This window comes from Phyllostomus discolor, chromosome 2, assembly GCF_004126475.2.
Source record: "Phyllostomus discolor isolate MPI-MPIP mPhyDis1 chromosome 2, mPhyDis1.pri.v3, whole genome shotgun sequence".
Lineage (NCBI taxonomy): Eukaryota > Metazoa > Chordata > Mammalia > Chiroptera > Phyllostomidae > Phyllostomus > Phyllostomus discolor.
Window position 1 is genome coordinate 211,198,948 of NC_040904.2, and position 269,696 is coordinate 211,468,643.

At 44.6% G+C, this 269,696-nt stretch overlaps 2 protein-coding genes, 2 long non-coding RNA genes, 1 other non-coding gene and 1 pseudogene across 8 annotated transcripts; 4 read left to right on the forward strand and 2 right to left on the reverse strand.

Moving 5' to 3' along the window:
- Window positions 1–30,030: 30,030 nt before the first annotated feature.
- On the forward strand, window positions 30,031–90,444 carry GRAP2 (GRB2 related adaptor protein 2). Of its 4 annotated transcripts, none has more exons than XM_028533016.2 (8): window positions 30,031–30,277; window positions 72,203–72,294; window positions 79,085–79,176; window positions 82,901–83,020; window positions 85,977–86,145; window positions 87,901–88,089; window positions 89,254–89,376; window positions 89,999–90,444. In XM_028533016.2, the coding sequence occupies exons 2-8, from the start codon at window positions 72,217–72,219 to the stop codon at window positions 90,176–90,178; spliced, it is 951 nt and encodes a 316-aa protein (XP_028388817.1). In that variant the 5' UTR covers window positions 30,031–30,277; window positions 72,203–72,216; the 3' UTR covers window positions 90,179–90,444. The 4 variants fall into 4 exon arrangements, with proteins under 4 accessions (XP_028388817.1, XP_035875543.1, XP_035875544.1 ...); XM_036019650.1 differs by lacking the exon at window positions 30,031–30,277 and adding an exon at window positions 49,988–50,071; XM_036019651.1 differs by lacking the exon at window positions 30,031–30,277 and adding an exon at window positions 52,716–53,018.
- A 17,149-nt stretch (window positions 90,445–107,593) lies between these two features.
- FAM83F (family with sequence similarity 83 member F) lies at window positions 107,594–136,016 on the forward strand. Its single transcript, XM_028532781.2, has 5 exons — window positions 107,594–108,167; window positions 125,842–126,009; window positions 126,515–126,636; window positions 127,897–128,579; window positions 134,322–136,016. The coding sequence occupies exons 1-5, from the start codon at window positions 107,673–107,675 to the stop codon at window positions 134,369–134,371; spliced, it is 1,518 nt and encodes a 505-aa protein (XP_028388582.1). The 5' UTR covers window positions 107,594–107,672; the 3' UTR covers window positions 134,372–136,016.
- Window positions 136,017–147,098: 11,082 nt separating this feature from the next.
- Window positions 147,099–234,970, forward strand: LOC118499191. Its single transcript, XR_004901715.1, has 4 exons — window positions 147,099–147,614; window positions 204,369–204,442; window positions 211,485–211,575; window positions 232,765–234,970. It is a non-coding gene; the product is annotated as an uncharacterized LOC118499191 (long non-coding RNA).
- On the forward strand, window positions 152,619–154,995 carry LOC118499194. Its single transcript, XR_004901718.1, has 2 exons — window positions 152,619–152,949; window positions 153,012–154,995. It is a non-coding gene; the product is annotated as an uncharacterized LOC118499194 (long non-coding RNA).
- LOC118499189 lies at window positions 158,678–160,986 on the reverse strand (annotated as a pseudogene).
- LOC114514202 lies at window positions 178,380–178,482 on the reverse strand. Its single transcript, XR_003685939.1, has one exon. It is a non-coding gene; the product is annotated as a U6 spliceosomal RNA (small nuclear RNA).
- Window positions 234,971–269,696: the final 34,726 nt, after the last annotated feature.

The following is a 269,696-nucleotide window of genomic DNA, read 5'->3' on the forward strand; positions in this document are numbered from 1 at the left end:
CCATGAGAGCAGAAGTATCCCCAATTTGTTTACTAGGCCTAGAAGAGTATCTAGCATATAGTAAGTAGGCAGTCAATACATGTTTATGGTATGAAAAAAATAAATTGTAGAAAAACTTCATTTTAAGGTAGATTGATTTTTTTAAGAGTCAAAAGTCATTCAGAGCTCAGTTTAGTGAATAAGCTGTGTCACAAAGCTGGGAAGACTGTTTTGAGTTTTTTAAAAAAGCAGTGGCCCTGGCTGGTGTGGTTCAGTGGACTGAGCACCAGCCTGCAAACCGAAGAGTCACCTGTTGGATTCCCAGTAAGGGCACATACCTGGGTTGTGGGCCAGGTCTCCAGTAGGGGGCGTGCAAGAGGCAACCACACATTGATGTTTGTCTCCCTCTCTCCTTCCCTTTCCTTCTTTTAACAAATAAATAAAATCTTTAAAAAAGTAAAAATTTTAAACAGCAGTAACTACAAAACAATAAACTAGACTTCCTTGTATGAGTCATAAAAACAGCTCAGAGGTGAGCTAGCTCCACAGCAGTCCAGGGCCTCACTTCCTAAGCTTATAGTTAAGGATGCCAACCTTGCTCCCATTCCAGAGTGTTCGTACCTGCTGTTCCCTGGGCCTGGAATGCCCAGCTGTTATGTGAATTACACCCTCACTTCCTGCAGGTCCCTGTTTAAATATTCACCTCCTTCAAAAGGCCTTCCTTTATTACCTGACCTAAAATAAAGTCGTTACTGTCCCTCTCTGTCCCCGACACTGCTTTCCTTTGGGAAAAAAAATAGGAATTGTTGCTCTACTGTCTGACCTAGTTTTATATCTATTTGGCTTGTGTGTCTTTAGTATCTGTCTCACTCGCTGGAATATTTGCTCCATGATGAAAGGGGCTTCCTTCAGTGCTATAGCTCCAAATTTCTTCTAGAGATCCAAATTTCAGAAAGTAAACACAATGAATAGGTTTATAATAAAGGAGACAAGAAGAGCGAGAAGAAATGAAGAAAAGAAGAGCAAGAAAGGTAACAGAGAAGCAGCGAAAGGGATGAAGAAGTTCGGGAGGAGCCATAATGGGTTATTCTGCCGTTACTCCTTTTCAGTAGAGGTTTGACTCCAAGGCTTCCATGGGAAAATTTCAGAATTTGGATATTTATTCCAAAGGAACAAGTACCCTAGAGAAAGAGGTTCCATTACCTTTTAGAAGGATTTGGGTGATATTTACTATTATAATTACAGCGGCCACATCTTTATTTCCCTCTCCCCAGTTCACACAAGCACACATTGAGTGAACACTTGAGAACTCCTGACCAAGTCAGACAGACACTTTCATGATTTTTAGTAGAATTAATTTGTGTTGGTATAAACATTTTTAAATTTTCCTACTTAACTGACATTTGGATACTTGCGTTTCTTTCAGGATCTTGATGAATAGATTTACATAAAGCTAGAGGCAAGCCTCTGAAAATACTTGTAACAAACTATATGCTACTCTTACTATGCCCGTCACTTACAGCACAAAGTTCAGTTCCTTTCAAGGGACAGATATCTAAGTCACGTTTCATGAATGTTTCTGCACCCTCAAGCTGTCCATTCCTGATACATAGCTTATCAAGAAGGGATTTTTACTGGAGAAGTTAGGGCAAAATGATAGTTCTTTATGTTTTAATAAATTTTGTAGAAGAAATTCCACTTTCCTGCTAAATTCCTGCCAATTTCCTACTAATTTCCTGCTAATTTCTACAATTAACATTGTAAGTAAATCCCTGTTTAAAAAAAAATCAGTAGCCCAGCATTAACATTTTAGGCAAAGGAAAGGGTTAGGTAACGAGGCATTGCCCTAGAAGAGTTTTAGAGCAATTTCAGAATTTTGAGTTACATTTAAGAAAATGTCAGTTTCTTGATTTGTAGGATCAAATGGCACAAATGCACACATACCCTGATCCTCGTCTCAGAAAACAGTTCTCCTTCACATTCCAGTTATGATTGAAATCTTAAAAATCAATCAGAATGCAAAGTAGGGAGTTCACCTGTTTAATACCTTCTAAGCTCAAAGTCATCTTATTTGAATCCCAGATAATTGCATTCAGAAAATAGCCATAAAATTTTCCACTGAATTCTTCATCTTTGTTCTCAACGGTATGGTGCCTGATACAGTAGCACCAGGACTAGTAGAATATTAACATGTGAGGACTGAAAGTTATGTTTTACATTTGTTAGTCGTCATCAAATATGTACTGCATTTTAGGCCAGTGTTCATTATACGCACTTTTTTTACGTAGCCTGGACACCTTAAGAAGCTTACACTTCTTCTCCGAAGCAGGCACTTCTGGTGAGGGGTCGGAAGCCCAGGCTGTTGGCGAGTGACCTGCCCCAGGCAATCTTTCGGACAACGCCACAGGGTAGGAGCCGCGCCGCCTGGTGCGACAGGCCGCCTCCCTCTCTTTATGCAGCAGCTGCTCGTCCATCAGCAACGACACGACTTGCTTAGACTTCTCTCTGATGTAATAGCCTGAAAAATACATTGAGTTTCCTTAGGAAAAAAATCTAATTAGGGCTACAATTAATTTTTATTTAAAAGAAAATTTAGAAAAAAATGAGTATGTTAGCCAAGTGAAAAAAAACCTGTGGCAAATAGAGGGAAACCTAAGTTTCATTAGAATTATCAATAAATATATTCCTTTTCTTATACTTCAGGAAGTAAATGAGTATATGATTAAATTATATCATGCACTGGCATTACATTTTTCACTTTAAATACACTTTTAAAAGCATTACTTACTCTGCAATAAATCAAACAAAATAGGCAAAGACAAGGAATGAGATAAATCTAGATATGCTGACCTAGGTGTATGACCATGACATATGGCTAAAGATTTACAATAATATGCATAGCATGATTCAAATCTGTAAAGCAAAGGGGAATATAAACCTGTATTTGTACAGAAGAAGGAAGTAGAGGGATGGATGGATGAATGGATGGATGGATGGATGGATGGATGGATGGGCAGGCAGCCAACCAAGTGCATATCCACAACATTGTCAACATATGTGACCTTAGAGGGGTACAGCTGGGTAGGACATGTGAAGGGAGGGCCATTGGCTTTTCATTGGCATAAACCCTTATCAACCTGATGCCAAAAGCAGAGTGCCAGGGCACAGCCTGAGCCTGCACTCCAACCGTGCCGCTGTCCGTAATCATCTGTGTGACTCGGAGCCAGGCGGCCTCTCCGGGCCCCAGTTTCCTCCCTGAAAACCCCATAAACCTGCCCCAAGGATGGGTTAAGCAATAACAATAGTAAAAATAAGATGATATCCACTTGACTTCTAACCAATGTGTTTTTTAAAACAGGAAAGATGCACAGTACTAAAATAAATAGTACTAGATATAGAATAGATTGGGCAGCAACTGCTTTGTATCTGAAAGAGATAAAGGAAGGATGGGGGGAAGGGGGGGGAAAGGAGAGAAGGTGAGAGCGTGAGAGAGGTGTAGAGAGACAAAGAGAGGGAGAAAATACAGATTCTCTGAAATAAGGAATTAAATAAAACTATACAAGAGATCAATATCCAGAGATATTGTATAAAACACATCAAGATGAGCCCTGGCTGATGTGGCTCAGTAGATTGAGTGCTGGCCTGTGAACCAAAGGGTCACCAGTTCGATTCCCAGTCAGGGCCCGTGCCTGGGTTGTGGGCCAGGTCCCCAGTGGGGCCATGTGAGAGGCAACCACACATTGATGTTTCTCTCCCTCTCCCTTCCTTCCCCTTTCTCTAAAAATAAATACATAAAAATCCTTTAAAAAGCACATCAAGATGAAAAGCCTGTTAACTGAAGTGAAGGTTAAAATAAAAATAAAGCTATATACTGTTTTTAATTGGAATCTTTGCTTGTAAGTGACGAGAGTCAGTTTGAACTGGCTAAGGCAAAGGCCGGGGGAACGTCAGGGGCTGCCGCTGGGCCTCAGGGTCAGCTGAAGCAGAGACTGGGACCGCCAGGAAGGACCCTCTTCTCCTCTCCCGTGTCTACTCTTCTCTGCGTGGTGCCTTTGCTCCCGTTGCAGCCTGGCCTCTTCAGTCTGGACGTGGATGTGGCCCTAGGCAGCTCCAGGTTCACCCCTCAGAGTTTGCCGCCTGGGACATCTCCCTCTTCCCTCCTTCAAATTTGGAAAATCCAGGAGGACAGCTCGAATTGGCCCAGCCTGTGATTGGCCCACATGCCCATCACTATGGCCAGAGAGCGGGATGTTACTCTTGGCAACCCCTGTTAGCAGACACAGTTGAGTGAGGGGAAGATCAATACGATAGAAAAGTGAACAAGCCGAAGGCCAATGGAGGAGTCCCCCTAAACTCAAGGCAGTGGATGCAGAGGACACGGAAATCACAGACCAACCATGCAACAGACCAGTGTCCCAGATCACTCACATTTAATCATCCCTTGAACACTTAAGTTGCAGAAAATGTTCTGAACAGTGGGGGCACAGGTGAGAAAAAGAGAGACAAGGCCCCTCAACGCCACGATTCCAGATAAAAATAAATGCTCTAAAGGAAATAAAGAACAGTGATGTGCTAAACATGAATTTGGGGTGTGGTCAAAAATGTCTTGCCGAGGAAGTACCATTATCGGCTGAGTCTTGAGCAGCAAGAAACAGCCCACTATGCGGATAAGGCCAGAAGAAAGTGCCTGCCAGAGGGAAGACCTCAGGCTTGTTTACTCCAAAAAGCCTTCTACTGAGAGATGGCAGCCCCCTCCCACTCACCCAACACACACACCAGGGCGGCCGACCCGGTCAGGCCCCTCTTCCACACACTCTCAGAGCACCTACACTTACGTTTTTTTTTTTAAAAAAATCCTCACCCAAGGACACGCTTATTGATTTTAGAGAGCGGGGAGAGAGAGTGTGAGAAACGTCAGTGTAAGAGGGAAACAGATCGGTTTCCTCTCACACACCTGAACTGGGGGCCAAACCTGCAACCCAGGCATATGCTCTGACTGGGAATCGAACCCTCAGCCTTTTGGTTTATGGGATAACACTCCAACTGAATCACATTAGCCAGAGCTACACTTGTTTGTTATAGTACTTTCACATTTTGTAATTGCCTATTTATTTGGTAAGTATCTTTTTCCTCCACTAGTGTATGACATCCATAAATGCCAGAACTATACTTGTTCACTTAAGAGGGGTTTTTTTACCTTAAAAAAATGTTTTTTAAAGATTTTATTTATTTATTTTTTTAGAGAGGGGAAGGGAAGGAGAAAGAGAGGGAGAAAAACATCAATGTGTGGTTGCTTCTCATGTGCCCCCAACTGGGGACCTGGCTCACAATGCAGGCATGTGCCCTAGACTGGGAATTGAACCAGTGACCCTTTGATTCTCAGGCCAGCACTCAACCACTGAGCCACATCAGCCAAGGTTGCTTAAGAGATTCTTAATGTTTGTTAAATAAATGAATGAATACACTAAGGAAAAACTTCCCAAATACAGGGAGGGAGTCTATATAAATTCATATCTGAACACCAAGTAAAGAGACTTGGAAACATGACAAATTCAAAGATCTTGGACGCTGAGATGCACCAGCACGAGAGATATATACCAGACTTGTAGAACATGCATTAGGCTTCACACGGAAGTTATGAAACATCTCAAGAGTTCTGTTTCCATTCCCGACCCACTGACCTACCGAAATCTACTCTTCTGCCCATATTCCTTTCTCTGTGAATTTTACCTCCATTATAGGCCAGAATTATAAATATTCACCTCTTCAATTCAATAATCCATGTCTATTGATTATATATACAAAATATCTTCTAAATCCAGTCTCTCCTCTACATCTCCCTGGTCATTTGTTGCTGTGGAATTCCAGATTATTTACTTATTTTTAGCCTCCCTTCCAATCTACCCTCCACAATGTGTCAGGGGTGGGAGTGGAGGAAGGTGTGGGGAGGGAGAGAAGCATCTCAAACATATCTGATTAAGTTATTTTCCAGTTAAAAGAAAACCTCCAGTCAAGTTAGCACAGTGAGTCCATGCTTCAGAGTACCCCTCTGCTCTGCTCCGAATACACAGCAATATCAGACATCACCAGTCTCAGAGACAAGACAAAAATCTCCATGAGCCAGAAATATGGGAAATGCAAAGGCAGTGCACAGGGCTGAAGCCACAAGGCTGCTAGGCTCTTGATCTAACACCAGGAGCTCAGCTCCTCAGGGGTTAGGGAATCAGTTCTCACTCTTTGATGTTAGGGCTTGTTCGTGTTTGTCAGAGAAGTCTAGGGAGAAAATGAAAAAAAAAAAAAGCCACTATTGCATCTTGGGCTATGAATGATTTGTAGCTGGGGGTCTGGAAGCAAGAGGACACACACGCAGGCTTGGAAGTAAATAAAGTCACCTGCTGGTTCAGTGACTAGATCCATGGCACACGCCCTCGTATTACCACAGGCATGCGTCCTGAGCTACCTTCATAATGGATGTACTGAAGACTCTAAGGGAGGTGGGTGTCAGGAACTGAAAACCAACATAAAAGGAAAAGTGAACATGAGTGGTTGGGGAATAACATCTCACTCAAAACAGATTAAAAAAAATGCTAATAGCCAATAAAAGCAATCAAAACAAATGCACTCCAGATGAAATCAGTATGCTATAGGACTCTACAGGATCTTCTATAAATCCATAATCTATGTTGTTACAGGATTTTAACAAAGATTTTTAAATCAATATGATAAAGAGAGAGTGACACAGGCATCATATCCATAACAAAATCATGAGATTATAAAACCAAAGTAGACAGGCCCTGGCCAGATGGCTCAGTTTGTTGGAACTTCGTCCTGTACACCAAAAGACTGCGGGTTCGATCCCCAGTCAGGGCATATACCTTGCAGTTTCAGTCTCTGGTTGGGTGTGTACGGGAGGCAACCAACCTATGTGGGTTTTTTTTTAATCTTTATTATATTTTTTTCATTACCATTTAGTCCCTTAATACCCCTCTTCCACCAGCAATCACCACACCGTTGTCCAGGTCCATGAATCTTTTTTCCTTTTTGTTCATCCCTCCATCACCTCACCTCCTACCCCCACATGTCACTCTGCTCTCCGTCTATGAGTCTGTCCCCATTTTCCTTGTTAGTTCAGGTTTTGCATTAGGTTTCACACATGAGTGAAATCATATAGTTTTGTCTTTCTCTGCTGGTTGATTTCACTTAGCATAATGTTCTCCAGGTCTATCTATACTGTTGCAGAGGGTAAAATTTTCTTCTTTTTTATGGCCAAGTAGTACTCCGTTGTGTAAATGTCCCATAGTTGTTTTATCCACTCATCTTCTGATGGACACTCAGACTGTGATCTATGTTTCTCTCTTATATTGATATTTCTCTCTCTCTCGCTCTCTCTAATGAATGACTATATCCTTGGGTGAGGGTTAAAAAAGTAGGAAGAAATTAAATAAGAACAGATAGATATGAAAAGGGACCATTGAAAACCCTAGAAATGAAAACTATAGTCACTGGGATTAAAAAGAAATATCCAAGATAAACTTCAGAATCTAAATAGAGAGAATTGGTAATTGAAGAATAGTATTAGTAAATTCTTTCAAAATAGAGCACAGAGAGGCAACAAGATTAAGAAGATTAATTATAAGTAACAAAGGACAGATTGTAAGGCCCCAATAATCACTCAGAAGGAAGTTTCAAAGAAGAAAATTAAGGGAATTGCAAAAAAAGAAAAGCATTATCCAGAGGAATTTTACAGAAAAGACATGTATCTTCAAACAAAAAACGATCTCCAAAGACCAAGCAGGATAAGCAAATCTATACTTGGAAACATTACAGAGAAACAGAAGAACATTTAGGATAAATAGTAAGTAAGTAAGTAAGTTTGTAATGAGTAAGAAACTCCCAAAGTCATAAGGTTCATAAGTAGAAAGTAGAGGTTGTTTCTTTAAAAATAAAAAATATATATACTTTAATTACTTTGAGTTTAGTATTTTCCTTGATGAGAACCTTGAGGAGACAATGATTCTGTTGAGACAGCACTGGAGTGCTAAATGGGTTACTCTCCCTTTTTTGTTTACTGTGCTCTGTTGTCCCTGTGAGTACAATATATAAAGACCACTGGGACCTCCAACCAAGATGGAGGCATAGGTAGATATGCTTTGCTTCCTCACACAGCCAAAAGAAGGACAACAACAAATTTAAAAATGAAAAACAACCAGAACTGCCAGAAAATCGAACTGTATGGAAGTCCAACAACCAAGGAGTTAAAGAAGAAATATTCATCCAGATTGGTAGGAGAGGTAGAGACAGTCAGCCAGGGTGCAAAGGATGAGTGGCAAGGTGGTGGCTGGAGTACTAGGTGGATGAGGTGGTGGCTGGAAGACCAGGCAGTCCCAAATTTGCATGAAGACAAGCCAGGAGAAACAACTATTGAGTGAGACAGACCATGCAACCCAGGGTTCCAGCGTGGGAAACTAAAGCCTCAAAACCTCTGTCTATAAAAATCTTTGAGGGTTGTGGTGGTGGGAGAAACTCCCAGCCTCACAGAAGAGTTCATTGGAGAGACTCAGGGGGTCCTAGAATGTACACAAACCCACCCACCCAGCAATCAGCACCAGAAGGGCACAATTTGCCTGTGAGTAGTGGGGGAGGTGACTGAAAGTGGGGCAAGAGCTGAGCAAATGGCATTGTTCCCTCTCTGACCCCCCTCACATAAAGCACCACAATGCAGTGAAGTGGGTTTCTCTGCCCCTATGAATACCTAAGGCTCTGCCCCTTACTGTATAACAGGCATGCTGAGACAAAGAAATATGGCCCAAACGAAAAAACAGATCAAAACTCCAGAAAAAGAACTAACTGACAATGAGATAGCCAACCTATCAGATGCAGAGTTCAAAACACTAGTAATCAGGATGCTCACAGAAGTGATTGAGTACAGACACAAAATAGAGGAAGAAATGAAGGCTATGAAAAGTGAAATAAAGGAAAATTAAGAAGAAACCAACAATGAAGGGAAGGAAAATGGGACTCAAATCAATGATTTGGAGCAGAGGGAAGAAATAAACATTCAGTCAGAACAGAATGAAGAAACAAAAATTCAAAAAAAAAAAAAAATGAGAAGAGGCTTAGGAACCTCCAGGACAACTTTAAGTGTTCCAACATCCGAATCATAGGGGTGCCAGGAGAAGAGCAAGAAATTGAAAGCCTATTTAAAAAAATAATGAAGGAGAACTTCCCCAATCTGGCAAAGGAAATAGACATGCAAATCCAGGAAGCTCCGAGAGTCCCAAAGAAATTGGATCCTGGAGGGACACACCAAGACAAATCATAATTAAGTTACCTAAGATTAAGGATAAGGAGAGAATCTTAAAAGCAACAAGAGAAAAGAACAGTTACCTACAAAGGAGTTCCCATAAGGCTATGAGCTGATTTCTCAAAACAAACCTTATAGGCAAGAAGGGGCTGGAAAGTATTCCAAGTCATAAAAGGCAAGGACCCACATCCAACAGGACTCTATCCAGCAGAGCTATCATTTAGAATACAAGGGCAGATAAAGTACTTCCCAGACAAAGTCAAGTTAAAGGAGCTCATCATCATCAAGCCCTTATCACATGAAATGTTAAAGGGACCTACTAAGAAAAAGATGATCAAATATATAACAGTAAAATGACAACAACCTCAAAACTATCAACAACTGAACCTAGAAGACAAAAACAAAAGCAAACTAAGCAAACAACTAGAACAGGAACAAAATCACAGACATGGAGATCACCTGGAGGGTTCTCAGTGGAGAGGGGAAGGGGGGGGATGGGGGAAAAGGTACAGGGAATAAGAAGCATGATTGGTGGGTACAGAATGGACAGTGGGAGGTTGGGAGTGGTGTAGGAAGTAGAGAAGCCAGGGAACTTACGTGTACAACCCGTGGGCATGAACTAAGGAGGGGGAGAGAATGCAACAGCTGTAATAGCATAATCAATAAAGTATACGTAAAATAATAAAATAAAATAATAAAAATCAAAGAAATAAAGACCACTGTGGGAAGGCTGGCTGGACAGGCACATTTAAGTTTTAAAAAGTCATGGTTTGCTTCTCGCTATGAACATCGATGTGGCTGTTCATTGAAAAGGAGCAAAAGTCAATTCAAAATATTTAACTGTTTTAAGCATAAAGGTTTTGTTTAAACTCACAGTAATATAACTTTTAACAAAAACAGAACAGGCTTAGGACCCAAAGCCTATAATGAAAGTTTGTTAAGAGAAATTCGTTTGTTCACGAAGACTATGCAAATGTCTGACACAGGAGATCGCATTTGCTCACGCAAGCTGTGAAAGAATTTAGCAGCTTTGTGTTGCTAATTAAGCCACTTCTCTGTGAGCACACCTATATTGCTTAATTAATCCACCACCATCTATCAGATGGGCTCGATGGTTACAGAATTTTGGCGATTGCTCTGACAGCTCTGGAAAAAGTTGTCCGATGCACTTTGGAGCTAGATTTTATTTTCCCACAGCGCTGAGCCACTGCATCCTACAGACTAGGAACTATCTGCCTGACACCATGCCACATGCGGTCCCTTCTGGACAAGAAATCGTACCCCCAGATTTCAGTGTTTTGGCTTTTGGAGACTTAATATGGCTAACCAATATCTAAACTAATTTTTTTACATTTAAAATATTTCCCTTTTTTTGAACTTAACTCTTTTCAGATATCTTGGCTCTATTCAATTCATTACAGCCACCTTCAAAAGGAAAATCCCTCCTTCCTTTAAACCCTTTCAGGACTCAAGTACCTGGTGTTCTCTCCCCTTCTATGAGAACCTGACCTCAATAAATGACCTCTCCCTCAAAAAAAAAAGATTTTAATAATTTAGAAACTAGTGTAAGTAAAAATAAATGTCTTATGTCCTCCAGAATCTCTGCCTTTTACATTTCAATCCACACCTCTTAACTGTGACTTAAAAGGCTTTGTTCTTACTCCAAGACATTCAAGCTTTGGCAAACATGGGGGTGTATGTATTCTTTCGAATTAGTGTTTGGGGTTTCTTTCAACATATTCCCAGAAGTGGAATCACTGAGTCATAAGGCAGCTCCATTTTTAATTTGTTGAGGTAACTCCATACTCTTTCCACAGTGGCTGCACCAGTCTGCATTTCTACCAACAGTGCACGAGGGTTCCCTTTTCTCCACATCCTCGCCAACACTTGTTTGTTGATTTATCAATGCCAGCCATCCTGACAGGTGTGAGATGATATCTCATTGTAGTTTTAATTTGCTTTACTCTGATGATGAGTGATTTTTTCGTATGTCTATTGGCATCTGTATGTCCTCTTTGGAGAAGTGTCTATGCAGGTCCTTTGTTCATCTGAAACCTGTATGATTTTATTAACTAATATCACCCAATTTATTCAATTAAAAAAAACTTATTTGAAAAAATAATGATGGAAAACTTTCCTAAACTGGTGAAGGAAATAGACATACAAGTCCAGGAAGTGCAGAGTGTCTGCACTTCATAATCAAAATGCCAAAGATTAAAGTCAAAGAGAATCATAAAAGCAGTAAGAGAAAGGCAGTTAGTTATCTACAAGGGAGCTCCTATAAGACTGTTAGCTGATTTCTCAAAAGAAATTTTGCAGGCCAGGCAGATTGGCATGAAATATTCAAAGTAATGAAAAACAGGGGTCTATGACCAAGATTACCCAGCAAACATACCAGAAGACAAATAAAGAGCTTCCCAGACAAGAAAAAGCTAAAGGAGTTCATCATCACCAAACCAGTATTACAAGAAGTGTTTAAGGGTCTTCTTTAAGAAGAAAAAGAAAAAAAGATAAATAATATGATCAATAAAATGGCAACAAATACACATCTACCAACAATTACTTTAAATGCAAATGGGTTAAATGCTACAATCAAAAGACATATGGTAGATGGATGAATAAAAAAACAAGACCCTTGCATATGCTGTCTATAAGAGATTCACTTCAGATCAAAAGACACATACAGACTGAAAGTAAAGGGATGGGAAAAGATGTCTATGAAAATAGAAACGAAACATAAATCTGGGGTAGCAATATTTATTATACCAGACAAAACAGACTTTAAAACAAAGGCTATAATAAGAAACAAGGAAGGACCCAGCAATTCCACTTCTAGGTATTTATCTGAAGAAACCCAAACACTAAATTGAAAAGACATATGCATCCATATGTTCATTGCAGCATTATTTGTGACAGCCAAGATATGGACGCAGCCTGTGTCTGTCAACAAATGAATGGATAAAGAAGTGGTGCATATATATGTTGAAATATGACTCAGCCAAAAAAAAAAAAAAGAATAAATTTTGCCATCTGCAACAACGTAGATGGAGCTATGGGGTATTATGCTGAGTGAAATAAGTCAGAGAAAGACAAACGCCATATAATTTCACTTAAGTATGAAATCTGAAAACCAAAATAAATGAACAAGCAGACCAGAAACAGACTCACAGATACAGAGAAAATTTTGAGGGTCACCAAGTGGGTGGGGGGTTGAGGGGATGGGTGAAAAAAATGAAGGGATTAAGAAGTATAAATGGGTAGTTACAGAGTCGTGGTGAGGATGTAAAGCACAGCATAGAGAATATAGATAATAATAATATTGTAATAACTATATGTGGTGTCACATGGGTACTAGATTTATCGTAATTAATAATTACGATATTAATAATGAATTAATTATTAATAATTCATAAATTATATAACTGTCTAATCACTGGGTTGTACACCTGAAATATACTATTATATGTCAACTATAATTGAAAAATTAAAGATTATATATTTTTAAAAGAGTAGAAAGGTACATGGGAACATGCTAAGGGGCCTGACTCTATCCTGAGAACCAGTGGTTTCCAAACTATTTTGACTGTACACCCCCTCAGTAACAAATGTTTGTGCATGTGTCAACCCCCAATATATATACACTCATTTATGTATAAATTAAATAATGCCAAAATCTACTACTTTAACATGTTACACTCATAGGAAACAAACACAAAAAGAGAAATGTGTAAGAAATAAAGACAAAATAAGTAATATTTCCCCCAATGGAATCATTCTTCCTTAGTATTTATTAAATAAATGAATGTGCACCAAAGTTATCAATAACTAAGTTCTCTTCCATAATCAACAAATGAATATACTATGTTTCTGTTGAAAATTCAGTTCTAACTTGCATTTTTCTTGCTCTCTTGGTGCTAACAAATCACAAGGGTATTTACAAAGTCCAACATAATATACTCATGCTTACTTCTTTGATTCTAAGCTCAACAGTTAATAAATCTGAAAGGCATTTATGACAGTGGATTTAAATATATCCATATACTACATACCATACTTTGTACATATAAAAGGTATACATGCATAAATAGGTTTGTCTATATATTTACAACTACATGTTTATCTGTTTTATCTCTCAAATAGGTCATAAACTCTTTAGAACAGGGGCTGATCCTCTCTTTTCCACTAAAAAAAAATCATCATAGTGTTTAGTATGGTGATAAAATAGCTGTTCTGTAAAATACAAGGATGATTATCTTGCATTTGCTATTCAAAAATTATGCCTTTTAAAAACCTAACTCTTGGCAAAACAAAATTTAAATTAGTACTTTAATTTTTAAAAAATTTAATCCTCATGTAAGTTGATGCCTTTACAATTTCTGGATTAAGAAGCACAGCATGATCAAAACCCAAGAAGGTTTTCTCAATTTCATAATTAAGCCTCAAACCTGACCTAAAAAAAAATAGTAAAAAAATAGAGAGGCTATACACCATGACCAAATGGGATGTATGCTAAGAATGCAATTTTCACATATGGAAAGCAATGAATATAAAACATAATATTAATAGAATAAAGGGAGGGGGGACACATGCTCATCTGAATAGATACAGAAAAGCACTTGAAAAAAGTCAACACCTGTTCCTGATTAAAAAAAAAGATTCAACAAACTGGGAATAGCAGAAAACTTTTCAACCTAATGAAGAGCATCTATGAAAAACCCACATCTAACATGGTACTTAATGGCAAAAGACTGAAAGTTTTCCTTTTTTAAAGAATATATTTTATTGATTATGCTATTACAGTTGTCCCATTTCCCCCTCTTTATTCCCCTCAGCCCTGGACACCCCCTCCCACCCGCATTGCCCCACTTTCAGTTCATGTCCATCGGCCGTACATATAAGTTCTTTGGCTTCTACATTTCCCATACTATTCTCACCCTCCCCTGTCTATATTCTACCTACCATCTATGCTACTTATTCCCCATAACTTTTCCCCCTCTCTCCCCCTCCCACTCCCCTGTTGGTAACCCTCCATGTGATCTCCATTTCTGTGGTTCTGTTCCTGTTCTAGTTGTTTGCTTAGTTTTTGTTTTTGTTTTAGGTGTGGTTGTTCATAATTGTGAGTTTGTTGTCATTTTACTGTACATGATTTTTATCTTCTTTTTCTTAGATAAATCCCTTTAACATTGCATATAATAAGGACTTGGTGATGATGAACTCCTTTAACTTGACCTTATCTGAGAAGCACTTTATCTGTCCTTCCATTCTAAATGATAGCTTTGCTGGATAGAGTCCTGTTGGATGTAGGTCCTTGCCTTTCAAGACTTGGGATACTTCTTTCCAGCCCTTTCTTGCCTGTAAGGTCTCTTTTGAGAAATCAGCTGGCCGTCTGATGGGAACTCCTTTGTAGGTTATTGTCTTCTTTTCTCTTGCTGCTTCTAAGAGTCTCTCCTTCATTTTACTCTTGGGTGATGTAATTATGATGTGCCTTGGTGTGTTCCTCCTTGGGTCCAACTTCTTAGGGACTCTCTGAGCTTCCTGGACTTCCTGGGAGTCTATTTCCTTTGCCAGATTGGGGAGGTTCTCCTTCATTATTTGTTCAAATACATTTTCAATTTGATGCTCTTCCTCTTCTTCTTCTAGCACCCCTATAATTTGGATGTTGGAACACTTCAAGATGTTCTGGGGATTCCTAAGCCTCTCCTCATTTTTTTTTTAATTTTTGTTTCTTCACTCTTTTTTGGCTGAATGTTTCTTTCTACCTTCTGGTCCACACCATTGATTAGAGTCTCAGTTTCCTTCACGTCACTATTGGTTCCCTGTACATTTTTCTTTATTTCACTTGGCATTGCTTTCATTTTTTCATCTAATTTGCAACCAAATTCAACCAATCCTGTGAGCATCTTGATTACCAGTGTCTTGATTACCAGTGTATCTGATAGGTCAGCTATCTCTTCATTGCTTAGTTGTATTTTTTCTGGAGCTTTGTTCTGTACTTTCATTTGGGCCATTTTTTTTTTTTTTTTGTCTCAGTGCATCTGCTATGTATAAGGGGCAGAGCCTTAGGTGTTCACCAGGGTGGACCGACCCAGTGGCTGCGTTGTGATGTTGTATGTGGGGCAGAGGTCTGAGAGGGAACAATGCTGCTTGCTCAGCTCTGGCTGTCTTTCAGTCACTGTCTCTGCTACCCACAAGCAAGGTGGGCCCTTCTGGTGCTGATTCCCAGGTGGGTTGGCCTGTGTATGTTCTAGGACCCTGTGGGTCTCTCCAACGAACTCTCCTGTGAGGCTGGGAGTTTCTGCTGCTGCTGCTGCCTCAACCCCCACAGGTGTTTTCAATCAGTGTTTTGAGGCTTTATTTTCCTGCACTGGGAACCCAGGTTGCACGGCCTGTCTCACTCCTCAGGTGTTTCTCCAGGTTTACCCGCACGTGAATGTGGGACTGCCCACTCCACCAGCCTCTGCCTTGCGGGTCCGCCACCTGCAGCTTTGCCTGCCCCACTCCACAATCCACTGCTTCGCTGGGTCTACCAGCTGCCACCTTGCCTGCCCTGGTCCTCCACTGTCACTTTGCCACAAGTCCTCTCCCTCTGGCTGCCCGTCTCTGCCCCTCCTACTGGTCTGGATGAATGTTTCTTCTTTAACTCCTTGGTTGTTAGACTTCCATACAGTTTGGTTTTCTGTCAGTTCTGGTTGTTTTTTGTTTTTAAATTGTTGTTGTCCTTCTTTTGGTTATTTGAGGAGGCATAGTGTGTCTACCTATGCTTCCATCTTGGCCAGAAGTCTGAAAGTTTTCCTCTTAATACCAGGAACAATACAAGGATATCTGCTCTTACTGCTTCTGTTCAACACTGTACAGGAGATTTCAGCCAGGGTAAGTAAGGGAGAAAAAGAAATAAGAGGCATCCAGATTGGGAAGGAAGAAACAAAACCATTTTATTTGTAGATGATATGATTTGTATGTAGGAAATCCTAAGGAATCCATCAAAACAAACAATTATAGCTAATAAACAAGCTCGTCAAAACAGCAGGATACAAGAGGGGTATACAAAAATCAGTTGGTCAGTTGTGTTTCTACACATTAGCACTAAACAATCTGAAAGTGAAATTAGGAAAATGATTCCATCAAAGAGAATGAACTACATAGGAATAAATTTAACAAAAGAAGCATAAGACTTGTACACTTAAAACCACAAAACATTTATGAAAAAATGAAAGAAGACCTAAGTAAAAGGAAAGCCATCTTGTGGAGGAATTGATGTTGTGAAGATGGCAATATTCCCGAAATTGATCTATAGACTCAATGCAATCTCAATCAAAATTCTGGCTGTCTTTTTGTAGATGTTGACAAGCTGATTCTAAACTTGGTATGGAAATGCAAGGGACCCAGAATAGCCAAAATAATATTGAAAAAGGACAAAGCTGGAGGACCCACACCCCTTTATTTCAAAGCTTACTGCAAAACTGTAGTAATCAAAACAATGTGGCACTGGCATACTGATAGAAATATAGATGAATGGAACAGAATTGAGAGTACAGAAATAAACCAATACATCTGTGGTCAATTGATTTTTATAAAGGAGCCAATGTAATTCAATGGGGAAAAAATTGTCTTTCCAACAAATTGTAATGGGACAACAGGATATTCACATGCAAAAGAATAAGGTTGGACCTCCACCTCACACGATATAAAAAAAATGAACTCAAAATGAATCCAAGATCTAAATATAGAAATTTAAATTATAAAACTCTTAGAAGAAAACATAGGTATAAATCTTTGTGGCCTTAGATTAGGCAATGATTTCTTACATATGATATATAAAGCACAAGCAATCAAAGGGAAAGTGGATAAATTGGAATTCATCAAAATTTAATCAAGAAAATAAAAACCTAGAGAATAGGAGAAGATATTTGCAAATCACCTATCTGATAGGGTTCCTATGCCCAAAATATGTAAAGAACTATGAAAAGTCAACAATAAAAACAATAACCTAGTTAAAAATGGACACAGGGTTTAAACAGACATTTCTCCAAAGATATAATTGGCTAACAAGGACATGAAAAGATGCTCAACAATGAGATACTATTTCACATCCACTAAGCAGGATGACTATAATAAAACAAGATGGACAATAACAAGTGTTGGCAAGGATATGGAGAAATAGGAACTGTCTTACGTTGCTGGTGGGAATGGAAACTGGTGCAGCGGCTAAGGAAAACAGCTTAGCAGTTTCTCAAAAAGCTAAAACACTGAATTACCATATGATTCAGGAATTCCATTCCTAATTATGCACCCAAAAGAATTGCAAGCAAGGATTCAAACTGATACTTGTACACTAATGTTCATTGCAGTATTCATGACAACCAAAAGGTGGAAGCAACCTAAGAATCCCTCAGCAAAAGAATAAACAAAATGTGGTAGTACATACAATGGAATATTATCTTTAGCTATAAAAAAGGAATAAAATTCTGCTACATCTTACAATGTGAATGAACTTTGAGAATATTATATTATGTGAAATAAGTCAGACATTTAAGGGAAATTACTGTATGTTTACACTTATATTAGATATACCCAGAATAGGCAAATTTATATACACACACACTAGATTAGAGTTAGCAGGGGAGTTATGCTTAATAGTTACAGAGTTTCTTTTTGGGGGGATAAAAAAGGTTTTGAAAACAGTGGAGATGGTTATGCGGCATTGTGGATGTAATTAATGTTCCTGAATTGTACATTTAAAATGGTAAATTTTATGTTATATATATTTTTTGTTTTAAAATTAATAATATACCAAAGCCATATAATTGTACACTTTAAAGGGGTGAATTATATGGTGCTGTACATGACACAGTCTCAATAAAAACTGTTTTTTAAGAAGTGAAGGAAAAAAGAGAGATGAAGCCTCTCAAGCTATAAAAAGATATGGATAAATCTAAAATTCATATTGCTAAGTAGAAGAAACCAGTCTGAAAAAACTACATACCATATGATCCGACTATATGACATTCTGGAAAAGGCAAAAACTATGGAGACAGTAAAAAGACCAGTGGCTGTCAAGGGCTGCCGGGGGTGGGGGAGGAGAGGGACAGGTGGAGCTCAGGGCACTTTCCAGGCTGTGAGACTGTCCTGTGTGATCATGGAATGGTAAATGCATAACATTATACACTTTCGAACCCACAGAAATGTAGAGGAGAGTGAGTGAACCCTGATGTAAACTAAGGACTTTAGTTAATAATCGTATCAATATTGGTTCATCGATTCTAACAAATGTACCACACTGATGCAAGATGTTTAACGGGAGAAACCACGTGGGGGCAGGGAAGGGTGCATAAGAATGTACACTCTGCATAATTTTTCTGTAAATCTATAACTGCTCTTTAAAAAGTCTATTTTAAAAACGTATACTTAACACAGACATTGCACTGAATTTTATCCTTTTCTCATGATTCATGAGGCTCTTCACTTTAAACACAAATGATAATTTCACATTGGATGGGAAGTGCTGATCCTTTTACCGTTGTAGAAAATCAGGCACTGCCCAATCAGCTCAGCTCAGTATCCTAACCCCCTTCCCCTACTACTTCACCTCCCCCTCCAGCCCCAACAAAATTATTTTATGACCTAATTTTTTTGTATTCATAAAAACCACTTGAATCTAGCTAGTCTTTGAAGATTCCAGTCTTTGGAAACTTCCTTACATTTATGCCTACATTCCAATTGAATTATAATTATGAATTACAGTGACATTATTATACCAATTTGCCATGCTTCCTGTTTTATTCACTTTGCTTATTTCCTGTGAGGTATCGTTTTATCATGAACCTAAGTGCTGATTTCACATATCCTTTGGGAAAAACAGAAGATTGATCTCTAAGGCTCTCAAGAGTCAACACATAGGATTCAGCTGGAAACCACAGCTACCTCAGAGGAAATGTAGCTAATGCATTTAAGAACAACTTTTCCCTCCTCTTCTGGTTTTAAATGGTTCCCTCCCAAACTCCTAATCTTTACTGGCACACTGTAGAAACCTCTTGAACTGTTACCTTGGTCTTTTCCAGCTTCATCTATGTGTTGAAAATCTTTTAGCATTTTAAGGTTGTAGAACCCCTCTATGCAAAACTGAATAACTTCCTTTGATCCATTCTTGATGAGGTAATCCAGCAGCATAAGGGATTTGTACACGTGGCGCCAGTTCTTCCCGTGGTCACTAAGCCTCTGCCATAGCATATTCATAATCTCCGAGAGGGAAATTGTGTTGAAAGTCAGGTCACTGATAGCTAACATCAGAGAACTAGAAGGACCCCAAGGATCATTAGAAGTTGCTTCCCTGACTTTTATTTCAGCGTCTGAGTAGTTTTTCACGAAGTTTTTCACTTGCCTCTTGAATGCCATAGGTAAGACAAGTTTGAAGGTAGGATAGGGGATGTGAGCAATGGAATAGGAGTTTGTTCATAAAACCCATGGTAGGTAGTTGATCCTCATATCTGCTGCTCCCAAATACAAATGATTAATCATTATCTTGACAAGGCATTGGTTTCCTACAATGGAAAACACACAAAAAATGTAAGTTAATTTTTTAAATGTCTACAGAATACCAAGTCAGTCTGAAAAATCTAGCTTCGGCTTCTAAATCAGCCCCTCACGTACATCAAACAGAATTGAGGGAACCATAGAAAAGTTCCCAGGAGCATTAAGGGAAAATCTCTCATAAGGGATTGGCCTACTTCATTTAGAGAATTATAAGTGGTCTTTCCCATCTTAAAGGTTCCTGTAGAAAATATTACTCATCCTCTTTGGCCAGACATAAAATCATTATAAAGCATTTCATGGGCAGTGGACAACTTAGCATAAGAAAATGGAACTTGAGCTCAGAACATCTCATGCTTAGGATTTGTTGTCAGGTACAAAAATATTAAGTTCTAAAAATAATTAAGATGGTGAAAATTGAGTCTTAGAGTCACCAAGTAACCCTATGGTCACATTCTTTTTAGAACTGTAAGTCATTAGAATCAGATCTAAACATGGTCTGCTTCTTGTTCATCAAAAGGGGGAAGGGTCACCAACTATTAGGATGAGTCGTTGCCCCTCAGTTGGCTCCACATCGGACTCATGGCACCCTAGACCAATAATTTAGTCCTGGTAAGACTCGTAAGTTCAAGGAAGAGGTCAAATTACTTTCTTTACTCAAATTTAGAGAAGAAAGTCTGAGTTTAGAATTAAACAGTGTCAACAGTATGATTCAAACAGTGTCAGAATTTTCCTAAAATCTGGAGTGATCAGCAGTCTCTCTCAGATCTCAAACACGTACACAAAGGAAGGCCCAGGTAGGTTGATGTGAAAATACCCGAAAACTTAAAAGAGGTATGCAGCTCCAAAACTTTAAATGATGCTTGTGAATGATCAATTTACAAGTTTGTATGAAACTATTTATTCCCTTTCTTCTTTGCCATTATTTTGCATTAAGGTGAATCCATTAGTTTGCGATTTCCCTAGAGATTTGGCACTGATGACCATCAAAATAACGTACGACAAACTGATTTCAAGCCCTGTGAGCAGCATCTAGACCCAGTGAAGACGCCACAGTCTATAATCAGTTTTTGCCAGAGAAACTGTACACATACAAAACAAAATGGTTAAAATTCATAACAAATGAACTCATTTTTAGTTTTGTTTTGCTTCTCTTCTTTGCCCTTTTCAACTCCCAGCTCAGGCTTGATTAATTTTTCTGTGTGTATATAAAGGAAGACATAAATTTTCAAAAGCATCCTAAATGAACTATCATGTCTTTCTTAAAAAAATAAGAGAAGATAATTAACTTTTTGTTTTGTAAAAGTACAACGCATCCTCATATAAGCAGGACAGAAAATCTATCGGCTTAATTAAGATTTGTCAGAAAGAGACTGTCATCAACCCTGGGAAGGAAAAAAGAAGTTGCATGTTTTCGAATTTTTCTGATTTACTCTTGTTTGCACTGCAGGTACAGGCATTCTGATCTGACTCATGACTGCAGCAAAAACTCAATTTATAGTGTGTTTCAATACGCTACTACGATTTTCAGTCACGAGGGTTTTCCTTGTCTCTTGTCCTTCTTCTCTATCGAGCTCACTCAGTGCAGAGCACTGTGAACTGCACTGTTGCTCTAAGTCAGGACACTGGCTTAGAGCAACAAATATTGATCTGCTTTCTCATGAGTCTATTACAAAAACAGTCTATTAGAATCATAACTTGCTGCAATTGAACAAGTCATTAAAACCCATTTTTTTCTTTTTTGGATAGCTACCTCTCTACATTTTAGTGGGACAAAATCCTAATTTTTAGGTTTTTCTGTTTTCTCCAACCTGCATTTTTAAATTTATTTATTCTGCCCCAGAAAACTAAATAATAGCCTTCAGTCCAATAGAGTAGTCTCAGGTGGATGTTGTTGACAAAATACCGAAACAAATACATTTCCAACCATTAGAAAACCAGAAAGAAAAAATCTGGTTAAGTGAATTAGTATTATTTACTAATATATGGTGCTGTGTGACATGAATATAGAATATGTAAGACACAATTCTACTATTGTTATGTTTTTATACTAATGTGTTCAATTAACTGTAGTTGTAAATTACATGTTGGTTTACCATGTGTTTTACACACCTCACTACATGCAAACATTCAGTTTACTCATGCTATGAAAAACTTGAGGTTATTATCATGATGATGAGACAAAATTAGTGTCCAAAAGAGTAAATTTCCCCATATCTGGGTGGTCGCCCTACAATGTGTAGAAATGGAGGGGAGCAGGATATTCCGTGTCACAAATCTATGTCACCTCCTCTGAGAGGCGTTCACTGATCTTGCTAACTACTTATGTCTTCCCATCAAACTGGGAAGACACCTGCTGTACTTCCTTCATGGACTTATTGTGATCTGTACATACGCATTTGTTGTTTGCTCTTTGGCTTTCTCCACCACCAGACTAGTTCTTGACAACAGACACCGTGACCATCTTATTTACCAGTGTAATCCTATTGACTAACATGTACCTAACCCTCAGTAGGTACTCAAGAAACAGGTGTTAGGTGAAAGGCCAAATGGTTTAATGATTCTGCCTGGGGATAAACCTGCATGGATGCTACATCTTTAGAATAAACATGACACTTTAAAAATATAATCCATGCTTTGACTGGTGTGGCTCAGTGGGCTGGGTGTCATCCCACAAACTGAAGGGTCGCTGGTTCCTGGTCATGGCACATACCCCCATTGTAGACCAGGTCCCCCCGGGGTGGGAGCACACAAGAGGCAACTGATTGATGTTTCCCTGACATATCGATATTTTTCTCCCTCTCTTTCTCTCTCCTTTGCCCTCTCTTGAAAAATAAATAAAATCATGTATATATATATATATATATGTGTGTGTGTGTGTGTGTGTGTGTGTGTATTCCAGCTCTTGTAATTGTCAAGTAAAATTCTAGAGTATTGAGCAAATATTCGCAAATCAATCAATATTTCTTGCATATCTACCATTTATACAATTTTGTGGGAGATACAAGAAATATATAACAAAATCCCTATATTAAAAACACATCATTAAGGAGCTTTTCCCCTCAAATAATTCCAAAATAAACAAATGATGAGGTAGTAGAAGAGGCCTCTGTTTTCTTTTTAGGTTTATCCAGCTTCCACAATGCTTTGCCAAAGGCTGTTTGCTCCCACAGCTTTACCTGAATCATAACAGATCATTTAGGTTATCAACGGACATTAAACTGTTGGTGCACAATTCCTTATCCAAATCCTTTGAGGCCAATTGAGTTGTGGAATTCAAACTCATTTATTTTTTATTTTACTTTTTACCTTTGAAGGATAATGCCATGTCTGTAATATATATTACATGACACCCACAGTGAGTGGGGGGGCCACTCTGAACAATCAAACACATTGGTGTGACAGCAGCAAAAACCTGTAACTCTATGGAATACATGAAGACCAATGGCTTGTTTCAGTCCAGGTCTTTCCACAAGTTATGGGAGAAAACTGGTTTTCTAACACTTTTTATGTGTTAGAATTGAGAATAAGGGATTAAAGAAGCAGAAATGACTTTTACCAGAGACCTAAGACAATGACAACAACAGCATCTAAGAGGCTGAGTGCCAAGTAGCATCTCTAGAAAGAGAATTTAGGGCGCTGCAATAACAAGGAGAAAACAGCCCTTGAGTTTGGACACGTTCTGCCTGTGGACACGCGCTCAGCCCTGGAGGAAATGAGGTCTGGCCGGGATCATCATGGGAGGACAACCACAGAGAACGCCAGGACCTCGGGAGGTGCAACTGTTCCGATGGAGAGAGCACTGCAAGAGGCAGAGACGCCAGCTTGTCGGAGCCCCTCCTGGGTGTTCATTAACGGATTCAATCAGGAGTTTCCCAGAGTTTCCCACGGACAGGCCCCCTTCTAGGAAATGGAGAAACAGGTGCACAAGACACAGTCACCACTCTCGTTAGTAACTGGCTGCTCTTTACTGAATGCTCGCAGCGTGCCCACATGCACATACCTCATCTCATTACTTTAATGAGGACTCCAAAGGCGTGGATTTGAGGTCCTGTTCTCCCATTTCCTAATTAAGGGTTACAACTTCTCCGGGCCTGTGCCCCATCTGCAGGAAAAGGACTAATCACACAGGGAAGACGGTTGAGAGGAAGCAATGAGGTGCGCGGGAAAGAATTCTGAACATGAACGGTGGAGGCTGAGCGAGAATGGACTTCCAGCAACTGCCCTCTGATAGCTCACAATTTACTTGCAGGGGGAGGCTGGGCTCGGAGAAGGTTCTAGAAAGCAAGAGTGACATGTTGGTGTCACACAGCGGGGACTTCCCCTGACTTAGATAGTGCGGGACTCAACCCCCTGCTCCGGCACTCGGCACTTGGACAGCCAGCCGGCACGGGCGTGGGACCGGGGGCGGGGCAGCAGGCCCCTTCCGGGCCGACCTCCATGACCAGACCCTCCTGCTAAAGAGCGGCTACCTGCGGAGAAACGCCGGCTCCCGCGGCGGGGCCTTTCCCCACTCCAATTCAAGCCCCCTGCTCCCAGGGCCTAGGCAACTCCTCCAGGCCCCAGTGCCCGCGTGCCCCTCACTTCCGCTTCCTCACTTCCGGCCTGCCACTTCCGGCTTCTCCCCGGTCGGGTGCGTGCCTCTCACGGGGGGCCTCACACACCAGGGGTGGGAGGGGTGAAAAGACCCCTGCCTGGGGGTAGTGAGTGGAATGAAGGTAAATGTCCTCGTTTCACAATCTGTTCGTCTGTGGCGCTGCCTTAATTCCCCTTTCAAAGAGCAAGTTTTATAACCCGTGTCGGCGTCATTTTAACTGACTGGAAATGCCGTCCGCCCTGATTTCCACCTCGAAGGACCAAGAAGGGAGAAGCCGTCCCTAGAGGTGAAGAGAGCGGTGTGTGTGTGTCGGGGGCAGTGACGGCCTCGGGTGCTGCTGACCCGTAGTAGTCGGTGAAAGACTCAGCCGGTCCTCAGGGCACACCCACCACGTGCGGGGCGCCCCGCCGCGCGGCGAGGACCCAGGCGCACCGCGAGTCCCGCCCGCCCGGGCGCAGCGAGTTTCCAGGCCGGCGGCAGCGGAGGCGACAGGCGGCAGCACGGAAGACCGCGACAGGATAGGCCTGGCGCAGTAACTGAGGAGCAGGCATCTCCTCCGGCCCGGGAGGACTTAAGGGCAGGCTTCCCGGGAGAGTGTACATCTGATTCGAAGCTTAAAGAGCGCCAGGGCGTTGGTTGAATAAGCAGAGTGGAGGAGGCAGGCCATGAGAGGCAGAGGACTCCTCGTGGGTGAAATCGTGAAAGCCGAGAGGGCTCCTTATCTCGGGAAAGCTGCCAGCCCCGTCCTTCCAGGGCTGTGGCCGCGGCTCTCAGGGTCTCAGCAGAGCGGCGGGGGGAGAAGCGGCGGCCGAGGAACGTCAGGTCACACAGGGCCTGGAGCGCGCTGCCAGGTGATGTTACCCGCGGAACATGTCATCAAACCTGTTGGAAAGCATGCTGGTGCTTGCGTGGACGATGGCAGCATTCTGCTGGGAACAGAGGGCAGAGACTTGGGGAATGGGAACATGTTTCATAGAGGAAAGTAACGTTTGTTTTTAACGCTTACTGCTTCCAAGTATGATGATGATTGTAACGGCCCACATTATTGAGCCTGGCATAAAGAAAGGTAAGTGTAGTATAAAATGGTAGGAGGTATGAAAGAAGTCCGTCTGCTTGAAATACTGCTTAATGGGCCACGCGGAGTAGCAGCCAGAGGGAAGTGGAAAAACGGGCCTGGAAAGAGATTGTTTAGGGGCTTGAATAACGGTTAAGGTGTTATTCTGTAACGTGTGTTGGGGGGAGGGGGGCCAAACAACAAGTACTTTATCTATTGAATTATAGCTTGAGAAGACTTTTTTTCCCTAAGGATATCTTATGTAAATTTCCAAGGAACTCTGAAAAGTCGGCTTTAATGACCCTGTTTTACATACGAGGCAGCGAGTTTGGAGAATGTGCATTCACTCTACATCGCTGAGCAACCTGCTGTGTGCCCCGCATTATGCTGAGCTATTGGGACTACAAGGAAATTATAGTCTAACAGTTTTGGAGGAGACAGAAATAAATCAGCAATTATAATAAGTTGCCATGACAAAGGCAAATATAGAGTGATGTGGGAGTGGAAAGGGGATTTGTCTAAATCTACAAAGTTCGGGAAGTCTTCCTGGAGTAGGTGAGCTTGGCCTGAGTCTGCAGGAACAAATAAATGGGTTGCGTGAATTGCTTGGAATTATTCAACCATCAAGTTATTTACCTAGAACTTGAATAGAAACCTCCTGCATTCAATGCTGTGCCCTTTCCCCTACCCTAAGGATGGTCCTTGACATTGAAATCCATCGACATTCTCATGCGGAGGTCTACTTGTGTTTCGAGAAGGTCAGAAATCCTATCTTTTTCTTTTTAAACCCATTCATTTCCTCCTTTTAGACTGAATCTCTGGATGAGTTTAAAAGGGAGTCGGTTGTTAGGCTCTCCAAAGGTGTAATGCTACCTACTTAGAGGAATTAACTCTGTTAAAGTGACATTTTGTAAGAGGTCCTTTTTCTCTGCTTTCCTCCATTTGGGGGCACCATAATTTAGTTGCAATACTGTAGCCTTCACTAAACACAGACTTCACTTTACAATAACAACTAGGTGTATTCCTCCCCCATCTCCGGAATTCAGAGTTTTATAAAAGTAAACAGTTTCTTCTCTTGGTTTCTAGGGCCTCACACTCCTCATTGTCTGGTTTCTTCTCATTCCTCTGACCTCTCTCGACTTTGGAGGGGTCTGTTCTCTGCATTTCTTCTTCAGGTGGTTTTATCCAGTCTCATAGCTCTCAACACCCTGTTCTTTCTCAGCAGTTCTCAATGCTTTATTATCAGCCCTAATCTCTCCTGACTTCCGCACTGGCACTTCTCATAGACATCTCATATTTAATACATCCAGAACCAAACTCTTGATCTTCCAAACCTGCTCCGTCTCAGTAAGTGACACATCCTTGCTTCTAGTTTCGTAGGCCTTGACCTTGGAGTCATCAACTCCTCTCTTTGTCTCTCTCACCACACATCATTATCCATCAGCCTATTTCATGCAGCTGGCTGCCAAGTCTGGGGAATACGTGTCAGTAGGTAATAAATGGTTTATCAATGCCACCTTCTAATACACAATAAAATAATATCTATGTTTCCAGACTTTATGGTCACCCTGTACATTCAGACTTAACCACTGCCCACAACCTTCACTTCCCGTCTGCCCCAAGTTGCCATCATCTCTTACCAGGACCATCGCAGGAGCCTCTTATCTGGTCTCCCTGCTTCTGCTCTTGCTCCCTTTCCATCTGACCTCAACACAGCAACCGAAATGGTCCTTTGAGAACTTAAAATCCAAGTCAGATCATGTGATAACTAGCAAGGCCCTAAGTGTTCTGGACCCTGCTCTCTCTAACCTCCACACTGACTCCTCTCTACCTCATGCACCAGGCTTGCTCCCACCTTAAGGCTTTGCACCTGCTGGTCCCTATACCTGCAAAAGCTGTTGGCCCAGAGCGCCCTTAGCCTGGCTCCCTTGCTTTGTCCTGGACTTTGCTCAAACACCCTTTGATCTCCCAGTGAAATCACAACCTCCCACCTCAGTCACACTTTCTATGACTCTGGCCCCATTTTACGGTTCTCTGTTGTAGTGCAGCCGTCTGACACACATGTTGTTTTTCCCTGCGCCAGAAGGTAGGATCCAGGAGGGCAGGGGTTATGTTTTGTTCACTGATACATTTCCAGCATGTAGAAGAGCTGTTCACACATTGTTTACTGAAGGAATGAAAAGGGAGTCTGGATCCACACTGTCGAATGAGAAGTACAATCACCTTAAAACCAGTTTAAACACAATTATGCACAAGAAGTTCTGATATTAACGATGATCCCCTTAGAAGGAATTGCTGAAAAATTTTAACACGTACGCTTTTAAAAGAAAATTTCTCCATTGTAGATAAGTTGAGATTTCACATATTTCTAAATCCCCCCAGTTTTGCTGATATTTTTCCGAGTGTCCCTGGTGGTGCGGACTGAAATGCTGGTGTTCTCACATGACAGCCTTTGTTCTTAGGTTTTGCCTTTGCACTTGTTCAGTTAATGAAATAAACCACTGAGATGGCTTTGCTTCCCTCCCGATATGCTCTAGAAACACATCTGCTGATCATTACTTACTACCGCAATAACTGGTCTCGGAGATTTTTCTGTTCTGCACTCAGCCCCACACTTGTACGGGAAGGGGTTATGTTCTGCTCCCTGGGTGCAGCACCCTGTGGAAAAGTACCGCATTCTTCAGACTATAAGATGCTCACCACATTTTTTGCTTCAAAAATTCTTTTCCTACTTTCCTCCTCTAAAACTAGGTGTGTCTTATGGTGCAGACCCCAGACGCACCTACGTTTTAGAGGAGGAAAATAGGGGGAAAAATTCTGAAGCAAAAAATGTGGTTTAAAAAAGGGGGGGGTGCATCTTATAGTCCGATAAATGCAGTAGCTTCCTCATTAGGGCGCAGGCGGAAGATGCCATTATACTTCCTGGAGCACTATTCAACTTTTCCTCCCTCTTCCTGCTCCCCAGCCATGGAACTGGAGGGGGGTCAGTGTTTGACCACTTTAAAACTGCTGACTCTGCCAGAATAACGACTCCCCCGGAAGATGGTAGGGTTTGAAAACTGGCAGTGGAACCCTGGGGTGTAACGATGACCCAGGTCCTTGAACCCTGAAGACTAAAGAATGCTGAGGCCAACCTTGAGATGTCATTGTTTTAAAATTGGCAACATAGCCCCAAGCAATGTGTCATCCCTGTACACCAAAAGGTGGTGGGTTTGATCCCCAGATGGGGTGCGAATGAGAGGCAACCAAGGGATATTTCTCTCTCTTTCCCACCTCCCCTCTCGTTCTCCCCCCCCACCTTTTCTCTCTCTAAATTCAATAAACATTTAAAAAAATTTTTAAGTCAGCGACATGTTTTATCTTGAACTTTCCATCTTTATATTGTGGAAATAATGATGACCCTGTTCAGATACAACTCAAGTTGAAGAAAATTCAAGCTGACATTATTAAAAAGAAAGTCCTTCTTTAAAGAGTTAGGGGAAGCAAATTGCTTCTCTTAACTCATTTAACAAATATTTACTGAGCACTACCTGCTGTGACCAAGTGCTCTATTGATTCTATACCGGAGTCTTCTTTACTGTTTCAATTTAAAAAAGGAGCAATTATAACCAAAGAAAAGTTTTTTTTTATTAAAAAGGCAAATCTTGAGCAGGGTTTAGGTATAATGGGGCAAAGAGATAGAAAATGATACCATTTCACAACATAGAATAAGTTTAAGTTTTAGAGCTCCAAATAGAGTCTAACATGACGCACTCCTTCTTAGCCTTCAAGGGATTAATGCTAGGAACATCCTGTGAGCCAACATTTTCCTCTTTATCTTGGGTCTGGTCTCCAAACTCTGAATGGTGCCATTTAGTAAGCAGCAACATGTCTAATTTTATGTGAAAGATGCAACGTTGCAACCCATTTTTGGCAAGAGCAAAGAGAGAGGAAGAGGCCTTCACAAGTTGCACTTGTTATGGGAGGCAGGAACTTGGGAGGGTAAGTTATTAATCTGAAGGTAAGAACTAAGAGAGTTGAAGGTGATGGAAACTTAAAAATCCCAGAAATCCTGTAGTCCAACCAGCTCAAGAGAGAGTGAATCCCAGACCTAGTTCATATCTGACTGTGGCAAAACTGAGGCTGGAACACATCCTAGCTCAGAGCCTTTCCTTTTTTTTTTTTTTGGTTAGGGTAATATTATGGGCTAATTGCACTAAGAAAGCATTTTCCCTGGGATTTTAATATTGTGAGTGATCCAGAGTGGTATTAAATAAGTTCTCCTAAGAATTCTTAATGTTTCTCTGGTTGCATGGCTATACTAAGGGAAAATGAGAGTTTTCCTTAAGACCAGCAGCAGCCTGCCAATGCACTATCTCTAGGATTAGAAATTTTCTTATGTGAACATAATGGTTCAGGGGGGAAATTGTTAAAACTGAAACCAAGCATAAAGCAGCAAAAGTGTTTCAGTGAACTCCTCTTGCATTTTAGTTCAACTTTGGCAGCAAGAAAACAAAACCACATAATCTAAGGCTCACGCCCAACCCTCTGAAGCCCCATGTCTGCTAGTTCCTGTGTGGTTTGCCTACAGACTGCAGTTCTGACTGGGGGGCGGTTTGGAGGAGGGAGTAAGAAGTTAGGGAGGAGGAGGCACTACTAATGGATCTGTGATGTGAACCCTCTTTTCAGTGTGGTGGCTGGAAGGCAGCACAAGGTGGATCCGTACCCTGAAATGGCAGTAATTTGGATGTGAATTCATCTTTCTTCTTGCAAGAAAGGATTCTAATAACTCAGTGTCAAAGACAAGCCATAGACTCAATCTCTTCTCTTCTAAAAGGTATGTCATTATGCAACATCAGTCCGCATACTCTAGCGGTCTTGAATAGTTTTATAGTTTGCAGAATGCTCTCTGTGAGTCAAATCTTAATCCCATGGGCTTTCCAAATATTGCTTTTAAGATGTCCCATCTCTTAATCTTTTGCTGTAGCAATGTCTGTGGTGAGAAGATTTGACTTCTAACTAGCAAATGAACTAGGAAAGGACTTGTTTCTTACCCGACCCATTACACAAACAAAAAAACTCCACTGATGGCTTCTGAGGATTACAAAGGTGAAATTCCACTTCACCAAAGCATTTCATTCACACTGGGGGATTGGGTGAGGGGCTGAGCAACAATGAATGACACTAGTACTCTGAGGTCAGAATTTCTCTCGTTGCTCGCATTTCTACTTCTGTTAGCATTTATGTCACCTTTACAAGCAACTCCAATTTGGATCCCTTTACAGGAAGAAAGCTTTGCACTGAAATAGATTTTGAGAGGGTGTTGCCTATCTTTGTCTCTTTACTAACTGTTGATGCTATATCGCTAAGGCTGTATTTAGTTTAGGCGTCGTCTTAAGACAACTCCTCTATGCTCTTCGCCTCACCTGTTCCTGAAAACGAGAACTGAATACATCTACCCAGGGTTTTACTAACTTTAAAATATTGTATTTACATATCCAAAATTGGGCCTTGTTGATAAAGCATATACTACGTGATTTGCACAGTACTGAAAATATGCATCCTCAGATAAATTAAGACGGAAATGGTTAGGATCCAGAAATCCAAGGGCAAAGGTTGCATGTTGCTAGTGTCGTGTCATCTGAGAACGGGAAACCTCGGGCTGAAGACTCTTTTGTTCCATGCGACTGCATCTGCAATAGATCATTTAACTCTTTAGTGCCCTCCCCCACTTTCTTTCTTATTTTTGGTTTCGAAAGAACATTTAGTGTAAGTATATTCTGCTTTAACAACCCAGTATTGTTTATAAAACTTCATATTTATAAAATAATTTTAAAGTGATTCTCTTTACAAAAAGACCCATTACTAAACAAAGAACACTGCATAAATAATCATGTAAGTGCACTTAAATTTCAAGTTTAAAAAAATTCTGATTTGTACTCTTTTTGAGAACTTTGTTTTTGTAAAGAGAGACAGCTCTATATCATCGAATTAAAATACCTTTTCAGATTGAATTTGGAGTATCTCCCATGTAATAAACTGTAATATTATTCTCCCCAAATTGTAATAGATTTTTATCTTTTTAAAATGACTTTACTGAAGCAGAAGGGGAAGAGGTGATCCCTTTGTTCAATATGAAGAAATATCTTTATTGCTAGTATAATATCCTTTTTTGTTATCTTCCATATCTGAGGTCATGATGAAAATCCCTTTAATTTTTTTTAATTTCAATTGTTCTACGTCTGTGTTATAGGGATATTGTAAGAATAAATGAGTCAACCTAGATAAGAAGTGCCTTAGGAAAAAGGTGCTATGAAAATGCAAAGTGTTATCATTGTTAATTATTTCTTTGAATCTTCATCATTTTCTTCCCACCTCTTATACAAAAGATATCTGGCTCCCTTACTGCTTGAAGCCATCTCTTGTAGAACCACTGCCTCCTGGAAGAGCTGAAAATGACCCCAGCTCGTGCTTATTTACTGATTCTCAGAGAATAACAGCCATTGGTGTTGGTGACTTGTAGGGTTCGTGCCCGAACTTGAGCAGAACTTGCCTCTTTTCATGGATCTAGAAAAGTCTACAATTGTTCAAAAAATGTGTTATTAAGTGTGATTCCTTCCGGATGTCTTAAACAATAGTTGTTGCTTCTGGTTTAGTCCTAGGCACACAGTCTTCATTTTCATGCCCTTGTGAAACAAACTCAAAACTTGGTCAAGAATCTTTCTGACCTATTGAATCAAGGGCAGGGTCAGTTGGTCCCCACCTTGTCCATCTCAAGTATTTTGCCAGCATACCTTGATCTGTAAAGAAATAACCCAGCCTCATGCCTCCATCTATCTGCCTATCTATCTATCTATCTCTCTTTTTTTTTGCCACTTTACAATCCTCAGGAAAGTATAGTATATAAATAAATATTTACAAACATTTATTGGACATTCACTACATGTCAGGCCCTGTGTTAGGTGCTGAGTTCTCTTCAACAATGTTGATACCAGTTTAATAAGCTTGAGCCAGTAGGAATTTAGTAAAATTTTTTAGTTTTCTTTTTAAATATGAATTCAGAGGCAAACATTTTATAGAATTTTTAAAAAGCTATTACTAAGTACATGAAAATAAAAGTCTTATATTATCTCCAAAGATAAGGCATATATCTAATGAAGAAAGTGAAAACAATGTTCAAAAATAAAGTTGAAATATTAGTACAATGAATACCTCTATACTCCGTAGATTCAACAATTGTGAACTTTTTGCCATATTTGTTCCATCTGTATGTACTTCTTTCTGAACAACTTGTAAGTTACAGACAAAATGATGTTTCATCCTAAATAATTCAGTGCTCATCTAAAAATAAGGACATCATCTCCTACATAATCTCGATGCCATCATTATACCTAAGAAAATGAACAGCAATTCCTTAACATCATGTCATATAACTAGGCCATCTCTGACTTCTGCCATTTGCCCCTCAAATGTTGTCTATACCTTTAAAAAAAAAAACTTGATCTGATTTTTAAAAAGGAAAGCACATTTCTGCATTTGGGTTTTATGTCTTTTTATTTGACATTGAACCTTTTTTAAAGGTCAAGCCAGTTATTTTGTGGAAGGTTCCACATTCTGGATTTGTTGTTGCCTCATGGTATCATTTGTTTCTTCCCTGACCTCTTGTATTTCCTATAAACTTTAATTTAGAACTAAAGCATTGATTCGAGTTCGATTGAGTATGCGTTACAAGGTTCCATACTGCATCTCGGCAGGAGGCACATAATGCCGGATTCGCCCTCTATTTGTGACGCTCAGTCTGATCGTGGCTCCAGGCTGTGATCTCACTCCAGGGATCTCTCTTTTGTGGAGGTACTTTTTTCTCCTTTGCAATTAACAAGTAATCAGAGCAAGTGACACTTTGGGACAGTGGTAATATACTATTTCCCAGCAAACTATCACCAGTGACTTTAGGTGACAACCCTTGCCTAAATCAACTATTCCGTTAGGGGTCATACACATTTTAGTACACTTTGAAGGAGGATTAGACATGCAAATTCATCATTATCAGCAGCAACAGCAGATATTTATTGAGTGTGTAAGTACAGGTGATAACAACCATCATAATAATAACATTTAATGAATGTTTGTTGTGTAGCCAGACAGTCTAGGTTTGAAACCAGAGCTTCAGTTACTAACTGGGCCATCTGGGACAAGTTACTTACTCTTTCTGTGTGTTAGTTTCCTAAGCTATAAGATGAGAATAACAATGGCACCTATATCATCATATTGTTTTGAAGATTAAATAGTTGATACTTATAAACTTCCTATAACAGTGTCTGTTATTTTTCAAGCACTTTACAAGTATTAACTCATTTGCTGCTCATAATGGCACAATGAATTAAGTGCTAATACTCTCCTTCTTTCACAAGTGAGGAAACTGAGGTACAGAGAGATTAGGTAGCCTGCACAAGGTCACTTACCGAATTTTTCAGACTGTAAGACACACTGAACCATAAGACACACCTAGGTTTTAGAGGAGGAAAATAGGAAAAAAAATTTTGAAGAAAAAAATGTAAAATATTTAATAACATAAATAACATAGGCCACTGCCCCCCCAAAGCAAGCCAGGTAAGCTACATTCAGACTATAAGATGCACCCCCTTTTCCTCCCAAATTTGGTGGGGGGAAGTGCATCTTATAGTCAGAAAAAATATGGTAACTAGTTGGATTTAGCCCAGGCAGTCTGATTCCGGAGTATTCTCTCTGAAGACTGCCACACGTAATGAGAAGTGACACAAGTGAAACTGAATGGAAATCAGTAACAGAACCCTCTCCCACACCTCAATGACCACCACCACCCAAGTTTTAAGTTATTGAAAATCTGAGAATGTTGCTACCAAAATGTATTTGTTTTGTCTCTCTCAAGTACGGCACTCTATTAAGCACAGATGAGTTTACTTATTGTATTTATATAGCTTAAGAAACCTGAAACATGAAAGATAATACTAGGAACTGAAAAATGGAGAACAATGAAGAGGAAGGAAAAAAACTGAAAGGCATAATATGAGAGAGGACTTAGGAGACCTCAGAGCCTGAGGGCACAAGACGATACGTTGATGTAGTCAAGGGGGAAAAATCCCTCTCATTTTTCACCTGCCTGTGCTGTATGAGATTTTACCTCTTGTAAAACACAAGAGTATAGCCACTGTCCGATTTATGAAAGACCCCATGGGACAATGGGTGAGTCTCGCTGGAAGGTAAGGTTCCTAGTTGGTGATCTCACACATCAGAGATTCTGTACATCAGCCTCTGGCTTCCGAAATGTAACTGCAACACAGAAGAGGCCTCGCAGGCTGGGTACTGGTCGCCACCCCAGCAGGGGCCGGACAGAAGGGTCGAGGCACTGTCTCACTCGAGCCTTTATAAGATTTTATTTATTTATTTTTTAGAGAGAGAGGGGAGGGGGAAAGAGAGAGAGGGGTTGCTGGGGGCCATGGCCTGCAACCCAGGCATGTGCCCTGACTGGGAATCAAACGTGCAATGCTTTGGTTCGCAGCCCACGCTCAATCCACTGAGCTGTGCCAGCCGGGGCTCACTCAAGCCTTTGATGGCCACTACAGAAGACTCTCGAGTGTCATTTTCTAAAAAGAACTAAAAATGAATGAGAAAAAATCCAACGTTAATAATCTTTTCGTGCATTTCCAACACAGCCATTGCTAAATGGGTTCTGCCTTTTTGTGTTGTTTTTCTTTTAAGTGAAAAGCAGCCTAATTGGCCAATTGATCATAAATATAAAAGTTTGTTTTTCTTCACACCTCTCAGCCTTCTCAATCACAGGTTTAACCTGGCAGCCTACCAATGGTTTACGATTTGTGCCTTTTGTCTGGTGCTTTCTGAGGAAATACTGGAAACAATTGGCTGAGAACTTAGTAGGACTTCAGTAAATAATAAGTAAATACTTTTATGAAATATGATTTTAAAAATGTTTAAATAAGAAGTATTACTAGGGAAGTACACAAGTAGAAAAAATATGGTTGATTTGTAATTTGAAATCATATTCATCACTTTATAGGTCACAGGTTTTCAGCACTTGATGAAGCAAAATGTGAGGTTAGATTTGCTCCCCTCCTGTAAATAGAGTTATATTCTAAAAATATGGATTGTTGACTCAGGAAGGCTGTCAGGAAGATCTCAACCATATGCTAAATCTAGGAAAACTTTCATATTTTAATACATTATTTGAACTCTTTAAGTTGACCGTAAATACGCCGCTGTCCAGGACAGCACAGAGGTTCTTACTGGCGGTGGTGAGGTGCGGGGTGGAGGGGAGTGTCAGAGACACATTTACGGAGCGGAAGAAAGCTGTAGAAATCCTCCCCGGGGGAACCAGCGTGCCCAGCTCTCATCACACGCTCCTTTACACAGAACTTCCAGTGGGCCGGCGATCCCCGGAGTCCATCCCCATATCCTCGACAGGAAAAATTTCCTTTATTTGGAGTTTTGTCTTATTTTTACCTTATAAAGCCTTATAAAGCTTTAAAAAAAGAGTTTTTACATGTTATCTCATTTGATCTGGCTGTGATCTCTGAGGAAGACAGACCACATATTTTAACCTCTCGTGTTGCAAAGTAGGGAAAGCAAAGCTCATGCGGTTCAACGACTTGCTTGAGGTAATTTTGCTAATGTCGGCCAAGACAGGACCAGAGCTGGGGAGTTGGAGCCCAGGGCGCCTTCTGCTACAGCGGTCTGGGCACAGCACTCCGGGGATGCATTAAGGAACCCCTAATGCGGCTTCTGGAAATCTGCATCCTAGCTCTACTGGAAACTACCTGTGTGACTTTGAACAAGATGTTATAACCTCTCTGGGCCTCAGTTTCCTTCCTGGTCAAGCGAGAGTTAGGGCCACATGCTCTCTAAAGCCCTCTTGGTTCTGTTGCAGACTCCCTGGGGCTGACAACAGAAATGGCTTGTTCTGTGATAGATGGCAAGACCTTTCGGCCCTGCCCTGTAGGTCATAAGAGCCAGCGTCCAATTCATGATGGGTCCCCTCGCAATGTCCAAATCCTGTTAGAAACCGTAAACTTCAATAGTGCTTTGATGGGCTGTTTGTGTGTCGTTCTCCTCCCAGTCGCCTCATTTTTCTGCAGGGCTGTCTCACCGCGATTTGAGTCTCAGTCTGCTCTGAGCAGGCAGACATGACACAATCTATTATTTTCTCTCTTGGGTAGTTCAGAGTATAATATGGAAATAAATAATGCTGATGGACCTATTTTGGGCTTAGACCTTATCCTTCTAAAAACGTTATTCCTCTTAAAGCACCCAAACCTTCCACCTGATTTTTCATTATAAGAGTTATTTTTATATTTCTTTAATATCCCTGAAATTGCTTGGAAATGTGAGATTTTTGTGACGGCCTGCAGCACCGAACGCAGAAGCCTCGAGACAAGAAGGATGTGATAAGCTTTGGGAAGTATTTGGAGAATCTTTGAGTCAGAATAATTAGGACACATTTGTATGTTAGCATTTGTTTCAGATTTATAAAGTGTCCAGAGCATATGCTGCCAAGTACACAAATCCATGATACAGTCCCAGTTTAATTCTGAGTCTCTCCGGGAAGCTAAAACAAGCAGAAAATTCTCGTGCTCCATATGTCAGTAAACTAGGGTTTTATAACACCAATTATCAAACAGTGGAACTGCAAAAGCAAGGGTCTGCTACACGTTGGAGCAACCCCCCCGCCCCCCGCCCACCCATGCTCTAGGCCTTTGGACCAACCTGAGCCAAATACTGTTAGCGTGAGCAGGCTGGCTTCCTCAGTAACCGGGAAGGCAGCAATCTCTGTTTGTGATTATCGGCTGATGATAGGAAATTGGGCCCCTGTTTCTCAGTCATTTTGCTCTTTGAGTTTTCTAGAAGAATTCAGGCTGCCAAGTGGAGTTATATCAACTTCTCACAGAGAAGGACACAGTTTGCTCTGCACTTTGTCAGGTCATCGGACCGTGGGAGGCAACACTGTCCGGGGCTGACAGTGACGGAGCGTGAGCTCAGGTGGGCTTGTGGGTGACTCGGTGTGCCGCGCACACTCCTCTGTCCTCGAGTGAGATGATGCTGTTCTTTAACCTGCTGCTACCCAGGAGACTTAGGGAGAGGCAGGCGTTGTTACCCCGAGAGCATTTTTATATCTTTGATGTAATAGAAACACCTAATACTTCATTTATAAAATGCATAACATGGTGATTTCTTATTTAAACAAATCCATTTTGGGGAATTTCTGTCTTCTAGACCAATGGTGTTAAGAGACCACTAACTCGTATCATAAACCAGATACTGTGCAATGTTGCACCTTGACACTTAGTACCCAGTAAATATCCAGATAATGAAGGAGAAATCTCAAAGCTAAAGAATCCCCCAGCTGGAGAGCAATTCCCAAGACCTGGAACAAGCAAGATGGAGCTCCTAGAATGTAAACTCTGTTTTTCTGTAGCCTGGATACATACCTTTTATCTTAAAAATGCAAGCTGTAGGGAAAAGGAAGTTTTACTACACAGCCAACTCTGTCAGCTCACATTATTTTATAAAGTGAAGGTTCAATTAGGTGTTATTATCATCAAGAGAGCAAGCTGTAAGGCTTTGTCATGTAGACACTATAAAAAATTACCTGTTTGGTTACTTTAGTTCACCTTTTGGCTCCCGTCAACAGACAGCCCCTTAGTCCCCAGTTCACTGTACCCAGATGTACTGAGAACATTCAAGGTAATAAAAACGAAAACAAAATAGGGTCCTTTTCCCTAAGGAGCTAACAAGCTATTAGGGAAACTGGGACAAACAAAAGAAAATGCTACTTTTCACGATGAGGACACAGAGTAAGTGGCTCGAGGCGGTGCTTTGTGGAGAGGGCTCTCTGAAGGAGGCGCACCTGCAGGCAGAGGGAGGCGGCTCGTGGAAGAGGCATAGATGCATCCACAGATTTGCACATTTCGGGAAAATCATAGGAGGAACAGGGTCTTCTTCACCGAAGATCTTTGCAAATGACAGAGTGGAGAAGGCTCCCGTAGAAGGCTCCCATGATTTTTTTTCCTTGGGGATCTCAAAGTTAAATTTCTGCCACTGGAAACCGTACCTCAAGCTCTTTTCCCAGAAACACTGCTCTGCTCTCACTTCCAGCTATGCCCTCCTCTAAGTCTTCTTTTTCAAACACAAATATCCTTCATTCTTTTGACTACTCTCCTATGATGTGGCTTTACAGACTCTCATCATTTTAAGTGTCCACCTCTGCCAGACTTCGGTTTAAGGCCCCTCCTGAATCACGGTGCCCAGATGGGACAGAGCTCTCCAGGAGCAGTCTGATAGGTGCAGGACACCATGGAGTAACAGCCTCCCCTGATGTATACCTTATACTCCTATTAACATGGCCCAAGATTGCATAAGTCTTTTTGGCTTTGATGTCACACTGCTGACTCATAGTGAAATTGCGGTCAAATAAAACCTGTGAGTTCCCATGCACCACTGTGAAGCCAGATCTCCCTTACCTAGGCACAGAGGTTTAATTGTAGAGAAATTTATTCCTTTTACACGTAGTCATATTGGTTAGAACCTATCAAAATGTTTTAGAACTAGCGTATTAGTGCTCCCTCCCAGCAGATGAGCAGGTGTTTATTCACTGGGAGGATACAGCTAGTCTCCTGCCAGGTCCCCAGCAGAGGCCTCTGAAGGGTCAGGACTCAGTTATCTCCTTCTTGTCAATGAATTGTCTGCAGCCCTGGACAAGTCTATTGTATGTCTTTAGACTAACTAGTGAGCCTTACCCTTTGTAACTGTAAAATAGAAGCAAACAAATATGAATTTGCATATCCCAAGGACATGCAACAATGAGTCAGATGTCTACAAAACTCGAAGTAAAAGTTACTCAGAGGCAGTACATGTGAAAGAAAGAAATTTTTATTTTAGGCCCTTGGCAGCTTTCAGAAGAGTTGATTATCCTTATCACTCACTATATGATACAGTAAATAGCATTCATTTTTGCACCTGTTTTGAAGTTATAGTTGAGTTGTCCAATTTGGGGTTGTAGTAACATCATGTGATGTCAATATAATTTCAGCGTACAATTACTTGTAATTTGTGTAAACACCATAAGGTACAGTATATATGTTTTATTGCAAGGCCTGTTTAATGTGGGTCTCCTCTCTCCATCCCCTGCCCCAGCCCCACCTTCCACCCCAGCCTCTTTCGTTAGTAAAACGAAATAAAACAAGGACTACAAAGACCTTGAAGTTTAGGTTTCCGTCAGACCTTTGGAAACCTCTGAAAGTCTTGCCAAACTGCAGTAGCTCAGCAGTCCATAGGCTTTCGTTCCTGGCCAAAGTAGAGAACTGACAAGTAACTTGTATAATATTTATAATTTCAAGCTAATAGAAATGTCACATTTCAAAACACATTCTGTGAGCAGTCTCATTCATTATGGAAAGGTGCAGGCTATGTCTACAGCGCAAATTTTGATGTTGCTCTTGACCTTGAAATCATTAATAGTCAAACCCCGCCCCTCCCCCTCCCCAGTGATCTCGCCCAGGGCCTTGCTCTGCAACAGGAGGAGGTCCAGGGATGTGCAGTGCTGACACCGCCTGTGCGCCCGCCCGCTAGAGTTGAGGATGTCAGACCCTGCCTCTCACCTACTGAACCAGAACCTCAACTCTAACAGGACTCCCCTGGTAACTCCCGTGCACAGTCAAAGCTGAGAACTGACCTAGGGTGAAGGGATTTCACCCCACTTTACCCATTATCTACTTGTGTCATAATACAAAATTTACAAAATTCCATTTGGTGCTTATTAACAGTTTAGAGTTGTTAAAATTTTATCAGATTTAAATATTCTATATAATCCATCTATTTTTCAAAGTATGTATAACTGGCTTTAAAATACTTTTGCCTTTCTGGGTTCCTGCAGAGCCGGGGTTTTCAACAAGGGGTGATTTTGATACCCCCTCCCCACCAGGGACGTTAGCCAGTGCCTGGGGATATTTTCGGCTGCCCCAGTGTAAGACAGGGGAGAGAGTGCTACTGGTATCTGGCATGTAGCAGTGCCGCTAGTGATCCTACAATGCACTGGGCAGGCCTTCCGCACGGCAAAGACTTAACCAGCCCAAATGTCCGTAGTAACGAGGTTGAGAGGCCCTGTTATAGAGGTATATGGATTGCAGAAAGAGAGTCACATGTGCAGCCATGTACAACAGAATGTCATAGGAACATGGAGCCATGAACAAATAGACTGGCAGCTGCCTGAGGGGCGATGGTGGGGGCTTGGGAGGAAGGAGAGGCGTCTAGGACCGATAGTAACCAATGCTTTGTGCACAAAGACAGTCAACGTTAGGGACCAGGGTTGGGGCCAGAGACTGCTTGTGAGGGAGGTGTGGGCTAGAGAGACACGAGGCTCCGAGCGTAGGTACTAGGTGTGATCTCAAAATCATATGAGACCTGGAAGTCAAGGAAGGATTCCAGGTGTTAGCACAGGGGTACACGGTGGATTTCAGGTAAATCCAGGAAGAGGTGGCCTTAGGAGCAAAGCAGAATCCCACTTGCTGGAACTGGGACGCCTCAGAGCCAGGAAGCTGCAGGGGATGAGCATGCACAGAGTTAGCGAGCTTCCAGCTAGAGTGAACTTCCTAAGTCCCTCCCAGCTGAACAGTGCTTCGAGTTGAGTTTGTTTGCAGTACAGTTCACTGGCAGGAAGGGGTCAAGTGCTTCCAGCTATGGAGGCAGAAGGGAAAAAGGACCGGTTTTTTGCACCGGTTCCTGGCACTGGTTACTGAAAAATGAAAAATCATGGGATAACAACTGGAATAGCATTTTAGGGGCCTTCCAGGTCATTTCCCTACTGCAGGGCACCTAAATCATTTTAGAAGGAATATCTACTCTTCAAATGTAAAATTTCCTGAGAAAGATTGCTTAAGGACCTGTGTTGATGCCTAATCCAATCTAAACCAAAACTTCTTCCACATTCCTAACCCTAAATCCCCTGCTGAGAGGTAAGTCGACTTTCTTTAATCTTACCTTGCACACAGGGCTCGTGCTAACACTCCATAAAGGTAAATAGCCCAAACTACCTCCACACCTGCCAGGCCCAGCCTTCCCTTCTCCGGGCTTGAGAACCTCAGTTCCATCAGCACGTTGCCCTGAGTCTCTGCCCAACCTCGTGTCCCTTCGCTGTTCTCCACGCCCTCTCCCAGGTTTGTCTGCTGGTGATAGTCACGACCAAAATGTGTTTATTAAGTATATGTTGCGTGTAGACTGTCCTTTGACCACAGAGAGCAAAGGAGGGAAAATGTAAAAGGATATATGTGATCTGGTTGGTTTTTATTAGTCTCTTTTCTCTCTCCAAGTGGTCAGTCTTTGCCAAGTTCATAGTCCAACTGGAGCAATAGTCCTTAGGCTAAGTTCCACTGTAACATTTTGGTTGAAATGTTACAGTGAAAACATCCTGCAGATGCTTTCACTGTGGCCCTCAGCTAAGAACAATGGAGTACACTATCATATAAAAATAGCTCCAATTGAACGTAGCTGTAAATAAAACGGAAATAAATGCATTTGCTCAGTTCCAGAGAAGACATTACACTGTCATGTGGACTTTTTTTTTTTTTCAAATGAGCTTCAAAACCAAGTTCTTTTCCACAGACAGGGATTTGTTCAACAATTCACTCACTTTGCTGCAACTGGATTAATTCCATTTCACATCATGTCTCTAAGTGGAAAAGAACCGTAAACTGATCTGCAGCAGGCTAAGTGGATATGTTGATGTGCCCAACGTCAGTAAGATTTATGCTGACTAGATTATAGCCATCGCGGTGGGCTGGTTGTTTTAGCTTCTGTAAAGTAGTTGCAAAAGTGCGCCACTTCAGTATGTGCATTGAAAAGGGCTTAGCAAAGTCACAATAGATCGGAGATGTTGCAGAATGAGAGGGAGCGCAGATGGGCAGAATGAGATGAGTATCCCTCCCCTTCCTCGTGCTGGAACCACTCTTTCCGCTCCTCGGTGTTATTAAAATTTTATATATACATTTTCATTTTATCCCATACTCGTGTTCTAAAAGCCACCATTTTAGATTTTTGAATTGCTTTACACGGCTCTGCTAAAGATAGACACCCAACCCCACTTGCGGTTGAACGGGCTTGCTGTGTGCTCAGCACTGTGCTCAAAGTGCCGCCCGGTAGTGGACCACCACCCCCACCCCACTCACTCCACCCTCCGCCCTCTGCGGCACACCGTCTCCCCTGCATCACTCGCCATTTCCACAGACACCCTCATCAGCTTCCCAGGATTCTCAGTCTCTGCCCTGAGACCCTTCCTTTCATTTCCCTCGAATTGCTGCTTTGTCCTGGCTTGCACTTACACAAGAAGGCTGCTAGTAGCAATTTGTCTGATTTCTATAGCTGGTAGTTTCTATAACTAGTAGTTACTTTCCAAGGAAATAGCTTGTGGAGATGCGCCTGGGGTGTCACGGGGCTGGTAAATGAATCAAATGTGATCATGTGTATTAAAAAAGCCATTAGTGAAGTGTAACGTGCTCTCCAAATGTAAATTATCTCTACATTTTATGATTTTAGGATTGAAAAGCAGCTGGGTGACATAGTCATTAAAATTTAGTAAGACTCGATAGCACAGTTGAAAAAGAAAATCAGAAAATCTGGGGCGTTGACCCCTCCATCCACAAGCTGGAGGCCTCCGACATTTCTCACAGCCGAGTGCATGCACTGCCCTGAGCGCGTGCACTCTGGGCCACGGACCACGTCCACTCACCATCCTGGAACAAGGCCTTCATTCTGGCTTGAGCTCCCCCATGCCCCGCACAGCCACCTTCCAAAATCCCAGCCAACCTTCGAGGGCAAACCCCAAACCTACCCCTTCTCCCGAGCTCTTCCCCAGACAGAATTAATCTTTTTCTCCCCAGCACTCATGGCAGCCTCATGGCAGAATTATTTATGTGGGTATTGATCTCCCTGAATTGACCGTGACCTGCTGAAGGGCATCTTCCTGGCCCACCCACCCTCCGTGAATAACAACAGCTCAGAGTAGAGTGGCCAGAGGATACAGGAGAAAACTCCATGGGCCAAAAATGCCCACGGAAAGGTTTCCTCCCAGAGGCTGGTCTCAGATATGGAAATGTCTTTGGGTGAGCAACGTCTGGGAAGAAACACCCCACTGAAATGGAACAGGGTCAATTAAATAGACTCACAAAAACCCTATGGGTACATGGAAGCTGCTATTTCTTCTTCTCTGTGCTTTTCTGTACATTTAAATGCTTTCTATTTAAAAATGATCTTAAAAAGCCTGCATCCTATTTAAAAGTTAGTGAGTTGAGTAACTTTCTAATTTGATTTTCAAGCCTAAAAGTCCCTCTGTAGTTTAAATTACAGAAGTCATTCTTTGCGCCCCAGCTTACCTGTACTTACCTGTACTGAACACGGTCCTCTTGAAACTGGTAGTTCTTAGGCTGTGTTTCACACAGCGACAGGTTGCACTGCACCTTTACTGAAAGGAATTCTTTGTGCAGGGCCTGGGGCTTTTGGAGGATGAGAAGTGCCACTTTTTCTCATATTTTTAAAAATCCATGAGCTGATTTAGTATTTTAATACTTTAGCAGAGCAGAAAGTATTTTTTAGGAATCATGTCTGAACCAACCAACCATATAACTATTGCCAAGTACATAATAAATGCTCAGTAAATATTTTTAGAATAAATCAAAGTGCTCTGCACTTCTGAACAAAAGGCAGCTTCAGTCATTTAAAACAGAACCCATTGGGTATAGTTTCCCATGGCTGCTCTTTTATGTTCGTTAGAAATCATAGAAAAATGGGAATTTGGGGAAAAATTAGTCACTGTTATGGAAACTGTACTGATGCGAGCAGATTGTATCTTTGTTTACAGTGATTTGATACCCAATTATTTGAGGGTTTTGTTGTCATCTGTGTTGTCACTATAATGGAAGATTGGCCCACAGCCCTCATCCGACGCCAGACTCCCGAGCGTCGCCCAGTTCTCCCCGCAGCAGCCCAGGCCTTCCCCTCTCTCACTTGCCCGGAGCCCTGAGTCCTGGCACAGACCCCTACCCTCACACTTGGCCAGCTTCCCCGAGGCCGCCCTCCCTCCCTCCCTCCCCTCCCCCTGGCAGAGGCTTCTTGTCCTCAGACATTACACCCTGAAATTGGGAGCTTCCGGCGAGTTAAAAAGGGAAATATAGAATTACCTGGCTCTATCAGTGTTTTAAGTGTTCTTGCAGACTGAAATGAGAGCTCTTGTATAAAACCACTGAACTCTTTCTTAAGATATGCTAATTTTTCTCTCCCTCCGATTGAACTGTTGACCTTCTGGATATATGACTAGTTATTACCTCAAGTATGTTTGGAACTATTCTTGCTCTACCCATTCTAAAATGTAATTAGCGCGAAGACACTATTGTGGGAGCACATCACCTGGGGCTGGGATCTCATTAGACAGCACAGATCGAGCAGAATTGAGCATACTCCGCACTTTAACAAAGAACCTCCTAAAAAAAAATCCGTGGCGCTGGAGGAAAAGTTAACGCTTTCGTGAGCCCTCTCTTGCTCATGTATTGATTTGTGTAAGAATCCAGATCGAGAGAGGGTCGAGGCTCTTCTGTCTGAAAAATGAAAGCAACTCTGTTTTCTCAGCGGTCTGCCTTGACGGCGCGGCTGCTGTCACAGGGTCAACCAAAACCAAAATAATTCCTTTTAGAGCTCAAGCTTTTCCCCTCAAGACATGCAAAGGATTTTAAGACAAAATATTTATCCTTTCAACAGCAGATGTTACAGAGAATGAATATGCTCTAGGAGACAGTTAACAAACGTGGGAAAACTGGGGCCCCGGGGAGGTGCGCCCGCTCCCCAGTTGTTTGCGCTGCTCCTTGAACACTGCCCAGCTCTTCCACCGCGGAAGGAGCTCTTTCTTTTCTGGACCGAAGACCATTTCACGCTGCCTGCTCAGCTATTTCCGTGTGCGCGCCTAAGTCTGGGACCGATCCCAACGCTTAAGGTTATTAAGTCTTAAATGAATAATAATGAAGCTCCTCATCCTGCGATCCCAGAGCTTACCATTCTGGTTCGTTCCAGGATGCCCCGGCTGGACCCTAAGTGATGGAAACTTTTGGGAGAACACTTGCCTAATTCCGTCATTCCCCTCATTTATAAATCTAGAATGTGTTTCAGTGTTCAGAGATGCATCATATAAACAATAATTTCTCATTATTATAACATCGTTCTCTAATTGCACAAATATTTCTGACCTAAATTTATTCTTGTCATGGCCGTGTGCGCAAGCACAGTCTAGTTTGTCTCTACACTATATTAGTACTGTACTAATTAGCTTTCCAGTGCTGCCCAAGCAAGGGACCGAAAGGCTCTATCTAAATCATGAAACACGAAACAAAGCTAACACTTTGTTAATTATATTTTAAGGGCAGTCTCGGCACTAGGTAGTGCAGCAGAACGTAGGCCTTTTTTTAAGAGAAGATAACAGAAAACTCTACTCAGTTAATAAAACATTGGTTTATCACCTACCATGCACAAACTCGGAGAGGCAAAAGAGGCGAAGACAAATAAAATTGGCTAATTTTGCTCTATAGCCATAATTAAAGGCAATAAAAGGCAAGTTAATATGTGTTTTGATTTAGTATCAAAATAGCTTGACATATAGCAGACAGAACCATATGAAATTGACAGTGTCTGACAGTTTTTTACCAAAAGAAGTTGCAAGTCATGATTTGACCTAATGTGAAGATACTCTTGTCATGCTATCCCAGTTCCTAAAACATTATACTGTTCGTTTCCTGTCTGTTTTTTAAATTAAACAATTCATTTCAAGTTGAAGCTGTCATTTGACAATCTATAGAAGGTAAATACAGGTCAGATTTGACTCCTGTTTTTCATATTTATTTCTGTAGACTCAATAACATATATTTTGTAGTTTTAAAGTTTTTGATTACATGAGATGCTGTATTTGCTTTAGAGTCACAAACCTGCTGCCTGTTCTTCGTGTGATACTCCCCAACTTCGGGTGATACTCCCCAACTTCATGTGATACTCCCCAACTCATGCCATTTCCTTCACGATCTTCACACAAAGCTGGCTTCTCTCTTCCCCTCTTTTCTGCAGAGATGTCTGGTTGTAGAGCACTCCATTTATCTGCAAATACTTTTCTATAGGCGATACTTTTCTACATCCAGTCTTGCCAGTCTGGTTACTGAGAAATCAGAACAGGTTACTATATGTGTATTCCACTAAACACATTCTTCTAGTTCCATCAACAGTTAACAAATATTTACCAGGCACCTATTTTGTGCCAGCAGTGGAGTCGGTCCTCTGCCAGACATGAAGTTGTATCAACACAAATGTATGCATTAATATAAGTCCAAACTGAGTGCTAACTATATAGGCCAGGCACTGCTCCAAGCACCTGATGTGTATGAATCTATTTAACCCTACCCAAGGGGGTAGATTTCATTGTTTTACTTATCTTGAAGATGAGGAAACCTGAGGCCAGAGGGGTTAACTGAGCTTCTAGAGCCCAAATACTTAACCAAGACACCAAGAATTTGTCTGGTTATTGTGGGGGACCCAATGTTAGAAAACAAGTGCTTTTCCCAGACCATGAACCAATTAGTGTGACCAGTTAGCAGTGCCTCCTAAAGCCCTAAAATAGTACCAACCCAAGCCAACTTGTGTATAATGTCACAAGACACAGGAGCCTGTCACATTGGGTTTACTCCCAGCTCAGGACGCTAAGACGCTGAGACCCCCGTGAGGCCCCTGACGGACCCTGGGATGCAAACCAGCACACTGAGCAGCGCCTTCGTGGAGAGTCACATCTTACCCCAAATCTTATCACAACCCCGCAGAAGGCCGGCGCTATCAAGAAAATGTTCACTCATTTTCCCGTTATGCCCAATGTGTGAACACCGATAACACATCTAAATTCGAAGAAAATCAACAGAAGTCATCTCAGTCAACCTGAAAATCTAGTGACTCATTCACAGCCTTTTCACAGAGCTCCTGCTGGGCCGCCCTGGTTCTCCCGGACCAGCCTCCGGGCCTCCTGCAGCCGGAGTGCAGCTCAGCGCTGCTCATCTGCACTGCGGCGGATCGGGTGAGCGCTGACTTCCTTTTGCACGGGCCTTCGAGTTGCTCAGCAAGCTGTCCCTGTTTCTTGCTGACAGTGACCCCACTGCTTATGTCCCCAAGACAGGCCGAACAAGGTCGCCTTGGAAAAAACAACAGGGAAGAAGATGCTGGCTTTTTAGCCCCAAGAGTAGATTTCATCTCTCTGAAGGTAGTAAACACAACATCTAAATTTGACTCAATTTATGTCGTCTTATTAATATGTGAATATATGTAGATGCTTAAACCATGTATGCAGACGGCTTAAAACAAAACAAAACAAAACAACACATTGCCTCATTCATTAGAAAGATGAGAGCGGGCAGGCCAACTCACCAGAGCAAAGACAAGGGGGTGCTCCTCTACACACATGCGCACACGTGCTCTTTGGTGTGGTGAGGTCTACAAGACAGTTAGTTGCCCTGGCAATGAAGGGTAATAAATGTTTTCAAGGATTTTCGTGTTAAATTTAAACTAGTCACATGAACTTACTGAGCTCCTGTGAGCTTAGCCTCAGGCCTCCATCCTCCGATAGAGGTCTGGCCCCGATTTCCGCCACCCTGGCAAGGCAGTAAGTGGGTGCGGTAAGGGCAAAGGCTCAGGGGCCAGGCAGCTCAGGCTGGAATTTCAGTTCTGCTGTTTTCCAGCTGTGCCACTCAGCTAAGTTACTTAACCACTCTGTGCCTCCTTTTCCTCACTTGCAAAATGGAAGTAATCTAACTGAAATGAACCCACGTGGGTTTGTTATGGAGCTTCCATGAAATAAATGATAAAGCGTTTGGAACAATGCCTGGTTCGGAGTAAGCCCTCAACATATGTGAGTTACTTGTTGCAGTAACGAAATGGGCTCACAGGTTCCAGTTAGGACACCATCGAGCTCTTTTTTGTTTTTAACTTTAATCTTTTAGCACTTCAGTCTCATTTCTTCTCTTATGTGCATGCAGAAGGAAGATGGTTAGTCATCCTTGTAGTACAATCTTTTATTAAAAACCCTTATTAAGTCTCTTCAAGTTTCTTTTCTGCAGTAAAGGGTACAGATTACTTAATTATTCTGTTTTACATGCTTTAATCATTTATTTGACCTTCTCAACCATCTCCAGGTTTATAGTATGTGCAGAAATATTATCTAGGAAATTTGGTTCTGAAATTTCTTATCATCTGCATCCATTAGCTCAAATGTTTAAAATCCATTGTTCGTAAGAGCAAAGTTACATTCTTTACAGTATTGGTTAATTACAATATATTGCCACAGTCACCTAATTTTCAAATGCATATTCAGCACAAGCCAAACCAGAAGAGACCACGAGTCATTCATCCATTCGTCAAATATTTATTGAGGGTCTACTATGTGCTACATGTTAGATTACAAATAAGACACTCCCTACTTGGAGGAGCTTTCAGCTTAGGAGGGAAGACACTGACGTAAGCTCACCATTGCAAAATGCTGCCATTAGATGCTGTACTTGAAGCTAGAAGGTGTCAGGATAACCCTGGGGGAGAAGGGAGGGAGAGTTCAGCTCTGCTTGGTGGGAACAGGAACAGGAAGGCTACACGGAGAAGGTGACTTTGGGACCACATGAGAGAATGGCAAGAATTGAGAGGAAAGGAGAAAGAGAGTGTTCAGGGAGAAGAAGCAATTTGCTTGTTGTATGGCCAGGGGACCTTCCATGGTGAAGGTATGAGTGGGGCCCAGGGTCTAGGAAGGGTGCAGAGATGTAAATCTGCTCGGGTCACCTGGGGCCAGGCTGGTAGTGACCAGACCAAGAAGCCTGAGCTCCACCTACAGGCACAGGGAGCCAGGGGAGGGCATGTTTTACAGATCACTCTGGAAGCAGTGAAGAGGGGACACGGGAGTATTTGAGCCTAGAGTCGGGGAGAAGCGGGCTGCAGCGGTCATGGAGAGAAATTATAAAGCCTGCGCTGAGGGAAAGGTGATGGAAAGAAGGGAGCTGATTTAAAGTTTATTTAAAATATAGGGTTTAAAGGCCCAGGAGAAAGGGCTGCTAGACTTGGGTAAAGAGGAAGAAAGAGAGGGAGAGGTCCAGAAGGAATTCCAGGCTCCTGTGGAGACCACAGTGGGGACCATGGCTGTACAGGCACCATATAGGGCCACAGTGGAGCAGGCACAAGTCGGCACAAATCCTTCTCCTGAAATGTCCCTCAGGGACACATGTCCCATTGCAAGTTGGTAGGGAACATCAACATCACATGCAAGGAGCCGTATGTGGGTTATTCTTTCTAGAATACCCTTTAATATAGGGAACACATGAGCTAAGATAATGTTTATGTAGGGCTCTTAATTTTTAATTGTCTGGAAATTAATTTTCCAAATACAGCGTTCGCATTGTCTCAGTTACCTATGCATGCCATAGTATAGATCTACTTGTTTGCTTGTTATCTGAAAGCAAGCTCCGTGAGGTTGAAGACTGTGCTGCTTTTCTTCACCTCTTCATCCCCAGCACCTCAAAAGGTGTTTGACTCATAATAGGTATTCAGTACACATTTGTTGGTAAAAACGAATGAATTTCCACGTGGGTAAAAAGAAACAATTCTGTCCTTTACTAATGTGGAAAGAAAAGAAAAGAGGAAAAAACTTGGGCTTAAAACAGTTTTACATGAACAGATCTAATTTGCAAAAATGGAACTGGAGTTTAAAAGCTATCTTTCTTCCTGAAGCTCTACTTCTGGGAAAATCACAGCTGCCAGCTTACGTGGCGGTTTTAACTGCCCGGTAACAAATTCTGCGCAGTTGTACATGTTGGCAAAGCTCAGCTTCCTTCAATGCCGTTGGATCAGTGAGGAAGTGCTGATTTTCCTTATTGATTTAATGCCAGTTCCTCTTTTGTGCAAAATCCCATGTGCTGCTCAATGGAACACGGACAATAAAAACTGAACATCGGGACCAGAATTCAGTCACTCATGTTCCTCCCCAGTCAGGTGACGTTAAACCATTTCTAATTTCAGCCTGGAGTGTTCAGTCGTTTTCCCCTTTAAATTTAGCAGAGTGATTATTCCTCCTGATGGGTTGCACATATGCTCCTTTTGATTCGTGAAATAGCTCATTCCTGGATGAACTTGAAGCTCCAAAGTAACGCATATGAAATACTGTTTATGAATCATGAGAGAAATGTTTCACAATCTCATTACTCTAAAATGGTTGCACCAAACCACTCTCTCCAAGTTTTTTTTTTCAAGACAGAAAAAAAACCCTTCAGGCTACAGCACTATGATTATAATAATAATCATACTTCCCATGGATTTTACTCAATGGTCTCATAGAGGCTACAAGGTGGAAAACATATTGGCAGCAAATGTTTCCTGTGAGCAGGACACTGTGCTAGGTGCATAGACTACCAAGAGGGGTGAGGTGTGGTTCCTATCCTCCGGGGCGTCCACATTAGCTGGAGAGGTAAGACACAATCCACAAAGGACGATTAATAGTCACAAATGAATGACAGGGTCAGTAGGTATCACACAGGGTTCAAAGAAGAATGAGGTGACCAGAGAGCTGAGATGGACTTGAACTTGAGTTGGACCTTAGGTGGGGGTCTGGAGTAAGAAAAGGCACAGCGGTGGAAACATTCATGGATATCATTGCTAGGGGTCCCATGTGGCTGACGCAGAGGTTGTGGCAGGTAAGGAGGGAATAGCTTGGGTATGGCCTTGAATGCCACTCTAAGGACTTTGGACTTGATTCTGTAAGTCAACTGGAACCACTGAGAGTTTTTGAGCAGAAAGGATGTGAGTTGAGCAATGCTTTACAGAAACTAAATCAAGCAGAGATCTGTGCTATGAATTTAATTGGGGTTGGCGGTTTCAGAATTGAGATAATGAGACGCTGACCCAGGCTGGGGCCGTAGGATATCTCCGCCATACATTACATCTCTGGGAACCCTTCTTAGGGACTCCTATAAAACTGTGCTCGGTGTGCCTAGCTGTCTCCACACTCTAAGGCAGTGAAACCGTGATGTTATTGTGTGCTGCACAGAGCCCCGCGGTTTGTACATGGAACAGGCCCAGGTGTGGTCTACGTGCAGACCTCAGAATCTAGGCAACTGGCAGTACGAAAGCTGGGAGGGACCTCAGAGCCTGCAAAGTCTGGCTCCTCCGCTCGCTGGTTCAGAAGCCGGCTGTGCTCAATTCACACAGCTCACCAATGGCAGAGCCAGGTTGTGACCGCATCTCCTTACTGCACTCCAGCAGCGCGTCCAAAGCAGGTCCAAATTCTGCTTTGGTGTGTGTGTGTGTGTGTGTGTGTGTGTGCAAATTCTGGCAGAATCCAGAAGAGATTTTTGGCCCCCTAACTGAGGTAGTTGAAATTCTTTTCCTTAACTCTCCCCAGACCCCCCGCCCCTCCCTGAGCCTGCACTGCATTCCTGCCCACTCCCTGCCTCTGTGCTGTCCTGCAGTACCTTCTGGCTTCTCGCTCTCTGCTCACACCCTGTGATTTCTTGTGGCCTGCCACTGACGGTGCCGTCCTCTTTGTCTGGAACACTTTAAGGCCCCAGCTTAGGGCACACCACCTTCAGGAAATGCCCCCTGGCCTCAGCCCCTCCCCTAGGCAGGCAAAGGTCTCCCTCCATGGAGCTTCCACACTACACACACAGAGTTCCATCGCTGTGTCCCCATGATATCTTATAATTGTCTGTTGATGGGCCTGCTTCCCTCCTGCCCTTCAGCCATGAGCTCCTGGAGGGCAGGAACTGTGGGGCTGCATCAATGAACACCCCGTATCTAGCCCAGTGCGTGGCACATACTTGCATTTAAACGTCTGCTGAATGAATGAATGACATTTGCCTTCTTGTTGTATTCATTCATTTAATAAATATTTATTGAGCAATTACTTATAATCGGCACCTCAATAGTCACACTTAAATGTCAAAATATACCAGTGCACTCAAGCTCCAAATTATGCATGCATCAATTATGCATGTAGGGTGTTAACACGCACACGCAGCAGGAACTGCGTACATAACCACACATACCGGAGCTAGCAAATGCAGTAAACTGCGTGCCAGATGTCCCTGTAATTTACAAAGACCCAAGAACCAAAAATGACAGTTAGCTCCATAAGCCCTCTAAAAGAAAAAAGAAAAAATGCATAAGAACAAAAGAACCTCAAGCAGAAGGAAGTGGCTATGTTTTTTTTCTGTGCACTCGAGCCGGGGGTGGGGGAGATTTATCAAAGCTTTCTATGCTGGGCAGGTTCATGTAAGTCTGAGTTCCTCAAGGGCTGGCTTTAGGAGCTGTTAGGAAAATTCATTGCCATGCAGGAGTCAGGGGACTGGTTTTTATTCCACTGGAAATTGTTAATGGGGACGGCATTAGCGGCCCCTTATTGCTCTGCCTGATAGAGAGACAGCAGGTTTACCCAAGCAATTCTGGAGCCCTGATCACTGCCAATTAGGGGAGCATTGTCTGGCTGACATAATCAAGTGAGTATAAATATATTTATTGTGATTAGAATGGGGGAGGGAAACAGCAGGAAGACTGAGGCAGAGACCGCCCACCCCCCCACCCCCGCCCTCCGCCTGGCTTCAGCTGGTATCGGGCTCAGCGTGTCTGTCACTGGGGACTCAGTTAAAGCAGCCGAGGGCTTTCTGAGGTGGAAGGCACAGTGGAGAATTCAGGACTAGAACTGGTTTTTCCCAGAAGGGGCCCTGTCTGTCTTTATTTTTCCTCCTTGCTTCTTCCCTTCTTTTCATGTTCGTTTCTGCGAAAGCTGAATAGAGAAGAGAAACCAGATGCCACGTTGATCACATTCTAATTCTGCCCTGTCGTCCACGCCGCCCCCACTTAGCTTACCTGCAGCTCAGAGAGATGGCTGGGACAGCACTGTGACGGGACCTGCCGCCCCCTCTGCCTGCCTGGCTGTGCAAGGCTGCCTGGCACGGGGTTGCATCTCACTGTGGACGTGTGGGGCTTCCGTGGGAATATCTGCGATGTGTCTCGGAGCTGGGGTTGAAAGAGCCCAATAAAAAGAGTCCCCTGCAGTGGACTAGATGTGGAAGGAATGTCTCACATTTTAACAGCTAAAAAAGGAGGGCGGGCGTTTAAGTCCCATCTGGTGGCATTTTTGTCTGACTGGAGACTGGGGTCTGTTTGAGCATCTGCACACATTTCAAAATGCAGGCAGCACCTATTCATCCCCAAACAAATGGCCAAAGGCGTCATTACAGAGGGACCCGTGACTGAATTTCAGCTCGTGGCTGAATTTGAATTCTGGTCAGTGCAGGGCTGGTCCATCAGACACACGACTTTTCTCTTCTCACCCTTGACTGTGTGACAACAGCAGTTCCAGGGCTGAGCTGATTTCAGCCTCTTTCCCCAGCCCCTCTCGTGCATGCTGCTCTGTTCTGCCCCTGAGGGCCCAAGGTGCTTCCCAGCGGCTACCGCAGAGTGAGGAACCCCCAACCTTGGGTGCCTTGCTTCCCTAGGTCCGGTTCCCTTCGGTTCGTCTTCACAGCTGCCAATGGCTCTCAGCCTGTCTTCCTGAATATTTCAAAAACGGTTTTATTACTGGTAGCAGAGATATAATTTGTGACCATATAAGGGAAGGTGCAGATACACAAAATAATAAGGGGCCCGTGTAAGAGAGACGTCATTTGTACAGATCACTCAGCCTGAAGACATCTGACCACTCTTATTCAGCCTGATCCTGCTAAATATTTCCTTCATCGGCTGCTCCAAGGCTGTAAGGCCAAGCTCTCCACCCAGCTACCAGAAAGGAGCATTTCTTTTGCCTTTCAGATTATTGTGGACAAAACGCTTCTTTTTTCCTGTCTTCCACATCTTGCCAGATAATATTGTTTTTTGAGAACAAAGTCATATTTACCCATTAACAAATTACCACGTGCAGTGAAAATACTGAGCAACTCTCTCACGTTGTTAATAAATGGTTTATTCGCCTTGGCTGAACCTTGACCACTGTTCCCTTCAAGTTGGGTTAATTTTCTCTTGTTGGTTTTCGTTGACTTACAGCAAATAGAATTTGGTTTTCTGTTTGATTCTGCTTTTTGAGGAGTGGGCCTGCCTCCACTGGGTCTGTTTGTTTTGTGAGTAGGTCGAATTAAACCCCTAACATTTATCGAGTAGCCTATGGTGTTGGGTGTTCTGGGTTCCTGTGAAACACTCCCCACTTGGAGGTTGGATGAAGTCACTAATCTAAATGTTAACTCCCTCCGAATCCATTATTCCTTTTGCTGTGTAGATGGGGGCATGCAATAGCCATCGACCAAGAGACAGTGGGGTGTCACAAACCGAGCTTGAGTTCTGTCGTCTGCGAGACCTGCATTGTACAGCAGTACAACCTTGGGCGCCTTGCTTCTCTCTTTTGGTCTTGCACTCTTTGTTATGAATGCTGGTGGGAAGAATGGAACAGTCTGTTCCTCTCTGCTGTTCTCCTTAATGAGACCAAGCCGAGCAGACAATGAAGAGCCTGGTCTAACTACCCAACGATGGTACAAATTGCATATGGCTGTAAGAAGGTCTCTTTGGCCTGGGTGTTTCGGTGACATTCAGTGCTGTATTTGATGCATACCACTTAGCTAAGGGGATCAAACCTATCGAACACACACAAAGCTCTTGATCTGGTTGGACATTCTGTCTTAGATCATTTTGATTCTTTTTACTTAAAGAAGTACTGATGCTTTTTATTTAAGAAGTACTGATGGTACTTCTTACCAGGAAGCAGTAAAAGAACAGATAGCAGTCCAGTTAATGGTACTATATGCCAGCTTGCTGGTTTTGAAACTATACTGTGGTGATGTAAGATGTCACCATTAGGGACAGCAGGATAAAAGGGTGCAAGGGAACTCTCTGTACTGTTTTTGCAATTCCCTGTGCATTTATTATTATTTCAAAATAAGAAATTAATGAGAGAATAAATAGGAATGGGATTGCAATCGGAGAAATGAGTGCTCATCTTGGTTTTAGTCCCTCGCTGGACTGTTACTGACATTTTGTTCACCTCTTCCTTGCCTTTTCACATATCGAATTTGTGAGTAGTCGGATGAGAGCCAGGGCTCATTTTTCTGCAGAAGAGAAGAAAGAAGTAGGATGAGCCCAGAGAACCCCTGCCAGCATCTGATTAGAGGTCCTACTTCCTGCCTCTCCCCACCCCCTTTACCTCCACAAACTTACCTTCTGCATGCACACTCACCTGTCCTTCCTTCCATCCCACTCAAGGGGAAATGCCCCACCTGCTGCTACAAGTGAACTCCTTCACACGCACACAAGGCATCCACCCGTTCCCGCCGTCTCCAAAGCCTCAGTCCTTCTACCCAGTCTCCCCTTGTGAGTTCCTCCTTACCCGGGGTTTTAACAACCACCCGTATGAGACTAGCTCCCAAATGTATACGTCTACTCAGACTTTTTTGCTGAGATGCACACCTACATACTCAACCCCTGACTGGGAATCTCTACCTAGGTGTTTCACATTTCAAATTCCTTCTAGTTCATCTTTTCTTCCTGTATTCCCTCATCTCTGAAAATGTCATTGCCATCTACCGTATTGCTCGAGGCAGAAGTATAAGAGCCATTCCAAGGCTCACGCTGCCCTGTGTGCAGCCTCTGGCCACATGTGCAATTAAGTACTTCTGATACAGCTGGTCCCAGCTGAAACGTGCAGTAAATGTAAAATACACACCAGAATTAGTTCAGAAAAGAGAATACAAACTATTTCAATAATGTTTTACACCGATTTCATGTTGAAATAATATTTTGGATCTATTGGGTCAAGTAAAACAAATTATTAAAAATAATTTCCTTTTGCTTTTTAATGTACTAGAATGTTTAAAATTACATACGTGGCTTTCATGATACTTCTGTTGTATAGTGCTGCTCTAGACTCATCTGCCTTTCAGCCACACCCAGTTGGCCAGAAGAAGGTCACAGTGATTCTCTTGAGTCAAGCAAGACAAGGGACAACATTAGTTAGGTGCACAGGCTGAAACTGAATCCTGGCTCCACATTTTTTGATGCATGTGAACCTTGGCTTGTGTTTAACCTCTCTGAGCTTCAGTTTTCTCACCTACCAGGTACATATGAAAATAGTTCTTACTCCTTAGGTTCTCTTGTGAGCATAAAATGAGATGATACATGGAAAACACTTGCTATGGAGATAAAAGCACGTGCAAAGGCGCAATGTCAGGAGAAAGAGCGTGATCTCTCACTGTCAGGCCCCCATCAGTTCTAACCAAGGTTACTTACAGTAGTTTCTCAATCTCCAGTTCACCCTGCCCTCCAGTCCCTCACACTGCCACCAGATTAAACAGCTGCATTATCAAAATTTTTAGTTATTCCCTATCACCTTTGAGATAAAGTCCAAAGTCTTTGGCACACTACAAAGTCCCTCCATGGCCTGCCCTCACCCAAATCACCAGTCCCACCCCTGCCAATCTACGATGGCCGCAATGAACCTGACGGGCTCCCCTCCTACTCCTGGCACATGCCATCCTCCCTGTCTGTGATGTGCATGCCCTCTACTTGTCTGCAAGGCTGAGTTTGTCTCCTCATTTGGGAAACTCCCCTGGCCCCTCCTGCACCTGTGCCCATCCAGGCTAGAGAGGAGCCATTCCCTCAGACTCCTTGACCACTTGAGGTTTGGCTCCGTCGTCACACCGATCTCCCTGGTCTGGCCAACTGGTCTCTCCTTCCTGCAACACTGCGAGCCAGCTGAGGCCGAGGGCGGGCCTCGCGCTCCCTCTGCATCTCCCTGCTGAGCACAGTGCCTGGCACAAAGAAGGGCCTAGTAGATGTTTGTTGAGCAAATGCGTCAAGTGTACAGGAGATACTCCTGAGAGAGATAAGGAGCATGGGAGCCCAGTGGAATCACGCAGCAGAAAACCTGAAGACAACCTGCCCAGGGAGAAATCACTGCTTCTTGGCCATGCAGACGGAGTTGGGAGAGAAAAAATCTGGGCAAGGAGTCAGTCATGGGAGATTTGAAGTGAACAACTCTAAAAAAGAAAAAAAATCATGCAAAAAACGGAACTGCATTTCGTACTGCTGGTGGTTTAGTAACTTCCTCCACCGGGGTTCCAGGAAGAGACAGGCTCTAGGAAGGCACAGGCCATGTGCAGAGAGGACGAGGTATCAGCAACCGATTTGAGGATTATTTGTCATCAGGACAAATACATGGCAATACAAGTAAATGTCAACCTGTGTCCACGTGACGAGACTAATAATTTACTAGGGCTGCTGCCCAGGAATTTTTTACTGTGGTGCAAATGCCAAGCATGGAAAAATTTGACAAGTTATAGATATGAGAAAGCAGATAGTGAGTTTGAGAAAAACGACATGAAATGCCAGAGTAATCACAAGAGGAATATCTGAATATGTAAGAGGGCTTAGAGGGTTTCTGCTTCACCACAGTTTAGATTACAAGAAAATTCACTTATAAAAACAGAAATGTCAATATATAAAACCCACTATCAAAACACATAGTATTCCAGAGTACACGCTAGTAAGAAGACACCTTTTGACCCACACAATATTAAAAGTAACAAATAAAACAAGAAAGGTGGAGAAAGGAAGTAGGACGTTTTGAAGCTCACAGGGTACGTGAATGAGAAAATACATACTTCTGCGTGCAAACCACGACCTTCACCAGAACACCTGAAAACTCCGCCCCAAGACCTCAGGTCTCGTGGCACGGGCTAGCCCACTTCCCCGTCTCATGTGACAGAGCGTGTGGGGCAGGCGTCGTGTGGGGGAGGGGCAGCAGGCAAGGATCAGGATGGGGCGTTGGAAAGACAAAATGATTCCCTGCCATAATTCTTAACACTGAAATTTCCATCAAGAAGGTCAAAATTTGAGATCTACTAGAAAACTGTCTGTTGTGTATTTGAATTCTACTGATTTTTATCCAGCAGGCCTCCTTAGCGGGGTGGCACTTGGCCATGCACGCTTCCCGAGAGCCCCGGCACGTCTCAGTCGCTGGGTACCGGCGCACAGTGGAGGAGAAGTTAACCCCTACTGCATGCCCACTATGTGCCAGGTACCACGCTAAGACATTTAGATGGATATTCCACATATTGTTCACAAGAACACTAGGAGGCAGGCACTCTTGTTATTCCTGTGTTAAAGGTGAGGAAACGGGGGCTCAGGGGGATAGATAACTTGCTCAGGGTCACCCAGATAGTGGCAGTGGTAGAGCTGGGATTTGAACTCTGGCAGCCTGACTCCAAAAGCCCATGTGCTTACCTGCCTCATCTGATGTGGCCCCAGTACCGCCAGGGGCAGAAACATTGAGTCCCCCAGAAGAATAAAAGAGCAAGGGTGCAAGGTATGATGGGCAGGTCCTGAGTTAGGCCTTAAAGGAGCAGTTTTGAAATTAGACTAGGTGCCTTTGTTTCCGTTAGAAAAGCGTGCCCCTAACTTAGCCAGGTACAGCCCCACACCGGGACTCACAGCTGGAACAGGAGGCAGCAGGCGGACTTCAACCCGCCGCAGTCTCAGCCAGGGGCCCCTGCGCAGTGAACAACATGCACCACTGTGCATAGCAGCCTGCGTTCGACGGTGGAAGAGGAACCAGCGCAGAGGCAAAGATGCAGATGGGGCAGTTAGAGAATAATTAGGAAGCATTTACTAAAGCTCATTGCATGGAGTACGTGGTTTTTTGAAGTCAGTTTAGAGAGACACGGTGAGGGCAGATGGATGAAGGGGAGTCCATCGAAACGACAACAGGGGAGTCCGAGTGGATCTGGGAGGTGGTGGGTCGGCTGGGAAGATGGCCCCACGGATGTGTATGACGGAAAGCTTCAACACACAGGGGTCCTGGCTCCATCAAGTAGGGGGGACAGGGTGGGAATGCGGTGTGGTAGGTAAGGTGACAGTAGGCTTTTTAAGAGACATCGAGGCTATTGAGTTCAATAGCCTGGAAAAGGGGATGAGAAGTGGGGAACAGAAGGCACGAGAGGGGGAAAGTGAGTGAGAAGACAAATGCCTTCCACGTTGCATCTTCCCCAGGATGGCCCCGAAGGAAGAGCTGCCCCTGTTCTGGTGCGTTTCCTCCCCGAGAGGGTTATTGGCCCGGCAGATAAGGAAGGGGCCACAGGCACACACAGTGAGTGCAGCGAGGCATCTGGTTACGTTTGTCCTGATATCCCAGGGAACAGAGCGCAGGAAGGCAGGCTGAATGATAGCTGCTTAATCTGGTGTGTTTGGAGGCAGTACGCAAAGTAGGTTGATTCAGAGATTAACGACAACCTGGAGGGAGACTTTAAGTAAGAAACTGAGTTCCGAGATAACCAATTTGCTTATGATCACGCAGCAGGTGAAGGCAAGAGTCAGGACTCAAACCCAGCTCTGCCTGACTCCAAAGCCCATGTTCTACTTATTATGGAATAAACACCAAAAAAGGCAGTAAGTCTGCCTGTGAAAAAACAGAGTTGGAAGAGATGTCCGGAGGGGAGGAATGCAAATCCGTGCCAGAAAGAATTGTGGCTGACGGAAGAAACTGCCAGCGGGGAAGGACAAAAACAAGATGAATGTCAAAAAGATTAAATGTGAGCCTCTTGTTTAGGTTTTCAAACCCCCCTGCAGAAGCAGAGAGGCCTGGCCTGCTGCCTCTTCACAGTGGGGACACTTGGGGTTTTGTCAGAGCTGTTGAACTCCCTAACGGCCCAGAGTGTAACACATCATTAGAAATCTACTGTCCAGATAAGCGGTTAAATAGTCCAGCCATACTCGGTCCGGCTCAGACCCCTGGCTTCAATAGCAGGTGACACGTTCTGAGAAGAACATTGAGAAACCGCGATGTGACCTGAAGACAAGGCCCAGGAGAGCAAGGAGTCTGAACCTTGTCATATGGAAGGCTGTAGAGGACCCTGGGGACATTTAAGTCTGTAAATAAGAAATCGGGACTTGTGAGCATCTTCTTCATATATCCAACGCTTTCATTCCTCAGGGCAGAATTCAGACTGAAAATTAGAGCGAGCCATTCACCAAGTTACTCGTCCTCTCCCACTTCCACCCCTCCCTGTGCCCGTTCTCCGACATCTCAAGGAACTAGGGAAAGACCCGACCAACTTTCGGGGTCACTTCCAACTTTGGGAGCCTAAGATTTAGGGTCCTACTTGCTGTAGGGCCCCGAACTCAATAGCCTGGAAAAGAGGCTAAATCAAGCCTGGCAATTAAAAAGAAAGAGAACTACTTTAAACAAGGCGAATACAGGTGTTCCTCAGTTTAAACAAACTCAAATTAAGACCTAAATTTCCAGTTGATGGAAGTAATTTGCACTATCATTCTTCTAATTGGCAGCTTTTTAGTGCCTTTATGGGTGAGTTAATATTTTAAAATGTAATTATCACCAACTTTTCAGGACAGACATATCAGGGGAAGCAAGGGAAGCTGTTACATGGGTTAATGTCCACTTCCATGAATTCTACGCCCCGCAAACTGAACAATGACTGCATTCCAAATAATAAATGGGTGCTTGGGTATATAAATAAAAAGTGACAGGAAGATTAAAGTGGCTGTGGTCATTCAGTCATCTCCTGTACCCTTCTGAGCTCTGCCCAAATAAGAATTAAGGCAACGCAGATGGTGAAGAAAAGGGGAGAGGACGCCGAGTGTACGTGCAGCGTTTGCAGATGACCTTCCAGCCCCGGTGAGACAGAGCAAGACCACGAAGGCTTTCGGATTTATGATCAGTGAGCCATGCTTCCCGAAATCAATAGAAACAAACATGAAAATCAATGAAAACAAACACGGAATGAACAGCAGGAGAGAAAAGGGAAAGAGGACGTAAATGCACCATAAAATCCCGGTGACGCGTGTGAGGGGAAGTCACGATGTGAATAGAAACTAGGAAGTGAAAAAATAAATGAAGCCTGAGAATCTGCAAAATGTCTGTCTGTCTGTCTGTCTGTCTCTCTCCTTCTCGCCCTCCACTCGCATCCTCCACCACCCCTCCCTCCCATCTTACAGGGCTCATTGGGTAGTTTCTGATTCTGGCAGGTGTGACTAATGCCTCACTCACGTTGGGGTTTTGACAGCAGGATTCACGGTGTCTCCGTAAACAGTTGTCATTACTTTAGGAAACGGTGAGGGTAACACAAGGGAATGGCAAGTGTCCTATCAGCTCCTCAGCAGACTGGGGCTGGAGGGAGCAGCTCCAGCAGGGTTGGTGGGCTCTTTCCATTTCATGTTTGTTGTATTGGATCGATGTTGGCTTACGGTGTCACTTAAACAAGCAAAGTGGAGGAGATGTAAAAACAAAAGCATTTTAAATATACTTTTTTTTCCTAATTAGATACAGTGAGGAATGCTTTGAAGAGGAAGAAAAAGAACTTGAAAAAATATGGGGACAGTTGATGGGAAAAGCTAGGAGAGAGAGAGAGAGAGAGAGAGGACACTGAACAGAAAGGAAAGGAAAAGAAGAGAACAGTAGCTTGTTAGTGTATTCACTGAGACTGTTTCCAATCCTGCAGTTGCCTTAAAGCAGGTGATTGCCTGGCCCGAGGTCAGCCAAGTTTATTGCAGTCTTTGCCTCCTTGACTGAGGAGTAATGGGCTTGGATTTTGTGGGTATGTGAGAACTGTCGCCGTCCACTGCTTGGCTGGAGAACAGCGCTCAGGAAGGTTCGGGGGGCCTCCAGCTAGTTGGTGGTTACCCCGCGCCAGCGTGGGACTCGCGCCCCGGTGCTAGGACTGCCGGAGGCCCCGTGGGGAAGCAGAGCGAGCAGCCTTGGGAGCCAGCAGACAGGTCCGCTCCTCTCCCCCCTCCGTTTCTCGGCTATAGAATGCAACATTAATTTTAAGTGTGATAGTAATGATCGTAATAGTGGTAGACCCTATCGACACACGGAGCTCAGTCTTAGCGGGTTGTGCCTGGGTGTAGGTGAGGCTCCCTCCCGTGCTGTCCCAGCGTGGCCGCCCAGGGGCTTCCTGTGTGTAACACGGCTGCGCGGTGACCGAGCTCTGGGCCGGCAGCGAGGTTTAGAAGCCAGCCCAGTGTTCTGTTTCCCCGCCGTCCATTTCTGCACTTCCCTCTGGTCGGCCGCACCTTCTCTCTCTTCTCCCGGGACTGTCTCCATCCCAGGGGCGCTGCGCCTTCCCACGGCTTCACGGCCAGCGCACGGCGGTAAGCGGAGAGACGCCGGCACCAGCGCAGGGCGGATAAGGAAAAATGGGCTTGGAAAGCTGAAAGGAGTGTATGCTTGATAGATACACACTTTCTAGAAAGTTTTGACATTTTTTTCTCTACGAGAAAGGACGATAGATAGCAGAGATGCAAAAATGCTTTAGAGAAAGATGCTGAACTATTGAACACGGAAGAAGAACCGAGCATTCTCCGTCCTCTTCCTGACAGCGTTGTGGGGTGAGGGTTACAACTGGATTCCTGATGAGGGCCCTGAGGCACAGAGGAGTTCAGTTTTCCCAGGTACTGAGTCAGACTTGAGAGCTGAAACCGGTCCCTCGGACATCCTGGTCCCGTGAGCCTCCACGGCTGGCAGCCTCACCCGGCGCAGAGTGGCAAGTTAGGAAGAAAGGGGAAGAATTTGCTTGAGCTTGATAGGACATATACATTACATTTCAAGAAAAAAGATATTTTTCTTACAAAAACATTGAGGACAAGTAAGAGTTTCTGTGACATCCTTTGAACTTAGAAACAGGTTTTTTTTTTTAAAGATTTTATTTATTTATTTTTAGAGAGGAAAGGGAGGGAGATAGAGAGAGAGAGAAACACCAATGTGTGGTTGCTGGGGGTTATGGCCTGCAATCCAGGCATGTACCCTGGCTGGGAATCGAACCTGCGACACTTTGGTTCACAGCCCACGCTCAATCCACTGAGCTACTCCAGCCAGGGCTAAACAGTTGTTTTATAAGCCAGACTGGGGTTGATTGAAGAAGAGTGAGGTAATAAAAAATTAGAACAAGGAATAATACCATAGGTCAACTGTGCTTTAACAAGAAAAATAATTTTTAAAACCTAAACCAGAAAAAGGAACAGCAAATGACCCTGCATCTGGACATCACCCCGTTTACAAGGCTGGGGAGGGGCCTGCACAGGGACGAGCCCCTGATTTGTTTTCTTTGCTCTTCTGTTTTCTCCTCCCACTGCACTACTCCCCATTCCCCACCCCACCTCCGGAAAAACAGAAACAGAAACCTTAAGCAGGAAAAGAGGAGCTGATTTAAAAAGAGGGAAGCATCCTTGAGACCAGTGAAGTCTCCCTGATCCCCAGTGACAGACAGGGGCCTGCAGAACCGCACTTTGGTTAAACAAGGATGTGCAGGATTTAGAGGGACTCTCCAGTCGTAGCAGGTTTGCAAGTCTTTGAAATATATTTGTTTGGCTTCCAAACCTAGAAACCAAGTGTCTTCTAGCTGGAGGGATGATTCCCGTTGGGAAAATAGGAAGAAATCTCAAGGCGGGGCCGAAGGGCAGGACTGACACTTGAGGAGGTGACACTCGAGGAGACTGACAGAGAGGGTCTGGTGGAAGAGCTGGACTGGGGGGGTGAAGCCAGCCTCACCGAGGGGGGCTCTGGTCTCAGCCTGATGTCCAGGGAGAGGACAGCACACCGCTCCTGCCCAAGCTCCCTGTTTCACCTGCAAACCCACTGCCCGTTAGTGACCTGTCACCAGGGACAGCTCTGATGCTGCTTTCCCCAGAAGTGGAGCAGCCAGAGAGTGACTGCAGGTGGGGGGGGCCCACCTGCACAGAAAGATGGGGGACACCCTGAAGGCTTCTTTCATAAGCCCCCTCCTTGCAGTCCCCACAGCTAGCATCGGGTCAGCATGAGGAGTTGTTCTCAGACGAGCTTCGGAGCCCGTCTGGCTCCGTGTGTTCACCCCACCTGCCATGCTAGGGCATTTATGGTTTCCCGGGGCTTTGGAGGGGGAAATAATGAGTCCCCTGGGGACCAGAGGGAAATAGCAGTGCCCCTTGTGCATAAAGGCATACAAAATGGAGGCTCTTAGAGGGTACTAAAATCTCAGCCAGCCAACCAGGAATGGTTTGGTGGGGTACAGTTCACTTGTCTTGATTTACTCTGCTTGCAATAAAATCAGAAATGTTTGTACCCCGTGGAGAGAGCACCTGTGGAAACAGACCAGGTCCTCCTGAGAAGGCCATTTATTTATTCCCCTGGAATCCTGAGCCTAAAAGGAAATAGTCTTGCGTCCAACTTGGGAGGTCCGAGGTCCAGAGAAGCGTAGGAATTCTTGGTTGGAAATCTTTTAACGCGGTGACCCCTGAAGGCCGTGGCTACCTGTAAGTGGGGTTGTAGCTGCCATGATTCAATGCCCACCTCACCTCTGCACCTGGCCACAGAGCTCGGTTTCCAGAGAGCCCAGAAGAAGGATCTTATTAGAATAGCATTTGGGGGTCTCTGTTTCAGAGGATGAGTTAGAAGTAATTCAAGACCAAGCACAGTGTTTTGTTTTGTTTTTAAATGTGTAAGCCTTACCAGACAGCTCAGAGAGCAGGTTAACATTTCCAGTATGGCCAGCTGATTAAGAGGTCTGCTGCAGCAGGAGTTCTGCTGGTTTAGAGCAGAGCCACGATGTTGCATACGAGAACCCCAAATGATGAAAAGCCAGCCCTCAGTGTCTTGGCCATGCTCTGTCTTTTGCTTTCGCTCTTTTGCTTCCCTTTCCAGATTGGGTTGGTTTGCGTTTCCAGAAGACTGTTGAAGCAGCGGCAGACAGGTGAATTATAGGCAGTTGTTCATCCTGTGTTTACGAATCTATTAGATTAATGATTTGTGTTGAAGCCCCTACTGCATGTTTTTCTCTTATCTGAACCCTACAAGTGTAACGGGAGCCTTTCTGCCTCCGTTCGTCACCTTTCACGGGGCATTGGACAGGACAGGTCACTGAGATAAACTAAGGCAGAAAGGCTCCAGCCACAGCCATTAGCTTCAGACACACACACTCTCTCACTCTCTCTCTCTCTCTCTCTGTCTCTCACTCACTGTAGGGGTTTCAACACAAACCATGGACCTTAAATCAAAAGCATGCGTGAGGGGCCAATCACTGTGAGATTAACAGGGACCCCCTTTTCGGGAAACTCAGAGGGAATTTAAGCATCAGGAAATATGTAGGAGCAGATGGTTTTCAATCTTTTCCATCTAAGCAATTCTGTATTTTATGGGTTTTATACTCTTTGAAATGTCAAAGTTTATGTGCCTTCAAAGGCCCCAGAGACAACGAGGACAGTCGAGAAACCTGCCTAGATAAAGGTTGCGGGGCTTTGAGATACAAAGAAAAGCTGCAAGATGGAATCGACGGTTTGGGGGTGCACCATTGCCCTCTATTGGATTAAGTAAATCAGCCATTCAGCACCGGCGTGCACATCGTTATCTCCGGCTGAGTTTGCTGAGAAGTCAGCACACCTCTGAGTGGGAAATTAATCGATCCTTGTAAATGGGTCCTATCTGCTGCCCCTTCCCTGAGGAAATCAGTGACGGCTGTGACTCTAATGGCAGGTCATTTGTCACGTTCTTATTCACTCAGCAAACATGTCCCAAGTAACCACTAAACACTGGTTAGGTGTTGTAGGGAATCTAGGAAAAAACAACAGCAGCTACTATTAGCAGTTATTGCATACCTACTGTGTGCCACGTTCTTCATGCACACTAACACACTGCACACCCAAGTCAGTGAGGACACCCCTGTCTTATGGATGAAGAAACAGGGCACTTGGGAGGCAAATGGCACATCCAAGGTTCAAAGCCAGGTCCATCTCCTCCGAAGCCCACACTCTGTCCTTTGAGCGATAACCCTTCTCCTTAAGAGGCTGACAAACTACTAGGAGAGAGGGGACACAGACATAAATGTGTATGCCAGGGGGTGGCAAGCTACGGCCAGGAGGCCAAGTTCAAGCCATCACATAGTTTTGAGCATGAGCTAAGATGTTTTTTCCATTTGTAAGTGGTTGTGGAAAACCCAGAAAACCAATAATACTGTGTGGCATGTAAAAATTATGTTCAAATTTCAGCTTTCATAAATATAGTTTTACTGGACCCTAGCTCCTCCCATCCCTTTACTTTTCTCTGCGGCTGCCTTCCGGCTACGGCAGCACAGCGGGGTGTTTGTGGCAGAGACCATATGGCCACGCAGCCAAAAATAGTCACTCTCTGGCCCTTACAGAAAAGATTCAATGACTTCTAGTCTATCCTCCAAGTGAAACATTATATATCCATAGGAGAGGTCTTCCAAAGGATTTTGAGAGTTAAGAAGAGGGAAAACTAATATTTACTAAACCCAGGGCGTGAGGTGCTGTGAGGTTGTACAGGTGTGCTCTGTTTTAAGACTCAGTGCAGGAAAACCCAGGCTCTAAAAGAGATAAATTAAAAGGTAGGGATTTGCATAACAATTTTTCCTTTCATTTTGTAAAAGGATTCACCACAGGGTTCTTTTATGCAATGAGCTTCCATATGCATGCTAATATGATTCCATTTACAAATACTCTATTCATAATAACTTTTCAAGAACTTATCTATTGTATACAGTGAGGCTCAGCCATAGTCATTAATCATCTTCCTGCCAGGGTAAGGTTTCCTACCTCTGAACCGTCTCTGAGCTGACCCTGCAGCTGCAGAGGGCAGTGGATGCTCCGCCTCCTCATCGCCTCCAGGAGGGACTTCGCCTGACCGACAGAAAGCCTGTGGGTCCGAGTGTCTGTCCTAGGTGAAGTTCAGTGGTTGGCGTTCCTTCACATTTTTAGCCAGATTCCTCTTCATAGCTACAGCCAAAGTCCCAAAATGTTAACTCCTCGCTATTCTATCACTTTATTTCATGCACAAGATAAATTCATAAAAATTACTTTTGTTGCTAATGTCCTGTAAATAGGCTACCAGCAGCAATACAGCTGGTCCTGGAACAACACGGATTTGAACTATGCCAGCTTACTTATGCATGGGTCTGTTGTTTGTTTGTGTGTTTGTTTGTTTGTTTGTTCCAACAAATACCTGTGCTGTTTTCAGTCTGAGGCTGGGAGTGCCCAGAGGTGGAGGGCCTACTGTGTACATCACTTTCAGTTAGGAGACTTGAGCAACCTCAGATTGTCTTATCTGTGGGAGTTCTGGAACCAACCCCCCAGGATACCAAGGGACGGCCAAGCTTTCAGGGAGTCAAAAGTTATATGCGCGTTTTTGACTGAGTGTGGGGTCAGCACCCCTAACCCCCACATTGTTCCAGAGTCAACTGTACTTAGAAGGAGCAGTGCTTCTCTCTCTCTCTCCTTTTGCCCCGGAGGCACTGTCTTGGCTGCCTTACAACATGAACTGGGACAGTCACATCATCTTCAGATCAGAACTCTCCCCAGAAAAATAGGAAGCGGTGCCACTGATTCAGTCCAGGCTCCCCCTTCCGATGGGTCCCGAGCCTGAATCTCCAAACAGCTCTCTGATGTTATGCAATTGCTCTTTTTAAGAGACGCATAAAACAGAACCCTTGGCTATTCATAGCCCACTTGGGAGGAGCTGACATCTCTCAAGAAGTTTCTTGCCTGGCACCGTTCTGACGGTAACTATGTGTCTCTGAACACATTCACTTAATCTGGCTTTCCATGAAGCATGCTTTTTTTCCATGAACATGTAGTTGTATTTTAAATCAGTTTGGTACATGATACAGATTGGTTTTACAGTTTTTAATGAACTGAAATCGAAATTTCTAAATACAGAAGTGTCTGCCTCTGCAACAAACACCGTAAAGAAAGATGAGGTATTTTGATAGAACTACATCTGCATGAACGAGTCAGATGAAAAATCTGAAACGGTTTCTATATACCTTCTGGATTTAAAAAAAAAAATTAGCAATGGCTCCAGATACTAAGTTGCCGAGGGAAGGAGGGGAAAAGGCTGCGAGTTCTGGTGTCAGAGCTCTTCTTACACAATCTAACTAATGTCGTGTCATATGACTTTGTCATTAGAGCGGCGTTCGAAAATACAGGCGATGAGACACTTCATCAACTACATTTGCACAAAAATGTCTGCCTGTGTTGACATTATGTGTGACAGGTATTCAGATCTAGGTAAATGACACCAGTTAGTCTCGTGGCTTCTGTTTGCATCCTCTGTGGTGACTGTATTTTAGAAGTAGGTAAGTGTTCCTGGTATATAGTCTGAATATTTTTCAGGTCCTTCTACCGGTAAAGGAAGCTTAAATGGAAATGCAAGGGCAGAGAAAATCGTGCCTCGGGCAGTCCTGTGGGGGGTTGGCTGCCTTGTGGTGGAGCAGATCTGTGTCGCAGGGCTGCTGCTGCTGCTGGGTATTGCGTGCAGTTCATGAGGGGGAGTGAGAGCGTGGCAGAGGGCTGGTGAGAAGCAGGGGGAGCGGTAGGGGCAGGAGCCCTGCGCATGGTTCTGAGGTGCGATTTCTTGACAAATGGCTTTGTCACTGGGCCGGGGTAGGTGCCGGGAAGCTGCTGGGGGTGGTTTCGCTGTCCTTGGATCCGGTCACTTCTCACTCACATCCTGTGGCAGGTAGCATTTTAGCCATTTCTGAAGCTGATCACTGGCAGAAAAACCACATCTAATCCATCTGAGAGGTTCTCTGAATGGGAGGCCCTGTCTTCATCTACCCAAGAGGTCAGAAACACTGTTACTGCAAACAGCATTGAGAAGGTACCGCAGCATTCTCGAATTGTAGAGACGACTGTCTCTCTCTCTCTCTTTCTCTCTCTCTCTCTCCTCTTTTCTGTCTTGAAATTGTCTTGAAATTGATGAACAATTGTCTTGAATTGTTCATCTCCATGGTATATATTTTGTTCCCCAGATGCAGTATGCAGTGTTGGAAGGTATAGATGGCAAAACAATAGATAAATACTGAATAAATTATGTTAGTTCAGTTTTCTTTTTCCATGGTGGCAATTTTAAACTTTTCAAAGTTAAAACTAATGGCCCTGGCCAGGTGGCTCATTTGGTTAGAGTGTCATCCGGGACACCCAAAGGCTGCAGTTCCGATCCCCAGTCAGGGCACATACCTGGGTTGCAGGTTCGACCTGCATGTGGGATACGTGCGGGAGGCAACAGATAGATGTTTCTCTCTCTCACATTGACGTCTGTCTGTCTCTCCCCCCCACCCCGTCCTTGCTTCTCTCTCTAAATTCAATAAATATATCCTCAGGTGAAGATTAAAAAAAACTAATGGCTACAGAGGAATGGGATACAAATTTTTATGCAGTTCTGTGATCAAAGGGGAGACTGACCCCTAGGGGTGGCACGTTTACCTTCCTCTGCTGTTCGGGAAGCAGGGAACGGTGAATTCAAGGGGAGAATTTGCAGAGCCCTGTGATCTGACCAAAAACAGAGCGCACCCAGCTTCACCCTGAACATCTTCCTCCCACCAAACGGCCTCTGAACAGATTTCATTTCGCAAATGGAAATGGGATGCAAACAAATATTTTCAAAGTGATTTCATAAAGAGTAGGCCTGTTTAATTGGGTTTTTGGAGCCAGGATTAATATCGTACATAAGCTGGGGAGCTCTGTGATGTGCTTGTGTGTTTGGCTTCGCCGCGCCACCTGCCCCCCGGGGGGGAAGGCAGAGGAGAGAGTGCCAGCACTCAGACGCAACTCTGCTTCGGCCTCGGCCCTTTCGCCAAAGTGACTCACAGCCAGCCTGACCCAAGGCCTGATCCGAATTACATGGAATATAGGAAATAGTTTCCCAAGCTCAAGGTCATTATCTAGAGCATGCCTTTAATATTCTTTTCATCTCTAATTTATGTGACTTTCTAATATGTTTAGCATGGCCCTCCCCTTGTCTCCCTTCTGCTTATTAAGCTAAATTTGCATAGAAATGGGATGTTGGTTTTCAGGACCATTCACCTGACACTTGATCTCCTGAGGCGACCAGTGTCTACTGTTGACACCATGAGGATGACCCACAGATACCACATCTTAATGTGGTGCCAACTAGAGGCAAGGCCTTAATTAGGGGGCGCTTTGCATGTTAAAGTAATGGGGTGAGTCAAATCAGCCAAGACATTTAGCATTCACTAAGGAGGGCAGAGTCTGCCTTCCTGTTGAGTGGGTCATCCTGGGTCACAGAAATTTTCATTTGCCTTGGATGGACAGGTCTTGAAGAAAGTGTACAAAAAGTATACTTCTGGGGGGAGGGTAGTTTTGGCTGGTGAGTAAGCTCAGACAGTTAGTGATGACATTTTGCTTTGGCTGCTGAAATATTTTTTGCTTAATATCTTTGGGATGGGTAATATTCATCTCTACAAATTGCCTTTGGACGACCAAGCAAATGTGGAAAATCAAGGAAACGAGTCCGTTGCTATCGCTGCTGTTGCAGTCAGCTTTCATCCCCGGATTTCTGCCGCTGCACCCGGCCACCGGTGGCCACCGTCCTTACTTACCCAGATCCTGTCACTTGGGCAGAAATCTCCACTGAGGGGGGACAACTGTAGTTCCAGTTTACTGGTCACTGAAAGTCAGTTAGGTTTGGGGGTTACTAATCTAAAGGACTTGGGACTTAGGCAAATTTTGCAAAACAGGAACACCGAACAACAGCCTTCCGGGCTGCGTCCTGACGGTAAGCCGTCTTAGCGGAGGGCCGAGGGGTTGGGGGTCGTGGAGAACAGGCACCAAACGTCACTGAGAAAAGTTTCTAGGAGACGAGAGAAATTAGAAGGAAACTTGGGCTGCTGTTAGCCAGGCTGTACCTTTGCTGAGGGTAAATTAACCCCATCAAATTATTTTAAAACAAAAATGCTACTTAGCTTTATCCTGCATGACATTTTGCCTCTATTATTTCATTGAATTTCACTTCCTCGTTAGTCAACTATTACAACCTCCGTTTTACAGATGAGGAAACTTAGACTCCAAGAGGTCTAATTACTTGCACAAAATCATATAGCTCGCTATTCACCAACAAAATCAGGTCTCGGCTCTCTTACAGCCCCAGTATTTCCTAAAACCAAAACCTCTATCTCGTTTGTAGGCTGACCTGTTTATCTTACACAGGTCTCATCCAGTAATAGGAGGGGTCAGTATTGTAACTCACTTCGGAAGTAATAAAATGAAAAGTTTTCAACTGTACTCGGCTTGTACCACATTAATAAGATGAATACGGGAGCTGACCTGCTGAGCCTGCCAACCCTAAACCAGAGTGCTTTCTACTCCCAAACCACGCACAAGGCCCCGGAGTTCCCCACTGGCCAACGCTGTTCAATTCCCTGAAGTGATTCAGACGCAAAGGAGACAATAGCGTCTGTGTCACTAACACTGCGCGGTTAGACAGGGCTGCCGAGGGGCAGCCTTGGGACTGTGTGGGACAGAACAGCCTTTCCAGCCCCCCCCCCCGCCCCCAGGCCTCAAGGTAGAGATGAGAGCAAGTCTTCTCCCCGTGACCCAGACACGGAGATGCCCCAGCAATGGTGACAGGCAGAGGGAGACGAAAGGAGAGTCCGCCTGCCTTTCCTTGTCCGCTCCTGGCATCTGGGGATTCGGAGGAAGGTGCCAGAAGGCAGGTGCTCACGGCTCCAGCAGCCCTTCTCAGAAACAAAAGTTCTCGCTGTGCTCCTGGGCCTCTCCCTCCGGCCCGGAGACATCCGACCCCTCGCCTATCAACCGCTACGACTGCTGCGCAGTACCACCCGCCCTGCCACCCTTCTCCTGGCAGAAAGGCACAGTGACCACATTGTTTTTCTTCCAGCTTCGCGTTACAACATGGAAGCCATCGCCAAGTTTGATTTCACCGCCTCGGGCGAGGATGAACTGAGTTTTCACACCGGAGACATCCTGAAGGTAGGTGACCTGGGCCGCAGGGCCTCCACCAGGAGTTTAGGTTGCTCTGCTCGCCGAGTTAATCTAACAAGCCTTCCTTTGTTTCTTAAGAACCATACACAGTCCCTTTCAAAAAAGAAGTTTACCTCCATCAGAGGGGTTCCTTCCAGCACCTGTGTGCCAGCCGTCAGGCCGGGTGATGGAAGCCCAGCTGGCACGAGCCGCCGTCCTTGCCCTGAGATGCTCACGGTCTCTGGAGGCAAACAAATGCGCCCGAAGGGCTGTTACAGATGCTCTTGTCTGAGAGCTTGGGAAGCACAGGGGAGGAGACGAGCGATCCCACCTTGAAAGATGGGTCTGTAGGCACCTGTGGCAACATCAGTTGTTCGGGGTGTAATGAAGGTGAGCTGGGCTTTTAGCAAAAGCTTGGACATGAGCGAGCCCGTGCAGAATTTCGTGAGCCCTGTCAGATTCAGCATGGCTAGGCCTTACAAGAGGAGGGTGCGATGGAGACAGCTCAGGGAAGGCAGCTGGAGGAGACTCAACAAAGGCCACGCACACCCAGCCTGCACCTGAGTCGTGGTGGCCACTTGCTAAACTGACGAGGCCTTGGACCTCTCCCAGATTTCATGCCCCGCACTCACAGGCTCTGCATCTTAGCCCCTGCTTTGTGCAAAAGGGCACGAGCCCTTTAAGAGGGCAACGAGGAGTCTGTGATGCCAACACTCCCCACGCCGTCCTCAGAGCCCCCTCAGACCTCCTTATCCCTGGCCCTCAGCAGCCCACATGGCCAGCCCAGCAGCACCGAGGCTACCATCGTCTCACCACTAAAAATTACGCTTGTTGTAGGAAGAACCTTGTCAGTATGTGAGAGGGTGACTCAGAGAGAGTCTGTGGAGCGTAAACCGGGTGATGACTTGGTTTGGAGCTTGAACACCCCCAGTATTTATCCTCCTAACTGTTCTCGCCTTGCAAGATCTAATAATGTGGCTGCAAAAAGTGTGCCTTCAGTGTTGGAGCCTCTCAAAGTTGAAATGTCCTTGGGCTCCTGACCCAGGAAAAGACCCCAATTTCTTTGGAACCTTACCAAGATCACAGAGGGAGCTGCCATTTGGTGACCAGTCTTTCCCTAATTTATGGGGTATTGTGAGCATGTGACTCTATGGTGCAGGAGGAGCCAACTCCCACCCCTCACCTCCCACTGCAAACAGAATCTATCATCTTACTTAAGTTTTCCCTGTTCCCTAGAAAAGTTTTAAACAACAACAACAACTTTTCTCAACTCTGCTTCTCGGTCCAGCTTCCAATTCCTTTCCTCTCTCTGCTGCCAGTACTGGGTCAGATCCTCTCTGCTGGGCACCTCCACTGCCCCCCTTCCGGTTCATCCCACAGGAACGCTCTGGGATCCGACTTTTACCCCCAGTTGTCCCTTCAAATCCACTGATGATGTCCTTAGTGTGGAACGTAAGGACCATACCAAAACACCTGTAGAATGTGACACTGCCCACCTGGATCTGAGTGGCGCTCTGTCTGACACGCAGACACTGTCCTTTGCTCTGAAGATGTGTTTTCTCTGACCTCTCTCTAGCAACCCCCTCTTTGCTGGAGAGAGGCCTGATGCAGTAAAAAGAAGCAAGGAACTTTGGAGCCAGGTAAATTTGAGTTTGAACCCCAGCTTACTAGCTGTGTGGCCTGAGGCCAGTCACTTGCCCCCTCTGAGCTTCAGCACCTTCTTCTGTAAGTGGAGGATCTACCATTCTTGCAGGGTCGTAGAACGGATTAGAAGTAATGTCCCCATCCCAAAGCCAATGCTCAGTAAGTGGCTACCACATGTTATCAGTATTACTCACTCCTGCTCTCTGACTGTTCAGACCATTGCCACAGCCCCTTGACCGACCTCCTCGTCCCCTGTGTCTTCCTCCTCCAGCCGTGCTAAGTGCTACTCCCAGAGGGAGCTTTCTAGACGACAAATCAGGTCACGCCACTTCCTTCTTCAGAAGCCTTCAGTGGTTCCCCATAACCAGTTGGTTAAAATCTAAGCCATCTGACCCCAGCCTCATCATGCCCATGTGCATGAATGCACACACACACGCACACACACACAATTTTGTGTACTAATGCCCCCGGGTCACGCTGCACTGAGTCTACCATCCTTTCTCAAGCTCCCCCCTCCTCCATGTGCCCTTCTCCCACACACACATATTTGACCACCTCTGCCTCAGAACCCTCACCAAGCCCGCCTCCCTACTGCCCTGGGGAAATTAATCCTTCCATCTTCAGCACTTCCACAGTGTTTCACACACACCTCATTCAACACACTCGCGAGCCCGCCCCACGTGACAAGTTATTTATGGGCAGGCCGAGCCTCCATGCTCTCGAGCACCCTGTACGGGACCCACCTCACATCGCTGCCTCTGCCCCATGGGATCCTGATTGTCATTTACACGTTGGCCACTGGACAGAGCTCTGTGAGGGCAGGGACCAGGCCTGCCTCGGTGGCTACAGCAGCAGAAAGGTGACCCTTGCTAATATGTAGTGAATGGATGAATGGTTGACTCCTCCACTGGTCTGTGAGCTCCCTGAGAGCAAAGCCGTGCCAGGGTCGACCTTACATCTTCCCAGCATTGAACACAAAGCACGGCCCCCAAACAAGTGCCCTGGACACATTTCTGGAATTGTTAAATTGCATCTCTGCATGCTCATTTGGAATTCCATCAGAAGGCAAAACTCCTTCTTTTCAAAGAAGTCTGTGCATCGCGATTGTTGCAATAAAGGGAAAGCAGAGAGGGGCCTCTGGCCGGGCCTCACAGAATGTCTGTCTTGTGGTTGTTAGCGGCCCTGCCCGTGGGCCTCTCTACATAGGGTGCAGCGTCAGTCCCTCCCCCGCACCCCAGAATGGGGTAACGTGCCCCAAGAGCCTCACAAATGTTTTCAAAGCCATCTCTTGACTGACCCAGCAACTCCCTCCCGGGATGCTCTTTTGTGTTTAGCCCCCAGCACTGGAAGACTAAGCCGGCTTTTTCATTGGAGGGTACAGAAATGGCTCCCAGCTCACTACCCACCCACCCCCTCCAGACCGGAGTTCCCCAGGGCAGGGCCCCAGCTTATTCACCTTTGCACTCCCTGCCCCCGAGTACAAACAGCAGGTGCTCACTAGGTGCCGAGCACAGAATGGTGAGCGAGGCAGTGGACAGGGAACCCCTGCCCAGTGACTCAATCCTGCTGCTTCTGAGGGAGAAACACTTGCCAGGTCAGAAGTGTGGTGTCTTGTGTCCGTGTCACACAGCTGTGGGCCTACAGCTACACGCAGCGTCAGCTGGGTACGTCAGTCATCTCAAAACACGTCTCTTGACCCAGTTGATTTCTGTCTGCTTCTGTAATGCGTCTCACTCAACCCCATTTCTTCCTACTAAAACAGGGGCCTAAAAGCACTAAGAGTGAATCCTACATCATTAACTTCTGTCCTTCACTTTTCTGCTGTGCCTCTAAGAGCCGTAATTCCATCCAATTTTAAAATTCTCTCAACCGCACATTTTGCCTTCTTCCCACACCTTACTCGGTCTCAGGCCACGGGGCCCGAGAATGTGTTCTGGAAGGCAGCACTGTGAGAATTAAGATACATACGGTAAAGTGTCAAACCTCATGTGTTCAGGCTGAACTCCTTGCTCAGGTTTACGTGATGAGGACGAGAGATAGGGGAGCCGAATAGATGGAGAGATGAGAACAGGAAGTCAGGGGCCCTGTGCCAACAACGGCAGGAGGAAACCGCCTCCCCCCAAATACTCTTCTTTGCCGAAAATGGATTTTTTAAAACCGTGCCTTCTAGACATCCAAAATAGCCTGTAAATTCACCTCCCTGGGAACACAGTCTCGGGCAGACCGAGTGCCAGGTGGCGGGGAGAAATGGCCAGCATCGTGCGATAGATAATCTTTCCGTTGCTGGAAGAGGTAGCTGGGTGTGAGCCACGATTACTAAAATTACAGCTGGTTTCAGGTCAGAGAACTGAGCACAAAGTGCAGTTCTCACTGTGAAGAGCCAGTTTCCAAGTGGCCTCTTTCACCCCATCCCCGTTCGCTCTCCCACTTGACACCTGCCACCCAGGCCAGACTCCGAATTCCCGTGTGGTGGCAGGAAGGAGCGCCGCAGCCATAAACCCGGGAGACGGCACGGCCTGAAACGCCCTCGGGCGCTGTATGTGCGTACCAGGTGCGGGCGCCAGGTTTCCTAGTCCCTCTGACCTAGATTCTCTGCTCCCCTCCCACCCCCAGCACACACAGACCCACAGGGCCGCAGCGCCAGCGACAGCCACACGTGTTGGAAACTACAAAGTTCTCTTTTCTCAGCAAGTCTAGAACCCAAACGTGGGATGCATTTTTATTGCTTCAGAACATGCACATTGAACACGTTAAAGAATGTGTAAACCCTTCTGCGTCCTTCAGGGCTGGAGTCCTCCCTTGTGAGAAGGCCACATTGCACAGAATTACATTTTTGAAAAACGGCGCACACTTTCTAAAGGAATCCCGGGCACAGGGCTCATGTGATCCTCACATCAGCTCTGGGAGGTGTTAGCCCATCTTTTTGTCCCCATTTTCCAGATGGTCAATTGACTTGCCAAAGGTCACACGGCTAGTGACAGGGCCAAACTAGAAACCAGGTCTTCTCATTCCAAACTCACGGTGATGTCCCCGTCCTTTCCCCTCAGGAGGGATATTGGAAATAGGCCGTCACTGCTTCTCAGTTACCTAGCTCTCTTTAATTCTCCTTTTGTGTCTGGGCGGGAGAACCCCAGGGGCCCATGGCTTCAACTTCACCCACTTTCCAATGATTCTAAAATCCCATCCTCACTTCCAAGTCCAGACACACATCTCCCGCTGCCCACTGAGCTTCCCTCCTCAGATGGCCCCAGGGGCAACGTGGACTCACCCACGCACGATCTGAGGGCCGCGAGTTTTTCCCGAGACCCGCTCCTCCTCCTCTGTTTTCTATTTTAGTAAAGGCTTTACCTCCCACTCAGTCTCCCAAGCCAAAACTCCAGAGCCATCCCAGAATCCCCATCCTCCCTCAGTTCCACGAATAGTCATGAAACCCTGCCCATTTTGCTTCCTGATTCGTCTAAAATATGTCCGCACCTCCTCTGAGCCCAGATCCCCTTCGTCTCTCGCCTGGATGCCTACGGTCGTCTTCCAGCAGTTTCTCCTCCTGCGGCGCCCCCCCCCACCCCGCCACTGACTTGACCCTTCCTTTCCATTTCCACTCTGATGCAACACTCTTTCTCAACTCTGATTCCTACTGTCTCATTTCTCTGCTTGAATGGCTCATCCTTTAATGGCTCCCCGTCAGTTTCAAGATAAAAATCCAAACCTTCAACGTGGCCCCCAAGGCCGGCATTCCCAATTCCCCCTCTTCTGACCTCTGAACCATGATCCAAACTCCCCCCGGACCAAGGCTTTTCACACCCAGAAGGCAGTGCACTCCCTCATATCCCAGAAGTAGTTTCTTTGACATCAGGCTTCTCCCGGGTAACTCCTGTCGTTGCCTAGACGACCCCGGTGTCCTCTCTCCCAGGTGTCTTCCCTGTCCGTCCTCTGCTTTCCCCTTCATCACAGCACTCCTGTCAGTCAGACATCTTCGGCTACAAGAAATGGACACGAAATATGGCTTAAATGGTAACAGCAGTTTATTTCATCCAAAGTTTAGAAGTAGGTGGCATCCTGGGTGGCTGATTGCGTGGCTCAATGGCATCATCAGGGTTCTCTCCGTCTTTCTGCTCTGCCAACCTCATTCTGAATTACTGTTCAAGTCTATGCCACATATTTTACCAATACTCTCAGAGTGGGGTATGGGCAAGTATTTATTTTCCAATGGTGAAATATTTGCTGAAATAACCAGAAGTCATATAAAGCCAAGCCCGGCCAGTCAGACGAGTAATCAAGGTAGGTGATAACATTTGGAATCAAGGTCAAGGTAGGACCATACAGTAATGAGACAGAACTGCTGCTTTTGTCTGTGACCTGGATTGAAAAGCAAGTTGGGAAAAGGCATTCCAGACATCTTCGGTTATGTCTAAATTGCTTGTGATGCGTAAGGAGTGTGAACACAAAGAGTTACTGTTTTCGAAGCTGGCCCCACTTGGACATTTAAGTTTTAATCTGTTTGTTTTTATTTTATTTTTTAAAGATTTTATTTATTTATTTTTTAGAGAGGGAAGGGAGGGAGAAAGAGAGAGAGAGAGAAACATCAATGTGCGGTTGTTGGGGGCCATGGTCTGCAACCCAGGAATGTGCCCTGACTGGGAATCGAACCTGCAATGCTTTGGTTCGAAGCCTATGTTCAATCCACTGAGCTACGCCAGCCAGGGCTAATCTGCATGTTTTTTTTTAAAAAAAATAGAACTAATTAAATGTTTAAGAGGTTCCTGGTCACGTGGCAGAGAAGAAAAAATACGGAGTAGCCGCTCTTGCCTTCTCACCATCAGCCCAGAGGGTGAGCTTAGATGCTGAGGTCCAAGGCATATAAACTTCCAAAATAAAAAGGGAAAGGGGTTTAGGGAAGCCCCTGAGTGCTGAGTCTTGGAAGCCACACCATGGTGGTGCCACATGTGTAGGTGGCACTTGTGCACAGAAATAGCTTGGGGTCAAGAAAAGCTAAACTCCAAAGATGACCCTGCTGCTCCCCCACTAGGGCAGCCGTGTGGTTTCTTTGGTTTATTTTCTCTAAACCCAAAAGGTCACTCTTTGCTCTGCAGACTCTTTCCTTTAGTTCTCTGTGTATTCCCTATGGTGTCTTTGTTCTTTATTCTCTTCTATGTAGATCTTAAGTAACCAGGAGGAGTGGTTCAAGGCAGAGCTCGGAAGCCAAGAAGGATACGTGCCTAAGAATTTTATTGACATCCAGTTTCCTGAGTAAGTATTTCCAGCCTGCTGAGAGGGGCCTACCCACACACGCTCCCCTTACCCCTTCACTAGTCACTAAAATGATCCAGGCACACCCAAGGCACTGTCAAAAATGTTGCCTCCGGAGAGAGAAACACGCAGCTGAAGGCCAGGGGTGGGAGAGATTTTCATTTCACTGCAGTCTCTTTTGAATTTTATGCCATGTGTTCATATGCCTATTTCAAGTTTATACACTGAAATCATCTGTAAGTGTAATCACAGGGTTTCCAAGAACTCCGGTGGGAGAGCTGTTGGCCTCCCCACTTCAAGAGCTGCTACTTCAAAACACTTGTCTCCCAACCTGGCTTCCGTGCTAACCGGGGACCCCAGACAGCTCCGGGCCCTGATCGGACGTGTGGACACTCTCTGCCGTCCTTAAACCATGCTTACACCAAAGACAGAAGTCCGTGGGAGAAAAAGGGAAACTCCCTTCATAAAGAGGAAATGAAAATTTGAGATTGAATCTCGTTGTCTCAAGAATTGACCACAAGGGTTAGATTGAAATCTAATCTTGTCTAAGAGTCAGGGACCAGCCCAAAGAGCAAAAGTTTGCTAGAAAACCAAAGCCAGCGGCGCTGGCGAGTGCGGGGGAAGCGCAGCAGGGCCTCTCGCTGTGAACCGGCACTGACCGCTGAAACACTGACCCCCACCGGGCCTTTGATGCCGCCCTGTGACCTTCTAGATGCGGAAATCGCACCTCCCCTGTGCCTCCAACCTGCACCCCCTCCCCCGCCACACTCTCAGCCCACGGCCTTGCTTCCAGGTTCCCTGGGACAGTGGGAGTGACCGGAAAAGCCCCTCTACCCCTCCCCCACCCTGACTCACCGCATCCACCCACCTCCTGCAGCCGGCCATGCCTCTAGCAAAAACTCTACCCTCTCTCCCCCACATCAACTTGCTTCCCCTCTCTGCTCAGTCATTCCTGTCGGCAAACAAAGATGCTGCAATTTCTCCCATCCTACCAAAAACCAAAACCAAAAGCGAACAAAAAACTCTGAATCCCAAACCCTCCTCCAGCCACCACTGCCCTTCGCCAAAGGAATTGTTTACGTTTGTTATCTCCACTCTTCTCCTCCCGCTCCCTCTGAAGTCCTCAGACTTCGGAGAACCTTTCTGTCAAGGTCACAGTGCACCACTGGTCCCTGGTCCATTCTCAGCCATCATTTCAGCACAGTTTGATGTGGGGACCTTTCCTTCCCATCGAAACGCTTGGTTCATTTGGCTCGGGGACACCCTTCCTCCTGGCTGCTCTTCCTCCATCCCCTGCACCGCTTTCTCCTCATCTTCCTAGCCTCCTTTAGAATGTCTGGCTCCCAGGGAGGTCCTCCCTGTCAAGGTATTTTAAGTCCCTCCCCCACTCCCCCTCCCCGTCCCCCCTCCTGGTTTTCATTGTCCCCACAGCTCTTACCATCAGCTGACACACAATATGCTGTAACTCTTCTGTGGCCTACTGTGTGCCCCCACGTGACAGTGTAAGCTCCAGGAGGGCAGGGCTCTTTTCCTTGCCTGTTCTGCTCACCACTTACCCTAGTGCCCAGAAGAGGGCCCGGCACTTCTTACTTAACAAAAGCTGTTAAATGAATGAGTAAATATCTTTGGAATGATATGTAATATTGAAGCCCTGGCCACTCATTTCATATGCAGTGTGTAGACAGCTTGGCAGGTCCTGGAAAAAAGTCACTTATCAAATTCCAGTTGGGAGACAAATGCATGTTTTCTAAACAATCCTGTCACTGCTTGCTGCCTCTCCTAACACGGTTCCTTTTAAGGTGTGGCTGCTAGGGGTGTGTCCCATTCTTTGTCCCACCCCCATTAGATTTCCTACGCAAACCCCCACAGGGTTGTATGGCACATACTCTGGCAGGGTCTCCAGGCAAGTGGTCACCAGGACCCTCGGCTTCCAGCCCCTCGGAGACCAGGCAGCCTTCCCCTGCAGTCCTTGGTCCGGAATAAGGGCACCCTTCCCGCCACCCCGTCTGTTCAGATTCCCAAATGCCAGAGAACACAGGAATTGCTCACAAAGGAATCCAGTCAGTTCCTGTTGGACATTCACCTTAAAGGGGCACCCACGCTTGCCTTCTAGTGGCCGCAGTTAGGGCGGCCACCTCGGAGCAAGGGGACCCAGTCCCACCTTTAGCCCTGCGTGACTGCAAACACTTGTTTTGCTTTCCTGTGGCTGAGAGAAGTTCCTGGCCTCCCACCCCGAGGCTGTAGCCCGTTTTCCATCCCAGGTACTTTCTAGTGGAGCCTTTGCCGTAGCTACCTTTGCTGCAAGCGTTTTGCTGCAAGCATTTTGCTGCAGGCATTTTCCCGGTGTGACTGGTTGGCTGAACACAATTTTGTTGTTGTTGTTTTTAATAGATAAATAACTGGTTGACAATTGACAGTTGGTTTTCCCCTCTGGTTTATTTTCATTTCTTTATTGATGAATCTACTGCCATAAAAAAGAAAATAACTGGTTGACAGTTTGATTTTGATTTTTTTGTTTGGTTCGTTGGTTTTATATTTCTCCATTGATGAATCGATCAATTGCCTTCCACAGACTTAATCCAGTTAAGCTAGTCGTCAGTTTGGTTTCATTTTTTTCTATTGACGAGGTCTTGCAGTTCCATTATCGGTAATCTATGTTATCTGTAAATCTTAGCCAGCCCTCCTGAAGGTCTGTCCAGCGAGAGTAAACATGGTGGGGGCATTAAACGAGCGCTTCTCCCGGAGGATAAAGACTGCTCCCACTTGGAAGCACAGCGACTGGGGGGAGAGGCGGGGCCTCCCGGAGAGCGCAGAGCGGCACCCCCACGTCCCACATGACGCAGGCCAGGGCTTGGGTACGACCCACACGCTGAAATCAGTTATCTGCGCGCGATTGCCACGAAGCTACGCTCACTTTAAACATATTCAAATAGGCCTTTTAAATTTTCTGTTCTTTTATTTCTAGTGATTTTAACTTTTTTTAACAGCAATTTGCCTTATGGCCAGTTAGCTGTGGGGTGAAAATTTTGATGGCAACACGCTTGGGGTGAAAATAGCCCGGTCTTTCTCAGGTGCCACTCGCCACAGGCCACCTGCAGCAGCACTTCCGGAGGCAGCCACCCGCGCCGCAGCTCCGAGAGAGCAGTTTCCCCTCAGTGTGCCCTCCTCCACGGGAAGATCCTTAACAGCCTGGATTTTTTGAGGAGGCCCAGGAGCCCGCTGTGTGGGCGTGGTTCCCAGGCTGACGCCGGCTTTGCTCGTTTCCAAGCGTGTGTGCAGGCTCCCCGGGTGCCTTGCAGCCCCCCGCGCTGTGCCCTCAGCCAGCACCCAAGGCCCTTCCCAGCTCTGTCAGGTCGCCGCCCGCCCCCAGGGACTGAAGGGATCCTGTCCTCCGGTCCCATCGGATGTCCCTGCAGTTCTTTCCCAGCAGCAGGCCCCATGCGGCTGCCGGCAGGAGGCCGCTTCCCGCAGCGAGCCACTCCCACCCCGCCCCACTTGGTGCGGGCGCAGTTTCCCTGAGGGGGCTTTCTGAGCTGCGGAGGCTCCTCCGGGGGCACAGAGGGAGCCTCGCACTGGCAGCGCCAGGCACCGCCTGGAGCAGTCTCCTCTGCTCCCCGCTGGACAGAGACCCCAGCCCTCTGCCTTCGGGTCATCTCACCCCGACTTCCACCTCCTGTCACTCTGGCATCTCACCAAGACCCTCTGTTTTTTTCTCACCCGATAGGTGGTTTCACGAAGGCCTCTCACGACACCAGGCCGAGAACTTACTAATGGGCAAGGAGGTTGGCTTCTTCATCATTCGGGCCAGCCAGAGCTCCCCCGGGGACTTCTCCATTTCTGTCAGGTACTGGCCATTCCCGACACCCCCCCAACCCAGACTGCTAAAGCCCTGAGGTGACGTCTCGAATGTGACTTATTGCTCAGGACACGGTTCATGTCCTTCCCATAACGCATGCATGTAACTCCTTAGCACATTGGTTTGTGGCCAAAATTGTGTGTATACTTATCTGTCCCTCCCCGCCCCGCACGCAGCCCAGGTGCTTCTGGAAAGACAGGATTTTTATCTGCTTTACCTCTGCACCTTTCACAGTGCCTAGTGCCCAGTAGGCGCTCGGTGAGAGTTTGTGGAAAGCAGTCGGAGAGAATTGTCCACATCCATCTACACTGTAGCCTTGCACTACTGATGGGTGCCTGAAGCGGGGTCAGAGAAAAACAAAAGCCCCAGGTCATTGCTGGAGGGTACCCACGGAGCTGCTGCGACGGCGCGAGGAGAAGGGCAGACACCCACATCTGAGGGTGGCAGAGCCGAGCAGGGGCGGGGGGTAGGGTGCAGGGGGTGAGGGGGGCGGAGCCCAAGAGCAAAACCTCTCTGATGTGCAGGAAGTGACTCAGTCCAGGGTCACACATGACACAGCCCCTCGCTCCCAAGCCCCAAGTCTGAACACACTGGGTGTGGTCGGCGTGTCGGGGGCTGCCAGTGACGTTTCAGACCTGGTGACCACGTGTGAAAGTGCGAGAATGAAAGCCGAGAGCGGCGAAGGAGGGCGGCGGCCTGTGCAGTGAACCCCGCTGTCGAGGTAGTGGCCAGGAAATGCTGGTCTGGATTATTCAACACATTTTGGAAGGCATGTCGCCTGAGTGCTTGAAGTGCATAAATCCGGCCTCAGGTGATAAACTGAAGTCACTTGATTATTGAGAAAGAATGGATATGTTAAGGAGTAGATAGGAGGGACTCACGAATAATGGGCCAGCCATTTGTATGTGCAACTGCCCCTAAAGTGCCCACAGGTGGCTTGGACTGGTCCATGGTGCCCTTGCAGTCTTGCCCAGACTCTTACCTGTCCTTTCCTTTCCACAGCTCAGGCCAATATTGATGTATCACAAGCTCTAAGCTTGTTAGGCCTTAATTAATGAGATTTTGTACTTAATAAATCTTATAAGTCAAACCTCTTTCTTGAGGGCCCTGATTATAGAATGGACCCAGTAAATCATTGGACAGAAGGGCATCTCTCGGGGCCTTTGGTTTGCATGAAGCTGACTCTGGCTTCCTCAGCTACAAACCACGGTTTATATTTCCTTGATTAAAATGGATTCTACAAAATGGTCAGCCTTGACTTCCGCCAGAGTCTTCCCCTGCTACTGAGGCAATGCAGCTTCTTGTACAGTGATTATCACCGTAGTCATTACCACATACTCCACAGAAATACAGTATAATGTATTCCAGAGTGACATCATTTTAATTCACTTATTTATACATCTGCTTTCTGTCACGAGCACAGACAATTAAGAGCTAATTGTGGTTTCATCCCTTAGCGTTTGATAAGGGTCTGAAACATTGGACTCCAGTGTCCGGAGCACTGGGTTGTAGCCTTTTCTCGCCCCTCTCAGAGCACTCTCTTTCCGTCGGCACTGGTAACCAGCTCATGAGAGTGAAAGGGTTAATGCTTCTCACTCTGTGTTGTTCAGCCAGCGAGGGTGGGTGAATAATTACACCACAGGGATATTTCCTCCTCCTCCTCCCCGAACTGAGGGGTGATGACTGTGAGTCAAGCCATGTGGTGTTCGAGTGAAGAAAACATCTGTTAACGGCCGAAACCAAGGCGAAGGCCACACGGCGATAGCAGCGTGCTGGGTGCTAGCCCTGAGCAGTGTGGCAGAGGTCACCGCGTGGGTCACCTGGCCTTGAGCAGAGCCCAGCACATAAATGAGGCGGCCGATCAGAATTCCTGTCCCCTCTGCACACAGACCACTCCATCCACCCCTCAGAAACCTCCACTGACCTTCAGGTATCTTTACTCTCCGACACTCTTTAAGATCTTGGCTTTTTGCATCAGGCAATTGGTACAATGAACGTCAGTTAATTTTTAGATATAAATGTATGTCCGTTTCACAAGTAAACTTGATGTCCTAAAGAGAATGACTTGGAGGTATGGATAAAGGCCCAGGGCCCCCTTTCCCGGTGAATAAAATCCCATCTCTGCAGCCCTGCTACCGATATATGCCCAGTCCCTTGTGAGTCCCGCTGGTGTCCAAGGACGCCCATCTAAAAGCAGTTGGCGCGTGCGCATGGTGGGGCAGGCTGGAGCCAGAGACCCAGGGCTCTTGCCTCAGCGCCGCCTTTCACCTGCGGTGACCTTGACCAAGGCCCTCCATCTGTTTCCTCAGCTGTAACGGGGAGACATAAAGATAAACAATCTCTGAAGTCCTTTCCGATTAAAACTTTACGCTTCTATACAATACTTCTTTCCTCAAAAGGTCCAAATGCTCTGCCACCTTATTTATGCAAAACATAAATCAAGACCCAGAGATCTAGATAGAAAACAAAGTGTGACAAGTTTCTCAAGGCAGTGTCTTACTGTCCAGAACAGGTCTCTGGGCTTGAAGGAGCTGGTTCCCAGTGTTTCTGATAACAGAGAGATAACAAGGGCTTGGGAACCCCTCCCCCTGAGTCTTGGCAGAGCCCTTAGCTAGCACAGGACTCAAGGGTTGCCGCGTTTCAGATAAACATTGTTAAAAGGTCCTTGACCTCATAGTCTTTCAAGCTCTCGGAACATTTCTTTCTTATAAACGATCGGCTCCAGTGTCAGAAGACAGACAAATTACTTCTGCTCTAGCGCAGCCCGTGTCCTGAGCGGAACTGTCCCAGATCTGCCCCAGGAGCCCAGTAATTAGGGAGCCACCCACTCCTCCTGCCCTGCCCTGCCCTGCCCCGGGAACTGCCCTTGCTGGATGCCGGCAGCCCTGAGGGCGGGGACGTTGCCACCGAGTAACACGCCGTTTGGATTTGCCTTCATCTCTAGGCACGAGGATGACGTTCAGCACTTCAAGGTCATGCGAGACAACAAGGGTAATTACTTCCTGTGGACAGAGAAGTTTCCATCCCTGAACAAGCTGGTGGACTACTACAGGACGACTTCCATCTCCAAACAGAAGCAGATCTTCCTGAGGGACAGAACGCGCGAGGACCCGGTAGGCTACCGCCCCCAGGCCGCTCAGTCTAGAGACTGGAGACTGGACGCGGCAGCCGCGGCCTCCCACCAGCCACCAGGGGGCGCATTGCATAGGCAGGTGCCCGAGGCTTCCGAAAGGTAGACCAGCTCTGCAGTCGGGGCTCAGCCTCAGTCGAGGCTGAGCACTGCCTGGCTGTGCGACTTGGGGAAGTCCTCCGGTCCCCCGTGACCTCTTCCATGACACTGGGGGGACAGGGACATCTGCCTCGTGGGACGGCTGTGAGGGGGAAGGATGTGTCCCCTTCTCGCACATCACCCTGGTCGCACTGCAAGCGCCCAGTGCACAGGAGCCCTGATTGTGGGTGCCATTCTTTTGTCACCGCCGTGACCACGTCACAGTTTGCGGCCTCCTAGAGCTTTATGACAGGATTCGGGGTGGGGCGGAGGCGTTGGAGGAGAAAACCTGCCCCGGAATTCTTGCTCTTGGAAGCATCTGGAAGGCAGAGTATCGTTTTCCTAGGAAAGGCATGGGACAGATCTGGCTTTAAGTCCTGATTTTACCACCAGCTCTGCTCATCACCTAGCCAGGTGAAGAGGACCTCGCCGAGGACCAGTGTGCCCAGCTGTAGGGTGGGGGGGTGTAGCACTTCCGTCCCTGGGCTGCTGTGACAGTCGAACGGGAAAACACAGTCACAGCACTTGCCGCGGAGTCTGGTCCACAGCGGGCTCAGAGGAGATCCTAACTTGCCTTCCATAAGCCGGTCCCCCCACACACACACGCGCACGCATCCACACAGGATGTGTAAAATGCCGTTCAGGGGAAATGAACGTGGCCTAGGAGACGGGTCTCGGAAGGGCAGTGACTGGAGCAGTTGCAGTCCCAGGCCCGGCTATTTGAAAAGGCATTGAGACTTTCAAAGCAACACGTGCTCTGGGGAAACGAGGAAAACCATCCCTTTCAAGGTACCAGCTGACTGTAAGCCTGAGGAGTCACACTCAAAGGAGAAAAGGGCGTTCCCGTCAAGCGCACACAGAAGTTCAGAAAGAAATACAAAGGTTAACCGGGTGTTGTAACCAGGAAGTGGACGGAGGTATTGATTACTAGGGTGTACATGCGGAGATAAGGAAAGGCAACTTAAAACTGCCTTAAACTGGATTAAATGAGTTCATCTCTCTCAAGTGCTTAGAACAGTGCCTGGCATGTAGTAGCTCAGCCCCGGGCTCTCCAAACTGATAAATAAAAATAACTCCCTCTGTCTCCTGAAGCGGCTGTGGCATGAAGAAGGCCTTGCTCCTCCCAACAGGCCCAGCGCAGGCCTGGTTTCCATGGTGCTGCAAGACCGTTGTGTTGTGGTCTCTCTCACCAGGCTCTAAACGACGGTTCAAAATCACGCAAAGGCAATAGCAGGGCTTATCTGGAGGGCAGGATGTCCAGCAGTGTGGCAGCAGGCGATAAGGAGGGGTGGCACTGTGTCAGTAAAATGGGACATCTCAGCTTGATTGCACAGAGAACCAGCAGCCCCCTGGGAATGGACCAGACGGATACCATGTGGGAAGTGTCCGTCTGTGACCCAGAGACCTGACGTCTCCAAACTGGGAGAACCTGAGAACGCAGAGGGTCTGAACTGTGGGCTCTCGTGGAGCTGCCCCCGCCCATCAGCTGTTTCTCAGAGCTGTCATGAGCAGAGTCTGAGAACAGCTGCCTGAGGGGGGTGGGGGGGTGGCCAGGAGATGCGGGAGGAGGACAGATCCAATCATCTTTGTTCTCTCCCAGGGTCGCAGGAGCAACAGCCTGGACCAGAGGGCCCAGGGAGGCCCACACCTCAGTGGGGCTGTGGGGGAAGAGATGCGGCCTTTGATGAACCGGAAGCTGTCGGATCACCCGCCGCCCCCTCCCTCGCAGTACCCCCTAGTCCCGCCGCCGCAGCAGCAGCGGTACACGCAGCATCACCATTTTCATCAGGTACCTGGAAAGGATGGGGCAGGGCACGCTTCCCCTGGAGGCTGGGGACACTTCGTTCCCACTGCCCCTTCCTGCGGGGAAGCACCCCACGATGCTGGGGTTCTGTTGTGGCCCCGGGGCTGCTGGCCCGGCCCCACCTCCTCCGGTCCCACTGCGCTCGGAAAGAAGATCCCAGGCTCCCCAAGTGGCAGAAGTAGCTAGGGAGCCTGCCCGGGCAAAGCAGCCTCAGCGAGGCGGCCGGCTGCCTGCCTGAACGCGCGCACACACACCCTCTCCCTCCGAGGGCTCGGCGAACAATTGCCGGTTTTCCTATCAGCACAATTTCAAATCTACTCCTGCTGCTCAACCCACCTGGCTGCCAGAGACCTACAAGAAAAGCGGATTAACACCTGCCACGGAGCCTTGCTTATTTATTTATTTAGTTCGTTAGTTATCCACACCCGCTCCCTGCCTTGTTCCAGATGGGACTTGAGGCGGCTTACCGAGATGGCCAATATGCCAGATAGCATCGCTCCTGAACTCCTTAGCAGGGCACCCCGAGTCCTTTGTGAGCTGCTCGTGTCTGTTCCCCCAGCCTCATCTCCCGCCGCCCCCCTCTGCGCCCCCCACACACCCTCCTGCCCGCGATGCCACACTACCTCTAGTTGGCAGGAGGGTCCACTGCTGCTGCTTTCATGCCCTCGAGGCCTTTATGTACTGCCCCCTCTGCCTGAAAGTCTCTCCTGGCCGGTCCTTTAAGCTGGAGTTCAACGATCACTTCCTCTGGGAAGTCTTCCCTGATTGCCCAGGCAGACTCAGCCACTCCTCTCTCTGCTCACTTACCACTTCAATGTGCATGACGTCCCCTCTGACTGACGCCCCACGGAGACAAGGGACCTTGTCTTTCCGCTGCGTATCCCCGCTGCTTAGACAACACTAGACACACGGCAGGTGCCTGCCAAGCAGTTCGTGAGTGAATGAGACCCGCCATCGACTTTGCCTTCAGACTCTAGGGTCCCTTCGTCACACTTCCTCCTCTCGCCGTCACCTAGGGTTTACTGTCATCGTCAGCAAGCATTCTGGAACACTGGCTGTGTTTATGGCGTCCTAGCCAGGCACTGGGGGAGACTGGGAGGGGTGCTTCTGGCCGCGTGGTGACGGGGCCTCTCTTGCGTCTGTCTCCAGGACCGCCGTGGAGGCAGCCTTGACATAAACGACGGGCACTGCGGCATAGGCCTGGGCGGCGAGATGGGCATGGCCCTCATGCACCGCAGACACACAGACCCGGTGCAGCTCCAGGCGGCTGGGGTACGTGAGCTCCCCCTCTGGGCCAGTGGGGGCTGCCGGCTGGGTAATCAGAGAAACGGTTGTTCCTCCAGGAGAGACGGCAAGGTCCACGGGGCTCAACTAGCCGTGGTGGGAACCCAGAGAGTGAAGGGCAAGCAGGGGTTGGGTGGTCCCAGCCCGACACCACCCAGCCTTGTTCTCGTTGGGCCGGCGGCCCTGCCCTGTCCTCCTCATGTTTCCCGGCTCCTCTTCTCGTGGAGAGGTCCTGAGCGCCGTCCTGCCCCGGCTGTGCCAGTGCCAGGGGCTGTGAGTTTGGGCAGCCTGCCATTCTGTCTGCCACTTGAAGACAGTAAAAGGACCACCTGTCGATGGGGGGAGAGTAGTTCTCAAGGATTCTCCTGGGGCTGGGAGAGTTTCTTCTCTGTCAGCCCAAGTCCTGAGTCTCAGGAGTGACCCTGCAGGGCTCCGCCAACTTCACGCCCGGCTGTGCAGCCGGCGGCCGCTCTCGGCGGCAGTGGGGTTTGAGGTGTCTCCGGAGAGCCACACAGCAGCCTCGGGGCAAGCTGTCTCTTCCGCGTGCTGGTCTCAGGGCTGGCCCGGCCAGCCCCGGCTTAGCGGGACCCCTTGTGTTTTGCCCCAACAGCGAGTGCGGTGGGTCCGGGCGCTGTACGACTTCGAGGCTCTCGAGGAGGACGAACTGGGGTTCCGCTCCGGAGAGGTGATCGAGGTCTTGGATAGCTCCAACCCGTCCTGGTGGACCGGCCGCCTGCACAACCAACTGGGCCTCTTCCCCGCCAACTACGTGACATCCATGAGCCGATGAATCCCTTCTGGAGGGGCCGGAGGCTTTGCCCGGAGCTGTCTGCGAGGGAGCGAGCAAGGAAGACAGCTACGCCCACACACACACGTGCCTATGTATACACACATTCCATGACAGTAATTTATTGACAGTTTAGTTGGTTAATTAGCTGATGTGAAAGTAACTCAGGTGGAGGCTTATATGCATACTTGTTTTTCTACTCCCCTCCGCGGGGTGGCGGGGTGCAGACGGTGTTGGGGACTGGGAGTGGGGGGCAGGGAAATGGAACCGAGATTCCTCCTGTTCTAAAGACGGCACCACTCCCCCCCACACCCTGGTCCTGGGAATTGTCACCGGGCAGCTCAGCAGAGGCTCACGCCCCCGCGCTGGCTGCAGAGCAGTGGGGTGGGGCTGGACTTGGCAGGGCATGTCTGGCTCACCTGCAAGCCCCGCTCCCCTGGAGGGTGTGCAGGGCCGCTCTGCTCCCGTTCTCCAAGGGCGAGCGAGCACTGCCGGGTGGAGGACGAGGGTGCAGCCCCACAAGTCTGAGCCGGAGCGCTCAGGGTGTGAGGGCAGGGCCGGAGCACAGGCACCCCGAGGCCGGGCAAGGCCAGGACCTGCGTCTCTTTCGAAAGACTTGCTCTTTGGCCGGTCCCCTTCCTTGTGGCCGACACCCAGAAATGGGGACACTGTGAGCAGCCGAGCGAGCACTGGGAAATGGAGGGGTTTTTTCGCCAGTCTCCCTCCCGGTGGCTCACTCGGGTGTAACCTCCAGGTCCCCAGCTTCTGAGAAAGTGGCGTCCTCGATCCTGGAAAGTGCCTCGGCCGAGAGAGCTGGGCGTCCTAGTCAGTGTTCTGTGGTTGCAGAGGTGTCTCCTTGGGGCTCTACGCGCTCTCCTTCCGGGTTTCCTGGGTCCGGAGACGCTTTGCCCAGTGGTGCACAGAGAGGCCCGCTCCCCAGCAGCGCTCACTGGTGATTGGCTGATGGGTTGGTGGAACATGACCCTGGGTGGGACCCGGCTTTCAGATGAGCTTCTTGTTTCCCTGACCACTGGACCTCTTCTGGCGCCTTCCCCGCCCAAGAGCTGCACCTGGGGAGAACATCCCCATGGCGATCCCGTCTGCCCTCAGCACCTCAAAATGGAACTGGGTTTCCCAGCGCTCATCCTAGCCTGGCTAGGAACAAGGGCCCCTGGAGAAGGAAGCTCAGCGTCATAGGGGAGCTTGGGGGCACGCATCTGCACCAAGGACACCTAGAAGGGGAGAGAGAGAGAGAGAGTTCTGAGACGTGAAAGAAGAGGTTGGGGCCAAAGTGTTAGTGAGGGGGTCTGTTCCTTCCTCCCCAGCCCTTCCTGCTCTAGGGAGGGACGGGGGCAGCCACCATCAAAGGTGATGATGTAAGAAAAAGAGTTCGCGACTCAGAAGTAACTGTCAGTGTAATGTAGGCTGCATCTCTCTGACTCCGAGTTCTAAGATTCTCTGATCCCCGTGTCACCTTCGGAGAGAAACAGGAAGAGAAGGGACTCCTGGTGAGACTGAGGAAGGGAGAGACAAGAGCCGGAGAGAGACAGGGGAAGTCGAGTGTGAGCGAGGATCGTCTAGCAGCCAGAGGACATTTCAAAAGAGGAAGGAGCAGCGTGAGAGGCGCATAGGGAGGGAAGGGAGCCAGAGGTTAAGTGGGACAGGCGAGGGGGACGCCGGAGTCTCAGGCAATGAGAACCAGAGAACAAAGGCAAAGGAGGCCGAGTCGGGTGTTTGGCGCTAGGTGATGCGAGCGGGGTACGGTAAATGAAAGCCGGCATGAATGCTTGATTTTACCGTATTTAAACCGTGTGCTTTAAACAGCCCACCAACTCGATCCATTTGTCTGATTGCGTGGGAGGATCAGCCCCAGTGAGGACAGAGTGAAATGACTCGGTTCTGGCCTGGCTTTCATGCCTTGAATCCCTTCTCTAGGAAGCAGTAACAAAACCAGGGCCCTTGTTGTGGGGCTGTGCCTGGTGCCTGGTGGCACGCCCCCCAGGTGGGGCAGGGTCCAGGGCCTGCAGAGGCTGACCACACAGTGTGGGCGGGCTTTCGGGACCCCTGAACCGGGCCCTCTGTTCCACCCGAGGCCACTGTGTGAGTAGTTTTCACTGAGGCGAGAAAGCAGCCTGCTCATCGCGTGGCTCAGTGCAGAAGGAGGCAGATGTCACCCTGACCGCCCAGAGAACAAGGGCCCTTGGGGACCAAGCTAAGAGGACAGGGACCAAACCGTCCGTGCTGGGGGAGGGGCAGCTGGCTCTGCTTGGCCTCTGGTGCTGTCTGCGGGGGGCACCTGCGCGACGCTGCCCACCTGACAGCATTTCCGCACCAGGGGCTCACCCACCCAGCGCCGCTTGCCAGGCACACGGCCAGGAAACAGCCACTGCCTCTGAGTTCGGCAGAAATGCCCCGTGTGACTTGGGAGCAAGCAGGGAACTTCCAGAGAAACCCAGTTCCTGCTGGACCAGTTCAGTTTCCCTCCCTGCTTGCCGAGGCTCGCTGCATTTCAAAGCTCTGGCCCTGCCCCTGCCCACCCGCTTCTCGCGGCCTCGGGGCCATCTGAGGCCAGGGCGCTTCTCAAAATGAGTGTGCCTGTGAATGGCCGGGGAGCGTGTTAACACTCCCCGCGTCCTGATTCGGGCCTGCGTTTCCGCCCGTCTCCGAAGTTAGGTTCCTGCGTCCAGGGCCACACTTCGAGCAGCAAGGGCAAAGAACTTGACAGCAAGCGAGCTGCAAACATTAAATTGGATTCCTCTTCTGGGGCACCTCTCTCTGTTGCTAACGAACGGGTTGCTGTGGCTGTGGGGGAGACGGACGTGGTTCAGAACCGCCATGATGACGTCACATCTGCCCAGGTGCCTTATTCTTTTAGCATCACCCTCTCCATCAGGAGTCAGGAAACTTTAGGGTGAGAGGCATTCAGGTGAAGTGCGAACAGGGATTTCCTACCAGTAATTATGTTAAATGTGAGCAGAGGTTGCGAAAGCTTTCTCAGGAAATCTGTAAGCACAGAATCGATTCCCGTCAGGCGTGGGCTTGCCAGGAGGCAGGGGGTGGCCTGTGTGACATCATCAGACCCGCGCTGGCCCAGAGCAGGACAGGCAGCAGGGGGGAGGGGGGGACGGGTCGGCGGGGTGAAAACATCTGCTGTTTGTCTCGTCTAAAGCCAGCACCTCAGCCTCTCCGCAGCCCGGCAAGGGCAGGGGGAAGCACAGTGTTGATTCTTCCGAGTCCTGCTCCAGCTCCTCCACTTCTCGCCGTCACCACAGCCGTGCCAGCGCCAGCTCTCTCCCCAGCACCTGCATTAGCCTCCACACTTTCCTCCCTGCGTGCCCGCTGTCCCCACTCCTTTCTCCATATCGATGCCGGAGCGATCTTCGTCACACAGAAATCTGATCACATCCCTCCCCTGCCCGGCGCACTTGAGTTGAAATGCCAAGTCCCAGCGTGGCCCTGTGAGGTCTGGCCTGCACCTCCCTCTCCCACCCCCTCCTGTGCCTCTCTCCTCCTCGCCTTCATGCCCCTGCCCCACTGACCGTCTGTCCGCCTCCGGATGGCCCAGGGCTTGTCCCCAAGTCCTTCGCACCTGCTGTCCCCTCTGCCTGGAATGCACACCCCCTGTTCTTCACCTGGCTAACTTCCGTGCGTCTCCAGGGCTCGGTTTAAATGTCACTCTCTCAAATTGTTCTTTTCTGACCCCTGACCTGAAGTGACCCTTCCCATTAGACCGTCTCGTGGTGCCGGTGCTTTTCCCGAACCGCACACGGGTGGCGGTGCCGGACTGATGTGGAGGGCCAGCAGACTGTACGCCCGCTGGGGGCAGGGCCCATCTGTTCCGTCCCCTGCTGTGTGCCCCGCGTCCAGCACTGTGCATGGCATGCAGAGGCACAATAAAGGAACGGACGAGTGGAACCTGCCTCATGTCACCTGTGCCATTCACTCTGTAACCCACATGCTCCCTTCATCATAGACCCGTAGGTGCAAACAAGCTGATACTAACATCGGTGCCCAAGCGATGGCAGGTTTTAGCCACCTGCCCTCAGAATCTCTAGTTTCTTCTGCGAGTCCAGGAGTGAGTGGGAGGCCGGTGCTTCTCACGTATTGAAGTATCGGCCCGCTTATGTCTGTCTCCTACTCCGGCCACGTGCGGTTGCCTCGAACATTCCCGGCTGATGTCTTTGCCAATACTGTGGACCTGCTGTGCATCGTGTCTGTCTGCTGGGGAGCTGGCTGGGTCCTCCAGGAAACGGAAGCTGCCCCGCATCCGTGCGGCAAGGGGTGGGGTGGAGAGTGGCCTGCACCCAACTCTGGTAGCTCTTGTCCCTGGGTCCCAAAGAGGTCCCTCGCAGTCTTTCACAATCATAGCTTGTTCCCTTGTCACTGGAGCCATCAACAGGATGGGATGGCACCTTCCCCTACATCTCCTCTGTCTGTCTCTCTCACTACTTCCCCTTTCCCCTTTGGCTGAAAAGAAATTCCCCTCTACCTGTTCATTTGTGCAATAGACATACCAGCTAGGGCCCAGGGGGAGTGCACCCATTTGTCCAATCTGGGCTCGGCTAGAACCAATTCATTGAGCCAACAGATGTTTACAAAGCACCTCCCAGGGGCCAGGCGCAGTCAGCCAGTGGCGGGCCCTTCCCATCTCCTCACTCTGCCCTCTCTCTGCATCCGGCCGGTCGGTGCCTCATTTCTAAAGCCTCTCACTGCTCTCCCAGGGACAGTCTCAGTCAGAACTGGTCTCCCCGCCTCCTGGGTGGCCCCCTCTCATCAGCCTGACTGCCGGAGAACCTTATTAACATGCAAAGCGGATGACATCAGGCTTCTGCTTGAAAGCCTTCAGGGACTCCCCAGCGCTTCTGCACTGGAGTTTAAGCTCCGAGGTTTCCGCACCGAAGACATCTTGTGATCTGACTGCTGCGTGTGTGTTCAGCCGCAGCTCCCACCCCTCCCCGGAGTGAGTCACGCTCTCAGGCCTCTGTGTCTTCCCATTCTGTTCCTTCCGCCCTTCTCTCACTGTCTTGTCCAGTAGGACTGTCTCAGACGTGTTTGCTCTGCCTGATGGGGTAGCCTGTAGCCACGTGTGCCTACCAGGTGCTTGCAGTGTGGCTGGTGGGAGTTAACAGCCTCATGTGGCAAGTGGCAGGCTACCTCAGTGGGCAGTGTCGATCCAGGCAGCTGCTGCTCACTCTGAAATGCTTAGCTCAAGGCTCACGCTCCACACTGGGAAGCCATCCCAATTTCATGGCTGATACAGCTGCCCCTCCTTCACATCCCCGTAGCATCCTTGTTCTGTGTGTCTGTCCCGAGACGCAGGACTCTGCACCAGAGTCGGGAATTCACTGACCTGCCTCCCTCACCGGACTGAATATTTCTGAGGGCAAGGGAGAGAGTCCACCCCATAAATGGTGCGTGCCTGAATACACGGGCGTGTGTGCTGGTCAAGGTTTAGCAAGGGGCTCTCTGGTGGGCAGCCCTCATTTGTTGGGTGGCGATGCCAAGTGCGTGATGTAAATATTTCTACCACGTGTCCAGAGAACGAGAACCCAAGCCACAGAATGGGAGACAATATTTGTGAAAGACGTATCTGACAAGAGACTGTTTTCCAAAATATGCAAAGAACTGTTCAGACTCACCAATAAGAAAATGAGCAACCTGGTGTTAAAATGGGCAAAAGGCTTGCACAGACGCCCTCTGAAGATGAGAGATTGCAAGGAGGCATATGGAAAGGCGTTCACCATCATATGTCACTGGGGAAGGCAGACTGTCACCACGGGGTACCACTGCACATCTCACGGACAATCCAAGGTCCAAAACACCGACAGCACCAAATGCTGCTGAGGATGCGGAGCAACGGGAGTTCCCGTTCGCTGTGAGTGAAATGCAAAACGGTGCAGCCACGTGGGAAGACAGTTTGGCAGTTTCTCACGAAACCAAACATAGTCCTAACATACGATCCAGCAGTTGTGCTCCTTGGCATTTACTCAAAGGAGCTGAAAACTCATGTCCACACAAAACCTGCACATGAATGTGCATAGCAGCTGTGTTCAGGATTACCAAAACTTGGAAGCAACCAAGAAGTCCTTCAGTCAGTGAGTGGATACCTAAACTCTGAGATATCCAGACAATGGAAGATCATTCGGCACTAAAAACAAATGACCTATCAAGCCATGAAAAGACATGGAAGAACTTTCAATGCAAGTCACTAGGTGAGAGAAGCCAATCTAAAAAGGCTACGTACACACTGTGTGATTCCAACTATACGACCTTCTGGAAAACAACAACAACAATTAAAGAGACAGTAAAAAGATCAAAGGTTGCCAAGGGTGGGAGGGGAGGACAGGTGACACACAGAGGATGTTCAGGGCGGTGAGACTGTTCTCTGTGATACCATAATGGTGGCTGCGGGTCAGTATACATTTGTCAAAGCCCACAGCGTGTACACCACCGAGAACGAACGCTGGCGTAAACAGCGGACTCGGGGTGAAAACAGTGTGTTGATGTAGGTTCATCAGTTTTCAGCAAGTGAACCACTCTGGTGGGAAGTGTTGAGAATGTGGGAGATCATGCATGTCGGAGGACAGGGAGTATGAGGAAAGCCTCTATCAGCTGCTCAGTTTTGCTGTGAACCTAAAACTGCTCTAAAACAAATTAAGTGTATAAAAAAAAAAAAACCCACCTCCCACCATGGCTGATTGCAAGCTACTAATGTGACATTGCTGAACTCGGAGTGTGGAAAGACGTACGTGCACAGTTGGCTCTTAGGAGCGGGTAAAACCAGCTCCAGCATAGCACAGGAAGGAAGGAAGGGAGGAAGGAAGGAAGAGAGGGAAGAAGGGAGGAGGGAAGGAAGGAAGGGGGGAAGGAGGGAAGGGGGGAGGGAAAGAAGGAAGGGGGGAGGGAGGGAAGGAAGGAAGAAAGGAAGGAAGGGAGGAGGTAAGGAAGGAAGGTGGGTGGGAGGGGAGGGAGGGAGGGAGGAAGGAAGGAAAACACCAGGAGTATAAGAGAAACCTTTGGGCTCATTGAGAAGGAATCTATCCTCACCTGCAAGAAGCTGGCCACACAGCTGCAGATCCTATTTCAGTCCCAACCCAGGATATAAAGGGCCAAGGAGTCGTATCTTTGATTTATTCAAGAAGAGGGTTTCCTTTGTGTCCTTGACCTTTAATACCACGCCTCGACCAGTCACTTGCTGAGGGCCCCCGCTCAGACGAGTGTAAAGTGAGTGAACCCGAGGCCACGAGGACAAGAGTATATCAGTCAGGAGGCTTTTGCCTGCAAGAAAACGGAACCCTGACCAGAGAGAGACGTACCCTACACGAGGGTTAATGCCCTTCCACACAGGAAGTTCGGAAGGAGGGCAGTTCCCGGCTTGCTGCGTTCAGTGGCTCAGCAACACCGTCCCCTGTGTCAGTGCCGTCTCGGTGGCTGTGGCAGTGCCAGACGTCACGTGCAGACCGACAATGCCCAGTGAAGAAGAGAGGCATTCCTTCCCAGTTTCCGCTGCTGCGGAAAAACCTTCCCCGGGAGTCTGCCACAGCCACTCCCGCGGATCCCACTGGCAAGGACTGGGCCACAGGCCGTTCCTAAGCCAACCATTTCCAAGAGAGGAAGACCGCTCCGATTGCCTTAGACCAAGGGGCAGGCCCCTGCAGGAGACAGAACCTGGCAACCCAGGCGGGGTTCTGCCCACAAGAAAGAAACGGTGGGGGTAGGGGGTTGGCGAGCAGTGGCTGCCAAGAGCCAGCCTACAGGGAACATTAGAAGGTTCACGTATTAAAGGACCAATCACTCCATAAACCTTTCTTGAGACAGGCAAGGGATGCGATGGCAGGTGAGGGCACACAGCTCCGTAGCGTTGCCCCTCTGAGCTGAAGCGCCCACTTGGACACGCAGAAACACACACACACCCGTGAGCCCTCGTCTTCGGATCCCCACATGCAGATGAGGCCAGCGCGTCAGTGGGGACCGCGTCCGTGCCGTGCACAGACGCCGGAACTGCACATAACAAGGCCCTATGTCTGCCGTGGGGACAGGGGCCCCAGCGGCCAGATCCGTGTCAACGCCCAGCAGCTCCCCGACCCCGGCCTGAGCCCCCTGCCAGCGCAGGCCCTTCCAGGTATGGCTCTACCCAGGGTCGCTGCGGACACACTTTCTGATGTGGGCAATCCCATTTGGACAGGTCGGAACTCCCCAGGGTGGGCAGCACCTGGTGCCTCCCTCCCCCGTTCTTGCCCGCTTATTGGGGGTTGCTAGGTAACTGCTGGGCAGCCTTTGCTTCCCACGGCTGAAGGAGGGTTGGTTACCATGGCAAGTCCAGATGAGACGGGGCGGGGGGCGGGGGGGGTATGCAGGGGAAAGGGAGTACGGGCCGGGGGTTCTGCAGCCTGGATTCTGCCTCACTCTCGCTGGGCCACTGGACCTTAGGGGAGTCTCTGCCCCCCTCTGGGCCTCAGTTCCTCACCAGTAAAGTGAAGGAGAGGCTGGGTCTCTTCCCACTCTACACTGCTGACGTATGCAGCCAGCACAAACTAAATAAACAATGACGCTCAGGCTCCTCTTAGGTAAGGATGACTCAGGATAGGTGCAGAAAAGGGATGGGTTCTTCGTCTTTGAAATCTCACAGAGAAACTAGCAAGCCTGTGTCTCCACTGGGACGGAGAGAAGTTACGGGGATTCTCCCTTCGGTTGGCAGAAGTTTAGGTTCTGGAATCAATATTCATGAGTCCCTGGGGCTCCCTAGGTCCTTTTCCAGACCCAGACTCCTTAAGGAAGTCCCCTTAATGGCATGTCACCTTAGGGTCCCCGGCTTGCTAATGTGCAATGACCTATCAGACAGGGTCTGCTGGTTCCCAGGTCACTGGGGCCAATCCGACTCCTCTAGTACGGGGCTCTGCACGAGCCTCTGGGGTCCTCAGCTTTGTGTCATCTTTGTTCTGAGACCTGGCCCCACCCCCTGCCGTGGCTCCTGCAAGGAGATCCCTGTCCAAGCCCAGACGCTGGGGCTGGGACATGTGCAGGACCCGGCTCCTCCCCTTCCCCTGAGTGTGCAGGCCGAGCCCCTTCCCAGAACCCAGGCTCCTCCTGCTGAGGTTTCCTAACCCTGGCTGCCGTCCTGCCCGTCTGCGTGCCCGAATCTGCAGACTCCGTAGGCCACCGCCCCCTCCCCGGCTGGGTGGCACCCCTCGCCATGCCAAGGACCTCAGCCGGAGCCCCTGGCGCTGCTGGCGGCACGGCACCACCACCCGATGCCCACTGTCACACGTGGCCCCTGTGACCCCTGAAGAGAGTCTGGACCTCCCCCATCTCCCCGTAGCTGCTGTCTTTCCCCTCCCTCCTCGGACTCTGCCTCCAAGGGCCGGTTCTAAGCCTCCGCCACTCCCGGTCCTTCCCTGCCACCACACACACGTGTGGCAGAGCGGGTGTGCCCGAGCGGGACTCGGGATGCTGGAGTCCTGTCAGGAAACACTCCCGGCCCCCACTCAATGGCCAGGTGCCCCCTGGTTGGGAGCAGAAGGAGGAATCGTGCCTTGTGCATAAGGAGTGAGGACCACTGGGGCGTCTGGGTCACCTTTCAGCGGCTGGTCGTGCTGCGAGGCACTCCACGGCCTCCCAGCCTCGTCCCGGAGTCGTGCACCCTGGGGTCCCTGTCCAGACTCTGCCACAGACCGTGTGAGCCGGGACAAGTCACTCCACCTCTCTGAGCAGCTCGAGAGAAACAGAGCCGTGGCCCTGAGTGGTGGTGAGAGGCAAACAAAACAATAGGAGCCTCGTGGTCAGGGCCCGGCCATGGTGGGCAGCCCCCATGCCTCCCAGATGGCAGGCACAGCCTTATTTAGCTGAGCCTGCCCCCCGGCGCCCCCAGGGGCTGGTTCTGGCAAAGGCCTCCTCTCCTTTGGAACTTGTACATTCAGCTCCACTAAGGGGAAGCCTCTCTGCACCCACCAAGCCGGTAACTTGCTGATGCAGTAAATCAGCCTTGGGAGAGGCCCCCTCCCCTCCAGGCCTCGCTCACCCTCTTCCAGGTGAGGGCGGTCTGTCGTGGTGGCCAGCAAGGAGCAGTGTTCAGGGTGTTAGCCAAATACAGCCATGATTCTTTTTTTTTCAGTTACAATTGACATAAAATAGTATACTAATTTCAGGTGTAGAACATAGTGATTAGACATATACATATCTTACAAAGCAACCCCCCCAATAAGTCTAGCACCCACCTGGCACCATACGTAGTTATTACAATATTATGGGCTGTATTCCTTACACTATGCTTTACATGCCCGTGGCTATTTTTATAACTGGCAATTGGTAGTTCTTAATCCCTTCACCTCTTCCACCCGTTCCCCTGACCCCACTCCTGCCTGGCAACCATCAACTGAGGCATTTTTTGCAATAGTCGAGATGTGGAAGCAACCTAGGCATTCACTGACAAATGAATGGATGAAGAAGACGGGGTACATCCGTACAATGGAATGTTATTCAGCCATAAACAAGAATAAAACCTTGCTATTTGCCACATTAATGAACCTAGAGGGTATTATGCTAAGTGAAATAAGATAAAGACAAATGCTTTATCATTTCACTTACATGTGGAATCTAAAAATGAATGAACAAACAAACATGCCCTGTCCAGTGGGGCTCAGCGGATGGAGCGCCAGCCTGCAAACCAAAAGGTCACAGGTTCGCTTCCCGGTGATGGGGTTGCAGGCCGGGTCTCCAGTAGGGGGTGTGCAAGAAACACAGGGATGTCTCGCTCCCTCTCTTTCTCCCTCCCTCCCCCTCTCTGAAAATAAATTTTTAAAATAAAATCAAAGCAAACAAAACAGAACAAACCCCTAGCTACAGCCCGGCTACAGAGAACAAAGGGGGGGCTCCTGCGGGAAGAAGTGCCGGCCAGGCAGAGGTGTGAGCCGCAGCTGGAGCCCCCGCTCCGCTCCTCCCTCCTCCGGCCAGTCCGGCTGCCTGCAGGCTGTCTGCACTCAGGCGTCAGCGGGCCGCCGGGTCAGGCGCTCGCTGCACTAGAAGCCTTTCCCCTGCCATCCTGGGCTTGGGTTCCAGCTGCCTCCCGGGGTGGGAGTGGGGGGTGCAGACGTGACCTCTGGGCTCCTCTGTGCCCTGAGCCTTACCCTGCACTGTCCCTCATGGGTGACTGTGCTCGCACAGCGCCCTCCATCCTGGGATGCCCCTTCCTTTCTCTTGACCTCTGTGCGCTCCCAGCTCCCAGCCAGCCTGCGAGAGCAGGAAAAGGTCAGCTCCTTCACAAAGTCTTCCTTGGTTCCACCCAAGCAACTGTCCCTCTGCTGAAGTCTCCTGACACGTGCTGCCCTGGCCTTACCCTAAAGCAGGGGGTGTGCTCCAGGCCTGGGCCCCGAGACTTTTAGGTTCTGGTCCCCAAAGACAGGAATGGGCAGGCACCGAGTTGATAAATAGGTCCAGCTCAGGTCCCTTGTTTGGGGTCAGAGCTGTTTTAAAAATGTGTCTAAAAGTGTTTCAGACACACCCCAGCTCCTGGCTCTGCCTGCAGGTGGGAGGAGGAGGAGGTGCTTGTCAGCTGCCCTCTGCCCTGAGGGGGTAAAGGTCGCTCAAGTCACCTGCAGGCACACCCGCTGCAGGAACCCCCGTTTCTGTGCTGCCGCCCTGAGGATCAGAGCACCGACATTTAAAGGGGTGCACAAAGGGGACTAAGAATGAGTGACAGAAAGGTGCAGAAAAACCAGGGAACCACGGTGTCCGGGAAGCGGGGAAGCAGGGGCGGGTGCAAAGAGGTGGGGGGGAGGAGCCTCTGTGCTTTCAAAGCTGCAGATACAACCAAGCAGGGACCTTGCTGTCCCCGAGCCAGGAAGGTCTGGGAACACAGGCACTTGCCCAGCACATAACAAACAGGTGCTCAGCAAGTCCCTGCTGAACGAAGACATGGAAGCCTTGGGTACGTCAGTCCTGGAGAAGCTGGGTGTGTTCCTTTCTCCAGGCCAGAGGAGCAGGTCGGCAGCGATGGTGCCGGATGTAACCGCCTCCTCTCCTTCTCGAATCCCTTCTGGGAGTAGGGGCAGCAAGCACAAATTTTACCCAGGTGCGAGAGAGCCCCTCCAAGTTTTATCACAGGCCCTCAGGACGCCAATTGCCACAGAGAGAAAAAGTCAGCCCCGGGGAACTTCTCTGAGCCTCTCGGATGAGGTGGGCTATTTTGGGACGCGCATCACAGGGGAGGGCCTGGGACAGCAGGCGTGTGGGGGAACGAACACAGCCACAATTACTGTTAATTACCAGGTGTCGTGTCTTTACTGCACGCACAGCCGGCCGTGTGCAGCGGGCCAGAGGAAGGGGAATGAGAGCCAAGGACCCGAGCAGGAGGGAGAGGCGGCTGCCAAGGAAGGAGGAGGGGGCGGGAGGAGGCACAGCTTCTCGGGAAGGCGAGGTCACCTTGGCCAAGGTGGCCTCCAAAATTGGAACAAGTTGGGGATGCAGCCGTGAGGAGCCCCACCTAACTCAGGGGAACTCCAGACCCAGGACAGGAGGAGCCGGTAGAGGGCCAGAGGCTTTCTTTCCCTGGATGGCAGGGACTCATGGGCTGTCCCCAGCACCACAGCGCCTGAGCCCAGTAGGATCCCTTTCCTGGCTGATAAAGCTTTTCACGAATCTCGGTAGCTGCCCCGGCCTGTGTGGTTCAGTCGGTGGGAGCTTGAGGGTCAGACTTCTGTGATCGGGCCACCTACCTAGGTTTCGAGTTTAATCCTGGGTCCGGGTTTGCGTGATCCTGCATCCAGTCAAGGAGGACAGGCAACCAATCAATGTGTCTCTCTCACACTGATGTTTCTCCCTCTTTCTTCCTTCCTTGGATGAGGACCTTTTTTTTTTTTTAAGGAAGAATCTCAGCAGAGATGCACAGAGTGCTCAGCCGTGTGGCACGGCTGTGCAGCTGGGCGGAAGGCCCGGGGCTGGGGCCGTGGGGATGCGTCCCATCGCTCTCCCTCGTCGGCGGACAGCCCTGAACAGACCACCCCGATCACCCTCCCCGAAGCCTCAGTGTGCTCGTCTTCCACACTGGACAGGGCTCCCTTTCCCAGTCCACTCCACCGGGCTGGGCAGGCAGATGAGACGGCGGTGCACGGAACACCTCCGTCCGCAGCCTGGGGCCTCTCTCTGCGTGAGGGCCGTGGCGTCGCTCCTCCCCCGGCTGAATGGAGGGAGCCCCCAGGGCCGCTGGCTGTGGGCTCTGGGCCCTCGTTTTCATTCTCAGTGGCGGGCTTGTTACCTAGTCCACATTCACGGCTCGGCGATGTTGACCGAATAAATAAGTCCTTGGTGTGTAAAGGGGAATATTACAAAAGGATCAGAGTTGGTTTTGATCGGTGAAAGCTAAGAAAGATCTTGTCCAGTGTGAACTGTTAATCAAGTATTGTACTCCAACACCCCTCTTCTGTCCGGCTCCAATTTGTGTCACTTACCATTTGTGCTCCTGGAGAGCAAACGCCACGTCTTCACCGTTTCACGTCAGTGTAAGCGCCACGTGGGCAAGGACTTGGCTGTCTGGGCGCTGCATCCCCAGGGCCTCGGACATGCCCTTGCGCTTAGAAAGGCTCAATAAGAATGTGGTAAGTGAATGAATGCTTCGTAACCCATAGGTCAGTGCTAAGCATCCAGCAAATATTTGTTGAAGGAACAAATAATTAAACAAGGGGAACAGTGTCTTTTACCACTGTTCCTTCCCAGCATTCTCCACTCAGGCTGCAAAACAAGGTGGGCAGGTAGACAGGCTCCGGAGTCGGACGGTCCGAGTTCTAATCCTGGCTCTTCTAACTCGCTGGCTAGGCGACCTAGAGCGAGCTGCCACTGACCCTCTCTGTGCCTCTCTGTTCTTCTTCTTCCTCTTCTTCCCGTACTCCTCGATCCCTCCACCCCCGCTCCCCACCCCGTGCTTCTTTTCTTTCCTGTAAAATGAGGATGATAGTTTTTCTAATAAGATTACATGAATTCACTGGAAGGATACCTCAAGTATTTAGCACAGTCCCTGGCACAGAGTAGTTGCTGCTATTTTAAAAAATGACCTGCTGGCCTATTAATAACCTTCAGTGGCTCCCCTCTAGCTACAGAATAAGACCTAAAGCCCAGGTCTCCACAGTGTGGCCCCAATGCCCCTTTTTTCCAGTCCCATCTTCCCACTCCTTAATACTAACTGCCCTTTACCAGCTGCCGGACACTCCGGTAAGTGATGGACATCCATCAGCCTGTTTCCATTCTCACACCTCTCTGTAAGGTAGGGCTTATCATGCTTACCATTGCCCATATTTTGCCGATGATGTGACTAAGGTTCAGAAAGGGAAAGTAACTTTCCCAGGGACACACAGCTTATCCCAGAAAAGCGGGACTGCATCCCAGCAGTCTGATTCCACTCTCTGATGTGGAAGTTCTTGGTCCTGTTCACCGGCCTCTGGAACCCTCGCTATGCAAAGTGCCGTCTATCTGCCAGCACCACCTGGGGGTTTGCTAGGGATACAGAATCTTGGGCCACGGGAGGTCAGAGTTATTAGTCCTTTTTGCAGAGGTGAACACCGAGGGTCAAGTGCAGCCACCTGCCGCTGGACACTGGGGATGCACCCTGAGAAGCACGGCCTTGAGCGAGTCTATTGTTGTGCAAACTTCACAGAACGCACTTCCATGCACCCAAAAGGCCAGCCCAGCACAAGCCGAGGCCTTGGCTACAAGCCTGTACAGCACAGGACTGTACAACACAGCAAGACATTAAATTGAACTCAAGAGAAAATGATACGATCCAGAGACAGTAAACCTGAGATGTATGAGGCTACTGCTGGCAGGACACACCATTCTGGTTTACAGCAAACTTGGTTCTTTTTTATAAGTAGGAAAGGCACACTCTAAAATAGCAGCAAAAAGTATAGTAAGTGCATGAAGTAGTAGCATCATCGTCCATTATTCTTCTCCAGCACCGCGCACCGCACACCACTGCCAGGGCATTTATGAGACGGGCAGCGCGGCGGGTGGGTTTGCACCAGCATCAGCTCAAACACATGAGTGACGAGTTGCACCGTGACCTGACGACGGCCGGGACACTAGGCTACGGGGACGTTCAGCTCCATCACAGCCTCGCGGGACCGCCAACTTCCATCACTGACCGAAACATCACTAGGAGGCCCCTGACTGTATCTGGGACTGCCCCCGCGTGTGCCTGATGCCAGCAGGATGCTCTGATGTTCCCAGTCTCCACTCCCTCTGCCTAGAATGTCCTCACTCCCCCTCCTGCCTTTAGGCTCCACTCATGTCCCTCCTCGCTGGGTTAATATACCCACATCCCACTGGAGAGATCAATTCCTTGATTAATTACTATTTCCTCAGAGGCCCCACAGCTCCCTGCCCATGCCTTTCTCTTGGCCCTAATTCATTCACTCTCTCTCTTTTTAAAATGGCTTTATTTATTTATTTTTAGAGAGGGGAAGGGAGGGAGAAAGAGAAGGAGAGAAACATCAATGTGTGGTTGCCTCTCATGTGACCCCCCACTGGGGACCTGGCCTGCAACCCAGGCACATGCCCTGATTGGGAATCGAACCAGCGATCCTCTGGTTCGCAGCCCGCGCTCAATCCACTGAGATACACCAGCCAGGGCTCATTCTCTCTTTTTAACATTTATTTTTCAATTGCAGTTGACACAGAATATTATATCAGGTTCAGGTGTGTGACCTCATGATGAGACATGTACCTTACAAAGTGGTCACCGTGAAAAGTCTAGGACCCCCTGACGTCATCCCTAGCGATTACAACATCATATTCCCTGTGCTGCACTTTACATCCCAGAGTCATTCTCTTTCAAAGAAACCTGTACTGAGCACCTACTGTGTGCCAGGCACTTAGTAGGCCTGGAGGAAATGCTGGCTCCCCAGGGCATAGACTCTGGCATCTGGTAGGGCCTCAGGTCTTTAGGAAACAAACTCAATGCTCTCCAGTCTAAAGGTGGAATTTGTCTGTACTTTCGAGTAGAGCGTTCCCAGGAGTGAGACCTCCCAAGTGCCAAGAGTGGGAAAAGGGACAGATGAGGGGGCAGGCCCCTCAGTGCTCACCACCCCTATCTTGGGGCTGACACAGGATGGCAGAACCTACTGTTGTCACAAAGTTGTTTGTATTTGAAGATCTAACCCTCACTTTTTCGGACCATGAAGGGAGCCTTGGCCCAGAAACAGAAGGAGACCCCTTCAAATTCCCCAGAGTTAAAATCAGGTCCCAAGCTCTGTCATTTCACAAGAGAAACAGAAAGGACAAAGGTGGCTGTGATGGGGGCAGAGATCTCTGGGACACAGAGGCCGAAGGGCAGTTTCTCTGCACGGGGAGCCCCGTGCAAACCACGGGTTTCTGGGCCTCAGTTTCCTCGTCTGTGAAACGAGGGGTGTGGACTCGCCTTCCAGCTCTCAGACGCCGTGACGTGAAATGCGAGAAACGTGAACTCTTCGTCGCTGTGATCTGAAGGTATTTTGGATGTAGAGAATCAAGCTTACAGCGGTGCTCGAACGAAATAATAGGCTGAGGATTAAGAAGATTCTGTTTAATCCAATGGGAAACAGCAGAGCTGCTGCTGCGGCTGCTGCCGGTGGCCCCGCGCCTGTCTGTGTGCGTCCGTGTGTGTGACTTCCTTCCTTGAGCTCAGACGTCTATTTGAATCACTAATACAGTAGTCAGGCCTCTGGCAGCCTGTCTTGCCACACACACACACACACACACCCCGCTTCAAATTAAAGTGGGGGGAAATTCCATTCGCGGCTGCGTACGCCTTTGCTGTATTTTGGTGGGGTTTTGTTTTGTTCAAGAAATTTTTATCGTGGTGAAGGTGTTGGATTGATAGCCTCTGGAGGGAGGCCTCTGATCTCAGAACTGGGACGCGTGGGCTGGGAGCCGGTGGTTTTATTAGCATTTTGCTTTTGCACACCAACTGCCCCTCCTCAGCCGTTAAAATCCGGTTTAGCAGCAGGGCCCCCAGGCTCCCCAACCGGGAGAGGTCAAGCCCGCAGCCCCAAAGGAGTCCTGGCCAGAGCACGTGCTCTGGGTGTATCTGTGGGGGGCGGGGCGGGGCGAGTAACGTGCACCTGCGAGGTGTCTGGCTCTGCCGGCCGCTGCAGCCGGCAGGGTTAGCTGTCCCACCTTTCCCGCAAGGAGGGTCTGGGCCGGAAGGTGGAAGCAGGCCAGAGGCCGCACGTGGGTCTGCCTACGGCCGCGCTCCACGTTCCTGCCCACGCTGGAGCTCCCGACTCGGGCTGGACCCCGCGAGCCTAGGCCCTGTTGTCCCCGGGGAACCCCCGAGGTCATCCGTGCCGCTCGCGCCTGCAGAGGCGGAGAGCGAAGCGGCCCCTCCCCGCCCGCCCGACGGCCGCGCCCGCGCCCCGGCCCCCGCCGATTGGCCCACCTCGCGGCCAGGTGAGGCGCCCCGCCCCTCGGCGGCTCCAGGTTGCGGCGGCGGGACCGGGGCCGCTGCCGGGGCGGTGGCGGGCGGCCGGGCACCATGGCCGAGTCCCAGCTGATCTGCCTGGACGAGACCCACGTGAACGAGCGGGTGACCGAGGCGCAGGCCGCCTTCTACTACTGCGAGCGGCGGCGGGCCGCGCTGGAGGCGCTGCTGGGCGGCGGCGAGCAGGCCTACCGCGAGCGGGTCAAGAAGGAACGGCTGCGGGACTTCTTGTCCAGCCAGGAGCGCCAGGCCCTCCGCGCCTCCTGGAGCCCCTACGAGGACCCCGCCCCTGCCGCCGGCTCCACCAACCGGGGCAAAAGCAAGGCCAAGGCCAAGGCCCCGCCGCAAGCCCCAGCAGAGCCCGGCGAGTCCCTGGCCTACTGGCCCGACCTCTCCGACACCGAGGTGCCCCCGCTGGACCTGGGCTGGACGGACACCGGTGTTTACCGCGGTGTGAGCCGTGTCACCCTCTTCACCCACCCCCCCAAGGAGGAGAAGGCGCCCCACCTCAAGCAGGTGGTCAGGCAGATGATCCAACAGGCCCAGAAGGTAGGCCCTGTACCCCGCCGCCTCACGGGTGGGACCCCACGACCAGTCCCTTGGGATCAGGCCCCACCTCGGGGGAAGACCGCCCTGACCACGTGCCGGAAAATGGTCCAGGAAACCTCACTCAGGTCGTGGGGCTGTGGTGAGGCCTCTAGAGGAAGTGTGTGACCGGGTTTGGCAAATGACAAAGTTATGGGCTGCCGTCAGTCGTCACTGTGGGGTCCAGGGGTACTGGCTTCCATCCGCCATGTCCCTGGTGAGTTCCTCTCCTTTAGGATGAGTGTGGGCTCGTGGGGCCCTGTGGGAAATCGGGCCACTCAGAGGTCCTGATAATGCCTCTGTGCTGCCCAGGGGTTCACAAAACACAACCCTGGCCATTTGCTCCTACGTTCTGTGGAGCAACCCCAGAAAGCCAGTGGCTGGCTCGCCCCAGCCCCACCCTAGCCATTCTGTTCTTGGCCTTGCTGCCGGGTCAAGGCTGGCCGGGCTGGCCCATTTACACTCCCCACTGGGCCCAGCACTGGAGCTCAAGCAGCCTGGAATCAATGAGGAATGTGTTGTGAGCACCTACTATGTGCCTGGCCCTGTGCTGGGCACTTGGACAAGACAGGTCGCTGGACTTCAGCTGAGGAAAAGCTCCCCCTTATCTAGTCTGCTGTGCGTAGGGGCTGAAAGGAAGGAATGCTTGCAGGTTGGCTGACTAGAATATAGGTGGGGCAGGGATTTTAATCTTTGTTCTGTGCCCTTGGGTAGGGTTTCCAGGGAAAATATAGGACACCTCCTTAAATTTGAATTGCAGGTAAATGACAGATAGTTTTTTAGTGTTAATATGCCCCCAAATACTGCATGGGGCATACTGATACTTGTAAAGTTAATCATTATGCATCTGAAATTCAAAGTTAATGGGCATCCTGCTTTTTATTTACTAAATCTGGCTCCCCTCACAAAGATTTGCTAAGAAGCACTGGTAAATAGCCTTTGGCGTCTGATTCAGAATACACAGCAGGAGTGGCAGGGGTGCACTGTTCTAAGCCAGCTCAGTGAAAGCGTCTGGAGTTCGGTTACCCCAAGAGCGAGTGGCCTGGCGAGGGGAGACTAACCTGAAAGACCGGTGGTGGGGCATCTCTTCCGGGAAGGGGCGCTGATGCAGGTCCCTGGTAGACTGGCCACCAGGAGGAAGGGTTAACTTGCACTGTCCGTGTTTCCTCCCTCTCTTTCTAAGTAATTCCTCTTTGTCTGCCTGAGCTGCCTTTGTCTGTTGCCTTCTGCAACAGACAAAGGCAAGTTGGAACAGAGGGAAATGGACGTGGGTGGCTATTTTGCAGCAGGCTGCAGCTGAGGTCTGGGGTTGAGTCTTATAATACTGACGGCCTCAGTTTATTAGCACTTCTGTGCCTGCATGTTCTCCTTTGCTTTTTGCGACAACGAGGGGAAATGGGAATTTTCCTTGCTTTTGAATTCAGAACAGTTAGTTGCCACAGATCAGCATAGGTAGTAGGTGGGTGAGCCAGGATTCAAATGCCAAAGTCCTTGGTCTTGACCCACTGTGACACTGTCCGTGGCGAGATAATGGGTCCTCGGTTCCTGTCTCCTTGACAGATTTCAGTCAAGAGACAAAGTGCAGCAAAGCAAGAGTTTATTGGCCTCGGCCAACGCACACTCAGGACAGTGAAACGAGGAAGGGCTTGGCGTGGAAGAAGCAACAGGAGAGCCCAGGCAGGGCTGCTGCGGCTCAGTGGGAAGTCAGAGAGCAGGGGGCCTTGGAGACAGGCTCAGGGGGGTTAGCCCGGGGGGAACTGCCGCTGTCCTTTGCCTCCCTGGTTTGCAAGTTTCATGGGGACCCTTGGAACTGAGGAGGTGTGTGCATGCGGGGGAATAAGAGAGGAAAGGGAAAGGCATGGGCATGCTCCCCAGAGGGAGAGGGAGTGCTGGGTCCTTTGTCCCCAGGGCTTTTCTCTCTGTGTTGCAGGCGGGAATCTTAGGCGAGGCCTAAAGGAGGATCTCAACAGAATATTAATCAGTTTTCCGGGTGTGCTCTTTTTAGGGTCGTGGCTCCGTTGATGGGTCAGTGCCAGGGCACCGATTAGTCAGTGCAACTGGTCCTGAGGCAGCCCTGGCATTGCCTGTCTGGTTCTGCTGCCTTTCTGGGCCTGGATCTGAAGTACAGCTGGGGCCTAGATGTTATCTTTAGGGAGCAAAAGTGAGGGTGTCTAAACTGCACAACCGGCGATATGAAGGGTCAACGGGGTCCCAACCACAGGGCCAGCGATATGCTGGGAGAGGAAAGGTTACCCTGGGGGCAAGGTCCTTGTTTTCCCAGTTTTGCCCAGTGAGGCACCCAGGGTTTTCCACTCCGGTGACCTGTACCTGGCTCATCGTCCTCGCTGTGCCTGAGTCTGTCTGACTGCCTACCCACCGTGCCCTGGCCCGCAGTCTGAGGGCGGTGCAGCAGGGCTAACCCAAGGAACTTGAATGGAATTAGCCTGGGCACAACCTGTTACAAGAAGGGAGAAAAGACAGGGCCTCATAGCCCCACGTGGGATGTCAACAGTCTCTTGTGTAATGGAGTGTTGTAAACTCTTCAAATATTTAACAACAGAAATGTTAACATTTGTGACCTGATCCAGTATTCCAATCCATACATCTTTAACCGGTAGTTATTTCCAGAAGGCCTAATGTCTGGCAGGCGCTAGCCCCAGGAGGATATAATCTGTGGCTTTTGCCTTCCAAGAGTTAAATGCTGGGGGATGTGCTCCAAGGAAGAGCTTTTGAGGCCCGATGTGCTTAATCTGGGAGGGCTTCCTGAGGGAGGTGAATCACTGTGTTAAATAAGGAGACAGAAGGGAACTGGAAGGGACAATTTCTCCATAAGACACGCAGGAGCAGGAGGGAGAAATTTTTGCTTGAAAACAGCAAGCAGCTCTGATTGGCAGGAGGAAAGAGCTGTCCTGGTGGGAGCTGAGTATTATGTGGGGCCTGGTGTGGGGGTCCCAAAACTGGTCTCAAAGCAGCTGACCACAGCCCTGGAACAAGCAGCTTCTGACCCTGTTGGTGCCCACTCAAGTGCCAGGCCCTCTGGGCCCCCGCTCTTCGTCACTGTGGCTCACACCTGTACAGCACCTTCTTCTCAAAGACCCTGTGAAGGAGGTAGGGCAGGCGAGGAAACCGAGGCACAGAGAAGGAAAAGGGGCTCGCCCGAAGGTCACGTGGCTGGTTATAGAAAGACACACTGATCCCTAGCTTCCGCTCCAAAGGCTACGCCTCTGACCACTGCCCAACCCCACTCTTACCCCAACTTGTCCAACTGGCAAGCCGCCCTCCATGGCCATTGCTAGATTCCTCCCCCTTCCTTTTCACCCCAAAGCATGGAGTTTCTTTGTTTCCAGTGAGTCCGGCCGCTGCAAGGCCAGATGGGGCAGATCGTGAGATAGTTCAAGTGCAGAGACAGGGTGACCGGGGGAGGAGAGGCAGAGGACATGCGTGTCCGGTTGTGTGCCAGAGTTCTGTATTTTATCTCATTTAACCCTCAGGATACTCCCATGAGGTTATTCCGGAGTGAGAACCAGAAACGAAGGCTCTGCGGCTGTGACTTACCCGCCACAGCTGCAGCTGAGTGAGGCTTCCCGGCCTGGGCCCGGGGTTCAGAGAAAGGAGCCTGCCTAGGAGACGCTTTGAAAATATGATTGGGGGCTGGAGAGGAGAGGCGGGGAGGGCAGTGACCAGTGAGGAAGCAGCCCAGCAGGTGTGGAGGTGGGGCCCACCAGGAATGGGAGGAGGTCTTTGAGGCTGTCGGTCTTATCTGCTCTCTGGGCCTCTGCACGCGTCAGAAGGCCGTCCCGGTCACACCGGGGAGCCGTGTTGACTTGTGGGGTGGGTTTGTTTCTTTTTATGATTTGCCCCCCTAGGGTTATCCTCTTATTTTGGTGTCACTGAATGTTGTGTTTCATCAGCATAAACCACAGGCAGAAAGGATGCTTTCAGGATGCCAGAAATGAGCTCCCGGTCTGTCCCACGTTGGCAGAAATGACCAGGGGAGGTGGCTGCTTCCTGGCCTGCCGAGATCAGTGTAACTGCCAGGGGGCGGGCTGAGAGCAGCACCACATGTAGACTGGGAAGCGCTTGGTTCATGCTTAACGCAGGCAGAGTGAGAGGCTCAAACAAGCCTAATCTGGATGGGCTTTTGACTCGGAAGGATAGGGCACTCATGGTCACCGGGCAAATATTTTGAGGTCTGCTGTGTGCTAAGTACTTCAGTAGAGAACAGACATATTAAACTCACCTCTGCTCTTAAGTAGCCTAAGAGTCTACTAAGCCATCATTATGATACGGTATGATGAGTGCTTGACTAGAGGGTGTGGCAGGAGGGCCACTCGCCCAGCCCGGGAGCCAGGTTAGGGCAGGACCTTTGATGCTGAGGATCTGTCTGCAGGCCTGTCCGAACGCAGCAGGAAGAATGAGGTTGCACCAAGCCCTCCACCCATCCTCCGCGCTCCCCAGTGACCCGGTAACCAGCAGCATCCATTTGAGAGGCTGCTGGGTGGGTTGAGAGGGTTTATTGCCTGTGCTTCAGGGACACAGCCTCCCCAAACCCCCAAGATTGACCTTGACCTCTGCATTCCTGGGCCCCTTGACCTCTGCATTCCTGGGCCCCATTTCCTTTGAGCCTCAATCACCTTGAGGTAAGGCAGAGTGCTAGCTTCATTTCACAGACATCCTCTGAGGTCACAAAGGTGAGATGACTTACCTTCAGACCAACAACAGGGAAATGACACAGCTTCCTCAGGCCCCTGGTCGGGATTACCAGTGGCCCCACGAGGATTACAAGCACGACCCGGGAGAGGGAGGCCTCTGGACTGCTGGACGAGGCAACTTGTATTCACCAGGAGCTGTTCCTCCTTTTGCTGCTGCAGTGGGAGGGGTAGGCCCACATGTGGCTGGCGCGGACAGAGGGGCACGGGTGCCCAGGCCGGGCCCGGCCCTACCCCGTCTCTGCCTGCTGACGGGTGTGCTCCCTTTTCTTCAGCACCCAACTCAGAAGTCACCTCTTGGCACTCGATCACGTTTTCAATCCAAAAGTGATTTTTGTTTTTAAATTCTTCGACATGGCTCCTTGTTTGTGCCAGCCATGTGTCTGTCTGGCACCCAGCTGGCTGCAGGAGAGCCCACGTTGTCCTCAGGGACCGGGGACTTTGGAAGGGCCAAGACTCCCCCTTATTCCTCTCTGTCCCCTTTGCAGGGCCCACAGGAGGTCAGTGGTTTGTTTAAATGATTAGAAACTGTCTCTTATTGGCCACTGTCCCTCTCTGTCCCCCTAGAGAAGCAAGTGTCTCATGAAGTCTCGCCGTTGAACTGCACACCCCCCGGGTCCCCTTTAATCACCACCTAACAGGCTGTCTGGGCAGCAGAGGGCAGCTCTAAGGTGGAGGTGGGGCTGAGAGGGTCAGAGGGATCTGGGGGGAGGCTCCTGGCAGGAGGCACGCTCAGCCAGGGGAGCCGCCTTGTTGGAGGTCCGGGCGGCGGCCGACCCGAGTGAGCTGAGCGGCTCGGCATACATGCCCAGGGGGTGTGGTGAAGCCTTGAAGTCAGCAGCAGCTCCCGGCACCAGGAGACTCACCTCTCTGAGTACAAGGCAGAGCCTGTTCTGGGGCAAGCTTCCCAGGGGGGTGGGGGGAGCCAAGCAGAGAGCAAACAGGCCCGGGGCGGATCCTGGCACTGTGCTGAGCGGGAGCTCCCCCACCCCCAGACTGAGTCACCCCAGGGATCCCTGTCTGCCCCCACCCCTGCCCCTCCAATACCTCACCCCCCACCCCCCTGAGGCGCCATTAGCAGTCAGCTCTGCTGCCTTCCTGTTTTCCTTCCCCTTCTCTGAAACCCCTCGACTCTGTGGACTTGCTACTGATCCCAGAGTCTTAGCCCTGGAAAAAGAGGGTTTTTAATGATGAGTCTCTCTGGCCCAAGTTTCCAACAATCTGTAAACTTATCCTGGCGTAGCTCATTGGGTGGTCATCCTTCTATTGGGCCTCTCCCAGGACTGGCGGGGCATGTGGAAGGCTCCACATAAATGTCCTTTTTAGCAGTGAGTCAATAGGGGGTGGGGGTGGGGGTGCAGGGACCAGGGCTCCTTACCTTTAGGAGACACTGTGAGTGTCCCTGACTGCCCCACCCCGGAGGGTTCCCGGGCTGCCAGGGAATTTCCCACATTAGTAGCTCACTCAGCACGTTTTTCTGAGGACCCACGGTGCGCCAGGTTCCAGAAACAAACAGATGAATAAATGGCGGACCCTGCTCTTCATGCTGATGGGGGAGGTAGAAAGGAAATAAACGGCACAGCTGTTAGGTGGGTTAATAACTATTATTTTTACTGAGCACCTAAATGTCAGGCCTGTGTCAGCCCTGAAGGATGTATTATTTATTTCATTAAATTTTCACAATAGTCCATTTTATGGATGAGGAAATCGAGGGTCAGAGAAGATGAGGACACTCTGCCAGTGAGTGGTGGGACCGGATGGGGACCGTGTTGCCTGCGATTCCCACCGAGCCCCAGGGAAGCACAGGCCTCAGGAACTGGCAGCCGGAGCAGCCAGGGTAGACGGGGAGGGTCGGCCGAGGGCAGGGGTGTGCCCGGACGGAGGCCTGGGAACACTCAGATTCGCGCTGTTGCCCTCACTCCAGTGCCTTCCTGACCACCTTCCCAAACTGCACCTCCTCCTGTACCACCCCCCTCCCCGTAGCATCACCTGCTGGTGGCCACAGAGTTATCCTTGCTCCTGCTCAGAAACGCCCAGGCGAACTACCAGCTCCAGGTGTCTTGCTCCGATGAATCCACCAGGAAATACCTCAGCAGGTACTTTCTGAGCCCTGCCCTGCTCTGCCCGTGTACTGGACGGTGCCCGGAGCCCCAGGCCAGCAACCCACACAGCAGCGGATCCTAAGAATCGTTTGTGTATCTCCATTGGATTTTTTTTTTAGCAGCTGATTTATCTTCCTAATTATGTTTAGCTTTAAGCTAATGTTAAAATGAGCTTGCATTAGATAATTTTCACTAATTAACACCAGCTTAGTGCAGGGAAAGTCGTCCCAGAAGCACGCCACGGGGCAGGGACAAGCTGGCCCGGGATCTCAAAAGGAATCGCCACGCTCACTCCCTGGTGAATCACAGACGGTTCTTCACGGCTAAACGAGTTGACCTTGCTCACGTCGGGACAGCCTTCTCTTTCTCTGGAGAGCCAGCCCGGGTCTCCGTGGGTCTCCGTCATCACCCTAGTTTGGGGTGCGAGTGGAAAGAGCGATGGCCTCACTGGGTCAGACCCACAGGGGATGGGCCCCGGGGAGCTCACGACAGGCAGGCACGGCCCACAGGGCTGGGAGCAGGGCCCTGCTCCGAGGCCAGGGGCCTGGGGGAGGCAGCCGCCTGGCTGGGCAGCACTGGGCTCCGGCGGCTGCCAGTGCAGCAAGGGAGCCTGGTGTTTAATGATGTCTAATTAGTGAGCCTGCGACAATGGGACATGGCTCCAGACAGCTGGGAAGCCTCGGCTCGCAACGTGCAGATGCCCTCCCTGCTGCTGGGGTAGGGGCAGCCTGGCCTCCACACAGAGGATAGGGCCCCGCTGGTCTCGGCTCTGGCCCCTTGCCCGGCCAGGGATCTGGTCCAAGCTGCCTCCACAGCTCCCCCAGGGGAGGCCCCCAGCGCAGAGGGATTCTGTTTCGAGCAGTTCCTGCCAGCCAGGCCCCGTGCAGGGAGGAAGGAGTGACAGACAGGTCTCTGCCCTCCACGCCCTCCCCCGTCCCCCTACGTGCTGGGACGCAGCAGGTCTGAGCACACAAGCACCCCAGGAAGGGGTGCCCTGGGGCCTGGGGACAGAGCAGGGCCCTGGGACAGCCTCAGGGACAGGGTGCGCCCCTCCCCACAGGGATAGCGTGACAGTTTAGTCAGGAGGGCAGAGCCTCGTGGGTGTGTTTGGAGAATTTACAGTGTTTGTCCGGGGAGGGAGTGGGCTGGACATACAACGAGAGCCTTCGGCCAGGCCGAGGGCTTGATTCTGCAGGCAGGTGGGGGCCAGCGCGTTTGAGGTAGGATCCACCTGCCTTCCCGGAGGGAGCATGATCAGGACTGTGAAACCGGCGCCCCATCAAGCCGCCCCTGCGCACCCACCATGTGCCGGCACCGTCGGCGGAGAGGGGCAGAGCCCAGCCCCGGGGCACACATCGCAGCGGAGGTCACACGTCCAGCCGCCACAGCGTTTGTTTGCATCTTCGCCGGAACCACCAGGCGGCCTCTCTTCTCGGGCGGAATCAGAGGGGTTTCACCCACGGTCTCGCCGCCCGTGGGGGACCCCAGACTCCAGTGTCGGCCCTCCCCACTGCGGTAGGCTCTCGGACTGTGGGGGTTCTCTCCCTGCTGGTGCAGAAATTGGCGATGCTTCAGATGGGGCCCCTTGCAGTCTTGACCGAGGAAAGTCTCCGCTGTGTGCCTAGAGCCCCGCCCCCACCCCCCAGAGGTGAATTGTCCCCATCGCCCCTGCAACAGCTTCTGCCCAGGTTCCCGCAGCCCACCTCCCTGCGGTCTCTGCTCTGTCCGGCAGCAGGCTTTTGTAGCGGCATCTGCCGGCTGCCTGGGATGCGGGCATAGACGCCCGGCATTTCTCCCCCAACAGCGCACCACTGGGATTCCTCTTCCCTTCGTCGGGCCACCCTTCCCCTCGGTCAGTTCAAGTTCGCCTTTTCTGGGCGTGTGGTGTTCCCCAGGCTTGAGTCAGCAGCCGGGCTGGGCCGGCTGGGCACAGAACTGAGCAAAAGGAAAACCCCGAGGCCTTGATGTCTGCCAGCTGGCTGCTGGCACTCCCGGGTCCCCACACTGGCTCCTCCCTCCCCTTGGGCCCCCTCCTCTACAGCGATGGCCCTTTGCTCTGGGCTCCCTGTCTGAGGAGAGGGGAAGCCTTGGCATTTACCCACAGCTCCCCACGGGCTGAGCACCGTGCCTCCCACACCATCTCGCTTAAAACTCAACAACCCTGTGAAGGTGTCACCTCCCCCCCCGCCCCCCCCCCCCGCATTTTAAAATGAGGAAACTGAGGCTTAGACTAAAGGGATTTAGCTCAGAGCAGGGAGACTTGCTGCTTCCAGAGGGTAGATCCTCCTCCCGGCACCCGTGGTTGCTCAGCGTGTGATCCGTCCGCCACCCGCACTCAGAGCACCCGAGGGGCAGGCACCGTGCCAATGCATTTTCACGGCCCGCAGCGTCCACGTCTCTGAGGACGAGGCCCTGCGCCGCACGTTCAGCAGCAGGCACGCCCCACCGCAGGCGAGGCTTCCTGCGCTGGCCTGTCAGTGTTCCCCTGGCCCCTGGGCCCTCAGAGAACATCCCACCCTTGGGGGTGACTGACCCAGAGGCCGGTGGCCAGCCCAGCACCAGCCTCCATGGGAACGGGAAGGCCTGCTCTCTGGTCCCAGACGAGGTGACGCCCCTGGGCTGCCGGACAGGTGCCTGTTCGGGGAGGCAGCAGCCTGACCACATTGCCCAGCTGCTTTCCTCCCTGCCCCGGGGGACCTTGGGGCTTTCGGTGTGGGGAGTTCGCGCCCTTCCCTGTAGCAAGTCAGTTTACTGGCCCCTCGTAACTGTATAGCTTCCCCCGGGGATGTCCTGGGCGTGATCTCATCTGAACCCCCCAGCAGGCGTGGGGAGTAGGCAGGGGAGGCATGGGGGGTCAAAGTCAGGCCCCAGGCTCACATGGGCCATCAGTGGGCAAGCGGGGATGTGCCTCGGTTGGCTCACTTCCTTCCCAGGAAGAAGTGACCGTCACCAGCACACCCCTGCGATGAGTAGGTTTGGCCTGTGACCTCTCGCTTTACCTCACCATGCAGCCGAGTAAAAAGGGGGTGGGTCTTTGCCGGAACAGCAGCCACGCCCGCCCCAGTACCTAGAGCTCCCCGTCAGCTGGGCTGGGGAACCAGTGAGGGAGAGGGTGGTACAGTGCAGTTCTATGATGCATCTTGGCTTTGTGTGAGCAGAGGTGGCCTGGGGTCCCGGCCAGAGTACACCTGACCCCAGAGCCTGCTGTGACCCCGTCCTCTGGGGGTGATAGCTCAGAGTGGGTTCGGAAGCCCAGCTTTAGTCCCACCTCTGCCAAGACCCAGATGGGGAACTTAACCTCCAGGCTAGGCTCAGGCTAAGTCCGCTCCTGGCTCTGAGATTCTGCACATCTGGAATGTCCTCCAGTGCTGCAGGGGCCGAGTGCAGAGGTGCAGCCTGGGCCCTTCAGGAGGGCCCGGCCAAGGGGCTCTGTGGAGCCGCCATGCAGCCCACGCTCCGCTCACTGGCTTGCGTTCCATCTCAGAGAACAGAGTCTTTCTGTAATCTGCAAAGAGGCACTTGCTCTGCACGCTAACGGCAGCCCCGCCTTCCAGTCTGATGTCCTCCGTGTGGCCCGCTACCCCTGGGTGAAGGGCTGTCCTCACTCACGGGCTGGCTGCTGCTGCAGCATCTTACGTGGGTGCCGCAGAGGCGGAGAGGCCAGATCCCGGAGCTGCGGGCTCAGGCAGCAGTCCCGAAAGGCACCAACTTCATTTCCCTTCTCCGCGCCCTTGAGAAAGGACTTTGACTCTGCCTTCCGGCAACACCGTCTAACCCGGAACCTTGCTCAGCACGCCTTTCTCTCCCCTCCCCAGTGCCTTGGCATTCGCGAAATACAAGAGAGAACTGCAAACCTATATCCATACCCGGCCAATAAAACAACAGGCACGAAACCACCTCCATTTAGACATTCATTCCACTAACATGGAGAACTGGCTTGGGGTTGAGGGGACCCCGGAGGGCAGGGATTCTGAGAGAAATCGTGTGCTCCCTGCCACCCAGGAGCCCACGCCCAGGAAGGGACAGAGCCATTCCACAGATGTTACTCTGCAGGATGGAGTCAGGGAGCTCTGTTATTTGTGGGGAAGACGGTGTGGGCAGGATGCAGGAACTTTATTGGGGGGTAGAAGTTCAGGAAGTTCTTGGCTGAGATGCACAGGTGTTTCTCAGGGGTGTGGAAGGGGCAGGAACAGAAGAGCTGGAAACTGCCTCATGTGTGTAGCGGCTCCCAAAAGGTGTCATTGGGGGTGAGGGAGATGCTGCAATGTTTGTCCCCAGGAAACATTTAGTAATGTCTACACACATTTTTGGGGATCGTCACCATTTGGGATGTTGCTGCTGGCATGCTGCTAACGTCGTGCAATGCACAGCCCCTCGCAACAAAAATCACTGGCCCCGAAGGGTCGATGTTGCCCAGAAATCCCGTGTTAGGGCCACCGCAGGTCATCTGCATGGCTGCAGACAAGGGCAGAAGGGGCCCTTCAAGTGCCAAGTTAAGGGTTTGGACCTCTCCTGAGGGCCGTGGGACCCAGGGGTTCATCGGTCTCTTGTTTTAGTGGGGTCGTTGCTATGGAAAATGGATTGGGGTGCAAAGGTGGAGCAGGAAGAGGTAGCTATTCCAGAAGTTCAGTAAAGAATGGGGGGGGGGGGCGGGGGGCTGAGGTTCAACAGCAGTCTGGTGGGAACAGAAAGGAGTTGACCCGGAGGAAGTACATGGAGTGGAGGGCCTGCTCGACTCGGTGGCCGATTGGATTTAGCCCGTGGGTGTGGGTGACCGAGAGGGCGCTGATTTGGCAGGTGCCTGTGGGCCCTGAGCTTTGACCTGGATCGTCTAAACACACCAGGGGCGCCAGGCACTGGCTGTCGTGAGCCATGGTTTGCGTGGGGGAAGGTGGAGGAGGCCTTTTCCTTATTGTCATTATCTGACGATAATTAAGGAGTGGAGAAGGAGAACCCGAAAAGCTGGCAGTTTAATTAAAGGCGAATGACAGGTAGAGGGGACTTCTGAGGGCCCCTAGCCCACCCTGCTCTCCCACTCCGCCACAGCGGCAGGACATCAAAGCAAACACCCCATGAGGAGTGACAGCATCAGAGCCTCTTTGCCGGCGCCTGCGACAGCTGCTACAAACTCCTGCCACCTGGAGTTAACCTCTCTCCCCCGTGCCGCACATCAGTGGGTGACCCAGTAAAGGACGCTGCGAGCCTGCCTGGGGAAGGGGGTGACCGTTTTCTCCGGATGAGATCCGTCTTCCCTGGGCCTGAGCCTGTGACGTCCTTCTTTTAAAACCCGATTTTCCACCGACACCGACACAGGGAGTGTTGAAGTTAGGCTGGGCTCGGAGGGTCACGTGGCACATTAAACACCAGGGCAGAGGGGGTGGGGAGCTGCTTTTCCCTGGCCTGATGCTGCAGGGCTGGATGTCAGGAGGGGCCCTGGGAGACCAAAGCAGAGGGTAATTATCACCTCCTTCCCACAAGGAGATTACAGGAGTCAGCGAGCAATTGATTTTTTTTCCGACTACAGATAGTTCACTGTTTAATTGGTAGTGACACAGATGGCTGGCTCGCACCAGGGTGCCGCAGACCAAGGCTCCTTAAAGCCGGGGGGGGGCCCTGGGATTCTCTCCAGTTTGTGACCCTCTCACATCCCAGGCTGCTCAGGTGGGGGCAGGGCAGCCGTCTCCCTGTCTGCTGTTTCCGTCACAGAATAAGATGCAGAAGCACGATGAGCCAGTCAGGCAATCCTCAGTCACATATTGAGAGTCAACTTGAAGCTGGACACCGTGGACAGTTTGGAAGTGAGCAAACGATGGACTCTGGCCTTGGGAGATAACACATCAGGAACCCTCCAAGGCGGTGGGGAAGCCGTGTTCTGATGGAAGGAAGCCCGAAGTGTCTTGTGAAAACCCTCTGTAATTAAGCCCAACCTGGCCGGCCATACCTACCCCGAACTGTTCTGGGCCGACTGCCTGTTTTTGCTTGCTTGTGTGTGTGTGTCTGTGTGTGTGTGTGTGTCTGGGACCTCCCATGCCGAGCTGATGGTGAACCTCAGTTCGTGCTGCACTGCCATCCTCAACCCATGCGAGGGCCCCGCTGGTTTGACTTGCTCCTTCCCTCCCACTCCTTCCTCCGCCCATAGGCAGCCATCCTTGGTGTGTTGAGCGCATGTCCTTGGACATGTCTGTATCCTGGAAAAACATGCAGCGTTATTTACATGAATGGCATTAGGCTGTAGATCTCGATCCTCTAGCATTTTAAATCAAACCACCCATTTTTAAGGAAACTATTCAAGTTCTGTACTTAGAACTAGTTCATTGCTCCTGTCTGCCACTTCGCCGTGTATGTCCCTCGCTGCGACCGTGTGCATTCTTCTGGAGATTCACATCTGAGTCATTGCCAGCTGTTCGTGTCCTAAAGAAAGCTGCAGCGAATGTCTTTGTTCCTGCCCCTTCACAGACCTGTGCAAAGATCCAAGAGGTCCCCTGCGTGCGGGGCCGAGAGTGGCATTGCTGACTGGAGTTACGCATGTCCTTAAATTCACTGAGACCTCTCCCTTGCTCTGGGGAATAGCTGCACCGGTTCTCCCTCCCTCCAGCAATACATGAGGGTCCCCTTTCATTTCTTTGCTTTCATTTGAATTTTTCTGATTGCTAATGAGGCCTGCTTCTCTTTATATACTTATTAGCCATTCAGGTATCTCCTCTGGGAATTGCTGATTCATATTCTTTGCCCATTTTTCTAATTAACTTCCTGTCTTTTTCTTGCCAATTTGCAGGGATCCCAGCCCTGGCTACATAGCTCAGCTGGTTAGAGTGTCATCCCAATACATCAAAGTCACGGGTTCAATCCCCAGTGAGGGCACATGCAAGAATCAACCAATGAATGCATAAATAAGTGGAACAACAAATCAATGTTTCCCTCTCTCCCTCTTCCCTTCCTCTCTCTAAAATTAATCTTTTTAAAAAATTTTTCAGGGATCCCTTGTATATTGTTAATTCCTTTTGGTTGTGGACATTGTAGATACCATCTCCTTGTCATCCCTTCAGTTACCTTTGTCTATAATATCATTCTTTGAACAGAAAAACCCCTAAGTTGTGGAATGCATCTTTTTAAAATTTTATTTGCCTTAAGATTTGTGCTTTTGGAATCTTAAGAAATCCTTCTTACCTATGCCATGAAGATATTTGCCTACAGTTCACCAATTCCCTTATTAATTTTATCTTTCACATTTAGGTATTTAGCCTACCTGAAATTCACTTTTATATATAGCATGAGGTAGCCTTTCTTATAGGAGTCCACTTATTTTTCTCCATATAGTAAGCCAGTTGCCCCAGTAGCATCTACTGAACAGGACCCTTTCTCCACTGAGTTGTGGTTCTACCTCTATGTGACAAAGGTTTATGCATGCATGTAGGTACCTGCATGTTTCTGGTCCCTCCGTTCTGTCCCATCAGTGTGTCTGCCAGCTCCTTCCCATCTCGACAACACAATTCTCACCACTGTGGCAGTGTCTCACTGTCTGGTAGGACGAGTGTCCCTTTTTAGCTTGTCTTTTTCAAACTTGACTTAGCCTTTTTTTTTTTCAAAATTAACTTTTCTTTTTCCAAGTCTTTATTCTTCCTCACATCTTAGAAGTGTTTGGGTTCCTCAGAAATATTTACTGAACTTTGATTGAAATTGCATTGGATTTGATAAATATGGGAGAATTGGATTTTTAAAATGTCGACTCATATTCACCATGCACATGATTTGTCTCTTCTTTTATTCACTTATTTGAAAAGGTGTTTCAATAGAGTTTAATACAGTTCTCCATAAAGGTTCTAATTCCTAAATACTATGTGCTTAAGTAGCAGTTTTGAATGGATCTATTTTCTTTCTTTCTTTTCTTTTTCAGTTAATTTTCTCTAGTAGAAGAATGCTATTGGTTTTTGTAAGTCTTTCTTGTATCTGGCAATCTTACTGAAGTCTCCTATTAATTTTAATAGTTTTTTCCTGCATTATACTGGGTTTTCTATAAAAGTATCATCTCTAAATACTGGTAGTTTTGTCTCTTCTAATCCTTCTAGCTCTTATTTCTTTTCTTGTCATATTGCACTGGTTAGGACTTCCAATACTTTGTTAAATAGTAGTGATGATAGTGCTTTTGACTTGCTTGATACTTAAAGGGATTGCATCTCAAGTTTCTCTGTTAAGGTTCCTTATATTCCTAGTTTTTTTGAGAATTTTAATCATAAATAGAGATGTCGTGTTATCAAATACTTTTTAAAACTTATGAAGACAATGTATAATTTTTCTCTCCTTGACACCATAAATGTTATAAATTAAAATGATACATCTTCTGATATTGAACCATTCTTACATTCCTAGATAAACTGTACTTGATTATGCTGTATTATGTTTAATTCACTTTTAATGACTATCCATGTCATTTTTATTTTCAAATTCATCAATGTATAAATACTTTTTACCATTTTTACTATTTCTGAAAAGTAAGAATTTCTTAAAAAGTAAATATGTCTATAGTTATTTCTCTCTTTTCACTCGATATTTTATTTGCATATCCTCTGTTTTTGTCAGTCTTGCTAGAAGTTTGTCTCTCTTGTTTAGTGGTTTTAAAAAGTCAGTTTTTAAGGGCTTTTTTGTTTGTTTTTTGTTTTTGTTTTGTTTTGTTTTATGCTACAGCTGTCCCATCTCTGTGAGCCAGTATGAAACAGTGAAATGAAGATTGTGGAGTCAGTTAGACCTGAGTTCAAGTCCCTGTTCTGCTATATGTTGGGTGACCTTGGACACATTATTTTGCCCCTTCGTATTTACATCCTCATTTGTAAAATGGGAATTACAATCCTCGTTGTGAGGATCAAATTAGGAAGTTTTCCTACAGCCCCTGGAACAATGGGAGGCACATTAAAAGTGTTCAGTGCATGGTAATGCCTGTCCTCAGGGCCTTCTTGCCGTTTTCTTTGCCTGAAATGCCCACCTCCTCAGTGCCCGCCGGCCCACGCGGCACCTGTGTGCAGGTTAGAAGGGGCGTCCCTTCCTCAGGCAGGTACAGTTTCCACTCACCCCCTCAGCCCAGTGCCGCGTGCAGTGCGCAGCCTGCACACCCTTGCGTGGCCGCCCTGCCCGCTGCCCTGCTCCCTCTCCGCTCACTCCTCATGGAGCCCCAGGCTGCCCGTTCCCTGGGGCTCAGCTCCCTCACTGCAGCCTCTCTTGTACTCCCCTTGCTGAGAGCAATTGATCTATCCATCTCTCTCCTTCCTCCTTCCTTCTCTTCGCATCACCCCCACCCCGAATTCACAGCACATGCCATTTGTGCATCTCTTAAAGGCATTTATTTCATTTTAACTTATGTCTTATTTATTTTGTGCCAGTGCCTTATTGTTCCAACTGGACTAATCCCTTAACATTGGGGATTATAGCTCGTCTTTAGATCCTCCTTCTGACGGGGCAGCTCAGTAAACGTTACTTGTATGAATGATTGAGTATTAAATGTTGGAGCTAAGAAGAACCTTAAATAATAGTGTGTAAATGGTGTTGGGGTGGTTCTTTGGAGGCAGGCGTCATGGTAAGGCGCATGTGTGAGGGTGGTGATGAAAGCGATGGTGATGGCATGGCAGGTACGGCATACTGAGTTTACCACGTGCCGGGCACTGTGTTAAGTGCTTTCACAGTTTATCGGTCTAAGCCCTCATGGCAGCCCTTTGAGAGAGGTGCTTCGACCAGCTCCATCTCGCTGCCAAGGAAGCAAGGGCTCTGACAAGTCAGCAGTGAGCTGGTCCCAGGCCTGGCCTGTCTGGCTTCAGAGTTCAGGCTTTCAGTTCCAAGGACTAGCAGATGCCTCAGGCGCACAGCAGCCACTGGGTTACGGAGGACTAGCACCATTCCGGGGCGGGGCACTGTGTCGGATGCTTCTCAGACTTTATCTGTGATCTTAATGGTGAAAGTGCTGGACATTCCGCTTTGCAGATAAGGAGGCTCATCAAGATTAAGTGACTTGCCTAAGGTCACAAAAGTGGAAAGGTCACATCACCAGATCTCTCTGTCCCCAAGGCCTGCCCTTTCTTCTGTGTCTCGCGCACATTGCTCAGGGCCAACAAGAAAACCCTTGCACTGGAGCCGGGCCCTGCGGGTGGGGGGTTGGTCGTGTGGGAAAATGGAGGAAGCTAAAGTCAGAAAGGCCAGACTCACTTTCCAGCGTGGATAATCAGGGCTGACCTTTGGAAATCAAGGTTCCTACGCAGTGACCTTGATTTGAGGACGGAGTGGGATGGTCTGGACACCTGGAGGCCAGGGGAGTCCAAGCTCACTGGAACCCTGCCCAGACGGGCCCCTCGGGAAGCACAGGGCTTCTCCCTCAGCTCCGCCCTCAGGGAGGCTGCAGGGCGAGCAAAGCGCCTGCGGAGAAGGTGGCGTGGCAGCAGATCTGCAGCCTGGGGGACCCAGTCCGTTCATTCCGTGCCTCTCGGTGATCGCAGCTTCCTGGGCCTGCTTTTCTCCGTGGGGCGCCCGAGCAGCTGTCCACAGCCTCTAGCTCTCTCCCGATACGGCTTCCGAACAGCTGCCGGAGAATCCTTCCGGTGGAGTGGTGGGGTTTGTCGGGGAGGGCCCGCACCCTCGGGCGTTTCCCAGAGCAGAAAGCCCACCTCCTGGGCTCGGATGTGCTCCCACCTGGGTGAGAGTGTGAAGAGGAACCCAGGAGAGGTGCAGATGGGGCTTTCGACTCTTGGCCACCAGCTACCCCAGGCCCAGCTGGCCCCCTCTGGGCCGGGGTGTGTGCCTGTCGGTGTGTAGTCACCATGTGCCTCACCAGTGCCCTTCCCCACCCAGGTCATCGCTGTGGTCATGGACCTCTTCACAGATGGCGATATCTTCCAAGACATTGTGGATGCTGCCTTTAAGCGCCGGGTCCCCGTGTACATCATCCTCGACGAGGCAGGCGTGAAGTGTTTCCTGGAGATGTGTCAGGGCCTGGAGCTCGCCGACTTCCGCATTCGGGTGAGTTGTACCCCTGTGGGGGGTTCGCGGGGAGCGGGAGTTGAGACGGAGGCTGCCCCTGCCCCTTTCTCTGCCTCTTCTCCAGCTCAGGGCCTCAGGTGAACATCAAGGTCTCAACTGCTTCTGTCTGAACCCTTGTCTCATGCACTGATAACCCTAAATTGCATACAGTGCTACTGAGGCTAAGGAGGCAGATCTGGCCCAGTCCTAGGGTGGTCAGCCTGCAGTGCAAGGTCAAAGCTAGGGCTGTGTTTCTCTTCTGGGGAGCTTTGGGAACAGGCAGGAGCTACCCTGAGCTCATCCACTCCCAAAGCAAGATTTGCTGACTTCCTCCTGCTCCCTCAACGGGGCCCCACCTGCAAGGGAAGCAGAGCTTAGTGCAGACAGGAGCCGGCAGGCAGGGTCCCGGGGACACGAGGGCTCCTTCCCGGCCCCGGCAAAGACCTGGCTCAGAGCCTCGCAGGCCCCAACCTGGGTGACAGTACCTTTCTTCTCTTCTCAACAGAACATCCGTGTCCGTTCCGTGACAGGCGTTGGCTTCTGCATGCCCATGGGGAGGATCAAGGGGACCTTGTCATCCAAGTTCTTAATGGTGGATGGTGAGAAAGTAGCCACAGGGTCTTACAGGTGAGTTGGGCCAGGTCAGAGAAGGGCCTGCGAGGCCTTTACTCATTGTGAGAAATGTCCACATTCAGGAAAACGCTGGGATCTCTGTGGTCATGGGGTTAAGAGGGGTTGTTTGGCCCAATGGCAGAGAAGAGCCTCCTGCCCGGTCCCTTCCCTCAAACTTTGTGGCCACTGGATTATTCCAGAGAGAGGGTCAATTGTTGAACATTAAGCACATGCTTTTCATGGTCCACAGCAAATAGTTGGGTTTATTATATTTTATTTTATTTTATTTTATGTTTGACTTGAGAAGGGAAGGGAGGGAGGAAGAGAGAGAGAGAGGAACACTGATCTGAGAAAGAAACATTGACAGGCTGCCTTCTGTATGCGCTCTGACTGGAAACCTGCAACCCGAGCTCATGCCCTGACTGGGAATTGAACCGGCACCTTTTGGTTTACAGGACAAAGCTCAGCCGATGGAGCCACATGGGTCAGGGCACATGGTTGCACTTTGAGGCTAGTCATTAGGCGGGACGAGCGGGAAGCAGAATGGACCCGATTTGGGAAAGAACTATGAGGGTGTAGCGTGGAAGGAATGCCTCCCAGATTCTGATTCAGAAGTAAATTTCCAGGAACACGAGAGGCTGTATCTGAGCGGGTGTCCTCCCTCCACGTCAGTGAAAATCTAGGTGCAGAAAACAGACCTGGGCACCTGACACAGTTGTAAACGACTTATTAAGTCCTCTTACCTGCTTAAAGCATGGGGTTTTGCAGACACTCTCTGCTCTAAAAATTCAGCCCAGAAGCAGTAAGGAATGGGATGCTATTAGTAATAGTAGCAGCTGCAGTGACTACGTGTGAAGTGTGTGCATTGTGCCAGCTCCTGAGCCGAGTATTTTGTTACACATGTTATCTCCCTGGAGCCTCACCGGAGCTCTGCGCCTGTGCGCCTGGGAGCCCCCTGCACCAGGCACGCAGGGTGGAAACCGGGCTTGAACCCAGGCCTGGCTTCTCATGTCCCTGCCTGGCACCCACTGCCTGCTCTCTGCAGTTGAGGCCAAGACCTGGAGAAAAGTGGGGGTTGGGTCAGTGGAGGGACAGCACCCCGACGCAAAGGCCCAGTGGTGCCTTCCGCCAGGTAGTGAGGCATCCCGCCTCAGTGGTAGGCCAGGCTGGTGTGGGGACAGCAGGGCGTTGAGATGGGCTGGCCCGGGGGCTGTTGGCGCGGCGAGGTGGCTGGCCTGGCACCCGAGTCTTACTTTTCTGCCCCCACATTCGCAGGTTCACCTGGAGTTCCTCCTACACGGACAGGAACCTTCTCCTCCTCCTGACGGGGCAGAACGTGGAGCCCTTCGACCAGGAGTTCCGGGAACTGTACGCCATCTCCGAGGAGGTGAACTTGTACCGGCTGCTGGGCCTGGCCGGAGGGGCAGGCAGGGCCGGCCTCACCTCCACTGTGGCCCGCAAACTGATCAACCCCAAGTACGCCCTGGTGTCCGGCAGCCGCCACCCGCCGGGGGAGATGATGCGCTGGGCCGCCCAGCGGCAGCGGGAGGAGGCGGGCGCCAACCCCGAGGGGCAGGAGGAGGGCAGCCGGGGCGAGTCGGCCCGGCGGCTGGAGACCTTCCTGAACGACTTGGTCACGCTGGAGCAGGTGCTGCCCCCTGTGGAGCCCGTACCCGCGGGGGAGCTGCGTCCGAAGGATGGCAGGGCGGTCTCTCACCCGCACGTGGACCTCAGACCCCGAGGGGAGCTCGCCCAAAACGGCAAGGGAGAAGCTGCCAACGGGGAGGCCACCCCAGCCAAGGCAGGCAAGCGCTTGAGCCACAGGCTCTTCAGTCGCCGGGCCAAGAGGCCTGCGGCACCGAACGGCGTGTCCAGCTCCCTGTCCACCGAGACCTTCCCCGAAGCGGAGCTTGTGACGGGAAAGAGGCCCAGCGACAGCTGCAGCACCAGCGCCTCAGGTGAGCCCCCCCAGCTCAGGCAGGGCACCCCCTCTGCCCTTCCTGAGGAGCTTTGCCTCGTAGCTGCAGACAGGCTGCGCGCTGGCGCGGAGAGAGCCGAGGTCTGGGGTCGGAGGGTCCTCGCTGCCCACGCCGCTCTGGCTTTCGCCTACCTCGCGGCCTTGGGCCAGCCCCTGCAGGTCCCAGTTGCTGTCCCCTCTTCTCTGGAAAAGGAGAGTGACGCTCGCCTTGCCCAGCTGTTCTGAGGATACAAGGTGCCAGGGCAGTGCTGGGCATGGCGTGGTCAGGCCTAGAGGCTTGGAAAGTCTCTCCTTTGTAAAGGAAGCCACAGAAGCCCCGCCCAGCTGAGCGGCAGGGCTAAGGACTCACCCTGCCTCTGAGCCTAGGGCTCAATCTAGCAAAGCTTGTTCCTTGTCATCAGGATCCAGCCTGGTCAAACACACCCCACCCTCACCTGGGCCCCACTGACTACGCTCTGACCCACTTTCCTTGTTCCTCTTGTAAATGGTGTGCCTTGGTTCCTCCCTGTATTTATTTGATAAGTGTGTTTGCCTTGCTGCTCACCTCCGGGAGAGATTGTTCCTGATAGTGATATTTTTCTGGCTGTTTCTCGGGGATCCCCTAGAGGTCCTGGCCTTTCTCTCTCTCTCTCTCCGGAGCAGTTTCCAGGGTAGCTTTTCCAGAGGCTGGCGGCGACAGCCAAGACTACTGCTGGCGCCTTTTCTCATGTCAGCATCATCTCCGAGTCTGAAAGGTTTCCGTGTGGGGATCTCTCCCTCCCTCTGTGGCTGTGGGCCCCGGCTCCATGGCCAGCCGGGCAGTGACGGCAGGCCCTGAGGTCATGCCCTGGGCAACCTGAGCCCTTCCAGGACTCCCGCGTCACCCGCAGCCCCAGCTTTGACCTGGTAGGGAGTGGCCTGAGTGCAAGGATCTTAATTTCCTTCCCTTCCACCCCCTCCACAGCCCCACTACAGAGCCTGACGTGCTCTGTGCTTCTTACAGTTAGGGCAGGCTTGGGGGGTCTCGGTGAATGTGGGCACAGCGCCGCACCGGTGCCGTGCTGCTGTTGGGCCAAGAAGCGTTTATTGAGCTCCTTCACTAGGAGCTTTCTCTCTCACTTGGCCCTCACAGCCACCTCGGTGGGGGCAGATGGAGGCTTGGACAGGTGAATTTAGGGGTCCCCAGGCACAGTATGTCACTACGTAGTATTGGGGTGAGGACTCACACCAGGCGAGGGCCTGTGTCCTATCAGGACAAGGGGTGACCAGCCCAGTCCCATCTCCCCGGGGCTCCCTGGCTCCCCCAGCACCAGATGCTGCGGCTGCTTTGCACCTCTTTTTGGAGGCAGGGTTGCCATGGTGAACACCTGGCAGGGAAGGGAGGGGGAGGGGCAAGCCCAACCACAAAAGGGGCCATTTCTCAAGTCCTGATGGAGGTGAAGTGGAAGCTTTTTCCTCCTTCAGCCCCTCACCCTGAGATGCTGTTTCCATAGAAACGAAAGGTCCATTGTCTTGTCCCTTCTCGCTGCCTTTCACGCGTCTCTCAGCGTCCGGCTCCCTGCTCGGATGACTTGGACAGTCCCTGCTCCGTCGCACCACTCGCATGGTGCTCGGCAGCCAGCCAAGCCGACCTGGACTGTGCCCTGGACTCTGGAGGGCTTGCCACCCGGGGAGAGTGCGACACTCAGAGAGAGAGTGAGAAAAGAGGGAGAGAGGACAGCAAACTCAAGAGTCACATAAAGGGGTGCCCAACAAGATCCCACTATCCCTCTTCATCCCTTAGAAGAAACACAGAGTGGCCTCGTCCGACACAGCCTCTGCCCACCTGGGTGAGCACCCAGTACCCGAGGGTCTGACATTCCAGTCCCTAAGGAGACCTTTCCTCTCCCTCTCTGCTGTTTTCTTCCCTCAAAGGCGGAGCAAGAAGCAGGAACTCCTCTCCTCCAGCTGGGCTGTCTTAGTGCCTCCTCTCAGTCCCCGGGAGCCACCTCACTAGGACTCTGCATGCCAGAGGGCCAGGCCCCTGACAGCATGGGGACCGCCCCCGCCCCCCAACACACACACACACACACACACACACGCACAAGGGCTGGCACTAGTAATCCCGGTGCACTTGCAATTGTCAGCCGGGAGGAAATCACTTTGCTGCCACCCTCGGGCCCGCATCTAGAGACAGGCTCTTGCTCCCCACCTGCTGGACACACCCTTTCACCCCGCCCCAGGGCCATTTCCTGGTCCAGAAGAGAGGGGGTGAGCCAGGGAGGGATCCCAAGGTCCCTTTGAGCTCTGATTCTGACCCTGCCCTTCCTGTCTCTGCTGCCTTCTTGGCAACGGGGAGAGCATGGGCCGGTGACAGGGCAGGTGAAGGAGAAACAGAAAAGCTGAGCGCGGGCAGCCTGTAAAATTGCGCAATAAGAAGTGTATAGCTGTGAAACATGCAAATGTTGCAAACCCAAGTGTGGTCTTTGGGAGGACCTTCAGCAATCCCTTCCTTTGGGTCTGGGATTGCCAAGGTTGGGGGGCGGGGCGGGCGGGGTGGAGTGGGCGGTGCTCCCTGATGGTATGAAGGCCCACAGCCCCCTCTACTGGTGGAAGCTGAGCACCTTTTCCTTCCGGTGTTTCCCTCCACCGAGAACTTGCTCCTGCCCCGGGTGCACTCTGCACCTTTGCACCTCGGGCGGAGAATCCATCAGGGAGCGCCAGACCTGCCCCCCAGGGTAGAGCTCCCTTCCTCAGGGAACGGTGGTCCCCGAAGAGCCTTGCTAAAATGCAGGGAGGGCTCTGTAGCACTGGGCTGGGCCCAGGAATCTGAGTTTTAAACAAGCGCCCTGAGTGTTTCCCATGTGGACAGTCCCCAGAGCAGCAGATTACTGTGACTCGGGGCTGCCAGGCTGGGGAAGGAGGTTCCGGGTGACATCCTGAAGCCCCTCCCAGCTCGCCCAGGGCAATCACTGAGCAATGGCCAACGCTCTTGGGCATGGTTACGGTTAGAGAGAGGCAGGAAAGGCGCAGGCTGGCGCTGAGCACCTGTGCTGGGCGGACGTGGTGCGAAGTGCTTCCGCACCGAACTCACACCCACCCTGCCTGGTGACGTCACTTCTCAGACAGGAGGCGAGCCCTGTGTCCACCACGGTCCCAGAGTGAGAAAAGGTCGGCACGGCCCCCTGCCCCCCAGGGCCCTGCGTGAAGCAGGAAGCCTGTGCCGGAGGGTTGGGGCTGGCAGCATTTCCCTGCGTCTTCAGAAACTGGAAGGGCCAGAAGCCTGACTAGTTAGTGATCACCTCCCCCCTGGCGTCCCCCCAGCAGAGGAAGAGGAGAGTGGTCCGCTCCGCTGACCCCTGGGCCACTACCTTCCCAGGTCCTCCGGGCCCACGTTTTTCTTCCCTCTGTTCTTCGAGGTAACTCCAGTGGCAGCTCCCTTTCCCAAACTCTCTTGGGTTCCCCTGATTCACGTGTGGACGGGACAACCTGGCTGGCAGTGTGGCCTGGCTTCTGGCGACGTGGCTGCTAGGCTCCTGGATCTGGTGACTCCGGGCTCACCTCTGTCATCCCTGGAGGCTGGAGGTCTCACATCTCTCTCCCGTCTGGGACGGAAGGTTGGGGAGTGTGCTTCTGAGGTTCAGGGTTCCATAAGGGACCTGTGGGCCCCCAGTTCCTGGCTAAGTTGGCTCGAGCTTTCTTGTCAAAGCAGAATTTCAAAATTCACGGTCAGTCCTGAGGAGTGTGGGTCCTGACTCCAGCTGTAGTCCCGGGTTCTAAATCTGAGCCACGGTCCAGGTACACGGCACAGGTTGGGGAGCCGAGGGAGCCTCCTTCGAGGAACTCACCCCACCAGCTCTCGGAGAGAGGCACATAGAGGGTGTCACAACCCCCCTGCCATTCTGGTTGCTCTTGGGCCTAGCCAGGGCTTGCGTCGCCATCTAGGTGAGTGAGGGTGCATATGTCACCCCCTGTTGACACCGAGATTGCACTTGCTATTGTTGGTGTCGGTATAAACCTCCAGTAGCCTGCCACTGCCTGATCATTCATTTAACTCGACAAATGTATATCTACGCGAAGTCTGCTCTGCACCAGGCACTGTTCTAAGCTCCTGACGCAGCAGTGAACACAAGCAAGTCCCTGCCCTTATGGAGTGCACCCCACACTGCAGAGAGAGGGCGGGGAGGGCAAAGACCCTTTAATAAAGGGGGATCGGGAAAGGCCTCTGACAAAGGGGCATTTGAGCAGAGACTTGAATGGAGGGAGGGAGAGAGCCAGTTGGACTTCCAGGGGAAGAATATTCCAGAAACAGTGAAGGTGCAGCCCTGAAACCTGAAGAAAGGTAGAGCTCCTTGTCCTGGTCATGTACTCATATCAGTGTCCCCTCCTCCCTCCCTCCCTCCCTCCCCCAGGCCATGTGCCCCCTGCAGCCCTTCCTTCTCGCTGACTCCTACTTCCCACCGCAATTTCAGGCTCACTCCTCCGTGACCTCCCTTTGAAGTGTGCCTTTCTCTCGTAAGCCTCCTCCAGGCATCCATGCTACAGATAGTTTGCAAAAAAATGTTGGCTGTTCCTGGATTCTTCCCTGGTCACCGGGGCAGGTCTGATTCTCCCCGGGGCCTGGCCAAACACCTGCGTGCGATGGGCTCCCCCTCCCCACACACTAAAGGAACGATGGAGCACAAAGACTTTTCCCTGAACCGGCTTGTCTGCCTGTGGCGTGAAGACGAGTTCCGGGCGTAAAGGGTCTCCCCGGGCTTTCATCCAGCCTCATCAAACAAGCACAAGGGTGGGCATTCCTGCCCTCCGGGCCGTGCAGGCCTGGGAAGTCGGCTGCTCGGCACCCCTGCCTGTCCCACTCCCGATCCGGAGCTAGTTTCGTTTACCTGCCTCCAAACGGCTGCTGCCTTGGCGGAGGAGCTTGGCGTCTGCTCAGCAGGCCGAGCAAATAAAAAGGAGCCCCTGAGGAGAGGTAGTGGGGACGACATGTCCATTGCAGCAGCGAGGGGACCCGGGCAGCCTCTGCACCGCCAGGGAAGATGGCCGAGCTTCTGGACCCTGGGAGCCCTTGGGGAGGGAGGGGGCACAGCCATCGGCTCCCCTCCCGCCCCCTCTAGGCTCTAAATGCTGTCAGCACAGTCTCCAAGGAGCTCTGCTGGACTTGGAGAAAGCCCCGAGGAGTGGCTAAATGGAGCAGGGCGGCGGGGAGGGATCCTGCTCGGGCCTGTCCGGTGTCTCTCTTGCTCCTGGCCCAGGAGAAGAGGCAGCCGCCACCTTAATGAAATTCACAAAGTGATGTGGGAAGGTGGAGTGAGCGCCAGGGAGCTGGCCCGGCCCTTGCAGTGCAGAGAGGAGCTGGCAGGACGGAGCTCAGAGCTTCCACCTGGGGGAGACACAGCCAGCGCTCGCGCCAGGAGAACATGGACAGCAGGCAGGCCCAGAGGCGTCAGCGTCGGCCTCAAGAGCAGGCATCAAGCCAAAGAAGTCTCCAGCCTTCGCTGGGGATTATAAAAAAGTGGGAGTGTATGGAAGGGGCCTGGGGAGAGGAGACCTGTGCTTCTCTGGCCTGCAGGAACGTAGCCCTCTCCCCCTTCCTTTCCATGAAATGTATTCCCTCCACCCTGCATGTGAAAACCGCCTCCCCGAGCCTGTGGTCCCGGCCACTGAGCTGTGGGCAGTGCGCATGCGCAGGACAGGGGCTGGCGGCAAGTCCGCTGAGCACGTCCCTTACATCCTTCCCCCCCTGTGTCCCTTGTCTCTGCAGGTAAAACAAGTCCCAGTTCTGCCAAGAACAGCAACTGTGTGATTTCCTGAGCCTCGGGCCAGCGGTGGCAGGACCTGTGGGCGCCCCGCTGTCCTGTCCTGTGGAGAGCACAGGTGAAACTGCGCCAGTTTGCACATCAGACCCCCACCGTCCTCCTGCCCAGCAGCCTCCATCCTGGCCTCAAGGACCCCGAATCCCAGATGTGAGGGGTTGCCGAGACTCAAGGCAGCCACACGCCTCCACAAGACTGTCGGCGGCTGGGCAGGGGCCGCTCCTCCTTGTTTACATGAAGTGGAAGCTCGACTAGTGTCCACTCTCTTTTATGCCTGACCCCCTTCTCTCACTGGGCCAGCCTCGCCCTGCAGGGCCCCAGATGGGGTGAGCCCGTATCCTTATGCCTTAGTGTGACAGGGTCTCCAGGGCAGCCCCGGCCCCCTGACTTCTCTTTCCCTGGGCTTCCTGGTGTTTCTGCCCACCCCCATCCCCCCGCCCCCAGGTTTGGTGGAATAAAAGGGAAGAAGACAGGGCTTTGAGCCAGGGACCGAGTCTTGCTCTAGCCTCTGAACTGAATGTAGAAGATGCTCAGTAAACCAGGTCACTGGCTCCTGGAGCCTTCGGTTGGTGCCAACAGACTCCTGCACTAGACTCGGAATGGATCAAGGGGAAGCTCTCTCACTGGGAGACAGAGGGAGAACTTGACACTGTTGACTAGCCCTTGTCCTGAGGTCCCCTTCCTTTCCCTCCCTCTGCCCCATCTGGGCACTCTCTGCCCTGGGGGTCCAGGCCTCCTTGGCTGTTGCCCTGCTGCAAGCCATTACCAGTTTCTCTTTGTGCCTTTCCCTGGGGCTGTTCCCTCCCCTTAACGTGCCTTGATTTGCAGCCCAAGGCCAGGAGAGAGCTTGGCCAAGGATTGGGTTTCAGTGGTGTGGGAGGCTGGGCCCGCTGGACAGGAGCACTTGCCCTCCCCACCCCCACCTGCCACCTGAGGTGGTCCTGTAATCCCCTTCACCTGCCAGGACTTAGGTCCCTTCTCTAGTTACATTTTAGCCAAAGACCAGCCTTGGCCCCCTGCCAAAAGTCAGGCCGTGTTTAGGGCCCTCGGCCTCTCCAACGGGCCTAGGCCTCTCCAAGGGGCCTAAGGCCACAGCGCCAGGCCAGAGATCTACCTAAACCATACATTGCTCCCTCCCCACTGGGGTGACTGGGGTGTCCGAGGAGAGGGTTCGTGAATGCACACCAGAGAAGCCGCTGACCTGCAGGCTCAGCGAGCAGGGCCCCTGGGGGAGTGCTGGGGGTCAGAGCCAATGCCGTGAACCCGTGAAAGCACCAGGCCCCTCGGCCGCTCAGCCTCTCACTTTTGAATGAAACACTTGTCCTGTGTCTTTCCTTCTGCAAAATCCTGGGGCACCAGCAGCACCTGGGGGAGGGGCCCAGGTGTTAGCGGGAGGCTGGTGGGGGATGGGGGGCTGCACTGAGGTGGACCAGAGGTCCTTTGAAGAGCAGGAAATGGACAGCACAGTGCGGTCGTTGGAGAAGAACCTGGTGGAGGCGGGGGTTGGGGGGGGGAGGCGGATGATCCTGGTTCCCAGGGCTCCCCTGTTCATCCTGAGGTTAGACCCTGACCCACCTCCCTGAGCTTTTGTGAGGATTAAACACTTTCTGGGAAGTGCTTCCTTACACACCAAGGCCTGGCAATGTGGCACATGCTTATTCTGGAAGGGAAGGGAGGGAGAGATGGAAAACTGGGGGGTGTGGTGGCGCTGCACCTCAGCGCCAAGCGGTCACCTTGACAGTGTGGAACACAAGGTGGGTGAATTGCAATGGGGGAAGGAGATCACCATCAATGGGGAGAGGGGACCTCTCTGGGAACATGGGAGGAGGCCAGGGAGGAACCAGCTCCCAAGCGATTCTGCTGCGAGGGCTTCTGGTGCCTCTTCTGCAAGACAAGCAGCCTCTGTCCCTCTCCCCTTCTTCTGCCCCAAAGCAGGCCCAGGTCCCTCCCTGACCTGACATGGAGGAGGGTCCAGACTGGAAGTTCCATGTCACTGCAGCCTTGAGCCAAGCCTCCTCCCTGGCCCAGTTTCTCCGTGTGCCAAGGTGGGGTCATGCCACTTCCTTCTTAGGAACAGAGGGTGGGAGGTGAGCACAGTGGAAGGAGAAAGAGTGCTGGCCTGGGAGGCCCCTCCCGCCGAGGTCCCAGCCTCCTCCTCCCCTTACTGGGGTTTGGACAAGACGGCCTCAGTCCCCCTCCATCCCTGAGGTGCTTGTGAAGAGTCAGTAGTCCAGAGATTGCCAGGGATCCTGAAGTCCTAACATGCAGCTCCTACGGTTCCTCTGTCTGCCTGAGCACAAGCCCACTCTATTCCGCTTCTCTGCTCCTCAGTCCTTAGCGCGTCTGCCCTCTGTTCCAGCACTTGCACTCCCTTCTCGAAATATTCCCTCATCAAATCTCAAGGGTACATCTGGCCTTCCCAGTTGGATTGCAAGTTCAAGGGTGGATCATGCCCTTGGTTCCTCTGCAGCAGCTTGCACAAGGCTGGGAGTGGCAGAAGGGCTGGGGAGGAAGAGGGATGAGAGCGCTCGGTGTGGGGCTGGCTTCGCTGCCCCCGTCCCACCACCATGAGCAAGCTGCCCTCTTTCTGAGTCTGGCGTCTGCAGGTTGGGTGTCCACAGCTGGTGTGGCTGCTTGGGGAGGCTGACTTCCTAGGAGCAGAGGCGCCCGAGGGCTGAGTCCCTGGGGCTGCCGCCACCCTGGATCCTGCCCCACAGGGACAGGAAGCATGGGACTCCACATGGCGCTGGAGGCTTCCCCTTGAGATCTGGCAGAACTTCCCAGTCTCTTGCCAGGTGTCCGTCCTCAGGTGTGGTTGGTCCTAGTCCTGATCCTTCAGATCCTAGCAGAGGCTTTCAAAACAGCCTCTGCTAACACCGTGGCCCTCTGTCTGTGCAGAACCTAATAGAAAGTCTAGACAAAAAGGCAGCCTTGAGACGTGGGAAAAAACAGGCCAGAGGGGGAGTGGGCTTTTTTCCCCCCTTTTAGTATGCTGCTTTTTCCTTTTTAATTTATTGAGCGCCTACTATTGCCAGTTACTGTACTTAATGCTTTGGAAAAATGTCTGCAGACGTCAGATGTCCTCCAGGGTGAAGGGGAGAGGTCAGTCACTCCAGCGGAGAAGGAGGACTCTGCTTGGCAGCCCTGAAGGGCCCCAGAGTGCTTTCCGTGCGTCCCCCTAAAACAGTGCTTTGGCTCCAAGGGCCGGCCGGCCTGTCCAAGGCTGTGCTTTCTGTGACTGACACAACAGCACCTTCCATCCCTGTCCCAGTTACCTTGTGAGCTCAGTACCACCTGGTCCCCACCCCCACCCCCCAGAACAGGTGTGTTTACGCGCACACATCTTGCCTTACTCCACTCAGTGCCCTATCGCATTTCCTCCCAGTCCGTCCCCTTCCTTCAGTTCAGTCCTGCGTGGAAAACATCCTTGGACGTACCTGTGTGTGCCCAGCAGTGTCCCCACCTCAGAAGGCAGCCAGGGCCGACGGCAGAGAGTCTTCCACGCTCCTCAGGTCGGGCCAGGTGGGAGCTGCTACCTGGAGCAGCAGGACCACGCTCTGAGTGAACACCCGCAAAGGCCCCTCAGCAGCTAATTAGCCCCACCGTGCACTGTGCATACAGTTTGTCATCTGGCTGTGCACCAGTCAGCCTCCCTGCCTGGAGGACCCAGCGGCTGTCACCGCGATCATCTGCACTGCTGTTTCAGTGGCGGGAGCTTTGGTGCGGCGCAAGCGCCCCAGACTCAGCGAGCTGAACCAGAACAAGGTTTGCAAGGACGCGCACCTTAAGGTTGAGAGGTGGCAGGTGCAGGCGGAGAGTGTTCTTAGGCTGAGAAGTCTCTGTATCAGCCAGAAGGCCTAGAAAAGTTAGGATGCCCTGAACTTCTCACCTTCCCTGCGAACCTTTGCCTTTTCAGCTATGAATCGAGGAAGGCCCTGCTTCCTGGTACCCACTCCGGCAGCATGTGCTGCCAATGGCACAGTACGTACCCGTTCCGTCCTTGGGGCTCCTGGGCCTGCAGGCCTGTATCTGCCCAACACCTAGTTGTTAAATGATTAAAAACTTGACAGTCACTTGATAGAGAGAATACACCAGGCTGATCAATGTAGGGGGTGTCAGGGCCTCCAGAATCGATCAGGACCCTTTCCGTGTTGTTCTTGGCTTCTGAGACTACCTGGAAGCCAAACAGGATCCTGCTGTCTGCTCTTTAATTTTGTAAGCACTGGGTTTATCAAAAGGCCTTCCTGACCCAACCCATTCCTCTGGGAAAGCTCCTTCTTTCATTGTGTGTCCCTGGGGGGACCGTCTTCATCTCCCATTGCCCCAGAATGGGTGGGCCCAGGCCTCCAGGCTGCTCAGGGAAGACCCTGTCTGCACACTTCCGTTCAAAACACTAACACAAAAGCATGGGAGGAAGAGATAGGCCTTGAAGTTAAGAAATTTTTCCAAGGTCACCAGCAAGTTATGGGAAGGACTAGAATCTGATTGTCCAGACCCTCCTAGAGCACTGTCATGTGGCCTCTGCAAGTGACAGCCAGCTGGGGGCAAGTTTTCAATAGAAAGGTGGCTAGGAGTTAGGCATTGTCTGCAGCCTCCAAAGAGCATCTCCAGGGACAGGTGTCACATCGGAGACTGGCTTGGACCTGCCACGGGAGCCAGCAAGTGAGTGAGAAGCCTGGAGGGGGAAAAGGCAAGAACAGGCAGTGTGGCCACAGAGGCCATGGTCCCCTGGGTACCAGCAACGGAGAGAGCCCAGCCCGTGCTAAGAACCAAGAACTGTGGCTTGTGATTCTCACTTCCTGCATGCAGCGTGGACTCCCGGGTCCATCTCTTCCTGGAAGTGGAGGGGTTAGACCAGGAAGGGCACTTCACCACGGTAGTCAGTATCCATGTGCTCATTCAATGGATGTTTACCGTGCAGGAGGCCTGGGGGTGAGCGAGGAAGGTCCTGGGGGAACTGGCAGATTTAGGGTGGGGTGGGGGCACGCTGCTTGCTGTGATCTCAGCTGAGGCATGTGATGAGAGGACCGTCTTCAGAATGGGCAGGTCCTGGGGAGTAAAGCACTTAGCACCATGGCTGACGTGTGGGAGGGGCTCTATCACCCGAGGTGCTTCAGGTGGTGTGTCATATTGGCGGCTGTACCATTTCCCTCTTGGGACAGCCTCTCCTGGCTTCTCCTCCTTGCTCCCTCCCTGTACACTTCCCACCTTCACATTGAGTAGTTGGCACCCAGGGCTCCATGGCTGTCCACCCGGAGCAAGTTTCCAGGACCGAGTTTTGAGAGAAGACAGAGAAAACCGTCCAGAGGTGCCATGTATGAGCCACACTGCCTCTTGCACACCAGTCCCTACCTTGGCTCCATGGGTTTATTGGTTCCAGGTGTGGAAGAGGGCCACAGTCCCACCTGGCTGTGCAAAAGGCCCACAGCTGTTCTTGATTTATAGTTTTGGGTAAACTTAACTATTTTAGTTTGTTTGGAGAATCCCTCATATATAAAACACAAATTAAACCAAAAACAAAGAAAGAGCATATCTAGAAAGGCCTGCCAACCTGCACCAAGCCACTGGGCTTCTCAAACCAGTCCCGTACCCTCCTTGCGGGATCCAGCCGGACTGGGAGGAGCTCCAGCGCCAGCTCCCAGCTGTGGTTTCCTAGAGGAGCTCACAGGGTTGAATCCACTGCTGTGAAATGCTGACACCTTGTGGCCAGCGGGCCGCACATTCCCTTCTTCCTCCAGGTAAGATGGCAGAGGCCAGAGGTTGATGAATGTTTTCTGTCAAGGGCCAGATAGTAAATATTTCAGGCTTTGCAGACGCTCAGTGTCTGTCACAACGACTGCTGCTGAAACGGTGCACAACCGCACTGTGTAAACGAGTGGGTGTGGCCATGTTCCAGTGGCACTGTGGACACAAACATGAATTTCAATATAATTCACACGTGCCACAAAATATTCTTCTTTTCCTATTTTTCAACCATTAAAAACATAAAAAAATATTCTTAGCTCACAGACCACGCAAATACATGGCTGGATTTGGCCCATGAGCCCTGGTTTGCCGACCTCTGGCCCAGGCCACCGTTCCCCCATACTCCCATGCTAACTCTCCCTGGCACACCTGGGATCCTTACTTTCCCATCGTGCTGTCAAGGGGAATGCCCGACCATCCACCCCCTACCCAATTGCTGCCTCTTCTTAGCAGAAATTATGGAGTTGTCCTTGGTTTTCGACCGTTTCATAAGTTTACATAAGTACCCATTGTGTGCCCAGCCCTTTGCTGAGGGCCACAAAGAGCCTGGAGTTCTAACTAATACTTGACATTTACTTTTATTCAGTCATTCATTTGTTCATTCAAACAAACATTGAGAATGTGCTGTGTCCCAGACACCGTAATAAGATAGAACTGGTCCGTACCCTCAAGACATTCATAGCCTGGTTGGGGTGATGAACCCAGGGAGGCAGTATTATGATGGGGGAGCAACGGGAGTGTGAAAGCCCAGAAGAGGCACTAAACTCAACCTGGAGGTGGAGGTCAGGGAAGGCTTCCCGGAGGAGGAGATGATGTCTGAGCTGACACCTGAGGAATGAATAGGGGAAGTGAGGATGAGGCAAGATTTTCCAGAAAAAAGGTCCAGAGCCTAAAAAGAATTCTTTCAAGAGAATGATAAGCATTGAAGACATAATGAAGATTCAGATATAGTGTCTGCTCTCGAGGCCTCTCAGTCTGGTGGGTGAGATAGTCTATCACAAGCTATTGTAATGTTGTGGAGAAAGAGTTAAAGAAAATGTTCTCACTAGCCTTATAGGATTGGTTGTTAGCAAGCCTTGAGAAGATAAGCTCTGGAGGCTCGACGTAATCCCCACGGCCAGGCTGGGGGCGGGCCTGACTCCACACAGGGCCCTGAGAAGGTCTGGTTGGCGGGGGTGGATGTCAGCCTGGCTTCTCTCTCTGCTCCAGCGGCTCCCGAGAGGAGAGGGGCTTGAACCGAAGCACAGGGAAGGAAGGAGGGGCATCCTGGGCGCTGAAACCTCATGTACCAACTCGCTGAGGACAGCACAAACGTGGCCCAGCCGAGGGGCCACCAGGGCATCCTCCTGAGGGTTCTCCCGGAGGGAACCATCATCATTCTCTGTGTGGACGTCACAACAATGTCCACCAGACAGGTGGTATTTTTCTCAACGATGGCAATTAAACACTGTGACCTTTGGCAGTTACTTAACCTCCCCCTGCCTTCGTTTCCTCATCTACCCCTATCTCATCAGGCTGCTGTGAAGACTGAATAAATGAATACACATACGATTTTTAGAGCAGTGCCTGGCAGCAGGGCTGGCTGCGTGGGCATGCAGCCTGCGTAGTGCCATGAGGCTCAGAAGGTGAAAAGGCTCACATTTGGTTTAATGCTCTGCTGTTGCTGTCTTGAAATTCTTAATAATCTTGGAAGAAGAAGCCCCATGTTTTCCTTTTGCATGGCCACGGATTATGCAGCTAGTCCTGCCTGGCATAGTATGTGCTTAAAAACTTTAAGTTTTATCATTATCTTAGAGTCTACAATAACGCATGTGTATGTATATATACACACAGATTAGAAATACAGAAATATTAAAAATAGACACATTTACACACATGTATGTATTTATACATAAATGTATATATACACATATACATTTACATATATAAATATATAAAATATACACACATTTTAGAAATGAGGAACCCGAAGCTCAGACGGTTCATGTGACTTGCACAAGGTCGCACAGTAGGCGGGCTGCAGAAGGAAGGCCGGAGATGAAGAGATGAAAATCACAACCTTAGAGAGGAAGCCAGGACGATGACCCAGCTCCCCAACCCACCCCCACACCCCCAGAAGGGTGACATAAGGCGAGAAGAATGGACAGATTTCTTTGAAGAAGCTAAGGGAAAGAGGTGGTATGAAAAAGGGCATGCACAGTTGTAGAGGTGGGAGGGAACCCGGCTACTTTGGGAAGCCAAGAGAAGATTCTCAGGGTAAAACATAGTGTGAAGCCATGGAAACAAGGACTGAGCAAGTCTCGTGCATCTTGGCCACCAAGAGGTCATAGATGCACTTGGAGAAATGAATTTCAGCGGAGTTAGGGCTAGAAGCTGGTTTAAAGAATGAGGGAGGACCCATGGTGGAGATGGCCCCAGGTTTTATAGCTAAGAAAAGGAAATAGAAGGAAAAGGGGAAGACAGAAGGGAGGGAGGGAGGGAGGAATGAATGAATGAATGAATGGATGGATGGATGAATTTTGACTGGGGGGAGCAGGAGAGCCAGATCTCAATTAAGAAATGGAAGAAAGACCATAAGGGGAAGGAATTTAGTCAGGAAGCGTGCTCTTCTTTCTCTGAGTCCACAGGGAAAGGAGCATGGTTTAGGCTCATAAAGCCTAGTTTATTGGGAGGTCAGTTGTCTCCCCGGAAATACCGCGGCTTTCTTAAGACAGCCATCTCAGAAGCAACACAGCAGCATAGAAAAGGGTTAACTCTAGAGTCAGAGCAGACTACCTGGGTTCAACTGTAAGGTTATTACCTGTGGTGACCTGGAGCAAGTTAGCCAGCCCTTCAGTACCTCCGTTTCCCTACCTGGAAATAGGGAAAACCACATTTGTTGCGGCGATTAACTGCCAGGATGCATGTAAAGCCCCCACACAGTGTCTTGACACACAGCAAGTGTTCACGAAAGGGTAGCTATTGTTAACAACCGCCTCCCCTGTCCTCTCGGGGAAACTCCTGTGGGTCTAGCCTTGGCCAGCGCACTGGAGCAGTTCAGCATCTGCTGCTTCACTCCGAGCTTTTCAGGAAGTGTGGTCATAGAAATGAGAGGTGATTTAGAAGTGGCACAGAGTTTGTCACAAGGGTTTTGTTGCACAATAAATGCTACCAGACATGTAATAAACACTTATAAGCATGTCCTCTGTAATCAGCACCCTCTAGAAAGTTCCCCTCCCCCACTGCTCTTGGCCTTGGCTGTGGCCACACCCATTGCCCGAGTGAGCAGTATCAGCTGTCGCCTGTCCTCTCGCCTTTTTGGATAAGGTTCCTCTGCGGGGATCTTCCGTGTTTATAACATTTGGAAGAATTAAAGAATGCTTTGCAAACACTTCCAAATGTCTCATAGCAATGGGGCAGTGCAAAGGGTAGAGGGAGTTCTGTGACACAGAAGTCAGAACTGGAGCGGCTCCAGCTGGTTATGTCACCCCAAGCTTGTGGGTCATTCCAGAATCGTTTGCAGAACATTCCTGTTGCATTGGATTTTATCCAGTGTGTTCAGGGATCACAGAACACTCGCTGAAGGCAAAAAAGGAAGGCCTGTTGCTTGGAATGGCTTAGAACACTTTTGGTAGCCGTCCAAGGCAGCTATCACTCATTAAATCTGCCTTTCCCTCCAGCAAAAAGCCAGCTGCATAGAACAACACATATAGAGCCCTAAGAATAGTATAGCGTTCCAAGAACACACTGTACTTGGCCTGTATACAGGTGTGCGGGGCTTGACAAGTCTTTTTACTCTCTAGGCCAGGTGGGTTGGAACAAACAAAAAATATTTTCTCCAAGTAGCATGCAGAGAAGAAATAATAAAGAGCATAGGACAGTACCCTAGCATGTCATTCTTTGACCTGGGCTTTCTAGGCATGGGTTGACTCTACAGCCACCACAGCGTGCCGGTGAGCCCTGGGGCAGCAGGCACAGCAGCCCCCGCCATCCACCGACTCTGCAGTAGGCTGAGCAAGCCCCAAAGTCCTGTAACAGGTGGTAATTTGTCATTTGCTGCAACGGGAATTTGAAACTATCATCCTCTACAATAAATATTTGGTTGATTTATTGGCTTCCCTTCTATAAGTATAGAAAGTGAGGACAGGTTCCTTCCAAAGTTTCAGTTCTGAGTAATGAGAGCTTTCAGAGTGCAGACAAGACCCTAAACCACACCCCGCTGTTGGAAGAAATCCCAGTGTGTCTATTCATAAAAGAGTCTGGGAAGATACTCTCCTTAATGGTGGTTGGCTCTAGTAGTGGGATTTGGGGGAGATTTTATTTTCTACTGTAAAACTTTCTGTATTGTCGGAAATCTTTACTCAATGTTAATGTTCAGGAAAAAAAAACCCAACAATCTTACCTGAAAATTATTTTCCTGTTCTGAATAGGCAACCATGACAGGGTTTCCAACCTCCTGCTTTCTCCTGGGGAGGGAAGTACAACAAGGTGGAGTGGACAGACAGCTGAAGGCCCTCAAAGACAAAGGTCATAGGAAGAAACTTTGGTCGTTCCTAGATATTCCTCTCCTGCTTCCTGCCCTCCGGGAGCAAACATGCCGAGTCATCACACACTGCCAGTCTCTGACCTAGCTGACCACAATTCACCCTTCAGTTCACCTTGTAGATGTCACTCCTTCTGGGAAGTCATCCCTGTCCATCCAAGATTGAGTTGTGTCCTTCCCATGTGCTTCAGGCCACCTGCACTGTGATTATTTGTTTACCTGTTGGTCACCCCCACTAGACAGAGGCCCCTGAAGGCAGAAGTGTTTTATTAATCTGTGTAGCCTTTGTACCTTAGGGAAGTGCCAACAGGCTGAATAAACATTTCTGTGTGTTTACATGCCTTACGTGCCATTGAGTTGGCTCCAATTTCTGGAGACCCTATTAACTAGTGATGGATGTCCGCCATGTCCTGTGCTCAACAGTCCTGCTCAGCTTCTTTGGATTCATCCCTATGGCTTCTTTGATGGAGTCAGTCCCCTTCATATTTGGTTTTCCTCTGTTCCTCCTGCCTTCTGTTTTTCCCAGCATTATTGTCTTTTCGAAGAACCCTGCCTTCCCTGACGTGCCTGAAGTAGGACGGTTTCAGTTCTGTCATATTCCTCCAGCTAGTCTTCATTTACTGAGCAATCATTATTTGGAGAACTTCAACAATCAGAGCATTTCAAGAGAGACAAAAATGAAAAAGAAGCCATTTGTTTTCAAGAAATTTACAGCTGCGTTGGGGGAGACAGATGTGTCCAACAATTAACTATAAAATCAAGTACTAGTTTAAGGGTTAAAAGAGAGGTACAAACAACCAACTGTAAAGATAAGGAAGGTTTTGGAGCCTGAACACTTCTCGTTCACTGTTTTCTAGCTCAAAATCCCGTATTGGAATGTTAATATGAGGTATATGTGTGGTTATAAGGATTCAGGATTTTAGGACCTTTATTAGAATTTGACTCATGATTTTCTGCCATCAGTTGTCCTAGGAATACCTGCTGTTTATCTTATTTGATGTTCGTGAAATGCGTTGTCTTTCTCTGCTGAACGGCTTGAAGTGTTGAGCATTATTACTGTGTTATAGTGGTTGTTTTATTATTAAAGCAGTGCCAATGAGGTTACACAACAGCTTGGATCAGGAAGTGAAACAAGGGCGTTGATCCCACTGAAGCTGCAAGGGATGGGGATTTGGGATGGTAAAATGTTAATTACTTGAGATGGAGGAATGCAGGCTAGAGTCCAGCACTGTACTCCTGGAGATCATTACAGCCCCGGAGGCTGGGGCTGGCTCTCTGGCAATGGGTCCTAAGCATCCTGCCCTCCTCTGGCTGGAATGTTGGATTCACTTCACTGTAAGCTGCCACAGAGAAAGAATCCAATGGCCAAGAGCCAGGAGCATACGTCTTGCACGGCATCAGGGTGACTCTGGAAGCTTTCCAAGAGCTGAAGAGCTGTTCCCTTTGCATGCAATTATTTATTTGTAAAGCAGTTTATTCTTTCTCTCTTTTCAGACTGTTCCTCCTTGCTTCCAGCTCTTGAGGACTCTCTCTAAAGGTGGGGTGGGGATGAGGAGGTGGGCTTGGCACACAAGGATGGAAGAAATGTCCATGTATAAAGCTGAGAAAATGAACATACAGATAGATGGGATTCTGGTCGGGAAGCACCAAGATTGTTTATTTTAGGGTGAGGAGGAATGGGCCCTGGAGAAGAGGATGTGGCAGAGGCATGAAACCTCTTCATAGCTTTAGTTCCCAATAGTGTCACTTCTAGAAACTGATTGAGGAAATTGGGCTTTGAATGAAAATTTTTAAAGGTGTTGGATTGGCTGACAGGTATGATTCTGGCTTAAGAGAGAGGCACTGAAATACAATGAAAAGAGAGAAGGCTCTGGAATCAGATCTAGGACCAAATGCCGGGCTCAACTGCTTTCTATCTGGGTGACCTTGGGCAAGTTTCCCAACCTCTCTGCACCTTTGTTTCCTATCTGTAAAATTTGGAGAACGTAAAACTCACAGGTTTAACCAGATAATCCCTGTAAAGGCCTCTGAACAGTATTTGGCACATAGTGGGCACGCAATAGCCGTCAACTTCAGGAGTCACCCACACTACCTAGCTAACAATTAACTGTAGCACGGGAATCCACAGCTGACCGACGAACCTATTTGCCCAATAAGGTGCCTGGAAAAAAACTCAGTGGAGTCAAACCAATGGCATTGGCTCTTGTTGTTGGACGGGCTTTCTTGCCGTTCCACCAATAGTTCGAGGATTTAACTAGGGAGTGACATCCAGACCGCCCAATGACGCATAACCAGCCCACACTCAGCACTTCGGAGGCGATAAATCAAGGAGCCGGCACGTATACATTCCGTTATTAGGAAGTACTGGATGGAGAAAGGAACTTAGGGGATATTGCGTGAAGGCTTGTTACTAATGAGCTAAAAAACCAAAAAAGATCATGGTTGCGCCAACTGAGTTCGGCCGCCATCATGCTCTAGTTTCCCCTTCGTCTCTCCCGGTCCGCGACCGAGGAAGCGGCCTCTGGGATGCTAAGGGGGTGTGTCCCCGAATGATTGGCGCAGGCAGCTCAGCCAATCCTAGCTCGTCAAACGGGAAGCGCTTGACCAATGAGGGGTGACGGCCGCGGCGAGGAATTGGAGGGGCGGAGCGTAATGTTGACGAGCACAAAAACTAGCCAGTGACAGCCTGAGGCATCCTCCCTACAGCCAATAGAGTGAGGCTGCGGGCAGGCCTCCGAGTGTTTGTGTTGTGGTTTTGGGGGAGGGAGGCGGAGGGGAAAGTTTGTTTATTTTGTTTTTAGTTTCTGGGGTCCCCGTGTTTCTGGGAGGTGAAGCGGGCGGGACTGACCCCCGCTCTCCTCAGTGCCCCCTACTACGTCGCCTCCACAGCCAGCGGAGAAGCGGGGACCGCGCACATCGCAGCGCATCGCCTCACAGCGGAACGCCGCGCACTCGGAACCGGCACGGCTCGGCGGTGAGTGAGGACCGACGGCCACTGCTGCTCTTCCCCTCCCCCGCACACCGCGAGTCAGAACTGGGTGGCCGGGTGGGCGAGAACGCTCGCGGGAGCGCGCGGCGCGGGCCGGCCTGTCAAGCTGAGGCGCAGACTGTGCTAGTCCTCGCGAGTGAGCGAGCGCGGCGGGGAGAGGGCCGGGAGGGGCGTGAGCGCGCGCGGGGCCCGGCCGGGGCAGGGGCGTTGAGCGCGTGCTCCGTGGGGGCGGGAGTCTGGTGGGTTTGACCTCGGGGCTGGGAGGAACGCGGGCGACGTGCGGTCCACGGAGAAGGGGAGCCCCGAATGGCAGGGCCGGGACGGACGGGCGGGCGCGCGCGGCTGTGGGCGTCACGCGCCGGCAGGTGTGAGCTGGGGAGGGCTTCCGGGTGGGCTGGTCGGGTCGGGTTCGCTTCCCTTCGCGGTGGCGGGGTGGGGGGGCTCTGGGCGGGGAGGGTCCCCGTCGCTTCGTCGAGTCGAGGCCCTCGGAGGTTCGTGTCCGAGGGACGTGTCAGGCCTCGGAGCCTCCTGGTCCCTGTCCGTGTGCAGGACCTGCGTGACGGAGTGAATGTGTTCTGCTTACCCCGGGCCGGGAGTCCCACCCCTTCACCCCTCCACGCCTCATCCCCTCATCCCAGAGCCCTGCGTATGTGGCCATTTTCGACGGGAAATTCAGACTTTCCACGAGAAATCAAGGGGAATAACATTGGGCCATTGGACGAAACAACCCGAGGAGTGTTGTTTGCCTTCCTTGGGTTGAGCCCCCTTTAGTTTCAAACCGGCGGGGCCACTAGGCAGCCCAGAGTGGGCTAAGGATACACTCTGGTGTCTGTGGACACCCAGCATCGGGAGCCGCCGCGAGGCGCGTTAAGAACCAGCCCATCCTCAGTTCTTTGGGCACAGGGTACCAGTCTGGGTCTTTTAAGAATCCTTGCTTTCTCATGTATGTTTTAGCTATTTTATTGCATTTTAGCATCTGTGTTAGAGATTGAGCGAGGGATTAGGCAGATTTCAAGTTTGCGTGTGTATTACAATACAAGCAAAATTATACAACAAAATTTGCCAGAGATGTTTCTCCATCGTCAGTGAATAAAACGTCATTAGTTGGCGCTCCGCCCCTCCCCCCACAGCAGTTCATCTTACAGAAATAAGGTGTATCTTAGCATTAACGGTAGAGACTATTTCATTGATGTAGGGAATTTCAGTAGGATGATAGTTTCCTATTGATTTGGAGAAGCATCCGTGATCTTACCTTTGAAATTATACTTATACTTTTGGTAGAGTTATACAAATGCCTCTTAAAAAGCAGAACTTTTAGCACATTGTCTTGCACTGACACAGTGTGTAGTATTTCTGTAGGTAGGTAGTGGGGGGGGGGCTGTGAATGTCGTAGGTTCCTTCACTAGGGCAAGTATCGAGAACACAGATCAGGCTGGCTTGTCCCACTTGGGACACCTTTACATTTCCTTAGTTCTCCGTGGATTTTAAGGGCTTGTCCCACACATTATTTGAGCAGACTAGTTTGCGGTAGGGCTGAAGGAGAAGAAATTCTCGAGAGCTACTTTTCTAAGGTAGCAGATAAATGTCATGGCCTTGAAACAAAATAATATTTTTCCTCCTTCAAAAGGAAGCACTTAAAAAATTTTAAAATCAGAAAATATCATTTGTTCAAATAGTAGTGACATTTATCGCATGCTTCCCATATTTTATTCTAACCCTGACCTCAACCCAAGCCTGTGGGGTAGGTATCATCACTGTTTCATGGAAGAGAAAGAGAGCCTCCAAGAGCCACACAGCTAGGAAGTTCAGGGTCATAGATTTAGCCTCAAGTCTGTATGGTTTCAAAGCCGGCACTTGTTCCATTTTGCCCCCTAAATTATCGAGGGGAAAATATACGGGAAGGGCACTGAAAAGTAGAGAGAAATAGTAAAGGGAAATGCCGCTGATAATTAGGTTGCCCATACCTAATTTAAGAACTTAATGTTAAACTCATTCTTAGCCTTTAAAAAAATTAAGAAAATTTGTACCAAAGCACATCTGTGCATTGTTTTTATTTCCTTCCTGTTTAATTTTTATCAAGGTAAATAGAGTGCATTTAATTTAGAGGTCAAGGCTTTCAGAGCCCTTTGTGCAGACCTCTGCTACACTACCTTGCTGTTGTGATTAATCCCGTGTGTTCTCCAGAGACCAAGAACTTTTGCATCTAGCACAGTGCTTTGCACATAGCAGGGACACAGTAAATGTAAGTTGACTAAGGAGCAAAGTTAAAAATGTAATAACTTCAGGTTCATTTTAGCGGTTTTAGTTTAATGGGACAAGAAAAATGTGAATAGTTCATGTAGAAGACGCATATTCTAGAAGAACACTTAAATGGAACAACTCATGGTCTGGGAAGTCTGGCTCTGCCAGTTTGCTCAGTCTCCCGGTGCTGCTCATCTGTGTGAGCTGCTGCACCTTTCTGTTCTGCCTTTCACCTCAAGTTCTGCGATGACTGCTTCCTTTTACTACTCAGTCATTCTTGAGCCTCTGCAGCCTGGCTCCCAGCCGCGCTACTCACTGAGGCTTTTCCTAAGGTTACAAATTAGCTAATAGTTAAATTTCCTACAGCATCTTTTTCTGTTTCCCTTTAGCAACCAGTCCTTTTGACTTTAAATTTTAAAATAGTATATAGCAACATTGACTTTCAGTGTGTATGTAGTTCTGTGAATGTTAATACACATATAGACTCATGTAAGCACGGCCACAGTCAGGCCACCGGACAGTTACCTCACCCTGCCATCCCCTGCAAAATCCCTTCATGCTATATCCCTTCTGATACACTTTTCTCCTGACCTGTGTTCCAGAGATAACACCGAGGATCAGGCTAGGGCTCCTTTTGTTGTCCTTGTTTTATTTTTCTCTTTTTCTATTCCTTGAAAATATTATTTACTTTTGGTACTTAGAATATCTATCACCTCTCTATCTACTAACCTGCATGACCGTGCCTGTTCTTTCTTCCATAATCCAAATAACATCCATGCTTACCTGCTGAAATTCTTCACTAGTTCATGACTCACTGTGCTTCAGGTTATGCCTAACTTTGCTTCCCATATCAGCTTTTCCATCTGATTTTTCCATAATTTTCAGGGATGCCATCCTTGTCCCACACTTGCAACCCAGGAATGCTTGGAGGGCCTTGTAATGAACTCTGTTATCCCAGACCTGATATCCTGCTGCTCAACTACAAATACTGGCTTCTGTCCCTTTGCTGCCAAGCTGGCTCAGGTTCATTAGGCTGAGTGGAGCATAGGTAGTTGGAGCACTTAGAACTCCGTCAGGATCTGACCACTTTCCTGGTCAACACCCCTTATGGCTTCCCAATGCACTCAGGTCATTTGGGATTTTGTATTTCATCTTATGAGGCTCTGCCAAGATCTAGCCTCCAGCTGTCTCTCCAGCCTTCTCATTTCTTTTACCACCCACCCCCGTGTCTGACCTTCTGACTCCAATCAGTCTTTTAGTTCCTTGAGGTACCCAAGCCTTTTCCAGCCTCAAGGTTATTGTACCTACCACTCTCCTGGTGTGGGCTATTCTTCCTCTGCTTCCTACCTGACTTCAGGGTTCAGATTAAATTGTCACTTCCTCAGAGAGGCTTTCCTTTATGACTTTGTCCTACCACCTCCACCCTCATTTAGATATCTCAGAGCTCCTGTTCTTTTTTCATCGCTCTCATCACAGTGTGATTCAGGACTACGCCTGTTTTGTTTCTCATGTCTCCAGAACCTAGCCAAGACTCATGCATACAGCAAACTCCCAGTAAATATTCGTTGACTGTTGTGTGTCTGGGATTTTGATTTTATATTTTATTGCTATCTTGTAGTTTCTGGTAGCCTGCTGAAGAGCATCCTGATCCTGTTCTCCCTCTGAACTGTGCCTCTGCCCGGGAGACCTTACCAGTGAGGCAGACGAGATCTAACCTAATCTGTTGGCTGAAGTTGCCAAGTCTGCTGAGCAGTGCACCTTGGTTGTCCAGACTGGGGTCAGCTTTTGCAGCTGTTTGTCTTCCCTCACCTCACCCTGCTCTTGATTTCTCCCTCCTCTCTCTACCCAATGTGAACTTCTAAAGACAGGGTGCACTTGCCAGCCGAGCCTGCTTACCCTTTGACATTCACTACGTTTTGACATTGACAACTACCTCAGTGTCTTTGACCCTGCAGATTGCCCCACATTAACCTTCCTGAAACAATGCTTTGTTCATGTTTCCTGCCCCCTCTCCAGATCTACCCCAGGTATTGAAGTCTGAAAACCTTCAGTGGTGTTTCCTCTCCTAGAGTTTCAACTCTTTAGCTTGTTATTTAAAGCTCTCTAGACCAGAACTGTCCAGTAGAAACAGAATGCAAACCACAAATATGAGCGACATAAGTTAAAAGTCATTTTAACTTTTCTAGTACCACCATTAAAAAAAGTAGAAAGGATAAAATTGATTTGTATAACATTTTATTTATTTCAATATATCTAAAATATTATGTAAATGTAATCAGTTTTAAAAATCAAGGTGCTTTTCCTTTTTTTTTCATGTTAAGTGTTTGAGATCTGGAGTGTATTTTTCACTTAACACATCTCAATTCAGACTAACTGCATGTCAGGTTCTAAGTAGCTGCATGTCGCTAATGGCTACCATGTTGGACAGCACACTTCTAAACCATATCCTCAACATAATTGAAGGGCTATACCTGGGTATTCCCAGCCACTGGCCTTTTGGTAAGTGTATTCTCCTTACCTAGAACCAGCTCTTTTTTTTTTTTTTTTTTAAGATTTTATTTATTTATTTTTAGAGAGGGAAGGGAGGGAGAGAGAGAGAGAAAGAGAGAGAGAGAGAGAAACATCAATGTGCGGTTGCTGGGGGCCATGGCCTACGACCCAGGCATGTGCCCTGACTGGGAATCGAATTTGTGATGCTTTGGTTTGCAGCCTGTGCTCAGTCCACTGAGCTATGCCAGCCAGGGCTAGAACCAGCTCTTTTACCAAATATGCTAACCTTCCTGGATGAGAAACCCAGGAGATTCCAAGATCACCCGTAGATGTTAGCTCTCAGCATCTCCTCTGAATCCTTTTAACATTAATTTTTGTGTTAATTTTTTCATATAGCAATTACTTACAATATTTATTAGTTTGTTTTATCATCAGGGGTAATATTAAAATATTTAACAACTGATAAGGCATGGGCACCGACCGGTAGGAATAGGTGGCTGATGAGCTAGAACCTCTGGCATCTGTACGCAGCCTCCATGTTCTCTGTGTGTGCCCGCTGAGTTACAGCGCTGGTTGTCTCGGGGGGTGTGTCGTCAGCTTCCCTGCAAGAGATGGTGAGTTCCTTGAAGGCAGACTTCTGTCTGCACTCAGGTGTGCATCCCTAAGACAGCTCCTGTCCTGGCCTGTGGCAGGCAATTTATAAATATTTTAAATAAATAAACAAGTGCTACCTTGAATTTTGTTTTATGGGCTATGTTTTATCTTTCCAATTAGAAACTAAAATACAAGTCCTTTCAGAACAGAGATCATGTATTATGAAGGAATATGTGGCATATTTTCTTGATTGTTTTCCTAAGAACATTTCTTCTGAATGAAGATTTGCTTTTAAAAACTAGGTTTGGATATTGTTAGGGATTTTAAGGCTGGGTCACAAATGAGGTTTGGCTTTAATTTAATGAGACTTTGTGTGTGTTGTGTGTGTGGCTTGTAAACTGGCTCTGAAAGCAGCTTGAAAAGAAGAGCGCCTTGGAGTTAATGCATACTCTTCCAGAGTTAGGGGCACAGCTGCTTACTCGAAAGGCACTGAACTAGGAATTAAAAGTCCTGGGCTGGTTTGTATTACAGATATTTGCCCAAGTCCCCACTATGTTCCAAGCACAGGAATGACTGAAAATTCGTCTACTCTAATAGCATGGAAAAAAATGTGTGTTTAACACAGAGGTGAAATTAGTTCTTCCTAGGGAGATTTAATTCCCTCTACACACTAATACTTTACTCGTTACTGCTGTGGACTACACTATAGCTTGTTTCAAGATCTGTCTCTTTTACTAGATTGTGAGTTTCTTAAGAGCAAGACTGTTGCATTCATCTCTGCCCTGCATCCCCCAAGCACATGCTGTGCTATGCCTGCCATATTGTAGGCACTCAAATGTTTGAATAAATAATCTCAAATAAATCACTTAGCTTTGCAGAGCCTGTTTTTTCTTTTGTAAGGAGAGAATTCTCTGCCTCAGAATTGTTGAAACTGTGGCAAGAGTAATCTTTTAAAACTACATACTGTTCTGTATGTTGTACCTCATATATAACATTTACTTAAAAAGCAGGTATAAATCCGATCACATTTTTCCCTGCTTTAAACAGTTAATGAGTCCTCAAAACCCTGCATCCCCTCTCTGGAATATAAACTTCATGACAGTAAGTACCTGGTCTGTCTCGTTCTCTTGAGTGCCCAGTGCAGACTCTGCCTCCCTCCCTGCGGCTCTCCTCTTTGCTGCCTGTACTGTTGCCACACTGACCCTCTCCTGGCTCTTGAGACGCATATCCCTCCCCACTCAGGGTCTCTTCTTTGCTCTTCCTGTTCCCATGGCCTACTCATGGCCCTCACTCTGACCTTCGTTGATGTCTCTTCAGTCCTTAGAGCTCAGTTTACATGTCACTTCTTCAGGGATTTCCTAATCACCACAAGCCCAGACCAGGACATGTGCTCCTTTTAAACACTCAGATCACTTAATACAATTGTAGTTAAATATTTGCCTATTGTTTCCCTGCTAGAACATAGCTGCATGAATAGAACTGCCTTGCCTATTTTGTTCATGTTTGTATCACCAGTATTTAGCACTATAAGTTACCCATAGTAGGTCCCCAATAAATATTTTTCAGTTGAAGTTAGGAAAGAAAACTAAAAATAGAATTTTAAAAAATCCTTAGTCATTCTAATGGTTTAAATAAATTAAATACATGTCTCCAGGTTATATTTTTCTTTAATTTCTATTAAACCACTAATAGGCAAACATTATTAGGTAAACATTTTAAGATCACAGAAAGAATATTGTAATGAAAATTTTTAGTTTGTCTGAAAACTTTATTTAGTCATTGAAGACTTATTAATGAGTATCCTTTTATTCTTCATCAGCAGAAATGATCAGGATGGTTATTTCTTTTCAAATCGTTTCATGTACTAGGACTCACGTGACCGCAGTTTCACTGAATGTCTGAGGAGTACCATGTGCTGAAGGTTGTGGTAGAAGCTAGGACTACAAGGATGGGATGTGAAGGGATCTTTGCTCCCGAGGAGTTCACAGCCAAGTGGGTGAGGTAGACGTGAGCCCAGATGAATGTCATTTGGTGTAATAAGTGCTACAATAGGCAGTACAAGGGATGGGGCCAGGGTGAAAAAGAAAGTCATCAACAAAGCTGAGGTCAAGAAAGCCTTTCCAGGGTAGGTGACACTCCCCTTAAAGTCCGGAAGGAAAAGGACATTGCAGGCAGAGGGAACAGTCTGTACACGAAGGAGCATATTTAAGGCAGTATGTGGAGAATGATCACTAGCACAGTGGTATACTTTATAAAGTTGGTGTTGGGGTACAGGGCCAACAGCTATCTTAGGCTAACGATGCAATGTCACACTCAGACTCTTGGTTTATACTGCATTTTAGAACTGGAAATGACCTTAGAAATAATAGTGTGATTCCATATATTTGAATTCATAAATGCATTGTAAAGTGCTATTCAAAGAAGATAATCACAAACCAGAATGATGCTTGTCATTTCTAGTTAATATGCTTGCTTGAGTAAAGCTAGTCCTTATAACCATGCAAATGATTTCAGGTGGAGTTTTAGAAAGTGGTGACTCATTTAAGCTTATCTGTAAGAGGTGAGAATAAAGGAAGTGACCTCTTGATCACCTGAGGCAAGTGCTGATCTATCACAGGAGGGCCAGGTAGTGAACCAGTGAAAGGAATGAAATCAGAAAGGATTGCCCAGGAGGGTCTTTGGGTACAGGTACTGGGAAAGACGATTTCTGCTGTTTAAGATGATTTCTACTGCTTTAAAAGTCTTTACATATTTAATAACTCTCCAAGTGGTTCACTGAACTAGCATTAATTTAATTTGATTCTTAACCAGAGGCTCATGGAATGGGAATCTAGCCCATTTTCCTTCATTTTACTTATCTTTAGTTCAATAACTTTTTGCTTTCATGACCCCTTTCATGTCTCTTTCTTGGCTATTACTCCTTAGTGTCTCCTTTCCTCCAGTCCACCCCATCTCTTGCCATCTTTCATTCACTTATCACTAAGTTGTTTGTAAGTACAATTGTGGAGTGTCTGTACTTGATGGCTAACCAGTGATTCTCAGCTTTGCACATTAGGGGCTTGATACTTTTCACAGTAACAGGTGATTAAGCTCTGGTAGTGCTGATCATACTTAGAAGATGCTGATTGACCCATTGTTTTGTCAGTTGCTACAAATTCTGTATGTTCATTTATTGACCTAGATTGTTAGGCACTAAGGAGATAGTGGATGGTAGGGAGAGAGATAGTAGTGTGTAGTTTATTTCTGGATGTTTGGAAAGAAAGGAAGGAGAAAATAGAAGCAGGGCAAGGTTGAGAAGGCAATATCTTAAGGTATAATAGAAAACCTGTTTAAAGGTATGTAAGAAGGACCCAGGAGAGAAAGAAAATTAAAGCTTCTTGAGTGGAGAAGGTAGCAAGTAAGATGGAGTGATAATTGTTAGAAATTCCTTATAGTTGCTCAACTAGAAAAGAGAGAGCTGTCAGGGGATCTCTCTTGATACCTTGAGCTCAAAACAAGTTTATACTATGTTTTTTTCTGTGGCACCCAGCAGAATGGTTTGCACATAGTAGATATAAAGTCTAAGAGATGAATTTACAGGACTAAAAGAAGGTATTGATTATAACTTTAACATTGTTTCAGTTACCAGACCATACCATCTGTGGTTTAAGAAAAATGAACATGTTTATGAATCCTGTATTTTGTGAAGAGTAGCACAGTTACATTGTATTCTTTTCCCAAAAGTATTTTAATTGATTAAATGTATGCATTTAAAATACACCACAATTTTTATAATGCTGTTTTGGCATGTCTTTCTTTTAAGCACATACTAAGTACTCCAAAAAGTGGAGGTGACCCAGACCTCCTAACCTAGGCCCAGGTCAGTATATCAAGATGAACGTCTTGAGCATCTGCCTGGTCCTGGAGTGGGGGAAGGAAACACAAAGTAACGCGTGAAGCCAGGGCCCTCCAAGGAGCCGTATGTTTTTCTTTCCGGGAAAATATTGCTGGTGGTATATGATGCTCAGTAATTTCCTTTTTATGAGGAGCTGTTTTATCTAGATGTATATTTCTGTGGGACTTCTAAGTATAGACTCTCTCCACTTAAATGCACCATGAACAACAGATTTTAAAACAAATCTTTCACCAAGTACTCAACCTTCTTTTCATTGTAGCAGTGTTACATTTTTAAATATACCAAAGTGTTTAAAATTTATGATGTTTTCATTTGCAGTTTGGCTCTTTATTCCTTTAAACAAAAGAGCAGACTAATTACTAATTTCTGCTTAAACCGTGCAGGTGGGTCTGTGGGTTGGTATAATGAGAGGAGATCTATTTACACTCCCACAGTTCCAATATATGGCCGAAACATGGGCCCAGAGGGTCAAAAATGTTATTTTTAAAACACCAAGAGAATTAGTGAAAAGACTCTTTGAAGTAACAACAAAACAAAACAAAACAAAATAAGAGAATGAAAATACAAAAGACATCACATTTCAAGCCAGAAAGGGCTAGTTTGAAAACTTTAAAAAGAGGACCCTGTGCCCCCCACACAGCTTGTGAGTTGGCTTTAGCTCATTGTGACGCCACCCTGTGCTTCCTGAACCTGACCGAGCCAGGGCTCAACACTGATGCCCTGTGTTTGCTTTTGAAGTGAATGCTCTCTAGACTTTTATTTACCGTGTTTTAAAATGTATATTTTTAGCCTTGGCTGGTGTAGCTCAGTGGATTGAGCGTAGGCTGTGAACCAAAGCATCGCAAGTTCGATTCCCTGTCAGGGCACATGCCTGGGTCGTAGGCCATGGCCCCCAGCAACCGTACATTGATGTTTCCCTCTCTCTTTCTCTCTCTCTCTCTCTCTTTCTCCCTCCCTTCCCTCTCTAAAAATAAATAAATAAAATCTTTAAAAAATATATATATTTAAAAAATAAAATGTATATTTTTACTGTCCTTTTTTCTTGTTTTCCTTTAACCTCCTGTGTTTTAGATCTTGGCTTTACCATTCAAGGTGCTTTTCAGAAAGGTAACTGGAAGCTGGAGAGGGGCCCCTGCTTCGCCTCCCTTGAAGAGCTGATTGTTGAGTCTTTTGGGTCCCACTGTTGGTAACCCATCCTCCCAACACCTGAATCTTGAAATCCTGAAACACAGACCCTTGAAACACTGCCAAATCATTTAACTCTTTTCTCTGTGGCTTTGGACTTTGAACCTCTCATTTTTGTTTCTATCCTGATTCTAAATCATCTTCAGACTATGTCTGGATTACTAAAATAGCTTCCTGTTGGTTGTCCTGTTGCCAGTTTCTTCCCAGAAAACGTTTCCTACATCCTGTTTTATTTTCCCTTCTTTATTAGTCTGTGCTTTCTTATTCTATGAAATCCAAGCACCTGTGTCTGAACCACACTCCTAGGCTGTTTCCATCCATCAACTATCATTCTCTAGTTTTGAATCTTTGCCCCCCCATATGATCTTCTCTATTTTCCATATGATTTCCTCCTTTCTCCCCCCCGCCCCCCCTCCATACATTATAAAGGCTATGCTTTATATAAAGTATTCTGTTTCTGGCTTCCAAACCATTTTCTTTCTTACTCTCAAAAAGCCTTCTCTAAACTTTTTCTTCCTGGAAGCCTTTCTTTATTGGAGACCTCTTCAACTGAGTACAGTTTGTTTTTATTGATATGATTGTGATTCTGATAAACTAAATAAAAATAAATTTTCTAATTTCTTCCATTACTTCTAGGTTTTTTTTTTCATACATAATTATATCATTACAAAGAAAGACAATTTTACTTCTTGCCTTGACATTCTGATTGTTGTCTTACTGTACTGGCTGGGACTTCAAGGAGCATGTTGAATGGAAGTGTATAAATGGGCATCCTTGCTTTTCCCCTAGACATGGGGAGGAAGCATTGTACCATTGTGATGTTAGCTGTATTTTTTTCATTACCCAGCTAGTACTCAGCTGAATACTGAAAGGATCCCCTGCAGGTCTCTTTCTCTGTGCAGCTCTTTTTTCTCCAGTACTGTGCACTGTCTTGGCTCTAGCTGTCTTGGCCTTTCCAGATTCTCAGCTCCGTCTTCTCAACTAAGGTTGGCCTCTTGAGTTCCACCTGGGTTCCCCCTTCCCGTACTGTGGTCTGGAAACTACCTAGGCAGCAAACTTGGGCAGTTGCGTGGCTCACCTTGCTTGCTTACCATTTCTCAGGGATCACTGTCCTTTCTTGCCTGATGTCCATGTTTTGAAAATATATTTTGTCCATATTTTTAGTTGTTTCAGGTGTAGGGTAGACCTGGTCCCTGTTATTCCATCTTTTCTGGAAGTGGAAGTTCTGCCTTTTCTTAAAACATCTAAGGAATTATTTAGGAGTTGCTTCCAGAGTATGAGATGATATTGAATATTTGGAATTTCTGTAAAGGAAAATCTTCATTATTTCAGGATGGATTTGATTTTGGCAACCAAAAATCATTTTTCAGGTCTGGTTAAATGATTTGTATGGGTGGTACTGTTTGGGGTCCAAAATGAGTCTTCAAAGTTACGAGGCACATTTCCCTGTGTGATTTGATTATAAACTAGTTTGGAAGCAAAATAGGAGTTGCAAAATATTTTCAGTGGTGGCAACCTAGTTAAGAAAAATATAAAACTTTTTAGGGGTGTTTATTTGACAAATAACTTACTTGAATGTTTCTGTGTATTTATTGGTATGCATTTAGTATCATTTTATATTTACAATTTATACTTAACTTCTACTTAGTAAGCTTTCTTAAACTGTTTTTATGTGATACTCTCTCTCCAGTTATATTTGGGTACTTTTGTAGATTTCTTCACTACACTGCACTCCTAACTATGGAAGCTCCTTAACTCATGATGAACAACTAATTTCTATGTAAAGAAACTAAGATCACTCTGTCAAAATATGCTGCATGATATAAAAGATGTAAAATTGGTTTTTGATACCTGTACAGCATTATTAACGCTTTCATGATTTAAAGTTACTCATATGAAATGTTGAATTCCAGTAGCATGAGTACATACTTTACCCACAGTCTTTGTTTTTTTAGCACTTGAATGTCCCATTAGTCCCACTCTCACCCCCCATAGGAAACAAGGACTTTTAAAAAAATTTTTTAATAGATTCATTTCTTAATTTTTAGCTTTCAACTTTGATTTTCTTTAATTTTATATTTTTAGTTAATTGAATTCATAGTTTTATAGTTATTTTATAATACATCTTATAGTAAAGAGTTTGGATACTCTTTTTACTTACGTGATACCTTCTTGGCTTGCTCTTTATCTTTGTTGTTTTTTGTACCTTAGTACCTTTCTGTTGTTTTCTTCTTCTTCCTTTTTTCTTTGTCTTTGGGCCAAGGTGGGGGAAGGAGGACTTACTTGCCTTTCCAGGCATTGATTTTCCTCAGAACTCTAGTTCCTTGACCTCTAGCACATAGCCATCTGCTGTGTCGCCACATCATCCTGGTCTTGAAGTGATACACGCAAGAAGCCTGCCCTGCTGGAACTGCTCCTTGAGAAGACTGCTGACTGTGGCACTCTTTTTCCTTTCATCATATTTCTTCTGAAATTTTTTGAACGTTTTTTTTTTTTTTTGGTTTAAAATCTCTTCCTCCTTGGGAGTCAGCTTGGCCCCCATCTGTAGCCCAGGGGCAGTGCATAATGGAACCTGTGCCACTGTCAGTATGGTGTGATGTCAGTGAGCATGATGCAGTTCTTTACTAGGGTCTTGGTGCAGGTCAGTTTGTCGTTGGGTGTACTGTTGACATCAGTAATCCTCGTTTTGCGTGTACAACACTGAGAGCCCCAGGAGAAGTTGCCCATGTCCTCCCTGCACACAGACTGTATATGCGGGGGGCACGGGGGAAGACCATCTTCTTGTTGGCAGCAGGGCGTCCCAACTCATCTTTTCGAATCTTGTGATGGGGCTTTCTCTTGCCCCGGGTCTTGCAGTGCTTGTGTCGGTTGTCCTGAGAGATGCCCATGGCTCAGCACTGGCTGGAAAGGAAACTCAGAGTCATGGTTCCTTTTGTGTGTTTTTTTAAATCTTTTCTCCCAGTTCTGTCTTAAGTACATGGAAGAGTATAGTGGGGCATTTTTCTTTACTTTTTACTGATTAAATACTTTTGAGTTTTATTATTGTTCAAGTACAGTTTTCTGCCTTTTCAACCACCCCTCCCCACCACCCCTGCTGGGTGGGGATGCCCACCTCCCTCCCCGGTTTCCATCCCTTCTTGTTTTTGTCCATGTGTCCTTTATAGTTGTTCCTGTAAATCCTTCACCCTTTCCCCCCCATTATCCCCTACCCTCTTCCCTCTGGTTACTGTCAGCTTGTTCTTAATTTCAATGTCTTTGGTTATATTTTGCTTGCTTGTTTGTTTTGTTGATTAGGTTCCACTTATAGGTGAGATCGTATGGTACTTGTTTTTCACAGCCTGGCTTATTTCACTTAGCATAATATTCTCCAGTTCCATCACTGTTGCAAAGGGTAGGAGCTCCTTCTTTCTTTCTGCTGCATAGAATTCCATTGTGTAAATGTACCATAGTTTTTGTGTTTTTTTAAAGATTTTATTTATTATACCATAGTTTTTTGATCCATTCATTTACTAATAGGCACTTACGTTGCATCCAGCACTTAGCTATTGTAAATTGTGCTGCTATGACATCGGGGTGCATAGGTTCTTTTGGATTGGTGTTTCAGGGCTCTTAGGGTATAATCCTAGCAGTGGAAAGTTTTTCTTTTAAATCCAAATTTACTCAGAAGTTTTAAATTTTTGTTTTTAATTAATTTAGGATTCCATATTATCAGTGATGTTTTTATATGTATTATTTCTATCACAGCATATTTTTCTCATATTTAAAACCATAATTTAATACATAATACTTGTAAAAATAGTACTATCCTTTGTTTTCAGGATATAGCAGCAACCAGTTTTGCTACTAATGTGGCTTTAAGGAGTATTTGGGTTATTTTTCAGTTTTTAGTTTCTTTCAGCTTTCTTTAGACAGAAATAATTTAGGGTTCTTCTCTACCCCTCACATTTATTAAAAGAGCGTCTCACTGCTTTCAGTTGTGAAACGAGGTTCCTGTTTGTTTGCTTTATTTCTAGCATTCGTTAGTTGTGTGTGTGAGAGTGGGGGAGGGGGGTGGGATTGGTGTATAGTAAAAAAATAATAAAAAATTAACCAATTTTATGTAAATACAAGGACTTAAAATATAATTATTTATGTTTTGAAAACCTATTTTTTCTGTCCCTATTTTTTATGAAATACCTTCTAAATTACTCTTCATTGTAATTAATTATAGGTTCTTAGTAGTCTCACATCTTAGTTCTTGCTTTAATCTGGCTTTACAATTTTCTTTCTATAATAAAGACTTTTGAGCTTTACAAGCTTTGTTATCATTTGTCATTTAGTCATATATTATAACAGAATTGATACATCACTGGGCTAAAATATATAATTTTCCTTACTTGTACATGTTCTATTTCTCGACTTCTATTTTGTGTTCTATTCCTTGATAACTACTTAGATTCTATGGCTTCTTTTTTATTTTGATTATTTTAATGATTTAAATTGGTGCGTGTTAAGTTTTTAAATCTATGTTCCTCTTTAATACATTGAGAAAATCTCATGCTGTTTTTTTAAACATAAAAAAAGAAAAACCAAAGCATATTGACAGAGGTGTGCTTTTTAACTTTACTATCTTTATCTCATTCAGCTACCACCCTCTTGCCTAAGGTCAATTGTAATGTTGCTTCCAGAGAGAGGTTGACTTAAAATAATGTTGAAATGGTATAAAATATTCTTAGCAATACAGTTATAGATTTATAGATAATTCAAAATAGAATATTTTAATAGTGATAAATTTTTTAAAGAAATTATTTAGTTCAAATTAATTTATTGACACATTTCTTAGGGAAAAAGTTAAATATTTCAATGGAGGATGACATTTTAATAAAAACCCATTTTTAGGTTCTTAATCTCTTACTGGAAACTAGTAGGATGCATTGAACACATATTATATAATGTCCCTGCAAAATCAGGGGCAGCACTTCATATCAAATACATCATATTTCATCAGCCAAAGCAAGGACTATTCTTACTTTAGTAGGTAGACTATAAATAGTCTCATGTCAGTTCAGGTCCGATTTTGCTGCCAATTAAGTTCAGATCAAGTTTTGCCACAAAATGAATTAGAGAAAACTTTCAGTTTTCAGAAGTTTTTGGATTTTGGAACTGTGGCTAAGGGATTATGGACCTGTATTTGCTTTCTTAGCTCTAATGTTTGGCTACTTTTGTTGCCTTCAGACAATGAACCTGCTTTCCTTTTTTTCTTCTACAGGATATGAGATTAAATCTGTTCTCTACGGGCCAGTTAATAGAAATTAGGACACCTCTTCACAAAGCTTGATACCTTAGGCAGCTGTCACTGTCATGTGACACTTCTCAATTCACTGGCTTTAAGTTATCTTGTAGTTCCCTTCTCCATTCTTCTTTCAGAAGTGCTTTGTGGTAATAAGTAGTAAGGAAAAGAGATTTCAAATGAGCAGTACTTCACATGGTATATATTCTGTCTCACGTAATAAGGTTTCACAAGGAGTGCCATGCTTCCTCTGAACTGACCCTTCTTATTACCAGCTTATGTTTTAGCTTAAAAAGTGAATCTTTCTAAAAACAATGTTCTTATGGTAAAACAAAAATCCAAATGGTATAGAAACATAAATAAAAAGTGGAAACTTTCTCCTGTTCTGTTGCTCTTCTTACCCAACCAGCTTTTGACCACTCCTTTGCTAGCTCTTCCATTTACCTCCTTTTGACTAATTCCTTTTTTTTTTTTTTTTTTTTTTTTTTAAGTTCAGACATTACAGGAGATAGTTTAGGAAATTCGCTTTAAGCATTATAACGCGCCTTGGACTGATTTTGTGTTCATTGTATATGGAACATTGGAGATGACCTTTTCCAGCTGGCACCTATTTTATTTCTAAAGCTGTTTGTTCAAAAACTGCATAGTTTTGAGGTGTCAAACATTTTCAAATATTAATTGTTCCAAATTGTGTATCCTGAGTATTATCCACAACAGAAGTGGTAATACAGTGACTCCCTGGTTTATTTAGCAAAATAATTTCAAAAATCACACATAATATTTAACAGCGTGGGCTTACTTTTAAGGAGCACTTACTTTTAAAGAAAGTGGCATGTTTGCTCATTTGCCGTTGGTGGTTCTCAATGTAACCATATAGACAACAGCATGCAGGTGGGGTCCCAGTGACGTCCCATGGACATTATGGAAATTGTTTATGTTCTTAAACCTGTGATAATATGAGAGCACAATGCATCTAAGCATGAATGTCCTTCTGGGGAAAATGTAAATTTTTGTTTGTATGGAATCCAGGTTGTTTTAATATTTACTTCAAGAAATACTAATAGAGTACTATGTCAACCACCGGCTTCATAGTGGAGAGCTAGAGGTTTCTGAGACATAACAGAGAACTATCCTGAGATTGCTCGAAAAAAAGATGACAGCCACTTTTCCTAAGTCATAATGAGGCTGTTAGATGCACCCTTTGAAATGAGGGCATACCTAATTAGTACTGGGTAAAATGTATTCAACTTAAGCTCAATCTCAAATTATTTGGTTCAAATCCCTAAGTGGCATTTTCCACCTCCCCCCACCCCAACTCTGTACATAGTGTCTGTTTTTCCCCCCAGTCACTGTACCTAGTGCTGTATATGTGGGATGGCAGAAATAAATAGTCATCAGTGTTCCAGGTTGCCTGTTTTCCAGCTTAGAGACTCAGACTCCTTGTTTTGGCAGAGTGTGTACAGACTGCTTTTTGTAAGTGAAGGTCAGGGACTCTGTCTTTCTTTGTCCTCTTGTCCTGGAGCCTTGGTTGGGATTCAGTACTCTGCATTGGACAGGAGCTTCTCTGACATGGCTGGAATTGTGGGGGCTAGACTAGAGATTTCTAAGCTTGTGGCAAAGCTTTGGCTGGTGGACTCTGGGAATCTAACGGCCTCTTCCCTTTCTGTGGGATTTTGGAGGGGCTGGGAATGAGGGTCTGTTGTATAACAAAGAGCCTCTAGTCATTAACGAGAGGAAAAAATGATGAAGGGAAACTTGACTATAAAATAAATGTAGTAGAAATAAGTGGGAATAACATAAGAATAATAAATAAAAGTGTGTTATAAAGTCAGGTTAAAAAAAAGTGTCAAGTATTAAAAAGCCAATTAGCAGATTAAAGAATAAAATATCAAATTTTATAATAAAGCTGATTATTTTAGGCAGTTAGGTAGCACTTAAAGAGTAATATATTTGGCCCTGGCTGCAGTGGCTCAGTTGGCTGGGTGTCATTCTGCAAACCGAAAGTTGCGGGTTTGATTCCTGGTGAGGGCACATGCCTAGGTTGTAGGTTTGGTCCCCAGTTAGGGCCTTTACGAGAGGCAGCCAAGCATCTCTCACATTGATGTTTCTCTCCCTCTCTTTCTCCCTCCTACTCCCTCTCTCAAAATATAAAATAAAATAAAAATAAATAAAACGTTTATAAAGAGTAATATATTTGTTCTCTATGATAGAAATAGTACATAATTCAAGCTACCCGTCATTGGCTAACCGACTAAGTATTGAGGGCCAGTTATGGATGAAGTAAAGGGAGCAGAAGTGGAGCCCCTGCCCGCAAGATAAGCTTTTGTCTCCTTGGTGGCTTATGGTCCAAGCCTTATGGTCCCTCAGCCTTAGCCTTGGCGGGGGCTACAGCTTCTGAGACCAGGCAGGGCGGTTCCCAATATCTGATATTGGTAATTTGCATTTTTTCTCTTATTTATTCTAGCTACGAGTTTTGTCCATTTTGTTGGTATTTTCAAAGCACCAGCTTTAAATTTCGTAGATTTTTCTCTGTTTTATTGGTTTATCTTTATTACTTCATATTACTTGATTCAGATTTAATTGGCTTTTCTTTTTTTAGCTTCTTAGGCATGGAAACTTGGGTTATTGATTTCAAATCTTCCTTGTTTCCTAATGGAAACATTTTATGCTATAAATTTCCCTCTAAGCACTGCTTAGCTATATCACATAGCTATATCTTACACATTTTTATATATTATTTTCTAAGTGGCTTTGTGACATTTTCTTTTACCCATGTGTCACATACCAATTTGTTTTTCTTAGTTTCTGAGTATTTCTGGATTTTCCAGATGTCTTTTTGTTACTAATTTCGGATTTAAAATTCTATTGTGGTCACAAAACACGTAAGATTTTAATTCTTTGAAATCTATTGAGAATTTTTATGGTCTTCTTCAGTGAATGTTCTAAGTGTACGTGAAAAGAATGTGTGTTCTGCTGTTCTTGGGTGTAGTGTGCTATCTGTGTTAATTAAGTCAAGTTGGATGCATTGTTGTTTCAAGTCTTGTATATGCTTACTGGTTTTCTCTCGACTTATTATATCAATTTCTAAGAAGAGTGTTGAAATTTTCAACCATAATTGTGGATTTGTTGATTTCCTATTTCAGTTATGTTTATTTTTACTTCATGTTATTTTTGAACCTCTGTAATTAGATTATACACATTTAGGGTTATGTCTTCTTGATAAATCAAGCCTTTATAATTATAAAATGTCATTTTATCTCTGGTAATATTCCTTGTCCTGAAGTCTATATTGTGTGCTATTAATATGTTTGCTCCAGTTTTATTTTTATTTTTATTTTTATTTTATTGTTGTTCTATTACGGTTGTCCACATCTCCAGCTTCCATATGATTAGTGTTTGCATGGTATATTTTTTCATTTCTTTAACTTTTAACCTAGTCTGTGTCTTTATTTTTTTTTTAGATTTTATTTATTTATTTTTAGAGAGGGAAGGGAGGGAAAAAGAGAGAGAGAAACATCAATGTGAGGTTGCTGAGGGCCGTGGCCTGCAACCCAGACATGTACCCTGATTGGGAATCGAACCTGCGACACTTTGGTTTGCAGCCTGAGTTCAACCCACCGAGCTACGCCAGCCAGGGCTTTTTTTTGTTTGTTTGTTTTTAATGAGTTTATTTCAGATAGCAGATAGTTGGGGTTCTGTTTTGTTTTTAAATCTAATCTTATCATCTTTGCTTTTTAATTGAAGTGTTAAGACCATTTACATTTATGTGATTTTCAATATCGTTGCCTTTAATTCTACCATTTTGCTCTTTGTTTTCTATTTATTCCATCTGTTTTCTGTTTATTCTTTCCTTTTTTCCTGGTTTCTTTTTGATTACTTTCTTACTATTCCATTTCTTCTGTTGGCCTATTAGCTAACAGAAGAAATCTTTGTTTTATTTTTATAGTAGTTGCTCTAGGCTTTAAAATATGCATCTTCAATACTGCCTGCTTTGAAATAATGTGCCACTTTTTAGTGCTTTATAAGGTACACTTTCATTTCCCTCTTACATTTTCAGGCTGTTATTATGCCTTTTATTTCTACCTTTATTATAAATTCCACAACTCATCGTTACTATTTTTGTTTTTAGTGAAATTTAAAAATCTGGAAAAGACTTTTACATTTACCCATGTATTTACCGCTTCCAGTCCCCTTCATTCCTTTTTTGAGATCTGAGTTTCCATCTGTATCATGTTTCTTTAGCTTGAAAAGCTCCAACATTTCTTGTAGAGAAGATGTGCTGGCAATGAATTCTCTCACCTTTTGTTTGTGGGAAAATGCCTTTATTTTACCTCCATTTTTGAAGGCTACTTTTGCTGGGTATCATACTTTAGATGGCAGTTTCTATCTTTCAGCCCTTTGAGATGGCTTTCTGTTTTCATCTATCTTGTACTATTTTTAATGGGAAGTCAGATAGCATTCTTATTTTTGTAAGATTTTATTTATTTATTTTTAGAGGAAGAGAAACATCAGTGTGTGGTTACCTCTTGCATGCCCCCACACCGGGAACCTGGCCTGCAACCCAGGCACCATGCCCTGTCTGGGAATCGAACCTGTGACACTTTGGTTCACAGGCCAGTGCTCAATCCACTGAACCACACCAGCCAGGGCCAGATATCATTCTTTATTCACTTCTCTATAATGTGCTCTCTAATGTGCTCTGTGGCTGCTTTGTAAGATTTTCTCTTGCTAGTTTTCAGCAATTTGATGATGACACTATGCCTTTGGGTGGTTTCAGGGTTCTTAGAGCTGTGGGTTTAGAAATTGCAACAGATTGGGGAACATTTTAGCTTTTATCTTTTTACAGTATTTTTTCTCTGTTCCCCCTTTAGGCCTCAAAATACACATTTAGATTAGTTGATATTGTTCTACTGGTTACTGAGGCTTTGCTTATTTTTTGGGTCAATAGACCTTTTTTTTTCTATTGTATCTGTTGTGCTCATATATCTATTATGCTGTTAGGTTTAGCCAGTGAAATTTTTATTTCAGTTAATTGTATTTTTCATCTCTAGAAGTTGTATTTGATTATTTTTATATCTTCTATTTCTTTTCTCATTTTGTTGATGCTTTACTTTAAATTCCCAAACATATTCATAGCTGTTTTAAAACTCTTATCTGCTAATTCCATCATTTTTTGTTATTTCTTTGTTTTAAAAAAAATTTATTCATTTATTTTCAGAGAGATGGGAAGGGAGGGAGAGAGAGAAGGAGAGAAACATCATTGTGTGGTTGCCTCTCACATGCTGCCTACCGGGGACTTGGCCTGCAACCCAGGCACGTGTCCTGACTGGGAATGGAACCAGCAACCCTTTGTTTCCCAGGCCAGCGCTCAATCCACTGAACCACAAACACCAGGGCTACAGTCAGTGGTTTTGAGGCGCCCCCCTCACTGGAACCCTGGGTTGTGTGGTCTGTCTGCTCCCCAGTTTTCACTCTCAGTTTATTTGCATGCAGATGTGGGACCACCTAGTCCGCCAGCCACCACCTCACCTGCACACCCACTTTGTCACATGTCCTCTCTGTCCTGGCTGTCTGTCTCTGCCCCTCCTACCAGACTGAATGAATGTTTTCTTCAAGGAATGAATGTCCTTGGTTGTCGGCCTTCCATATAGTTCAGTTTTCTGGCAGTTCTGGTTATTTTTTGTTTTTAAATTTGTTGTCCTTCTTTTGGTTGTACAAGGAGGCAAAGTATATCTACCCATGCCTCCATCTTGGCTGAAAAGTCCCACCATATCACATTTTAGGTGAAATGTTCAAATTGTTGTCTATCTTGTATGAGACATTCACATATCCTTCCAACCATAATGGCGTTGCTTCTGCCAGACCCTGTATATTACCATACACTATTTTCATATTTGTGGATATTATTCATCGCACTATTATTTGTAGTAGTATAACATGGGAAATAATTTACCTGTTCAACAACAGGGAAATGATTAAATTCTGGTTAATTATAATACTGGAATCTAGGCTATCATTAAAAAAACATTTAAAAGAATTTTTAAAGACATGAGAAAATGTTTCTGAAATAATAATGAGAAAAGAAGATGTAAAAGACCATAGATTTAGATGCCTGGTTTTGAAAAAAGCAAAATTATTTGTATAAACACATGGAAAATGACCAGCAGATTATAGATGTTAGTTAGGCGTGCTTATCTCTTTGGGAGGGGGGCATGGTATCAGAGATTTTATCTTTCTTCTATTCGACTTTCCAGAAAACATGTATTACTATAAACAGGAAAAAAAGTTACTAAAAATATAATTGAGAGAAGACTGAGACATGACGACCAAATGTAATGAGGGATCCTGGAACAGAGAAAAGGACATTTATACAAAAACTGGGGAAATCATATTAAAGTTTATAGTTAATGTTTTGTAATACTGATAGTTCCCTAGTTTCGCTGATTGTACCAAGGTTACATAAGGTATTAACATTAGGGAAAGTTGAGTGAAGATGCTGTGAGCACTCTCTATAATATCTTTGTAATTGTTCTGTACTAAAAATATCTCAAAATAAAATGGAAAAACAGTACAGTTGAGTGTTAACACAATTATACACTCCTTGAAGATAGAGATTGGGCCTTATCATGGCATACCTTGGACTTTGTCAGATGTACAGCAGATGCTTATTATATATTTACTAAATAAATGCATTAAAGTAAAATTATATATTTTCTCAGTTACTGCCATCCTAGTTATTTTGATTTGGGCTTCACCCTCTTAAGATGATACTAAATTCCTAGTGTGTCATCATCCATTCATACACTAAATTTTTATTGAGCATTTTTTTTTTTTCTTTTTTTTTTATTTATCAGGTAGTATATAATATGCTAAGCCCCACAAGCTGTCAAAGACAGTCTCCTGGTGCCTGTGAGGTAATGAGAGAACATGTGTACAGATACTTATAACAAAAGGTGATGGTGATAAGTACTACTGTACAAGAAAAGTACAAAAAAATTTATGAAGGTGGAGAGAAGACAGAGAGCATATTCTTTGGGAAATTAGAGAATGCTTATTGAAGGAAGGCTTATTAAAATAGGAAGTGAAATTTTGAAATTATGGTAGTAAAATTCTATCATATTTCAGGAGGAAAGGTAAATGCCTTTATATTTAAAATGTAACCTTTGATCAAGATACTTGGAAAAAAGAGAGCCTTTCATTGGCTTGAGTCATATAGAGAGTCCTTCCCTTTCTATTTGTTTTTGATGGCAGAGGAAAGAGGTAGAAAGGAGAGGTGGAAGAAACCAAACAGTGCAATGCCTTTTCCCCAGGACTTGGTTACATCCTTGATGTGTGTTTTAGAAAAATGAAGAGTTGTGAACTATAGATTTTTAGATATAAATCTATACTCTCTAGTTTTAGTGGTTATTATAACTATGAGTGGTGGGATATTTCGCAGTGTTCATTATATTTATAAATGAATGAAACACTGTGTGTGGTATATTAAGTTACTCATTCCACAAATATTTATTGAGTGGTTTACAAAAGAAGATGATCTCACTCAATCCCCCCTGCAGGAGAGGAGTCTAGAATTATCATTGTTCTCAGTCTGCAAATGATCAGGTTGCATTTCGGAGAAGTTAAGTAACAAAGTAAATAGTTTAGCACCACCCAGCTGCTGTATACTATGTGGTAATTTCTAGAACCCATGTCTTCCTCCTCCAAATTAAGTGCTCTTCCCAGTCTGCTTATTAATCACTTAGACATATTGTTAAACACGACTTTGAGAGCTAAGTGAAATACTAAACAGTTTCCATTCCTGACGTTACTGAACCCAGTCAGGAGGTGAGACCAAGGAAATAATTCCTTTCCAACAGAAGCTAGGGCATTCCTTACATACCCTGAAACTTTCTACTTCCAGTCTACTAAGAAAGCAGCAGTCTGCAGACTGTTATCCTTTTCTTAGAATAACCATTAGAAATTTTCATTTTTGAATCATAAATACCATGATCCATTATTTAGCATTTGCCAGGCTGCAAGAGGTCTTCATTGCTTTTACTTTGTGTGATGGGAATGGAACACAGATAGCTGGAAAAAAATAGTTTTTATTGCACAAGTAATAGTTATTGTAGACAATTACATATATATTTTTAAGACTTTATTTTCAGAGAGAAAGGGAGGGAGGAAGAAAGGGAGAGAGAGAAGGATTGAAGTGAGAGAGAAATATCTATCTGTTGTCTCTCGTGTGCACTCAGACCTGGGACTGAACATGCAACCTGGGCATGGGCCCTGGCCGGAAATCAAACGGACAACCTTTCAGTTTACTGGATGACGCCCAACCAACTGAGCCACGTGGGTCAGGGCTGTTGTATACAATTTTAAAACATACACATTGCCCTTGATCTGTTATCCCGTTACACTGAGATAATCATTGTTAACATTTTGGTAATGATCATTCTTGTATCTTGTATATATAAGGTCTGTCCAGAAGGTATCCAGCCATGTAATATGAAAAATAGACATTCATTGAAGAAGATAACAACATATAAGAAACATTGTACATAGGACAGTGACACCTCAGTCCCCTTCAAAGTAGACACCTTGGGACCTCACACAGTTCTCCCAGTCGCCATCAGCTACCCTGTCGTATTTTCCTGAATTTCATAGATGGTCTGAAATCTCCTCCCTTTCAAAGGTGATTTTAGTTTTAGGAAAAGCCAGAAGTTGCAGGGTGCCAAATCTGGGCTCTGTCACCTGGGTGATTTGATGTTTTACCAGAAAATTCTACATGAGATGTGATGTATGAATGGGCATGTTGTCGTGATGAAGCTGCCAGTCACCAGTTGCCCATAACTGCAGCCTTCTGAATCATCAGAATAGTTTCCGTGAGAAATGTTCAAGCTTAATGCAAAATTCGATGCAGATTCGTTGCTCTACTCACTCAGTCATTTTGAATGCAATGGCCACACAGTACACGTGCTCACTCCACAGTCTCTACTGTCCCCACTGACTAGTACAGTGAAGCTGCCATTGTTCACACATGCATATTCCAGTCCACTCTCCTTGGCTGCCAGGTTACATGGATGTTGCACAAGCCATTCTCATTATATTAGCAATGGCTGGATATTTTCCGGGCAGACTTCATATATTATGACATATATATAATATATAAATTGTACATGTATAAATTTTTTCCACAAAAGTGAGCAATACAATATATATTACATCAAGATGTGCTTTATCTACTCAATATATATTATGAGCATTTTTCCATGTTAATAAATAGACTTCATTTTTAATGGCTATAGTGTATTTCATTATATGGATATATAATAATTTCCCGTACTGATTCTAGTTTATTTCCAACTTATGTTATTATTGACAACATTGTAATAAATATGTTTACATATCTATCTTTGCACACAATCCATAGTTAACTAGCTAACTCTCCCTAAGAATCGCTGGGTCATGGAGTATATGTGTGTGTTTTTTAATGCTCTAAAAATACACTTCATCAAGCTAAAGGTAAAGTTTTGATATAGTAAATGGAGACTTCTCTCATGAAGTGTCCACACTGCTTTCCTACTTGAAGACTTTTGATTAGAGTGCTTTTTCAGTTTCTTAATAAAATTACTGATTAATCACTGATGAATAATACTGAAAAATCAGTGTACATTTTTAATGACTTTTATTAAAGATCTCTTTTTTTTAGTGTTTTTTTAAAAAGATTTTATTTATTTTCAGAGAGATATATCAATGTGTGAGAGAGCCATCAGTCAGCTGCCTCTCCTACACTCCCAGTTGGGCACCTGGCCCATGACCCAGGCATGTGCCCTGACTGCGAATCAAACTGTGGACCTTGTGATTCACAGGCCAGTGTTCAGTTCACCCAGAGCCACACCAGCCAGGATAAAAGGTCTTTTTTTTTTTTAAGCCTCTCCTTCATCCTGGAATCTCTGGTATGCTTCTAGGGGGCGGTTTACAGAGCTCCCCGGGTAGTTCTGACTAGCAGAAAGATGCGGGAAGCACTGCTTTGGACCAGTGCTTCCTGTCTTTTCTTTTCCCACAGGGTGAACGTAATAACCTTCATGTTGGTAAGCAAGCCACATTAACCTGCTACCAGAACAAAACTTCTTTGAAGTCTCCTGTTTTAACAGGGAAATTCCTATAGAATTTCTATTCTATTCAGTAAAATATTATTTTATTTTTAAAAATTATGGATTTGTTATTTATATTTAATCCCAAATCTAAGTGATTCTAAGTCTAATGATTTTTTCAAATGGATAACCAGTTGTCCCCATGGCATTTATTAAATGTTTTATCCTTTTTCCACTGACCTGAACATCACCTTTATTGTATACCAAGTTCCAATGTACATACATATAGGTCTGTTTCTCGGTTTTGCTCGGTTATGTATTCCTTTGTGAGACCATGCTATTTTAATAGCTGCGGCTTTGGAGCATTTTTGTTAGACAGTTGTCTAATAAACAACAACATTGAAGTTCACATCTGCATCCTTGCTGCCAGCTTCATCTCTTGCCACTCGCCTAAAATCTACTCCCTCAAATCTGGTCATATCCATGCCTTTGTGCAAGTCATTCCCTTTGCCTGTCGTCTTCTTCTAATATGGTTCATTTGTCCTTCAAGATCAGCAAAGGTTATCTTTCTGTGAAGCTTTCCCAGATCCCCACTAGGCTGGTAAAAAAAAAAAAAAAAAAAGGCCGCCTTCCTTTTTTCCTTCAGTGCCTTCATAGGGCTTCATGGATAACATTCTCCCAGTGTTTCATCTTTTGTCTCATATCCACAGTTCCTAGCAAATGTTTTTTATTGCGCTCAGTTTTTAAAAATAAAAAAAAACAACGGAGGAATTCTTCAAAATATCCTGGATACACAGTGCGCCTTCGAGTGCCTACATAGTTGTTTGCACGTACTGTTTCCTCAGACTGTACCACCTAGCAATTTCCTGCTTCAGATTTCAGACTCTGCTCAGGGATCACCTCTGGAGAAGCCCTTTGCCTTTCTTGTCATCAGAATTCCTGCTTACTTCCATCATACCATGTGCATGCTTTTGCTGTAACGTAACGTTTTCCACAGTGCTCTGTAGGATAGTACACGTCTGTAAGTATAGTGCTATTTCGTGGCTTAGTTTTAGAATTAAGTAGCCTCAGTTTTATACCTGATTTTACCACTTTCTGGCTTTGGAACCTACTATCAATTATTTAACCTTTATAAGCCTCCATTTCCTTAGTTGCAAGGTAGGGATTATAATAGTTCCTTGTAGGGTTGCGGTAGGACTAAGTGAGACAGTGTCTCTGAAATGCTTAGCCCTATATCCAGAACATAGGTGGCCCTAAATAAATACTACTTCTTATTATGTCTGTCTCCACTAGACTTTGTATAAGACTTTCTCTTATTTATCTCTGAAACCCAATACTTAGCACAGAGCTTGGCAGGGAGTAGACTGATGAATAAATTACCAACTGTCCTCAAAACTCTTCCCTCCTTGTTTCTCTTTTCTTAGTTGTGCTGTCGACTTTACTTTCCTTCTCATTGAAAACAAAAAATGTGTTGAGTATTTATCTTGAGCCAGGTACTCTGCAAGGCCCTGGTTGAAAAATAGAAAAGATACAGTCTCTCTCCATTGGAGCATCCAGTCTAGCAGGGGAAGTAGTAAAAACATAAAAGAAAAATACTAAAATCTGTGGCCTCGTAATTCTCTTTGCCCTACTTTTGTTTATGTTTGTAAATTTTCAAAAGTTTTAAAGTAAATGTATAAGTAATTATAAAATATTATTTGCTATGAAGAAAATGAATAAAGGCTACGTTAGAAACTTCCAGGAAGGACCATCATAGATCAGGTGGTCTGGGGCGTGTACATTTAAGGTGAGACTCCATTGATAAGGAGCCAGTCAGAGGTGAGAGTGTTCCTCAGGGAGGGAGTAGCATGTGCCAAGCCACAGGAGAACGAGTCTTACTACCATAGTCAAGAAACCGCAAGGTCAGTATGACTGTATTACAGTGAGGAAGAATGAAGGGACGTGATGTTAGAAAGCAGATAAGCAGAGTCCATGTTATCTCTTGAGTTTAGGTTTTATTCCTGCTACATTGTGATGCTGTTGAAGACTTATAAGCAGGGAACAAGATGATCTAGTTTACTTTTTAAAAAAGATATGTATCAAAGGGAGACAAGGATGGGAGCAGAGAGGCCCGTTGAGAAGCTATTGCGGTAGTTTAAGCAAGAGATGATAATAGCAAAAGAGATGGAGAAAGATGAATACATTTGAGATATATTTTGGGGACAGACTCAGTGGTACTTGCCAATAGATAGGAAGTGGAAGAGGAGAGAGAGGAACCAAGATTAATGACTTGAGAGCCAGATATTATGTTATTTACTGAAACTTATAAATGTTTTGGGAAGAAAGTCAAGGGTTAAAATTTGATATTAAGTTTGAGATGTCCAAGTGGAAGTATCAAGTAAGTTATCGAATATAACAGAACTAGTTTTAAGGAAAGTTCCAGGCTACATATGTGAATTTGAAAGTTTCACTATAAGGGTAGTAATTAAAGCCATGAGAAATCATGATGTCATTGAAGGAGATAGTAAAGAAGAGGGGGCTTGGTATTACGTTCTGAATTACTTAACATTTAAAGGGTAGGTCAGCAGGGTGAAGATGAGAAGGAAGGAGGAGTCAGCATCACAGAAGGAAAATCAGGAGAGTGACATGCCACAGAGGCCCTGTATCCCAGCCAATGCCCAGAACAGTGCCTGAGTCAATAATCATTATTTGAATGAAATCAAGAGATTTCAAGAAGGAGGGAATGATGAACACAATTTAGTGCTGCTGAGCGGCCCAGTAAGATGAGGGCATAGACTAGTTTTAGATTGGCAGGATGGATATTGTTGGTGATAGACACACAAGTCATATTGGAATGGATTGAACAGAGCATGCATGGGTGGTGAGAAAGTACAAATAGTTGTGTTTTGTTTGTTTGTTTTACCACTTTAACAAAGTTTGGCTGTGAAGGGAGTAGAGAAATGGAGTAGTACCTAAAAGAGGCTATGGAGTCCAAGAAGAATTTTTGTTCTCAAGAAGGGGCATACTAGAGCTTAAATATATGCAGATGAGAATGATCCAGGAAAGAGTAGATGATGATTGATGGAGGGAAAATAAGGGATAATTATGAGGTTGGAGTTTATGAGTAGGGAAGAAGGACTGGGATCAGGTGTGTGAGTGGAAGGGTCGTTCTTCAAAAGGAGGAGGAGAGTCACTTCTGTTGAATGAAGGAAAAATGGGTGAAGATTCAGGAAGGTTTATATAATTGGTCATGGGAGGATGACAGATTTTTAGGTTTAGGCTTTTTGGTTCTCTGTAAGACTCAAGGACATTAGCTAAAAGGGACAGGAGGGCTATAGAGGAGGGGGAAATGGTTAAGAAAGAACCTTCTTGGAGAGGGGAGGAATTAGAAAGCTAGTTTATTAGTGAAGTGCAGTATGATTGCCAGTTAAGATTGAGTGTCCATTTAGCGACCTTGAATTTATGCTGAACATAATCTGCCTAATTGAATGCCTTTTCATCAGTATTTTTTGTATGGATAAGGCAGTTTCTTGAGTTCTGGGATTACAGAGTTTGAAAGAGAGCTTGGAAGAGAGTTGATGGTTCTTGTAAGAGAGTGTTTGTAATTCTTAACTATGAAGTCTAAACTGGATAAAGAGAAAAAGAAAGAAGAGGGAAGATGGGCTTAGGGGATTGAAGGTCTCATGGCAATTTAAAAGTTGTTTTCATGCAGCTCTTGAGCGAGTGAACTAGAAGGATCTAATCGTGGATTGAGTTTGGAGGAGATGCAAGATAGATTGAGTTTGGTGTGGCAGTGGGAAGGTACAGTTGAGGCAGAGTGAAGGAAAAGAGCCTTGGAGTTGAGCAGTTTACAGAAGTGAAAGGCCAGGGTATTTGGCTAGGTCACTCATTTGGTTGTTGAAGTTTTATTGAGTGTGATAATTAATTGTGCTAGACAATTTAACACTGAGCCTGATGTGCTAAAATATCAGTAATAGGTGTTCTGCAGAGAATTAAATTGAGTTCTGGGCTAGAAAGGGAGTGGGCTAGAAACTTCTTTAGATGCAGTGGCCAAGGGTGGCCTCCTTGAGGAGGTGACATTTATGGTAAATGAATGTGGTCTGAATGATAAGATGATGAGTGGAGAAAATAACTCAGGTAGGGGGGAAGCTCTAAATTTAATATAAACCCCTTATCTTTGAGGAACAGAAGGAGGCCAGTAAAATTGGAGCTTATTGGACCCAGAAAGTGTGAAATTAAATGAGAGGGATACTCAGTGGGAGCCAGATGTTAAAGGGTCATGGTCAGGAACTTAAGTTCCATGATGTGCTAGCCAGCCTTCAAGATGGTCCTGATGATCCTCACCTCCTGGTGTCTCTGCCTTTGTGTAATCCTCTCTCACGTTAAATAGGACTGACCTGTGTGACCAAGAGAGTATTAAAGCAACGATGGAGTGTGATTCCTGGTGCTAGGTCACAAAAGGCATTGCAGCTTCTGCCGTGCTCTCTTCACTTCACTCCGAGGAAAGGCAGCCTGCTGTATTGTGAGGAGGGCACTTGAGTAGCCCGTGGAAAGGTTCACATGGACAGGAACTGAGTTCACTGGCTAACAGTCACCCTGTGCAGGAGCCATTGCGGAAGGAGGTCCTCTAGCCCTAGACAGACCTTCTTCCCATGACTGCAGCTCTCACACGTAACTTTATTTGTAAATATTCTGGTGTATATCTTTAAAAGGTAAGGGCTTTTGAAAAAAATTAAGCACAATCTCATTATCACATCTAAAAAATTAATAATTCCTTAATAACACACGAAAGATATCAGTATTCAGAGTTTCCCTGATTTTGTATAGTTGGTTCATTTGCATCAGGATCCAAACAAAGATTAGTATACCATTTGGTTGATTTGTCTTTTTATGTGTGTATATTTGTTTTTAATTCTCACCTGAGGACACCCTCATGGATTTTAGAGAGAGGGAAAGGGACATAGAGAGAGAGGGAGAGAAACATTGATTGGTTGCCTCCTGCACATGCCCCCCCCCCCCCAAAAAATATGGAATGCTTCATGAATTTGTTTGTCATCCTTGTGCAGGGGCCATGCTAATCTCTGCATTGATCCAGTTTTAGTATATGTACTGTGGAAGGAGCACTAAATTGAGCTGCTCCCACGGGGGCGGTTGATATGTTTTTTTAAATCTCTTTTTATCTCTAGGATCCCCTCTTTTATTTTTTAAATTATATTTTATTGATTATGCTCTTACAAGTTGTCACAATTTTCCCCTTGACCCCCTCCATCCAGCACCCCCACTCCTTCAGGTGATACCCCCACCATTGTTTCATGTCCGTTGTATAAGTTCTTTGGCTACTCCATTTCCTCTACTGTACTTTATATCCCCTGGCTATTCTGTAACTACCTATTTGTACTTCTTAATCCCCTCACCTCTTCACCCTTTCCCCCATTCCGCCATTCCCCCCTCCCATCTGGCAACCATCAAAATACTCTCTGTATCCATGATTCTGTCTCTGGTGTTGTTTGCTTAGTTTGTTTTTTAGATTCAATTGTTTATGGATATGTATTTATTGCCATTTTATTTTTCATAATTTTGATCTTATTCTTAAATAAGTCCCTTTAACATTTCATATAATGATGATGAACTATTTTAGCTTTTTTCTTGTCTGGGAAGCTCTTTATCTGCCCTTCAGTTCTAAATGATAGTTGTGTGGAATAGAGCAGTCTTGACTGTAGGTCCCTGCTTTACAATAACTTTGAATATTCCTTGCCAATCCCTTCTAGCCTGTAATGTTTCTTTGGAGAAATCAGCTGACAGTTTTATGGAAACTCCCCTGTAGGTAGCGACTGCTTTTCTCTTGCTGCTTTTAAGATTCTCTTTATCTTTAACCTTTGGCATTTTAATTATCATGCATTCTTGGAGTGGGCCTTTTTTCATCCATCTTGTTTGGGACTGTGCTTCCTGGACTTGCATGTCTATTTCCTTCACCAAATTAGGGAAGTTTTCTTTCATTATTTTTCCAAATAGATTTCCATTTTCTTGCTCTTTCTTTCTTTTCTCCTTCTGGCACCCCTATGATGTGAATGTTGGAATGCTTGAAGTTGTCCCAGAGGTTGCTTATGAACTATCCTACTTTGGGGGGATTCTTTCTTCTTATTTTAATTGGTTGTTTTTGCTTCTTTCTGTTCCAAATCATTGCTTTCATTCTTGGCTTCATCCATTCTACTGTTGTTTCCCTGTAAATTGTTTTTTTTAAAATTTCAATTAGTGTATCCTTCGTTTCTGACTGGATCCTTCCTGTTTCTGCTGTTGAGGTCCTCACTAAGTTCCTTGAGCATTCTCATAACCAGTGTTTTGAACTCTGCATCTGACAGATTTGCGTGTCTTCATTTTTTTAGTTATTTTTCTGGACTTTTGATCTCTTCTTTCATTTGGGCCATGTTTCATTGTCTCCTCATTTTGGCATCTTCCCTGTGTTTGTTTCTGTGTATTAGGTAGAGCTGCTATGACACCTTGTCTTGGTAGCGTAGGAGGGGGGATCTAGAGATAAAAAGAAACTTAAGAAATGTATCAACCAAAATGCTGTAATAATAATATTATTTAAACACTACCTAATTTTTATGTAGCCAGAAATATGAAAGGCCATTAACATTTCTCTTCACTAGACATAATGAATAAAGTATGGTAGACAGAGGACACAAAATTTAAAAGGGAAGTTAAAACTTTATTAATTTTTTCTATTTAAAGCCTTCATTTTCCTATTTCTCTGCAAACAAATGAACAAAAACACTCTATATTGCTTACATTAAGAAAAAGAATAGCCCTGGCTGGGTTGCTCATTTAGTTGCCGTGTTGTTCCATACACCAAAAGGTCCAGGTTTTCTCCCCAGTCAGGGTACATGTCTCAGTTGCAGGTTTGATCCCTGCTCGGGATGTGTATGGGAGGTGACTGACCAATGTTTTTCTCTCACATTCTCTCACGTTCTCTCTTTCTCTCTCTCTCTCCTCCCTCCCCCTCTCCCCCTCTCCCTCTCTCTCTGTTTCTCTCATTCTCCTCTCACCCTCTCTCTCTCCCTCTCCCCCCCCCAAAAAAATCTTTGGGTGAGAATACTTTTTAAAAGTTATTTAAAAAATAAAAAGAATAGTATTTTCTATTCATATGAACTCAAAGTAAAAGGTGACCTTTTCTGAACTCTACATAGATTCTGATAAGCATCTATTTACCAGACTTCTCTATAACACAACCAAGCACCCAACATTCACATGCAGCCAAACACCCAAAATTCAAAAGGAGCCTTTCCTATCAAAAGGAACCAAAGCTCCTCAAAGAAATGGCTGATTCAGGACTGGGACAGAAAATGTACAAGATGAGCCTAGACATCTTGTTACATTAAAAAGCAAGGATGCTATAAAAAGTCTGCAAGTCAAGAGGCCTGATGAAGAGGCTCCTTCCACTAGTTAAGACTGGGACAATATGAAGCCTTAATAAAAATAATCACTGCAATGGGTTCATATCTATAAAATATGTTAAAAGTCCATGAGTTTGTAATGACATAAAAAAAAAAAAACTAATTGGTCTCCTTTGGGTGATGCTAAGAAACCAACTTACACTTGAAAACTGGTAAGGGAAAGAATCAAGCATTGAACCTACCTTTCTGAATGAAGTGTGCCTAAGATAAACCACAGAGTTGAAATGGAGAAGTTTCTCTAGCTAGTTAATGAAGACAAATGACAATTAGAATATCACCATTTTGTAACATTAAAAAAGCCCTGGCTGGTGTGGCTCAGTGGATTGGGCTCGGGCTGCAAACCAAAGGGTCATAAGTTCGGTTCCCAGCTGGGGCGCGTGCCTGGGTTGTGGGCCACATCCCCAGTAGGGGGTGCATGGGAGGCAGCCATACATTGAAATAAAAAAAAAAAAGAAAGGAAAAAAACCTTAAAAAAAATAAAAGCTTATTGGTTAACATTTGCTAGTGCTACATTAATCATATATCTTTCTTTTCCTATACAAATTGATCTGGCTTCTAAATCAAAGTACTAATTTATAAAATTACAGAGGACAGAGAAACATATTAGATACCACCATAGCAGCAGGGTCCAGTAAGAAAAGGCCAGACTATGAAAACTCCTACAGGACAAACAACCTGGTTTCTTAACAAATAAGTTGTAAAGGCAAAACACATCAAACCAAACAAACAACTTCATATGACATTTATTAATTAGACAATTGGAAATTCGAATACTCATGGGTTACTTGGGATTATTATTAATATTTTTCATGAATTGACTTGAGAGAGAGAAACATCTATTGTTCCATTTATTAATGCACTCACTATTTGTTTCTTTTTTGTAATGTCCACCTGGGGATATGTTTATTGACTTTAGAGAGAGAAAAAGAGAGAGACAGACAAACATCAGTGTGAGAGGAACATCAATCAGTTGCCTCCCATATGCACCCACAACCTGGGTATGTGCCCTGACTGGGAATCAAACTCACAACCTTTCAGTGGTGCTCCAACTGAGTCACACCAGCCAGGGCAATTATTTATATTTTTAAGTGTAATAGTGATATTGTGAATGTTTAAAAGTTATAATATATTAGAGATAAATACTGATGTGTTTATCAATGAAATGGAATCACTTGAAAACTAATACAGAGGGAGGAAGACAAATGTGAATTGGATACAGATGGAACAGTGTGGGCCAGGAGTTAACAGTTATTTAAGCTGATGATGAAAACACATGAAGGTTAATTATATTATTCTGTCTACTTTTGTGTTTAAATTTTTCCATAATAAAAAATTTTTAAATCTCACCTAAGAATTCATGACCATAAACTTTCCCATGTATGGATATGAAACTTGAATGCATACTATCTGTAGCATGAAAAACTCAGGCTAATTTACTTTAAATTGTTCTTGAATTAGTAGTGCCTTCAGGAACCTGCCAGAGCAACACAAATATTCTCAGGAGAGAAAACAACAACAACAACTACTATTTAGTTCTCAAAAAAGTCCCACAAATAAAATTCCACAGCACAGAAACCCATGATGAAAAAAATCACAAAACACTTAGGAAACAAGTAACAATGAGGAACCAAGTCAGCAGAAACAGCAAAAATCATCCAATTTGAAAAGACTACAATATTGTAATGACTGGAAACTGAACATAAAATACAAATAACATATTTAAAGAAATAAAAGCAGAGATTAGAAGTATAACTAGATAACTGAGACCATCAAAATTAACCAGGTTGAGCCCTGGCCAGGTAGCTCAGTTGGTTAGATTGTCATCCTAATATGCCAAGGTTGGGAGTTTGATTCCTGGTCAGAGCACATACAAGAACCAACCAATGAGTGTGTAAATAAGTAGAACAACAAATCTCTCTCTCTCATCCCCTCTCTCTCTCCCTCACCCTCCCTGCCCTCCCTCTCTCTAAAATCATTAAATTAAGAAAAGAAAAGAATTAACCAGGTTGAAAGTTCTATATGTCAAGGTTGAGTTTTTCAGTACCATGTGTCACTGGAAAGCCATTTGATTAGCAGTTAAAAAAAATAATAACCAGGTATATTTGAAAAAACCACTTCAGAAATAAAGAGCATGATTACTGAACTTAGAAGTTATTTGACAAATTAAACAGTAGATTAGATGCATAGAATTAGTGAACTAGAAGATAGAGATAAAGAAATTGCCTACATGAAACCCAGGGAGACAAAGAGAAAATATAAAAGAAAGATAAAGGTGCATGGAAGATACAATAAGGTCTAAAATAACATCTAATCAGAGTTCTAGAAGGAGATAATAGAAAAATTGGGGGCAAGGCAGTATTTGAAGGGATAATGACTGAGATTTTCCAAAATTGATTACAAACCTGAATCCTCTGAATTAGGAAGTTCAAGCAGTATAAAGAGAAATGTCCCCTAGATATACTGGCAAATATAAGATCTTAATTGTGGCAAGAAAGAGAAAGCAGACTATTCTCCAAATAATAGCTGACTTCTCATTAGCAACAATGGAAACCACAAGACAGAATGCTGTTGTCAAAGTGGCAAGAGAAAAATAACCATCTTTAAGAATGATGACAAAATCAAAACATTTTGAAATAAAGGCCTTTTTTATGTTGAATGGAGGAAAATACTAGAGTGTTTTTGAGCTTTGATTATGCAGTAGTTAAGAGCAAGGTTTGGAGTCAGTTTGAGTTCTTTTTTTATTATTTATTTTTTTTCTTTAAAAAAATGTATTGATTATGCTATTATAGTTGTTCCATTTTTTCCCCCTTTATTCCCCTCTGTCCTGCACACCCCTTCCACCAACATTCTCTGGCTTTAGTTCATGTCCATGGGTTGTACATATTAAGTTCTTTGGCTTCTACATTTCCCATACTATTCTTAACCTCCTCCTGTCTCCTTTGTACCTACCATTTATGCTTCCTATTTACTGTACCTTTTCCCTTGTTCTCCCTCCTCCACCTTAACACTGATAACTGTCCAAGTGATTTCCATTTCTGTGATTCTGTTCCTGTTCTAGTTGTTTGCTTAATTTGTTTTTGTTTTTGTTGTTTCAGTTTTGGTTGTTGATAGTTGTGAGTTTTGTTGTCATTTTACTGTTCATAGTTTTTGGTTTTCTATTCTTAGGTATGTCCCTTTAACATTTCATATAATAAGGGTTTGGCGATGATGAACCCCTTTAACCTGACCTTATCTGGGAAGCATTTTATCTGCCCTTCCATTCTAAATGATAGCTTTGCTAGATGAGTGATCTTGGATATAAGTGCTTGTCTTTCATGACTTTGAATCCTTCTTCTCAGCCCCTTCTTGTCTGTAAGGTTTCTTTTGAGAAATCAGCTGATAGTCTTATGGGAACTCCTTTCTAGGTAATATCTCTTTTTCTCTTGCTGCTTTTAAGATTCTCTTCTTATCTTTCATCTTGAGTAATGTAATTATGTTGTGCCTTGGTGTGTTCCTCCTTGGGTCCAACTTCTTTGGGACTCTGTGCACTTCCTGGACTTCCTGGAAGTCTATTTCCTTTGCCACATTGGGGAAGTTCTCCTTCATTATGTTTTCAACTAAGTTTTCAATTTCTTGCTCTTCCTCTTCTTCTGGCACCCCTATGATTTGGATGTTGGAATGTTTCAACTTGTCCCAGAGGTTCCTAAGCCCCTCCTCATTATTTTGAGTTCTTGTTTCTTCATTCTGTTCTAGTTGAATGTTTCTTTCTTTCTTCTGGTCCAAACCATTGATTTGAGTCCCGGTTTCCTTCCTATCACTGTTGATTCCCTGTGCATTTTCCTTTATTTCACTTTTCATAGCCTTCACTTTTTCCTCTATTTTGTGACCATAATCAACTAGTTCTGTGAGCATTCTGATTACCAGTGTTTTGAACTGTGCATCTGATAGGTTGGCTATCTCTTCCTTGCTTAGTTGTATTTTTTTCTGGAGCTTTGATCTGTTCTTTTATTTGGGCCTTTTTTGTGCGTGTGTGTCTCGGTGCGCCTGTTACATAGTAAGCAGTGGAGCCTTTGGTGTTCACCGGGGCGGGGCAACCCACGTTGCTGTGTTGTGACACTGTATGTGGGGAAGGGGTCCTAGAGGGAACAGTGCCGCTTGCTCAGCTCTGGGCCAGCTTTCAGTCACTTTCTCTGCTACCCACAATCAAATGGGGCCCTTCTGGTGCTGATTCCCAGGTGGGTGGCTTTGTGTACATTCTAGGACCCTGTGGGTCTCTCCAATGAACTTTCCTGTGAGGTTGGGAGTTTCTTCCGCTGCTGCCTCAACACCCACAGGTTTTTTTCAGTCAGAGGTTTTGAGGCTTTATATTCCCAGTGGTGGAACCCTGGGTTGCTTGGTCTGTCTTGCTCCCCAGTTGTTCCGGTGTATCCACACGCAAATGTGAGACCACCCACTCGGCCAGCCACCACCTTGGCACAAGTCTCCTCTGCCCTGGCAGCCCATCTCCGCCCCTCCTACGGCTCTGGATGAATATTTCCTCTTTAACTCCTTGGTTGTCGGCCTTCCATACAGTTCTGTTTTCTGGCAGCTCTGGTTGTTTTCTGTTTTTAAATTGTTGTTGTCCTTGTGGTTGTGCGAAGAAGCACAGTGTATCTACCTATGCCTCCATCTTTGAGTCAGTTTGAGTTCTATTCCAGTGACCATGTTATTCAACTTCTCTCCTCTGATTAACTTCTATATGAAATGGGATTATAGTAATACTTACTTTGTGGGGGTATCTTAATAAATAGATGTGCTATTACATGTAAAGCATTGTGATTGACATGTAGTAGGCATTCAGTGAATGTTGGGGGTTACTATTTTCATATTTTTAAATTTAAGATGCCATCGATTTTAAGACACAGTAAAAGAATGCTGCCAATTAGTTGTAAGATGTAAGATGGCATTAATCATAAAATCTGTCTGTATTTCAGAGATGCTGACATGTAAAGAAAAAGATGTGCATTTCAGAATTGATGAAATATTTTGATAGCAAATACTCATCAAGTGTGGGAGAAAATATGTGAAAATAATAACAAAAACAAACAGCTTGAATGAGAACTTGGTGAAACGATTAAATAGGCATTACCTGTAGCTGCAGAGTTTGTGTATAATATATTGAAGGTTAAGACAGCTGTTTTACTTCTATTTCTCCAGAAGTGATTGTGAACTGCAACTGAACTGCCCTTGAGAGGGATTAAAATTTCCCAGTGGTGGCTACTTAAACAAAAAGTGTTCTTTAACATCAAATTGGTAGGCACTAGCTTTGTAAAGGACAGATGTTGAATGTACAACATATTTCATAAAGCAGGAGTTTAATATGCAGCTAGAATAGTAGCACTCTTCTGCAGGTGTTTTTTGAAATGTTTTCCATTTTCTTTCCACTCTGGGTTTTGATTACCACTTCCATGTAGTTGAGAGGAGATTATAACTAATTTCATGTGAACTTGAAGTTGATCTGTTTTAGTTGGTCTCATTGCTGATGATACTGTAATATGTGTCCATGCATATAAGCATCAGCACTCTTTCCAAACATTTTGATTTGGTTAGATCGTCTCAAATCATTATGAAGCTACTAGCCAGAGTGCTGCATTTAATTTTGTCACGCAGTCTAGAAATCCTTACAATTATGTTTCCATAAAGAAAAAGAAGACTGTACTAACTCGGTTATTAGGATCAAATTTTGTTCTTCGGATTATTACAGTACCTTCACCATTCTTCCTCCTACCAATGTATACTTTTATCAATTGGAAATACATTAGACTACATATAATGGAAAATCTAACTTTAACCAAATAGAGGTTAATTTTCTCTTACACAACATAAAATTGAGAAGTAATCCAAAGTTCTGCAGTCACTCCAATGTGGTATTAATGTCTCAGATTCCTTCTAGCCATCCTTAGATGTGTCTCTTAATAGTGGCAAGGTCACTTCTCTGCATCCCCCAACATCCCTACCCCCAGAAAGGAGGGGAGAAGGTGAGGTACAAAAGGTATGCCTCACCTAATGATGTGCGTGTCATTGACCAGAGCCGTGACACTTGGCCACATCTACTGGTGTTCATAAGAAAGCTTGGAAAACCTAGCTGAGTACAGGGTTACCCCAACCAAATCTGGATTGCCATACAAGTGTAGGCAGCTACCAGGTTTTGCTTTGTGCCCCTTTATTGTGTGACGTATATTTTCTGAAAGCATATGACTCACAAATTTAGCAAACATTTACTGAGGACCTGCTTTGTGCCAAGCACTGTGAATACAAATGTGAGTAAGGTGCCCCGTTGCTGCCGTAGTTGACAGGGAAGATGGGCATCAAAACAAAACAAAAAACTGCAAGTATTGTAACCTGGAACCTTCACACTTGAGGGAGATGTGATTGAAAATTACAGTCGTGCATCCATGTCATCACCAGATAACTAAGGTAATGGCTGTAATCCCTCAGCCTTTCATGCACTGTAACATCTCTGCACCCCTCTCATCCCCAAACCCAAGTATTTGTATTTTATCGAATTGGTTTTCTTAGAAACATGTAACTACCATGCTGACTTCAGAAAGCACTATCTTCCATATTGAATACATTGGTGTCCATAATAAATAGTCAGGGCACTTAGTGCCCTGATCATGGCCAAAATTTTATGAGACTTTGGATTCTAGATCTTTAGACACAGGATATTACTGAAGTGGTGAATTCTTTCTCAGGAGGTCTGTGAGGACAACTATCAGCTATAAGGAGTGGGTTAGAATAAAGCTCAGATATTACCGAGTGAAGTTTAAGAAACTCGTGCCGTTATGGATGTTCGGAGAAGAGTTTCTGTTAATCAAGGAAAACATTGTATTTTTTGGAAGCATTCAGATTTCCTGCAGAGACATGATGCTTTCATTAATTGAATGAACTCTGGGTCAGACTTGCACTGGCATTTAGGTGGCGTGATGTTGCTGTACCTTGGCAACTTGAGTGAGTTTGGGCTTGCAGGGTGAGTAGTGCAACTTGATCAGGATGTGGTCTGAATACTTGAAGGCCCCCCATTATACCCCAGCCCAAACTGGCTCTACCTGTTATGTCTTCTCAGAAGTGTTCTAATTTCCCCCTGCTCATGAACAATTGTAATTTTTTTTATTCATGGCTTCCATAGGACGCTGGATATATGCCAACAAATGGCTATGAAAAAAAAAAACCCACAAGAAAAATAAATCATTTAAAAATATTTACTAGCCAAAAAAAAAAAGTCAGATTTCGAGCTTCAGTGATGGAATTGTATTAGTAAGCCCATACATTGGCATGTGAACTTACACAAAACAGTTGAACGAATCTATTAATTTATTTGAGCAGCTCTGTTAACATTATTCTGAAAAGAACAAGTTAGAATGCCATTCCAGTGTGCTCCATCACAATAAAAGCTTTGATAATGTCAGGAAAGATTATCAGGAGTGACTGGTAGGGACTGGGCTTTGGAAAGGATATAATTAAGGAGGGTGAAAGACATCCCTTCCTAACCTGCCCCATCAGGGAAGCTCCCCCTGGTGATGGATGGGGTGTCCGGCGGCATCGCTGGACCGTCCTTGTATCTGATTGAGGAGTTTGGACTATGTTCTATATAGGCTAGAAAGCTTTAGAACTTTTTAGAACTTTTTGCATAATGAGATTTATTTTTTATTATAAGAGTAATTCGTGTTCTTTGTAAAGAACTTGAAGTTTATGAAATAGAAAATGGAAAATTCCCCCATCCCACTCCTAAGAAGTACCTATTCTTAAAGTTTGCTGTGTATCTTGCCAGACTTTCCCCCCAAACTTTTATGTACTATATTATACATTTTATATATTCTACAGGGTTGGGCAAGAGTAGGTTTATAGTTGTGAGTATGCGAAACAGTTTATTCCTATATTACCATTAATTATTGTATTGTTTTCCATACAACTGTAAACCTACTTTTGTCCTACTCTGTATATACACATGGTATATATATTTTATATGTACATAAACCAACAAGGGATTAAACCATACATGTTTTGTGACAGCTCTTTTAATCTGTCTGTCATAAACATATCCCATGTTACTTTTGCCTTCTTTTTACTGTCTGCATGATATTCTGTCTATTATCAACACCTAAGTGGTTAACATTAAGGTTGTTCAGGATCACAGACAGTACAGCAGCAATAACAATGAACATCTTTATACAAATACATTGTGAGTATTTTTGTAGAATTCTTCCTTAGAAGAGTAATTGTTGTCTGAAAGAAATGCATATTTTAAAGTTTGGCAGGTGTTGTCATATTATGCTGTAGCAAGGCAGTTTATATCCCACCATCAGTATTTGATAGTGCCGCTTACTCCACACTCCAGCATTATCTGTCTTAATCTTTGACAATTTGCTAGATAAAAGACAGTTTTTAAGTATTCGATTTATGTTTTTATATGCTTTTTTATTTTTTCCTTTACTGAATTGTGAATTTTTTGTCTAATTACCTATTAAGAGGTTTGTTCATCTTTTTCTTAACAGTATGAGAGAACCCTTTACTTGTTATTCATTACAAATATTTTTCTAGTATATCTTTATTTTATGATCTTTTTTTTGGCCATGGAAGATTCTTATGTAGTAAAGTTTATTAGTAATTTTTTATGCCTTGTGGGTGAAATTATCATGCTTTTAGGAAGACCTTTCCCATTGAAGATTATAAAAATATTTTTATGATGATTTTGTCTAGTACTTTTATGTTTCCTTATTAAAGTGTTCGATTTACATGAAATCTTATTTTGTTGTGTTGAGTGAGACGTATAAAGTAATGAGTATAGCTTCCACTCTCCACTCCACAATGACTAGCCAGTTACTCCAAAATCATTTACTAAATAATTCATCTTTTCTCCACCAACTTGAAGGGCTCTTTTAAGCACAATTTCTCATATATGGTGCATTTTTCCCCCTCCTTTACTGCTTAGAGTCCCAGTAGTGGAATCAACAAGATTAAAATTTTTAAGGTTTCTATTTATTTATTTTTAGAGAGAGGAGAAGTGGGGGAGAAAGAGAGAGAGAGAAACATCAATGTGTGGGTGCCCCTCTTGGGCTCCCACACTGGAAGCCTGGCCTGCAACCCAGGCAAGTGCCCTGACTGGGAATTGAACTGGCAACCCTTTGGTTTGCAGGCTGATGCTCGATCTACTGAGCCACACCAGCCAGGACAAGAATCAACAAGGTTACAATATTGATGAGAACTGGTGGGACTCGAGATTGAACATTAGCAATGCAGAGGGTCATGGTATGAGAAATGAATAACATTTGGAAGAGCAGGTTTGGGGAAGAGTTCTTGTTTGATAGGTGGGGTTGGAGATTGGAGGGATATTGTGGTAGAAATTTCTAGTAGGTCCCCAAGTTCTCTGCTCTTCTTGGTCCATTTCTTCCTTTTCTGCTTCTCTCTAAACTGCTAATCCTCAAAATTTCGCTACATCAGAATCACCTGGAGAACTTAAAAACACAAAATGCTGGCCCTGACCTTGGAGTTTCTGGTTCAGTAGGTCTGGATAAAGCCTGATCATTCATATTTATATTAAGTTCCAAGGTGATGCTGATGTTGCTGGTGTGGGGACCACACTTTGGGAACCACCCAACCAAGTCCTCTTCACTTGCATCTTAAATTATTCTAATGGTCTATAGTTAGGGTTCTTTTTCCAGTTTCCTGGCCCTTTAGGGCCTCTTGACACAAATAAGGATCATATTGGTGAGAACAGAAGTTGAGAGAAAGAAATAAACCTGAAAGACATTTCAAAAGAAAGATTAGTGGTCTTTGGAGACTGAGTAGATGCGCGGGACTAAGGAGCAGAAAGCAAAAAAGGCATTTTCTAATTTTCTAAACATTACCACCAGATTTACTCTTTCGTAAAACACTTCTTTCATCTTACTTCCTCTTCAGAAGTCTGCAGTGAGATAAATCTAAAATGAAATTTATTTGAATAAAATACAACTGACAGTTGACACCCAACCAGTGTGGTTTCTCCTGTTTTGTCTAAGTCAAATCTCATTATGACAAATGGCTTTGCAAGTAGATCTCTGCATTACCAAATACTCTGAAGCCTGAGCCAGTGACCTACTTCAAGCAGTGTCCAATTTAACAATTCCAGTTCAGCAGACTAATTTGGATAGCATTTTAGGACCTGTAGCATTTAATCTGAAGTACATTTGTATAAAGAACTGTCAATTTCTAAGGGTTAGTTTAAGCCCTATTTAGAAATCCTGTTTATTGTATATATATCATTATTCTTTTATCTCATTATACAGTGTGTTTTCTGTATTTACCTTTTTATTATGCTTGCTGTTTGGCCATAAAAAGGGAAGGTATTATGCCAAATATTCATGTTTGCAATTATAAATGCAGAGAAGCCAGAGTGTGTGTGTGTACAGGTGGGATGAAATAAACAAATGACAGAGAAAGCCAGTTTATCAAGATCATAGTTTGTTGCTCCTGGATTGGAAAATGAGTATAGAGATGGTGCTTTGGGTTTTTAAGATAGTCAGTACATGCCATTTTTTTAAAGCTGTTTTTTATTGTTGTGCTTTATTGTGTTATTTGATCCCATACGTGGGTCGAGTTTTTAAAGATGTGGGAATTATAGAGTGCCAAGTACTCTGTAACTCTCTAAAACAAGTACTTGTTTTTTAAAAATGACTTTATTGAGGTAAATTTACATACCACAAAATCCACCCATTTTAGGTATACAATTACATTATTTTAGTAGGTTTACACAGTTGCATAATCATCACAACCCAATTTTAGAACATTTCCACAAGCCCGAAGACACCTTTTATGCCCATTTGCCGTTACACCTTGGGCCTACTCCCATCCCCAGGCAACCACTAATTTACTTTCTGTCCCCATAGATTTGCCTTTTCTAAGATTTCATCTAAATGGAGTCATACAATATGTGGTCTTTTGTGATGGCTTCTTTCACTGAATATAATGTTTTTGAGGTTCACCCATGTTGTAGTATGTATCAGTAGTTCGTTCCTTTTTATTGTTCTGTGGTTTTCCAGTAGGTGGATATACCTTAATTTATCAGTTTACCAGTTGATGGACATTTGGGTTGTTTCCACTTTTGGGCTATTATGAACAGTGCTGTTGTGAGTATTCATATGCACAAATGTTTGTTTTGACATTCCATAAATCATTAATAACCAAATGAGAAAATTGGGGTATTTTATTACAAAATATTTTAACTTGAAAATAAAAATCTTATCTTAGACTTTATCAGATTGCTTTTTTAATTACATTAATTCCTTATTATCCCTTAAAGCCTTTTTCAGACTTACAATTCAACAATAATCCTGTTGTTTTAAGGCAATAAAATGTCACACAGTAGAGATTTGCACTTTAAAAAAATATTTTCATGCTCATTATCATTTGAGTCACAAAACAGCCTTAAAACAAGTATCATTACTTGTTCTTCATGTGTTGCTACCAGAAGGCGTCTGTACTTATATTCTAAGGTAGTTGCTGTAGGAATCTCATCAAGACTAAATATGCCCTGACCGGCATGGCTTGGTTGGTTGAACTTCATCCCACAAAGGAAAAGGTCACTGGTTCAATTCCCAGTAAGCACACATGCATTGGTTGCAGGCCTGTCGCTGGTTGGGGCATGTGCAGGAGGCAACCGATCCATGTTTTTCTCACATGGATGTTTCTCAACTTCTTTCTCCCTCCCATCCTCCCTCTCTAAAAATAAATAAATAAATGAATAAATAAAATCTTTTTTAAGACTTTAAAATGTGTGGTTGCTGGGGGCCATGGTCTGCAACCCAGGCATGTGCCCTGACTGGGAATTGAACCTGTGATACTTTGGTTCACAGCCTGAGCTCAATCCACTGAGCGACACCAGCCAGGGCAAATCTTTTTTTAAAAAGACTACATGCTTCCAGTTTGCGGTGTGCACACAGGATGGGGCAGTACCAAAGGACTACCCTTGTATGCGACATAGATCCAAGTTTGGAGTCTTCATAGCTTATCCATTCCGCAGATATCCATTGAACGTCTAATATTGTACATGCCAGGCACTGTGTTAGATGGGGATTGAGACGTGAAAGATTTAACTCTCAAGAAATTAAGTATGGGATATCTTTAGAGGAAAAGATATCTAATGGGGAGGGGTTTGGGTAGGTAGGGAGAAGGTTATCAGTGTATTATTGATAATAATAATAGCTCATACCTAGTTAATAATAACACTAAATAATAATATTAGCTAATGCCTAGTACTTATTCTCTCCTAGGCATGTTCCAGGCACTTTGCATATATTTTCTCATTTCATCTTAATAACAACTCAATGAGGCAGATAATACTTTTTTCCTATTGTGCAGATGAGAAAGCCACAAAACTAAGGTTGCTAAGTTGACCAAGGTCACACTACCAGTAAATGGCAGCTGTGGAGTTTAAACTAGGCAGTGTGCCTCTAGAATCCGTGTCTCCTGAAAAGGTCTCTCAGAGGAATTGACACCCATGTTGTGTCTTGAATGACAGTTTGTACTTCAGAAGAAGGGTGATTGGGGTAGGTCCTCATGGTTTTCTAAACAGAAATATCACAAGTAAAGGTAAAGAAGAGGGCACAAGGTTGAGAGTGAGTGTGGCAGACTACTTTTGAAGAACGGTAGATGGCAAGAGACGAGACTAGAAAGACAGGGCTGGACAAGGAAGGGCTGGAATGCCACCTAAGGAATTTGGGTTCTGTGGTCCAGTTTTTAAGGTCACACCAAAATATTTTCTTCTTTGTATTAATTTTCTTTTCCTTTTTGGCTTTCATTCTTTTGTTTCTTTCTTTTTTAAAAATAAAACATGTCACACAACCAAAAAAGTGACTGATATACAAATATAAAACTTAATTATTTTAAAATAGCTACCTTCTGTGGTCAAGAAATAAGGTGTTGCTGGTACTCAGAAGCCCGTTCTTAGTGACCTTTGCTAGGCATAGTCCCTCCCTTCCCTTTCTGCTCTCACCACCCGTATACCTCTAAACATTATAGTTTAGCTGATTTTTAACACAGAGCCACATGCCTGCAGATACAGTTTTATATCTGGTCCTTATGTTTGCAATATCCATTGCAAGAATTTTTTATTATTTTGAATATGAGCCCTTGATGGGTTTTATGTTGCCTGCTTTTTCATTTTCTTGAGGCTGTCTTTTAATGAACAAAAGTCCTGAATTTTTGTATAGTCATATTTATCTGTTTTTTGATAGTAGTTGCTTTTTGTATCCTGTATAGGAGAACTTTCCCTACCCCTAGGTTATGGAAACATTGTCCCATATTATCTTGTAAAAGCTTTATTATTTATCTATTACGTTTAGGTGTATAGTTCACCTAAAATTGATTTTGCATAATTCTCAATTAACTTCTTAGTGATCCTCTGCTTTCGAGACATTTTTTAATATTTTGTCCAGATTTTCTGGCTGTACTCAGCATTGGTTGGTCTAAATTACATACAGGGTCTGGCACAAATAACAACCCTTTTTTATTATAAAATCTTTTATTACAAATCACAAGTATGTAATTCTGTAATATAACAATATCACACCATATGACATTTTAGGTGAAATGTTCAAATTAAAATTATGTTATTACACCCATATTGTTGCCCTACCAACCACACTCAAGCAGGCGTTACTTCAGCTGGACCCTGTAGTTTACCACGCTCGGCAGAGATCTCTTCCAAAGTTTTAGTTTCGCTTTGGCTTCAGAATGATCTGTTCTGTAAAAGGACCTTGATAAATATGTTTACTACAAAAATAAAATTTAAAAGACTGAAAAAATAGATTCTTAGTTTTTCCTATTTTTCTTTTTAATTTTAGAGATAATAAATAGAAGCTTGTTTCATCTGTGTTTCAGCTATGAAATATTATTAGACAACTTAAAACTGGCTGCGTAAAATGAACTGCAAGATATGTATACTGACTGCAGGATAACTTTACAACATTAATAATGGTAAAATTTTAAATTAAAAGTGTCCACTTTTGAACTTTGACTTTGATGAGAAAAACAGTTTAACCATTGTTAGCTACCTCTCTTTCTCCGTCTATCCATATTTTTAAACCTCTTTTTTGGCCAGAAATGGACTGTGTGCAAACCCCATCCAGAATGCTTTTAGTTTGTGCCAGAAAATAGGAAGAAAATGTTTTTAGTTTATGGCAACTAGATCCATGACATATGATGCTCCAGGAACTGTTTTTACAGTGCACAAGATGCACGCGAACGGAGTAGCAAACTCACATGATTATTGGCAAGGAAAAACTGGCTACGTGGCTGATGTTAAATTTTCTTTTTAAACAGCCAGATCAAGAACTGTCTGAAGAATTTGAGACTGTAGCTGTGAGATGATTTTTCAGTTAGTAAACACAGACACTGGAAGCCATGGCAAGACAGTTTCTTGTGAGCCATTTACAGCTTCAAGGAGGAGAGCACAGTGTAGGCGCCAGAGAGGAAAACCTGACGTGGCCTCCAGGGAATGTTGCCAGGGGAAGTACACACCACGTGGTGAGGGAGAGGTTCTTGTCCTGCTGTCACCAGAACTCCACCTTGCCCTGCCATTTCTGTTGCTGAGGTTCACAAAGGAGGTCAGCTTGGTGGTAGCCAAAATATTAGGAGTAAAGGTGTACTTGCGTAGAAGTTATGGCTTTCAAGCCACACACTTCCTTCCTGCCCAGCCCTTGCTTATACCATTTGCTTTCTTTTTTAAAAATAAATAGCCAAAGTGTGTTCTAAGGACCCCGCCCCCACCTCCCCATCCAGGCCCTTTTAGGGGAGTCTGTGAGGTCATAAACTATTTTATTAACACAAGATCATACATGCCTTTTAAACTCATTCTCTCATGATCATGGAGTTTTCCAGATGCTACTTGATATGTGAGACTGCAAAAGATTAAGTGCAAATCAGAAATGAGGATACAGCTCTTGTCTCTTAAGCCAGATATTAAAGATATTTGCAAAAAGGGAAAACAGTGGCATGTTCCTCAAATTTTATCCTTTAGAATATTTTTAATTTAAAAATGTTTATTAGTATTTCTGAATGAATACTTACAAATAAATATTTTAAATTTCTACTTCTATGTATTGCTTAAATTATGTACCATTATGACTTGTACTTTTTAATATGGTAAATATTAAAAATTGTAATCAAATATACAAAAGCTCTTTGAGGTCCTTAATAACTTTTAAGAATCTAAAGAGATCCTGAGACCAAGAAGTTTCATAATCAGTGCTTTAGATTCTGCCAACTCCAGTTCAAGCCCTAGCTTCTCTCTGAAGTCTGCGTAGGTTGTGTAGCCACTGTTTTCACTGCACTACCCAGACTTGTGCCCCACACAGCTTAGTGCTTAGTTTTTGTGGAATTGTTTGGCGTGCTAGTTTTCTTCTCCTTGTTAATAGTGTAAGACCTCTGAGGACAGAGGTATCTTAAATTTAAGAGAGTTTGAGACATCCATGATATATATTGCTGAGAGCAGCAAAGAAAAAGTTGGTAATGGTTATTCACATTATTATTACCTTCAGTATCAATGTTCAAGTTTCCCAAACTCACCAGTTACTGAAGAATCAATATGCATTTAAAAATTTTTTTAAAGATTTTATTTTTAGAGAGAAGGAAAGGGAAGAAGGAAAGGGAGGGAAACATCAATGTTTGGTTGCCTCTCATGTGCCCATGGAGGCCTGGCCCACAACCCAGGCATGTGCCCTGACCGGGAATCCAACCAGCAACCCCTTGGCTTGCAGGCCCACACTCAATCCACTGAGCCACACCAGCCAGGGCCATTTAAAACTTTTTGAACACTGTCCTGGCTAGTGTGGTTCAGTTGGTTGGGCATTGCCCTGCACACTGGAAGCCTGCCTGTTCAGTTCCTGGTCGGGACGCATGCCTGGGTTGTAGGTTTGGTCCCCAGTCAGGACGCATACAAGAGGCAACCAGTTGATGTTTCTCTCCCTCTCTTTCTCCCCCTCTTCCCCTCTTTCTAACAGTAAATAAAATATTTAAAATAGAAATAGCTATTTGATTAAAAGCTACATAAAATTAATATACAGTATGGAAAAATAAGGTTTTTTATCATAGATCATCAATAAATTGGCTGCAAAAGCTGAGTATGTTAATCTTTTTAATTTTTATGTGACCGACACTTGCAGTAAAACCTGGCCATAGCCCCCTGCTCTGAAAACAGAATACAGTGCTGGGTGCTTAGTAAGCATTCAGTAAAGCTGGTTGAGTTGAATCTGCTGTTTCAGGAGCTGCCTCTGCTGTTCTTCTAGCAGGCAACTGTTAATTCCCTGCCACCCCCACCTCCACGTCCAAGTGACTTGCAGTTGTGTCTAGGTCTTCAGAGGTAGCCTTACCTTCCGAAGCCCTTCCTATTGAAGAATTGACAAATTTTGTCTTAGACTAAGCTAGGGCATTAGTTAGTTGACCAAAGTGGATTGGTATCCGAAGGTGAGGCACATGCCTTTTTCTTCATCCCTGCTTCAGAATGAGTTTGTTTTCTTTGGCAACACTCTCTGACTTACATGATGTAAGAATAAATTTAACATCTTTATGCCAAACTCTTGCTGTTAACCCCAAAATTTCCTTTGCAGCTTCTCCCTGGAAGTCTGAGGGTCCCATGCAAGTAGCACACTGCACTGAGACCCTAGCATTACTTTACCATAGTATTCCTAGAACAGAGCGTGACACTTGGCAGGCGGCTCATTCACTAAATGAACGTATGAATGAATGAATGAATAGTTGTAAGTTATAAGCAGCATCCTTATTTGAGTAAATTAAGAACATTATATTGAGTTGACTTTATTTTTCCTCCCCAAATGACTATTCCATAAGAGTTTATTGGGGTATCCTTTGTACTAGTATTTTTATACATGATGGTGATACAGTGATAAATCAGACTTACATCCTGTCTTCAGGAAGCTTATAACCCAGTAGTATAAACAACATACACAAGTGTAGTAGAAATATATACCTAGTACAGTTCCTATCTTAGAGGAAGAACCCGTCCACATCACCTGTAGCAAGAGAGAGGAATCAAGAAAGACTGCATAGAAAGGCTTTCCTAAGCCTTCATCTTGAAGGTTAAGAAGTTTTCCCTGTGAGTGGGAAGGCAGTCCAAGTGGAAACAGCATATACAAAGTTATAGGCACATGAAACTGTGTGGTGCTTAAAGCAATGTAGTTATGTGAGATGAAGTTGAGAGATGAACAGGTACCAGGCCTTGCATATTACTCATTGAGAACTGGGTTTTATCTTGAAACTGGATGAGAGACATTGCAAAGGCAATGTGGGTTTGCACTTTATGAGAGTAATTCTAATGGTGGTGGGGGTGGGATGGGGCCTGAGGGTAAGAAAACCAATTTGAAAAAACAGTTGGAATAAATCTGGTGAGAAACTGTGGCAGAACTAAGGTAGTGGCAATAAGAATGGAAAAGAATGTACATAGTGAAATATTTGGTGAAAGAAAGATGCTGATGGTGGTCCCAGATTTTTTCTCTGAGTGGGATGAGAGTATTGCAGAGTGAGGCAGAAGGACCCAGTTTGGAGGATGATTATTTTAGTTTTAGCTATGTTGTGTTTTAGTGACCCCTGGAACATGAGGTGGAGAAATCCGTTGACATTAGATAGTTGTATAGATGGCTTTCACAATTGTAAGAAAGGTCAGCCCTGGGGAGAGGTTTGGGAGTCATCAAGATACAGGTAGTAGTTAAATCTATGGGAGAGGATAAGGACATGTATATATAATAAAAAGAGAGACTTCTGGCCAAGATGGAGGCATAGGTAGACACACTGTGCCTCCTTGCACAACCAAAATAAGGACAACAACAATTTAGAAACAAAATAACAACCAGAACTGACAGAAAATTGAACTGTATGGAAGTCCGACGATCAAGGAGTTAAAATAGACACATTCATCCAGACCGGTAGGCGGGGCAGTCAGACGGCCGGGCGGAGAGGGGTATGGCACAAAAAGTGGTGGCACCGGGCACGCAACACAGCAGTGAGCAGACCCCAGGCGCGTAGGCGGCGGCTGGCAGACCCAGCGAGGTGACAGTTGTGAAGCAAGGCACTGGGAGAAAGGCGCTTGGCTGACTGGGTGGTCCCACATTTGAGCTCAGATAAATCAGGTGAAACTGGGGAGCAAGACAGACCGCACAACCCAGGGTCCCAGCACCAGGAAATAAGGCCTCGAAACACTAATTGAAAACACCTGTGGGGGTTGAGGTGCAGGGAGAGACTCCCAGCCTCACGAGAGAGTTCATTGGAGAGATCCACAGGGTCCTGGAATGTACACAGGCCCACCCACATGGGAATCAGTGCCAGAAGGGCCCAGTTTGCTTGGGGGAAGCGGCAGAGGAGACTGGGATCTGAAACAGAGCAGAGCAAGCACAGTTGTTCCCTCTTGGATGCTGCCCCTACGTACAGTATCACAACCCAACTGGGTTACCCTGCCCTGGTGGACACCTAAGGCTCCGCCCCTCATACATAACAGCTGTGACAAGACAACAAAAAAAATGGCCCAAGTGGAAGAACAGATCAAAGCTCCACAGCAAATACAACTAAGCGACAAAGTGATAGCCAACCTATCAGATGCAGTTCAAAGCACTGGTGATAATGATGCTCACAGAAGCGGTTGGATTTGGTTGCAAATTAGTTGAAAAAATGAAGGCTATGCTAAGTGAAATGAAGGAAAATGCACAGGGAACCAATAGTGATAGGAAGAAAACTGGGACTCAGATCAATGGAGTGGATCATAAGGAAGAAAGAAACAACCAAACAGGAAAGAATGAAGAAACAAGAATTCAAAAAAATGAGGAGAAGCTTAGGAACCTCCAGGACATCTTTAAACATTCCAGCATCTGAATTACAGGGGTACCAGAAGGGGAAGAGGAAGAGCAACAAGTGGAAAAGTTATTTGAACAAGTAATAAAGGAGAACTTCCCCAATCTGGCAAAGGAAATAGACTTCTAGAAAGTCCAGGAAGCTCAGAGAGTCCTAAAGAAGTTGGACCCAAGGAGGAACACACCAAGGCACATCATAATTACATTAGCCAAGGTAAAAATGAAGGAGAGAATCCTAAAAGCAGCACGAGATAAGGGGACAGTAACCTACAAAGGGGTTCCCATCAGACTGTCAACTGATTTCTCAAGAGACCTTGCAGGCAAGAAGGGGCTCTTGAAGTATTTCAAGTCATGAAAGTCAAGGACGTCCATCCAAGATTGCTCTATCCAGCGAAGCTTTCATTTAGCATAAAAGGGCAGATAAAGTGCTTTTCAGATAAGGTCAAGTTAAAGGAGTTCATCATCACCAAGCCCTTATTTTATGAAATGTTAAAGGGACTTATCTAAGAAAAAGAAGATAAAAAAATAAACATGTATAGTAAAATGACAGCAAACTCACAATTATTAACAACCACACCTAAAACAAAAACCAAAAGAAACTAAGCAAACAACTAGAACAGGAACAGAACCACAGAAATAGAGATCACATGGAGGGTTAGCAACAGGGGAATGGGAGGAGGAGAGAGGGGGAAAAGGTACGGAGAATAAGTAGCATAGATGGTAGGTAGAAAATAGACAGGGGGAGGGCAAGAATAGTACAGAAAGTATAGAAGCTAAAGAATTTATGACACATGGACATCAACTAAAGGGGGTGAATGTGTGTGGGAGAGGGTGTGCAGGGTGGAGGGGAATGAAGGGGGGGAAATGAGACCACTGTAATAGCATAATCAATAAAATATATTTGAAAAAAATAAGAGAAAAGGAAGGATGAACTCCCAAGGAACATACCAGTAATGAAAGGACAGAGAAAGACTATTACGCAAAAGAGACTGGTAAGAACTGGTCTAAGAGGTAGGAAAAGTAATGAATTTGGCCCCTTCTGTGGGATCAAGGAACTAACCATGTTCCATGTCATTTTGGGCATCAGAACTAGACTCAGTCCTTGAAGCCAGGAGTTGAGTCTGGTTCTCTCTCCACAACCCCTCTCCCCACAACCCCTTTGTTACAGAAGCAGCAACTCTTTACCCAACACCACCCTGCCCATGATGGGAATTTGAAAGTCAACAGTATAGACAAAGGCCTTGGGCTGGTTGAAAACCCAGGCAGACAGGAGGACCCAGCCACAGCCAAGAGACCAGGAACTAATAGAAGGTACCCCTGGCCCAATGGCTGGATCTGCATTATCCTTAATATCCAGCTAGGAAAGGAGATTCCAAATGATAGTTTCAGGTCATCCTGATTTTTTAAATGCCAAAGTTAAAACAAAAACAGCTGAATAATATCCATTGTATTTGGCAACTGGGAATGATAGGGAAAGAAATCAAATTTTAATAGTAAATGAATGATAATGAGCTCATTGAGACCACAAATAAAAACTTTTTTAAAAAAAAAGCTTGACGAGGAGAGGAAAGAGGGAGGGAGGATACAAGCTCAAGGAGGTTACAGTGTTAAGGGGGCTGTTTTAGGAATGGGAAGGCTTGAACATTTTTACAGAATTTCCAAAGTGTCAAACTGAAGTAGAAGTGACCTGAAACTGCAAAGATCTTGGAACAATAGTAACTCTTGTGTATTGGTGTATAAACCCATTTGCCCATAGCTGTCCTCCTTAGGCGTTTGTTATTATTTGTGTTAATAGGCTCCCTCTTGCCCGCTTGGGCTGGGTGTACTGCATATAGAGCTGGATTCGTGGTACCCTCCTGGTCCATGCTTATCCCCTGGGGAAGACCTTCCTAGCCTCCTTGCTGGTGTTTGCTCCTCCTTCACACCTGCTGCTTCACTTAAGACATCTTTTCCTGACATCGTGCTTAAAGTTAGGCCACTTGCCAGTGACATAGGCAGTCAGGGTTTTCAGTGTTGTTTGTGACTCAATTAAAAGTTTTTAGTATATTCTCAATAGTCTTTACCCCAAGAATTATGCTGGATATTAATCAGATAAACAGTGGTAAATTCTGGGAAGACTTGTGTTAGGGGAGAGAGGACAGCCTTATCCATATTGTTTGAATATTTTGAAATGAGAATTAAAATTAAGTTTAAAAGAATCATGCTAAATAATCAAGTTTGAAAATTAAACCCTACCATATCAGAGGCAATATTAGTAAATATAATTTATCGAATATGTATTTCTTTTAACTTGCCGTATTTCCTAGGGAAGATTCAGTTCTAATTACCTTCTGTGAGCAGGTGCTTGGCTGTGGAGGAACTCCTGAGATCTACTTGCAGTTTAGCAGGTTCCAGGGGTTGATTTAATCCAAGATTCACTGAACCTTCTCTACCCCTGTGTGAATTCCAAGGCCGACCTGGTTACTCTGCAAGAAAAGAGAGAAAACTGGAGTTGTCCACAAAGTTTACTTCTGTGGCTGTACAGGATCAGATAGTCAGATTACAGTATATAGTTCCGAACATTTCAAAATGATGTTTTGAAGTGGAATTTGCCACTATGCATACCTTAGAAGGAAAATAGTGCTGTAGATAACTTCAACTAGATCATTTCAAATGTTGATTTTAGAATTAAATTTTATGTTTGTCTTGAGTATGAGTACATCTGATACGGAGGTACACAGCCCTGCAGAGAGAGTAATGAAGCAGGTTTCCAGAGTACTTGGAATATTGCCCTTTTCCCTTGCCTCCCTCTCCTCTGCTTTAACTCCTTTTCTCTCACTGAACATCAGTGTCTGGGACCAGCCAAGCAGGCAAAGGGCTGAGCTGGCCACTGTGTCCTAAGCTTGTCTGTTAACAAGATACGTAATAATGAGCTACTTTATGGAGCTGCTACAGAGTTTAGACTACTGATAAGACCAGAGAAGCAGTCCTGTTTAGCCTGGGCAGAAACTAATCAGAATAGGGAACTGAAATTTAGTCAGGGTTGTTATCTTGATGGTCTGTGGTTGACAGAAAAATGAAAGAATCCAGCCTGTTGCTGAGGTGCTGAGAGGGTCACATGTAACCACGTAGCTCACATCCTCTGTGAGGGCCAGACCCATCCTGGAAGTCGCAGCTAGCTTCTTCCACTTTCCCCAGTGCTGTTGAATGGGAAACATCCATGTTGAAGTATTGAGTTGTAGAGACCATGTCAGGAGTCAGTTCGGCTATGTTTATTAAACCCCTACTCAATGCCAAATTAAAAAATGTGTAAGACTTAGATTGTTCTTCCTGTCAAGGAGCTCCTGTTGAGAGAAGAAAACAGACCCATGGATGTTACCGATATTATATGGCACCTCAGAGGAGGAACACTTAGTGCAGCCAAGGAGAGTACAGGAAAGTTCAGGAGACAGCACCTGAGGCAGATCTCAAAAGAGGAAAGGAAGGGAATTAGGCGAAGGGCCCTGAGAAACATGAGTGTATGTATTGTGGACAAGGGAGCTATGTGCAATCAGTGTGAATAGAGTGTGAAGTGAAGGTGCACCTAAGAGAGATCTTGAATTTTGCCCCAGAGGTAATGGGTAGCTCTTGAATGAATTTTGGCAGTGACATACTCAGAGGTCAAATGCGCTTTTTAGAAGATTGCTGGGACAGTGGTGTGCATAGTAGGAAGATAGGGATAATACAGTATTACTGATACTCACTACAGCACAATTCCATCTGAGATTTCTTTCTTCAAACGCTGTTAAAAATAAGCGAATGTAGAGGTGATGGACAAATAGAGGGTAGCAAGGTGTTTTCAAGTTTCACTAAAGTACCACCTCACACATCGTGACATAATGTGGGACTAAAGCTCTCATTTACAATCTGTAGCCATGGGGAATGGAATGCACTTTCTTGGACAGAAGCATTGATTGTGAAACTAAGGAACCAACTTCCAAATAGTGAGACAGCGTGGGTGCTAATCACAAAGAAGTTTCTGCCAGGCTGGTCTGGCATTGTTTTTCCCACCTGAAAATGTGAAAATGAAGACTTGTGGGTGGATGTGAGATACGTCTTGTGAAAGCAGAAATGACAGGACTTGCTGATGTGCTATGAGAGGACTGAGGTGAAGTGCAAGATCTAGGATGAGTCTGAGGTTCTGACCAGCAGCTGGGCAGAGGATGGCGCCCTTCGTTGAGGTGGTGGAGACTGAGAACAAGGTCTGGGTGGGGGGTGAAGAGGGCAGTTTGGGACGTGTTGAATGTAAAGTGGCTAGGAGGCATCATCATATCATATGGAGAAGCTGAAAAGGCAATATGGTATTTTTCTGGCAGAACAAATAAGGTAAAATAAATAATATAGGTATAATGCAGATTTTATTGTTTCTTCAGGAAGTATTACAGTTCACATTCTTAATAACTGCTTGCCTTAATTGAACACGTGGTTGATGCTGCCCTGTGCTAAGTGTTTTATGTATATTTTATTTAAGCTTCCAAAGAACCCTCTGAGGAAGATGATATTATTGTTCCCAGTGTTGAATGAGGAAGCTGAGGCTCGACAGGTTAGGCCGTTAGCCAGAGTCAGTAGCTGGTGGATGGAGGAGCCTGGACTGGTTCTAGGCTGCCTGAATTCTGAACGTGTGCCGCCACTTGCCGTGGTGTGTTGCTACAAGCATATGGCTCATTGTATTTTTCTCTCTTTTCAGGGTTTTGGTTTTTGCACTGAATGTAGTCTAGATTCATCTTCACGGGTGTGTGTTGCCCCAGGGTACTGTCAAAGGTAAGTTTTTAATATTTATATCCACTCGGTATTGACAATGAAATGGGAGAGTGTTCAACTTACAAGAAAAGTACGTTTTGATGTCATTGCTTCTTTCAGAGTTCATACAGAAGGGTATTTAGAGTGTTTATCACATCAGCCCTTTGCATTTCTGCTCTGGTAGGTCCCTTTAAAAAGCACTTGTATTTAGGTTGATACTGACATTTGGTGCTTCATCCTTTTATAAAGCTGAAATTTGTTATTAGGATTTAGCAATTCCACAGTTTTATGTAAGTGTATTCTAGCTTCTCTGCCCCTAGTCTGTCCCTTTTGCAGTCTGTAGTCCACATCACTGCCAGAGTCAGCTTTCTAAATGATAGATTGACTCACGTTTCTCCTTTGCTTAACAGCTTTCATGGCTCCCAGTTGCTACAGATGTCATGCTATAAACCCCTTCAAAACCTAATTGCAATCAGCATTTCTTTTTTACTGAACCCCTATCTGCAAGCCTGTTTCCGTGTCCCAGACGTTTAATTCTTTTTCACATCTTTGTGCCTTGGCTGATACTTTGTACTTTGCTTAGAGTTTGGAAGAATGGTGAAGAATGTGGCTATCCACTCTTCCTTCTTGTATCTGTCCTATTGTCCCCTTCTCTTAGACTCTCGCAGAATTTCTTTCATGTAGGATGCACAATAGGAGCACATGTTATTATTACAGTAACAAAGCATTCATTATTTTACATTAGAGTTATTTATTTCTATTACGCCTCCTTTGCCAGTCTATAAACCCTTTGAGACTTCTTGGAAAGGAATTGTTTTTTTAGTGCCTGTTGGCTGCTCCTAAATTTAATTTAATCCTTATAACACCTCCTCCTGATCAGTTTTATGGATGAAAATAATGAACATTAGAAACTTAAGTAACTTGCACAAGATTACACAGCTAGTAAATGTCGAAGAGTAATGATTTTGCTCCTTCAAAACCAATGCTTATTATACTATACCACATTAGCCCAGCACCATCTGAAATGTGATGGAGACCCAGTAAATATTTGTTGAATCGATATCTATTGGCAGTTTAAGTGAAAAGAACTTTAGTTGATTAATTCAGTCATTCTTACATAGAAATTTATTGAGTACCTATTAAATACAGGTACACAGTTTTATGTAAACAGTGAATGTAGAGTTCAGTGAGACATAGTGACTGGTATCAAATAATTGACAATCTAATAGAAAAGGCATCCTTGCAAGCAAATACATCCAGTAACGTTACAGATCCTATGACAGGATGCAAGCAAGATCCGCTGGGGACACTGAGAAAGGAATCATCCGTTCTATCTAGAGATGGATCAGGAAATACTTTCTAAAAGCTGCATCTTAATGAGGGGTATCAGGAGAGGGAAAGGCAGAGAGAGTAATAGGAACAAAAACAATAGAAACCTGAAACAATTCGGCATATTTTTGAAGCTATAAGTAGTTCAGTATGGTTGGAACAGAAGGAACAAAGAGGCCTGGCTGGTGACACCGAGAGACAGATGACTGGATCCTGGAGGGCTTTGAAAATAGCGATGTATTTGCCAACTTTTAGAGGAGACCTAGCACAGATGCTGTATGACATTACTCATATCTGGTTGTTAACATTTGTTGAGTCCCGTCCTGTGTGTGCTGAAGCACTGTGCCAGGTCACAACTATCTGTCACTTACTGTGTATGGCAAACTGATGACAGCTGTGAGGTGAGATGATGTGCCGAAGCAGAAATGAAATGCTTTTGTTGTCACATCATCCTTGACAGCTTTACCGCCACTTGTTCACTCCGCCAGTTAATTTTCACATAAGTGGACTTTGCCTTGACTGTTTCATCACTCCGTCAGCACCGATACACTGGACCCTGTGTCACTCCCCAAGTGGAACCCCTAGCTTAGCCGTATACTTTTGCGTTGTCTGATTCTCTTTCCCTTCTGTCAAAGGACAGTAAAGCTGACCTAGAACCTTGGACACAGCCGTAAGCTATACCTTCAAACAAGAATGTCATCAAGACTTTTTCAAGAAACACATTAAAAACATTAAGGGTGCCCTGTCTGGCGTAGCTCAGTGGATTGAGCGCAGGCTGTGAACCAAAGCATCGCAGGTTCGATTCCCAGTCAGGGCACATGCCTGGGTTGCAGGCCATGACCCCCAGCAACCGCACATCAATGTTTCTCTCTCTTTCTCTCTTTCTCCCTCCCTTCCCTCTCTAAAAATAAATAAATAAAATCTTTTGAAAAATATAAAACTTAAAAAAAAAACATTAAGGGTAATTCCGAAACAAAAGAATGAAAGTAAATTAAAGCACAAGTTAAAAAATAGGTATTGATATGACATATAGTAAGTAGGCAGATTATATGGTATTAATCAGGAAAGATTTTTAGAAGTACATATTGACTGGATATTAGGGGATAGAAATGTGGATTGATGAAGGGGATGGATTTCAAATGGGGTATGGACTACTCAGGCAGAAATTAGCCAATTGTGGGAGGAAGAGGATGGAGAGAAGGTTTGTCTGACTGGAGTAGAGTGTGTGCATTGGCCATAACTAGAAATGGAACTGAAAAGCATATGAAGTAAAAGTGTATCAATATTATGGTAATGGAATAATTGGGAAGATAAGACTGACAGAAAAATGAACTTTGTTGTGAAGTGGGTAAGTTTCAGATCTAAGTTAGAATTGCAGGGGACCCAATAAATAATGTTCTATTCCCTGCCCAAGTTCTGAACCAATAGAAATAGAAGGCGAAGGAGTAGCAGATGGAGATCAAAACTTCACCTTTGTTATAAGTTGACATAGGAGAACTGGCTCATCTTTAAGGGCCAGTTAGCTTTCTAATACTGAACTCCAGAATGTAACAGGTTTTCTCATGCAGCAGCACTAGTCTGGGATAGACCCACCTCCTAGAGGGAAGGAAGTTGCTGAGCAGAATAGGTACCCCAAGGAGAAGGGGAAAGTAGGGGCTGGGCTCTGACAGCACAGTGTCCTTCTCTAGGCTCACTGATCAGACCAGTTACCCCACCCCTGACAGCAGGAGTCAGGGATATGATGAGGCCAGGAATAGTAAACACACTGATACTGCCCCACACAGAGGGGAGCATCGAGAGGGGGAAAGAAGCTGTCCTCCTCCATGCTCGCCAGCTTTTGTCCCTTAAGCAGTGAATGTTGGTCAGCTGCAGTGTACCTATCCCCATAGGACATAGGTGGTCTCTGGACCCTCCTGCTCCCACTTTCATGAGGACAGCCCTCCACTACCAATTACTATTCTCTTGGGTTTCCTCTTGGGACCATTAATAGATTTAGAATCTCCCCAGGAGATTCTAAAATGGATCACAACAGTATGCAAATTATATGAACTCAAAGGCTAAACAAATCATTTTGGTAGTGCCCCCACAACTACGAAATTCAGAAAGTAAGCCTAGTCCTGGCTGGTATAGCTCAGTGGGTTGGGCTTCATCCCATTGACCAAAAGGTCACCAGTTCAATTCCTGGTCTCAGAGCACATGCCTGGTTAGTGGGCCAGGTCCCCAGTCGGGGGCGTGCAAGAGGCAACCAAGTGATGTTTCACTCATGACGTTTCTCTCCCTGTCTCTGAAAATCAATAAATAAAATATTAAAAAAAAAAAAAAAAGAAAGCCTGCCTCTAGCCCAAGAGCACTATTTCTGATATAGTTATGTTCTCTGAACTCAGTGTACTCAGACTAGCCAGAGATTGTAGCAGAGACATATTGGTATCTGAGGGAGGGAAGATGGGTGGGGTCCTTTCAGGCTGAACCTCACCAAGACACCCACTTAGTCCATACCAGTGTCCAGATTCCATGACTTGGTCACTGCCACACAATTTGGAACAATCTGTCAGCAAGAGGTTAAATTTGGAACTATGCCTTTACCATATCTGCAAAAAACTCAACCAGTGTACCCTGACTTCTCTTTCAAAGATTAATATTTGAAATACTACCTCTTCTTTTAAAAATTTAGAGGTTTATAGTGGCAACCCCAGTTTCCTCCTTTCCTCTGTAAGTTCCCTCCTTGCCTGCCTCCATTTTTCCCCTCCCTCCCTCCCTCCCTCCCTTCCTTCTGTGAAGTATAGTGAGAAACCTCTTAATTTCCTTTTGTTTTTGTTTTTTAGATTTATTTATTAGAGAGAGGGGAAGGGAGGGAGAAAGAGAGGGAGAGAAACATCAATGTGTGGTTGTCTCTCATGTGTCCCCTACTGGGGACGCGGCCACCACTCAGGCATGTGCCCTAGACTGGGAATGGAACCAGTGACCCTTTGGTTCACAGGACAGTGCTCGGTCCAGTGATCCACACCAGTGGGGGCTCCATTTTCCCTTTGAATTGCCTGTGTAAGCCTGGCACAGACAATTGAAACATAGGTCACTGGTTTTGTAGCCCACATGCCATGCAGCTTACATACATCAAATAACTGTTTTTCTCACTAATATCTAAAAGGCCTGGATGAGGAGTCTTTTTCTGAAGCCTAATCTTTTCCTCAGCCGTGCCTGCTTAGGAAAAGCTGTGTCTGCGTAATTCGAGGTCAAGCGGCAGCCTTGTGTACGCTGAAGCCGCCCAAGCCTGCTAATGCTCTGTTCCCTTTGCTGAGGGCAGCACAGCTGGCATTTGCTTGCTAGGCCGGACTGGTCAGTATATGCTGAGACCACTTGCGCAGCTGACATTTAGATGGGCTTTCAGTACCACCACGACGGCCAGCCAACTGTGGCTTGCCTCTTGGCAAAGCCCTCCAAGCCTTTGCTAAGGCTTGTGTGTCTGTGCATACAGCCTTTCCCTATGGAAATAGCCACTACCTGAAGACAGAGTCACCATAACTTTTGTCGCCACTAAGTTCAAAGTACAGTGTGGCCTATGGTTTATAAACTTCTGATTCAGCTTCAATAGTGAAAAGCTAGTATAAAGCTATAAAAACTCATGTGGCCTAGTGTAAACCTCTTCAAGATAAAAAACACTTTGTATTCCCCCCTACTAAAAACCAAGGCTCTAAGTCCTGGTCCCAACAGAAGCCTCAGAAATCCCACATGGATTTTACTCCCTAGATTTTGCTTCATGTCTGCTTATCAAGACTCTAGTCTCATACAGTAGGTTAGGGTCTGTGAGAGACCCAGAAAAACAGCACTTTTTTTCCCTTAGTTGAGTTCTATACCAACTGAAAAATAAGATGAAAGAGAAAGGCATTTGGGAGACCAAAATATCATCTCTACTATGAATAAAGCTAAATTAGAGAACGCAGCTTACATCTGCAGGCAAGTGAACTTAACACTGAACCTCAGAATTCAAACTTACCTTGTCACAGGTGATTGTGAGGGGCTTGCACTGATAGGGACAGGAGCAGAGGAGAATGCCTGCTCCCTAGGGACAGCCGGCTTCCAAAAGGAAGAGAAAACTCCCTATCTTGTTTCTCCTTCTGAACTCACCTTTCAGATAAGATCCTGTACCTCCTGTGGGGTGGGTAGAGTGTGTGAAGTGGAGAGGATCCAGGAGTGCAGCTTGGGGGAGGGAAGAAGCATTCCTTTTTCCCAGGCACATTCAAATGCAAATCGCACAGAGATAATTGGGGTGCCTTTCTTGGTCAGCTATGTCTGTAATGCATCATCTACAGAATACAATCTCTATTTCAGTAAAGTAGGTTGAGGATTTAAAGAATTTGCAAAGCAATTTGCATACCAAATCTTTCTAGATATGTGTTAATTGAGTTTTTCCAGTGCTATCAATTTAATTTTCATAGAGCAATTACGGTTTTGCACAATCGTCATGAACAGGTAAGGGTCAAAATCAATTAGAGAAAGCCTGCTGCACTTGCTGTGAGCGTCAGTCATCTGTTTTACAAAGGGAATGGGCAGTGTCGGTTCATCTGGAATAGGTGACCAGGGATTGACTGAGGGAGCTTCCACTGTACTGATTTTAAGTTTCATATCAGATAAATACACAGTAGTTCCCCAAAAACCTCCTTAGGTTAGCACAGTAGATCTTTTGATACCCCTTTTCAACCCAGCTGATGAGGAAACAGATTCCCAACTGCCTTCTTGGACTCAGGTCTTATGGCTGGTTTGTGAGAAGCCTGCATCAGAACCAGATTGCCAGGCCCCCAAGCTGCTACCTTCATAAAGAGATTTCTCTGCACACAATAAAGATACACTGTCAAGCATCCTTTTAGCTTTTATATTTTGTAGCTTTGAACCTTTTAAAGAATTTGAAATGTTTTAAAATATTCATATGTGCATTATAATGGAGATTTGCTTGGTGTCAGTTTGAGTAATGAGTCCTTATTAATTACATATTTAATGAATTAATTTGAATGTTGCATAAACTCATAGTTTTCTTTTGGTACATTTTAATGAATAACACTTTAATAAACTTTTACTTGGCTCATTTTATTCTTAGAGGAAAAATTACTATTTTATATTGTCTTTATATTGTCAGGCTATATATAGTCTTTCAGGCTATATATAGCCTGTTCTCATATAAAAATAAATGAACTGACATTAAGTTTATTAAACAAATTTTCTTAAAACAAGTAGGATCAATCATTAAAGTACACCTTAATTTCAGTTAATAAAATACCATGAATGTTGAACATAAATTATAAACACAAGAAACTCACTCAGTTTAAATAGCCTACCTTAATATCCAGGCCACAGGACTGGCTACTACCACATAACAACAGTTGGTCCACGTAGGTCAGTATTTGTGCTGTGTGAATTACTGAAGATTTTCACTATCACCTCTACCAGAAGTCAAATAAAAAGAGGAAAATTGTCTATAGTAATGTTCATTACTCTAATATCTTAATCCTTTTCTATCCATCCTCCCCCAAGGTGAGGAACCCCCCCCCCCCCCCCCGCCGGTCTACCTCAGATGCATGTGTAAATGCAGACAGACAGACAGACAGACAGACACGCCGGTGTTACTTAGGGTTGTTGCTTCCCAGTCTCTGTGGTCTTGGTAACAGAATTTCATTCTAATCTTTGAAAACCCAAATACTGGAGCTGAATTCCTTATGTATTTTTTCCTTCTCATCTCTTTTAGGCAGTATTTGTGTGTTTCTGCAGAGTTTTGCACAGAGTCTGTTCCCATGCAAACCAATGAGGGAGAAGTATCAGAAGAAAGCGGTTCCAAGGTCAGTGAATTACTGAAGGTGCAAACAATTTGAGTAGAATTTAAACAACAGAGGCAGTGGATGAGTAGAGTGGGTATTTTGTTTCAGGTGAATTTATAAACTAGATTAAGTTAAACCTTAACTTTAGATTGGAATTTTTTTCTTCTCAGTATCCATTTTTGTTATGCTAAATGAGAAATTTAAAACATTTGACTGAACTCATAAGAGCTTAATGATTGATTTGTAGAATACTGGCACTTTATCTTTTAATGTATTGTTTAATGTTTATGAGGTCTTTCCAGAAAGTATCCAACCATGTGTTTTGAAAAATAGAGACATTTATTGAAGAAGATACAAGGTACAAGAAATATTGTGCATAGGACAGTAATGTCTCAATCCCCTTCAAAGTAGGCACCTTGGGACCTCACATAGTTCTCCCAGTTGCCATGAGCTCTGCCCCATCGTATTTGACTGAATCTCATCGATGGTCTGAAATCTCTTTTTTTTTTCAAACGTGATTGTAGTTTTCGAAAAAAACAGAAGTTGCAGGGCACCAACTCTGTGCTCTGGCGGGGGCTGAGTCATCCGGGTGATTTGATGTTTTGCCAGAAAACTGCATGAGACGTGATGCATGAGTGGTCATGTTTTCGTGATGAAGCTGTCAGTCACCATTTGCCCATATGTATGACCTTCTGAATCATCCGAATAGTTTCTGCAGAGGAATGTTCAAACTTAATGCAAAATTTGATGTAGATTTGTTGCTTTACTCTCTCAGTCATTTTGAATGTGATGGCCACACAGTACACATGTTCACTCAGTGGTGTCTACCACCCACATTGACTAGTACAGTGAAGTCGTCATTGTTCACACATGTACATTTCAGTTCACTGTCCTTGGCTGCCAGGTTACATCAGTGTCGTGCAAACCCTTCTCATTATATTATATCAATGGTTGGACTTTTTCCGGACAGACCTTGTATACTTATTTGAAAAATTAAAACAAATCAGAAGTGTATAGAGTAAAAAGTAAAAGCCTGTCCCTTATTCCTATTGCACAGAGCCATCACTGATAATTTTTTAAACATTTTTTATTATAAATTTTAAGTGGTAATTTGTTTGGTTTGGTTACTCAAGCTAAAGCTTGAGTGACTTTTATTTATCACTGTCAAACCCTGTGTATAAATGGTTACCTGTATATTTACATACACCTCTCTGCATCTGCCTCTGTGTCAGTCTGCTTGGCTCTTTCTCTGCCTGGTTACATGGGACCCTGAGTGTCACCTTCAATTCACTTCCCTTTTTCTCCTTTCAATGTTGTTCCTAATCCTTCTGGGAGCTTTGAGGGTGTCTCACACTGTGTTCAAGGCGGTGCCCAGCACCTGCAGCATTCGTTATCTGCTGCCCCTACTCATGGTAGTCTCTGTGGTAAGGCTTATTCCTTCACCAGAGCAAAAGTGGAGAGGTGTCAAAATGTCACTGGGAACTATCAAAACATCATGCTGTGTGGAAGAAGCCAGGCACAAAAGGTCACATATTGTATGATTCTGTTTAAAGGAAATATGCAGAATGGATAAATCTATAGAGATAGAAGGCAGACTGGTGTTTGCCAGGGATTGTTTAGGGGAGAAGGGAAAATGAGGAATCATTACTTAATGGGTACAGTTGGGGTGATGAAATTTGACAGGTGGTGGTTCTACAACATTGTGTATATACCAGATGCCACTGAATTGTTCACCTTATAATGGTTAATTTTATGTTATGTGAATTTCACATCAATAAAATATTTAAAAAACAATAAAAAGGTAGGAAAAAATATCTGTGAATTCCCACCAGAGCAGTCCTCACCTCCCATTGGCCTCTTGCAGTGCTTCACTGAGTTTTAGAGAGGCCACCCCCTTCTCTGCTCTGTAATGCTTTGTGAGCTGGACTTCAGAGCACTGCTTATACCCTGAATCTCAGGGTCCCTCTTGGAAACAGCTCTCTCAGCTTCTTTTTGAATTCCACCCCTCTCTATAGTCCATGGGTTGGGGAAAGGAATCAATACCGTCCTGTCCTCTTGTTTGTTTTTTTCCCCATCTTACAAGATCTCTTCCTTCTTTCTGCAGCCAAAGCAGAAGCCTATAGACTTTCATCAGAGTCATCCAGATCCTGAATCTCATTTAGGGTTAATCAGAATCTGAGATAACACACATTCTATGAATCTCCCCCAAGGGCCCACAAAGGTCTCAGGACTTACACAGACCCACCCCCTTTGTGATTCAGGAAGCTTCCCCAAACGCAGAGAGACATTCACACCCAGGATACCCAAGGTACACACACCCCAAGATTTCTGAAGTACACATGGACCTTTCCTCAAGATCCTAAGTAATTTATTTATAATGAACTCTATAATGTTAAGGATGACTGGACTCTTGGATCCTATGGCTGATATAATACATTCTGTCCCTGGAAAGCTAAATTGTAATTGGAACTTGGTGAGCATATAATTAGACCAATATAGAATATTTTATTGTGTCATAAACTTAGTTTACACCTTCTTTCTGAGAAAAAAAAACCTGACTTCTTGACTATTAAATTATTGAATAATTTATGAGTTTAGAATCAATTAGACTAACAAATACAAGAATATTCTTTTTATACTTGCATTAAGTAGAGGCTTCTGTTATCAGATGTTAGATTATGACTTCAACAGTCTTAGTTTAATTTATGTTTTTATGGTTTTCTTTCTTATGCTCTTCTTTGTTTAAAGACCTTATTATATTTGAATTTTGGATGTTAATGCAGGAATTCATTATAGTACTATGATAACATAATTTGTGGTTGTCTGTTAACAGAAAGAAGTCAGAAAAGGTAGCTGGTATTGTAAAAAATTAGGGAATTTTCTACAAGACAGTGATTTGAGACAAATCCATTTTTTTAAATAAATAATTCTTGAGTATGTTTATTAGGCTATACAACAATGAACCAAAAAGACATGTTCTTACTCTCAAGGAGGTTATATTTTACTGGGAGAAACAAATATAAAAAGGTAATAATTATGGATTGTGGTCAGTACTATGCAGAAAATAAAATAAAGTAATATAGGGTGAGTGGGAGGACAAGCTCAGAGTAGTCAAGGAAGCCTCTCTGAGAAGGTGACATTTCAGCTAAGAGCTAAAGGATGAGGGAGGCAGCTCCATAGAGAGCTGGAACAGTGTTTCTTCAGAAGAAACAGCTTCAAAAGCCCTCAGCCTCTCCTCAGAACTATCAGAAGTCCTCTGTAGCCAACTGGTAATAGGGGGTTAGAGAGGATGGCAGACACCTTCAAAGGATTCAACAGTCATGGTGCAGAATGTGGATTTATTCTCTGTACACTGAGAAGCAATTGAAGGCTAAGTTGGAAAGTGACATGATATGATTTGTGTTTTTAAAATATCCCTCTGGTTTCAGTATAGAGAATGGATTGGAGAAAGGTAAGAGTGGAGGCAGAGGATAGTAAGAAGTTAGTTGTAGTCATTCAGAAAAGAGAAGATATTGGCCTGGATTATTGTAGTGGTGTTAAAAGTGGAAGAAAGACAGACATGAGGTGTATTTTGAAGGTAAAACTAATGTGAGTTGAGGATGAATTGGAATACTTTTGCATCATAGAAATCAAGAGGAGAATTTCAACAAAAAGGTGTAGTCATTACTGTCAGATGCTGCCAAGAAGCCAAGGAGGCTGGGAATTGAGAAAAGATATCTGGATTTCTTTCTTTTCTTCTCTCTCTCTTTTTCTTTTAAACAACTCATTACAGAGAAGGAGCACAAGAAAGCTTTCTGGAGAAATAGAGATGTTGTGTGTGTGATAGGGGTATGGGTTATATGGGTATTTTCATTAGTCAAAATTATACTATTATAATTTACAATTACAATAAAAGTTACAACTTTCAGGTCTACTTTACCTGAGAAAATTGTAAAATAATAATCTAATAGGGATCGAGAATGGATGGAAGTGTAGATAAAACAAGTATGATAGAATGTTGACAACTGTTGAAGCTTGGTAATGAGTGTGTAGGGGTTCGTTTGTATTTTGTTTGTATGCACTTGAAATTTTCCATAGCAAGAAAAGTTTTAAAATGAATGTATTAATGGTCTTCAAGAATAAGAGGGTGAGAAACCGAGTTTTATGGGTTAAAAAGGAAAAATGACTTTAAAAAAGTAAGGGTTGTGGCTATGGTCTGCAACCCAATTATCTGCCTCTAATTATGAGAAAAGCGTCAGGCAAATTCCATTAGAGGGGCGTCCTGCAAAATACCTGACCGGTGCTCCTCAAACTTGTCCAGGAAAATAAGAAATGTCTAAGAAACTTTTACAGCCAAAAGGAGCCTAAAGAGACATAATGACCAAATGTAATGTGATATCCTGGATGGAATCCTGGAATAGAATCAAGGACATTAGGTAAAAACCAAGGAAATCTGAATAAAGTATGGGTTTTAGCTAATAATAATGTGTCGACATTGGTTCATTAATTTTTACAAATGTACTAAGGTAAGATGCTAATAGAGGAAAATGACTTGAGAGTATACACGAACACTTCATAATTCTTCTGTTAATCTGAACCTGTTAAAAAAATAAAGGTGTTATATATATGTATATATGTGTATATATATATATACATATATATATAATTTTTTAAACACAACACAACTTTTTATTATTTTACACAATTCTGTGGTTGACTGGGCTCAGTCAAGCAGTTCTTCTGCTCCAAAGTGGTGTTTGCAAGGGCTGTAGTCACTTGGAGGTCCAACTGGCCAGAAATGTCCAAAATGACTCGTTCGCATGGCTGTCAGCTGGGAGTGCAGCCCGAGGCTTTTGACTGAGCATCAAGGACCTCCTCCACCTGACCTCTCTACACGGCGTGGGTTTCGTACAGCATGGCAACTGGGATCCGAGAGGGAGCACTCCAAGCGTGCAGAAGCTGCAGATAGCACAAGGCCCAGCCTCAGCAGTCACACAACTTGACTTCCTCGGCATTCCGTTGGCATTAAAGCAAGTCACAGGACCACTCCAAAGTCAGGTTCTACCTCTTAATGAGAAGACTGGCAGAAAATTTAGGGTCATTTTTAATCCCCCACACAGTGATTAGAGTGTTGGGTGCCCAGGCTGAAGAGAAGGTGATGGTTGAAACCAGACTATTGTAGGCTAAGCAGTTTTAGGAATAGGCAACAGATTTTTAAAGTGCGGGAATGAGAAGTCCACTTTACTTTATGGTTTACTCTCTTATAATAACTGGTGTTGATGTAGAGGATAGGCAAAAGATATGTATCTTGACACTCAGATTCTCTAAGTAAAGAGAGTCTGATTGGCCCAGTCTAGCCTGTGGACTGATTTCCATTGGGCCTTGAGTTCTCAGAGTGGGATAGCAGAGGCCATAGATGAGGAAGTAGATCATACAGAAGAACATAGGAATCAGGAGGCAAAAGCCAGCTTTCCTAGGACAGTCTGCAGTCAACACTGGTGTAGTCTTCCACTGTATTTCTTAATGAAGATGGATTAGAACTCTTAATTTCAACTTCACAGCTATTTCTTACTTTAAATTTAGTGTGATTTACGTTGATAGTCTGAATGAGTTGGTGTTGGCTTATTAGAGGTAGAGACTCTGCGGCATTAGGCTTGAAATGATTATTTTTTAAGTGAAATCTAAGCAAGTGTAGTAAAAGTGATAACACCAAGTAAGTTGTTTTTTGTTTGCAGTCTTACTCTCTGTACTTTGTATATATAAATATTTTCTAATCAAAGTAAACTCTAGGGTTTAAGAATTACAGCTAAAGATTTAAGTGCCCACGTGTCTCTGTTAATTACTATAAATAAATATTTGCTGAATCAGGAAGTCACCATTTCAGCTATAATATTTTCTTGTTATCAAAGATAACAACTAAACTTAGTTTCTCTGCAAAGAAGAAACTGAACTGTTGATTGACTTTACCTTAAAGAGAGTTAAAGGAGGTGATTTAGGGTCTCTCTACCTTAAACTGAATATGACTTAGCAAATTATAACAAGATTCCATGGATTTCGGTATTTTAAGAGCAGATTGGGGAAAAACCCACGCAGGATAGGTATTTTTTTCCTATTTGTTTGCATAGCTGACAAACAATGTAATTTGAATTGGATTCCAGGTCTGTCTGACTCCAAAGGTCATGCGGAGTTTGCTACTCCATCCCGACAAAGTTATATGGCTGTGTAATCAGCTCCATTTACGTATGTAGAAGAACTTGTTAGAAAGGTCATCTGGGTATAAAAGAATGCATGTGAGAGGACAGAGTGCTTTGTGCATATCCAGAATCACACACTTCTCTTGGGAAGACGTTGGAGCATTGAGATGGGTATGTGAGACTGGGAGAGGAGGTTAGAGACAGAATCCTGTGCAGATAGTAGGGAGCTACTGAAGAGGAGAAACCTGGTCTGATACTGTGTTTTAGAATGATCACGGTGGCAGCAGTGTGAACAAATGATGACAAGCAGAGTTTAAAATGCACACAGGGAGGCCAGTTAGGAGTCTCCTCAGGAGAACTGAAGAAAGGCTTGAAATCAGGCAACAGCAGTGGGTCTGAAGAGGAGAGGTCTGTCAGGGGAATGTTCGGGGAGAAGGGGACATGGGGTGCTTGGAGACACATCTGGAGTTTTTAGTTTGAAACAGTGGGTTGAATGATATACCATGTAACATAGGTTGGGTGTAGCTGCTGTTGCTTTAACTGGGTATGTATGGAGGGTTTGGGTTTTGAAATATTGAGGTACCTTTAAACACCCAGGAGAAGATGATTAGCAGGGATTTTGAAACTCAGAAGTTAGAGGCGGGGTGGGGAGGGAAGAAGGGGTTGAGGACAGGGGAGAGAGAGAAGGAACACATCAGGTATATTTGAGTATTCTCAGCATATAGGAATAGATAGGGCCTGGGAAATGAGGAAAAAAGCCCAAGTATGGAATTGTAGAAACTACTACAGGTGGTGTGTCAAACCTTAGCATGCATAAGAATTACCTTAGGTATTTTTCTTTTCTTTTTTTAAACAGCTTTGTTAAGTTTCACATACCATAAGATTTACCCATTTGAAGTATATAGTTTAGTAGTTTTTAGTATATTACAAGAGTTGTACAACCACCACCATAATCTCGTTTTAAGGATTTTCATCCATAAAGAAGCCCTGTATGCATGAGCAGTCACTTCCTATTCCTGTTCCTCAGGCAAACACTAGTGTACTGTCTGTCTCTTAGAACTGCTTATTCTTAGAATTGCCTATTCTGGACGTTTTTTATAACTCGAATTATACAATATGTGTTCTTTATGTGTGAGATTTTTTTTTTTCATTTAGCAGCTGTTTACAAGTCACTGGACATTAGATAATGAAGGGCAGTGATTGCTGAGAAATGGAAAACAAATAAGTTGAGTCCTCTGACTACCCCAGCATATGGGCTTGAGAACACTTCCAGCCTGTGGTACAGGGAGGAGGAGCCCAGGCAAACTCGAATGGACCCTCTCTGTTGAGGCAACCTTGCTGAGAGTCTGGGGAGAGTAAGGCACGTAGAATTTGGACAGGGTACTGGAGAGGAGACTGACATAGAGAACTCTTGAGATCTGTGGAGGGGGATCTCACCTAAGAGGGTTAGGAGGAATAGTGCCTAGCACTCAAACAGTGCAGGCAGTAGTGTCCAATTATACAGACTTGAACACCTCATAATTTATGATCATCAGGTTGAGACTCAGTAGTGGTACTAACAGAGTTCATGCCTCTGTAGTGGGGAATAATGAGCCCTCAACTAAACACTACATTGGTCCAGTTTAGCAAATCCTGAAAGCAAGACCTGAAAAGAACAGACTGTTTCAAAGTAATTTAACTGTGTCCCAGGACAAATCTCAAAAATACTTACAGAAAAATATTTAGCACCCCACAAAGTAAAATTCAGTGTCTGTTATCCAAGCAAATATTATCAGGCATAAAAAAAACAGGTAAATACAAACCAAAGTGAGGGGAGAAATCAACTGATTGAAACCAACTCATAACTGACATAGATTAGAATTATTAAACAATGTTTTAAAAACATAACTATATTTCAAATATTCAAAAAATCAAGCAGAAACACAGAAGCATTGAAGACACAAATCAAATGTCTAGGGTTTATAATATCTGAGATGAAAAATACACCAGATAGGATTAGTGGCAGATTAGACATTGCAGAATAAAAGATTGGTGACTTTAACTGTATATAAATAAAAACTATACAACATAAAAAAGAGTAAAAAGAATAAAAAACAGTGAAAAGAGTATCAATGTGCTATGGACAACTTCAGGCAGCCTAATACACATGTGGTTGAGTCTCTGAAGAAGAGAGCAGGGGGCAAAAAAATACCTAAGAAGTGATGGCCCCCAATTTTCCGAATTTGATAAAAACTGTAAACCCACAGATCCAAGAAGTTCAATGTGCCTGAAGCACAGTAAACACAAAACCATGCTAAGGCACATCATAATTAAATTACTTAAAACAAGTGATAGAGTGGGAAAAAATCTTAAAAACAACAAAAAAGGTATACTCCAAAAAGGCATAAAACACTCCTATACTCAGGAAATACCAAAGGTTTTAGGATTTCTTTGCCAGGAACCAGGAACAAAGACCAAATACATTTCTTAAAAACGATCAGAAATTGAAAATTTAAAAAATACCATTTACAGCTTATGGTCAAGATGGCAGAGTAGGTAAGTGCAGTACTGGCATCTTCCCATGACCACATCAGAATTATAGCTTAACTGCAGAACAGCCATCGTTGAGAACTGCCTGAAGTCTAGCTGAACAGAGAAGTCCTATAACTAAGGATATACAGACAAGGCCATGTTGAGACTAGTAGGAAGAGCAGAGACTCAGAACAGGCTGGTCCCCCACCCATGTGTGACTGTTAAAAATCAGAAGTGCTGTCTCAGCTTTGGAGCTACCCTCTGAAGAGCAAGGAGTCCTAGCCCCATACCAGGCCTCCCAGCCCAGAGTTCCAATGCCAGGAAGTGAAGTCCCAATAACTTCTGGCTGTGAAACCAGCGGAGATGTGGCTGAGTGAGAAGATGGCTGCTGGAGTCCCCAGAGTTCCTCTTAAAGGGCTCACACATGGACTTAGACTCACTCACTCTGAGCTGCAGTGCTACAGCTGTAGCTTGAAAGATGCCAGGGACATACAGGAGAAATTTAGTTGTCTAGCTTAAGGGCATGGGCTGGTAGGCCAGCTTTCTCCTAGACAGAAGTGCTGGCAGAAGCCATTGTTCCTCTGCCGAGCCCTCCCCCTACAGAGCCGACAGGTGGGCACCACATCTTGAGTCTCCACCAACCTGGCCCACTGTTCACTGCCCTGGTGATTTCCTGAGACCCCACCCCACCCAACTTGCAGGCTCACCTAAACTGCTTCCAGTGGCTTTTCCATATAAACAACCTCTCTAGGTTCATGCTGCCAATTTTCCTAAAATATCTCAAAAAAGTTCATAAACCCCAAACAAGAAGCACCTACCTTGGCATGCCCATACCTCTTGCTAAGTGGTCCCAGGCACAGCACTAGCAGCAGCTGGACTCGGTTTGCAGCTTGGCCTCTCCCGGGCACCTCCAAGCCCAGCACAAGTAGCCATATTCAGGTCACATTTTAACTCACGCTGGGTCACCCCAGGAGTGGAACAGGCAGCAGCTGACCTTGGCCTATACCTTCTGGGAGGCCCCAGGACCATTACACCCAGTGGCCAGCTTCAACCACCCAACCACCTCCTGACTGACACTCAAGGGGCAGACTCATGGGCAACAGAGCCCCAGTGAGGCAAGTCCTGCTCCATGGGGTCAGCTCCTCTGCTGTGGTTGTGGCCAGTCCTTGCTGCTGATCTGCCTGGGGGTCAGTTCCTCCTGTTGGCACACCAACAGCAGTGAAGGCTCAACTACAAAAGAAAGGTGCATACAGCCTATATGGAGGGCTCAGGTACTGGAGATGCTATGCCACTGAATCCTATAGGACACCTAGTCCATAAAGCCAGTCTACCAAGACCTGGAAGACATAACAAATCTACCCAATACACAGAAACAAACAGGCAGCCAAGATGGGGAGATGAAGAAACATGTCCCAAATGACAGAACAAGAGAAATTTCCAGAAAAACAACCAAATGAAATGGAGGCAAGCATACTACTAGATATAGAGTTCAAAACAACAGTTATAAGGATGCTAGGGCCACTGTAACAAAGTATACAAACTGAGTGGTTTAAACAACAGAAATGTATTGTCTCATGGTTTTCTAGGTTTACAAATAAAGACGGAAGTGTTGACAGGGCCATGTTCCCAGTGAAGGGACTAGGGGAAGATTTTTTCCAGGTCTCTTTCCCAGCTTCTGATTTCCATTTTCTCTTCTAGCTTCTTGGTTTGTGGCAACATAACTTTAGTCTTTACAAAGCATTCTCCCTGTGTGTATGTCTGTCTTTGTGTTTAGATTTTCCCCTTATAACAAGTACACCAGCCATATTGGACTAGGGCCCACACTGATAACCTCACTTTAACACGATTTCCTCTGTAAAGGCTCCACTTTTAAATGAGGTTCACATTCTGAGGCATTAAAGATTAGGGCTCTAGTGTATCATTTTTTGAGAGCGTGGTAGAGGGTATATTATTTCACCCGTAACAACAGTGAAAACAACTTATGAGAACAAAATTGGAGTATTAATATTACTTGATTTTAAAACTTAAATATAAACTTACAGTAATCAAGACCCTGTGGCATAAGGGGGCTAAATGGTAATGGAAAAAATAGATAATAAAAATTAAAAAACAAAACAAAATCTTGTGATATTGGAGAAAAGGCTGACAAATAGACCAGTAGAACAGAAGAGAGAGTCCAGACAGAACTACACATAGATGGACAAATGATTTTTGACAAATGCAGTTTTATGGGAGCAATTCAGTAGAGAAAAGATAATTTTTTCAACAAATGGTATTAGCACAATTGGATATCCATTTGCAAAAAAGTAAATAAACATAGATCTATACTTCATACCATATACAGAAATGAACTCAAAATAGATCTGTATGTAAAATTTAAAACTATAATATCTTTAGAAGAAAACACAGGAGAGCCCTAGCTGGTATGGCTCAGCAGGTTGAGCGCCTTTACCAGTTCGACTCCCAGTCAGGGTGCATGCCTGGGTTGTGGCCAGCTCCCTGTTTGGGGGAGTGCGAGAGGCAGCCAGTCGATGTTTCTCTCCCTCTCTTTCTCCTTTCCTTCCCCTCTCTCTAAAAATAAATGAATAAAAAAATTTTAAATTGTTTAAAAAGAAGGAAACATAAGAGAATATCTTTGTGACCTAGGGTTAGTCAAAGTTTTCTTAGATTCCACAGTGAAAGCGCAGTCCATTAAATTTTAAGAATTTATACATCAAAATTAAGAATGTCTGCTTTTTGAAAGATGCTATTAGGAGAATGAAAAAGCAAACCACAGACTGAAAGAAAATATATGCCAAGCATGTATTTAATTAAGGACTTGTATCTAGAATATATTAAATCTCTCAAAGCTCAATAATAAAATAACCCAATTTTTAACATGAGCAAGCACCAAGTAGAAAGTGAGCAAAGAATTAGAGTAGACGTTTCTCCAAAGAAAATACTCAAATGGCCAATGAACACATCAAAAGATGCTCAACATCATTACTCGTGAGGGAAATAGAAATCAAAGCCACAGTGGCATGCTACTTCACACCCACTGTTATGAAGGGACAGACAACAAGTGCTGGTGAGGCTGTAGGGAAATTGGAACCCTCAGACACTGCTGATTGGAATGCAAAATGGCACAGCTGCTTTGGAAAGTAGTTTGGCAGTTCTTCAGAAAGTTCAGCATACAGTTATCCCATGACCCAGCAATTCCACTCTTGAGTTATTCAGCTAAGAAATGAAAGCATGTGTCCACGCAAACACTTGTCCATGGACATTCATAGCAGCATTATTCATAATACGTAACGCCTCCCTACAAAATGGAGACAGTCTAAATGTCCACGAACTGATGATGTCAACAAAGAAAATGTGGTCTGTCCTTGTAATGGGATTGAATTCAGGCGTGAAATGGAAAGAAGGCCTGGTATATACTAAAGCTTGGATGAAACTCAAAAACATTGTAGTAAGAGAAAGATACAAAATACCCAAATATTACATGACTCCATTTATATATGAAATGTTCAGAATAGGCAAATCTGTAGAGACAAGAAATAAATTCATGTTTTTCTTATGCTGAGGAGGAAGATGAAAAGTGGTCATAATAGGGAGTTACTACCAATAAGTACAAAATTTACTTTTTCAGATAATGATGTTGTAAAATTGGATTATAGTGGTAGTTGCACAACTCTCTAAATATATTAAAAGCCACTGAATTACACATTTTAAACAGGTGAACTTTATAGTATTTAAATTATATCTCAATAAAGCTGTCTAAAAATGGTCATAAGATTTAAGAAACACTTTACCAGGTAGCAAAGAAGCTCATGAAAAGTTATTCAACATCAGTGAAATTAAAACCACAGCTAGAAGGGCTAAAAGTAAAAAGGTTTACCATACCAAGTGTTGGTAAGATACTGAACAGCTGGAACTCGCATACACTGCTTGTAGGAAAGTAAGATACTCCAGCCACTTTGGAACAGTCAGATGGTTTCTTAAAAAGTTAAACATATAGCTACCATATGATCCAACTATTTCACTCTGTTATAGGTTGAAATGTGCCCCTCCCATTCATGTTGAAGTCCCAACCCTTGGTACTTCAGATTGTGTGGGGCCATTGTGTTGTGACCCTTCAAGGCCGGGCAGGTCCATGGTATTCATGCAGGCAGAATAATATTCATGGAGCCGTTGGGATGTCTGGCATGTGTTTATTCATGGGTGGACAAGCCATACACACTGCAGGCTGTGTGTTTGTCTGCATGTTTCATGTCGTGGCCCTTGCTCCCCAGTGTGGCACCCATTGTGGCACCTGTCCCCTTGTATGTGTCTCTCCTCATCTCCCCCAGCAGGGAGTCCCTGCCTGTTTAAGTACTAGAGGGGAACAAAGCTGGAAAACTGCCAGAACATTACATAACATAATTCTGCACATGCAAGCCCACTCCATGTTATGGGAACAGTTTATTGGACCCAGTCTCAAAGCCATGAGAACACTCCTTGTCAGACCCCTCCAAGACTGTTGGAACACTGCTTCCCTAAGTTACCCAGACACCTTGGTGAGGAAGCCAGACTGACTCCACTTACCCTACAGCCATAATCCAGTATGACTAGGGTCTTTATAAAAATGAGAATTTAAATGTAGAGAAACAAATGCAGGGAGAATGCTATGTGAACATAAAGACAGTCATCTGCAAGCCAAGGGTAGAGGACTAGAACAGATATTTTGCTCATAGCCCTCAGAGGGAACCAATACTGCCAACATCTTGGTTTCTAACTTCTACTTCCAGATCTATGTGAGACAATAAATTTCTGTTATATAAGCCATCCAGTTTGTGGTACTTTATTATGGAAGCCCTGGCAAACAAATATACACTAATAACTGTTTACCCACTAAAAAAGAAAGCATACATCATATAGAGACTTGTAAATAAATGTTCATAGCAGCTTTATTTGCAGTAGCCAAGATGTGGAAACTCTGTGGCCAAGATGGAGGCGTAGGTGGATACATTTTGGTTTCTCACACAACCAAAAGAAGGACAACAACAAATTTGAAAACAAAAAACAACCAGAACTGCTAGAAAAGTGAACTGTATGGAAATCCAACAACCAAGGAGTTAAAGAGGAAACATTCGTCCCTGGCTGGCGTAGCTCAGTGGATTGAGCGCGGGCTGGGAACCAAAGTGTCCCAGGTTCGATTCCCAGCCAGGGTACATTCCTGGGTTGCCGGTCATAACCCCCAGCAACCACACATTGATGTTTCTCTCTCTTTCTCTATCTACCTATCTCCCTCGCTTCCCTCCCTAAAAATTAAATAAATAAATAAATAGAGGAAACATTCATTCAGACTGGTAGGTGTGAAGACAGACAGCTGGGGAGGAGAGGACTTATGGCAAGGTGACAGCTGGAGGACTAAGGCGAGATGAATGATGGCAGACTAGGTGGTCCAACATTTGCATGCAGATAAATCTGGGGGAACAACTGGGGAGCGAGACAAACCAAGCAACCCAGGGCTCCAGCACGGGAATATAAAGCCTCAGAACCTCTGACTGTAAAAATCTGTGGGGGTTGCAGTGGTGGGAGAAACTCCCAGCCTCACAGGAGACTTGTTGGAGACTTGTTTAGGACCACAGGGTCCTAAAATGTACACAAACCCACCTACCTGGGAATCAGCACCAGAAGGGCCCAATTTGCTTGTGGGTAGCAGGGAAGTGACTGAAAGTAGGGAGAGAGCCAAGCAAGTCGCATTGTTCCCTCTCTGACCCCTCCCTCACATATAGCACCGCAACACAGCAATGTGGGTTGCCCCACCCTGATGAATACCTAAGTCTCCGCCCCTTAAAATGGAACAGCTGTTCTGAGGCAAAGAAAATGGCCCAAATGAAAAGCAGATCAAAACTCCAAAAATAGAACTGAGAAAGAGATAGCCAGCCTATCAAATGCAGAGTTCACGGTACTGGTAGTCAAGATGCTCAGAGAAACGGCTGAATATGGTCACAAAATAGAGGGAAAAGTGAAGGCTGTGAACAAAGTGAAATAAAGGGAAATGCACAGGGAACCAACAGTGAAGGGAAGGGAACCAGGATTCAAATCAACGGTTTGGACCAGAAGGGAAAAAGAAACATTCAACTAGAACAGAATGAAGAAACAAGAACTCAAAAAAAAATGAGGAGGGGCTTGGGAACCTCCCAGACAACTTGAAACATTCCAACATCTGAATCATAGGGGTGCCAGAAGGAGAAGAGGAAGAGCAAGAAATTGAAAACTTAGTTGAAAATATAATGAAGGAGAACTTCCCCAGTCTGGCTAAGGAAACAGACTTCCAGGAAGTCCAAGAAGCTTAGAGTCTCCCAAAGAAGTTGGACTCGAGGAAGCATACATGAAGGTATATCATAATTACATTACCCAAGATGAAAGATAAGGAGAAAATCTTAAAAAGCTGCAAGAGAAAAAGAGACAGAAAAGTTACCTACAAAGGAGTTCCCATAAGACTATCAGTTGATTTCTCAAAAGAAACCTTACAGGAAAGAAGGGGCTGGAAAGAAGTATTTGAAGTCATGAAAGGCAAGGACTTAACATTCACGATTACTTTATCTAGCAAAGCTATCATTTAGAATGGAAGGGCAGATAAAGTGCTTCCTATATAAGGTCAGGTTAAAGGAGTTTGTCATCACCAAGCCCTTATTATATGAAATGTTAAAGGGACTTACCTAAGAAATAGAAGATCAAAAACTATGAACAGTAAAATGACAACAAAACTCACAACTATCAACAACTGAACCTAAAAAAAAAACAACAACTAAGCAAACAACTAGAACAGGAACAGAATCACAGAAATGGAGATCACATGGAGGGTTATCAGTGGGGGAGGGGGGAAAAGGTCCAGGGAATAAATGGTCAGTACAGAATAGACGGGGTGGGAAGGTTACGAATAGCATAGGAAATGGAGGAGCCAAAGGACTTATATGTATGACCCATGGGGGGAGGAGAATGCTGGTGGGAGTGCCAGGCAGAGGGGAATAAAGTGGAGAGAAAAATGGGAAAATTATAATAGCATAATCAATAAAATATATTAAAAAAAAATTTTTTTTTAGTGTAAAAAACTGTGGAAACAACTCAGGCATCCCTCAACAGGTGAATGGAAAACAAACTTGTATATTCTATACAGTGGACTGCTACTCAGCTGTAAAGAGGAAATGAACTATTAATACATGAAATCATGTGGCTGAATGTGAAAATAATTATGCTGAGCAAAATAAGCCATACCAGAAAAGAGTATTTACTGTGCGACTTCAGGTATTTAAGCTCTAGAAAATGCAAACTAACTTATAATGACAGAAAACACATTAGCGGTTGCCTGGGCATGTGGAGCTGGAGGGAAGGATTATGAGATATGAAGGATTAAGTATTAAGAAGGGGCATGAGACTTATTTTTTCATTTTATTTTTTTAAAGGTTCATTTTATTCTCATTCAAGAGAGGGGAAGGAAGAGCAAAATCATCGATTGGGTGCTTCCTGCACATGCTCCGACTGGGGTTCAAACCCATAACCTAGGCCTGACCAGGAATTGAACCAGTGACCTTTCTGTTGTGGGATGAAACTTCTGTCAGCTGAGCCCCACCATCTAGGTCCATGATGAAACTTAGTTTTTAAAGATGTTATTTGAACTTAGTTTTTAAAGATGTTATTTTCAGGAGAGGGGAAGGGAGGGAAAAAGAAAGGGAGAGAAACATTGATGTGAGAGAGAAACATCAGTCAGTTGCCTGTCTTACTACCCTTGACTGGGGACCAAACCTGCAACCCGGGCATGTGCCCTCACGGGGGGTCAGACCAACAGCCTTTTGCTTTGAAGAGTAGTGCAGACCAAGAGAGCTACACTGGTCAGAACCGTGATGAAATTTTTAGAATTGGTGAATATGTTCATTTTATTGGTTGTGGTGATGGTTTCACAGTACATACGTATGTCAAAACTTATCACATTATGTATTCTAAAGATACACTATTTAAGATAGGTCAGTTATACCCTGACCTGTGTGGCTTAGTCGATTGGGTGTCATAGTCATACCTCAAAACTGGTTCAATTTCCAGTCAGGGCACATGCCTGGATTGCAGGCTCTTTCCCCATGGGCCCTGGCGCATATGAGAGGCAAACAATTGATGTTTCTCTCCCTTTCTTTCTCCCTCTCTTCCCCTCTCTCTAAAAATAAAAGTCTTTTTTAAAAAAGATGTCAGTTATGCCCTGGCCAGCATTGCTTAGTTGGTTGGAGCGTTGTCCTGTAACAGAAAAGTTGCAGGTTCGGTTCTTGGTTAGGGAACATGCCTAGATTGTGGGTTTGATCCCCAGTCTGGGTGCGTACAGGAGACAATCAGTCAATGCTTTTTCTGGAATCAATGTTTCTCTCTTTCCCCTCTCTCTCTAAAAGTAATGAAAAAAATATCCTCAAGTGAGAATAAAAATATTTTTAAAGGATATGTCAGTTATACTTCATCACACTGTTAAAATTTCAAATAACCTTAAAATTTAAATAATTTTTTATATTTTAATCTTTTTTAAAGAAGAGAACTGGGCCCTGGCTGGCATAGCTCAGTGGATTGAGCACAGGCTGCGAACCAAAGTGTCGTAGGTTCGATTCCCAGTCAGGGTACATGCTTGGGTTGCAGGCCATGACCCCCAGCAATTGCACATTGATGTTTCTCTCTTTCTCTCTTTCTCCCTCCCTTCCCTCTCTAAAAATAAATAAATAAAATCTTTTAAAAAGAGAGAGAACTAACAAAATTTTATTAGTGGCATTAAATAGAGCAGTTTTGATAGAGTGCAAAGAGTAGAGGGAAAAAGGGTTTAAGAATAGACCTAGCCATGGTAGATTAAACCCAGTTATTAATCTCTGCTCCCTTCTAAAACTCCTCTAAAATTATTTTTATCAAATGATTTCAGCAAGCATGAATCCACCAGAAAAAAAAGTGAGTGAAAGAGAAGATGAAGCATATAAGAGATGCCAGCAAAGTTTTGGAAGGTAGAAAGCTTTGGAGTGACACCGAAAACAGCAGGATTAGTTGAAGAGTTTACAAGGAGCAAAGCCCTAGCTACCCTCCCCCTCATATCCGCAGACAGATAGCTACTCCTCTCCCACCCTGGCAAAGCTGAGGCTGGAGGCAGCGCACCTGACTGAAAACAGAAGGATTATATCAGAGTCTAAATGCTAACACAAGACTGTGCCAACTGTCTTCTCCAATTCAGTTCCAGATCACTGGAAGCCAGGCTTACACCTATCTGGCCTAGGATTTAAGGGTACTTCTCTGGGCAACGGAATAACCCAAGGGGGTTAAGAATATACAGATGTGGGTATCTGAGACTTTTTCCACTGAAATAGCCAGATTCCCTCCTGGTATCCAGGAGAACAACCACAGGATAAGCAACCTCCTCTTCTCCACATACAAAAAGCACTTTCAGGTTCTTTGTGGCTTAATTCTAAAGTATATAAATGGATAGCCAAAGATGACAAGACATTAGATTAAAATCTGTGAATGAAAGATACCAAATCAAAGATAAAAGAAGTTGGAGGAAACAGATAATAGAGGGGGCAGAAGAAGATTAAAACAAAAACACTATATAATTTTTAAAAACCACTACAATATTCTCAAATTTATGAGAAATTATCGTGGAACAAGAACAGGACTATAAAAAAGGACTCTTCAAAGAACAAGGAAGAGCTCTTAACATACAATAGATTTTTTTTTTTAATTAGAAGGATTAGACGGTAAAGTTAAGAGAATCTCTGGAAAGTGAAATAAAAGGTCAAAGTAATAAAAATGGTGAGAGAAGGAAGGAAATTAATGGATTGGCTCCATGGATACACACTGATAATAGGAATTCCTGAAGGTGAGAAAAGAAATTGGAGGGGATAAAATTATCAGTAAGTAAGCAAAGAAAATATCCCAAACCTGAAGAACCCATATTTCTAGATCACAAGTACCTACCCAGTACCATGTTAATAAATAAAAAAGAAATATATTTTTAGAAAACTGAGGAGAAATAAGGATTCTAAATTTTCCTAGAAAAGAAACAATTCATATCTAAAACATTAGGGTCTAGAATACATCGATTATCTATATAGCAACTCTGGGAGCTAGAAGACAATGGAGCATGGCCTTCAAATTTTTGGAGGAAAAATGTTTGCTATCTTAAACCTCTATAGTCAATTAAGAATGTGGGTAAAAAAAATACTGTATGTCAATATGTATGGATAAAATAAGGACATTCCAGTCATTCAAGATCTCAAAAATTCAGTTCCCATATACCTTTTACTAGATTACATGCTTCACCCAAGTCAGGGAGTAACTGTAAAAGAGAAAGACAAAGGATCTGGGAAACAGGTGTTCCAGCATAGCAGACAGCAGACAATTCCAGAGATTTAGGGGAAGAGACATCCCTGGCAAGGTGTCAGACATTTAGCAGCCTAAAGAGCAAACAATCTAGACTGGAACAAGGGAAAACCCCTGGGGACAGCCTCCAAGACTGGAATGAAATTGATAGATTACCTGAAGTGTTTGAACTGATTTAGAGGAGATGCACAGCTCTGTTGGAGAGTTTGAGAATGAATTAGTGAAAAATACATAATAAATGCTAAGCCAAAAAAATGAAAAGAAAGTAAAAGAAGAGAAAGTAATAATTGTTAGTTCCAGGGAAAACAAAAAATTGTACAGGAGAGGAAATTTGATTGTACTGTGCCTGTTGAGTGAGGCTCTGAATGGAGTCTGAGGAAAAAGAGCTGCAGACTGGAAGTTACTGTAGGACTCCCTAAAGGCCCAAATGGAGGGAGGGAGTAGAACAGCTGTCTGTGGTCTGAGATTTCAGAATCCATGTACCCGGGTGTGCAGCAGAACAGATTGATGGCGAGGCTCAGCCCCAGGTCCTTCCCACTTCCTCGCTATATCTGGGTGCCGTTTTCCAGAAAATGTAATAAGGATGGGGGTTCACCAAACAACCTCTACATGTTGGCCAAGAAATAGGGTATAACCATACCCCAGAACCCACCCTGTGCCCCTTCCTGATCGAATTCCCTCTCTTCCTCAGACATTCACTAGCCTAAATTATGTAGTCATCACTCCCTTTTCTTTATAGTTTTATAAACTATATATAGACATTGATGCCTATATAAATATGTATGATTTTTAAATGTATATATCTGAACGGTGTATTCATGAAGTTGTACTGTAAACATATCTTTTGTGACTTGCTTCTTTCACCCCGTTTTGTGCTTTTGTAACTCACCTAGGTTGAAGTGTGTTGCTCCAGTTCATTTTCCTGCAGGATAATATCCTGTTGCTTGCGAACACCATGACCTATTTACCTGTTTTACTGTTTATGGGTGTTTGTTTCTGTATTTTTTTTTCAATTAAAAATAATGCTAAAAGTATTTTTTAAAATCTTCACCTGAGGATATGTTTTTATTGATTTTTTTTTTGGGGGGGGAGAAAGAGAAACATCAGTGTGTTAGAGAAAAATGGATTGATTGTATCCCATATACACCCTGACCAGGGATCTGGGAATCGAACCTGCAACCTAGGTACCAGTATGTGCCCTGACCGGGGATCGAACCTGCAACTTTTTGGTACCTGGGCTGATGCTCCAACTGACTAAGCCACCCACCTGTTCAGGGCTAAAAATACTTTGGTATATGTGCAAAAGTTTCTCTGGAGCACATTCCTAGAAGTGCAACTACTAGTTTGCATAGTGATGACACATTCATGTGTACTACATAATGGCACACTTTGTGAAAGTGGTGGTACCTCCCTCCCACCAGGAGTGAATGAGAGTTGCTATTGCCTTGCACCCTTGTCAGTATTCTTCCCAACTTTTTAATCTTTTTTTTTTTTTTAGAGTTTATTTATTTTTTTAGAGAGGGAAGGGAGGGAGGGAGAGAGAGAGAGAGAGAGAGAGAGAGAGAAAGAGAGAAACATCAATGTGCGGTTGCTGGGGGTTATGGCCTGCAACCCAGGAATGTACCCTGGCTGGGAATCGAACCTGGGATACTTTGGTTCCCAGCCCGCACTCAATCCATTGAGCTACACCAGCCAGGGCTCCAACTTTTTAATCTTAATCTGCCTGGTAGTTGTGAACTAAATTAAATTAAATCTCTTTGTGGTTTTAATTTACATTTTTCTGATTGACATGAGATTGAACATCTTTTCACATGTTTAGGGCCATTTCTGCATCCTCTCCAGTGAAATCCCTAATCAGTTATTTTGTAAATTCTTCTGGGAGGTTGTCTTTTTCTTATGAATTCACAGCAATTCTTTATTACATTCTAATACTTTTTCACAGTAATATGAGTTCCAGATCAACATGCTTCCTTTTTTATTCTGCATATCTAGAAACCCAAGGAGAGATGCTTTGAGCAAATGTAGAGAGTAGAACCATTGGCCAGGCTTCTGTACTAGGCACTCTAGTGAAATAGCCATGTCATCTGCAAGGGCAGGCCCTGGCACTTGGAAGTGTGTTACATCATAGTTACTGGCTGCTGCTGACCTGTGGTGCTTGCCTTTGCAGGTGGAACAGGAGGATTTTGTAATGGAAGGACATGGCAAGACTCCACCTCCTGGTGAAGAAAGCAAACAGTGAGTCACACTTTATTTAAAAAGGATCTTATTACAGATCTTTAGAAGCACTTTGGTTAAACACGCTGAGAGCATGTTTGCAGGATGTATATGTTGAGCACATTGTGGAACTCACCAGTTGCTTTGGTGGCTGTTAATGCACTGCATCTATTTATAGACTAACTGGAGGGACAAGAAGGTTGACTTTGTAGTTTTTCATACTTGACTAATCAAAATTTATGTTACACTTTAGCAAAGGCTTTAAGGCTCGGGATGTTCCAAATGGAACTAATTCAGTCTGGTTGATTTCCAAAGAAAGCATAAAATTGTATATCCTTTTCTTAGCAATGTCTTTATGAAGTGATGAAATTAATAGGCTGTTTTCTTGCATTCCAAGTGTGAATTTATTTGAATAGTACTTCCTGACATTCTATTCCATTGAGTTATTTATACTTTGGATCTTTGTTTAAATCACAAATTGTTTCCCTAAAGGAATAGGAATTATAAATAATGTAACTTAGCCAGAATTCTAAATACTTCAGGATCTCTCCCTTCTTGACTTAAAAAGTGATTAAGTTTTAAATCTGAAATTGGGAGTTCTCTGGGTAGCTTTTTGGTGGCAGTGAGTAGAATTTTTTTGCTCTTGTCACAGAACTTGAAAAATTGTGTTGCAGAGCATACTGATGTTTCATATGTTCTTTTAAAGAAAAAATAGTTGAGACTGGATTAAAGGACAGACATAACTACTAATTTTTATTCAGACAGTAGTCTTCTAAATTGAATGGTTCATTGATTCATGGAAGTTTCTGAAAATCTGTGGAGAGAACTTCCTTTCTCTCACCTTTTTTATTTTCTAGAAAATAATTTAGGTTTGATTTGTCTTATGACAATTATGTCTTCAAAATCTTTAGGAATGAATGATTCTGAATAGCTATGCTGTCACATGGCCAGGTTCATTATAGGAGAATGTTCATCTCAAATTTGTTGTGAATGGAAACCAGGATATTTTTACAGCTGGTTTAATTTGCTAATGAGGCAGTTTTAAAAATAGCTTACAATATAAATCCTAACTTTGCTGTATTTTGTCAAATGTATGAGCTGATGAGATGAATTCATCATTTGCAAATTAGAATGCCAAACATCTAGTCCCAGTGGAATTATAGGAATGCTTCAGGTGCTTATTTCTGCCCCTCTGCCTACTCCCCACCCCTACACTCCAGTCAGAAGTCTTCATACTATAAAAATCACAACTCCCATTGGACAAGTGTTTTGTGTGCACCAAGTACTTTGCTTGTTACAGTGTCTCCATTTAATTGGGGGATTAGGGTAGATAACTTGTCCATGGTAATGCAGCTTGAAATGGAAGTTAGTATTTGAACCCAGATCTTTCTGACTTTAAAGTGTTTTTATAATATCTTCTTAAACCCAAATTCTTTGCCAACCTTGGGAACTGTGTTCCTGAAAAGTACTGTCATTAGCAAAATGCAGTTATCAAGATCAAAGTCTCATGGATAAGAGGGAGGCGGGGGAAACAATGAAAATGGCATTAAGCCTATTTTTAAAACACAGATGAAAGTTCTGTTCCCTGGAGGGTATCCATTTCTCAAACAAACCAGACTCTGTCTTTCAAAAGCTGTTCCAGTAACCCCTCTCCTGAATCAGCGCCTTGAGGTATTCAGGAAACATTGCTGGGGCAGATTCTCCCACCAGTTTTGTGTTCTACAGACTGCACTTCTCTTAGAGAGCTTCATGCAGCCCCAGCAGACCCGAAACGTCACGTGTCGCGATCCTTACCATTCTCCCTTGTTCTGTATTCACAAGTCTAATGCTGCCTTTTCACAGGTGAATCCCGTTTTGTTTTTATTTTTGTTTTTCTGGGCTCGGTCTGTTGTCATACTCAAAATAATAAAGCAGAACTGGATCTTTATTAGGTGTTTTTCCTTTAGACCTCCCCACCTCTTCTGTGGGAGTGGGGAGCACAGGTGTGGCATTCTTGTTTGAGGCAACAGAAATAACTTTTTTTTTTTGTATCTCCGAACTCTAGTCAGCAAAGGATGATTGAATCCTGAACTGTAGATCCTGAATCAGAGAAATTGTAGATCCTGAAAGTAACACATTGTTGAATGACTTAATGAAATTCCCATTCATTCTTTTATTTTTTAATTATAAAAATAATACATGATTGTCATAAAACATTTAAACAGTAAATGTGGATTTAGAAATAAAAGTGAGATTCTTCTTTTACCCTAATTCCCCTCCTTATCTTCCTAAATATTTTCTGTATAACAACTGTGCTGTGACTGGTGTGGCTCATTGGTCGGGCATCCTCTTGCAAAGCAAAAGGACACCACCAGTTCAGTTCCCAGTCATGGTACATGCCTGGGTTACAGATTTGGTCCCCAATCTGAGCGTGTGTGAGAGGCAACTGGTCAGTGTTTCCTTTCACACTGATGTTTCTCTCCCTCTCTTTCTCTCTCCCTTGCCCTCCCACTAAAAATAAATAAAATCTTGAAAAAAAAACCTAGATATTTTTCTGACATAATTTTTCTGAAACATGCTGTTTAAATTTGACATTTTCTACAGTCTATTTCATTATTTTAAACATCTGCAAAAATTCTATTGAATCTATCTACTATAATCATTATTATCTAATAGATATTTGGATCATTGTTACTTGTTTAAAGTACCACAAATGGTACTTTATTAAACATCCTTATTCTTATATACTCAGGTATATTTCTGTAGAATAGACTTTTTTAGAGATGGAGCTGTTTGGGTTATGGGCTTGTATTTTTTACATGGAGTTAGCTGTTATCAAATCACCTTCCAGAAAAGCTGTATCAGTGTTCATGTCCATCAGCAGTGTATGGGAGTGCCCATTTCTCCACAGTTTTAATGACAATAAAATTATTTATCTTCAGATTTTTGCCACTCTAATATTGTTTTAATTTGCACTTTTTTGCTTACTAATAAGTTGATATATCTTTTGTTAATTTTTATTGACCATTGATTTTTATCTTATGTACTACCTATTTATGTATTATTCTTATTTTTCTGTTGGAATGTTTATTTTGATAGTTATATAGGAACCCTTTATTAAATATAGATATTAACCTTTGTTGAGATGTTTCAAATATTCTCTCCCAGTCCTTTTAACATTGCGGTATCTTTCATACCAATACACTTTTAAATTTTTATGTGGTAAAATCAGTCAGCCTTTATGGTTTCTATGTTTTGTGCTTGTTAAAGAAGTTTTCCTTACCCTAACATAATAAAATATCCTTAGTTTTCCTGCTCTATTTTTATATTTCCACCTTTAATTGAACTGGTACTCTTTTTTGTGTATAATGGGAAGCAGAGATCTAACTTACACTTTTTCTAAATTAATTTGCAAGATGGGCCTCATTTATTGCTATTAGTTTGTATGAATAGCTTGTTTCATTTGTGGAAGCAGTTGGAGCACAAGGTTAATGTAACTTCTCAAAGTCACAGAGCAAATTCTTGTAAGGATTAAGTCTAAAGTTATTTTGTTAGCTGACCTGTGCCACTTTCTCTGTTTTTTCATTTAACATTTTTACTATAGGTTCTGTAAGTGTTGAAAAAATATTTTATTTTCATGATGTTTATTTCAATGAAACTAAGTTCTATTAATAGGTGGATTAAGATAACCATGCATGTAGAAGGCTTTCTTGGAAAAGAATTTACTCTTGATATTGAAAAATATCAGTGTTAATCAGTTACTACTCAATTCAGTTATGCTGAATTATGGTGTATGTGTGAATAAAATTTGGTAGTATATAACTTTAAACACTATCTGTATATATTGGTTGTTGCTTTTTAATGAGGTTTATTTACTAATAGTGTATCTAAAGCAATCATTTTTCTGAGGATATTCAGTTACCAGGTACTGTAGCCAATCAGACAAGTTAAGTTTATTGCCATATAATTATTATGTTAAAACAGTATTAATCACATGGTGTGTTTAACACAGTGGTAAATGTAAAACTAGTAAAGCTTTTCAAAAAGGAGCGTGAGCAGTTACTTGCCCAGAGATTGTGTTTGACCATGCTTATTGGAAGCTCATTTCACATAAAATGTTTCTACCCAGGCAGGCTTTTAAATTGGTCTTATTTATAATACAAGTGATGGTCTGGAAGTTTATGGACAGATCATTTGTTATAAATTATTTTGAAGTTAAATATCAAGTTTTGGTGTATTAATGAGTTTGGTCTCTTTTTTCATCTTTTCCTTTTTTTAAAATAGAAACAAGTCTAAGTTTTAAATCTCTATGCTGAAGTTTATTCATAGTGTCAAAAGATGTTTGTCTTTAACCAACTAAAATGATTTAATTTTTCTAGTAAATTTTTGTTGACTGAATTTTCTTAATTCCTTTGGTTAATTTTACAAAAAGGTCATTATTAAAAGCAAATCTCTCAAAGTAGGACTTCAGAGAGTTATTCGCACACCCGTATTTATTGCAGCATTATTCATAGTAGCCAAGAAGTGGAAGCAACTCAGAGGTCCACTGACAAATGATAAAGAAAATGTAGTGCTTAAATACAATAGAATGTTATGAAACCTTAAAAAAAAAAAGGAGATCCTGTCGTGTGCTACAACACATGAACCTGAAGGACATCACGTTAAGCAAAATAAGCGAATTAGAAAGGACACATTCTGTATGAGTCCACCCATGTGAAGTATCTCAAATAGTCATAACCATAGAAACAGAAAGTAGAGGGGTGGCTGCCAAGAGCAAGAGGGAGGGAAGACAGAGAATTTGTATTTAATGGGTATATAGTTTCAGATTTTCAAGATGAAAAAGTTCTAGAGATCTGCTGCAATACAATTCAGATATACTTAACTATTGAACTTAATACTTAAAAATGGTTAAGATGTTGAATTCACTGTTACCTGTTTTTTTACTACAATAAAAATAATAGTAACAAAATTGAATTGTACTTTAAATGCAAAATACAGCCTGGTACAAAATGTACCAGATACCTTTAGAACAACAACAACAAAAGAATGTAAAATTAATAACTTTTATATTGGTTTTATATTGAAATGATAATCTTTTGTATATATTGTACTAAATAAAGCATATTAAAATTTGAAAAACTCAAAAATCTCATTTAATAATGTGTGTTACAGACAGTATCCCCTTTGTAGGGCTTGTTGACAAGAATTAATTTTATCGGTTGCTATATTTCTACTCCCTTGGGACGCCTTCTTTTTTCCCTCTTTCCAACGGAGAGTCAGTTCAAAGTTTGCATGGGCATCCTGTTAGGAGATCAAGTGTTGAAACAGTTTTATATTGATTCAGACAGAAGAATGTATTTTATAGAGTAAACATCAGTCTTTATACCCCAGTGTGGTGTAATATAGCTTTGTGCTTGAGGTGCTATTTTTAAAATGTCTTAACTCCATTGTCTTGATTAAATTCTCTTCTCACTAATTATATTCTTCCCAACTTAAATGTCAAGTTAATAAAAATGCCCTTTTAATTTTTTAAAATTATTAATTATATAGGCCTTTTGTGAGTTCTAATAGTTTGTCCTTATTTTTATTTCTGTTCCCACTCTCACTCCTTAACCTACAGCTCTGTTTTCCTTGGATTAATCATGTACTGAAGTTTATTTCCCCAAATCTCTATAGTAAGGATTCCTTTTATTAGGATATTCTTTGTTTCATAGGTGTTCTTTGACCACCCAGTTTAACCATTCTTTTGGGTACTTGTTTAAAAACTTTGGGCAGCTTTATAGCACTTTCTAAATACAGAAAAAAATGAAAATATTTTCAAATCACTTACAGATAATTATCAAAACACAAATTTTGATATTTGGCCATAGGAAACTTGTTTTAAAAATCTTATTCCTCAGCCCTGGCTGGCGTAGCTCAGTGGAATGAGCATGGGCTGCGAACCAAAGTGTCGCAGGTTCGATTCCCAGTCAGGGTACATGCCTAGGTTGCAGGCCATGACCCCCAGCAACCACACATTGATGTTTCTCTCTCTCTCTCTCTCTCTCCCTCCCTTCTCTCTCTAAAAATAAATAAATAAAATCTAAAAAAAAAAATCTTATTTCTCATAGTCTACCATCAGTTTTTCATCATTTGTTTTCCTTTGAACCATTAAAATTTGTACATGTTGAAATAAATTTTTTAAAAAGTATCAAATTGAATGATAGAGTAAACTCAACCATTATTACACAATAGTAAGCTGGACATCAGAAGAATAGTTGGATTTCTATATAATCTTTTCAAATTGTTTTTGGAAGAAAGGAAATTTTTCAGGTTAATTGGTATTTTGAAAATGCCATAAATAAGTTCAATAAGTAATAGTTATGTTCATGGAGTTTTTGTTGCCGGAAATTTTAGTATAACCATAAACATTTTGTACTAGGTCTTTGAGAAATTTTCAGTTGCTAATAAATTTTCTAATTTGCATTTGAAGTTACATAAAAAATTAATTCTTTGAAAATGTATTTTTCCCAGGAGTCTCGGAATTATGTAAGTTCTGAGTCTATTTCATGAGGGTTTTCCCTGAATCGGGGATTAATTGCAGTAAGAATAACTTCAGGAGATACATGTGTCATAATTGAAAATGACTGCAAACCATGTGGGTCGCTACTACTTACAGGTTAAGGTGGTGATTTTACACAACAATGAGTAGAGTAGATGGTGCAGCTCTCAACAAACTGCAGTTAATTTAATAAAAGTCTTATTTATTTAGCTTATATTTTATTTATGGACAAATGATATATGCCTTTATGAAAAAAGCATTGCTTGAAAGGCAAGATGTGTCTGTCCAATGCCTTGAAATTGGTGTTTTAAGCCTTCTTTTTTGGAGATATTGTTATGTAGTTGTAAAATGTTATGAAATACATGGCATGATGTAATATAGGTAAAAAAAAAATACATGTTTGCCTGCAGGTATCTCCAGTGGTGTCATGAAGAGAAGTTAGTGTTCATTTCTCCCAGAACGAATGGTCACTAGAGGCCACGCACACAGGTTCTGCCCTGAACACTCTGCCTGAGTTTGGGCCTCCCTTGCTGGGAGGATCTCTGCAAGCCAAGTGTGGGCTGAAGTAGAGGGGGAGAGTGTAGTAATGAGGAGGTACAGCATGATGGTGGGCAGTCAAAGGTCAGGTTAAAGCTTTATGCTAGATCTTCAGTTCTTCACGGACAGACTTGTGGCTTGGTCACTGCAGAAAGCATGAATAAATATACTGTGTGTTGGATGAATGAAGATGTCAGCAAATTCCCACTGACTGTTAAGAATCCCTGTTTTACATACATACTTTGAAAACCTGAAGTGGGGTTTTAAAAATCCTAACCTCAGAATATTTTATTTGTTATTGCCAGAAGAAAAGTTCACATGTCATATTTGACCTTATGTTTAGTGTTTTCTAGAATATATTCCAACAGACCCAATATTTACCACTGTTCTCTTTAAATATCCCTACCAGTAAGTTGTTGATTATTGTTTATTTTGCAGAAAGTACACTTTTATCCATTTGAACTTCTTCTTGCTTCTAAGGGCCTCCATAGATGCCTTTTGCCTACCTATGCATATTTTCTCTATTCTTTAAAGGATCTTCCCGCTCCTTCCCAGTGGGTCTCCCTAAGATCTTCCATGCACATCTGATTTCCTTCCCCCTGCATGCCTTTATTCAGGCCACGAGTCCTTTCTTTCTGACCAGGAGCAAATCTAGGCTTTTAAGTAAAAAAAAAATTAATTTTAAATACAAATTAGCTGCAAAATGAATATTTATTTACAGTGAGGAAAGAAATCACAAAATTGGCAACTTTTGAAAAGTTGACAGCTACAAAATTCAGGAAAAAAAACGTAGCATTTGTATTAATTCACTGTCTAAACAGACTGCTGTGAAGCTTTTTTTCCACACATTGTTTTGGCTATAGGGAAAAATATTACTCCTTCCTATTATACAAATTCTGTGATGTTTCTAAAAATAGAATAGATATAATTCAGCGTTATCTATAGCATGATTGACCAAAATATAGTTTTTATTATTGACAAATTAGAAAAGTTCTGTTCAGCCTCACAACTTCTTATTAGTAACATCATACAAATTTGTAAGATTGTTATCACCTTTGGGAAAACTTCTCCCAAGTTTCTTTAATGTATGAGCCACAAGATTTTTATATGAGGTATAATTACAAGGTTTCATTTTTTTATACATTGACTGTATTCTTTGAATTGACATATTTACATCATGATATGATCTGGCCCTGCCCACTTCTGTCATTATGCAGTGAGTTGGTCCATCAACATCTTTTTCTTTTTTAATCCTCAGTTGAGGCTATATTCATTGATTTTTAGAGAGAAGAAGAGAGAGTGAGAAACGTCAGTGTGAGAGAGAAACATCAGTTGGCTGCCTCCCATATGTGCCTCAACTGGGGGCTGACCTCATAACCTGGGTATGTGCCCTGACCAGGAATCAAACCCACGACCCTTCAGTTCACAGGACAATGCTCCAACTAGATGAGCCACACTGGCCAGGGCCAATAACATCTATTTTACACAAGGTTGATTAACAATAACTTGACCAGACATGGAAGTGACTGAGAACTACATAAGTATATTCCGGTAAGCCTAAAATAATATCAATTCAACTTTCCCTTTAGGGATCCCCAAAGTACTTGTGGCCACTCTAACTCCACTGATGGGGAATCGTTGGGGTGGGGGGTAAGGTAAGATGGAAAGAGGTGGTGTGGTTTTAACCATTTGGATTAAGATTGTGGTGAAAATATATTGCTTTTATACATTTTATAAAAATAATTGGTAATTTGGAACAAAATTAGGGAACTCACACTTTCTAATTTCAAAATATATTACAAAGCTACAGTAATCAAAACGATGTTGCTATAAGCATAAAGACAGGCACATAGACCAACGACATAGACTAGAAAGTCAGAAGTAAACCCTCACATAGTAGCTCACATGACTTTCAGCAAAGGTTCCAAGACCACTCACTGGAGAGTAGAGAGTCTTTTCAACAAATGGCGGTGGGAACACTGGGTACCCACTTGCAAGAAAATGAAGTTAGACCCTTATCTTACACCATATGAAAAAATTAACACAAATTAGATTAAAGACCTAAGCTTAAGACCTAAAACTATAAAACTCCTAGAAGAAAATATAGGGTAAAAGCTTCATAATATTGGACTTGGTTATACTTTTTTGGGTATAACACCAGAAAGCACAGGCAAAAGGCAAAAATAGAAGAAAATGGGACTACATCAAATTTAAAAAGTTTTGTGCATCAAAGAACAGATCCATAGAGTGAAAAGGCAGCCTACAGGGTGGGAGAAAATATTTGCATATCATTTACATGTATCAAAACATTGGATTGACCAAAAGTCCATTTCATTTTTTCCATAAAAGACACATTATTCATTTTCACCAATAACTTTATTGGTTTGCATATTTTGAATATGTCAGCTATCTCTCTTGTGGTAGAATATTGATTGTTCTCAACTAATGTCTCTGATTGCTGTCAATTTCAACTGGTCTACCTGACCGTGGAACATCATCTAGTGAGAAATCTCCAGCACGAAACTTCACAAATCAGTTTTGACACATTCAGCTGGTTATAGCACCTTCTCAGTACACTGCACAAATCTTTTTTGTGTGTTTCAGTTGCATTTTTACCTTTCTTGAAATAATAAAGCATAATATGCTGAAAATATTGCATATTTTCTTCCATCTTCAATATTAAAATGGCTACACAAAAATTCACTAATTGATAAGTTTGTTCTTATATGTATGCTGATAGGACAGCTGTCACAATACAATCTAACAAAACTCTTTTGAATGAAGTTAAAGACAACTAGGTGCTGTAAGAACCATCTTCCTGAAAAAACGAAACAAATTTTTTGGCCAACCCAACATATAAAGAACTACAGCTCAACAACAAAATACCAAGTAACTTGGCTTAAAAACAGGCAAAAAACTTGAATAGACATTTCTCTGAAGATGATATATAAATGACCAACAGGCATATGAAAAGACACTGAACATCACTGTTCATCAAAGAAGTGCAAGTCAAAATCACAATAAGATCATTTCACACTGATTACAGTGACAGCTATTAAAAAAACACACACAGGAAAATGTGTGTGTTTTTTTCCAACATTAAAAAACAGCTATTAAAAAAACACACAGAAAATAACATGTGCTTACATGGGTGTGAGGAAACTAGAACCTTTGTGTGCTCTGTTGGTAGGATTATAAAATGGCGTTACTGCCATAGAAAACAGAATGGAGGTTCCTCAAAAAATTAAAAATAAGAGCTACCATATGATCTGGCAAGCCCTCCTCTGGGGATGTATCCAAAAGAATTAAAAGCAGGTTCTGGAGTAAATATTTGCACATCCATATTCATGAAAGCACTATTCACAATAGCCAAAAGATAGAAGTAACCCAAGTGGTCATTGGCAGATGAATGGATAAACAAAATGTGGTATACATATACAATGGAATATTATTCAACCATACAAAGGAGATCCTGTCACATGCTACATCAAGGATGAACCTTGAGAATATTGTGCTAAGTGAAATAAGCCAGTTGGAAAAAGACAAATACTGGGTATTTTCATTTATGTGAGGTATCTAGTCAAATTTATATAAGTAGGAAGTAGAATGGTAGTTACCAGTGGCTGGAGGGAAGGGGAAAAAGGAAGTTATTTAATAGTGAATTTCAAATTTGCAAGATGAGAAAGTTCTGGAGATGTTTTACAACAGTGTGAATATATGTAACAGTACTGAGCTGTGCACTTAAAAATGGTTAAGATGGTAAATTTTGTATGTATATTTTACCACAATAAAAATAGAAGAACTATATTTTAACAAAAAATAACGAGAGATCATTTGGACACAGTGTTAAAAGTGAGGGGTCCTGCAGCTTAAATTTCAAGTGTTCCCATTTTCTAACTCCTGTTTTTTGGAGGGTTGAACAGTTAACAATTTGTCTTATACTTTCTTGTGGCTGTCCTGTGCATGTGTATATGTTTCATCTCCCAATTATAGGATTTTAAGTGTTGACTTTTTTGTACCCTATAAATACCTAGGTTCATAGTATTCATCTATTTATTCCTTTGTTTATTCATTTGGTCATTCATTCAGCAAACATTAATTGAATTCTCCTTTGTGCTAGCTGCAGAAAAAAACCCACATATCCTGCCCTTATGAAGCTCATAGTTTAGAGGGGGAAGCACCAAGCAAATGGGTAACAATAATAATGGGATATGGATTGCTACCACAGAGGCACCTACTGGGTGACAGGAAGCACAGAAGAGGACACTGAATTCAAACTGGAGTGTCAGGGAAGGCTTACTCCAAATGCAGATTTGATTTTTGAGGTTTGGTTCTAAAGAATTTAAGGATTTTTAAAAATGTTCCCTGAAAGGTCTGCTAGCGTTCTAATTTATAAATGTAACAAGGGTGTAAATGCTAACATTCTGTTTTCCAACTACAGTCCAAAAATTTTGGATTCTAGTTGCACTGGAGATTCCCAAGTAGTTTTGGCTACTGTTTCCACCTTCTGACTTTGTTAGTTGTCAGAATCCTGGAAAAACTTAGCTCTCACATGTATATTTTTTCTTATCATCCTTCCTCCTCATTATTGGTAGTACAGAAGTTGATAAGACTTAGAAAAGCCTCTGGCTTTCTCATGTTTATGTGGCAAACTCCTACTCATTCTTTACGCCCCAGTCCAAAATCTCTCATCTCCCCTGTGAGATCTTTCCTGACTCTCCCAGCAGTTAGTCCTTTGTATCATTATAGCATAACTATCCCATATCTGTCTGTACTTTAATTATGGCACTTCCCCGGCTGTATTTTAATTATGGATTTACATGCCTCTGTCCTTCAAGGTGTTAACAGTAATCTCTTTATCCCCTGGGCTTGGTTCTAGCATAGTGTCTAATACATAGTCAGTGCTCAAAAATAGTTTTTAAATGCATGAACGAATGGTGAGTCATGTTTGGAGTCTTATTTTTGAAGGAGTTGATTTGCCTTACTATATTTCATGGTCACAGGTTGCTTCTGTAACAACAACCAGTTATCTGATGATAGAATCACTTTTATCTTCAAAATATCTTATGTACTTCTCTCCACCTCTTCCAGCTTGTCTGTCTGCTTCTTCTTTTGGTCCTCCGTAATATAGTCTCCACATAGGAGCCAAGATGAGCTTTTGAAAACATAAATCTGATCATCTCTCCTAAAGTGGTTGTAAGACCTCCATGGGTCCTTGGAATTCTTCAGGAGATTTTAGAGATTTTGTCCCACTTTATAGAAAACATATTAAAAGGTGCCCACATCCCATATTAAATATGTGGTTTTATTTCTTTGTTTTTGTTATCACATGTTAAAAGAATTGTGCTATTTTGCTTCTGAAATTCTTTGGCTACAAGTAACTGACTCAAATTATGACTACCTAAGATTTCTTAACAGTTAACATTTCTAGGACTTTCTGCAAAGTGAGAATTGTTTTCAAATGTAATGAAATTTTATAACCGCTAAATTTAATAGTGAATAAAATCTATGGGTTATATTTTGAGGACATTTAAACATTTGTTAATTTTTATGGTTATAAATTTCTTACTGTATTTTAGACTTACAAATGTATCTTTTCCAGTCTCAGACATTTTCCAAGGTCCCTGAAAAGCTTGTCGACCCTAGGTATTAGGTGGAGAGGAAATAATAGATCAAATGGCGCTGTTCACTTTCCTACTTTAAAATTTTTCTGTGCCTTTCCACTGTTCTGAAAATAAAATCCTTACTGTGGCCTATAGGACGCAGTATGATTTAGCACCTCCTGCCTCCCCAAGTTCATGTTCACCCTCTTTCCTCTGTTCACATGCCCTGGCCTCCTCATCACCCATCCCTCTTGTTCTTTGAACACTCTGAGCAGTTGCTTTTCAACTCGGCTTAACTATTGTTCCTCCTGAGATAAGCCTTCCCTACCCACCTTATATAAAATGAGCCTCCCTCAGTCATTCAGTATCCCATCAACCTCTTTTTCTTCTTCTCAGTGATTTCCTTTTCCCACGAGGGTGTTGACTCCATGTGGACCAGAACCTGACCTGATTTATTGCTGTTCCCCAACACCTAGCAGAGTCAGACATACCGAAAGCACCTAGCGCATATGTACTTGTTGAATAAATAAAGATTTATGTTAATAGATTTTGTAATTTAACTATCCTTACATTTTTGGTACAACCCCTACATGGTCCTAATATTCTCTTAAAACTGCTAAATCCTATTTGCAGATATTTAACCTAAGATTTTTGTGTCTGTCTTCACAAGTGAAGATTGGTCTGTAGTTTTGGGGTTTTGTTTGGTACCATCCTAGTCCAGATGGGTATCAGGAATATGTTAGCCTCATAGAAGAAATTAGGAAGCTTTCCCTTTTGTTTCCGTAAGTCTGGAAACAGTAGGGATAACATGGAAATTATCTGTTTGATAGAAGTTTGGTGGAATTCATCCAGAAAACCATTTGTGTCTCACGTAATTTTAGTTTTAGTATCTTACAAATTTCTGAAATGGGTTTTTGTTGTTATTTTCATAATTTTTTAGTCAATTTTAGTACTTTCTATTTTCCTTGATTGTTATCCATTTTGTTTAATCTTCAAGTTTATTTTAAAAGACTTACTTATTTATTTTTAGAGAGAGGGGAAGGGAGGGAGAAAGAGAGGGAGAGAAACATCAGTGTGTGGTTGCCTCTTACATGGCCCCACTGGGGACCAGACTGCAACCCAAGCATGTGCCCTGCCTAGGAATCAAACTAGCAGCCCTTTGGTTCATGGCCCGCACTCAATCCAATGAGCTACAACAGCCAGGGCTCAAGTTTATTGATATAAAGTTATAAGTAACTCTCTCACAATTTAAAAAATCCTCTCCAAATCTGTAATTATAATACCCCCTTTCTCACTCCTAATGTTCATTTATGACTTCTCTTTTTTAAAGATTTGTTTATTTTTAGAGTGGGGAGTAGGGAGGGAGAAAAAAAGGGAGAAAACATCTATTGGTTGCCTCTTGTAAATGCCCCCATTAGGGATCAAACCTGCAACCCAGTAATGTGCCCTGACTGGGAATTGAACTGGTGACCTTTTGCTTTGTGGTATGACACCAGCCCATTGAGCTACAGTGATCGGGGCTATGACTTCTTTTTATTTAATTGATCATATTTTTCAAAGGTTTATTTACCTACTTTTAAAAATATATATATTGATTTGTTGTTCTACTTATTTATACATTCATTGGTTGATTCTTGTATGTGCCCTGACCAGGGATCAAACCTGCAACCTTGGCATATTGGGGACAGCACTCTAGCCAAATGAGCTACCTATCCAGGATTTATTTATTTAAAAAAAAAAAAGGTTTTGGTTTTATTGAACCAGTCTACTCTTTTTAAAAAACTATTGTTTACGCTTTTATCTTTATTAATTTCTTTTTTGGTACTTGCTACTTGTTTTCTAGATTTTTGAGTTAAATGTTTAATTTATATTTTTCGATCCGTCTCCAAATAAAAATATTTTAATAATGGTGTATAGTCACCAAAGATAGCAACTCTGGAAGAGAATACCTATATGAGTGTATAAGTTCTGGTTTATTTGTTTTAAAAGGTAAACTTATGCCCTGGCTGGCGTAGCTCAGTGGATTGAGCACGGGCTGCGAACCAAAGTGTCACAGGTTCGATTCCCAGCCAGGGTACATGCCTGGGTTGCAGGCCATAACCCCCAGCAACCGCACATTGACGTCTGTCTCTCTCTCTATCTCCCTCCCTTCCCTCTCTAGAAAGTAAATAAAAAAAAAAGTAAACTTACTTATTGTTACATTGTATTCTCACTTTGTAATAATATAATTAAAAAACTGTCTAATTATTGTGAAAAAATTATGTATATCATAGAGCCCCAAATGTCTGAAAATACAGACGAAATAGTGTATTTACTGCATTTGTTTCTTTTAGATGAACAATTGGACTAATTGTTTTAAGTTTAGAGGTATGTCACCAAAATAATAATAAATAAAGATGTCTGGATGTTGAAGAAAAAGTCGATTATATTATTTGAAAAGGGAACTAGTATTTTGTTTTAAAATGTGTTTATGTTTCCCAACTTTGTGCAGCTTGTTACTTAATACTTACGAAGTAACACATATAGACATTCAGAGTAATATTCTGCACTGGGAAATAGAGACTTAGCAGAATTCAGTTTTATAAAGAGATCGTGTCCACAAATTGAAACAAGGCGGTTGTACAATCTTCATGCATTTTAACATGTTGAGCATGCTCCACGTCAGTAATCTTTCCGTAACTCATCTGGAAGGTATTGGAGGGATAAAAATAGAGTAAGTACTCAAAATTTCCATCCTAGGAGTTTCCTGCTTTTGCCTACATCTCAATTGTCAGTCCGACTCTTGGCTCCTACTCCACTCAGAGCTGTGCAAAGACAGTGGAAGTATTTTACACCATACATACTCAAGCTGCAGATCATCCAGGCACTGGCCTCCGCCTTCCCTGAAACAGCTCCTTCCTGTTCTTCTGTCAGAGTAAAGACAATGAAAGGAGGGAGACTGTATAGAGACCCAGAAGCCAGGATGACAAATCTGCAGTTTAGAAAAGGTTCATAGGTTCCTTTCAAGGAATGCCAGGCTTACAGAATCCATCAGTTCTCTGCTGGCTGGCATAGCAGATTGCACTCAGTGAGCCTAGTTCATTTGGGAGAATGAGACTGGAATCCCATTTGTTCTGCTTTATAGAGATAGATGGAGTCTGATAGACACGGGGCACTTTTGTCCACTTGCTGTCATTTCAGTTACTTTATTTCCTCAAGCAATCAAACAAATAGATGGATGCAAGTTTCTGGAAACTATATGATTTTCATTCCTTATATTTGGGTGGCAGATTTCCTGTTGTTCAGCCCAGCACTTCCAACTGGAGGTCCAATTAATTCATTTATTTACCTGTTTGGGGCTTGGTGTAGGGCTTCACACAGCCATGAAGGAAGATGGGTGTTTGTCCTTATACGTACTGGGGAAGGCAAGCAGTGAGCACATTATTTCACAAATAATAAATTGCTGTTACAACCAGTGCTATGAAGTAGTAAAAGATGTTATGGGAATGTTGAACAGGAAGGCTGGTCTAGCCTGGGAAGGACAAGGAAAGTTTGCCCAAGGTAATGACTGACTTTTGAGATGGCAAGGATAAGATGAACAGAACTGTAGGGGGTGGGAACAAGGCAAGTGCAGTTTTAGAGCTAAAAGGAACCAAAGATACAGTCTGGTGATGTCTTATCCTTGCATTCTACAGATGAGAAGGTGGAGGCCCAGGGATACCAAGGACTTGCCTAGCCTAAGTTACACAGCCTGTTAGCCCCAGGGCTAGAGACACAAACCCAGTGTGGGTTTCTTAGGTGATTAGAAATCTAGAAGCCTGGAGCTAGAAGACACCTAAGGATGGGGGAAGCTAGGCAGGTTTTTAATGTAGTACTTATTCCTTGTCAGCTGCAGGGCTACTGCTTCAGGTGGAAGAGGAGATTAATAATGATTCAGATCTGCCTTATCTGACCTAGAGGAACTCAGTTTGCTATGCTGTAGCATAGTTTTTATTTAGGTTAGGGGGAGGAAATACCAAACACACACACACACACACACACACACACACCAGTGAATGTGTAGTTCAGCTGGGAATCCAGTCCCTGCCCTGCAGCTGTCTAGCTGTAAGATTTGGGGTAGTCACTTAACCTCTCTGAATTGCCATTCACAATTTTATACTTTGGTATGTTTCCTTTCAATCTTTTCCTAAGCATTTTAGGAGCTGATTAGAGATCATTTCACCCCTACTTCACCTTGGTCTTTAAAAACTAGGCTCTTGCCCAGGCTGGGGTGGCACAGTTGGTTAGAGCATTGTCCTGTGACAGAAAGGTTGTGGGTTCAGTTTCCAGTCAGGGCACATGCCTAGGTTGCGGGTTTGATCCCTGGTCTGGGTGCTTACCATTCATGGTCCAGGTGTGTAGGAAAGGTAAGCAACCTGTGCTTCTGGCCGGGTCCCCAGTTGGAGGCCTGTGAGAGGCAAAGGATAGATGTATCTCTCACATCACACATTGATGTTTCTCTCCCTTTCTTTCTCCCTCCCTTCCCCTCTCTCTAAAAATAAATAAATGAAATCTTTTAAACATTTTTAAGTGAAAAGTAAAGTCTCTTGTTTTGGTAAAGCATTGTTTAAGCCCCCTTTTAAAGAGCAGTTTGCTTGCCTAAACATCTGGAGAATAACAAGCAAGCAAGCCAAGCTCTAGGAACTGCAAGAGTCATTAGCAACTGAGCATATTTCTGTAAACCAATAAAAGTTTTATATTTTGTTCATCTGTTAAACCCCTTATGCCGTTGCCACTTTCACATTCAGTGTGTGTAGGCGGAGAGGATGAGATAACAGCCTCACAAATGAAAGTGAGTGGAAAAGGGCCGCTTTCCCTTTAAGGCAGTTTCATTCCCCAGCTCCCTCCCCTTTCCTGATTGACAAACCTACCCAAAGTCACATGATCCGCCTCTATTTGAAGGTCACAAAAAGCTGCTTCCTTTAGAGACAGAGGGGGAGAGAGGGAGGGAGGAAGAGAGAGAGCGCGCGCGCGCAAGCGAGAGCAGGAGCGAGCGAGAGAGAGAGGGAGAGAGAGAGAGAGAGAGGGAGAGAGAGGGCGAGAGAGCGTGAGCAAGAGAGAGCAAGAGAGCCAGCCAGAGGGAGAGTGAGAGCGAGTTAGTTCAAGCCAAAATGGCCGACAGAGTCTCTGCTGGTTTCTGAATATTTAAAATACAAATACAGATAGACAAAAAGAAATCATTTTTTGGACCTTTTTTCATTTCCATTTCTACCTTGTATGCCTCAATTTGCTGGATTTAAGCACTGCTGCACTTTATGAGGTTGGTAAATATTTTCAATTTTTTAAAACCAATTGATTTATATCGATCTTGTCTAACCGTTTTCACTAGTGGTGTTGCAAATCGACATTTGTCTAGCATGGAGACTGGCTTCAGACATTTCGTGAATCTGTGTAAATCAGACCCGTGATGTACTTTTGGTTCGGCATTTTAGAAATGGAAAAGCCTTGGTAAAATATTTAGATTTTAAAGTGATTTAATTGCACTTTTAATGTCTGGACTTTCATCATCGTTTCTGTCTTGCCAATAAATAAAGCTGTAATTGGAAATTTGATATTTAGAAAGAGGCTTTTAAAAAACACAGACCTCTCCCTGCCCCCTTAAATCTGCTGCAAAAATTTGCATAAATATAAATGGGTTTACATTCTTTCAGCTGCTAAGGCCCACAAAGGATCTGGGAGGGCAAACACCACCACAGGAAAGCCTCTTTTTTTTTTTTTTTCTTTTCTTTTTAAAGCTAAGCTATCCTTCCTAGAGAGATGTAAAGCCTAAAATAAGACTTGGTACATTTTAAACTTCAGGCTGGGGGCGAGTGAACACCAGGAGGTTTGGGATTTATAGATTTCCCCTGCTCGAAAACCTCCAGAGCTATGTATGGATCACCCCTCTCCTCTCTGCGCGCGCTCATTTGCACTGGGTCTCTCTCTGTGTTCTCAAATGTGCAGCCAGATGCGCTGTTATTTTGATCATAGTTTGAACCAAATGGTAGGACTAGCTTGTAAACATGGTGTTTTAAAGAGATGAACAGCTATTCACCCCGATAGGAATTATTTCTTTATGAGTTTCTCCCTGGAGATTGGCCTTCTCCATTTCTCCCGGATTACATTTTTTGTTTAATTTTATGCACATGAACTGGGCTTTTTAGCACAAATTCCGCATACGTGTGTGCAGTAGCCTGTTTGGCCGTGTTTCCATTGTGAATTGGTCATTGAGGGTCCCATAAATAAGTAGCTGTCTGTGTGTATACATATGTTAGTTACCGTGAAACTGTGCAGTGCCCTCAAGTTAAATTCCATTACTCCCCAAATGCAGGATTCTAGAAAGCCTGGGAGCTGGAAGGGAAGAAAGCTGAAAACTTGCTTTCTCAGAGCCACCTCCCCCAATCATTGTGAGAGTGTGATGTAATGCTTCTTGGTCTGGTGGGCTGAAAGGGTTGTAGTTTGTGATGTGGCGGGTAAATTGCCCCCACCCCTGGGTCAATTACCACCCCCCCCCTCCCCGCCTTAGCACATCCCTGGCTCTGAGAGGCCTTGTTTTGTTTTCTTTTTTCCTCTAATTTGTATCCTCCTGATTTATGCCTGGGAATATTGGCATGAGAAAGAGACTGTTCTTCTAAAGCTGTTACAAAGTATAGTTTAGAAAGGCATTTAAAATATGCAAATGGTTGAATTGTCATATCCCCATCATTAAATATGTAGAATTGGATTAAAGCTAATTAGGCATAAATGGAATAATTTTGATCAGAAGGGAGCATTGGTTGTGGGTATTTTGGGGGGAGGTTCCTTTTAAATTAATCTAATTACAAGATTCTTGCTGGGCCTGAAAGTGTTAAAAAAATGGAAAAAAGTGCTGGACCATTTTGAAAATTTGACAGTCTAGAAGAGGGTGTGTAGTGCTTTCAAAAGCTTTATTCACTGTTAAAATGGATTGGCCTCTTGTGCTGAAAATGGCCTGTTTCTTTGGGCCAATTGTGTGTAGATGAAGGGACTTTCACGCTAATTTAACAAAAAGACTTTCCATTTGAATACATAAAGATAATTAAAGTGCTCTGTCTCTAAAGAGCAAGTATTTTATTATCTTTCTAAAATTAATGTTATTATACTAGTAATGGAAATAAGAAAAGAAGTGATGGTTTTAAATTCAGTGTAAATTTTTTGATGATATAAGTTCAGGTTTTGTGTAAGGAGGATTAGAAACATTACATTAGAGAGGTCGTCTGGAACAAATTTGTCTCTTTAAACATTTTTTTTTACAGCTTCAGTTTAAAGGAAAAGACATAGAAACTGCCCTAGTGATAGGGAATGTTGCTTTGTGGTGGACCTAAGGAAAATTAGAGCTTTGATTTTGGTGGTGTTTTTTCTGAAAATGAAAGTGCTTATTTAGGGCTTTACTTGTTAGATGATTCATTTTACATCCATTTCCTAAGTTGGTCTTACAGAAGAGTGAGAAAAACCTAGGCTTTCCATGTTTTGCCATTACTTTGTTTTTTTGTGGACTGTGTCAACATGTGAATAGCAGGTTAATTCACTTTGCAGAACGAAGAAACCAGAGACAGGATGCCTGCTCTCTTGGGCAAGAAAGAGAATAATATAATAATGAACATTAACAAATACCATATAATTCTTTGAAATATTTTTATAAATATTCTTTTCTCCTAGACAGGTTGAAAAGTGAGATAAATAAGACATGGTTTCACGTATGTTAAGCGTTATGGCTCTGGTGAGTTTCAGAAGCTCAGCTGCCATTTTGAATCTAAGTTCCTGCAGAGCCAATCCTTATGGCACACCAAAAATATGGTTCTTCAGAAGCAAATAAAAAGGAGTAATAAATCAAGTGTGCAGATGGATAGTATCGAATTTGTGCCTTTTGTTGAATTTTCCTTTCTGTCAGTAGTGTGAAAGAAAGCATTGAAAACTTCAGAGATGTTGCTGATGTTATGAAAAGCAAAACCCACGGATATTAGAACTGGCATGTGGTTTTAAAAAATGAGATGGCATATGCAGAGGAAGTTTGTTACTGAAGAAGATGAACAGGATCCTTAGTAAAGTTCTCTCCCTTGCCCATCCATATTTCCTTATGCCAGGTCACTTGTGATGTTAATAGTAATGTCATTATTCACGTTGCTCCTCTGTCTCAGAAAAAAATGTGTCACATATTCCTTATTAAGATTTTACCGAAACATCACAAAAATTGGTAGCACTTATTCTATCAGAAGTGTTATCTTATTTTTAACCTGTTTTCTAGTCCTTCCGTCTGGGTGCCAGAGAGGAAGCATTGCAACTTTGATATATGGTGCAAACTCACCTCTGTTGTTCAGCTTTGAATGGCCATTTGTTATTCTCTATCACCACTAAGACAGTGCTTTAAAAATAAACAACTTAAAATTGAAGCAGAGACTTCTAAGGTATTTCAGCTCTTCAACTGTACGAGAGACACTAAAAGAGTGACGTAGCATGGTGAGACCTTCAGGTTCTGTAGAGCGGGCCTAGCAGATAACAGTGGTAGGGTGGGTCTCACCCTCTCCAGTTGCTCCATGACTTCATCATTTGGATATTAGGTTTTCTTTAAGTGAAACTCGTGACTGAAAGACGGGGTTTCTGACCACTGGGGAGAGGCAGCATATGCTAATTGTTTCCTAGTACAGTCTTATTCCTGGATTTATACTAGTCTGACTTCCCTCACCTGCTTCTTGTGATTGAGCCTGGTGGTAGAGTGAGGTGGGGTGAATTGAAGCCACTTGGCCTGAAAAAGGATTTAACCTATCCATGGTGGTGACATTTTAACATGTTCTCCTCTCTTTCTCTTTTCATATGTTCATTCAGCAGTCACTTATGCCCTGGTGTGTGTCAGGTGCTGTTGTAGGTGCTGGGGAATCCAAGAATTAATTTGGTAGGCCCATGGCCCTAAACAGCCATTTGGTTCATGTGGAAATGTTTGCCATTGGTGACTATCTAACCTACTGCTTTGGGTTATGACTAGGATAAGGCTATAATTCCTTTCACTTGGTGGTCACTTTATTAATGGGGGAATGAATAGTAATTTTTGCTTATAGTAGTTCTGGAGACTTCCATTTAATCTTTGACCAGATAATCACTTGATCCATTTTTTTTAATCCTACATAAGTAGCTCAGAATTACCTTTTGAGTTAACTCTGAGAACCTCAAAACCTAAGTTGCCTCCCTAGTTACTCTATAACATTTCTCAGTTCTACTTTGTACTACCCCTTAATTGTATCATCATCTGATTTACATTATTTATCTAAGGTGCATCACTCCCTACTGAATCAAAAGCTTTCATGGGAGCAGACTTTGTGTTTTCATTGCTCTATCCCCAGCATATAGAAGAGGGCTTATCAGGAGTAAAGTGCTCGATAGAAATGTATGAGTTAGACCTGAGTTACAAGGTCACCAGGACCAGGTATATGACCATAAGCCCCTGTTTCTTCATCAGTAAAATGGGGATGGTACATTGTGAAGCATAAAGGAAATGCTGTATGGAAGGGCCAACACTTAGTTTTGTTGCTTAGTAAGTGTTTCCTTCCCTTTTGTTAAATAAACCAGAAAGGCTTTTATGGCCCCACTGATACCTCCATTCTTTTTCACAGCTCCCAGGATCATGAGGTGTGTGCTGCACTGATTGCACTGAGCTTTAGCCTGGACAAGTGCTGAGCCTTTTCTTTTTATTGAAGTCCCTGCATTCCTGTGGTCTAATGTGTTCTCTTCAGGCTCTGCCTCTGTGATGTATCCACATTTGCTTGGCTGCTTCTCATACATTCTGTGTTTTGCATCAAAAGATTCTCAGCACTTTCAGATGAATTGGTCTTAGAGTTTACAAGGCAAAGGAGAGCATAAAATAGTGCTTTCTCCTTCGTTTTGATTATTCTAAGCCTACTCACTTAAATTCTGTTTATTTAACCAAAGTACAAATGGTTTTGACTCAAAAGACAGATAAAATAAAAATTTAGGTCAGTTGCCCACTTTATACAATGCTTTTGAATTATAGATGATACAGAAATGACTTTCATTCATTGACCTTGGAATTTGTTATTTAAAAAAACAGAAAATTATTTTGTATTTATTCATTCAGCAAGTCATTATTGAGAACCTACTACATGCCATACTTTGAGATAAGTGCTAGCACAGGAGTAGCATGAAGCTTTCCTCCAGTCACCATTGCTGAAGTTGGAAAGAATATGAACACAAGGAGCTAGCCAGTGCTCAGGACATTGAGTGATTATAAAGAAGGGATACCTAACCCTACCAGCTTGTGCCAGGTCCCTGAGGCAAGAAAGGACATTGGAGTATTTGGAGAACTACATACGGAGTACTTGGACGTGGTCGAAGTGCGATGTGTGTAAGGGAAGGATGATCTGGTGAGACTGAAAAGGTAAACACTGGCAGGTGCGGAGGAGTCTATAAGCCATGTTTGGAAGCCATGTTTTATCTTGAGAATAATGGAAAGCTTTTCAGCATGAATTTACCTGTTGAAAATAGATTTTTAAAAGATGACTCTAAGTTAAGTTGCATTACAGAAAATGGGTGGAGGGTTGAGTATAAGACCAGATAGTATTGTAGTAATCCCAGTTAATAGTGGCCTGGACTGACAGCAAAGTTGGGAAGAAGTGGATAAATCCAGAGACATTTAGGTAGAAGAATTCACATGACCTGATCATTGAGAAAGTGGAGGTTGGGGAAACTAAAAATGATACTTCTGATACCTCTGTCTCTGGCCTGGGCTAGAGATGGTGGTACCATTCACTGAGTTATGGTCCATTTAGAGAAGAGACAGATGTGGGGTTGAGGTAACGAGTTCAGTTTTGGAGTTATTGAATATTGGGACATCTAAATGAAGGTCTGGAGTAATTAGATAACTGGCTGGAGATAAAGACTTGAAAGTCATCAGTATTCCCAAGTTTTCTAAGATTTCCCTTTTTAAGTTGATGGCTTTGATAAAATGTCCAAAGATGGCAATGTGCAATGCAAGGTACTATTGGATGTTGTTAAGGGGTTGCAACTTTTTTAATAGAGAAAATAAGGCACATGCTCATTACCACAGTGATTCTCATGAGAAGTACCAAAGAAGTTTGAGGGTAGAGAAAGACTGATGTTAGCTGAGTTGATCAGAGAAGGCTTTATGAGAACCTGGTATTGGAGCTGAGCCTTAAAGCATGGACAGAATTGTGAAGAGTGGACCTAGAGGGCAGGACATTCTAGCTAGAGGATAAGTTGTGTTCAGGGAAGACTGATGGGAAGTCAAATGTGTACCAAAGTGCTAGGGTGCCTGCTGAGTAGTTTGGATTGTCATGGCAGACAGTGGGGACCTGATAAAAGTTGAACAGCAACATGATCAAAGTGGTATTTTGAAAATACTAAAATGGCAGTGGGCAAGAGGAGGACTGGGGTGGGGGTCGTTAGGACAGCAGGGAGAATTTAAAGTTAGGCTAGTTAAGAGGCTGTGGCAAAAAGGACAGTTATGAAAGGGCCTGCTATAAGATTGTGGCAGTAGGCTAGAAAAGAGACCAGAGTGTCTAGGTTTTCAAGGCAAATGATGGGAATCTTCAGTAGAAATGAAGATGAGGAATTCTAGGTCAGACAGGAAGTCTGAGTTCAAGAAGTTGGTAGACTTCTAGATGGATCTCTTTAGTAAGTAGCTGGTGGTGTGGAGATGAAGCTTGAGAAAGAGGTCAGAAGTGGAGATAAAGAATTGGAAGTCATCCACATAGAAGTGAGAGTTAAAGCTGAGAGAGTGGATGAGATCACCATGGAAGTGTAAAGAATGAAAACGAGAACTGAGAACTGGGCCTTGGGGACAAGAAGAGAAAGTGGACCTGGAAAAGGATTAAAAGAAAGGTGGTTATGTAGGTAGTCAGTAATAGTTACTGAAAATGAGGGAAGGACTTCTCAATCTCAGATGTGACCAGCAGGTTTTGCTTCTGCCCAGGAAGAACAGCATTTGGTTATGGCAGTGTTCCTGAACCTGGTGCTGGGACCTGTTCCAGTGGGAAAGGTTTGGGAACCCCATTAGGTTATGCCAACACCATCCAGCAGAAATAGGATGCAAGCCACATGTGTTATTTTACTTTTACCAGGAGTCATATTACAAAGGTAAAAAGAAGGAGTTGAATTTAATTTTAATATTTTTTAATCTAGTATGCACAATATTGTAATTTCAGTATGGTTGATTTAAAAATATTAATGAGGTATTTGGTGTTATTTTCATACTAAATCTTTGAAATCTGGTGTATATTTTATTATTCTAAATTTTTATGTATTAATTTTTGAAAAAGAGGCATCAGTTTGTTGTTCCACTTATTTATGCATTCATTGGTTGATTTTTGTATGGCCCCCACCAGGGATCAAACCCATAACCTTGACATATCAGGACGATGCTCTAACCAGTTGAGCTACCCACCTAAGAGCTCTGGTGTGTATTTTAAACTTACAGCACATTTAAGTTTGAACGTGAAATTTTTATTGGAAATGCTCTTTATATAGAGCTTATAAAATTTATTGTTGAAAAAAGTACATTCACATATCAAAGTTTTTCCAAACATAACAAAATTTTCCAGTACTGGAAGTAGGTATCAATTTTAAAATGTAAGTTAATTAAACTAAAATAGAATTGAAAATTCAGTTTCTTGGTCATTCTAGCCTCATTACAAGTGCACACTAGCCATGTGTGGCTACCATATTAGACAAACCCAGGATTATACAAATTAAAGTAAATTACCTTACAGCCAATACACACTTTGAAAATAGTCAAGGCATCACAAAGTATTCTTACCATCACAAAGCATTTCAAGGATCGGTATATCTTGGAACACCTGTTGGCTTATGCTAATGGTATTTTTAGAATTGGAAGGGTCAAATCTTAATTTCGCATATGAGGAGATGAACTTGTATATGAAAGTGAACAGATTCCAAAATTTAAAACAGGAATTAAAAATTTTTTTGGCTAAGGTCAGTGGAGTGGTACGTTGGTATAAGTTCTTAAAACATACTGGTTTGTGTCATTGTTAAGAAATATGCCAGGTGCAGAGACTTGCATTTTAATACAGATTCGGTTAGAGAGGTGGGAAAATTCCCCACCCCTTTTTGAACTCATGGAGTCAGTGCGATGGTGCTCTGGGTGGGGAAATATGAAATTAGGGTTCAGATGTTCTCGAAAGCTGTCAGTCAGTGGTCCTAGCCTTCCTCCTCATACATCCCCACCCACACTACAAGGCCGACGGGCTAGTTATTTTGTGCTTGTGTCTCACTTCTTTTTGGTGATACGCAGGCTGCTTGGCCTAAGACTATTATACTCATTCTGTATTTCTTGCCATTCTGGGCCAGTATAATATTCACTAAATATGGGTGGTTTATAAAAAGCAGGTTCAGAGATTTTTATTTAATCATCTCATTAGTTTAGACTGCTTTATAGTTTACTAGACCTTTATAGTTTACTAGACCAAGTGCAGGTATATTTTGTTTTATTGTGCTTAACTTTATTGTGCTTCATAGACATTGCATTTTTTACAAATCGAAGACAAGATCCTCCACAAGCAAAAAGATTATAACTTGCTTTATTGTGATACTCACTTTATTATAATGGTTTGGAATTGAACCTTCAGTATCTCCAAGGGATGCCTGTAATACCCAGTAAAGCAAGAAATGATCTTGACTTATGCTTGAAACTAAACTTTATCCACACCGGAGAGTAAGTGTTGGTTTTGGTTGCTGCAGAATTTCATTTTATCTGACAAAGAAGCCTATTTTTCTGTGAATTGCCCTCTTAAGAGTTTGGGGTGTAAGCTATTCTGTGAAGTTCTGGTTAGTTTGTGTGGGTTTTTTTTTTTTAATCAGCATGGAAATTTCTTACTATTTTGTTTTCTTTTAGAAGTACATTTTGGTTACCTATTTATGCCTTTGTGAAAGCCAGACTGTATAGTGGTAGGCTTAATACCTTTAATGCCTTAATAAAGAGACCCAGCAGAAAATTCCCTGCTGCCTCTCCCAGGAGCCCAGAGTGGCCATGGCCTGAGACCTTCTACATACATGAATGCATACCTTCTACATACACTGACACAAAAGTATTTACTTTCTGATACTATGTGTAATATACTTTGTTATATTCTATTTAAGTCTATTTTGTAAAACAAACAAAAACCAAAAGAGCTGATTATCCCCACCCACTAAATTGAGCTAAGGATTCACTAAGGGTTGTCTCACTGAGATGTGTAGAAGATTTAAAACTGGTAAGTTGCCAGATTCCAGGATATGATTCCCCGTTTTGCTGGTCTTGAAAATCAAATTTATCAGTCTACTCAGTTACCACACCAACCAAATATAAGTGCTTTTCAAAAAAAATGTTAATTTGTTACTTCTACACGTGGGTGATAGATATTTTTGATGATCAGAATGTTGTCCTTTCTGTCCAAAGCATTCCATGTGGATCAAAAGGAGCTGGCCGTCCATATTGAGGAATGGAGGTTATATATATGCTTTTCCCGGATTTTAAAGAAACTTAAGTAGAAAACACCCTTTTACCAGATTATATGTTTTTCTTGGAAAAAACCCAACAGAAAATACTGCCATAATCTTTTTTGAGGGGGATTGTTTCCCACCCCTCTTCCAGGTTTCATGAAGATGAGCCTCCACTATTAACACATTCTGTTTTCGGACATATATCAATACATTTGATTAGTTCCATGTTTCCCACTGTTTGACAGGATACTAATAGGTTTGCCTGGAAAAATAAAAGGTTCTTTTCCTGATTAAGCTGAATTAAACTGGTTTTTACTTACTATAGGACTTAGCCATCTTTAAGATGCTAATGGGCATTGGAAATCGTAAGGGATGTGTATATATAAAATCTTAATGTTCAAGGTTTTTGCTTTTTAGGCACAGTTTGTGGAAATGCATGGTTAGCTTTCCATTTCAATTATACCTTTCTAAAATTACCTCCTGGTCAAGCAAGCTGGAGTTAGCTGTTTCCTAAATCTCTTCAGACACTTTAATATGGTGTTTCCCAGACTTAGGTTTCAGGGAACTGTAACAGTGCAAAAGCAATATTGGAATCCAACATGAGTTACCAGTTTTAAATTTGCCAAGTAAAGGCATTTTTTTAAACCCACCATTTATTATAATCATTTGAAAGAAAAACATTGTAATAAGAGACATCTCAGTAAACTGAATATAGCTTTATGAAAGTCATTACATAGGGAATGCAGATCAGCACAGGTACTAAAGGTCAGCATTTGGGAAGCACATCTTAATTATAGACCATCTCTTATTAGCATGTTTTACCATTAACTGTGTGCTTGCTGGTTTTTATTAGTCTTACTCATAGGAATAAACCTTACTTCAAGTTTTGGAACTACCTCCTCCATTCTTATTTATTGACTACAGTGATAATGAGTCACACTTTGTAAAATATTACTTTATTCCCTCTAAATATACTGTAAACAGATAACCATTCTACTTTAATGTAAGAATAAAAGAAGAAAAAACAAGCTAGCTTTGTTATGTGCTAAGAAGTTGTAGAATCTACCAAAGTTTATCTGATTTAATGAGGTATATAGTCATGGTGATTATGTAAAAGTGGCAAGACTAAATAATGTTACTTATTTATGTTTCGCCAGCCTGTTCACTCTTTATGAGTTACAAATAATGGCCGATGTTCTGTCATATTACGTACATTTTTATTTTTATGTCTACAACCCCCCCTCACATTTTAAGTGACAAAGTTCTTGAATCAGGACACCCCACATCAAATGTCACCTCTGTCTTTTTTTCGAGAGAAAGTGCTTCTTAGATACACTTGATTCTTTAATTAAAGGGAGCACTGGCCTGCCCCCAGCTGTGATAATGCCATGAGCTGGTTGTGGCAGTGGCAGCAAGGGCTTTGACAGTTTGTCTTCTAGGGCCCTAGGGCAGAGAGGAAGAGGTGAGAGTTTGGGGTTAGCAGCGTAGAGTGTTTGGAGGCAGTGAACCTGCCAGGTAGACTTGAGTTTGAGTAGGATATACTCTAGGTCCTACACAGGAAGAATTTGTTTATTAATAAGTATTTATGTATATTCTCAGCACTGCACTATGTAGTACACTGATTACAAAGATTAAGAAAGGCCTGACTTTTATCTTTAAACTACTGTAAACGGCCAGCGAGGCTGTCTGTAGTAAAGGTGGAAGTACGATGTGAAGGGATCTGAGAGGATGGAGAGAGAGAGCTAGGGCACTGGGGAAGACTCTACCCAAGAAGAAGCATTTGAGCTGCATCTTAACGGATAATTAGGAGTTGCTTGATGAAGGGGATGATGAGTAAATCTGGGGGGCGGGGGGGGCGGTGTAGTGCAGTGGTCAAGAGCCAAGGTTCTGAACCCAGAGCAGCTGTGTGGTTAGGTCGGCCCCGTGTTGGGCAAGTAATATCTGTGCACGTCAGCCTCCTCACTGGGAAACTGGGGAGTAACAACAGTAGTACCGACCTTGAAGACTAGTTATGATGATTAGGTGAGAATTTATTTAAAGTAGCATATTGTTGGGAGTCCATGTAAGCCACTGTTCCCATTATTTTTACTGTTAGCACTTCAACAGAGGAAATAACAAAAACAAAGTTAGGGAGTAGGAGGGCCTGGGAAATGGTGTGATATTAGTGGGACACAAGTGTAGGCTGTCCAGAGGAGAGTGGATAGGTTGCTTGGATTTCATATTTTAAGAAATTTGGAATTTATCTTGTAGAAAGCAGCTTTTAAAAAATCAGCCTGCTTCCGTTGATCTCCACATTGAGGGTCTGATGGAGGGGAAGATACAAGAGGCAGACAGGCAAAGCAGGAAAATGTAAATTAAGTCAATGACAGTAAAGATGGAAAAACCAGATTTGGAGACTCCTGATGTGAAATCTGTTGGGTATGATGAGAAAGAGGGAGGAGTTGTGGATAAGCCCCAGGCTGGGTGAATGAGTGGTGCTGTGAGTTAGGGTCGGTGTTCAGTGGGTTTGAACTATGTGGTAGGGTGAGGATGGGGGCTGAGAGGCTGTGGTTTTGCTTGAGATATGTTTTGGATGTTTGCTGGTCATGTACTACAACTTGGCAGGTGGAAATACAGGTCTGGAGCTCAAGAGAGAAGTAAGTTTCGGAGACATTGATTTTTACGTGTAGAGATGGTTGTCTGGGCCGGAGGTTGACAGTGCGTCCTCAGGGGATGCAATGAAACAGGAAGAGGGGTGGTGCAAGAGAAACCCAGACAGGAAGGAGTTTAGGGAAGTATGAAGAATAGTTATCAGGGCCCTTGCTTCAGGGGGTTGACTGAGATAAACCGTGAAAGTGGGCGGTTAGGTTTTACCTTGAAGAGCTCAGTGCAGCCTCTGTCCATGGGTCTCCATTGGGGCCCTCTCCATCACATTGTTTATCTTGCTTGTCAGTGGTCTGCCACATCGGGAAGTCTCCAATGGGCTCAGAGTGGGCTCTTGGGTCTCTCTTTGTCACTATAGTGAGTAGCTCTAGGACAGAAACTAGTTGTGCTCACCTCTGTCATCCCAGCACCTGCCCCACACAGTGAGTGCTCTGAGCATTTGTTGAATGAATAAATGAATCCAGGGTGGCTTGAATTAACTCATCAAAATTTTTTGAGTGCCTTATGTATTCCAGGAGCTGTGCTAGTCTCTAGGAATAAAACAGTGAACATAACAGATAAAAATCTCTCCCCTTGTGGGACTTGCATTCTAAAGCATGAATCGGAAGGCTAAGGGGAAAGAGCAAGTAGAGAGGTAACCATTGGAAGTACAGGAATAAGCTCTATATCGTCAACATCCATGAGGTGACCTGGTACCCTGAGTAGGCATTTGATACAGTTAGTTGACTTGAACATGGGAGAGTGTGTCCGGGAAGAGAACTCAGGTGTGGGGAGAGATTTGCTGCATGGGTGACAGGTTAGCCTTGGAGAGGAGAGAGTAAGTTTGGAAATGGAGAGAAGGGTATTTGAGGGAGTTTCCCCAGGGAGACATTGGCTTCTAAGTAGAAGGCATTCCTCTTTGTAAAATAAGAGATGAAGTCTGAGTGAAAAGAAAGAGAAAACATTTAGAAAATTAAGACTTCCACCCCGCACCTTCAAAGGAAAACAACATAAAGAATCATCTACCAGCTCTAAGGGCTTAGCCGAGAGGGGAGATCCTTTATTTGTAATTTCAGTGATTTGTGGCTGTGCAGCCTTTCCCAGCGAGTCAAGGTGAAGAATGCAGAGTTACTTGAGGCTGAGTGAGGATTGTCCTAAATAGATAGTGTGGGATAACCAGGGGGTGAAGCCTTTGGGGAATGCTGGTGAATGTTCAAAAAAGTCCAGGCTGGGTTGGGAATAAGGTAAAACCAGGGTCAGGCAAATGACTTGAAAGAATAGGGAAAGAAAGAGTGTGGGTTGGAGGAGGTGAGAACTTACACGTGTATATGAGAAGGGGAGGTAATACTAGTTCCTGTGTGCTTCCTATAATGAACACCAGGCATTCTGCTGTAAGTGCTTTACGTACGATAACTCAGCCTTCATAACGAAGACTGTAAGCTAACTGCAGGGGGGGTTGAGTATCTGGTCACACAGGTAGGAAGTAACCGGACAGACTTGGTTGCTGAGTTTGTGTGCCTGATCACTATACTCCACTGCCTTAGGAAGAAACTAGACACAGAACTCTCCCAGGCCAACGAGGTTTGCAATAGCTTCCTGAAGTTGCTGGGCCTCCCTTCCTTCTAGGAGAAATATTGGGGGTGGCATGGAAGGGAGCTGTGGATTGTCTGGTTCTCCCCCCCCTTAAAATAAGTATATTTTAGACAACAGTGTGCTTTGTATAAACACTCAGTTTTCCCCACCTCCCATGCTCATACCTGAATGTCCTTTAATAGGAAACAAAGAAAATTGCACAATTAGAGACAACTTTAAATGTAAATCATTCTGAATTCTCTGAGGTGTAGTACCTTCTCTGTTCACCTGTCCTCTTTCCCCCTTTAAACAAAGAAGAGCCAGAGCAGCTGCCTGGTGTACCAGTTTGAGGGTGGAGAGACTGAAGAAAAGCATGGCTGATGTGTGGGACCTAAAAGCAGGGAATCTTTCCACTTTGCCTGTTGCAGAAATACTGGTAATATCTGCAGTGGTGGTTACAGTTCCTAGTTTGACAAACAGGAATGTGTTCTCTTCCTGGGGAGAGTCCCCTTCTGTCTTAGGTTACACAGGCTCTTCTGGATAACTAGTTGGACTTCTGTTGGGTGAGGAATTTAGTCCCTGGCTCTGTGCCCTCCACCTGTGTCTGAGGCTTCTGACATATCTCTCAGGGTCTAGCCCTTCAAAAACTCATGGGAGACACTTTGACCTTTGCTTGCAGGCCATTTGGAAGCACAGAGGCTTTGCAAATGAAACAGGTTGGCAACTTTATCCTCTATAGAGAAAGGATTATTTGCAGAGACAGCATGTATATTCATGGTACGTCAGCATTTTGTTTGCAGTCTTTTAATATCTGGCTTTGCTCTTGAGGCAGTTTGGAAGGAATGCCACTATATCTTCCATCTCTTTGATGTAAATAAATTTTCATGATATTAAAAGAAATAGTACACTAAAACCACCTAATTTTACATGCCAGAAAAGTTTAACTATTTCATACGTTGAAAATACAGAGCAAATAGTTCATCTGGCATCATTTGCTGGTAATTTTTAGATTCACTTCTGTGTTACTTGTTAAGGCCGTGCCTTTGAAATGTCTTACCTGCTGGAGCATTTGCGGTTCTGCTTGGTTCACTGTTAGGGGTTGGCATTTTTAAAACACTGCTAGGATGGCCCATGGTGCATCACAGTATTAACAACTTTGGTTTTTAAAATTACTTACCTCTAACGGATTTTTAATAACATAATCTTCTTTTGTCAGATATGAAATGCCAATATTTAATCACTGGTATTTGACAGAGGTTCGTAAGCAAAAAAAAAAAAAAAAAACCCAGATAACCCACCACTGAGATAATGCCTTCAGTAGTCCCAGTACTCCCAGGCCAGGATTAATTGGGGTCTCTACAACTAGTTGGCACCTTTATTTGGAAGCCAAAGTAAATATTACAGTCTGCTTATTCCTCAATCGCACCTCTCCCCACGCCCCCACCCCCTGCCCCAATCTTCCAAATACTGATACTATTCTCCTGGGTAAGGGCAAAGTTGGTTGCTCAGTTTTAGGTTATGGAACTCTTGCTGGTGGTTGTTTGTGTTTGTTTTGTTTTGCTTAATATTCTCCTTGTTTTGGTTAGGGACAGTGATAGGGCAGACACAGTTTAAGCTGGCATATTCTTCTGAGGGTTTCCTTTGAGGCTCTGTATGACCAGATTTTAAAATACTGCTCTGAATCATGCTGAGTTTTCCTATGAGGCAGAGAGAAGAGGAGTTTAGACATGAACTTGTATTCATTAAATGCTTGTTATATAGAAGGTACTTCCCACTACTTCATTTAGTCCTCACATAACCTGAGGTGAAGAATGGTTTGATCTTTAAAAGATGGAGTTTTAAAGCTTAGTAACTGATCTGAGGCCACAGAAACAAGGAAGTGGAGGAACTAGGGGCTATGACTCTAGAATATATTCTCTTCCCAAGCAAACTTTTTTAAATTAAACTTGTTAATTGATTGGGTGAATCCTTGTTTTGTGAAGTGTAATGTCTTAAATAAAATATGGGCTCAAGTGGTGGGAACTGATGGCTCTATGGGGCTTCTCAGCACTGCATTCATAATAAGTAACGGAGGACAAAGAGGCAGGAATGCTGGTGTGCAGAGCAGGAGGGCTTGGGGGACAGGCCTGCATGGCCGTGGAAAGGCATTTCCCGTTTTGGGCAGCATGACAGATGAACTAAAATGGAGAAACCACTGAATGGCTAAGCACTTTATCTCAGATGATTATTTAAACAGCCAAATTGATTAATAAAGAGACATTTTTAAAAGGATCTAAACTACATTGAGTTTAAGTATAGTAATACTTACAGTGTAATCAAATAGAGGGTTATCAAAGCTATAATGAAGAAAATAGAAATTATTGTAATTAGACAGTAATTAAAGGCAAGTACATGCCCAGTGATTTTTAAAGTGCTTGAAAACAATTAGTTCTCTTAAGTAGGTTAAACAACTGGGTTGCAAGCTTGTATATACTATTAATTTACTTAACAAACCTGTTCTTCATAGATGGTACAAAAGTGAACTTTAACTTGGCTGTCTAAATTATTACCAGTTCTAATTTAATGGATACCCTTTTTAAAAAATATGTATAATTTTACATTTAATTTTTTTTATTTCACTCTTTTTTTAAAAAGATTTTATTTATTTATTTTTAGAGAGGGAAGGAAGGGAGATAGAGAGAAGAGAAACATCAGTGTGCGGTTGCTGGGGGCCATGGCCTGCAACCCAGGCATGTGCCCTGACTGTGAATCGAAACTGTGGTTCACAGCCCACGTTCAGTCCACTGAGCTATGCCAGCCAGGGCTTACATTTAATTTTTAAAAGTATTATTCTTCTCTTCCGTGTCTTCTTTCTGAACAGTTTTGTCCTAAAGCCCAGTCGGTAGACAGAGAAGATAGGGGGCTTGGCCAGGGTGTCAGACTGAGGAGGCCTTCACAGAAAGTGTGGATTTGGTGTGGCTTATCAGCTGAAGAGAGGCATGAAGGGCGTCCATGTGGGTCTGGGATGTCATCAGCGTTGACAGATTGACTGAATACAGGATTGATCAAATAAATGTGTTAAGGATAATGGGAGCTGCAGCCATCACTGTTGGAGAAGGGAGTTTTAAATATTGAAAGAGAGAAAACTAGAATGAATCCTGTGATGGTAGGTTGGAATCAGAAGTATTGTGTGCTTGACAAATACAAAAATAATACAGGTGTAAAAGGCACGCATGTGTGTTTATATACACATATACATGCATTTCTTAGCACTGTCCATAAAGAGGGTGAGTGTCCGAGTACCCCAGTCGCAATGAGTACATCATATACCTAGATCTTAACTGCAGAATACCAGTATTTAACTAAAAGGGAACCCCAGCTTCTTGGAGAAATGGCTGGTTACAGGATTAGAGCAGAAAAGTTTAAGATGAACCTGTAATGTCATGTGCTTGAAAGCAAAGAAGTCTTCAAAGAATCGTGAATGCATGTGAAAAGGACACGGAAGCCAGTTTGAAGGGGCTCCCACTGGCCAAATCTGGGATAATTTTTTCATCAAAATTTAAGAAGTGATCATGGATTAAAACCTGTTAAGTAAAAGAGAAAACTGAACCCTGGCTGGTGTGGCTCAGTGGATTGAGCACTGGTCTGCGAACAAAAGGATTCCCAGTCGGCACGTGCCTGGGTTACTGGCCAGGTCCCTGGTTGGGTGCATGCAAGAGGCAGCCACACATTGATGTTTCTCTCCCTCTCTTTCTCCCTCCCTTTCTCTAATAAATAAATAAATCTTTTTAAAAATAAAAAGAGAGAAAACAGAGAGACCCCATACAACCTGACCTACTTTGCAATAAAACATATGTGTGGACTCATGAGTAAATTCAGAGTTTGAAGAATGGGTTATTTAAATATAGAAGTACCTCTCTGAAAAATACCTGTTGAATACAAAGAGAGGAAAAGAGTAATTTTACAGTGGGAAAAAGCCTGGCAAACACCACCTTAACCAAGTAGTCTAAGTGATTACCAGCAGAGGGACAAATTTAAATTATGTCACTTGATAGGATGCAGTGAGAACACAACATCGGTTGGGTGGTATTCAGGCCCAGGTGCATGACCTGAATCTAATCGTGAGGAAACAACAGACAAGCCCAATTTAAGGGACAGTCTACAAATTAAATGGCCTGCGATCAACTTTAGAAGTTTCAAGGTCATGCAAGTCAAAGCAAGACTGTGGAACTTTTTCAAACTGAAGGAGACTGAAGAGGCAGGTCAACTAAATATCACAGGTGATTCTGACCTGGGGGCTTTTGCTGTCAAGACCATTGCTGGGACGAGTGGTGAAACTTCAGTGGGGCCTGAGGATTAAGTGGCATTGTAATGTATCGTGTTAATGTTTTGATTTTGGTTGTTGTTGTATAGTTGCCCGAGAGAATTTTTATTTTATTTTATTTTATTTTTAAGGAATATACACATTATAGTATTTGGGGTGATGAAGCATTAGGTTGACAACTTTCAATGATTCTGAGAGAAAAAATTTTTTGTACCATACCTGCAATTTTTCTGTAAGTTTGAGATTGTTTCAAAATTTAAAAGGAATTTAAAAAGTAATAGTCTTGCCTAACATTTAAATCATGAGAAGTACATAAAATTTAAAAAGTCCCCCATTTCTCATTTTAACTCACCCACTTCCAATTCTGCTTCCTGGAGATGTGAGTGGTAACAACTAAGACATTCTTTCAGGCATTTTACTTATGTATATATGAATGTATATGTGTGTGTGTGTGTGTGTGTGTGTGTGTGTGTGTAAGATTATACTGAGTATTTGTAATGTGCTGGGCACACTGCATTCCTAGGAATTACAGTGTTCAGCAATAAAAGGCACAGCGCTTGCCTCCCTGTAGTTGCTGCATGGTGTTGAGGTTCCTGGAGGTGCCTTTGTTTCTTAACCCTTGAGTGGTCACGAGGATGACAGTAGTCATCCATACAAAATAATCGTCAGTTTTAGTCTGGAAGCGTAACCACTGCAGGGTTAAGTTCCCTCTCAGTGAGAGACAGTGGAATGTGGTGGTGGGAGCTTGAGCTATAAATTCATATTCCGGCTCTACCAGCAATATGAAATTTTATTCACCCTCATTGTGTCTCAGTTTCCTTATCTGTGGATTGGAGATGTTACTAAGCCCTGTCTAACAGAAATATTTTGAGACTTGTAAAGGGTTTATTACACTTGCATGTGACATGTGGCAAGTACTCAGTAAATATTAGCTTTTGCCAATGGACATTTAAGTTACTGTTTTTTGCTTTTATAAATCTTAAAATTGTCTTGCACACATTTTACATACTTATGCTTTAGAAACTTTAAAAAACAATTTTTTTAAATCATTGTTCAAGTACAGTTTTCTCCCTTTTACTCCCAATCCAGCCCACCACCCAACCCTCCCCACTTCCCTCCCATTACCACCCTCCCCCTAGTTTTTGTCCATGTGTCCTTTAAATTTGTACCTGTAAACCCTTCCCATTCTCCCCTGAAATTTCCTCTTCTCTCTCCTCTTGTCACTGTCAGCCTGTCCTCTATTTCAG

What these genes read in the sequence shown, in the direction of transcription:
- FAM83F (XM_028532781.2), top strand. Translation starts at nt 107,673, where the DNA reads ATGGCCGAGTCCCAGCTGATCTGCCTGGACGAGACCCACGTGAACGAG. An exon ending in TGATCCAACAGGCCCAGAAG is followed by an intron (nt 108,168 to 125,841) that starts GTAGGCCCTGTA and finishes TTCCCCACCCAG; the next exon opens with GTCATCGCTGTGGTCATGGA. An exon ending in TCGCCGACTTCCGCATTCGG is followed by an intron (nt 126,010 to 126,514) that starts GTGAGTTGTACC and finishes TCTTCTCAACAG; the next exon opens with AACATCCGTGTCCGTTCCGT.
- GRAP2 (XM_036019649.1), top strand. Translation starts at nt 65,099, where the DNA reads ATGTTGCATACGAGAACCCCAAATGATGAAAAGCCAGCCCTCAGTGTC. An exon ending in ACACCGGAGACATCCTGAAG is followed by an intron (nt 72,295 to 79,084) that starts GTAGGTGACCTG and finishes TCTTCTATGTAG; the next exon opens with ATCTTAAGTAACCAGGAGGA. An exon ending in AGCATCACCATTTTCATCAG is followed by an intron (nt 88,090 to 89,253) that starts GTACCTGGAAAG and finishes GTCTGTCTCCAG; the next exon opens with GACCGCCGTGGAGGCAGCCT.